This window comes from Lycorma delicatula, chromosome 3 (assembly GCF_047948215.1).
Source record: "Lycorma delicatula isolate Av1 chromosome 3, ASM4794821v1, whole genome shotgun sequence".
Classification (NCBI taxonomy): domain Eukaryota; kingdom Metazoa; phylum Arthropoda; class Insecta; order Hemiptera; family Fulgoridae; genus Lycorma; species Lycorma delicatula.
The window spans coordinates 139,076,652-139,319,866 of NC_134457.1; the positions used below are offsets into that span (position 1 = coordinate 139,076,652).

The 243,215-nt window shown below is 31.3% G+C and overlaps 3 protein-coding genes across 3 annotated transcripts; all 3 read right to left on the reverse strand.

Annotated features, from left to right (window-relative positions):
- Positions 1 to 23,556: 23,556 nt before the first annotated feature.
- Positions 23,557 to 133,045, reverse strand: LOC142320987 (phospholipid-transporting ATPase ABCA3-like). The gene is made up of 24 exons (XM_075358987.1): positions 132,963 to 133,045; positions 130,034 to 130,192; positions 120,614 to 120,854; positions 116,521 to 116,691; positions 113,763 to 113,947; positions 111,987 to 112,227; positions 109,830 to 109,999; positions 102,893 to 103,048; positions 101,029 to 101,100; positions 89,801 to 89,939; positions 88,791 to 89,040; positions 88,564 to 88,664; positions 83,857 to 83,969; positions 71,266 to 71,491; positions 70,324 to 70,547; positions 65,541 to 65,835; positions 57,823 to 57,948; positions 53,305 to 53,511; positions 46,025 to 46,273; positions 41,394 to 41,626; positions 38,362 to 38,509; positions 32,932 to 33,142; positions 31,658 to 31,880; positions 23,557 to 23,724 (listed from the first exon to the last, which is right to left on the reverse strand). The coding sequence occupies exons 1-24, from the start codon at positions 132,987 to 132,989 to the stop codon at positions 23,557 to 23,559; spliced, it is 4,335 nt and encodes a 1,444-aa protein (XP_075215102.1). The 5' UTR covers positions 132,990 to 133,045.
- A 27,542-nt stretch (positions 133,046 to 160,587) lies between these two features.
- Positions 160,588 to 193,666, reverse strand: LOC142320988 (phospholipid-transporting ATPase ABCA3-like). The gene is made up of 12 exons (XM_075358988.1): positions 193,572 to 193,666; positions 191,313 to 191,544; positions 185,588 to 185,757; positions 183,151 to 183,306; positions 178,781 to 178,852; positions 177,226 to 177,364; positions 174,459 to 174,708; positions 170,111 to 170,148; positions 165,357 to 165,425; positions 165,011 to 165,073; positions 164,721 to 164,786; positions 160,588 to 160,783 (listed from the first exon to the last, which is right to left on the reverse strand). The coding sequence occupies exons 1-12, from the start codon at positions 193,659 to 193,661 to the stop codon at positions 160,758 to 160,760; spliced, it is 1,371 nt and encodes a 456-aa protein (XP_075215103.1). The 5' UTR covers positions 193,662 to 193,666; the 3' UTR covers positions 160,588 to 160,757.
- A 26,576-nt stretch (positions 193,667 to 220,242) lies between these two features.
- LOC142321217 (ABC transporter A family member 5-like) lies at positions 220,243 to 230,469 on the reverse strand. Its single transcript, XM_075359213.1, has 4 exons — positions 230,076 to 230,469; positions 227,761 to 228,126; positions 223,472 to 223,669; positions 220,243 to 220,259 (listed from the first exon to the last, which is right to left on the reverse strand). The coding sequence occupies exons 2-4, from the start codon at positions 228,086 to 228,088 to the stop codon at positions 220,243 to 220,245; spliced, it is 543 nt and encodes a 180-aa protein (XP_075215328.1). The 5' UTR covers positions 228,089 to 228,126; positions 230,076 to 230,469.
- Between the last annotated feature and the right edge of the window lie 12,746 nt (positions 230,470 to 243,215).

Here is a 243,215-nt window from a genome sequence, read left to right on the forward strand (position 1 = left end):
TCAGCTTCTGGAGTGCTTCCTGGAAGACCGGGCACCGACCAGCGCCAGACCGGTGAGCAGTATCCTGAGAACCAGGTTTTTCCGCACATAAAACACATTTCACCTTATTTGGGCATTGAGCAGCTTGATGACCTGTTTGCCCACATTTGATGCAAAGCCCAGATCGGTTGACCTCGCTTTTACATTGAACAGTAGTGTGTCCAAAGTGCCAGCACTTATAGCATCGTAGTGGAGTCTTCACTGTTCTGATACGGCAATTCACCCAGCCAATTCGTATCTTGTCTCTCTCTCCGAGTATCTTCTGCACTGTTGCTGCTGGTAATCGTACCAAAGCAGTCTGTGTGCCTCTGTAGGCCGGACGAATTTTAATGACCTCTCCAGGTATTTTGTAGTCATCGCCAGCTGCCTCTTGTAAGGCCTTCTGGACATCGTTCTTGGTTGTTTCGTCGTCAATGTCCCGGATTTCGAGCTGTTCCTCTGGACCTTTACAGATGACGTCGGCTTCTTCTTTCAGGATGCTCCTTATTGTCTTCATTAGAGCTTGTCCTTTGTCTGTGCTCTTCCTGGAGAGCGTAATGAGCATGTTTCCATCATTCGTCTTTTGGACCTTGTAAACTACGTCCCGGGCCTGCTCTTGTGGAACGTCATTTTTAATCCGACGCAGTATCTCAGCATATTTCGCCTTCTCAACAGGTCGGATAATCAAGGCGTCCGGCCTGGTTGTGTGTGTGTGTGTGTGTGTGTGTGTGTGTGTGTGTGTGTATGTGTGTGTGTGTGTATGTGTGTGTATGTGTGTGTGTGTGTGTGTGTGTATGTGTGTGTGTGTGTGTGTGTGTGTGTGTGCGTGTGTGTGTGGTGTGTGTGCGTGTGTGTGTGGTGTGTGTGCGTGTGTGTGGTGTGTGTGCGTGTGTGTGTGGTGTGTGTGTATGTGTGGTGTGTGTGGTGTGTGTGTGTGGTGTGTGTGTGTGGTGTGTGTGTGTGGTGTGTGTGTGTGTGGTGTGTGTGTGTGTGTGGTGTGTGTGTGTGTGTGTGGTGTGTGTGTATGTGTGTGTGTGTGTGTGGTGTGTGTGTAGTGTGTGTGTGTGTGTGGTGTATATATATATATATATATGTATGTATGTGGTGTGTGTGTGGTGTGTGTGTTGTGTGTTGTGTGTGTGTTGTGGGTTGTGTGTGTGTTGTGGGTTGTGTGTGTGTTGTGTGTTGTGTGTGTGTTGTGTGTTGTGTGTGGTGTGTGTGGTGTGTGTGGTGTGTGTGGTGTGTGTGGTGTGTGTGTGGGGTGTGTGGTGTGTGGTGTGTATGGTGTGTGTGTGTGGTGTGTGTGTGTGGTGTGTGTGTATGGTGTGTGTGTGGTGTGTGTGTGTATGTGGTGTGTGTATGGTGTGTGTGTGTGGTGTGTGTGTGGTGTGTGTGTGGTGTGTGTATGGTGTGTGTGTGTGTGTATGGTGTGTGTGTGTGTATGGTGTGTGTGTGTGCATGGTGTGTGTGTGTGTATGGTGTGTGTGTGTGTATGGTGTGTGTGTGTGTATGGTGTGTGTGTGTGGTGTGTGTGTGTGTGTGTGTGGTGTGTGTGTGGTGTGTGGGTATGGTATGTGTGGGTATGGTGTGTGTGTATGGTGTGTGTGTATGGCGTGTGTGGGTATGGTGTGTGTGTATGGCGTGTGTGTGTATGGCGTGTGTGTGGTGTGTGTGTATGGCGTGTGTGTGGTGTGTGTGTATGGCGTGTGTGTGGTGTGTGTGTATGGCGTGTGTATGGTGTGTGTGTGTGTGTGTATGGTGTGTGTGTGTGTGTGTGGTGTGTGTATGGTGTATGTGTGTGGTGTGTGTATGGTGTATGTGTATGGTGTGTGTGGTGTGTGTGTGTATGGTGTGTGTGTGTATGGTGTGTGTGTGTATGGTGTGTGTGTGGTTGGTGTGTGTGTGTATGGTGTGTATGGTATATGTGTGGTGTGTGTATGGTATATGTGTGTATGGTGTGTATGGTATATGTGTGGTGTGTGTATGGTATATGTGTGGTGTGTGTATGGTATGTGTGTGGTGTGTGTATGGCGTGTGTGTGTGTGGCGTGTGTGTGGTGTGTGTGTATGGCGTGTGTATGGCGTGTGTGTGTATGGCGTGTGTGTGGCGTGTGTGTATGGCGTGTGTGTGGTGTGTGTGTATGGCGTGTGTGTGGTGTGTGTGTATGGCGTGTGTGTGGTGTGTGTGTGGTGTGTGTGTATGGCGTGTGTGTGGTGTGTGTGTATGGCGTGTGTGTGTGTATGGCGTGTGTGTGGTGTGTGTGTATGGCGTGTGTGTGTATGGCGTGTGTGTGGTGTGTGTGTATGGCGTGTGTGGGTATGGTGTGTGTATGGTGTGTGTGTGGTGTGTGTGTATGATGTGTGTGTATGGTGTGTGTGTATGGTGTGTGTGTGTGGTGTGTGTGTATGGCGTGTGTGTGGTGTGTGTGTGTGTGTTGTGTGTGTGTTGTGTGTGTGTGGTGTGTGTGTGTAGTGTGTGTGTAGTGTGTATGTAGTGTATGTGTAGTGTATGTGTAGTGTGTGTGTGTAGTGTGTATGTAGTGTGTGTGTAGTGTGTATGTGTAGTGTATGTGTAGTGTGTGTGTGTAGTGTGTGTGTGTAGTGTATGTGTAGTGTGTGTGTAGTGTGTGTGTGTAGTGTATGTGTAGTGTGTGTAGTGTGTGTGTGTGTGTAGTGTGTGTGTGTAGTGTATGTGTAGTGTGTGTGTAGTGTGTGTGTGTGTGTGGTGTGTGTGTATGGTGTGTGTGTGTGTGTGTGTATGGTGTGTGTGTGTGTGTGGTGTGTGTATGGTGTGTGTATGGTGTGTGTGTATGGTGTGGGTGTGTATGTGGTGTGTGTGGTTGGTGTGTGTATGGTGTGTGTGTGTATGGTTGTGTGTGGTTGGTGTGTGTGTGTATGGTGTGTGTGTGGTTGGTGTGTGTGTGTATGGTGTGTATGGTATATGTGTGGTGTGTGTATGGTATGTGTGTGGTGTGTGTATGGTGTGTGTATGGCGTGTGTGTGGTGTGTGGGTATGGTATGTGTGGGTATGGTGTGTGTGTATGGTGTGTGTGTATGGCGTGTGTGGGTATGGTGTGTGTGTATGGCGTGTGTGTGTATGGCGTGTGTGTGGTGTGTGTGTATGGCGTGTGTGTGGTGTGTGTGTATGGCGTGTGTGTGGTGTGTGTGTATGGCGTGTGTATGGTGTGTGTGTGTGTGTATGGTGTGTGTGTGTGTGTGTGGTGTGTGTATGGTGTATGTGTGTGGTGTGTGTATGGTGTATGTGTATGGTGTGTGTGGTGTGTGTGTGTATGGTGTGTGTGTATGGTGTGTGTGTGTATGGTGTGTGTGTGGTTGGTGTGTGTGTGTATGGTGTGTATGGTATATGTGTGGTGTGTGTATGGTATATGTGTGTATGGTGTGTATGGTATATGTGTGGTGTGTGTATGGTATATGTGTGGTGTGTGTATGGTGTGTGTATGGCGTGTGTGTGGTGTGTGTGTGTGGCGTGTGTATGGTGTGTGTGTATGGTGTGTGTGTATGGCGTGTGTGGGTATGGTGTGTGTGTATGGCGTGTGTGTGTATGGCGTGTGTGTGGTGTGTGTGTATGGCGTGTGTGTGGTGTGTGTGTATGGCGTGTGTGTGGTGTGTGTGTGGTGTGTGTGTATGGCGTGTGTGTGGTGTGTGTGTATGGCGTGTGTGTGTATGGCGTGTGTGTGGTGTGTGTGTATGGCGTGTGTGTGTATGGCGTGTGTGTGGTGTGTGTGTATGGCGTGTGTGGGTATGGTGTGTGTATGGTGTGTGTGTGGTGTGTGTGTATGATGTGTGTGTATGGTGTGTGTGTATGGTGTGTGTGTGTGGTGTGTGTGTATGGCGTGTGTGTGGTGTGTGTGTGTGTGTTGTGTGTGTGTTGTGTGTGTGTGGTGTGTGTGTGTAGTGTGTGTGTAGTGTGTATGTAGTGTATGTGTAGTGTATGTGTAGTGTGTGTGTGTAGTGTGTATGTAGTGTGTGTGTAGTGTGTATGTGTAGTGTATGTGTAGTGTGTGTGTGTAGTGTGTGTGTGTAGTGTATGTGTAGTGTGTGTGTAGTGTGTGTGTGTAGTGTATGTGTAGTGTGTGTGTAGTGTGTGTGTGTGTGTAGTGTGTGTGTGTAGTGTATGTGTAGTGTGTGTGTAGTGTGTGTGTGTAGTGTATGTGTAGTGTGTGTGTAGTGTGTGTGTGTGTGTAGTGTGTGTGTGTAGTGTATGTGTAGTGTGTGTGTAGTGTGTGTGTAGTGTGTTTTGGGGGGGTGTGGTGTAGAGTTTTTTATTTATGCAACTTTATATAGCATTCAAAACAACTAATAATTTTGAGAATCTTGGGTTTATTCCCAAAAGCATGAGAATATTTCTCAAGAATCCCATATTCTTAATTATTGGATATCATTCCTGTAACCCAACTAACAATGAAATAGTACCTTTGATAGGATTATCTTGCATTAGAGGTTTACAAGTGTTATTTACTGAATTTAGTTATGTGAATTTTGGCTAAAAATTAAAAATAAATAGCTATTGCTGTCCAGAAAAGCATTATAATTTTTTATTCCATTTTCTGCCACATATCTTTGTGTAACTAGATTTTCTGCTATAGGGGCAGTAAAGATTAAATTTCTTAAGAAAATGTACCTTGAACCAAATTTGCACTTAAGTTCAACTGACCCAGAAATCTCTTCATTAACCCACAAGGTTAGTCTAGCAGTGAACACGTCTTCATAAATCAGCTAGCTATTTTGAAGTCAAGAGTTCTAAGGTTTAAATCCTAGTAAAGGCAGTTTATTTTTATATGGATTTGAATAATAAATCATGGATACCAGTATTTTTGGTGGTTGAGATTCATTCAATTAACCACACATCTCAGGAATGATTGACCTGAGATTATACAAGATTACACACTTCATTTATACTCATACATTTCATCCTCTGAAGTAATACCTTATGTGGTTTGAGAAGCTAAACAGAAAAAGAAAGAAAGATATCTCTTCATTTGTGTAAAGTAAGCAGCACCATCCTTCTAACTGAATTTTTATGAGTTTACTATGCTGATACACAACAATTATTTTGTAATATATTTTACAACAGGTTACATTTTCTCTAAATGAAAATATATATAAATATATATACTAGTTCTACTAGTACTGTTCCATAACCAGTCTTGTTCTACTGGTTCAGGAAACAGAATATAAAAATGTAGACTAGGAACATTTATAAAAATGGTTATAAATGCAATGAAGTTAGGGAAAATACAGCTCTCTCTACAGTGATGTTAATTTTGTGATAATAGTTTATCATGAATTGATAATCTCTTACATGCAGAACATTATACTGTTTTGGTAATTAACATCAAAACAAAACAAAATTTAAAAAAAATTATGCTTCAGAAGCCTAAAAATTCATCATTTCATTATTTTTCAATAGACATATCAGGAATAAGCAAATATAAAAACTTAAATATTCTTAACAATTAAGGACTAATTATCCTTTCATCATTTATTTATAACGAAACAATAGATTTTAGGTAGACAGATTGAAAAATAAATTGAAACATTCATAATTACAACACAAGAAACAGAACAATAAGTTTTTGGAGGTTCATAAGTATTTGTAAAATACCTATGGAGATGCATAGGTATTTGAAAAGTAAGCCACATTATGTGGGCGTAAGTTCATGGAGAAATTATTGAAATTAGTACTCATTTTGATAGAACATTTATAAAACACTTACAAAAAGGCTAAAATATTTTAAAATTGAAAGATGATTTTAGTCATATAATAATTGAATTAGGGAGTTAAAAAGTTCAACCTTCTGACTCACTTTGTATTCAATCGCTGAATTCACCAAAAGATGGTAAGATAAGAGAAAATGCAACACTAGGTTACAATGTTACATTCATGTTATTGAAAAGAGTAACGGTAAACTGTTTATTCTCTACTTCCCAGCACATAGGATACAACATATATATCTGTTCATCTCTGATAGAAAGCACCCAAAATTACAGCTTATCCAACTTATTGTTGAATTGTCTAATTATAAAATTAACTTTTTATATTTTTAATAAATTTTATATACAATTCAAAATTGTTGCTGTCAACCAGTCACTCACTTCATAATTAGGTTCCTTATCATTAGATAAAACTAGAATAATTGCTTCATCAATTGCTTTCTGAAGAGATATCAAACAAGATGTAATATATACTTCTGTAACAAAAGAAAAACAAAAATTGTCATATGAAGAATAAAGTTATTAAAAGTTAGTTGATACGTTTCGAAAATGTAATTAAAATTAGGAGCTAGAATACACGTTAAGAGTTGAAACTTTTGATACCACTAGAATTTACCATCCCTAAGAGCTCAAAAAAGCAATGGTTTGATTATGCAGATGTTTGAATAAAAATTATTTGTTTTTCCTTAATGGGGCTAGAGGAAATGAATCCTGAACAGCACTAAAAAAACAAAAATTGAACCTATCTGTTATGGTAAAACAGGTTTTGAAAAATAACAGTTTGAACATCACAGTAATTATACCTACTTAAAACTCTCAGCCTGAAAATGAAACGATTTTTTTTGAAATTGTTGTTTTTCATCATCATTACCTTGCAATTCTATTCATTTAGACTATGACTTTCCAACTTTTTAATAACCGTAATATAATGTAATTTATACAACTCTACAAAATAAGTGATTGTCTTTGCTCTGACCAGATTTGAATTTAATCTTCATCCAGTGAGCAATTTTTTCAGGTTTGGGAAGAGGAAATAATCACAGAGAGTAGAATACAATGATAACAGCGCATATGGTAGCACTGAAATGTAGGTCGTGAATTTTTGTAAAGCCAATACGTGTGTGAAGGTGCATTATCGTGGTGAAAGAGTACTTATTTTTGACCAGTTCTGATGGTTTATGTTGTATAGTACCCATCAATCGATACAATAGTGAAGTGTTACTATTCCCTAGTGATAGTCGTTTTTTTCAGGGAGTCTATGAACACCACACCACAAGAATTCAAAAAATGTAGCCATAACTTTTCTTGCAGATGGAACCATTTTCCTCAGATGGAACACCCTCAAGAAGTGTTCAATTGAATGTTTTTGGTCAACTGCTAACAAATGTGGTACCCCCCACTGTGCAGAAAGCTTTATCATACCCAAAAATCACATAAAACGTAGAGGACAAGGGCTAGATATTTCTGATGTCAGAAAGCTAGTGTACCTTCAATCGGGAATAATTTTTATTTGCCAAATTTTACAACAATATTAAATTTACAATAATTAACAATAAGTTACTATAAGAAAGAAAAAACAGTTTTTCTGACAATATGGTTCTACCACGATCGAGTACCTCGATTAAACTCCCTCTGCAGACCTACATACCGCAAGGGCGCGGAGAAAACCAGCCACTATAGACCACTCCTCGCAGATCATCCAGTTAATACGGAGAGCTATGGAATGAGAAGATTATTAAATTTACATTATTTTTTTTCTTAAAAGGTGACTGTTTTGTCTCATATCCTTATTGAGTTAATTAAACAAGAGTTATCAACTTTTTTAAAGGTTTGCTTTTATTAGACATAGCTATTACATATGCGTATAATGCGGTTTTTATACGATTTAATCATTTTTGGTAAAAGAGGTTATGCCGGTTCTAAATTTGAAATGTCATCATTCTAAGCGTTGTCATGTCTAGGCGTTGTAATGTCTAGGCGTTTCCATTTTTCAGATTTTAATTGGTTACTTAGCATATTGTAGTTTATTTTTTAATCAAATACTTTGTTGGTAGGCTGTCAAGGACTGAATCTGCACATACAATGTGAAGAGCAATACAAAAATGCTCAGTAACATTTGTTTTTAAGTATCAGACTCCATAATGTTTTCAACTGAACGTTTGTATTTTTCGAGAATATATGGTTGATTTATTTATCTAAGATTTTAGATCATTTAACTGCATTAAACTAAGGTATCAGAAACCTTCCCATCCTGATCGATGGCACATACTATTTATACTTACAGTAGAAGGCCTGTGAACCATAATCAAAGAAGCAAATTACATCATCTTAAAACTAGGAAGGTCAAATGTTTAAATTGATTATGGTGTACAGGAAATGATGGAATTTGCTTCTTTTAATAAATAATCAACTTTAATCTTTAATCTGATAACTGAAAAACCATCTAAATTTTAATTAAATTCATTATAGTCTACAATCCATGTTTAATCGAATATATTTTTTAATTTTTTTTACGTATTATACAAACTGATAATTTTTATTAATACTATGTAGGCTAATTCATCAACAGAATGGTAAAAAATTAAAATTGTTTTTATACACAGTCATCAGATTTAAAGTTGAATATATCATGAATTTCTAGAGGGTCATAAAATTTTAAATGAATCATCTCTTCAAAATTATTAGTATGAATCATCTAATAGTAAATTCAAGAAAAAAGAAAAGAAAGAAATAACCCTAAGAAATAAAGAGAAAATCTTTTCCAAAAAAATTGTGTCAAAATTCTAATACATTTAAAAGAAATAAACACTAAATAGTAAGTACAATAATCAGTTATGAGGACATAACTGATTATTCTTTTCATTCTTGAATCTTCTGTCTTCTTCACAAATATCTTGCAATCTCTCGTCCAAACGAAGTCCAATTTATTTTTCCTCTTTCAGTCCTTTGCAATTCCTAATAGTTTTTTTATTGTGTAGTGATGTGTTCATTGATCTATACATCCGTATTTGCAAAGTTTCAGTGCAGTTCATTAGATTTTAGACCTCTTTTTTCTTTGCCACCATAACCCATTCATTCTTATAAATTTGTGAAGTAAATTGCACTATAATCGAAGCTGATTTTTTAGCTGTTGGCATTTTATGTATTGCTGATACATACTCATTATTGAATAACAACATTGATAATTTTGGCCACATTTAAACTCTAAACTCATGTAAACTCTTTTCTTGTTTCCAAAATTCCAGATAGTTCTATATTATTTACTCTAGAATTTCTCTTTCCAAGCTGTGTAATTTTCTTTCTAAATATTTATCAAATACTGAAAGATTGATACTGATACAGCGTTTCTATCTTTAATTGATATACGACTATGATTAAATTCAGCAGCCTACTCCTTTACTGTCGAAATCGAAAGGAAAGAATTCTTTAAAGTGGAATCTAACAGTGTTATCCATTTTCGGAAAATATTAAAATTTGTTTGCTTTACTCAACCTCCGCAAACAACCTAAGAATCTTTGTATCTGAAACTTCGCAGCTCGCATCCTACAGAATCATACTGGGTAAATATCTGTTATTTGGACATACTTGCACCATCACAGTCTCAGGTGAGAACTTTCCGAATGGCCTTAATAGGGGAGAATCTGGTAAAACAGGATATCATCTATTTCTCTCCGTAAACTGCTGCAATCTTTTGCATGTGGTAGGTTTCAGATGAGTAGTCGACTTTTACATATTTTTCCGTAAAAAATTTAAAAAGTGTCATCCTACTAAACTGCAATGAATCATATAGAGAAGGTCTGTTTCACCAGTCAATCGTATTTACAATATTTAAGGAACATGTCTAGTTTAAATAAACCATTCCTTAGCTGTAATTTCATGTAGAGTAATATATATTTTATCTTATTTTGTTTTGTATGTACACCATATTATTTTTTGAAATGTACAGTCGGACAAAACAGAATAGTGTCCCATTTTCTCAGACTAGATTCATATGTTACTATTTATATTTTTCACAATTTTTACGTTTGCATTTGAATTATGAATGTAAAATGTTATGCTATAACGTAAGTAGACTTACATAGTACAATATTAAATAACAGAAAAAATAAACATATTTTCTAGTTAACTAATTATAACTCAACATCAACTTTTTACACTATAGTTAAGATTTTTTAAATTTTAAATGTTTATACTTTTAATAATTTTATTTTAATATGCCTATAAGCATGTTTAAAAAAACACAAGCTGTAGCTTTTGGTTAGTAGCCCTAAATAGCTACTTTTATGCGTTGTTATAGATTTATTGTTCCTGTTGATTTTTTTAGAGTTGGGTTGTTATAAACTATTTCTTAAACCTGCACAAGAACAAGAACAAGAATTAATGGAGATAGTTCTAACCAAGGAAGAACATTTATTTGGTCTGTGTCTGAATGAGTTACGGAAACTTGCTTACGACCTTGCTGAAAGAAATTATTACAACACATTTAACAGTCAAAGAGAATGACAAGTAAAGCTTCGTTTTTAGAACGCCATCCTGAGGTTCATTTGCATTTACCTGAAGGGAACTTCATTGCTCGTGCCATTGCTTTAATAAAACTGCAGTACAATGATTGTTTTCATTACTCTTTCAAATATATTCTAACTATAATTTAAGTCCAAGACTGCAGTACAATGATTGTTTTCATTACTCTTTCAAATATATTCTAACTATAATTTAAGTCAAAGTCAAGTATATAATGTTGAGAGACAGGAATAATGACAACCTCCAAGAAAAGATCTAAATGTTTAGCTCTCAAGGGGAGAAAGCAAGTTGGGATCGCAGACGAGGTATTCTGTTAACAGCTGAAACATGTATGAATGCTGCTTGCAACTTTATGACAACAATGTTTTTATTCCCAAGGAAGCATGCCAAACCAAAGCTGATTGATGATGGATGTTCCACCTGGCAGTAATTCTGGATGAATACAAAGGATATTTTTAATAAGCAATTTAAACTTTTTTTTACAATTTTCTAAACCATTTAAAGATAAACAAGTACTGCTTTTACTGGATTGTCATGCAACACAAACACCAAACGTTTTGAGCTAGTAGAGCTTGCCAGAGCATACAATGTAATTTTACTTTGTTTTCCACCACGCACCACTTGCAGCCACTTGATATCTGCTTTATGAGTAGTAGGTACTTACTACTCAAGAAATACAGAAGTGGCTGCAGATAAATCCAAGTAGAGCAGTAACAGTTATGCAGATTGGAAAACTGTATGGCACATTTATGAAATGTGCTGGTATCCAAACAATGGTGAATGGATTTAAAGAAACAGGAGTATGTCCCTTTTAATGATGATTTGTTTCAGGACTGAATGTTTGAACCAGCTGGAACAACAAATAAGTCTAGACAAATACAGGTGAATACCAGCAACCATTCAATACCATATCCAAGATAAGTGCTGGGGACTAGTGGTTTTGTAAAAAAAACATTATGTCATGTGCAGAAAACATTGTGTCTACTTCAAAAGATATTTCTATAGATTCAGAGTCACTGTCTTGTAGCCCTACATTTCAATTAGTCTCCAAAGGATATATTTAAAGTACCTCATGTTAATCGAAAGAATAACAGACAAGAATGACAAAGGAAAGAGAAATCAGTAATTTAATTTCATCGCCATACAAACAAGCATTAGAACACAGAAAAAAAAGGAAAGTGTGAAGAACCAGAAATTAGGGAGTCTAATCAAATTTTACTTAAATCGATTAAGGGTAAGAGTACAAAGAAGCTAAGATAAGAAAAATACAAACCACAGATAGCTCAGAATCGGAGGATGAACAAGAACATGAAGCCTGCATCTGCTGTAATGATCTTATTCAAATTAAAATCATACGAGAGTTGGATAAAGTGTTGTCTACACTGTCAGGGATAGGCTTATGAAGATTGCTCTGGATTATATTGTGGATCATTTGCTTGTGAATTAAGAAAAGTTGTTATTCTAATTATGAAACTGAAATAAAGTTAGAATTTAATAATGTCATTATTCATACCACTTTATCATATAATAATTCTTATGATTCTGACAAATGTAATAAATGAAAGCAATAAAAATTTACAAATACTTTCAATAGGATCCTCTTTTTTCCATTTGCTCACCCAAAACAACATATTTGCACATGTTTTCAAAAACCAACTACTATAAAAAAACTATCTTTCAAGATATTTTTCTATTTAAAATAAATACATTAAAGAATTTAATTATATTGCTATAATAAATATTTACCTATTTTGAAGCTAAATAATAAAGAAGTTGCTCTGAGTATCCTATTTTGGCCAACTTTCCCCTGCTTGTTTTTAATGTGTATGATGGGGACTAGAGAAGAAAAGGGTAAGGGGTTTAAAAATATTCCATTAATTTTTCCTTGTATCTGAACAAATTTTGACAGGAATCTTTTTCTAAATGTGTTCTGACAGAATATGTGCTTAATTCACAAGTAGAATACTTTTTTTACATTTTAAAATTTTAAACTATTTCAATTTTTGTAAATTAAGGGGGTTACAGGATTTTTTGGTAAAGGGCAGTATAGGCTCTTGACTACAAAGGGTAATGGTAAAACTCCATTATTTCTTTACTTTACCTTGAAAGTAAAACAAAATGTGAGAAAGAAGAATTTAAAATTGTAAGTTAGAATGATAATTCATTCAGTTATTTCATTTGTATACTAAGTATATTAAAGGTGCAGGAAGATGAGAGAGTCTGGGATAAGGGAGCCTAAACCATTTTTCCATGCTTGTCCGTGAGGGTTAAACACATTTTGAAAAAGAATGGTTTAACTATTAAAATATTTTAATATTTAAACCATTCATTCTCAAAATGTGTTTAACCTACAGGGACATTAAAACTTTAATGTTTTTCAGCTCCATTTTGGTCTTTTGTTTTTAAATCAAATCTTTTAAAATTGTATACTATTTCTATTGACTATTTATAAATTCTATTAGAGAAATTTTAATTTGTATATTGACAATTTAGCAAAATTAATTTACAGCAAACATAAAAAAACACCTTTTTTGACTTCAATTTTCTTGAAAACTAATAGCAATAAATATAAAATAGTAAATATATTAATATAAATATATGTCTCATATTATAAAAATGTGTCTGGAAGTAAAATATATAAATGTGTCTGGAAGTAACTTTATGTCTTATTGTTGAGTGATGGCTAGAAAAATACTTTGCCCTAATTTCTGCTCGAAGAGTAAAATGAAACCATACTGAAATACTTGAAACTCAAATGACAGGGCAAATTTAGTTGTAATATGCTTTATCAACGATAAGTTGAATAAAATTCAGTATTCTTTTGCTATTAGTTTTCAAGAAAACTGTTGCAAAGTCACAAAAAGGCATTTTTATGTTTGCTGTAAATTAACTTTGTTAAATACAAAATACAAAATAAATTTTTTCTGATAGAATTTATAAATTTCATCCTCAGAAATTCATGTAAATAGAGCCAATAGAAATACTATACACTTTTCAAAAATTTGATTTAAAAAAGAAAGACCAAAATAAAGCTGAAAAACATTAAAGTTTTTAACATAGCTGCTTCAGCATTCTTCATATGTTAATCTCTAACAAACATTTTTGCTAATTCTATTTTCTACAGTCTTAATGCAGCCTCAGATAGCTTTACCCTCAGGAAAGCAAAATCTTACTTTAACATCTGTATATGATCTGTATTGCTGTCAAAGATCAATATGTCTTAGAAAAATCAGAAAGTTAACAAGCATGCAATCATGAACCCCTCATTAAATTATTAAATAATATTACCAACATGAGGAGTATCTACTGAATAGAATACAATAAATATAAGAATTTCTTAACTATTTTTCAGACATATTTTCATTTAATCTTTTACATTTAATTCCTGTTTTCTTTAAATAAGTAAATTCAAGGTGAAAATCCAGTGGTGGAAGTTTCTGTACATTAATCAATTAATTTACAGTGTATATCATCAACATATATGAAATATCTACCTATATGAGCTCAATCCTGAAGATGGAAATTTATACAAGGAGGACAAAGTAAAAGATAATAAGCATGACTGTAAAATATTAAACCACTTGTGACCATGAATATTATCCATATTTATTTAAATTGTTCTAATCAATTATTAAACATAAATCATTAAAATCATTTTATATTAAATATAGAATGAAAATTTCACTTACCGTTTGTTAACATAGGACCACGTTCCATACTTATGGGAAATGGACCATCTGGTACAGGAAACCGAGAAAGAATTTGGTATTTAAACTCCTTTTCATTGGGATTTGAGGTATCAAATACAATTCCAAAATTTATTTGCTGAAAGCTTGTGTTACTAAATAGATTTTTAACATCTTTATGCGGCAAGGAAGTAAATTTAACTATAAAAAAAAGAACAAAAAACTTCAAAATTTGTCTGCTTTTCTTTAAAAGTGCAGAAATGCACCTAATGCTTCATTCTGAAAATTTCTATTCCTCTTAAAAACAATAAATTTTCAATTTTTGGCTATATGTATTTTCTTACCTCATATCTCACCATAAATACAACAATTTGAAAATGTTGTATTAATACAACATATACAACAATTTGAAAATGTTGTATTAATACAACATATACAACAATTTGAAAATGTTGTACTTGTTAAAAGGAAAGATTAGTTTTACAAGTTATACAATTTTTGCCTACACATTTCTTTTATTATATTGTATAACTAATGCTTTAGCAAACTAAAATAGACATTACGCCATTAAAAGGATATTTTTTTGATCTGATAAATATTTATAATGTAGAAAAAGATATTTAATTAAGAAGTGTGTTATAAGAATTGTATTTCATTATTTTTTTCAACAGTTTTTTTCCTCAATGTAAACCATAGTACACAACAGTGTTGAGAATATAAAAAACATTTCCCAATTTAAATCCAAATTTCAAAATCCCATGTTTCTTTTTTAAGGGTGAACCTGCCAGTAGGTAAAGGAAAAAATTATTAATTCATAATGTAATCAGGGGAATAGAAAGATTATCTCTTCAGAAAACAAATTTAACTGCCACATAATTTTGTAATAAAATTATTTTATTTAAAAACAAATCTGTTACCAGTAGGATTATAAGAGCTCTTCATGAAAATAATTAAAAAGTAGCAAATGGGACAAAAAATAGACAAACTTAGGGTGGAAGAGTAAGGGTTTACTTTTAAACACAAAATAAATGGATAAAACAAAATAATAAAAATACACTAAGCAACAAAGAATCATGTTTATTAATGAAAATATTATAGTAACATAAACTTATAAAAAAATTACAAAAGTAAGCTTAAATTTGATTTAATGGGTCTACTTACATTACACGAACTATATTCATCGGACAAGTGATATAGTAACTTTATTTCTATTTAAGATAGAGAAGGAAAGTTAAGTTGTTGCTTTACAGAATCACAGCATTTGTACATGAAAAACAGTGTTTAACAGTAAGATGGCAGTTACATGATGAACTGTTAGTGGTCTTACATGCATAAACAGAATCTCATGGGTCAAAAAAGCATCTCTTATACAGAGTCTTATTTATTACAACTTCCCATGATGTGCCCAACAACTTTCTCCAATCACTGAAAAGGAGTACAGATTGATCTGTGAGCTGTAAATGTACAGCTCACAGATTCACCCATCAGGGCTCAATAGAGCTAAATATTTCACTCACTAATTCACAATTTCCTGCAAGCTAGAAACCTAAAATTAAGCAGTTACTCTCAAGGACTGTCATTAGGAAAACTGAACAAAAATTATTTAAAGCCCAATATAAACATATCCCCATTAAGACAGTAAGCCTTACCATGTAGGGTTTTTTCAAGACCAGTAGTAAAACAATTTTTCAAAACCAGCAAATCTCACTCAAAGGTGCAATAATATTTATGTCAATATTTATTTCAAATTTTACATCACTCCTAAGAGGGATAACTCACATTAAAGTTGCATCCAATAACAAACATTTATCTACTGAGCATGTTGTAACTGAAGCTTAAAATCCAGCAACAGAGAAAACTCCTATGAAAACATCTTGAGTTTTCCATATAACCACAACTAAAAGGATGAACTGGGTAAGGGTGAAATTAATAATCTCTGTATATTTTATATCCAACTGCTATAGAGGGTGGAATTCAAATCTAAAAACTAGAACATACCTGTAAAAAACTGAGGCTTCTATTTTAATTACATCTTAAATACTGAAACAGAATAAGTACTGATTACTTAATTCCTGAGTATGTTTCTAGCAGGTTCAATAAAAACTTAAAAACTGATACAGATGAATTATAGAACTCTCAAAAAATCTGTTTTGGGAATTCCTTTTAAATCATCCATAAGTGAGTGAAACCGGGTCATATTAACAGTTTCAAGAGTACTAAATTACATATTGACATTAATGGGAAAGCCCTTCCCACTCACTAGTTTTTACCTGGCTGAAGGAAAATTAATATTTAGCTTCAACCAGGTAAAAACTTTAATGATCTCTTAAAGATTTAAAACTGTGTTGTATGTGTTAAAAGCTTAGAATTCAGTAATACTCTTGCATGAGTACTAGTAATCTAAATCAATGATTACCATGTAATTAAAAAGAGTTAAGTTATGCTTTTTGACAAATGTTATATAATACTATTTTAATATTAGTAATATTATTCATTAGAGTTCAATGCTTTTATGAATATTCATACAAGATTAAACATCTCATATGATTTAGTAATGAATTAAAAGTTCTAACATTAATTTATAAATTTAGTAAAGAAAATTCTGTTACATAATATTTTGAGAACAATACTGTAATTCTATACTACTGCCATACTCTAATAATACAATACTGAAGTTTTAAAAACGTATTGCTAAAACTGTAGTACAGTTATCACTAGTGAAGTTCTTAGGTGTAATGATTGATTTTAATCTCTTTTAAAACCATGTAGATTACAACACTAAGCCATGTACTTTTGCTATAAGAAACATTTAAACTTTTTGTGATAAGAGCAGTTCATCATAAACTGATAATCTCTTGCACACATTATTTAATACAGTTTTGGAAATCATCACCTAAACAAAATTCAGAAAAAGTTTTAGGCTACAGAATAAAGTCACTTTTTCATAGTGAAAAAAAAAAACTTTTACATAAACTTTTAAAGAACTGTCGGTGGTTCTTTCTTTAATATTATTTAATATTTTTGATGTTAGAATTCTAATAATGTACTACATTTATTTACACCACATAATTAAAAACTTACCAAGATTAATACCATACTTGTATGACCCAATTTCTGCCTCAACTTTATCCATTATGTTTTTTGTAAATTTTGTTTCTGGTCCATAAACCAGTGAAAGTGGAGAATACAATAACAAGCAATCCTTCATGTGATTGCTAGTTATAACAGGGAAATTGGTTTCTTCTAAAGTAGTATGTTTCTTACTATCATCAGTATTAATGTGTAGAAAAAGCAATGCACAGATTATCAAACATGGAAACAAAATTTCACACACAGTCCCACAAAGATGACGTCTTCTAATCTTACAGTTTTTCCAAATAACAGCATAAAGTAAATTACAGATGTTTAACATGTTAATAAATAAAGAAATTAATTCTGCAAAAGTACAATATAATTAATAATCTTCACAATGTGAAACCATATAAATTTAAAATTTATTGCAAAATAACATACATTTAATCTGATTAAATTATGTATATTTAATAAATTATTGCATCATAGTTATAATGCAAGTAAAAAAGTTAAAAAAAAAATAAAATGAAATCATATGAATTCTTGATTCTGCAATTCTCCACAAGATTACTTTACATGTCAACCTCAACAACTAATTCTGCCTGCTCTCTAAAAAAAAAAAAAAAGACTGCATGGTGAAAAAAATAAGGAAAAATAAGAGAATAATAAAGATGGGGAAGGTTCTTATAAGAAAAAAAATGTTTCCATAATTAATTTCAATTTTCCATAAATAATTACTGGTTGTAAAAATAGATAATAATTCAAAATTTGTCAAGAATAACATAATACAAAAATAACAAAAAGGTAATTTTTAGAAATCATGGTCAAGAAATATTATACAAAACTGCTCGAATAATTTTCTTTAATTTTCATTTGATATTACAATACTATTTTATACTATTTTATACTTTTTTTTATACTATAAAAAGAGATGAGTTTCCATTCTACTTTGTTTGCCCATAAATAAAATAAGAAATAGGAACTGGATCAGTTACTATATACATACTAAAAAAAGATTTCCTAAGCTCACTCTTTCAAAAGAAAATGGTAAATAACTTTTTATTAATAAATTGACTAAAATTGATATTTTTCAAAAAAAATTATTGTGTACTAAAAAGTACAAAATAGTTTAACAAACTTTTTGTAATAACATAATCCAGAGTTTAATTTCGTAGCCATTGCTTTGTGCATTGCATGAAGTTCATTATTGCTATACATTGAAGTTGAAAACAAATTCCACAATAAGATGTATTAGACTGAAATAAACTAATCTTACCATACTTTTTGCCTCAAAATTACACTCACATAATTTTTAACAAAATAACCAACTAATGGCAGAGAAGTATTTTCAGCTACAAGAATAAAATACACTTAAATTAAAAACATTAATTGAGAACACAAAATGCTGTATTTTAATACATTCATAACATAAAAACATATGTATTTTCTTCTTCAACTTCCTGACACAACAATGCAAACATGTGCTTTAGTGAGAATTTTTACCTTTACTCATCTGTAGCAGTACCTTTTCTGCTAAATTAATAATAACATAAAATGCATTTTTCTTAACATAAATTTGTACAATTGATATTCATTTACTTAATTAATGGTCCAGATATTTAACCCATGATGTAATTTTCAATCTAAACTTATAACACATGTTTAAGACAATACTACTTTAATATTATGTTGAAGAACATAATATCTTTTGTCTTCCTTTTACATTAAGTGCCGTAAAAGTAACAATTATAGGTGACATGACATGAGTCACAAGAATGCAAAGAGAAAATACAAAGAACTTGTTTGTACCAACCATGAACTACGTAATGTGAGAATATGTATTATTTTTTACCCTTTATTTTCCAACAAATATTTTTAACTTTGAAAAGCTTTCAACGAGGGCTTATTACTGCAGTTAAGAAAAGTTCCAAAAGGGCTTTTTTGGACACTTTTGGTTTAGTCGATTGTAATCAAAAGGGGAGGTGCACAACTAGATGTTACAATAGTTATTAATTAAGAAACAAATTCATGTAACCAATTTTAAGCTCTATTAGAGTGGTATGACTAACAAGTGCATATACATCTGCCAACCTATATAATTCATGGGAAAGTATGAATCAATGCTGTACAAGACTGCCGTTCAATAAAATATTATATTATGTCATATAATCACCTAATTTAGGTGTGATATGATTTGATTTTTAAATTTATTTAAATTCAAAGCCCAAGTAATCAATAATTAGTCTGAGTCTTTTATTTAGATGTAACCCCCTTCATAGCAAGCAATTAGAGAGTATTTATATAAACCACATATTACTGGACTTGCATTTACAAAAATTGATGAATTTCCTTTTAATTGATAGTTTTAATTGCATTTACTACTGCTGTTAGTATTACTAGAGTCAATTTCTCAGAATTTATAATTTGTTTCTGAGAACACTGTAAAAACCATAGGTATTCTGGATTGAGAATGGAATGTATGATATTTTTACTCTTTTCAGTAACTTGTTTTCCTAAGTAAACTGTACTCTTCTGAGTACTAATTAAATCACTTTTCTTAAATGATATCAAAGTTAAACTTTAAAAAATTGTAGTTTGTTAATTTTCTTATATGAAAATTTCTACTCATACACAGTTAGTAAGTAAATCATTAATGTCAGAGTACTTACAACCATCAAAGTAAAGGAATGTAATATCTCTGTTCATCTCACAGCAGAAGTACTGTTTCATAAAATAAATTATTCTTAATAATAAGAAAAGCTATTTGGAAAATGTTTAATGGTGATAAAGAAACTTTGATGGTCTATTGATCATAATTTGCTAAGATGATTAGTTACGAGAAGCTGTGATTAATGATATAATAAAGGACATACAGAAAATAGAGGGGAAATGGCATGTAAAAAAAAAAAAAACTAAAAAACAGTTTTATCAGAAAAAATATAATTTTTTATAGTTTCACTAAAATTAATTTAAAAAAATAATAATAATATCTTATCACTCAGAACTAGCAAACAAATTTGACAGTGAAAGTGCAATTGTCCTTTCTATCTTTCCTTTTCTAGATAGATAATTTTTTAGTTCAACGCTTATAAAGTTATATCAGCTAATAATGTTTAATTCTCTGCAATTTTCCATACAGGGAATTTTGCAACTGTCAGTCTTTTATAACCATTTTTCATTGTTTTCTGGATTTAGATGGTGGGAATTCCATAATTATTATGGAGTCCTACACATCATTGAATTACTAGAGGATTCTGACATGCTTAAGGTTACTGTCACATTACAAAACATTAATACTGTTAAATTTATTTGTTTTTATAATTAACTAATATACAGATGCCAAGATCTAAACAAGATTTTACACTATTCTCAGAGGTCTGTGAATTTTGTTTACTGAGAATCAAAGCATGTAATCCAGATAAAATCCTAGTTAAATGTTTATCATTTAACCTAGTTAAATCATCATAATCATAGTTAAATGTTTGCATTCCTGGATCCTGCTGGCAATCCTACATCCTAGTTGAATAATTTTCAAAGAAATGAATGGATATTTGATAGAAGTTTCACTGAATAAGAAATCTGATAAAGACCAGTGTTTCAATCAATGGCATACTTAGCACCCATCCAATATAACATACTTAACTCATATTTAATATCCATTCATTGGGGAAGCTCTGAATATGGATTAAAGAAAAAAATAAAAAGAATAATTAAACCACAAGTTGGATCATTAATAGATAAAACAAACAACAAGATAGATAAGCATCTTTTTATTTAAATAAAATAACTGATAAACCACTGTTGAAAGAAAATAGTTTAAAAAATAATATATTCATAATGATTATTATTAATCATTTACAAAGGATAATAATGAGTAATGAACAACCAATTAATGTCAATACAATAAATCTACAATAGGTTATAATTCCAAATATAAGTGTCAATTTCTTAAATACAATTCAAAACCAAAAAAAGATTGAATATGTTTTTATATAGTTCCAAAGTTTAGCTCACAAGTTCAAGATAAACCATTTGACTGACTGCTTTGATGATTCACAACTTAGTAAAGCTTTGAATGCATTAGGTTTTGGGCTTAAGGTTCATCAGAATAAAGATGCATCATCTTTATTTACAGACCCAAATTTCTTTTCAAAATTTTCAAAAGATACAAATTATAAAATATTAAGTCCTTCCTATAACTAGAAAGGACTTTAATATTCTGTCCTCTTTAGATACAGAAATGTCTAATAAAGAAATTCTTGATATGAGTTATCATCCAATAAATGATAATAACTTTATGGTAGAACCATTAGCTACAGATGTAGAGAAAGGTTTCAGTGAGTGCCCACTAGACCTTGATTTTAATCAAGATTTGTCACAGAATAACCCTCTTGATGATTTAGAGCCTCTAGACAAAGAAGAAAGAGCTGAATTTGAACATGCAACAGAGACTGCACAAGACCTTTTTAAAGTCAGATATCAGGCCTTAATTTTGATATATCCTCAGACAAAGATGTTAAAAGAGGTTATCCCTCCAAAAACTTAATTTGGAATAAATGCTTTGTTTTGTAGTGAGAAAATAAGAGCCATTGAGATCAAAGATACAGATCAAATCTTAAGCCGTTATACGTAAAATGTTAAATGTAAGAACAATCTTATAGGACTTATTCGACTATTATAAGATGTAAACTTAACTAGATATTTTAATGACATCTTGAATCAAAATGATGTTATCTTTGTCTTAATAGATAAATTAAGCAGGCAACAAGAGGTAAGAAATAAAAAAAATTGTAGAAACATCTAATGCTATCTCAAATTCCAGTGTTATTAATCATTTACTATTTAACCAGAAACCTACAACTGAATAACAATTAATACGTTCTAGTACAATAAATATAGGCCTCCCTGTGGAAATAATGAAATATTGACTGTTTTTGTTTTGACATGTTCAATTTTATTCATTAATTAAGATTATGAAGAGGCTGATCTACAGATATGTGAAAAGGCTAAAAATAAGGTTTCTAGCATTTTAAAAAACTACTGATTTTACCAAAAAATTTAATCAGGCTTTATTTAACTTTATGAAATGCCCTGCATTTTGGTTTGTTTTAGTAATGCAGTACAATAAAAAAAAAAAAACAAATTATGGGATTTTTTACCCCATTTGAAATTGTACTTCTTATGAGGTGATTTAATGTTAGGTAGTTTTAAATATATGTGTTTCTTACAGGTTAATGAAATTATAGTAAACAATTAAACAACCTCAATTGAAATTATAAAAGTTATTTAAAATAAACCATGTTCACTCAGTTCATTCACACATTAAGATTGCATACATTCCATGTAGAGCTAAATTTACTTGTACTTAAATCACACAAGTACTATTAGAGGTAAACCTAAAGAAATTTTTTTTAATTTCAAAATTATTTTTTGAGATATGAAATAAATGGTAATTTATTTTACCTCATGGTTTAGACCATTATCAATTACTATAATACTTTTACTTAATAACTGAAATCCAGTGTCATTTCAATTGCAAGATAAAAAAACATTTAACTAAAAACTATGCTTTTGATACACAGACCATTAATAATTCAATTCTACAAATTTTAAACACTTTAACATAAGAAGAAAAATATCATTTTTTTATAATAATATGAAATAGTTAATTATAAATCAATTATATTGACTTAATCTTTCTTAATTAAAAAAAAAAAAAAAAAAAAAAATAGTACTTTTTCTTAGATACTCTTTTTTAATTATGCATAATGATTAACCAGTTAACCATTATCTAACTATTATGCACCTCCTTGAAAAGCTAGCATAAGAAATACACTTTCAAATGGTGGGGGAATCAAAGAATGAAAAATTAAAATGATCATTAATCAGTTATTTTACACTATTCATAAATTTCTAAAAACTAAATTTCACAGAATTTCATACAGCTTAATAAAATCTAATTACTTTTTCTTTTCTTTTTTTTGTAATATCAATAGTTATTTAGATAAACATGTCAAATAAAAAAAAAAGTTAATGTTACTAATTATAACCCTATTTTTGGTTTACTTCATAAAAACTAGATTTTCCCTTAAATTTTTTCCTTGTATAATAAAAATACAATTAATTTCATTAAACGATAAAAAAAGAATCCTCCAAATGGAATTCATAATATAACAATATGATGAAGAAATACACAATAACTGCAGAAAAAATGTTTTTAAATGTTTAAACCTGTTAATTAGAACCTGTTAAAGCTAATAATTAGAATTTATAGCCAAAGAATATCATTCAATGCAATGTTATCAAACAATCTGAAGATAAAGCATTAGAAAAAGGTAGATTCCTGAAATCATGAAACAAAGCTCAGTCATGATATACAGGCATTAAGGCAACCTAATGCCACATTAAAGTAGTACAAAGTGTGAATCAAAATATTTTTACTTGTACTTAAAATAAACTAAATGCTTTTTTGAATTAAAGTTAAATGCAGAATTAAATCATTCAATCAACTTGTTTTCCAAGTTCTATTTCTCTTCTCGACGTTTGGCAAATGAGATGAATACTTGTTCTAATGTTGTTTCGCTAATAACAAAGTCTTCGACTAAAGAATGCCTTGACTTAATTATATTCATTGTTTGAAATAATACTGACCATGGTTTACTTGGATCAGAAATATGATAATGCAACAATCCCTGCAAAAAAAAGAAAATTTATTACTGAATTTAGTAACATTAAACTAAATATTTTATAACATTGCCCGTATTGACATCAAATAATAGTGGGGTAGGAATAGCACATCCATTTTTAAATCCTACTATCTGTTATTCATCTACAGTACCTGTACAGACAGCTATTCATTATTAAGGTTATACTGCCCCATAACATTAACATTACTGAATTAATACTTTAATATACTTTAATATAAACAAAAATTACTATTTTTATTTTATATAAATTCTTAACATGTTTTTATTAATAATAATTGATTTTTTTGATTTTTTTATTACTCATGTATAGTTTATGATTAAGTTTTGTAACCATAGTTGATTTGTGGGCAATAGTTCATTTTGCTTGCATCTGGGTATATGTTAAGTGATGGTGAAAAGATTACTAGGAGTATAATGAATGAGAAGGAGAATGAACCATTATGCAGTATAAGACAATGTTTGGGCTTCAATCCCATGTTCAATCTTTAATCCCATGCACAATCTTCAATCACTTGTATGTATGCATTTTGCCTCACTCAGTCTGCAATAGTATAGTTCCCTCACCCACGTCTGAAACACTCAACCAATGTGAAAGTCCATTAAAAAAAAATAGCCACACATGGCTCATCACACTGTTGAAACCATCAACAAGTAAAATTTTGAGGTACTGGAACATTCTCCCTATAGTCCAGATCTTACTCGCTCTGACTTTCATCTTTTGGGCCACTCAGGAATGATTTTTAAAATAATCCTGTTTGTTTCCACAGACTTTGAGCATTCAGTAAGAGATGCAAAAGTGGCTTCATGACCAACTGTAAACCTTCTTCTTGGAAGGAATATTCAATCTTGTGGACCGCTGAACCCATTGCATTGACAAGGGAGGTAACTATGTTGAAGAATTATATATATGTTGAACCCCCGACCATGTGTAAATAAATTGTTGAATGAAAATTGTAGATAATTTTTTAATCACCCTCATAACATTTATCAATAGAAATATATAATTTTGAAAAATGATTAATTATGAATTAGTCATTAGAATTAATTAATTATAGTTATAAATAATTAATTGGTTACAATCATAATTGATTGATTATAATTATAATTAATTAATCATTAATTACAATTATAATTAATGGTTAGAATTATTTTAAATAATATTGTAATGATCATAAAAAAATTGTTAGTGGTCATACAAAAGCAATTCTTCATAATTTCATCAACAGATAATATCCTTACTGTCCAATGATGAAATCGACAGAAGCTACTGGATGACAAGGTTATACCTACGACAATATCTAATAAGGTGACTGAAAGAATTTAAATAAATAATGTTGTCATTCTTTTTCTGTTTCTTTTTAATAAATCAATATCAAATAATAAATTTGTTTTTTTTTAATCTCAAAATTTGTTAATATATTGCTAAAAAGTAATTTGATATAATAAATAGAAATTGAAATATCCTTTTATAAAATCCATTGTCTCTGAAATAATCATTGCAATGACCTGAAATCTGATGAGAATAAAAAGAGGAAAGTTCAGATTTTAATATATGTTTAGATGTATTACCGATTTGTTTTATTATACGATGAACTTGGAAATTGCATGCACGAAAAAATGTTATAAAAGGTTAGTTTTCTATTAATTTTATGGTTCTTACGTTTTTTTAACTTTCTGATTAACCAAGTTCTTAACAAAAACCATAAACAAAATATAATTGTCATAAACTAATATATATATATGCATATTATGTATTATTATTGCCTATATATAAATCAATTCTACAGAGTGTACACAACATTCTTCTCTTCTGTGACTTTCATAACCAATTCTACATTTGAAAATAATGGAAAAAGTTTAAATAAACATATGTCCTAAAATGCTTTGCTTGAGAGTTACAGCTAGTGGAAGATTTTGCTTGGATTCCTGCTACCCCAGTGAAATGGAGTTACAATGTAATTTTTTGGAAATCAAATAAGGTGCAGAATTAGTAATTTCTTATTGTTTTTGACCTGAAAAATTGGAATAAAATTGGTTCGAAAACTATATCTGCAGTATTTTTTTGAGAAATCTGGGGTAAAAACCAAAAGATTCGGGTAAAAAACACTTTTTATGTTCGATGTACAACAACTTTGTTAAATAAGAAATAAACATATAAAATTACAAATAAAACTTGTAGAGAATTTTATTCTGAACAAAATGTTGGATAAGTTGAATAAAATAAAAAATAAATAAAAATATAAATTTTATTTAGAAACAGTACACTAGACCAAAGCACATTATATATACCAATTTATAATAAATTTTCATATTTTATAAAATATATTATAAATTTATAATATATGTTAATAAATATACAGAATGATTTATATATATTTTTTTTTTTTGTCTTCAGTCATTTGACTGGTTTGATGCAGCTCTCCAAGATTCCCTATCTAGTGCTAGTCGTTTCATTTCAGTATATCCTCTACATCCTACATCCCCAACAATTTGTTTTACATACTCCAAACGTGGCCTGCCTACACAATTTTTCCCTTCTACCTGTCCTTCCAATATTAAAGCGACTATTCCAGGATGCCTTAGTATGTGGCCTATAAGTCTGTCTCTTCTTTTAACTATATTTTTCCAAATGCTTCTTTCTTCATCTATTTGCCGCAATACCTCTTCATTTGTCACTTTATCCACCCATCTGATTTTTAACATTCTCCTATAGCACCACATTTCAAAAGCTTCTAATCTTTTCTTCTCAGATACTCCGATTGTCCAAGTTTCACTTCCATATAAAGCGACACTCCAAACATACACTTTCAAAAATCTTTTCCTGAGATTTAAATTAATTTTTGATGTAAACAAATTATATTTCTTACTTGAAGGCATCTTATATCAGTAAGGTGATATAAAATGCCGAATAGCTTGTGCTATTCGGCATTTTATATCACTCCTGCTTCGTCCATCTTTAGTAATTTTACTTCCCAAATAACAAAATTCTTCTACCTCCATAATCTTTTCTCCTCCTATTTTCACATTTAGTGGTCCATCTTTGTTATTTCTACTACATTTCATTACTTTTGTTTTGTTCTTGTTTATTTTCATGCGATAGTTCTTGCGTAGGACTTCATCTATGCCGTTCATTGTTTCTTCTAAATCCTTTTTACTCTCGGCTAGAATTACTATATCATCAGCAAATCGTAGCATCTTTATCTTTTCACCTTGTACTGTTACTCTGAATCTAAATTGTTCTTTAACATCATTAACTGCTAGTTCCATGTAAAGATTAAAAAGTAACGGAGATAGGGAACATCCTTGTCGGACTCCCTTTCTTATTAGGGCTTCTTTCTTATGTTCTTCAATTGTTATTGTTGCTGTTTGGTTCCTGTAAATGTTAGCAATTGTTCTTCTATCTCTGTATTGGAACCCTAATTTTTTTAAAATGCTGAACATTTTATTCCAATCTACGTTATCGAAAGCCTTTTCTAGGTCTATAAACGCCAAGTATGTTGGTTTGTTTTTCTTTAATCTTCCTTCTACTATTAATCTGAGGCCTAAAATTGCTTCCCTTGTCCCTATACTTTTCCTGAAACCAAATTGGTCTTCTCCTAACACTTCTTCCACTCTCCTCTCAATTCTTCTGTATAAAATTCTAGTTAAGATTTTTGATGCATGACTGGTTAAGCTAATTGTTCTATATTCTTCACATTTATCTGCCCCTGCTTTCTTTGGTATCATAACTATAACACTTTTTTTGAAGTCTGACGGAAATTCCCCTTTTTCATAAATATTACACACCAGTTTGTATAATCTATCAATCGCTTCCTCACCTGCACTGCGCAGTAATTCTACAGGTATTCCGTCTATTCCAGGAGCCTTTCTGCCATTTAAATCTTTTAATGCTCTCTTAAATTCAGATCTCAGTATTGTTTCTCCCATTTCATCCTCCTCAACTTCCTCTTCTTCCTCTATAACACCATTTTCTAATTCATTTCCTCCGTATAACTCTTCAATATATTCCACCCATCTATCGACTTTACCTTTCGTATTATATATTGGTGTACCATCTTTGTTTAACACATTATTAGATTTTAATTTATGTACCCCAAAATTTTCCTTAACTTTCCTGTATGCTCCGTCTATTTTACCAATGTTCATTTCTCTTTCCACTTCTGAACACTTTTCTTTAATCCACTCTTCTTTCGCCAGTTTGCACTTCCTATTTATAGCATTTCTTAATTGCCGATAGTTCCTTTTACTTTCTTCATCATTAGCATTCTTATATTTTCTACGTTCATCCATCAGCTGCAATATATCGTCTGAAACCCAAGGTTTCCTACCAGTTCTCTTTATTCCGCCTAAGTTTGCTTCTGCTGATTTAAGAATTTCCTTTTTAACATTCTCCCATTCTTCTTCTACATTTTCTACCTTATCTTTTTTACTCAGACCTCTTGCGATGTCCTCCTCAAAAATCTTCTTTACCTCCTCTTCCTCAAGCTTCTCTAAATTCCACCGATTCATCTGACAACTTTTCTTCAGGTTTTGCAGTCAACGAGTTGATTTCTAAATCTTTGCTTAACCATGATATAATCTATCTGATACCTTGCAGTATCGCCTGGCTTTTTCCAAGTGTATATTCTTCTATTATGATTTTTAAATTGGGTGTTGGCAATTACTAAATTATACTTCGTGCAAAACTCTATAAGTCGGTCCCCTCTTTCATTCCTTCTGCCCAGCCCGTATTCACCCACTATATTTCCTTCCTTGCCTTTTCCAATGCTTGCATTCCAATCTCCAACTATTATTAAATTTTCATCTCCTTTTACGTGTTTAATTGCTTCATCAATCTCTTCGTATACACACTCTACCTCATCATCATCATGGGCGCTTGTACGCATATAAACGTTAACAATCGTTGTCGGTTTAGGTTTTGATTTTATCCTTATTACAATGATTCTATCGCTATGCGTTTTGAAATACTCCACTCTCCTCCCTATCTTCTTGTTCATCACGAAACCTACTCCTGCCTGCCCATTGTTTGACGCTGAGTTAATTACTCTAAAATCACCTGACCAAAAGTCGCCTTCCTCTTCCCACCGAACCTCACTAATTCCTACTATATCCACATTCACCCTATCCATTTCCCTTTTTAAATTTTCTAGCCTACCAACCTTTTTTAAGCTTCTAACATTCCACGCTCCGACTCGTAGAATGTTATTTTTTAATTTTCTGGTGACCCCTTCCTTAGTAGTCCCCACCCGGAGATCCGAACGGGGGACTATTTTACCTCCGGAATATTTTACCAAGGAAGGCGCCTCCATTATTGCTATGTGAAAATGCAGAGAGCCACATTTTCTTGGAAAAAAAGCAGCTGTAGTTTTCCATTGCTTTCAGCTGTGCAGTACTCAGAGGACTGAATGATGTTGATACGGCCGTTTAAGTCGTTGTGACTCACGCCCCTAACAACTACTGAAAGAGCTGCTGCCCTCTTTCAGGAATCATTCCTTAGTCTGGCTCTCAACAGTTACCTCTCCTATATGGTTGCACCTTCGGTCCAGCTACTCTGTATCCCTGAGCACTCAAGCCCCCTCACCAACGGCAAGGTCTCATGATTCATAGAGGAGGGATTTATATATATACCAATTTATAATAAATGTTCAAAAATGAGCGCACCATTTTTCAACACATTTCTTGGCATGCTTCTGTCCCGCTTTTGTTACTCTTTTTATTTCTTCAGGCCTGTTCTTAAGTTGCTCAGTCATGTCCATGATGCGGACAATTAATCCCTCACAAGAATGTATTTTTGTTTTGTATACAGTATTTTTCATCCATCCCCAGATGTGCCAGGAATGTGGATCTCCATGACTGATCCATTTCTCAGGGAAATGATGATTTAAGTAAGTGGAAATGGCACAAGAAAAATGGGGAGGCATGCCATTGTGCTGGAAGTATAATTTGCACTAGAGGAACATCTTCAAGCAGCTACAGCAATTCTTGAAAAAGTTCAAGTAGACCTCAGTATTTAAGTGGCCAAATAATACAAATGGTCCAAACACCTGATTGTGAAGAATGCCGTACCATACATTGACGCTAAATCGGTGTTAACATTGCCTTCCACTATTTCATGAGGATTTACTTCTGCCCATACAAGCCTATTATGTAAATTGTTGATGCCATGTCAAAAGAAATTTGCCTTGTCAGTAAACAAAACTTACTTGTAGAGTTGTCGATTTTTATTCCACCAGTTGCAAAACTCCATGCAAAGCAAACTGTCTCCTGGGTGTAGATGTTGAACAGGCTATTTATGGTAAGGATAAAACTTGTTTTGTTTAAGTGTACAAACCAACAAATGCAAAACTTCGAACTGCTTAGAAAAACATCGTTTACTGACTCCTGAACTGCATCTATAATAATTTCATCAATAACAGCATAGTGCAGGACAGATCGTTCATAGCTGATGCAAAAACTAGGTAGTGAACCTGTTTCCCAAAGATTGCAGTAAATCATGCTAACTGTTTTGGGATCTGGAATCCTGTGATTCAGAAAATGCATTTCATATTCTACTGCAGCAGCTATAGCATTACAATCACACACACACCTAATATGAATACCATATCATCACCGTATTCCTCTGTTGTAAATAAGTACGGCATTACTTCAATAGCAAACCAATCACGTTCAAACTAAAATTCACAGAAAACCTCCACTTACAATATACTTAATGTACCTTACAGAATGATTTAAACACTAATACAGTATTGTGCGTTGTTAATCTGCTGTTGTTAATTTATTGTCTATTTTGAAATAATAATTTTTCAATTAATTTATTGTATTTCTGTCATTTATAAAAAAAATTATTATCTACATAATTCTTATACATTTATTTCTGTTTTATAATTGTGTAATTTCCAGTTTTTTTTTTTTATTTTTTAAAAATAATTTTTATTTTTAATTAAAGTAAATTTTATTTTTACAAATTTTTCACATCACAAAAAAATAATTTGCTTACATTAAATAAGTACTTTCTAACAAATGTAGTAATGTAGTGTTTCTAAATAAAATTCAAATTTTTTTAACCTTTCTTTGTTTCATTAAACTTATCTTACACCATTTTGTTCAGAATTAAATTCTTTACCAATCCTTAAAATTATATTCACTTATCTTAAAAAAAAAATCTTGTTCAGATTTTAAAAAAGTTGATTAATGCTCCATGTGTTGGGAAGTATGCTCCTTCATAATTATGATCTCATCAAAACTGTGGGACACTAGTAACAAAAACATTTTTCACTACTATTTCGTGACCATGTATTTTGTAAGTAAAGGCAAAAACAAGAAAATAAAATTACTTCTAAAAACATAAACATAATAAAATACTGAATTTAACACATAATTACTATTAATCTAATAATTAAAATTAATCGTAAATATGCAATCTCATCATCTTAACCAAATTAACCAAATTCTACAAAGAAAGAAATTTCAAATAGTTGAGTACATAGTAATATTTACAATAGTTTACATAATTTGAAAATTTATGTATTAATTTAATTTCCATAAAAAACAAGATTTCATAACAAGATTACACAGCCGTAAGCATACAATTGTTAACATTCCTAGAGATTAACCTTGAGGGTCCAAAACCCCACTTACAAGAATATTTGTTTCACATTTACAATAAATTCTACTCAGTGTTTCCTTAATTTCAAAAGATTTCTACATTACAACATGAAATTCACCTTTCAAGACTACAAGTGATTTAACTTGTACGCAAGATAGTATTCACCATACAAGAGACATTCCAAAAAATAATTGTAAATTAAAAAACTGAGTTTGTTCATTCAAAAATATCTTGTTTAAAATTTTATTTGTTTTCATTCAGATAAGCTTCGGAATGTGATAAAAAGATTATAAACATTTTAATTAAATTTACCTTATGTTCATCTTTCATTGTACAATCAGGAGCAAAAGTAGATTGAATATCATCTTTTAATCGGTCAAGAACATTATCATTATGTTCAGCACTATAAAGTTTTATCATTATTGTAAAACCTTGACCATATTTTTGTTTTAGATGTTGAATATTACCAATACATTTCATCTGTCCTTGTACCATTATAGTTAACCTATTACATAATGCTTCACACTCATCCATACTGAAACACACATAAACAAAATTTCTATTATTTACACCTATTATTCATAAAAATACAAACTGAATTAACAGCAAAGATGCATCAAAATTTTAATTCTAGAAAATAATACTATATGTACTTATTAAGTTGGCCATTAATATAGACATTACTTTGAATTCTATTTACACCTATTCAGTACAATTCAATAATAATATTTTTAATATTAAATCAACTAAATTAAAATATGTTACTTAAGAAAATTTTAAAATTTTTAATTCGCACAGATAAAAAACTGAATTTTACAACAATGACTTAATTGAATGTTTTTGCGTGCATTATAATTGTTATTGATGTTATTTTTACATTCACAACTAAAATATTTAAAGAGACTATTCTGCATTTCGTGACAGAAATTCTTTCTTTATCTTCATGTACCACATTTATTATAATCATAATTGAAAGTTAGATTTATAAGTCTGAAAATCATGAAATACTATAACAAAAAACCATTGTAAATGTTATCAGATTGGTGATCTTGCAAAAATAAATTTGCTATTCTACAAAATGAGCATTATATCGAATATCCATCCATCTACACACATGATTAATGCCATTTATTTGACATCTTACTATTAGTGTTAAATAACAATAAACACAAGATGGTAGAAACCAAATAGTGATTACTACTTTTGGAGCTTATACTTCATCAAATTACATGTTTATATTAAGCATTACTACTGATATTAATTACCCATTGTTTATAACTCATAACGAAATGAAAGTGTAATTTATTACAATATCCTTTAAGTTCTCACTTTTATCTTGAAAAAAAAGGTTATGGATAAAGGGTATATATATGAGAAATGATCTTATTAAAGGAATTGAATAACATCATTGAAAAGATGAAATAAACTGCTTTTTGGGCTTTTACTGGAATAGATAAATAATGTTCTTTTAAGCAGAAAATTTTTAAAACTAATAAAGCTCAAAAATAATTCAAAATATACATACTCCATACACTCTAGTATACCAACTGATTTATTAAAATATTATCTAAAATAAAATTACTTACCTGTGAGATGTAAGAACAATCGACTGGCCGCCTTTCTGGCAACATGTAAGTACATTCCATAATTTTCGTCGAGCTACAGGATCAACGCCACTGGTTGGCTCATCCAAAAATACAATGACAGGATCTCCAATAAGAGCTATGGCCACACTTAATTTCCTTTTGTTACCACCACTATATGTACCGCATAATCTGCTTCTGTATTCTTCTAGACCTAAATAAAATTAAAATCTATATGATATTAATAATCAAAACTATCTTAAAAGATTTGATGCAAAACTATGCCCTGATGTTAAATTCTAATTGCTACAATAATAACCATCCTTTCTCAATGGCCCAGTTAACTTTTTGGAAAATTTTACATGCACTAAATAGATTTTTAGTACTTTTTATTCTAACTTTTCCTATGTACTAATCCTAATAAAATTTGAACAAAAGTACCATACAAAAAACTATTTCTCATAATAAAAAGGTATAGTCCCAGATTAAAATTTAAAAAAAATATATATTTTTGACAATGACAGTTGCCAATTTTATGAATATAAATATTCTCTTTTACTAATACTTTTGGTTTGAATATTTTGAAATCATTAAAAAAAAACAAACTGATTTTTTATCATAATTTAATTTATTTATGTATGTATATATAGTAAGTATATTTATGGAAAAAAAAATATATATGTATGGTGCCGGTGGCCGAACATGTGGCGTCAGTCAGTAGGTCTCTGTCAGTGATACATCTTATTCTTTATTACTACCGTATTTCTACTTATGATAGTATTTATTATTATGATAGTCAAATCTTGTTTACGTTTTTATTTGCTATTATGATCCAACTACACATTAAATAAAGACTTTTATTTTTAGTGTAACTATTAAACAGAAACAAACTACAGTATACTGCTATGCAAAACAAATCAAAAATACATAAAATTATAGATACATTCAATTACTTTTATTATTTATTCATTATGTTCAAGATTCTACAAATTTTTTATACAAATACTAATTGCAAACAAATTACATAGAAAAATAAAAAATTGTTTTAACCATTCTAATGAAAGTAATGATCAAAAAATAACTCACAAGAAAGAATTTATAGAATAATCTAAGCAAACGAATTGCGTTATAATGAAAACATACTTTTTGTATGTTTATTTTTAATTTTATAAAACATTCATATGATACGGTTTAAAACATTAAAAACACAATTCAGGGAAATCTTTACAGGTATTGCAATAAAATATACAAAAGTATATACATATCTTTACGTTTATTATTTTTTGCACAAAAGCAGCATCTTTTGTGGAAAGTGACTTTTTTCACTTCCTTCATATCTGCCCCTGTAGTGTGCATTCCTTGAACAGCTGCGACTGCCAGTTTTTGTTCCCATGAAGCATTCTACGGCAACTGCCAATCGGAAATCATGATGTGGTATTTTTAAGTTTCCTGTTTTGCAGTAAAGTTTGAATGCATTGAGCATCATCATATAAACACTAGTTTTTTTTAATACCAGCGGTTATTTTTCTGGCACATGGATAGTAAGATGGCAATTGATCTTGGTGATCAATAAAAATATACTTGTTATAATTAATGATAGGCACTGGTTTAATTTTTGTCTGACATCTTTTATTTTTTTTTTCTGCAAGTTTATTATGAAATTCTGTTGATATAAACATTACATCTCTTTTATCATGCCACTTCCAAATTCCTATTCCAAGCAATTATTGGCATACTGATTCACCGATTTTCAGTTTGCTTTAGAAACATCAGAAGGTGTTTTCTTTCCTATTATTGAGGAGAGTACCAGTGGTATATGTGTCCTGCTCCAACAATTTCTTTGATAGATGGAATGAATTATAAAAATTATCCATGTGCAAAAGTGCCCTACCTTTAATTTTCTATCCATTAAATGAAACACAATTGCTGCATGACCATTTCCCACCATATCGTCCATAACACCAGTGTACACGTTTACATTTAAAATTGAACCATCAGGTTCGGTTAGAAGATACAATTTTATTCTATATTTATACTTTTTATTTTTTATATTTTGTTTTATTATTAATCGACCTTGCCATAATAACATTGACTTGTCAATCCATAATTCTTTACCAGGATAATACAAAGTGTCATTTTATTAGTTAAAAAATTAAGCAATGGTCTTACTTTATATGAGTAGTCAGTAGGTCAATGGTCAAAATCCTCTGGTTGATTTTGACAAAAATGGAGGCATCTTAAAATCGTCATAAATCTATTTCATCCCATAAAATCATGGACACATGGAATTTTATGTAAACAATGAGTAACTCAGTAATCATTCAATCTATTTAGTTTAATGTTACTCATGTGAAGGACTAGCCCTAGAAATATTTGTAACTCATCACTGTTCAGCTGTTTCAATGATAGCATACGTGACTTGGGAGACACAGTTTGGCTTTCAAATTGTCTGCATACCAATTTGTTTCAAGCAACAGAAGATATTTTTAAAATTTGGCAGTACTGATGCTCACAAAATATTAGAAGGTAAATCTGTAGGTGTTTGGTTATTAGCAACAGGAGTCTATTCGTCAACTAAGTCTTCAAAACCATTGTCGTCGTCATTTTGTTTTGTAATAAGTGTCATGTTTTCTTCTTCATCTTTTCCAGTTTCACACTCATAGTCACTATCAACCCCTCACTCATAGTCTGAGTCACTACCACCATCAAAATCTTCATCACTACTATCGTTTTCTAAAGATTTTTTTTAATTCAAACTCTGACATTTATTTTTTTACATTTAGTCATTGCATCTTTGGTTGTGAAGGTCCCAGTATTTCATCATCTGCCATAATAAGTAATTTTAAAACAAAAACAGAGACCAAGCACAAATTTATATTGTTTATGTATCAAATAACATGCCATTAGAATATAAAGAATGTGAATGAAGGTCCGACTGCTGCAACAAAGTGAATGACTGCAATTAATGCACACATGGCGTATGGGGGCTGGGGAATGAACAATAAGAAGCCGCCACTTATGTGTCACTGGCGCTGAAGGTGTTAACATTTTATGTCGACTAAAATAATCTGAGCTTCATCATCTATTGTCAAATTTCTTTTTACAGTATTTTCATCCATCAAAAGCAGTAGAGGTATTTTGTAATAGTTTAAACAAAACTTTATTAATAAATTTTCTTATCAAAATCTACTCAGTTACTGTTGACAAATGAATTGAGGCTTTAAAATTTACCTGTTATTTAATACAGATTTTTTTGGGAGAAAAGGTGAAAGTGAAAAAATAATTTAAAGCAATGTAGTTTATATTAATATATTACATTTAACTAAGTGCTGCTACTTTGTGGAAAGATACTAATCATTTATTACATAATATTAATTTATGTAAATACAATTACTTCATTAGCAAATGAAAAGCACTAAATTTATAGTAAAACAAAAATATGGCTGTCAAAAAATTTATAAATAGTACATTAAAAAATAAAAGAATGATTTTAATCTAAAATAAGAAAAACAAAAGTAAAAAAAAAAAGTAAAAATAATAATAAAAATAGGTTTTTTAAGTTTTTAATGATGAGGAAGAATAAAATGCATCTTGTAACAAAATATAAGGTATGTCCATAAGATGCCCTAACTTTTTAAATTTTGTAATAGGTAATGCTACCAATGCAATATTTAGTAGGTGGGACCTAGCAGCAACATGGTTAACACCCGAGTGAAAGCCATAATGTAATATTTTGTTTAGTCATTGCACTGTACCTGTTTGTGTCAACAAGTGTTTTATGTTCCATGAGATTATTGTTGCATTTAAAATATTGTATTCAATATGACAGCATTCACTTAGAAAAATATATGGATGTAAAATAGTCCTCTAGTGGATCCCCTGAAGGAACTATAAGAGATCATTCATTAAAATAAATATGAATCATGCTATTCTTTGAGTCAGAGTGCAGAAAGTTAAAGGTTTAAGTAACAAAGATAATTAGAAAATTTTAAATGAGAAATGGTTAAAGTTAGATAGAGAAAAAGATTCAAGAGCAGAGGGTGTAACATTTTTATCATTCAGATGGTAGTAATTTACGTAAAAATAGTTTTGAACTATACTCAAAAATTATAGAGGAGAAGACAAACAAAGACAGAGAAAAAGATATGAAGCTGTAATAAATACATCAGTAACTTATACCACTAAAGGAAAAAAGAGGAACTAATATAAAATAAAAAAAAAAAAGGCTACAGGAATAATAATAAAAACAGAACAGAGTTTGTTAAAAAAGTGACAAAATTATTAGTAAGGGTAGATTCAAAATCCCACAGGAATACAAATTTTTATAACAAACATCTGCTCCTTCGGAAGAAACAAAAGTATTTATGAAAAAGATTTATTAAATATGTTAAAAATGACAAATTAATAATATTGGTAAATATTGGTAAAACATAATATTGGTAAATATTATTAATAATATTGGTAAAACATAATGCTATAAGCCGAAGGACAAGTAGATAAAATAGTCAGGAAAATATATACTAGTCAAAGAAATATAGTTAGGTCAAAGAAATGAAAGAGAAGTAGGCTCTGAAAAATTTTGTACAATTACAGTCTAGAGATTATGAATACAATTTTTAAGAAGAAAATATACAGGGTAAAAAAATAAAAGTAAAGAAAATATTAGAATATTTGAAACAGATAACTGAAGATGTATAATGTATCGGTATATTGTAAAGGCTAAGAAACTGGGGTAGAGTAGAAAGTGGATCAAAGCAATCATACGGCTAAAATCGAAGAAAAAACAAGGTTGTTGTTTTCAATTAAAAAATAATTTTTCCCTCTACAATAATAATTTACTTAGAGATATAAGATAATTCTGACTCACCCTTGAAAAAGCTTTTTTATCCAATAAATGACTTTCATGTCACACTTATATTAATACTGTAAAATATTAAGATTAACTGAAGTAAGGAATTGAGGAACTGTCTACTGTGCATAAAATAATACATGCCTATTTAGCATTTAAACTGTAGAATTGTCTCTCTAATGAAAAAACAAGCTACTGATGTAGTTCTAGAACTAGTATTTAATATTTATATGTCTTAACAAAGTTCTAAAACCTTTTTGGCACTGAAGATATTAGAATTATTTTATAACTAATTTGTGTGTCTAGATTATAGTAATCTTGATTCCTGTTGTAACTTTACATAAATACTTAGTTTATGTCCATTTTTTCAAGTGACAGTAAGTAGTAAAAATATAATTTGCCTGGTTTTTTACATCAGGTCAATACAAATAATTAAGGAGCAAATAATGGCCGCAAGATAGAACTAAGGATATCATGCAGCAATAAAATAATAGTTACTGATTTGTTGATCTTCTACAGGAAAGTTCTATAAATTAAACCAATACAAATCTGTTTTTCATTAAATTTAATTCGATTCAACATACCTAAAAATTTTATCCAGTAATCAGTTTGATAATGTGATTGCTGTGGAGAAAGTCCTTTAAGTTGACCAAATATATTAAGCATTTCTTCGCCGGTCATTAATTCATTAATAGCATCAAACTGCGGGCAATACCCAATTTGTGCCAAATACTGTAACAAATTATTTAACAATTACACCTGTTCACTTTTCTATCATCTTAATAAAATTTTAATTAAGTCCAGTATTCATCGACGAATAAGTAATGTGTACGGTGAAACTTCAATGAGTGACAGCAAAGTGCGACAATGGTGCAGGAACTTTAAAGCATAACGTACAGATATTCATGATGCAGGCGGTCAGGGAAGGAAGCGAGTGTCAACCGATGATCTCGTTGAGCAAGTGGATGAGGCAATTCGAGAAAATTGTCGGTTCACAATTTCTGTATTGAGTTATTCGTTTCCTGAAATTTCAAGGTCAGCTCTCTACATCATTGTGAGTGAGAGACTTCAGTACCGCAAACTGTGTGCGAGATGGGTTCCCAAGATGTTGTGATCATCACAAAACAATGAAAATGGACGCCTCCCTAACGTTTCTTCAGCGCTACCACAATGAAGGAGTAGATTTTTTGAACAAAATTGTCGCAGGGGACGAGACATGGGTCCATTTCGAAACTGAAGAAACAAAAGAACAATCTAAACAATGGATGCATTCTCATTCTCCCAGTAAACCGAAGAAGTTCAAGTGAACCTTCTTCAACAGAAAGTGTATGGCTACTGTGTTCTGGGACTGGAATGGATTTTTTTTTGTTGGAATTCATGGAACGTGGCACGACCATCACTGCAGCTTCATACTGCGTGACTCTTCAACGTCTACGACGGGCAATTCAGAATAAGCGGAGAGGAATGTTGTCATCAGGCATTGTCTTTCTTCATGACAGTGCTCGGCCGCACACAGCAGCTGTAACAAAGAAGCTTCTGCAGCGTGTTCGTTGGGAAGTGTTTGATCACCCACCATACAGCCCGGACTTGGCTCCATCTGATTTTCACCTCTTTACTCACATGAAACGCTGGATAGGAGGACAACATTTTGGTACAGACATTGAGCTGTAGACCAGCGTAGAAACATGGCTGAAAACACAGGCGGCTCCGTTCTATGACCAGGGTATAGAAAGTTGGTACCACGCTACGACAAATGTCTAAATCGGAGTGGCGGCTATGTAGAAAAATAGTGTAACTATGTAAGTACTTGTTACAAATAAAAAATTGTTTATTTTCACTGTGGTTTTAATTTCGTAACCGATCGGAACTTGAAAAAAAATAACCCTTGTAAATATCTAATGTAGCAGGTTTTCATTTACCATAATAATACAAAAAAGGAGTCGCATCTAGTGGTAATAACTTTGCATCACCAATGAAAGGTTCAAAAGCTTTTCAAACTTTTTTTGAGAAGTTATATGTATGGACTTCAAAGAGATATACAAAATGTACAATGAAGATGCAACTATATAAAATATAATAAGGTACTACTTCCACCTCTCTATCACTAGTGAAATTAATAACATATCCTACTTTCATTAGAAAAGAAATGCATGAAATAAACAGAATGTATAAACTCAAAAAGTGTTCTTAAATAACTTATGAATGATATTTTATCCTTAACTTACCATTTACTTTATTTGGAAGAATTACAGTTATTTAACTATTCATGGTTTTCTGAAATTTATTTGTTCTATAACAGTTCATTCTCAGTGAAAGGTCACTAAAAAATATTCTTGCAAAGCTCGGGAAGAAATTCCTGTTTAAAACAGGGATTTTAGAGTAAAAAATAAAATATCTTGCATCCTGAGAGTCTTAGCTCACCCTCAACAGCACTATCTGCGCTGTTTCTCAATACTCAGTTTCTTATTTTTTTCAGATCATAGTTTGTTGCCTTTGAATTTCCTGCAGGTGACTGTTTTATGTTGGCCTATCTATAATTTAAATATTTCTAGAAATATAACACCTAACTTATAACACTTATAACACCTAACATATAACTAAAATAAACTTAAAAAAAGTAAAATAAACTTCACAAAACTATATTAAATAGTGAAAAATAGTACTTTTTCAATTTAATACCAACTTCAAAAAGTCATATTGCTTAAATGGCCTAATCACATTTGTTCACTCTTTAACAATGAAAAATATTTTTTTGGCATTTATTTAATTGATGGTAATATGCATAATATTAAAATTAAACCTGCTTCCTTTTTGTAATCTTTTTTAAACAGTTTATTTTGAAAAAAATTTCAAAATTTTAAATTACTTTCCTGGCTAGTTTTCTTTCAATTCCAGATGGAGAACAAGAGTTTTTATGTTCCTGCTTCATAAAACTGTTTCTTATAATTTATTTACTGAGCTTACATAGATGAAAATAAAGCAAATAGAATAAACTGTAAATAACTTTCAATGATTAGAAATTTCAAACAGGAATTTTTTCCCAGGCCTTGCAAGGATACTTTTTGGTGACTTATTCACAGAGGGTGAACTGTCATAGAACGTATAGAATTTCAGGGAAACAAGAATTAAAGCGAATATAATTTGAAACAATTTTTATACATTTTTATTTTTAATTTTGATTGAAAATTTTTATATGCAACAAATTTGATGTAGAACTGGAGTAACACCAGATAATTTAGCTTGTTACATTATAATTACTAAATTTATCGATAAAATAAATAAAAATCATTGAAGACTTAAAATAACCAAAAGTCATTAAGTTTTAAGAAAAATTATAAAACAATTTAAATTATTTTCTCATAACTAAACTAAACTCTAGCATTCAATAAATGTTTTAATACTTCTTATTTCTCTCTCTCAGAAAAGTAATAAGTTAGAAGTGTACTATTATTATTCAGAATTTTTTAAATACTAAGAGTTCAACCTCTATAAAAATATAATTAAACAGAGAAAACATAAGTTTAGAATTAATGACAGTTAATAAACAATATTAAGACATACAATGAGTAATAACACAGACTATCATGGAAAACAAATATTTACAAACTACAAATACCTTTGAACTATTATCTCTCAAACTGTATGAAAGAACTGAAGCATTACCGGATGTAGGAATCTCATCTCCAGTAAGCATTCTAAATGTAGTTGTTTTACCAGCCCCATTAACTCCCAATAAACCAAAACATTCTCCAGATGATACAGCAAAACTTATGCCTCTAACTGCTGTAAAGTTTTTCCCAAATTTCTTCATTAGATCATCAACCACCATAACAGAAGCTGTTATATTGCCTATATAAAGTAAAAGTAGAAATCAAATTTTGTATTAAATACAATTAAATCATAAGCATTATACTCACAGGCTTCACAAGCATTACAACCATTTGGTTATTACTCAAAACATACTAAAAATTAAACAAGATTTATTATAGAAAGACAAATTTTTAGCAAATTTTATACAAGATAACTTGTATTATCAAATTTCCGTAACTACATATCTGCTTAATCTGCCAAAAACACATAATGTTAAAATTTCACACCTTCAGTGGTTCAGTTCCCACAGATTTTTTAACCCCATACAGAAAATTAACAGCAAATTTTTAACATTTATTATACTCAATGACTATCTCTTTTTTATATTTCTGGAAAAGAAATAAGACAACTGAAATTGTGGAGCCACTATTAAAACACACTTTAAAGTGAGTGTAGTTGTACTACAATTTGATCATAGCCAGTGGCAATAGTGCTTGGTAAATATTATAAAGTATGTAACCCAGAATTTACAGCAATTTGTATTTAATTAAATAAACAAAAACAATCAAAGTCAAAATGAATGTGATACACATCATAACCTCAATGATATTGTCTGTTATCAGTTATCAACCAAGAATCTCTCATACAACTCATATATATTACATTCTACCATAACTTAGAAATGAAAGTTAAGAAATAATAAACAAATCACAATAAAAGTTTTTTTATAATATGGTTTGTCAGGCAAGGAAATACTGGAAATGGTCAAAAGACTTGAAGAAATGCAGCCAAGATTCAATTGACATTGATAATACAGTTATAGTGTCCACAAGAAAGTGAAATATACATATATATATATATATATATATATATATATATTAACTTAGCAAAACAATTCTTTTGTTATTGTATTTGTTCATATTCCCCTTTGTACTAATATCTCAAAGACAAAAGTATAAAAATTGTTTACCACCAAGAGTTCAGAATTTAATAACACTTCATACCTTATGCTTATTATTTTTTAATAGCGTTTTCAAGGTTTTCCCTCACCAACAGTTAAACTTTATTTTTTTCTTTCTCAGATCACACATTAAATTCAAACATTAAAAATACAACATATAAAAATATATAGTCAAAATATTAAAACTATTAAGTTAAAAAATTAAACTTTTTTATTATGTGGCTAGCCACGCATACAGTACTGTACTGAAGTTATTTGCATTTATTTAAATTATATAAATGTGCTGCTATCTAAGGCAGTTTTGATAAGAAAGTCAGTATCAAATTCTGTCTGTACATTAATCAATTTAAACTTTTGTCTATACTTATATATATATATATATATATATATATATATAGCATTCTTCTTCTTGTAATAAGGATAAAATCAAAACCTAAACCGACAACGATTGTTAACGTTTATATGCGTACAAGCGCCCATGATGATGATGAGGTAGAGTGTGTATACGAAGAGATTGATGAAGCAATTAAACACGTAAAAGGAGATGAAAATTTAATAATAGTTGGAGATTGGAATGCAAGCATTGGAAAAGGCAAGGAAGGAAATATAGTGGGTGAATACGGGCTGGGCAGAAGGAATGAAAGAGGGGACCGACTTATAGAGTTTTGCACGAAGTATAATTTAGTAATTGCCAACACCCAATTTAAAAATCATAATAGAAGAATATACACTTGGAAAAAGCCAGGCGATACTGCAAGGTATCAGATAGATTATATCATGGTTAAGCAAAGATTTAGAAATCAACTCGTTGACTGCAAAACTTACCCTGGAGCAGACATTGATAGCGACCATAATTTGGTGATAATGAAATGTAGATTGGGGTTTAAAAACCTGAAGAAAAGTTGTCAGATGAATCGGTGGAATTTAGAGAAGCTTGAGGAAGAGGAGGTAAAAAAGATTTTTGAGGAGGACATCGCAAGAGATCTGAGTAAAAAAGATAAGGTAGAAAATGTAGAAGAAGAATGGGAGAATGTTAAAAAGCAAATTCTTAAATCAGCAGAAGCAAACTTAGGCGGAATAAAGAGAACTGGTAGAAAACCTTGGGTTTCAGACGATATATTGCAGCTGATGGATGAACGTAGAAAATATAAGAATGCTAATGATGAAGAAAGTAAAAGGAACTATCGGCAATTAAGAAATGCTATAAATAGGAAGTGCAAACTGGCGAAAGAAGAGTGGATTAAAGAAAAGTGTTCAGAAGTGGAAAGAGAAATGAACATTGGTAAAATAGACGGAGCATACAGGAAAGTTAAGGAAAATTTTGGGGTACATAAATTAAAATCTAATAATGTGTTAAACAAAGATGGTACACCAATATATAATACGAAAGGTAAAGTCGATAGATGGGTGGAATATATTGAAGAGTTATACGGAGGAAATGAATTAGAAAATGGTTTTATAGAGGAAGAAGAGGAGGTTGAGGAGGATGAAATGGGAGAAACAATACTGAGATCTGAATTTAAGAGAGCATTAAAAGATTTAAGTGGCAGAAAGGCTCCTGGAATAGACGGAATACCTGTAGAATTACTGCGCAGTGCAGGTGAGGAAGCGATTGATAGATTATACAAACAGGTGTGTAATATTTATGAAAAAGGGGTATTTCCGTCAGACTTCAAAAAAAGTGTTATAGTTATGATACCAAAGAAAGCAGGGTCAGATAAATGTGAAGAATATAGAACAATTAGTTTAACTAGTCATGCATCAAAAATCTTAACTAGAATTTTATACAGAAGAATTGAGAGGAGAGTGGAAGAAGTGTTAGGAGAAGACCAATTTGGTTTCAGGAAAAGTATAGGGACAAGGGAAGCAATTTTAGGCCTTAGATTAATAGTAGAAGGAAGATTAAAGAAAAACAAACCAACATACTTGGCGTTTATAGACCTAGAAAAGGCTTTCGATAACGTAGATTGGAATAAAATGTTCAGCATTTTAAAAAAATTAGGGTTCAAATACAGAAATAGAAGAACAATTGCTAACATGTACAGGAACCAAACAGCAACAATAACAATTGAAGAACACAAGAAAGAAGCCCTAATAAGAAAGGGAGTCCGACAAGGATGTTCCCTATCTCCGTTACTTTTTAATCTTTACATGGAACTAGCAGTTAATGATGTTAAAGAACAATTTAGATTCGGAGTAACAGTACAAGGTGAAAAGATAAAGATGCTACGATTTGCTGATGATATAGTAATTCTAGCCGAGAGTAAAAAGGATTTAGAAGAAACAATGAACGGCATAGATGAAGTCCTACGCAAGAACTATCGCATGAAAATAAACAAGAACAAAACAAAAGTAATGAAATGTAGTAGAAATAACAAAGATGGACCACTGAATGTGAAAATAGGAGGAGAAAAGATTATGGAGGTAGAAGAATTTTGTTATTTGGGAAGTAAAATTACTAAAGATGGACGAAGCAGGAGCGATATAAAATGCCGAATAGCACAAGCTAAACGAGCCTTCAGTAAGAAATATAATTTGTTTACATCAAAAATTAATTTAAATCTCAGGAAAAGATTTTTGAAAGTGTATGTTTGGAGTGTCGCTTTATATGGAAGTGAAACTTGGACAATCGGAGTATCTGAGAAGAAAAGATTAGAAGCTTTTGTAATGTGGTGCTATAGGAGAATGTTAAAAATCAGATGGGTGGATAAAGTGACAAATGAAGAGGTATTGCGGCAAATAGATGAAGAAAGAAGCATTTGTAAAAATATAGTTAAAAGAAGAGACAGACTTATAGGCCACATACTAAGGCATCCTGGAATAGTCGCTTTAATATTGGAAGGACAGGTAGAAGGGAAAAATTGTGTAGGCAGGCCACGTTTGGAGTATGTAAAACAAATTGTTGGGGATGTAGGATGTAGAGGGTATACTGAAATGAAACGACTAGCACTAGATAGGGAATCTTGGAGAGCTGCATCAAACCAGTCAAATGACTGAAGACAAAAAAAAAAAGTATTCTTCCAAAATATTTAATTTTTTATTATTATTATCACACTCTTTTACAACTTCTACTATATTTAAATTTGTATCTGAATCTGTCATTGAATGTTTATTGGTTATTAAGATTGGAAGACCCGAACTTGTTTTTGTAGGATCTAAAATGTTCTGCAAACCTTGTCCTAAATGATCTACTAGTTTTCTATAAAATATTTAGTTATCTATATGTAAAATAACATGCAATGATTGTAACAAAATTTATATTGAGAAAACTATTGAGAAGATATGTCAAAATTTTCCAGAAGTCAAATCATGGTACCCATTACAATAGGTAGCTTTCTTATGAAATCTACCTAATACTAATTATTAGCCTGATCACAATGGTAAAATACACTTTATAAACTCTCATTTCTCACTAATTAATGCTACTAACCAATACTAATTTACAGATACTGTTTATAATAAATTCTCTACTATACCTTGGTTTTCTTTCACAGCATCAACCCTATCTCGTTCATCTTGAACATCGCTATCTAACCTTCCAACATCAGTTGACCCCAAATAGCATGTTTGAATATAGTTATAGGTTTTTTTAAAATAGCCATAATCAATGCACAAAATTAAAGCCAAATAAAAAAACCAATCCAGGAATAACATTATCACATAAAGAGCGATTCCATCTGGATTCTTCTTACTTTCAAAATCTATGAATGGCAATGTTTTATGGGCTGTAAAACAAATTAAAATTAATTCCCACATAAGTTAATAAATTCCTCAATTCTTAGCACACTTTACCATAAAAAATTAAACAAAATAACTCTTTCAATACGTTACATCATTTGGTCAACCACTCTTGCAACTGAGTTTAAAAAAAAAACAAATGAAAATGTGTAAAACAAATGTACTAGATTAACAGAAAACTATATTAAAAAGTTCCTTTTTTGGGAAAGTTGCAACAGGATTCAATATATGAAGCATAGCAAAATTTATGTTTAAAAAATAAGATTCTATTCTATATCAAATATTCTTAAATTTTCCTATGCAAACATCAAATAAATAACATTACCAGGATTTTATACAAACTAAAGTAAAACCAATTCATATAAAAAACTCTTGCAAGTTGCTAGCAGAACTACTCACTCAATATTACCAATGGTCATGTAAGGTAACTTTCACATTCAAATTCTTTACTAGAACCTAGTGGGTTATTGATTATCTCTGCTTCTAGAATAATTTTTCTTTGTTCAATTAATTACAACTTTCTTTTTTATGAAAGATTTGATCAGAAATAACTGTTTATTTTTGAAAAATTATTTTTCCCTTTGCTAGAAAACTTTGAGTAAAGTAAGTATGGCTTAAAATAATCAAAGGTACACTAATTCTTTCAAACTCTTTTGCATTTATAGAAGGATGTAATTCCCTCTCAGTAGTACATAATATGTAAGTTTAATCTGAAGCGTGATTTTTTATCAATAATTTAACAAATTCCTTTCTAAAAGAAAATTTCCAATTTTCTAGCACACATCATTACAAACCATTTGACCAATAACTACTATTTGGGTTGGATGAAAGAATATAACAATAATCTGTTATAACTGCATTGTGACAACAGTCAATCCTGGCAGAGAAGAGTAAATGTAGACTACACTCAATGTAGTAATGTGTTACTAATATTTTATACTTTTCTCTAGAGCTGATGCATTCAAAATGGATTCACACCATCTTAAGAGCTGGCAATGTGGTGACCAGGGTCCAAGTAATTGCAGTTGTCACAGAGACCCTTGTTAGTTGTAACATATACCTAAGGTGCACATATATGCTGGTGCATGGGAACCCTGAAAATTTCAGCTGTGTAAGGGCCTGGAGTCAGTTCAGAGACTGTGCATCCACTCTCTGCCAGGACATATGCCGATTCCACTAGAGTACTAGACCAGACCTCTGTTCCTCCTGGGAGTAGGGGTATACCCCAGTGAACAACAACCTTGCTGCAGAAGGGATAAAATTTTCATGCAAGTTTTAACAACAACCAAACATGCCACAGGGTTCACGTAAACACCCTTGTCTTCAACCAGCCACGTTACCTGAGGCAAAACGGACAAAGATTCATGAGTCAGGAAGACTCATGGGTTTGCAGAAAGTTGTTTTGAGGAATATTTTTTCCAAACCAAAGTATCTGGTAATCACGACAGAATAAGTTCTTTCCTTATCGCTTGAGAAATAAGTACATTGTACACAAGTAAGTTGCACTGAAGGCCCAGTAAAGGAAATCTGAAAAACTTACAATAAACTTTACATAGAGATGACTATGTAGAGTACAGATGTTATGTACTTCCAGTCGCATAGATCCTTGGACTGAAGAGTATACGCAAGTTTGCTGTTCAAGTTGATCCACACAGCACTCTCAATACTTCAAAGAGTGTTGTGGTCTGTCAAGATTTACTCAATTGTACGGAACAGGAAATAGTAGAAGAGTTGACATCACAAGCAGTGACAGAGTGCCGAAGACTGAACGTGAAAACGAACAGCAAAACAGAAATACATTCTGCCTCTCATGTCCTCTCCTTTAACAAACCAACCCTGCCAAAGAAAGTGAGTACAGTAATACTCTGATTGGATATGAAAGGTTTTGTGCCACAACCAGTGAGATGCTTTAGGTGTCAAAATTTTGGCCACATCGCAACTCGATGAGAAAGAAATCGAGCCATAAAAGACACCAAATATGCGTGTGTGAAGAGATTTACAGAGCGGAACCATGCAAGGATCTTCCACTTGTGTAAACTGCAAAGGATAGCATTCATGCTGATCAAGAAACTGTCCTGTTTAAAAAGACAAGGTAGCTGTTCAGAAAGTTAATACCCTGCCGAAGGTTAGCTGCTTCGATGTGAAAAAGATTCTAAATAACCATAAGCCTAGAGCAACAACAACTTAATCTCAGTCAGCAGCTACTGTTCCTGCTCCAATAATTGTTGATCCAAACCAACTCCTTAGCAGGCTTGTACCTACATTGGTAACTATGATACAGAGAATAACTGACAATAGAATCAAGTCTCTCTCTCTCATAAGTAAGTAATAAGACCATGTTCCAAGATATAGCAACCAGTTAAATATGATAACCAAGAACTAAAGCACATCTGACCATGAGAAAGACAGATAAAAAAGAAAAATCAGACGTTCAGATTCATCTACATAACCTGTCAGATGAGCTTGAGAAGAAAGTGATTGCTTTGGACCCTTCTATGGAGGCTCTAAGCCTGGCCTCGTTGGAATGCCACCAATGCAAATGCCTTGGTAAACATTTCCATCGGTGATTTTAATAACTCAGCTTATTGCTTTTGCTGTAGCCCTTGTCCGGACATCTAGAATGTCCTACTTCGTATCTCTCTGAACTAGCTAATCCAGCTTGCGGAAGCACGAACCTCACACCTAGTTCTACTTATTATGAGCCAACTTCATGAATCTCTCGTAATTCAAGGCAAATAAACACAATATACCACCAAACATGTTGATCGCAACAACAAAATTTAGTCCTAGTTCCCTTAGTGAACTCAACTTCCTATTTCAGACCAGCCAGAATACGTTATCATAAATTGTCAAAGAAATATGGAATTGCTTTACGAAACACATTAGCAATTTCTACAATAGAAATACAGCCATGGCTTTTACCAGCGGTAAGACTGGATCTTTTTATGGAAAAATAAAAGAGAAATCAGTAATAATCATCCAACAGGAATTTTCGTCAATCATCAGTCGCTGAGAAGGTTACATATAAATTTATTCTGATTGTTCTAAAACCGAACACATTGTTGGATCTTCTTATATGTAAATGGAGAAGTCCATTCATGGAAACTACCAGATATGGCAAGTATTTAAATAAAATGTATATATTTATTTAGTACAATAGAACAGCTATGTAAGGCTTTTTATATTGCATTAAATGAAAAAAAAGTTATGTACAGACAACTCTAATTTAAAAAAAGAAAACAAACACAATCAATAACTAAACACATTCGCCAGAAAAAGCAGAGCACAAACAATATTGTTATAATAAAAGTCTTTATTATGTTAATTATTTCAGCCTTGACCTACTGCAAAATCAATACAGGGAATCAATCAGTACAGGGCTTGCAACAAGTCCTGGATTTCGATGAAATTCCAGGTGAGTTAAAATCACTAAAACAATTACATCATAACGCAGAACATCCAGTACATTCAAAAAAGATTTAAAATAGTTTTCCAAAATCATAGAAAATAAAAACGGAGAAAAATAGTGGTTAGAAATTAAAAGGCTTTTTCTGCCCAGACAGGGAACTTCTACCCATACTGCCTCATTAACCAACTCAAGATCTCTTCTCTGAAAACACTTAATGCTTTGATTTATAGCCAGTAAAACACCACAGCCACGGCAGGCGACTTCACTATAATTTCTATCAGGCCTAAAATAGCGAATGATTCGGGAAAGAAGTCAAAATTTGTGTGTTGCTCACCTAACCAAGTCTTTGATGGAGCAATAATACCTTGACTGAAACCAACTACAGATGAAAAACATTGCTGCTCTTAGTGTGAAATCCTCTAACATTCTGGTAGTAGATAAAAATTTCCATAACTGTGTTAATTGTTACTGACAAGCCTCCAAAAGTGTACTAAAACCATCTTGTTGGTATTTGTAGTTCTATTTAAGTTTCCCATACAAAAGCGCTAACAAAACACCCTGATGCCAAATATTAGAATCATTAATCTTGTCAGTCAGACTTGTAAACATTCATGAAATGAATTATAAGAGTCAATTTTGTTTTAATCGAATGCATTGAGAATAAGTAAGTTCTAGGGGTTTTAACAAATTATTTACCATAGCAACAGAGACTGAAGGTTTAAATCTTGATACAAATAAGGTCACCTTCCTCGAGTAAGAAAGATCAACAAAGGAGATAATTAACCCAACTTTAGCTGGTTTCATTGTTGACTTCTTGGTAGAAAGCACTTAACTTCATTATGAACTGGTTTAGATTTTTCTTTCTTAAAACTACATCCATCCATTTATCATTATATTCTGGGATGGGTCCCATATCATCTATCAAGGGTGAGTCGTGCAAATTTATCTTTGTATTTATTTCTAGGACAGCAATATTTGCACGATCATCAATTATATTTTTGTGTAACTTACCAGCAAAACCATCAAAAACATTAGCATTCTGACTTGAATTAGAACTTTTTTAACTAGAAGTAGTTGCCTTATCTTTAGTATTTTATTGAGGTTGCTTCTTCACAAACTATGGATAGTCCAGCATCATAGATGAGCATTTAATACAAGCGCTAAGTTCTAGAAAAGTCTGCTTTAGGACAAGATTTTCCTCATGTAGAACACAGATTTCCTGTCTTACTGAAGACAACTCACTACAAAACGTGGAAAGTACATTGTGAAATTCCATCTTAAATAAGGGTTTCCAGCACCAAATTCGATGGAGCATCTAATGACAAGGATCTAATGTTGAAAATGTTACTCTTTGCTGCCAACAGTGTGTCTTCAGAAGCGTCACAATCAGTATCAGATGTGTGTGAAGCAACAGAACAAGATTTGAATGTGTTAACATTTGTATCACCATCATCCCCACATTTTCTCAGCATGCATGAGTAACAATTATATCCATTTTCATTACAGAAGGCGATTTCAACTGAACTCAGATTAAGACAAACCATGTGAAACCTCATGTTGCATGATTTACAATGAAGATGCTTTTGTTTCCTGAAAAATATTTTATTACATCTGGTACAACTGTAAGAATTCCCTAGCATTGTGGTCACGTTAGTTTGTCTTCAATGTCATTAGTCTGTCACTGTCTTTAGTCTGTCTATATATATATATATTTATTATTAATAATAAATATATGTAATAATAATGAATATAACAAATTACTGTTATATTCTTTATGACTGTCATTATAATACCTCTCGTTAATTTAATTTTAATCAGACTGAACAATTTTCAATTAAAAACAAAATATACAATAGCAGAACAAAAATACTATCACATATTCACGGTTCAACAAATATATTGAGAGACTAACAAGATGAAAATTTCTTACAAATAAAATTTATTACTCTAAAACATATAAAGAAAATAAAGAAAAATAATAACAATATGTATGTAAAACATACAAAACAGTAATTCTTATATAAACTTTTACTGTTTATAAAAGAACTACCTTACACTTTATGAATGATTATAATACTGTGTCACTTTCACTACTGTTTACCAATAACACACCAAACAACTTCTTATATTCACTCACTGTCCATACTGGAATACTCGTGACGTACTCTTTACTTGCTGTTACCAAACACTTTCTGTTATCGCTTGTTATCATGACTGCGCCAACACAGCATTACTGAACTACTGACTACTGACTCTCTCCAGAGATACTTGGCAGTATTTATATCCCCTAATCTGCAGACCACTGGGTCCCGAGTCGTATCTTTAATTGCTAATGCTTAATAATTTTTATTGTCCGCACCTTTATGTTTTTCTATAAGTTTTTATTCCAGTCCGGTAACCCTTATGGTTGAGCAAGAGCTTTTGGAGGTGCCATTGTCTATCTTACAAAAAACAGATTTTAAATAGACCGTATTCTACGAAAAGAACCCTTTTTAGTTCCTTCCAAAACTTTCTTTATTTTCTCTTTTTCTTCTTAATTGGAAGAAACCGTGGTCTGTATTACAGGTGTTGTTCCAATACATGAAAATTATGTAATCATAAGCTATACAAAAAAGACCTTAATTCTGTCAAAAGTCCTTCTGTTTAATCTTCCCCCAAATTCAAAATGACTGATCAATTCAGAACTATATTAAGCTCCATGACTTAGCAGATAATATTCTGTTAACAATGGTAAATGAAAGAAATGGTTAAAAATGGAATAGAGAAGAAATGTGATATTTAGATTTGAGTAAGTTCAAATATATATATTTTGATACCTCTTATTTACAAATTTATATAACTCAATATTCAAAGACATGATTCCTATGAAAAACACTAACTTTTTTCAGAAATTACTAGTGTACTAAAATAGTACATATTTTTTAGTTTATTTGTTCTGATTTCCAAGTCTCAATCAAGAGAGACTTCTTAGTGATTAGTTGCACCAATTTCTTAGCAGATAGTACATTTATATTCTCAGTTTTACCAGAGCTTTACCTTTTTCTCAAAGATCAGTAAAAATATTCTGTAAGTGCATTATAATCTAAAATCCTAGATGAGAAAGTTGATTAAATATGAAAAATTGCTTTAAAATTGCAGTACTTTTCAACTTCAAACAGACAACTAAAATATAACACCATCATATGAAGCTAAAAAAAAGCTATAAAATTTATAGACTAAAGATTTATGGATTAGGCAAAAATTAATTCGTTACTTAAAATAAATATCATAAAACAATTAATTTTAAAAATATAGCCCAGTCAGGAATTCAAATTGATTAATAATTATGTCTTGTTTTTTAAAGTTAACCAATCCAAAATTAAATTAGCAAGATAAAATATGTATGCTACTGGAAATCAAAGAAGGAAATACATACAAGAATACTGAAATACAGAAAACAACAAGAAACTGAAAGATGAAACAGACAAAAAATATCAAGTGATATAACATTAACCAACTAATGAGTTATTTTTTATCTAGCAGCCAAAAAATATTACTAGATGTCACTTAAAATACAGATAAAGAAAATATTTTAAAGATATTTAAATAACTGATAAATTTTTAACATACCTTCACAACCACTAATTTGCTTTGCCAAAGGATCTTGGCATAAATCACATAACACATTTCGATAAGCCTTCCTGCTAAAATTTACAAGGGCTAATGATACAGTGTAATATGGATTCAACATCAAAATACCATTAATTATTGTAAGTTTGATCCCTTCTAAGTATCTTAATCCTCTAAGTATTATTACAGCTACAGATGCTATCGCTCCTGTAAAACAATATAAAAGATAATACACATGAATAAAACTACAACTTCACTTTGTAAACAAAAACTTCATAAAAGTTTTTAAAAAATTTCATTATTCATTATAAATTATAAGTTATTATATTATAAATTATATTCCGCCTCTTTATCACTTTATTTTGAATTTATAAAATTTTACCTTACTAAATACCATTTATAATGTTTACAATGATTACTTATAACAAAAACTTTTAATTCAAAGTTTCAAAGGAATGTTATAGATTATATGATTGAATAGATGGCATACACTTTGAATTCTTAACTTTTTAACAACAGCCTCTACATCTCTATTACGAAGAAGGATAATTTGGTTTAAGTTCTTCTTCATCATCTGCCTTGGCAAGGATTTACAATGTATACATTATATTGCAAACTTTGCCACAATCTCTCTCTTCTGTTCCAACTATTCTTTAGTAAAAAATGTCATAGAATCACTACTAATTGCTTTTATAACAGTTATTATAAAAAGCAATTATTTTATATTTTGTGGTTGATGTTACACCAAATATGTCAAAGTTTATTGTACATAGCATAATTGTTATGATCTTTACATGCATTCTAACAAAAAATACCTTTCTTCCAATTTCTCTCCATTAACAAAAGTTCCAAAACAACATATTAGAATCCTGATTACTAGGATCCAAGTATTTCATGGTAAAACATTTGATATGCCAGCTCAGATTTTTCTATTTCATTAAGCTATTATATAACACTGTCAACACATCAGCTGACCTGTCCAGTAACTGTAAAAGAATTTTTATCACAGTACATAATTAATAACTACTGCTGCAAATACAGATCCACTGAAAAATAACAATATAAAATAATAATACGTAATAAGATTACCGCAGGATAGGATTACTAAGAGAATTATCGATCAATTTTGGTCTTTAAAAAATTATGGATCAAAGAAATTAAAGAAGACTTGCAAGAATTAAATTTGACTTACGAAGATTTACTTAATAAATCTGAAAAATTAAAATTTGTTATTAAAGGTCCGAATACCAACTTTAAAGTAAGAACTTTCAATTATACAAAAAGGGTTTATTCAGAAGAGGATCGTAAAGCAAGATCATTAAGAATGACTAAATATTGGGAGAAAGTAAAAGCTAAGAACTTAAAGGCCAAAAGATCGGAAAAAAGACTTGAATTATTCTGACTAAAGTGGTCCATTGCAGCCTTAAAAGTAAAAAAAAAAAAAATGAGATAAAGGTAGGAGTACAAAGGATTTGAATCAGACAATAAAGATTATTCCAAAAAAATAATTCAAAATATTCACTTTTATTAATACAAGAATTATTTAGATGTTGGTCAAACACATATATTTTTTCACCATCAATTACTTTTTCTCAACAATCAAAAAATGTTAACTATCTTTATTTTTTTTAATAGATACTCAAGCTAATATTGAAAACAATGGGTAATAAAAGTTTAAGTAATTGATGTATGCCAATAGTAACTACTAGGTAGTAACTACTACCTTAACATATATCTAATGTAATTTAACAGGTACTGCTTCACTGAACTTGACTATGACCAATGGAACTTTTTCTTAATTAGAACTTTTTTTTTAAAGATGCTACTCCCTGATGTGTGATAGATATTACAAACCAGATAGTTAGTAAAGAATACAGTTTACCACCTTCCCAGGCCCAGGATCCTTTTTTATTTTTCCTGTTTAGTCTCCGGTAACTACCATTCAGATAATACTTCAGAGGATGAATGAGGATGTTATGTATGAGTTTAAATGAAGAAGTGTAGTCAACCATTCCTGAGATGTGTGGTTAATTGAAACCCAACCACCAAAGAACACCCATATCCACAGTATTCAAATTTGTGTAAAGATAACTGGCTTTCCTAGGACTTGAACGCTGGAACTCTCGACTTCCAAACCAGCTGATTTGGGAAGATGCGTTCACCACTAGACCAACCCGGTGGGTTAGGTCCAGGATCCAGGTCTCAACTAAATAAACAAATGCAAAATTTGGGTTGTGGAATGTCTTTTAATTTTTAATAATTGATTCCTATATACTTTTTAGCGCTGAATCTGAAAATAACCTTCATTTTTTTCATCATATCAGAATTTTTCTGAAAAATTGCAAATTTCAAAATTTGTAAAAAAAAATTACAAAAATGTGATACTATAAAATAGACAAAGTTTTTTTTTTATAATAGATTAATAAAATATATTCACTTTTTTGGCTTATACTATGCATTCTTATAGCACTAAACGGTTGAGTGGCCTGAAGAGGTGGGCGGGGGGCAGGTTTGGGTTGAAGATGATGAGACAGTGGGAGAGTTAGGCCAACAAGTTGTGATAAGACTCAACAAGATGTAACATGTTTATTGGCAGCTATCAGTGCTGTTTCAACCATCAGCATGCATAAATTGAGTTTTTTTATGTCTTCCACGATCAAATGCATTTTTGCCGGTGGAAAATATATTATCAGGCCATAAAGCAAACTTTCTGTTTTCAAAATGGCTTCAAGAGACTACAAAAAGTCTGCAGATTCTTTTTGTTACATTTGTGGTGAATTAATGGTGGAAAGGCAAAAAAGAGATATAACAACTTTTGTTCGACAAGTGTATCTCACATATTTCAGAATGAAAATAGGACATGAAGACAAAATTTGAGCACTATGTTTGCTATACATGTGTTGAAGGACTTAGACAGTGGTCAAAGGGTGAACAAGAAGCGTTCAGATTTGGAGTTCCAATGGTGTGGCGAGAGCCACAAAATCACACCAACGATTGTTACTTTTATTCAACTGGTGTTCACGACTTCAATTTGAAGAATAAAAAACAAATCATCTATCCAAATATGTTATCTGTTTTACACCTGGTACCTCATGGCCCAGATGTACCAGTGCCAATTCCACCAGAAAAATTTACCTGAAATAGACGATTCCACAAGTGATTTAAATGAAGATAACATTGAGGAGTATGAACTCAGAGATAGCTGTACACCAGAGCTTTAGTCATAGTCTGAACTAAACGATTTGGTTTGAGACTTACATTTGACCTAAGAAAATTCAGAACTGCTTGGTTCAAGGCTTAAAGAGAAGAAACTGAAAGCAGCTGGCACCTCCTCATTTACCTGGTTCAGGTACAGAGAAAATGAAACTGGTACCAAAAATGTGCTCAGATAAGTTCTTATAGATTCGAATAAAGTTCTCCTTCCATCTCTGCATATCAAGTTAGGCTTGATTAAGCAATTTGTCAAAGCCTTACCAAAAGAAGGTAAATGTTTTAAATAGATGTGTGACAAATTTCCAGTCTTATCAATCACCAAACTAAAAGAAGGTGTCTACTGTCCTGACAGAAAACTTCTCAAAGATGGTAATTTTGAGAAACAAATGGAAGTTGCAGAAAAAGAAGCCTGGGGAGCCTTTAAAGATGTAGTAACCAGGTTTCTGGGCAGTAAGAAGAATCCAAACTTCAAATCAATCTCTGAAAACATGCTGTAGAAGTACAAAAATTATGCTGTTCCATGATCTTAAAGGTTTACTTCCTAAATTAACATGTGGACTGTTTTCCTGAAAATCTGGGTGCCATTAGCAAAGAGATGGGTGAGAGATTTCATCAGGACATGAAAGAAATGGAAAGAAGGTATCAAAGAAAATTGACAACTACAATGATGGCAGACAATTGCTGGATGTTACATTGAGATGAACCCTATAGAGAACATAGAAGGAAAAGCGCAAAGTAGAATACAAACCATCCAAAGAAACTTCAACACATGAAATAAAACAGTAAGTATTTTATATACTTCATCATTAAGTGTGGGTGAGGAAGGGAAGTGGTTTCCAAAGGCAGTGTTTTCCAGAGGTGCCTCATAAAAATTAATTAAATACATAAAAATAGATTAATTTAAAAATGCACTGGAATAGAAATTAGGCTTGTCACAATTTTCATTAGAAACTAAAGGATCAATGACCCTCCCCCACCATTCTCTTTAGACCACTCAAGTGTTTAGTTATAAGAATGCATAGTAAAGCCAAAAAAGTGAATTTATATTAATTTATTATTAAAAATTAAAAAAAAAAAAAAAACGTTTTATATCTATTTTATTATACCACATTTTCAAAATTTTTTACAAATTTTGAAATTTGCGATTTGCAAAAAATCCTGACATGATGGAAAAAATGAAGGTTATTTTGAGATTCAGCACTAAAAAATACATAAGAATCAATTATCAAAAACTAAAAACACAACCAACACAAGCTTGTGTTATAAATTCTAGAAATGAAAACCAGTTATTATAATTTTACTTACCAAATACAGTATTGGAAAATATAAAAGCTGCTGGAGCACCAGCAGATGACTTCCTTAAAAATGAGAAGAAGTATGCAAATAATATCCCACTGAATCCATACAGATTAACAACTAAATAGAAAACACCTGAAAAAAAAAATACAAGAAAATCCAAAACACACAGAAATTAAAATTTGAGAAAATGTAGATGCATTTTCTCAAATTTTGATTTATCCTTGATAAATCAAAACGATATCCTGTTTCTTCTTCAATACCAGCTGTAACTGCTTCAGTGATCACCTAAAAAAATCAAAATTTAAAACTCTTAAACAATGAAACTCCTTCTATGAATCATGAGACCTTGCTGATGGTGAGGGAGCTTGAGTGCTCAGTGATACAGAATAGCTGGACCGAAGGTGCAACCATATCAAAGAGGTATCTGTTGAGAGCCAACTGATTCCTGAAAGAAGGAAGCAGCTCTTTCAGCAGTTGTTAAGGACGTAGGTCAGGAGGACAAACAGCCATATCAACATCACTCAATGTTCTGAGTACTGCGCAACTGAAAGCAATAGAAAACTACAGCTACTTTTTTCCAAGAAAATGTAACTCTCTACATTTTCATATAACAAAGATGGAGGCTTCTTCCATGGTAAAATATTCCAGAAGTAAACTAGTCCCTCGTGCAGGTCTTCGAGTGGGGACTACTAAGGAAGGAGTCACCAGAAAATTAAAATATAACATTCTACGAGTCTGAGCATGGAATGTTAGAAGTTTAAAAAAAGTTGGTAGGTTAGAAAATTTAAAGAGGGAAATGGACAGGTTAAATGTAGATGTAGCAGGAATTAGCAAGGTTACCTATTAACTTAATACCTACTAACTTAATACCTAACTATTAACTTAATACCTATTAACTATTAATACCTATTAACTTAGTATCAAATGAAGGAGAGACAGGAGTAGGTTTTGTGATGAACAAGAAGGTAGGGAAGAGAATAGAGTATTTTAAAAAGCTTAGCGATAGAATCATTGTAATAAGGATAAATCCAAAACCTAAGCCGACAATGACTGTAACATCTATAAGCCTACAAGTGCCCATGATAATAATGAGATAGTGTGTATATGAAAAACTTGATGAAGCAATTAAACACATAAAAGGGGATGAAAATTTAATAATAGTTGGAGATTGGAATGTAAGCATTGGAAAAGGCAAGGAAAGAAATATTATGGGTGAATACAGACTGGGCAAAAGGAATGAAAGAGGAAACCAACTTATTGAGTTATGCACTAAGTATAATTTAGTAAATGCCAACATCCAGTTTAAAAATCATAGTAGAAGAATATATACATGGAAAAATCCAGGTAATCCTGCAAGGTATCAGATACCATGTATCATGGTTGAACAAAGATTTAGAAATCAACTTGTCGACTGCAAAGCATATCCAGGAGCAGACATTGATAGCGACCATAATTTAGTGATAATGAAAAGTAGATTGGGGTTTAAAAATCTGAAGAAAAGGTGTCAGATGAATCGATGGAATTTAGAGATGTTTGAAAAAGAGTAGGTAAAGAAGATTTTTGAGGTGGACATCACATGAGGTCTGAGTAAAAAGGATAAGGTAGAAAATATAGAAGAAGAATGGGAGAATGTTAAAAAGGAAATTCTTAAATCAATAGAAACAAACTTAGGTGTCACATAAAGAACTGATAGAAAACCTTGGGTATCAGAGGATATATTGCAACTGATGGATGAATGTAGAAATACTATAATACAAGAAGTGTAAATTAGCGAAAGAAGAATGGATTAAAGAAAAGTGTTCAGAAGTAGAAAGAGAAATGACTATTGGTAAAATAGACGGAGCATACAGGAAAGTTAAGGAGAATTTTGTGGTACATAGGTTAAAATCTAATAATGTGTTTAATAAAGATGATACACTGATTTATAATACGAAAGAAAAGGTCAATAGGTGGGTGGTATATGTTAAACGTATATGTTATGTGGTATATGTTATATGGCGGTATATGTTAGGTGGTATACGGAGGAAATGAATTAGAAACTGGTGTTGTAGAGGAAGTTGAATTGATTGAAAAGGGAGATACAGTACTGAGATCAGAATTTAATAGAGCATTAAAAGATTTGAATAGCAGAAAGGCTCCTGGGATAGACAGGATACCTGCAGAATTACTGCAGGTGAGGAAGCGATAGATAGATTATGAAAACTGGTGCAATATTTACAAAAAATGGGAAGTTCTGTCAGACTTCAAAAAGAGTGTTATTGTCATGATACCAAAGAAAGCAGGAGCAGATAAATGTGAAGAATTCAAAACAATTAACCTAACTACTCATGCATTAAAAATCTTAACTAGAATTCTGTACAAAAGATAAAGAAGTGTTAGGAGAAGACCAGTTTGGTTTCAGGAAAAGTATAGGAACAAGGGAAGCAATTTTAGCACTCAGATTAATATTAGAAGGAAGATTAAAGAAAAGCAAACCAACATACATGGCATTTATAGACTTAGAAAAGGCATTTGTTAACGTAGACTGGAATAAAATGATTAGCATTTTAAAAAATTTAGGGTTCAGGTAGGGAGATAGAAGAGCAAGTGCTAACATTTACAGGAACCAAACTGCAACAGTAATAATCGAAGAGCATAAGAAAGAAGCCGTAATAAGAAAGGGAGTCCGACAAGGATGTTCCCTATCTCCGTTACTTTTTAATCTTTACATGGAACTAGCAGTTAATGATGTTAAAGAACACTTTAGATCCGGAATAACAGTGCAAGGTGGGAAGATAAAGATGCTACAATTTGCTGATGGTATAGTAATTCTAGCTGAGAGTAAAAAGATGTAGAAGAAACAATGAATGGCATCAATGAATTCCTACGCAAGAACTATTGCATGAAAATAAACAAAACAAAAGTAATGAAATGTTAGTGAAATAATGTAGATGGACCACAATACAAAAATAGTAAGAGAACAGATTATGGAGGTAGAAGAATTTTGTTATTGGGGAAGTGGAATTACTAAAGACAGATGAAACAGGAGTGATATAAAATGCCGAATAGCACAGGCGAAATGAGCTTTTAATCAGAAATATAATTTGCTTATATCAAAAATTAATTAAAACGTCAGGAAAACATTTCTGAAAGTATATGTTTGTAGCGTAGCTTTATATGGAAGTGAAACTTGGATGATCGGAGTACTTGAGTAGAAAAGATTAGAAAGCTTTTGAAATGTGGTGCTATAGGAGAATGTTAAAAATCAAATGGGTGGATAGTGTGGCAAATGAAGAGGTGTTGTGGCAAATGATGAAGAAAGAAGCATTTGGAAAAATATAGTTAAAAGAAGAGACAGACTTATAAGCCACATATCAAGGCGTCCTGGAATAGTCGCTTTAATATTGGAGGGACAGGTAGAAGGGAAAAATTGTGGAGGCATGCAACGTTTGGAATATGTAAAAAAGGTTGTTAGGAATGAAGGATGTAGGGGGTATATAAACATTAAACGACTGGCACTAGATAGAGAATCTTGGAGACCTGCATCAAACCAGTCAAATGTCTAAAGACAAAAAAAAAAATAATGAACAAATCTTAAATAATGCTTAACTCTTACAGAAATTATTTAAACATATTTTACTATCCATTGATAAATGATTAAACAAATGGGAAAAGGTAGGCCTAATATGAAGGCATCAAAACTGACAGTTTTTAGTTTTGAATAAGTTGTTCAGAGATAACTGCCTTTTAGCACTCAAATACTCCCTTTTAGGCCTCTTTCATGACACAATTTCCCTCCACTTACACAAACAGATGATATCAGCTGGCTGATATCCACAATATCCGCCATTTCCATAATATCATTGGCAGTTATTTCATCAAGTTCATCGTTTTCCATTCACTCTGTAATGTCCTCTGCATTGATATCATCACAGTCTAGTGAATTTTCAAAGACCTTATAAATGATATGTTTAGAATCTCTTCCCATGCTTTGGCCAACCACCTTATGACATCTAGCATATCAGTCTTTTACTGAGTAGTTATGCAGTCTTCATTATTATCAATCAATGGTATCAATGAACTGAAAAGCGCCAACAATACTTTTTCTTTAGTATCTCAAGGATGCCCTAGTCATCAGCTGACAAACAACCATCACATTGGGTGGTAAAAATAAAGCTTTGATATCTCCATCTGTGAGTTCATAGGTGGTTGAATGTGAAGGTGAATTATCAAGAAGTAGCACAGCTTTTCTCACAAATTGTTATATTTCAAATGTTTTTCTACAGTCGGTCAAATTCATTTTGGACCAGGTTTTAAAGCTTTCTGAATTCATCCATGCTTTTTTTTATGTATGTAATATAAGGATAGCGATTCCTGATTTTTCAGTTTTTTAAAAGCTCTTGGTTTCTTGATTTTCCTATTAATGTTAACCTAAGCTTGTGGTTATCGGATGCATTACTGCAAGCCAAGATGGTGACTCACTCCTTGCACTGGTGCAGCAGCTTCTTTTTTTTGATGTAAGTATTTTTGTAGGGAGCATCTTATAATTTAAAGTGGTCTCATTGCAGCTGGACAGCTGCTCCACAGAAATTCCCTCCTTTTAAATAGCCTTAAAAACATAGTCTTTGAACAAAGGTATATCTCTATGCAGTAGTTAAATCTGGTGAATATTGAATCATTTTTTCCACCAATCTTACCATCCATCTCTGGCAGTAAATTCTGAATCTTCTTCTATTTAGCGCTTCAGTTGGAATGCTTTTCGTGAATTATCGGCCCAGTAACAGAAAAGCCTTTTCCTCTGAATATTCATGCCACAATAATAAAGCCTCCTCAACTTTCACCAATGCTTTTCTTACTTTCATTCCATTTTCACTATATTGGGCAGCACACTTTTCAATTTCTGCTTGATTTTTATTCCCATCTCCAACAATTCTTTTCCCAACTCTTAACTCTGAAGCAATAGTTTTTGCTGTTACTTCAGAGTCCAGTAATTTAATAAAATATAGTTTGTCCTGTATAGTCAATCTTTTTCCATTACAACCTTTTTCCATATCACCCATTTAATAATCTTTAATAAAAATAAAAAACCAACGAAGCACTCCACACAACAATTTACTAACATAACCAGGAACAGTGGCAAACATGTTTTGCATTTGCTGACATCCAGTACACAACTTATGAAATGAAGAGCAGGTAGTAGGGCAGAGAAATTAATGCTTTACATGTCTCACCTTGCGCTATGCATATAACACTTAGAACAATTCTATCAGTGTCTTGGTAAAGTAAATTACTTCTCATTTTATTATGGAGGATTTCTTTTTAAATAGGCAGGATTATATGGAGGGCAGATAGTTGAGATATTTTACCCCTTGACCAATGAATTTTTGGAAGTTAAGTGTACATAGATATATTTCTTAAGTAGTAAAATTTATTGAACTTTTTCTATATTGTTTTTAAATTTTTAATTATCAAATCAACCAATGACGAGGGTATTGCAGAATTCAGAGTCTCCGGTGTTTATCCTAGTTGCAGGCTATATTGGAAATCACATCAGTAAGTTATTAGTCTTTCTGTAAGAGAACAGTCTGAATCTGTGAGTATTTTGGCAGCAGGATCAGTGGGTCCTGCCAGGCAGATGCAACCTGGAATGAGCAGCCTAAAAAGATCAATAACTCCAGTGGAGGACAGTAGAACAGTGGTTGTCCGGAATGAGGGCAAAACATATGCGGACTTACTCCATACGATGAAGAGTAGTGTGTCTAAGAAAGATACGAGAAGTTTTTATTCCTATGTCGTGGTCAGAATGACGAGTTATTTGCCAGGATCAAGGGTTCTACTATGGCGGAGCGGTTCACTTCGACAGTAAAAGACAAGGCAGCGGATCTACAGGTGGACCTGAAATCACATCGGAATGAGTATCAGGTAATGAGATTCTGGCCTTGATTGGTGCCTGGATGGCCGAGCATGGACTAGAGCTTTCGCCATACAAATTCAAATATAACGCCCTTACGGGGAAGAGAAGAATTGGCCCTATCAGTCTTAAAATCGGTGCATTGCCATTATAGATGAGAAATACAGTAAAATACTTGGGAAATACGCTTGACAAAGGACTCCGATTTAGCGAGCATGAGTTGGAGCGTTGTGAAAAAGTTGAGAGGACGATAAAGTCCTTAAACTTGATAATTACGTCGCGTACCGCGCCTAAAATCGAATAAATTAATTTTGTCGGCAGTAATATCAGCCTTACTTTATGCAGCCCCGCTGTGGTGCGCGGCGGTCAAGATACAGAGGAACGTCATGATACTCCTCAGGATTCAAAGAAGATTACTTATAGAGGCAATTTCGGCGTTTCATATGGTGTCGTATGACTCAGCGTGTATACTGACTTCAACGCCGCCCGTAGATCTGCTGGTATATGAACGAACAAATAGGCACAATAGCTTAAGCAAAATAGGCTATTCGGGTGGCCTGGAACACAAGGGAGGTCGGGAGAAGTGTCGGTGTGGACGAGGAAATTGATCCTGGATCTGGAGTCTTGGTGTGACAGGGGCTTTGGCGAAATGAATTTTAGTCTGTCACAAATGTTTACCGGGCACGGTAATTTTGAGTCATTTCTCCAAAGAATCGGAGGGCGGGAGACTCCGACATTCATGTATTGGCCGTCGCAGGATACGGCTGACCATAAGCGTATGTACTTCCTAGAATGGGCAACCGAGAAAAGGCAGGCCAGTATTGAAAGCCTTAGGGCTGATGAAGTAATTACATATATGTTGGTCTCGGAAATTAATTGGAGAAGTATGGATACATTTGCGTTCACCGTATTGGACGGAAACTATCGAGGGAAGGATACGAAGGTATTAGAATAGAATGTGGCGGATAGCCCTGGTCGCGAGGGCCGGCACACTTAGGTGTGTCGGGTCCAATGAATGGCTGTGGGAACTCCGGGGCATCTAGGAACTGGGGAAAAAATAAAGGACAGAGACTCGGCTGCCGGCTTGGGGTGCTGGGAACAGCATAGTCAAGCCTGGTTTCTCTTTTCGGCAGATTGGGGCAGGCAAAGTAATGACCAAGACCCGGTCTCTGGGTGGGGACCCGGTTACCCCACTTGGAGATGCTAAAAACGATGCAACCAGGGGGCTGACCTGCCATGCCAGACTTACTGCCAGTGGGTGGGGAGGCCCTCTTAGAGTTAAAAGGACACTCTCCTGGTCTGAGTAATACTTCACTGTTTATCCGGCACAAGGGAGTAGGGTGAAAAAAATAAAAAAATATTGTCATCCATATTTTCATCACTCAGACATTCAGCTTCATAATTCATACCTCACTCATATAAACATAATCATTAGTTGTACCACAATCCTTTGTTTCATATTAAAATAAAAATGATGATCAAAACTAGTACCAAATGCACCTATATACTTACAATTACTAGACTGGGGCAATCAAAAACATAAATGTGACAGCTTTCAGTACTCTATGTCACTATTTCTTTGTGCAGTGTCACTAGTTATTTGTGTCACCAAACTCTCCATAGTTATTGTTTTGATTGTAGGCAATTGGTTTAAAACCTTCATTCTAATGATAACTGTTCAGTGGCTCTTATTATTTTTTGCCTGATATTTGAAAACATCTACTTCTGCAAAATATAAAATTCTACTCATTACATGTACCTGAAAGGAGCCATTACACTTTATCTCAATGGAATCAATTAATAAAAGTGAAATTCTATAACTTAGATGTCTTACCTATTTCTCTTGCACCATGGAATATATTTATGGAATCGAAAAAATAGATTGGTATAAAAAATAAACATGATGTAAATATAAAAAGTAAATAATCCCAAATATATGATGTAGCCCAATATGTTAAAGGTGAAAGTCCAGTCATCAGCTGCAAATGTTTGGTAACACTAATACGTTCAAGGAGAGGAAATGCAATAAAATTGGCCAGCACAAATAACATTCCAAAAGGGGTTGTAGTTGCCCATAAGAATCCAAACATATATATGTTAACTTCATTGAAAACAGATGAACAAGGATCCTGAAAATACACAACAGTGCAGTTATAAAGTGAACAAAATACTGAATGATTTTTATATACATTATTATTATAAAGTTTTTCTACATATTCTTACACGTCAATAACCAAAGTCTTTGGCATACAACTATTGTAGTAAGCAAAGAATAAAACAAATGTTCATAAAAAAAAATTATCACAGAATGTCTATGGAGGTTTTTGCCACAAAATCTTCATGAAATGAAGGTTGCTAGTTTTATTTTCCAGAAGATCTCTTTTCACTCCTTCCATCATTTTTGTAATTTCTGGATCACAAGATCAACTGATTATCAGTGATATTCAGACAAAATGTGACAAATAAAATAATTAGATGAAGAGCAAAACATAGATTACTCCATGTATGACTATAAGGTTCTTCCTGCACACTTCCATAGTGTATTCTTATTATCTGTCTGCAAATGTGTATTATATATTTTTTTTACGTGTATTATAATTTTTTTTTTTTCTTCAGTCATATATACGTATATATATATATATGTACAAAATTTTATTTTAATTTTTTATGAAAGTACTTTCTGAGATCCCACATCCTCAGTCATGATTGAAATAATTCTGTTATCGTATAATAAAAATATTAAAATAATGATAATTACATATTAATTTAAAGAAAATGTTTGGGGATGCTTCAGCTACTTTGGACCTAAACGTTTAGTATCAGTCTCTGGAATAATTAACAGTGAAAAATACATTCCATTATTGGAAAATAGGGCTCTACCAGAATTTCAAAAACTTGCAGATTTACTTGGAGTTGAAAACCCTGTTTTCAACAAAACTTGGCCCCCTGCCACTCATCAAATAAGTTAAGCTTTTCTGTCTAAAAAAGGGAAAAAGAGATTTATTGTCTGGACTGGCTTGGAAATTCACCTGACCTGAACCGAATCAAAAATTTGGTGACAATTGTGTGTAAAAGACAGAAAAATGGACTGCACTACCAAAGAGAAGATGATTTGTACTGTGATAATAGTATGGTTTCAAGATCAATAAATTAAAGAAATATGTAAAAAAACCTTATAGATTCAATGGCTAAAAGAATTGAAATGTTATTAGAGTGAGGAGGGCATATTAAATACTAAAAAATACTGTAATAAACACTTTTCTTTACATGTAACAAAGTTGATTATTTTTGAAAATATACGCTTGTTCACATTAATTTGCACAAAACTGTGTATATATATATATATATATATATATATATATATATATATAAACAAACAAATCTTTTAAAAAATTTGAAAATTGCAAAAAATGTCATGTTAAATATATATTGATTCAACTGGGGTATTTTATATAAATTTGCAACAGGAAACAGGATTCAGAATTTGGCCAAAAAACTAATTATGATCAGGGTAGCCTTTTAATGATAAGAGTATATTGTAGCTATCATTGCATATTCCCATATGCAAGCAAGAAGCTGACATAGCAAATTAATCGTCAACCAATTTCATACGCTACAGTATTAAAAACAGATTTCAGTTAAAATCACTAGTATCTAGAAGTCCATTAGAAAGAACACTATCGCTTAATAATTTTTAACAGCAAAACAGTTACATAAGCAAAGGCCTTAAAGGTTCTGTGATTATGTGCAATGACTGTTCAGTTTATCAGGATAATGCTGTATTTTTCATTTTTTAAATTAACTGAGTGAAACAACAGGTATTACTAATTTGGAAAATGTTCAATGACTAGAAAATTGTTAATATAAAAATAGCCCAATTGGTTGGGGAGGTTAAAGGGTTACTAGAAAGAAACCAGAATGGTGGAAAAACAAAACTGGCTGCTGCATAATGAAAATCTGCCTTTACACACCTCCTTCAAAATGAAGGATTTTTTTTTTACTAAGTACAGTATTTTAGTCGTCAAACAACCTTCTTACTCTCCAGATCTAGCCCCTATAACATTGCTTTACTTCCTAAATTAAAATTAAAGCTTAAAGGCTGCCACATTAACACAGTAGAAGGCATCAAAGAAACACATGCAGTAATGGACAGCCTTCAGGAAAAGGATTTTGCCAATGCTTTTCAAGATTGAAAGTCAATGGAATCAATGTATATACTCCCAAGAAGATTATTTTGTAGGTTGTGGCAGGCATTTATCAAAAATGAAATCAAATTTACTTTGTTAGGTTTAGACCAAAAAATTTCTGATATCAACTTACATAAACTCTCTCTAACTAAAGAACCATATATAAACCTTATAATTGTTATTTCAATTAATTGTCAGTTTTACTTCCTTTACAGTAAAAACATATAACAAAACAATCTTAAACAAAGTATTTTAACAAGTTTTGATTCTCATAGGCCAAAATGACCAAAGCAGTTGATTCCTGTCATCTCAAAAAAAAGAAGCTTTCTTCAAGACTTTCTTTGACATCCACCATAACAGACCGGGGTAGAAGTTGCACCACAACTAATGATAGTTAATCATACTAGGTGCACTGTATCTTTGCTAACTAGTTTTAAATTTGATATATGCTTCATAAAACAGTAATTATTTAAGCGTACTGTATTTGACTTCCCCATCACTTTTAAGCTTAACTTACTCAGTTCATTTCATTATTGAAATTTAAATTGAAATACTGACAAAAATTAAAAAATATACCTTTCTTACTATCTTTTAACATAAAAATTTACACCTGTGCAAAATGAAAAAAAAATTCTATAAAACATATGCTATTGACTGAATAACATATTTTCTCTCTGTTTTGGTGATTTTGGACTAAAAGATTTCTACTTAGGAGCAATTTTTTTAGAAATATTTATTTCAGTGAAAAATTGTTATTTAAAACTAAATAAAAAAATTGATATGTTCTTTTTTTATATAACCTGCATAATAGATATTACTATAACTTTTATCATCAACCTTGTAGCTGTTATTCCCTCTACTATTTGTAATGTAAGTCTTCGGCTTATAAAATGCCCAATAACAAGAAAAATGGTAATACAAAACTGCCCAAGTACAAGAACTGCTGATAAGTACAAGAAAAGGTTAGCCACAGGCAGTTAACAGAACATACCTTTTAAATTCTTTTGGGCATTTCAAGCTACATATTAAATCAACTAGTTTTCTTAAATTTTTTAATGACAAATTTTAATAATTAAATAAAATTCTATCATTTAACAGAGACCAGATAATAAAATAAAATAAGACCATCTTAGATTTCTGCTGCTGTGATTGTGACCTCCTCTTTTGACATTACCCTTCTTCGTAACCACAATTCTCTAAATCTCTCATGGTCAGAACATCTCCTGATAAGAAGACATTTCTTCCTCTTGATGATTATACATAATCATTTTTGACTAACACTTCTGCCTGTAAAAAATGCCTTCTGCCTGTATTAATTCTGTAAAACAAAAAATGTACAACTTTGAACCTTAAATTAACACTTAAGAATTTCCTAGTAAATTTATCATTCATGTAGTTATTGAGACCCAAAGTCCTTTGAAGCCTATTGTAAACCACATTGAACTGTGCCCTCACACAGTAGTAAACTATAACTCTTTAATTTCCTCCTTAAATCTATGTAACAAATTGCATCAACTGTAAATTCCACTGACCTCGACTCTCCTCATCACCTAACCTGATGTATTATTTTTCAGCTAGTTTACCCAAATTAGACCAAACCTTTTTTTTACTTCTAGTTTCTGGCATTTGTCTGGGAAGTCTATTTTCAGGTAACCTTTACAACCTATATGATCTATTTAAATGCATATCCAATGTACTGACATTCAAAAAATTGATATTTGTCTCCAAATAAAGAATATGAGGTAAATATTTTGACATAGCAAAGAGTTTCTGAATTACAAAATGTTATCTATGATTAAAATATTTTTTATATAACTAGTTTTCTCTAAACTTCCATAATTTTTATTTTATGTAATAAAAACAAAAACATTTTTATTTATATTATTTTATTATACTTGAAACAAAAGTACAAAGGTGACAACAACATATGTATGGTCCAGGGCAAATATTAAGCTATCCTTATCTATTCCAATCAAAGCAGTATCTCTGCAGATTGACTCTCACCTTCCTTTAACCCTTCCCTTTTTTTTCCGGGCCTGAAACTGTAGGAGTACTTTATCTGTCACCCTGGCTTGGCTCTCTCTGTAATAACATGCTGACACCTTCTAGCATCCAGCAGAGCTTCCACTCTTTACTTCTTCTGAACTGGCGTTCAGGGGGGACAATTACTCTGCCTGAAGGACTGTTTCCTAACCATGGATTCCACAAAAAGCCAAAACAATGGCTGAGGTGACAATCAGGACAAACCAGGACTCCTACTCCTAAAAAATCTAAATAGTATTTGTAAAAAAAAGAAGTATATTACATACATGCTTTACTGTATATGTAAAGTATTGTTTACATATACAGTAAACAGTACTGTTTATTGTATATATATAAATAGTATACATGTGTATATACATACAAATATAGTTTAATAATATAATTTACCATCGATAATTTTGAAAGTGGATGATTAGTTACAACAATTGAGGAAGTTTCATCATCTGATAAAGCTTTTAATACAGTATTCGTAATAGCATTTAATGACACAGCTGATGAATGGGTTGCAAGAGATGAATACAAGCCAACTGCATTAGCTCCAGACCAATCAGAAGCAAAAACCATTTTCAATCTATATCTTGCAATATTTTTCTTAGCTTGACTCATTAATTCTGTAAAAGAAAATGTTCATAACAATACTTAGAAAGTGACTACTACTTATTTACAAAGCAATGACACTTACTCTGATAGTGGACTTATAGTCCACTATAGTAAACTATATTTCTATGTTGTTTATATAAAAATATTTTTTTTTATTTTTTATACAATAGAGTACAATCATGATTATCTTAATCTTAAGAAAGCATTAAAATGAATAGTATTCTTTTATTAAAACCTTGTTTTTATGCAAAACAAGATGTAAAATAAAACAAAAAATTAATACCCAATTACTTCAGGTTCAATTTAAAAAACAATATAATATATGTAAATTATCAGTTGGATGTCAAGAAATATTAGATAGTAAAGACATAAGAACTAGTAAGTTTGGCAATTAAAGCTTACCTTCATAACTGTTATGCTAGTAAAATTTATTAAGTTTATATAAATGAATTGTCCATTACAGCCAATATACATTAATGTCTGTCAAAACTTCACGAAAAAAAAATCATTTTTTTCACAGTTATTAATTAAAATATCACAACTGTAAAAGATACAAAAAAACTTGCAAAAATCAGGTAATACATAAATATTAATCCCACCAGAATAAGACATAAAAATTTCTACCACACAACACAGTAATAAACTAAGAAATCTATTTTGATTATAAAAAGCAAAGAATAATATTTAAAATATGTAACATTTTAATATACCTTTTAAAATACTACATACCGTTAGTAATGTTTCCACCTGGTATATTTTTCACAATATTATCTTTTATTGAGTTTTTGTATAATTGAATATATTTATCAACAGCTGTTTCATTCACGTAAGTCACTAAAACCTCTGTTCCTCTATATGTATCTGACGAAATTTTTAAAGGAGGAATATGACTATCTGATGCTGGAATATTTGATGAATGTAATGTAAATGAAATCATTAAAACTGAGAGAAATGTCTGAAACAACGAATATTTAACAAATAAGAAATTAGACATAAATTTTTGTATTAGCTAATATAAATTTAAACATTATTTTGATACAATCCTCCCACTCTTTTGCTCTTAGCTTTCCACATAAAATTTATAAATACTCTAATTTTTATCAATATCTATCTGATTAATAATACTTGCTCTTATCACACCTAATGTTGAACATATTTCAGAAAATAAATTTAACAACATAGATTTACAAATTTTTATATTAGACCTGCATATAATATTTAAATATCATAAATCAAATAATCATAAATATTACATGTTATATACAGATGAATCATAAAGTTCTCCAGGAACTTTCATAACCTATTCTACTTGTGAAAATAATGGAAAAAGTTCATATAAACATATGCTCCAAAATGTGTCCAAAATGTGTCAATGTGCAAGTTATAGATAATGAAATATTTCACTGGATTTCAGCTAACCCAGTCAAATGATGTATTGAAATTTTTAGGACATTAATTAACATATAGAATAGTGATTTCTTTAGATTTTTGACCTGAAAAATCGAATAAATTAGGTCCCAGAATGGTATCTGCAGTAGTTTATGAGAAATCTGGGGTGAAAATAAAAATTGGGGTAAAAAGCCCTGCTTTTATGTTCAACATAATTTTTTTTTTAAATGCAGTATGTAATAAATACATAAAACTTATAAACAAAACTTGTAGAGAATTTAATTCTGAACAAAATAGTGTAAGATAAGTTGAATAAAATAAAAAGAGTTAGAAAAATTTGAATTTTACTTAGAACTAAAGGGCATTACACTACCGTTTATAATAAATATTCAAAAATGAGCCTGCCATTTTCAACACATTTCTTGGCACGCTTCTGTACTGTTTTTGTTGCTCTTTTTTTAGTTCTTCAGGGCTGTCCTTAAGTTGATCAGCCACATCCATGATGCAGATAATAAATTCCTCACGAGAATGTATTTTTGTTTTGTATGCAATATTTTTCAACCATCACCAGACGCAAAAATCTTAAGGTGTTATCAGTCAATATTGGTAGCCAGGTATATGGACCTCCACGACCGATCCATTTCTCAGGGAATTGATTATTTAAGTAAATGGAAACGGCACACGAGAAGTGAAGAGGTGCACCATCTTGTTCGAAGAATTATTTGCATCTCGGTGCTAGAAGAATACCTTCAAGCAGCTATGGCAGTTCTTGAAGAAAAGTGCTAGTCGAACTCAGCATTTAAGTGGTCAGGTAACATGAACGATCCATACAGCTGATTGTGAAAAAGGCCTCACCATATATTGATGCTAAATCGGTGTTGAAAACTGCCTTCAACCATTTCACAAGGATTTACTTCTGCCCATGTATACTTGTGCATAAGGGTGTAGCTCATTGATGCAATTCTGAGTGAAATTTGCCTCGTATTTATAATTTACTTGTCATTTGTATTCCATCACTTGCAGAACTCCAAGCAAAGCGAACAGTCTTCTGGCTGGATTTTGAACTAGTTGTTTACGGTACGGAAAAATTTGTTTTGTTTAAGTGTCCTCCAAACCGTTGAATTCTATGCAATACTTCGATCTGCTTAGAAAGACGTTGTGTACTGACGCCTGGACTGCATCGATAATCATTTCATTAATAACAGAGTCGTATTGGACAGATCGTTTGTAGCTAGGTAGTAAACCTGTTTACCAAAGATTGGGAAAATTCATGCTAAGTCTTCTAGGATCAAGAATCCTGCAATTCAGAAAATGTATTTCATATCAGTGTATTGACTATGAATGCCATATCAGCATATTCCTCTGTTATAAGTACGGTATTACTTCAATGGCAAACCGATCACATTCAAACTAAAATTCACAGAAAACCTTCGCTAATAACAGTACAGTTCACAGTACCCTGGAACAAGTCCAGGTTATCAGCATAAAATAACACTGATATTCAGGTTACGAAACCATATCCCTTGACCCACTTCCTCATGTACATCATTTACAAACAGAGCAAATAATGTCAGGAAGAGCAAGCAACTCTGTCTGACACCACATGAAGTACAAACCAAATTGGTTACTCCATTTTTATCCCAAACACAAGATTTAGTGACTTCGTACAATACCCAGACCAAGTTTAAAAATTTACCAGACAATCCTAGCTAGGAGAGTTTGTAAAAAAGTTCATGCTGTCTACATCATCAAAAATCCTTTAGATCCAAACAGCCTTTAGATCTATAAAAAAACAATAAAGTTTCTTTCCTCTTTTGCAAACCTTAAGGTTAATTATACTATAAACATTAAAAACATTATCTGTTGCAGAGTATCCTCTATGAAAACCTACCTGATATTCATTTAAAACTCCATTCCTGGATACCCACTCTTCCAATCTGCGCAATAAGGTACTTGTAAATAGTTTTGACAAAAAGCTGAGAAAGGATATACCTCTATAGTCACCAACTTCCTGCAATTATCCTTTTTTGTGAAGAGGGAAGATTATTGACTTCTTAAAAGAGTTCAGAATGCTACACGAATTAAAAATAAAACTGAATAAATTCACCACTAGAGATAAAAATTTATCTGGAGTCTGTTTGTAAAAGTTTGAATGGGATTCTATCAACACTTAGGGCCTTATTGTTTTTGACTTTCTTAATTATTATGGCCAATTCTTCTTTTAAGATTAGCTGATCCAACTGTTCATCTTCTGCACTTAAGCACACATATAAATTATATCAAAGCTTTTATCATTGGCAGTAAACATGACTGAGAAATGAGCATTCCATACCTCCAGACTAATATTGCCTGTACTCCTATGCGGCTTAATCTTAAAAGACTTAACTAATTAGTTAAGTCTTTTAAGATTTTGGGGAATTCCCAAAACCCTTTTTACTGTCCCTCACGTTACTAAATTTACCAGATATTTCAGATATGTTTGCTATGCTTCTCCCTGCACAAACTTTTGTATTCTTTATTAGCGTCCATATAGTCCCTCTTAACCACCTCTGAATTGATAATACGATACAATTTAAGTCACTTAAACACCCTATCACTGGCCTTCCTACACTCAGCATCATTTTTGTTTGGGGGTGTACTATTCGTACTTTCCCATCACCGAAATTTAACTTATTAGATGCTGCAATACAATCGTTCAAAAGATCAACTGCCTCATCTGAATTTGCAGGTAATGGGCCTAATGTTATACATAATTCTCGCAACCTATTTGTGGAAAATAAATCATTATTTCAAGATCAACGTAATTTTTGGAGCAACGGCAGAACTTCTCACTCTCTGTTAATTTCATTGTAAATTTCAATTTATATTGGCATATGATTGGAGAATGCATTTGGGAGGACCACAAAATCCTTAATTATATCTAATCCATCAAATGAGACACAGGCAAAATCTATAATTGAGGATCCCCTACCACCAATAAAAGTATATTCTCTATTTTTATCACCAGCTATCCTTCCGTTCAACACTATTAAATTAAAAGACTTACACATTTCTATTAATTTTGGACCCTTTCTATTTACAACTACACATTTAGAGCGCCATGTGTACTCTAACTTGGCACCATATCTAACTCTTATGGTATGCTCTGACCACTAGCAATTCTCGCATTGAAATCCTTTATCAGAAGACAACATCTGTTTTCCCCCATCCAGTTTTGCAGTTCACAAAAATGTTTTTCACATTCTACTTCACTATTTCCCAATAAATAAACTGGGAACAACAAATGTCCTTCTGTGGATGCTGAAATAGAATAGTGTCCATTCTCCCAAATTAAAAAAAACTCATGCTATATTCCTGCTTTATAGCCCATTATTGTTCCACTTTTAACTCTTCCCCAAGATGAATTTTTGGCAGCCAGCAGCCATCGAATGGAGTAACCTGAAAAATAATTCTCCCAAGAATCTACCACATCAGATTCAACATGTGTCTCTGTAAGAAAGAATACATCATAACTACTAACAAAATTAAAAAGATCTAAATGACTTTGCTTACTTTCTAAATTTTCAATATTATACGGTAAAAACTTAACAGAAGTGCTCCCAGCACCACTGCATATGCCATTGGAAGTGCCTTCCTCCAAAACCAGACAGACAAACCCTTCCTATTCTCTGTTTTCCCTCCCCAACACTCCTGAAACATCTCTTTCGAAAAATTCAGATAATTTTCCAGTCCCATCTTCTCTGCCGCACATCAAATTAAGCACTTCTGTAAGAACCATTGTATATTTATCAAAAATCATTCGATCTACTATTTTACTTTTCTAAGTGCCAATAGAATAACCCTCTTTTTCCATGTTTTGACAGAAAAATTCTTATGAATGACATATCCTGTTTTTTAATTTATATGTATTAGATAGTATCGCCTGAATGTCATCATCTCGGGGTATATGTGAAATAATGGCTTTATTGTCCTCTTTCTTACTGAGACAGTGTGCCTGATTAATAATAATTTCAGATTTAGTTTTAAGTACCTGATTGCAAAATCAAGTATAACCTTTTTGATGTCATCATTCCTATTGTATTTCAAACGATTGAAAACAAAGTTATTTTGCAAAGCCCTATCTTCTAAATTGATCAGCTTGGTGCCATGGCAGCAACAGCCACAATTCAAATCATTCTACAATCCTTTTAGCATAACATTTGCTTCATTACCTAATCATCTTAATATATAGCTAATATTTTAAATGTAATTTGATTTAATTTATACTATACTAATATATACTATACTATACTATTTATACTATAAGTTATGTCAAAATGTAATTTACTCAGTGAAAAATGTTTAATAACAAACCATTTTCTGCAAAAACAAAAATCGGGTGGGGCTGTGTCGGGGCGCACGGCCGTTGGTTTAACGTTACAGACCTTGGATGAAGTTCCTCCGAGCTACAGGCCGACCAACTTATCTGTAGAGTTAAATGGGAGAGCCACCATCGTATTTTTTTTAACAAAACTTGAAGTCTCCAATGGAAAATGTTAGTTCCTCCATTTGGCCAACTACAGATAAATTGGTCGGTCTGTATGTCAACAAATCACTTTTAGTGTACTGGATTGAAATAAAAATAAGACCCTGACTGTGTACTAAATTTAATTTTAACATAAAACTGACACTAAATGGTACATGATATTTATTTCGACTAATATTCGACGACAATTTTGTTCAATATTGGTCTGTGATATGAGAAGTAAGAGACGTAAGGCATTATAAGCAGTGGTAGAGGTGCTCGTGCCTTTGGCCTCGTTCACTGAGCGCGCCGTGCCAGCTTTGCGACGTTCCCGAAACAGTGTCACTCGCTCGGCACCAGACATTGGGGTGCCTGTGCGTGGCTCGTAGCCTCACCTTTTTAAAGATATGCGTAATCTATACTTCCCGCTAACTTTTACACGAGCTGAGTCTGACATATTGAATTTTTATAATTTTTTAGATGTTTAATTTTTTACATTAAATGTCGTTCAAAATACACTTGTTATTACTTAAATCGATCATTCTCGACAAACTCTAAATACAAACACACGAATCACGTCTAAGTCGTGAGCTACACTGAATGAAAATGAGCGAGAGCGCCGCTTTTGGCCGATCTGCGCTGTGTCCCCTTCCTGCCAACTCACTTGCCAGTGACGCAAATTCAAGTTATAAAATGACACCGCATTTACGTCTCTGAGACTTATATTTAGGGAGTTATTAATGCAGGACGATATAGACCTTTTCGTTACGCTACAAATTTCTGTTCTGGTACCCGTATGTTTTGTGTGATTTTAAAGTCGTTTCACATCAATATGTTATTATGCAATTTTCAAAATTGTAAATGTGACAAAAATTAAAGAAGTGCTTATGTGAAGCTGGGAATTGTGCAATAGTAGACCTACATATAAACTGGTATATAATATACAAATCAAAATGTATTACCTTCACTGATTGCTGGTATTCCATTTTGTTTTCAAACAGCTATTCAAAAGTTAGTGCAGCAAGAAAACAATTAAATACACTAAATAATGGCATCGGAAATTACAGAAAAATCTAATTACCTTTAAATGTTTGAACAAAATAAATTATTTAATTAAAGAAGTGAACACTATCCACTTCGCAAGAAATATTCAAATTTTTGAGGTTACTGTCATCAGAATCATTGTAATCATCATTGTCATTTTCACTATCATTTTGTAAAGTAATAATTAATGATTCCAAAGTATTGTCAATAATGTGTTCTTGCTGCATATATTCAGCTTCTGTTTCTTTAACTTTATCATAATTCACCTTCCAGTTTTTTTCTATAAACCGTATCCTTTAATTTCTGACCAAAAAATCTCTTTATAATTTAAATCCAGGTGGTATGGAGGTAGGCAGAGAACATCGTACCCTTTTTTGTAAAAGTATGTCCAACACATAGATAGTAAACTTTTCCCTGTTTGTTTTTACCAGATGGTACAACTGTGATTTCAGCATCAAGGAATAATTAGGAAAAGAATGTTTCTGCAACCACTTTATCATATCTTCTTTTTTTAACTGGAAATTGGTGATTTTTCTAAAACAGAATTGTGAAGTGTGCATTGTCAGAATGCACCACTTTTTAAACTTGCTTGCCAAGTTAGTAAGGCATTTATTATAAACCTCATTTCTACTCTGGTGTACAATATATAAATATATATGACTTGTCAAGGTACACAACCAGCCTATTTTTGGTTCTACATTTTTTTACGGCAGTCAGTTACTGAATATATTCATTCAGTTACTGAATATTTTTCTCAAACATACCTTTTTTCCTGAATAACCAATAACATCTTTAAGCACTAACATTATCTTTTTCATCATCTGTAGTTTATGAAATTCATTTATACCCCATCTGTCCACACACTTTTCAAAGTCATACTTCTGTTACAGGCATTTCACAACATTTTTATTTTACTGGAATAAAGAAAGTAGTCTCCACCAGATTTTTTGGATAATTTTTTTAGCAAACGCTTTTTTCTTTACTCACTTTTTGGACTTTAGATCACAACAACCCAAACGCAACTGCTGTACCTTCTTCACATTTTTTAATGTGAATCAGGTGTTTATTTTCTTTTTCAGACTTCAGAGATTCATCAAATTCTTGTTTCATAAACGCATACATATTATTTATTATTTCCTGGGCCTGCCATTTTTTCTTTCTTTTACAGTAAACTTAAATTCACTCATAATTATAAAACACAAAAAATAATCAACAGATTATAAAATTTGATTACTTTTTTCTATCAAAACTCGAATAAAAAGAAAATAAATTTCCACAAATGCTCTTTTAGGATCAACAAATACAGGACAACTAGTTAATTGCATTATAATCAAACATTAAATAATGTAAGTTTATGGGAAATTATTTATTTTTACTTTGACCTGGCTGTATTTGAAAATTATGAACACATAGCAAACAATATAGGTATATTGTTTCTTTTATAGATTCTAACAAAAGTTACTCATTTCTTGAGTTATAATACTTGACTTGTGTTTTTTTTTACGATAAATAAAGTCATAATAGATTATAAACCTGTGTATATATATTTATATCAGACAATAACAATGTTAGTAATTTTTCATTTAGCATTTGTCTATTTATGTAATTATAATACGTTTTGAGAATAGATCTACACTTTTGTAACATTTAAAAATATACAATAACACTGTTTTTATGGCAAAATACTTAAATCATTAATAAAGTATAAACAGCAGAATTAGAAAATATTAGAAATTAATTTATAATACCATGCAGTAATATAAATAATAAATTGTATTTACAAAAAAACAATTTGTTTCTGCGTGTAAAAACTAAACTGAATGTTTCAGTTTGGATAAGAGTAACCATACTAGCCCTGTCATAATCCAAGCTTCACGATTCATTGCGGTAGTTGTACTTCTGGTACATACACTATTAAAATTAATTATTACTACCTTCATTATCCGTGTGAACTTTTTAATACAAGTAAAAAAATTCCTAAATCTAACCAACCCAAATCCCAAAGCCTAAATAATCAAGAGATAAAATATGTCTTATTATACCTACAATATTATTTTATTATTGTATCCTATCACTATCATATTAAGCGCTCCATTTTTAAATAATAAAATTATTAATTATTTGGCGAAATTGGTATTATACAATTTATGTAAAAATAGAGTATCCACGTCATCAGAGATTACTGATTAATCATGAATTTTATAGTTGTGCATATAAATTTTTATAAATAAGAATTAAAATGGAAAATAAAATTTAAAATTATGTTCATAACAGTTGATTGTCAATAGTTAAAATAAGTCAACGCTAAAAGACAAAACGTTTTGTCAGTAAGATGTTTATAACTGTTATGCAGTATAAATTTAATCCGTTAGCCAACCTAATAATTAATAATTATTGTATAATTTGCTTGAATAAAATATCATTATCAAATCTGATTTGTTCATTTAAAAGTTTATTATTATTCATTAAAATATAAAAAGTAAATTAAAAAATAATTATGCATTTATTGTTAAATGAGATAAATCAGACACTCCTGTTGTCATTAACAATAATGTATAGAAAAAACAAACAAATTTATAGAGAATAATAAATTCAAAGAAATAAAAGCTCCTAATAATAAATTTTATTTTAAATCTTCACTAATATTAAAAAATGCTAACATACTCATACACACTCACAATCATTGGTAAATGGATACTCTATTTTTATATAAATAAAATTATTATTGAAGGTATATTGAAAAATAAGTATAACTATCTATTTATTACAAATAAACAATTTTTTTTATACAGGTTATATTTACACATCGTATTTTATTTACAGTTACATATTAAAGGCATATATGCTATTTTTAAAACAAATAATACTGGTCAACAAAATTGAATTTTTGTTTGTTAAATGAGAGTGAATGGCTAATTCTATTTATATTTTTTATGCTGATTTCATATATGTTAATAGAGTTTTTCTATTAGGCTCAATTTTTTGTAATTGATATTTCTTTTGAAACAAAAAATGTATGGTGAATGTAATACAACAATACATTACATGCATTTTGTACTCACCTGAAATTTATTTCTTTTGGATTTTCTTCTGTAATTTGCTGTAGGTAGATCTCTCTTTAGATTCCAACAGTAGTTAGCTAACATTTTCAGGTTCTATTTTCCCTGGTATCGTATTTCCATTGTAGATATCTCCTGGTGAAATCATTCTCCATGTTCATCACTAATAGTGCTGAGATTGTTAAGGAAAAGATCCAAATGTGAATGTAAGAAATGGATTTTGAGTGATATATTACACCCAAGTTCTTTGTTGTTTTGAAGGAGTTCACTGACAAGTTCTCTGTAGTTATTGGCCTTATGATTTCCAAGGAAGTTGTTTACCACATTTTGAAATGATTTCCATGCAGCAACCTCCAAGTCATTCAAACTTTCTTCTAAAACCAGATCACTCATTAGTTTTGTTATTTGTGGTCCAGCAAATATAACTTCCTTTATTTTAGCATTGCTTATATTAGGGAATTTGTTTTTTAGAAACTGAAACCCTGCACCATTATGATCTGTTGCTTTAACAAAATTTTTGAATAAACCTAGCTTAATGTGTAGTGGCAGAAGATAAACTCTTTCTGGTTTTATAATGCCTAACTAACAACATTCTTCTCTCCTACAGTCAGTATCTCTCTCTTTGGCCATCACTCTTTTATGTAATAGTTTTTCCTATCCCTGCTGTTCCACTTGGACAAAAACAGAGAACTTAGTGTATCTGCTATTACTTTCAGATCTTCACAAATATGCCAAAAATATTTCTCATACTGAATCCTGCTCAATACAAGTTTCATATTTTCATAGACTCCTTCATGTGAACAGCGTATGCTAATGATATTGATGGGTATTTATTTCCAATGTAAAGTAAAACCGCTTTCAAAAAACTAAGCTTTGACAAGTCAATAAAAAGTCATCATTCATCAGGATGATGCATATGTCCCAAAGCTTCCAGTAAAGAGTCCACATCATTACAGAATACTAAGTTTTTTATTGAGAGAAGAAATGTTCCTGACTGTCTGTCACAGAAAGCACTTATTTTAGTGTTTTTGGTTTTAAAAGATGCCATCCTTTCAGTCTTGATGCTAGTATTTCTACTTGATTCTTTGATAAATTTAGTTCACGAACCAGATCATTTAATTCTGATTAATTAAATGGGGTTCAGTATATCTATTTTCTAAAAAAGTTTGGATCTCTTTCTTCATCTTCTGATAAGTCAGCACAAGATTATTATCTTGTGCTGACACTTTCATCTTCATCTAAGCTCCATGTTTCTGGTGGTACTGGAATTGGAAGCTCCCGGCTATGTGGTACTGGCCGCATTTCAGAGGGAATATCAAGGTATTTAACAGTACGTCTAATTTTATTAGCTGTTATCCCAGATATCTTTTTTACACAAAAATAACAGTCTGTGGTGTGATCCTTCGGATCTCTCCAAACTATTGGAATTGCATTCTACTGATATCATACACCCGAAAATACAAAAGTCAACTATAAAACTGAAAGTTACACACACACAAAAATTCACACTTGAGTGAGAATTAAAAATATTAATCTAGTCTGCACAACAGTTTATAAGTAAATATAATGACAGAAATAACTAATGAGTGGATGATATGTTTATAGTAAGATGAAAATAGGAAGAATTAGTCACATTCTTGTTCATTTTAATTAGTGTGTAATAATTAACATGTGTAAATAATAAACATATTTATATATTAGTGTAAAATAATAATGATAGTGTATAATAATAATAATAATATACCATGTTCACAAAATGCTATGCTTATGGAGTTCATGCACAATACTACCTTAAAATAAGAATGGTAGTTACAAAAAAAATAAACCTCAAAGAAGAATTCTGATCTCATATTTTAAATCAGCATGGAAAATACTTTAAGAATCAGTTATTCACTCTCATTTAACAAAATCATTGTTGATCAGTGTAATTAATTTATGTTTATACTCAGCCTCAGTAAAAAAGTATAGATAATGTAATTATTAAAGTATAGATAATGAAATTTAACTTCTACTGTTTATTTTATGGATCTAAATATGTTACTTTATATCAAACCATATTCAAAAAATGACCGATAATAATGTATGAACAGGTTTAGAATGGCTCAGTAATATTTATTACAATCAAAGGAAATGTTTGAAAATTTTTAATTAATCATGTTTGCTACAAACTGTAAAAAAAATAAATAATTAATGTTTTAATTATTTTCAAAGTGATTAGATATATTTCATGTAAATTTGTGAGACCTTCATTAATTTAAACAAATGTAATAAAACATTTTCATTAATTTCAAATATATTTTCCTCTTGTTATCTCCATCAAGTAAGAGTTAAATAGAAATTCTAATTTAAAATTCATGAGTAAAAAGACATCGCTAATTAGAATTTTATTATAAAGAAATGTATTATTCTCAGTATCAAGAGGTTAACCTCTTAATTATCTTTTATTTAGCTGAACATAAGATGAAATAGCACACTGAACATTTATAATCAAACTGAAATACATATATATTACAATTTAAAATGGATTTATCAAAAGTATATGGTAATAATTGATATGATGATTCCGTCATATTATTTATTTAATTTTGATTGTTTGATTTTAAAACATGAAGGGATAATGCAACAGAAAAGAATAAAAATAGTTAACTCATTTACTCATTACCAAACTGTCTTCTACGTTCAAACAGAGATTATGATACTTTACTGTAGTACAACACAAAAAGACAAAAGAATAAATAAACACCGATCAAAAAGAAGACAACAATGTGCAAATAAACACCGACAACAATTACATGTCTGTGTTGTCATTATGAAAGTGTTTTAATGTTAATACATTTGTGAACCTATAACCATATTTCAAGACTTAAAAGAATATTTTTTTTTAAATATTGATTGCACTAGAAGCTAAAAGAAAATGCAGAAAAACATATCATCACAAAAAGCATAAATTTTTTTTTTCCAACTCTACCAAGTGCACAGCAATATTAATTAAACTTTATGATAGCATTATATTAGAAATTTTATGTAACAAAGAGATTTTATATTATTAAAGACAATATATTACATATTTTAAAAATGTTGTAATAAGTTACTTTTTATATTGCAGGTTTAGTGACATGTAGTCACCTAAAATTCTACATTCGTCTTTAATAATTTCTTGGGGGTAAAATTTTAATTCAGGAAGATTTTGGTCCATTATAAATCTAATAAATGTAAAACAATAAACCGATTCAAACTAAATTAAACTATAATAAAAAAGATTTCTAAACATAAACATGCACAACATGAAAAGACTTATGAATACTTAAATATTAAGTAACTTACAAAGTATATATAATTCCACTTTCTTCTATATGTAAATTTTATTTTCTTCATAAACAACACACTAAATTGCTGAAAAAATAACTGCAATCCAGTAACTTTCTTAGGTGACAAATCTGAAACAAAATTAATATTTAACTTAAAACAGAATATTGTGTTCATGTCAAAAATAAAACAAAAAAGAAATGACAGCATCAACAAGTATTCATAAAAATTTGTTTAATTCCTAATTAACACAAACATCCAAAAATTGAAAGAGAAAATTTTCATCATTTTATATCAGTTGTAAACTGATAAATTTATTGTAAATCATAAATAATAATTTTTCAAAGGGAAGTTAAAACTAAGTGAAACTAATAAACAAATAAAATTCATAATAATTTATAAAAATCACCACATATAATTGCAATAACAATGATAAACTGGAAATCAACATATTTTTCAACTGTAGTTCATAGTTATAAAATATAATTCAACATTCAACTATGAAAATACTAGTATTTACATAATATAAGTTTAATATAGAAATCAATTATAAATCTTGATTTACAATATGAACAGAAAGAATATTTAGACATAGATTAGAAAGAAAGAGAGACAGTGAAGAAAAATGTTAGAAATGTACAATATGAAATTAAATTAATAGTAGGTAGGAATTCCTAGAAAATAATATAACATGTTGGGAGATGATAGACATGACCAGTTGAAAAGAGTAAACCCACCGGGTTAGTCTAATGGTGAATGCGTCTTCCAAATCAGCTGATTTGGAAGTCGAGCGTTCCAGCGTTCAAGTCCTAATAAAGTCAGTTATTTTTATATGGATTTGAATACTAGGTCGTGGAAACCAGTGTTCTTTGGTGGTTGGGTTTCAATTAACCACGCATCTCAGGAATGGTCAAACTGAGACTGTAAAAGACTACACTTTACACTCATACATATCATCCTCATTCATCCTCTGAAGTAATTACCAGAGGCTAAACAGGATAAAGAAAGTTTAAAAAAATAACTGAACATACCCTAACTTTTTTTTTTTTTTTTTTTTTATAAAAGGAACATGAACTAAAATAGTCTAGTCATTAAAGAGTAGCAACAGCATACAGCAAGTACCAGCATTGTTTAATTTTATAATCTACCAGAACTAGTAAATAACAACATGGCTTTGGTATTTTATGTTTTCATTAAATCATATCCTTCAATTTTCCAAGATAACACTCACTTAAATGTTCCAGATAAATAGTAAACTAAAACATATTCTTAATTACTTTTAACATTATTAGGAGAGGCTTAACTAACAGCATGATTTTCAATGATTTTAAACAATGATATTCATTTTCAATAAAACAATAAATATAAGAAATGACCTAAAGACCTGTGCCATTGGTTTCTATTGAACAACAGAAAGAAAATCATAACTATGTATTAAGTAAACAATGACCAAACAAGCAATAAGTAGAGTTAGTCAAAGAATTTGCTAGTCCGATGATGGAGCATTTCTTTATGGTGATTTCTAATTAGTTTAGAATAATCTGCATATTCTGCATAAATATTCTCACCGCAGAATTGAAGGAGATGGTCTCAACCACACACCATAGTCTCAGTAGTCCCAGAGTCTTACAGTAGTACATACCCTATAAACTGCCCCTTCTACTTGTTTATTCACTATAAACTTCTTCTACAGTACATTTGTAAAAGGACAAAAGAAATGATTATCACTGGTCTACACAATTTTCAAATCAGATACATTAATGAGTGTTTTGCAGAGCATTTTGTAAGCTGAGATACAAAATATAATAAAAAATTCTCTATCATGTCATGTTTTTGAGTTATTTTAGTTTATGGATTCCTATTGTGTCCTTTTTGATGCATAACAGAAATGATCTAATATCTTGCGTATTATGTTACAAACATTCCTGTATGACTAATAATGTGACTAACTGCAGAATAAATAAAAGTTGCATTAAAAATGTAATATCATCCTAACCACAATTTAACTTATGAGTCATCATAGAATAATATCTCACTGAGTACACTCAACCTCTCAGTGCAAATAAAGTGACTGATGGTTAAACTTGTGTGCAGTAGTATGTGAAATTGTAAGAATTGATTTAGTTATTGTCTGTTAGTTGTTCAGATAATCAATTTCAGTTCATTTACATAAATTAATGAAGTATCAATTAGTGTTTTTTGTTGATTTTTTTTAGATAAGCTTATATTTATATAATGAGTCCGCAAATGCAAAACAAATTCTACAAATGTTTTGTGTTGTGTATATGGTGAATACACTACAAGAGTCAATGTTTCAGAATTGAGGAAAACTGTGTATGGGCTTTATTTCAGTTGTCGAGTGGGAGATCAAGATAAACAATGGACACTACATATAACAAGTATTATCCCATGTAATGGTTACAAGGGGAAAAGGAGCATTTGCCAGTTAGTATACCTATGGTTTGGTGCAAAAACAATCATTATGTCATCTGCTTGCTATTTCTGTTTAACAAATGTCACTAGTTTTTTTTTTTTAATAAAAGTAATATTTTGTATCTAAATGTTACATCAGTTATGAGACCAATTGCTCATGGAGACAATTTACTATTCTGACAGCCCCAGCTTCCTGACAAGAGATTTCAGATTCTGAAGAAGATTGTTCTGAAAATATTGTGGTGGCACAGTCTTCAAGAGATGATGATTTTATACCAAAAAAGTCAAATAGTTTACCACATCTCATTTCACTAGAGGAACTTAATTTGGTTAACAAATTAAATTTATTAAACAGCAAACAGAACTTCTAGGTTCATGCTTAAAGTAAAAGAATTTATTCACCAAGGATATCAAAATTTCACATTTTAGAAAAGAAATAAAGGCTTGATGAAATATTTCACTTTGAAAGATCTGTTTGTGTTCCTGTTGTGACGTAGAATATTTGATGTCTGATCTAGGTATTGCTTATAATGCTGATGATTGGCAGTTAATGATTCATCAAAAACAAGTTTAAAAGCAATGCTACTGTGTAATTAAAAAAAGAAGCCTTCTATACCAGTAACTCATGCTGTTGGAATGAAAGAGACATATGAAAAGTATATCATTAACTTGGAAAGCAGTCAATTACAATGCACTTACGGCATATCTACATCAAACTTACTGGTCTTCTTCTTGATCTGCATAGTGGCTTTACAAAATACAGCTGTTTATGTTTGTGGTACAGATATCAAACAAGTGAACATTGTATGGTTAAAAGTGATTAAAAAGAGGCAATCTTACTTCTGGAGAAAGGAGTATTAAGTATATTTCTTTAGTCAACCCTTGCATGTTATATTGCACCTTTATATACAAAACTGGGGTTGATGAAGAATTTTGTTAAAGACCTGAATAAAGAAGTAGTAAGATTTAAATATTTAAGACAAATGTTTTGTAACTTACGTGAAGGAAAATTAAAAGAAGGAATATTTGTTGGACCTCAAATTATAATAATACGTGCATACAGATGACAGCATGGAAATCATTTAAGAATGTAGTCCATGGTTTTCTTGAAATAACAAAGCAGAAAATAATAATCATTTTGTCAAAATCTTTTGTTAATACATAAAAATTTTGCTAGCCGAATGTGATTAAACATTCATTTTTTACATTTCCATCTTGACTTTTTTGCACCAAATTTGGGTGCTGTGAGTGATGAACAGGGAGAACACTTCCATCAGGATATATTGCAAGTGGAGCAGTATTATGAAGGTAGGTGGGACAAATTGATTATGAGTGACTACTGTTGATTTCTACAAAGAAAGGACCTTACCATACAGAGGAAGAAGTAATTTACTAGTTCACTCCAGTTATCAAAACTTTTAAGTATGTTTCACCCATCATAGTTATATTCTACAAGGTCTCTTTGTTTACTTAATAAGCAAGCTAAAATATGAGTATTGAAAATATATATAAAACACATTATAAAATTGATTTACCTATAAACTTTTTCACTTTCACAATTTCATATTTAGCAATTACTGAAGGGAGTATAACAAAAATTTGATAGGTGATGGAGAAAAACTTATTTCATTTTCAGATTTAGCACAAAAAAAAATAATAAATAAAATTCACTTATTGGTGTTTCTGTTCCAAAATTTTTTTCCCAGTTTTTTTATTTAATATGATCAAAAATAGCAGTTAGTAAACTCTACCTTTAATAGCAATAGTACATCAACTTGACATAATAAATATCCTTTCAAATTGAAATCTTGTAGTTTTGGTTGATATTATTTCTGTACTACATGAATGTTTTTGTCTGGACAAAACCTCACCTCTAAGGGAAATCTCAAATAATTAACTTAAGGGCATATAGTATTAAAATTTGGTGATAATTTGGAAATATTAGGAATAATTTATGACCATAAAAAATCTGGAATGATTGAAAGCATTACATTTATAATGGTGAGATGGAACAAGATTTGATTTTGAGACAGTGAATTTGATTTTAAGTTTATCAGAGCACATGAATTGGTGCTGATGTTGGTAGATAACGGATATTTAATGACAACGCTAATTAAATATTAGATACATAAATTTGATTGTTTGTGTTATTGATAATAATTAATGAAGGATTTTAAATAACCTTTATAACATGCAACAAAATATGGATCTAATAAAAAAAAAAACTGTACAACTAATAAATGCACAAACTTGATATACGATTAATTTAATAAAGTGTATTCATTTACTTACATTCAGTACTTGTAGATTGATTGAGAGCCTGATTTACTTGAGAGTTATTACAGGATTTATCAGTCTCTGAATTTTTCTCCATTTCAGATATTTCTCCAACCCTAAAAAGAAGAAAATAATAAGCAAGAAATAAACTGGGAAAAGCATATTAAAATGTACAACTTGACTGATGAACAAAAAATACAACATAAAGAATTTTTATAAAAGATATCCGATTCAGTACTTACTTTAAAAATACTTCCTCCATTGTAGTACACGAAACACCAATGCTTGTAATAAACAATTCTGATTTTCTTTTTTCTATTTCAGAGAAAAGAGAAGCAAAAGTAGAAGAACTCTCAGTTGGTAAATTGTAGACAAGCTGGCCTTGATGATATGATCTTAATTTACTGCCTGGTACAGAATTTGTAACAATATCAGTAATCAAATTTGAATCAGTTTGTGGTTTAGTCAATAATGTCATCAAGTACCCAGCTCCTGTAAGAAATAAATCAAATAAGATAGAACTCATTATCTTCATGATTTATTAATTTATTTATAAAGACCAATTTAACAGTAATATAATGACACTATTAAAACAAGACATACAGTTTACGTTATAGATGTAGTAACTGCAACTTACATCTGTAAATAGCAGTTACTGCTAATTATAAATGCAATTTATAGTTATTTGTTGCTGTAGTTACAGCAAACGTAACTTTGTTTGTGGCCAATGCAATATTGAACTTTGGACTCAGCAAATTACTAAATGGAATGGAATTTGAGCTAGATGAAAAATGTTATTTTTATTACTTGAAAAGCCTTATTTAGTATCTGGAAAATCAATAACTGATTAATAAAATTACACTATTAAAATATAACATAATTTACATACTTCTTCGAATCCATATTTTTCCTTTTAAGTATGAAAGAAACGGCACTTCTGATGAAACTTTTTTATGCAACAAACTTTTACAGAGTATAAACAAATTTTCTGTGTACTATCTATCTTACAGCAATCTTATTTTATATGACCTTACAATAAACATTGACACACATAATAAACAATAAAGAAATCAAAAACTTCAGAATAATAATAATAATAATACACTGATAATTAAACAACATCCACAATTTGTGAAGCACAATGTTGAGGGAGACAAAATTTAAATAGAAAAAACCAAGTAAATAATTGAAACAATTTCTAGCATAATTGTATAAATATTTATTAATAAATTCTCTAAACCTTGAAACTTACCATAAACTTTTTTCAAAAACATTGAAGTACCATAGCAACGAACTTTGCCATGATCCATTATAGCAATACGATCACCAAGGACATCAGCTTCCTCCATAAAATGTGTAGTAATAATAATTGTACGACCCTCACGAATGTTCTGTAACAACACAAACAATCCGACTGAATATTATTAAATTCAAACACATTTACACTGAAAGTGTGTCTTTTTGTATACAGCCTAAATAAATTAATTAGGCCAGGACCAAATTACTAGAAGTCCAACTGATATTCTAAACAAATGAAAACTGGTGCAATCAAAAGTTAAAATAAGTTAATAGAGAAAATTGAAAACCAAAAAGGATAACTACCTCTAATAGAAATTGAACAAATTGTAGAACACATGCACTAACTTTGATGCCTACTGCTCTCCCTAAACAAATTTAAAAACCTTTAAATTAAAACACAAGTTAACTTTAAAGTAATTAAGTTAAGTTACATAATTGAAGTTCTTTAAATTAAATCACTGAACCATCTACATGAAAAATAGTTGGTCCTTCACAATGGTTCTAAATATTTATAAGGTTTGAAAGAAGGGAGGAGGGCAAAGGGCATGGAAAAAATTAAATATAAAATTATATAATAATTTCTGAATAAATCTCAAAAAAATTTTTTTGTCTTTAATCATCAATATGTATATTTTTTCTTGTATGATGTATTTTTCCATTCTTTTCTCTTCTCTACAAATATTTTTATATCCACAAATTCATACTTCCTAAATTTAAAATAACTTATTTTTGAAACTTTGAGCAACCCTATAGTTCTTACCTCCTACATTTCCTTCCAATACTAAATTAATCATAACATGCGTACATGAAATTAACAATGTGACTTACCAAACTTGTTATTTTTACTTCCTTGTACAAAGTAAAGGAAGTATCGGTTCTCAGATTTCAATGAAAATATCAATTTTAACCATCCCTGAATTTATTTTGACTAGTTTCAGTGTGACATCTGTACATACATATGTATCTCACATAACTCAAAAACGATTAGCTGTACAATATTGAAATTTTCAATTAGGACTGCTGTAACATCTAGTTGTGCACTCCCCTTTTGATTGCAATCAACTGAACCAAGAGTGTCCAAAAAAGCCTAAAATCCAAAACAAAATTGGATTTTGAACTTTTTCCTGCAGTAATAAGCCCTCATTGAGAGCTTTTCAATGATTAGAAAACATAATACAATAACTTTTGGATATTTCATTCAGGTTTGTCTCTCTAATGATCGTTACTTTAGTAATGTTTTTGGAATTTACTTTGTTTATTTTTAATTTTTTCTTTAACCTGTTTCATTTTTAAACAGTTTTAAAAGTGTATTATATCAATGAACACAGCTTATCCAAATTATCAGTCAAATAAGTTTTGAATAACAGTTAAAATTTATTAGACAAATTTGTAAGACAATAACAAATTATTTTTGTGAACTCTATTATATATATATATATTGTGGGTGGGAGCCAATCTTTTGAAATGAAAAAAGATGCAACACAGATCTGGAAGAAGTTTTCAAAAGGTTTGCGGCGACCCAATGTTTGAGCCTTCACATGGTACTGCTGGATAGGTGAGGGAGGACCTCACTGAACTAAAGTGAAGAAGCTCAGTGTGGCTTTCAAATCCAGTTCTAATCATGAGGAATAGGGAGACCTATCTTCTACAACCTAACTTTAACTTATGCATGCAGGACAAACGAAATCTGATAACTACTCCAGGGGGTAATTGGCAATGAGAATCCCTCACTGGATCATGCGAAATGAGCAGTGTAACTGGGTTGTTGGATTCTGAAGAACCTGAACCACATGTACTGAAGTATCAAACCTTCTTGGAACAAAAATCTGACCCAAGAAAAACATCTACTTGGAACACTTAACATAAATACACTCATTCAAACAGACAAACTTAAACAACTAACAGATGCACTAGACGAATGTAACATCAACATCTTTATAATGCAAGAAACAAGATTCAGAGACGAACTACCTATGAATATTGGGAATCTACAAACGAAAACCAGCCCTTAAGAACAGCAATGGAGCAAATGTCTAAGGAACAGCATTCATGGTAAAGAAGACCATCATGGAAGCTATCATCGACTTCTCATCATCCACAGAAAGAATATGTTATTTCAGGAAGAATATCATTTCTATCAAACAGGGAAATATAGTTCATGCTATGATAAACTCACACACCCCAGTAAATACAGACAATAGGAAATACCCCGAAAAGTGGAGAAACATTGGGAACTTCAGAAGAAATAACAAAAATCTCCCAACACCATGTCAATATACTAGTTGGTGATTTCAACACCCAACTCAGCAAGGAAAAGAAACATAAAAAAAACTGTGCGAGAGTACTCTGCCCACAAGAGAACAAATAGAAAAGAAGAAAGACTAATTTCCTTCTACAGAATGTTTAACATAAAACTAATGTCGACGTAATTTGAAACCCTCCCAAGAAAGAAGAAAACATGGGTCTCCCCTAACTCTAATATCAGAAAATTCCAGATTAACCATGTAGCTATAACAACTAGAAATCGAAAAGAAATTCTAAACATCAAAACAAAATTAGGAATCAACATGGATTCAGATCACTACTGTTTGGAAATAAAAGTTAAATTCCAACCAAATATACCCAAACCGAGAATGCCAAGAAAACCCAGAATAGGTATGGAAACATTAGGATATAATCAAGAAAAGTATTTGGAACGACTGAACAAGCATGATGTAGACAAAGATTGGAACTAAATTACAGGAACCCTTTCCAAGGCAACAAATGGAATAGTGGAACCAAAAAGTAAACTGAAATAAATGGTGGAACAGAAAATGTGGCAAGGCACTGGAGAAAAGAACAGAAGTGTGGAAATTCTGGCACTCCAACAAATCAGGGCAAATGGAACAAAATTTAGAAAACAAAGGAAGGAAACAAAGAAAATAATAAGATACATTAAGAGGAAATACCACAAGTCACAACTGGAAAAAAGAGAGAAAGATTACAAGATGTATAACACTAGACACTTCTACAAGACCTTCAAAGAACTATGAGGATACCAGCCAGCAAGCTTATGCTTTAGGAAAAGGGGTAGAAAACTGGCACTCAACAACAGGAAAATTGCCAAATACTAGCAGACTATTTCCAGACACTACTCAAGTGTGATGAATCCAAAAATGACTTAGATTCAGGAAAAACAAGAACCACAATATGGAATCAGAACCATCCACAGAAGAAGAAATCCAATTCATCATAAAAACCTTTAAAAACAGCAAAGCACTAGGAGAAGACGGTTTCATGGCAGAAATACTAAAATATGGAGAAAAAACTGTAGTAAAAAAATACACCAGCTCTGTAAGGAGGTATGGAAGACAGAAAAGATACCAGATGACTGGAAACATGCACTCATCCATCCAGTCCACAAGAAAGGAAATTGAACAGGTACCAACAACTATACAGGAATACCACTTCTCCTGTAACCTACAAAATCCTATCGAAAGCCTGATTATACAAGCTCGACGAACAAGTAAACCATCTAATAGGATTTTATTCTTTAAAAATTGGGCAATCTCTTGAGCAAGCAGAGTACAATCCTCCACAGTAAATAAATTTTTCTTCCTCCTGACAGTCAGTATCTTTGTGGCCTTCTTTTGCACAGCTAGCACATATTGCAGTGTTTGGACAAGAAGTTGTGGTATGGCCATATCTTTGATACTGGAAACATCATCGTAGGATAGGGATCAATGGTCGTACTCTAACCAACAGGTATTTACTTCAATTTTCTCTAATGGTGTGGGAAGGTTGAAGGTTAAGGTAAGGGAGGGATTAGGTTCTTCCATCCCACTCTGACGTTTCATTATTCTCTTCACCTATTCATTATTTTCTTAATACCTTGGGGGCAAAGCTCTTCAGCAATTTCGTTAATGTCCATCTCAAGAAGATTCAGCAAAAATTACTTGTAAGCTAATATTCAAGATTCTATGACATACCACACTAATATGTATACCGCCCCTATTGGTTATACATAAAGGCAATTGACTCTGCTCATCATTGAAAGTCTCTAATAGTATTGATCCGTCTCTCATTTTTCCTGGGGGAGCCACTTCAACCAATTATTATTACCTTATTGATCAGGCAAGGTGAAACCTTTTCTGATCAATTATGGTTCCCTTCCTGATCAGGAAGGGAACCATCATACTGATTATTGTGTAGAACTACAGATCTGATATTTGTGTATTGCAGGTAAGATTTGTCTCCATTTAAATTATTATTTACCCCGAGACAGTTACTGTCATCAAAAAAAGCTGATCGAGGTCTTTTCACTAGACTAATATTGGTGGTTTTTTCAGATCGACCACCAACCACCACAGGGTTTATCTGTGGTATACTAACTTTGGTCCCACAAATATTAAGGACCACCTCTGCACACCTTACATATACAGAGGCTAGGGTGCCCAGGTTCCCAAAGGACATCATTGAAGACTCACTACGTAGACTATCCACCCATCGGGAGAATAGTTTCCACCTTGAGTTGCGGTTGCATTTCATAAGGTGTAGCAACACCAGGAAGTGTAGATGTAGTAAGAAACAGTGTAGGATGTTGTGTATTTGTGTAAGGGTATAAGTTGTAATTGTTGTAGTGTCCTTGTAGTGTATGTGTATAGTGTAAAGTGTTCTGCAGCTCTGTGTGTAATAGGAAGACAAGCTGCAGAGGCTAGGCTCGCAAGTCCAACCCCCCTAGTCCCCCAAGTGAAAGTAATAAGCCAACCCACAAGTCTTAAAGAATAAGACTCCCCATCAGGAAACCCAATCCTGGAAAAAATAATTAGAACATGGAAACAAGAACTGGAAAAAGAAACATCAAAGGAATACAGTTAAAAAAAGGAAAAACAATCTGGTAATAGAATGTTTAGCGTTCGCAGATGATATCGCCTTACTAGCGCAGAACAAGAAGGAAGTGCAAGTAATAATCATGAAACTGCAAGAAATCGCTAGAAAAGTGGCCTTCAAATCCCGTATAGAAAAACAAGATACATGGAAACTAACACAGCAAATGTTTGTGTTGATCACCAACTTTGCGGGCAAAATAAAACTCATAACATTTTTTTTGATGAGAGGAGTAAAACTACGTTTCTGAAATTTAAATGTTTCCTCCCCACAAATGTAACAAAAGCTGCTATGGGGGGGGGCGTATACAATTTATAGGAATTTAGCAAAATCACACAATATAGCAACACAACAAAAAATATTCACTACACATCTTGAATTCAAAAGATGAAATGTAAATTCAGAATATGTCATCACTTTTACAAACAATGATGACTAGGTCTGTAAGAAAATTTTTCTGCGGGCCCAGTGACTCCTCTTGCTGGCTGTTATAGGCGGTAAGAGAACAGTCTCGCGGGAGGCAGTCCAATTTTTTTGCAAATTTTGTGTTATAGCCTGAGTCAAACCAATAGATACATCGGCTAATGAGCGTGCGTAAGGAATGCTACATTTCCAAGGTAAATAATCTATTGACGTCAAAACGAAAGCAGGAGATTGAAGACCGGGGCCTTGCATCTTTGCAGGTCAGGTGGGACGAGTACCGCACAGGTCGCTACAGGCATGGTATATTTCCTATAGTGTCTAATTTAGGTGCGATTAGATGGATCTTCCCCAATCGGTATATCACGCAGTTTCTCTCCGGGCATAGTGCCTTTCGGACGAGTTTGGCTAGGTTTCATTTGGTGGATTCGAGTCAATGCTCGGATTGCGAGACTGATGATACAGTGGACCACGTCCTCTACGTCTGTCCCCGATACCAGTTCGAACGTTCACGAGCTATTAGGGAACTTGAGAGAATACATTCCTTTCTGGATATCCGTATCAACTGGATGATCCGCGAGGAATGGTCTATAGTGGCTGGTTTTCTACGCGCCCTTGGGTGTGTAGGTCTGCAGAGGGTGTTTAATCCAGGTACTCGATCGTGATAGGATCCCGGGTGGCTAGGGTTCCGGCTTTGGCATTGGATTGGTAGGAGGTAGGCGCATTGGCATCGTGCGACGGTTGTATTGATTGTGATTCGATTTGAGGCACTCGTTGGGGGGAGTGGCTGCGCTGCCGGGGTATGGTGGCCCGTGCGACCGGGGGCGTGGCTTCCCTGCTGATCGTGACTTGGTAATGCCACGCGGGACACCATGATGGGACCGGGTGGGAGTGTGGGGTTTGTCCCCGGCTCCTGCGCGGACCGGAATGAGGTTGCGTTCCCCTTTTTAGGTGACCTAAACTGGTCGACTTATTTGGGTGTAGGTCTGAATTTCTATGTTGCATAAAACACAATTTTGATTAGTAAGAGTGTAACACTGATTTAACTTTAAACTCGTTCGTTTTCTGAGGCAATCACAGTCACGAACGGTGCTGTCAAATCTGTACTAGGCGCGGGGTTTGTGCTTCCGCGGTTTCGGTTAGTTAGTTTGAGCGAATCATGTTAGATTGAATGTAAAGATGTCCGTTTGAGGTCCGTGAAGGCGAAATTTTATATGTATTTACAGATGCAAATGTCTGCCGAGGCATTTACATCGGTGGCATCCCGACCGAGGTCTGGCTGATGACTGTGAGACGTAGAGGGTCTAAAGACAATCTCTGGTAAAGCCCCTCAGGGCTTGGAATGGAGTGAGTGGTGTGGTGACCAGTAACGTCACAAGGTGGGTGTCTTCCCTCTACAAAGTTGGAATGTAAGAAAACCATCTTCTGATTCATTATAGATTTGCATCATCCAGTAGGTATGACTAATTGTATTGTTCTATGACATTGCAGACTTTCTTACATAACAAACTAATCATTTTTAAATGCTTAATCAATACAATCTTTTTATTCATTTCTTTATTATAAAATAAACCAACTAACTTAAAATAAATCAAATAACTTAATACTATAATTGCATAATTTCCATAACATATATAACATTGAACAGGGTGTAACTCAAAAACTAAGAGTGATAGAAAGATTCTGTCAGCAATTTTGAATTCAAGGGGTAAAAATACATACAGAAGTCACTTCTACCTGCTCTGGGGCAAAATTTTGAATACCAGTGAAATTGGAACATATGGAATTATGCAACACAGATATAACAAATGCACTATATCCTACAAAGCCATTACAACACAGTCATGAAACTGGAAGGGCTATATGCATCAGAATGCTTAAGACTCAAAAGGAGAAATACAAGAAACTGAGAAAAGAGAAAGGTAAACTACTCAGGAAAATATTAGAACAAGGAAAACAGAAGACAGCAGATGGAAAATACATATGTGCCTCTACAAACACACAGAGAGAGACCTTCGCAAACAACATGCAGAAGAGACGTGAAAAATTCTACAGACTCTTCATGAGAATGGAAGACTGACCAAAAGGATCTTCAACCCCCTTAACAACCATCTGGATTACACAAACGCAAAAGGACCGGGAGGAAATTAAAATTACAGAAGACAGAGATGAATTCAGGAAAATAATCAGCAGATTTAAGAACTTAAAAATCAAAAATCACAAACCAAGGACACCCGAGAACTGGATTGACAAACAGAAGAGGAATCATAGTGAAACATGAAAACGATTTGCAAAATAAAGAACAAGCTGCATAAATGAATGAATATATATATATATTTATTGTGTGTGTGTGTGTGTGTGTGTGTGTGTGTGTGTGTGTGTGTGTGTGTGTGTGTGTGTGTGTGTGTGTGTGTGTGTGTGTGTGTGTGTGTGTGTGTGTGTGTGTGTGTGTGTGTGTGTGTGTGTGTGTGTGTGTGTGTGTGTGTGTGTGTGTGTGTGTGTGTGTGTGTGTGTGTGTGTGTGTGTGTGTGTGTGTGTGTGTGTGTGTGTGTGTGTGTGTGTGTGTGTGTGTGTGTGTGTGTGTGTGTGTGTGTGTGTGTGTGTGTGTGTGTGTGTGTGTGTGTGTGTGTGTGTGTGTGTGTGTGTGTGTGTGTGTGTGTGTGTGTGTGTGTGTGTGTGTGTGTGTGTGTGTGTGTGTAACTTTATCTATCCATGATCTTATCCCTGTTTCAACATTAAATTCCATACTCCATTTTTAGCCCCATGCATAAAAAATATAAAACAGATAAAGTGTATTATAAATTTTTTTGTAAAGTATCTACAAAATCTCAAAGCTATATTCTAATTTTTGTAATGTCAATATTTTTAAAGTATTTAACTCTGCTTAGCTTCTTTACATAAATTTATTTTAAGAATTTAAATATAAATTAAATATAAAAATGATTAATAATAATTATTCATTATTATAATTAATTATTATTAACTAATAAATAAATAATATAAAAATTATTAATTAATAAATAAAATGATTAATAATAATTATTATTAATAATTAATTTAAAGAGTACACAATATTTTGATAATACAGCTACTGTCTAAGACAGAAAAAAAGATAGTTTGTGACAAGGAAGTTTTTGTTTACTTGATTCCTAAAATACTAGAATACAATGTTAAAGAATCAGAAGAATGGCAGATGATGAAGAGTGAGAAAGCATTAAGAATAAAACTAAACACAGCTTTTCTTGCCAGGAGTCGTAGCAAGGGACCCTAACAGCTTACAAAGAGGTTTTCCAAATGCTTTGTATAGTATGAATAACAAATGGATCAACATCGTGGACAGTCAGAGACAAGGGAAATAAATATTTGGATAAAATATTAAAAATATGCTTAACAGATGAGTGGAAAAAATGAGTAATGAAATATGAAAAAAATAATAAAAGAGCAAAATTTGTTAATCAAGAAGGAGGAAACAAATAATTTATATAAATATATATTGAATAAATATAAATGTAAATTTAATTTATTTTATAAATTCCAAGTAATAATTACATTAAGACTATTTAAAATTATTTTTAAAATGTTTCTCCAGTAGTAGTATAAATGGAGATTTTAATTCCAATTATACTAATTAACATATTTAATTATACTAATTAACATTTGTAATATTTCAGATTAACTAATAATTATATATTTGGCAAAAATGGCATAATTGAGTGAAATATTTGACTTCTAATTTTTAAATACCAGTTATTCAAAAAAATTGATTAAAAAATGTATATTTATAAACCTGTTTGAAAGTTTTAAAGGTAGATTCTAATTTTTTAGGTAGGAAGTCAGCTAAAGTTTTTAATGGAAACAACTGCAACACATTTTCACAAAGTTATCAAACGATAAAAAGGAACAAAATCTGTTATTATAAAACTGCCATAATGTATCTCTTAGAGAATGTTCTCAGACTGATTCACTGGACTCGTAATCAACGTACAACCAAAACTATTATAGGTAGAGACTTGAAATTTTCAGGGTACCTTCGTATCTTTAAGTAGGCTTGCCCTAATAAAGGATTTTGCGAAACTTTTGGATTTTAAGGGGTTCAAATCGATAAAAAAGTAAATTTCGCGATAACAGCGCTATCTGTTGGACGTAAAAGCAACATACGCTATACTATTTTTGCGATTCCATTGCAATGTTTCTGATATGTGTGTCAGTTATAAACTAAAAAACTACTGGACGATTTACGCGCGGGGAAGAAGGGAGAAAGGGAAAAATTGGAAAAGGGAAATAGGGAAAAAACGAAAAAGTAAAAGGGAAAAGGTTAAAAAGGGCATAAGGGGAAATTGACAAAAGAAAAACGGGGAAAAGGAAAAACGGGAAAAGGAAATGGAAAAGAGAAAAAAGAAAATAGGAAGAGAAAAAGGGAAATTGGGGAAGAGGAATGGGAAGGGGGAGGGAAGTAAGGGAAAGAGAAATGGGAGAAAAAAACGACAGAAAACGGGAAGCGAGAACGAAGCGACCCATGACCCTCTGATCGTGAAGCGCAAGTAGCCATAGAGCACGGGCGAAGCCGCGATGGGGATGCTAGATTTGGGATTGCAATAAATTTTTTGTTTAGCTTTATTGGACTTTTATATTGAACTACTTTAACTCATTCTTAAAATGGATTGGTCTAACAAATATTGTTCAATTTTCTTATCTTCCTTTTTTTGTTTTCCTTTATTTAAGTTTTTGGCAACAATTCATTGTTTATCGTACATTCCTTCAGTAATTTTCATAAAAATTTTAATTTACCATTTTATCAGGATTTAATGAAATCTAAATATAATATTGTTGGTTAAATATTCTTTATTTATAAAATGATAAGTTTGCTATTAAAAAAACATTGCGAGCGAAGCTACACCTATATTGTGGGCGAAGTCGCGACGGGGTACGCTAGTTTTAGAATAAAAAAATATTACATCAATAAAATATACTTAACTGTGACCGAAAAATTATACATGTTGGCAGCAACCTTGTATGAATACAGTATATAAATAATGTGAAAATATTATGTTTATGAAGGAAAACAACTAAATCCATGAATTTAATCCTAATAAAAGCAGTGCAAATATCTTATTTCCCTCATATTACTTTCACTTATTGCTTTTTGTATTTATTAATGCTTTCAAGTATATATTTTTTTTCACATCTAACATACTGTTATATTACAAACCATTTGTATATCAGTATTTTAAATCAGCAAAAGTCAAAAAATAAAACATTTCTATCAAATATGTCTTTCCAGATTTATTTACTAGCAAATATAAAAGAAGATTCCTTTTAAATTTAATTTTCACCAATTTTATTATATGCTATGCAAAGACAGGACGCTCATAAATTCTGTATCGTGGAAGACAAATATGAAAATACTGTCACTTAATCAATTTTAATACATCATCTTAAAAAAACAAATCATGAGTAAACAACTTCCTTTTTGTTATTCACTAATTAATTTTTCTTTCCAATGAAAAATGGTTTTAACATGAGAAAAATCAAAGCATTTAAAAATGGCCTAAGATTCATTCTAGTAGAAAATTAGATAAAATTGGAAAAAATGAAATACTGACTTATCCAACAATAACATTTAAAATCATACAAAATATAAAAAATTTCTTCCTTATAATCACAGCATAACAACTATTTTCAAGAAAGTGTGAACTTCATAACTACTAACAATAAACATAAATTAAACCTAAATTAAATACCACCCATAAATTAAATATAAAAAAATTTAATACAAAAATTAAAAAATTCTATTAAAAATTTTTATTAATGAAATCTTTATCTAAAAATACATAAAACAATCTGTTTTTCAAAAATTAAAAACTAACATCATAAAATGTAGCAGCACATACTCACCAAAAGAACATCCCACATTTCCCTTCTGGATTCAGGATCCATTCCTGATGTTGGTTCATCCAGCACAAGAACCTAAAAAAAACAGAAATTTAGAAAAACAAAAAAAATTAATTTAGAGTACACAATATTTTGATAATACACCTGTTGTTGAAGACAGAAAAAAAGATAATTTTTAACAAGAAAGTTTTTGTTTACTTGATTCCTAAAATACTTCAATAGAATGCTGAAGAATCAGAAGAATGGCAGGTGATGAGTAACGAAAGAGTGAGAAAAGCATTAAGGTTAAAAGTAATCAAGTTTTCTTGCCAAGAGGCTTAGCAAGGGACCCTGACAACTTACAAAGAGGTTCTCCAAATGCTTTGTGTGGTGTGAATAACAAATTAATCAGAATCATGGACAATCAGAGAAAAGAAAGATATACGAGGAGTGTGAGAAAATTATTGAGATTGATAACACTGCGTGCGATCTGGCAACGCTGTTTCTACCGGTCTGTGATAGACCGGTTTGTTCATCCCTTCCACAATCTCAGTACGAGTTTCAACTACGTTCAGTCAACACATTATTTTTGACAGCGCCATCAGTGAAGTTGTGTTTTTGTTGTATGTTACGAAAATGGAGCATCGGAATTTAGAGCAAGGTTGTACAATCAAGTTTTTTGTTTCCCCAAGTTAAACTTGGGGAATCTGCGAGTGTGACCTTTGAAAAGTTGAAACAGGGCTATGGGAAACATTGCTTATCAAGAGCACAAGATTTGCTGGCACAAATCATTTTTGGAAGGCCGAGAATACGTTGAAGATCAACCTCGCTCAGAGAGACCTTCAACTTCAAAATCTGACGAAAATGTTGAGCATGTGAGGGTTATTGTGAGATCAGACCGTCGTTTAACAATAAGCAAGATAAGTGAACAGTTAAATTTAAACACTTTCACCGTACATCAAATTTTGACAGACGATTTGGACATGCAAAAGGTTTGTGCGAAATTGGTGCCGAAAAACCTCAAAACGGAACAGAAGAACAATCGAAGAAACGTGTGCGTTGATCTTCTTGAGAGGATTGACAATGACCAAGAATTCTTCAATTGTGTGATCACAGGTTCCTCAACCCCCTTATTCACCTGATTTGAGTCCTTGTGATTTTTTCCTTTACCCAAAATTGAAACAAGTCTTAAAAGGACATCATTTTGGAACTCTGGAGAATACTGAAAAGACTGTGACCGACCAGTTAAAAGCCCTACTAGTTGAAGCCTTCCAGTGCTGCTACCAGGAGTAGGAACGACTCCACTGGTGTATAGCTGCCCAAGGGAACTACTTTTGTTTGAAAAAAATAAAAACTTTGGTAAGTAAAAAGTCAGTGTCATTACTTTTCTCACACACCTCGTGTATATATATATATATATATGGATAAAGTATTAAGAAGGTGATTAAACAGAAGAATGGAAAAAATGAGTAATGAAATATTAAAAATTTTGTTAATTAAGAAAGAGTAAAAGATCTTGGTTGGGACATATCGCACACAGAAATGACTTCAACAAAGGATCAGATAGAAAAATGATGGAAGGAAGAGAAAGACAAATGACTGAGATGTTTACACAATATAGAACTCGCCCCAGGAGGACAGTGCTCAAGACAGTGAGCGTCCAGTTAAACCATATTGAAAGACAAAAAATTCACCAAAGAAGAAGAAATTTTTAGCTAATTAATCTTTAATTAGAGGAAATTTATAAATTAATAATTACAACACCAGTTTAAAAATATCTTATTCTAATTAGACTGAAGCAAAAAGAATACTCTAAAAATCAATGTGCTTCACATAATAGATAGATAGTAACTTAGAAGGTACTTACACAAAAAAAAATATTCCTTACCTTAGGTTCAGCAATGAGGGATATAGCCAAAGACAATTTCCGTTTCATACCACCAGATAACTTATTGACTTTTACATTTGCTTTTTCTAATATATTTAGTGTCTGCAATAACTGGTGTCCACTTTTTCTGGCTTGATCAATGGAAAGACCTTTTAACTATAAAAAAAGTTTAAAAAAATCTCAATCATGGTTAACAGTTAAATATATATGAGTTTATTGAGTTTAGTTTGTTATATATATATATATAACAAACTAAATAAAATAAATCTATATATAAAACAAACTAAAATAAATCAGGCTTTATTGCATCAGAAAGAGTCTCATTACTCTTTCTGCTGTACAGCAGCACTGGCTTTATTGCATTAGAGAGATAGTTCTAACATCTCGATTCCCCCCCCGAGGGGAGAAGAACCCACCTCGTAGCGTGTCCGGTCGCTACACCACCCCCTCCGTTCCTAGCCAGCAGTGGCTTTAACGGAGATACTTCTAACAGCTACCACAATGTAGTTGTTAGAAGCTGCATTATAAATGAATTTTATCTATAAAAGTGAACCACCTCTCTCTTTTTTCTGTTTAGCCTCCGTAACCAATGTAATGTATTGCTTTAGAGGATGAATGAGGGTGATATGTGTAAATGTAAATGTGAACCACCTAATACTGTCAACTGACAAGTTGTATTTTATTACTAAGTCTGTCTACTCTTCTTGGTTTGTAATCATTACTATTATATACTAAGGCACTGATAATACCTATTTAACATAAAAAATAATCAGCAGCAAAATTTATTACTGGATTAAGACAAAAAAATAAAAACCAAAATTTATTTGATCCAAAAGACATTACTAAATTGGCAAATTGTATTTTATTTCTTTTAAAAGTTATTCTCCTAGAAATGTTGTTATAGCAGGAAGTGAAGACTTGTCATAACAGCATCAAAGGAGCCAATAGTTTTTGTGGCTATAATGTTGTTACACAGAGAGTTCAATTTAGACTTGAAAAATCTATTCATTTTTAACCTATTTAAAATGGGATAATATTGGGGTTTATATTAAAATTTATAATATTTTAGAATTTTAATGTAAGATAACTCTTAATAAAAATGTTTACTATACATAAAACATTTGAACATAAAGAAAAGAAACATACTTCATAGAAGAGAAGTAAAGATACCAGCATGTGAAAATATTTCCTTTAATAGTTTAGTTTTAAACACAATATTTTGACATCCATTACTATATTATAAAAACCACAATAAAATTCAACATTCACAAAAAAATTTAAAGTAATTATTTACACAATACACAGAATACACAAAAATACTTAACACAACACAGTCTTGTATTACTGTCTTCTTCATTTCCTTCTTCATTCAGGAATAAAATTCTCTCAATGTTAGCTTCATCACCAAAAGCTGCCGAAGTAGCTAGACTCATCATCAACCACTACATAAACATTGAAATTTGTTTCCTGAAGATACTACAGAATATTGAACTGTTTTATTTCCTGTGTCTTGCTATATCTTCACCATAAATACTGTTTCTGAGTTTATAACAAATCTAGTGTGTTCAGAATGAATTTTTTATTGCTGTACTTTCCCAATCTTTTTGCAGAAACCACACTATGTAATATAAACTACTTTTTTTAAATTACTAATAGATTTCTAATATTACTTAAATTACAAATAAAATGCCCAGAAATTTTATTTTGTAGATAACAAAAAACTATCATTATCATTAAAAGAAATTCTATCCACACAATCAGTAATGTAACACCTATGTGAAATGCACAATGCAATGGTTTTATCCAAATTTATAGTTAGATGGTTACAGTTCATCCAGGGAATAACCTTTCGAGCTACTCACATATAACTTTCCATTCCTTTTAAATAATTAAATTCAGATATAGATACAGTTGTGTTGTCTTCAAAAATGGTTACAATGAATGGCTTGAAATTATGAAGTAGGTCAATAATAAACAATAAAAAACCAATGGATTCAGAACACTTCTGAGCCACTTCATGATCTACATTTCTCTTGAAGAGCAAACCTAAATTTTACATATGCATTCTTATCAAAAGATGAAATTTCAACTACTGTTTACAGTTGGTAAGGTATGAGGAGTTAAACCAATTGTAAGCAGCTCTTCTGATACAACAGCTAATAGGTTTTTCATCAGTAAAAATGCGTAACTAAATCAAATGCACTGAGATCGCAACAAATTGAAAATGGAATTTTTTTGTTGTCAACAGAATTTAAGATATTTTATAAAAACTGGGAAATGGTTGCATTAGTAGACAAATTTTTTTCTAAAACCATGCTGAAAGTTTGTCAATAAGTTTTGCTTTTCAAAAAAGAACTGCAGGGATTGTTTACTAACCTCTCAAAAACATGGGTCCCTGGTATCATCAAGCAGACACCTAAGGAAACTATCTCACAGGAAGTTAATTAGAGATGAAATTGCTGCCAATTTAGCCAGGGACACAAGTAGTAATTGTGAGAGTGAAATTTTGGACTACCAAATAGATTCCATTCCATGGCAGACTCTACCTACACCTCAAAGATCTAAAGTGCCACAAACCCCCAACAATGCCTCCAATAATGTACTATTGTCAGATGGATTTGACAACCTTCTGCATTTATGTGAGTCAGATGAAAACTATCATACTTCTGCCTATTGTGCTGAATGGGATCAGTAACATTCTGAGGCTGTATGAAATATTGGAAACAGTTGTAACAAAGGATGATTTCAATAAGCAGCTAGTCAATGCCAAATAACCTCAAATTGTTTCAAGGAATTATGAGTTGGACAAAAGGATTATAGACTTAGTTCTTGACCAAGGGTTAATATGACCTATGTTCACAAGAAAGAACGAAAGAGCCTTTTGAGTTGTTGTCAGGAACCTATACTACTCCATCCCAGAGGGAATACAGAGGGATACAGGAGCATGGTCATTGGAGTCAGAAATATAATGAATGCTCATCAAAGAATAACAAAGGATCTGACATCAGTGTTTTTTGTAAAATTCAAGCCCCAAAAAAACATTAGAGGTATCTTTAACTTGAAGTATCTAGCTAACTGCAGTCTTCCATTGGTGAAACACCAAGAAAGCTGCCAGGTTTAGCAATTCATGTGCAACCAGCTGTACTGCCACACAAAAAATAATTACATGCGACCCTTCTGTTGCATGAAGTGTGCAGAAAGACATTAGGAGAGCAGAATGTCCAGAAAAGGATAGAAGCAAGCCAGCTAGTTATGCTCTGTTTCAGTCAGACCAGCCAGCCAACTACAAGGGTTACAGAGTATATAGGGTAGGATCCTAGAAAGGAAATAGAGAACAAAGTAAATCATAGTTCTGAAAATAATGCTCGAATCGAATTTATGAACTGGCAGTCATCTGGTTTTGACTCACATACTTCCAATTTCCCTTCCCTGAGGCAAGAAACAGCTAGCAATTTAGGTGCCTATTCCTAAAGTACTCTCCTCAGATCGTATGCTTCGGCAGTAATTCGTCGCAGCTATGGGAATGGTAAGGACTAACTGGAGAAGCTGTCCTCCAAAATAGACTTCCTACTCAAAAGCCTAATAAGCTTACTGACCCAAGTGATTGCAAAAATCTGCTCATGACTAACTTTCTAATGATTGTTATGTCGAGTTAATTAACAGGAAGAGTTAAAATCTCTGGCACTTGCCTAATCATTGCATTTCATACTTATATCAGAAAAACATTTCACTGACTGGAATTACTTCCCAATTCATGGTTTCTCTGCATATACAACAAATCATCCAGATGACAGAGCAATTGGGAGTACTCTGTTAGTTAAAAGCTCCTTGAGGCATCATCAACTACCTGCATTCAGCACAGTTCATGAACTGGCTGATGCCCATCAGATTATCACTGGTGTACTGTTCTCATTGCCATGCGATAATGAGGGAATTGTTCTTGAAATTTTTTGGTACCTTAGGTTCCCAGTTTATCTCAGGGATGACTGGAGCACGAAGCATTCTGTTTAGGGGTCCTGGCTTGCAACAACTCAAGGAAGAACGTTAAGGAATTGCATTCTCAATCTTCATCTCAACATGGTCTCAGGGTTACAACCTACTTTCTGGCCTACAGATCAACTAAAATACAGGACTTAATAAACTTCTACATCATTTTGGGTATGTCGTCTCTATACATTTTGGTTCAAAATAGTTAAGATTCCACTTCAGAACCTGTTCTACTCACCTTAAGTACAATGGTGATTAGAAAGAGGAGGTCACCTATTCTTCACAACAACAAAATAAACTGGAACTTATATCAGAGCTGGATTGTAGAAGAGCTTTTTAAACTGGTACCATTGAAATGTTCTCATGATGTTAATTATGCCATGTATTATCTAATGTCAACCATGCGAGAAAGAGCCTGGTGATCAACACTTGAGGAAATATATGAAGGGAAGAAAGGAACATACTATCCGAGAGAGGTTATGGACCTTATTAACCTTTTTGAGACTGGCATCATGCTTAAATGACTACAGTACGGTTGCTTAAATCCACACAGACTACGGTTGCTACCTAAATGAGTGCTCCTCCCAGGTCAGATAGAATGGTGAGTTTTCTGGATGACATGCTCTGTCTTAGGACCAATCCTATACATGATTTTTAACTGCAGACCTTTCAGCTCCAGATATTGTAACAGTTGCCTCACTTTCTGACCATTGACGATAACAGTACTTGGCCTCAATGAAGCTAATTGGTGTTACACCTGATAAGCGAGTGGCTAGCAAATGGAGGATAAAAGTAAATCCAAATAAGTCAAATAATATTATGTTTGCATTGAGGAGGGGTGAATGTCTCGAAGTCCACCTGGACTGAGTCGTCATCCCGTACTGTGAGTTCAGTACCATGAACTCTACCTTGATAGTCATTTAATGTGGAAGTACCACATGAAAGAGAAAAGGAAGCAATTTAAAACAAAGTACAAGAGACTTTACTGGTTCTTTGGTAGAAAGTCACACTTGTTGTCCAATAAACATTAGATATAAAAAGTAATTCTAAAATCAGTTTGGACATGTAGAATATAGCTATGGGACACGAAGTCCAAAATTATCAATGAAATTATATAATACTTTCAGTACAAGTTGGTGAGATCCATTGCAGAAGCACCAAGATTTGTTCAGAATGAGGAAATTCAAGATTATCTTTGACTGCCTTACGTTCATGGAGATCTCAAATGGTTTGTTTTAAGTCACAGATAGTGATTAAAAAGTCATGTGAACTTTCTAGCAGTCAATCTTCTTAGGTCTCCTATAGCATTGCTACTTCCTCCGAGTCAGTTGGCAATTATCAGTGAAGATGTGTGGCCAGATGTCTAGACATCTATTATATATATATATATATTTGTGTATGTGGGTGTGTCTGTCTGTCTGTTTTATTGAGAGTGTTCGCTGGAAACCCCTCTTCACATACTTTTTGTAATGCAGTTTATTTGTGGCTCCTTAATCAGAATTGATTGTAAATACACGATTTGTAAGACAAAAAAATTGATTTTTCATAACTTTTTTAGAAAATATGGAAAAATTGGTTATAATTTTATAAATTAAGTGCAAAACCTTTCCTTAAGGAGAAGATTAACAACAAAAGTCTTGACAGCTAGGGAAAACTTTGCTGCTGAAAGATTCATTAATTAGATTTATGAGGAGGATAACAATAGGATCTATGACTGCTTTTAAAATATTTCCAGGAATATCATCAATTCACATGGAATATTTACTCTTTATATTTAAAATACAAGTTTTAAACTCACATGGTTTTGTTTAAAATGGACAAATACCATTGTTATTTGAAAAACTGGAAAAGTTATTAATGAGTTATCTGCTATTTGAATTAGGAATAAGATAACAGAAGTCGAGTCCTTTTGTATTTTTGGTGAAGTTACCTGACCTCTTTTTTTCAAATCCACTTCCACATTTAATAATTGTTGCATGGTTTTAGATTTGTTGTTTAATTAAGTATTAAATTATCTTTTAGCAGTACATATAGCTTTATTATAAATTCATTTGTGATTGTCAAATAATTCATCACATAATTCAAAGGTCAGACAGTTTCAGTTTATTCTATAAAATCTTTTTTCTGCTGATGCTACTTGTCTATATGTTGTAAATACAATTAATTTTTTCTCCTTTTATAGTTATCAATATTATACCAATGCCTCCAGCGTTTTATTATCAGCCCTATCATCAGTGTCTAAACTGCCATAATTTCAAGTTTTCCCAGGCTAGCATTATCCGCTGTCCAGTGAATTTTTAATGTTATAATCTACTGATTCATTGTACTAAACATTTATTTTACTATTAAATTAAGGTGGCACATACAAACAGCATCTTAATTTTTTAAAAACAATGTTTGGATAAAAATTGGCTTTTATTTTGACAATTGTGTAATATAATAATAAATCCTTATTAAGATATCAGCATCTGTGTGTTTCATAAAGAAGGTTTTAAACACAAAATCCTAGTCAGGCTTGATGATTTTCATGCTAATATAATCATTTATCATCATAAGCAACAGTAATAGATTAATCATTTTTAATCATTGTAAATGAATAAATAAAATAAATTATAAAAACTAAGTGTTGCAGAATACAAAGTCAAGACTGTTCTTTCGTTCTTCAAAATGACTTTTCAAATTTTTTTCCATTTTATGAAATTTTTTCTTTCTTCTTAAAAAGAACACCGATTTATTAATTAAACTTAAAAATTTTAATGGTACTAACTTACGACAATAAAATTTAAAACAATTTTTCATAACAAGAACTGATAACCAGTTATGTGTAACAATAAATGATTAGATAGTTATGCGTATAATCTTAAACAGTAAATTTATGATCATCATTAAATACTAAATTACACTACATATCTTAATGTATTAAATAAAGAATTAAAATATTGAAACATACCATTCCAAAGAAAAGAAGATGTTCAATTACAGTGAAGTATGAAAAAAGCATGTTATGTTGTGGACACAATCCCAAATCTTGTCTAAATTCATCCATATTATCAAAGACATTTATGCATTTTGTATCAGATATGTGTTTAAGTATTGTGCCAGAGGTAGGTGAATACATTCCTGAGAAACATTTAATTTGACACCAAAATAAATTAAATGTGAAACAAGTTAGATAAAAAGAATATAATTACCAATCTAAACGCCATATTTTTGTATATATTATGATCACTTTCAATGGACTAAATTTATACAGTTAACTGGTCTGATCATTGTTTACTGTTACATATATAATCAATTGGTTATGACTTGCTTATAAGTGTCACCAACCATTTTATACTATCGCTTTTACACAGCTATTAGATATTTACAACCCCTTGCTGAAGTGTTTCATTCATTTTCTAGTTCTCATTACCTTGTAGTATATGTAGAAGTTCATCTTTTGTAAAAAAAAATGTACGTGGCCAAAAAAATTTGTCCTCACTTAATGCACACGTATATGCAAAGTTTTTTTACAGTTTTTAATGGTCAACACACAGTGTTGACCATTAAAAACTGTAAAAAACTTTAGGTTCAAGTATACTTTGTAGTAACAGTGCATGCTGCATGCACAATCTTCTGCAGTTATTAGATATATAGATAGATATAGATATTAATAGCTTCCTCATTCCCTCTTTAAGAGATTTCTCTTACCACTGTTTATGGTGAAGAAAAATAAAACAATCGCTGGGCGGTAAGTCAGGGCTAAAGTCAAAATTTTTTATATATATATATATACACCCACACACATATATAACAGGAGATTATAGTCACGCAACACAAATTACAATAAATTGTTTTCTAGAAAGCCTTTTTATTAATTTACAAAATAATATTAACATTTACAAAAATATTACTTAAAAGTTTATGATACGTGTTGGAAATATCCACCATGATTTTCAATGTATATACATCAACGCGTTTTCTTACACTGTATGCGATCTGTGTGTACATTATCTTTCAAGCCCCAAAATAAAAATCCTTCTCGTTCACCGGAGCTGAGTCCGGTGAACGAGGAGGCCATAGACCACAAGATATTATCCAGTCATCGAAGAAATTGAATACTACTCTTCGCTGTGTTTGCAGTTGCTCCGTCTTGCTGTAACCAGCAATCACGTTCATCAGCATGTAGCAAAGCTATAAACTGCATAATTATTTCTTATACCATTCAGCTGTGATGGTACCGAAAAATAGATTTTCCGTACAATTCTCCGACGAGATACACCACACCACAACCCATTTTTTGCGAATGTAATGACTGTTCATAGAACACATGTGAGTTCTCTTAAGACCGTATTCTGTAATTTTGACTGTTAACATATCCACTAAGATGAAACAAATCTACATCGCTGATAAAAAACCCTGTCTAGAACAGTTATGTCATTTCGAATGAAACTTTTAAACCACTGACAATACTGCATTTGGTTCTTGGAGCTGATGACTTATGTTAATCCGGTACAGATGTAATTTTAGAACTTTATCTGCTTGGTGAACACTTCCGTAAGATAGCCCAATCTGGTTAGAGAGTTTTCGAAGAGACTTTTTTTGAGAATGAAGTGTTTCATTTATTTATCCCACAAAACATTACCCTAATTAAAATATCTTTTACAAATTTAACTGTCATTCCTACAAAGCAGAAAAATTCGGGTTGCGTGACTTTACGATCACTCTGTACACACACACACACACACAAAACACATCATACTTTTTTAAACAATATTTACTCTTTTGTTCCACTTATAACATAAATTAAAATTAATTACTTAATATAAATTAGCAGATAAAATAATAGCCAAATTTAAATAAATATATTCATACATTTTTATCTTGCTTCAAATATAAAAAGTATAAAACACATTAGTTTTCATAGTTGAATTGTTCTTGTTTTTATATTTGATGAAAAAAGTTTTAAAACTTGAAACTTCTCCACATTGCAAAAAATTATATTAGAAAATAAGTTTTAAGTATTTTTTTAATTTTTAAAAATTATTTTTTTAAATTTTGTTTCAATACATTATTCTATTCTTTTTAGTTAATTTTGTCAGATTTATGATTACAAAATAAGATTTACCTGTAAGTATAGACATAGTAGTAGTTTTACCAGCTCCATTGTGGCCAAGCAGTGCTGTTATTTGTCCTTTATAAATATCAATATTAACTCCACTAACAGCAAAAACATTGGGAGGAAATGTTTTTGTGAGATTCCTAATTGATAATCCAACATTTAAGTCAGCAAGAGGAGGCTCAATTAGTACTGCATCATTTTCATCATCAGGCATTAACAAAACAGCATCATTACCACAATGAAAGATCTATATTTACATTCAGTTAAAAAAAAAATTATTAATATTATTAAATAATTTCTATAAATTATGCCATAATAATGAGAAGAAAAAGATTACAAATAAAATTAAAGGGTATGTGATAGCTGGTTAGCTGAGAGTAATACACTAAGTAAATGGTTAATTTGAAGTGGTGGCAGCATCTTCACTGGTCTGTATCAGAGTTGCTTACCAAATACTCCACAGATACCATTTTTGACATTTCCAAGTTTCAGCGCTAATTTTCACACACACTTTTGTGTGTGTGAAGTCTTTCCCTAAACAAAAGCAGCCTCAAAAAGGTCTGCAGGTTTGTCTTCATTGTAACCAATTCTGAATAGCTTCTGGATCTGTAAACAGCAGCACATTGTTTTCTGGATCAGAAGCCCTAATTGCACCATGGCAAACAAGGCGACAAATAGACTTTGGTCTGTAACATCGAAGCTGCTAACTCATTTATCTCAGAATTAGATTCTATGCTTCATACTAGCCATTGTATCTTTTTCTTGCATTCATCAATCAACTTTTCTTAATTTGCAGTCTCCCTCAAGAAACCAGCTGATAGCTCACCTTAAATGACCTGAATGAATTCCTGTACACTTCCTTGGTTATTAGGCTATAAATTAGTCTAAGGTCAAACACTCAAATTACTGGTCATCTACAGCATAATACCAATTACCTGAGTAACATTAAAATAGCTTTCTCTCAGTTCCAATGAGAACATTAATTATTGATGGACACCATTAACACAGTAAAGATTTCTGGCTTCTAAAAGCTGTTCAAAATTTACCCCGTTAGGCCCTATGAGTAGAAATCCATAGAGAGATACTTTGAATTTGCATTCAAAGCTATCCATTCATCTCAGAGACTGTTCAGGATTCCATCCAAGTTCATCAATAAGTAATCTGCTTACACTTGAAAACTACAGACATGAGTACCATATACAATATACCCTAGATACTCAATTAAAAGAAAAGAGCTCATCAGATTTAGACATCCATTTTTTTTTATATATTTAGAAATTAGTTAATAAATGCACTTAATGTTGATTGTTGGGTTTTTATTTGACATTAAATACAATTTTTATCAACTTGTTATTCTAATAAATGGTTTGTTCTCTTTCAGAAAATACTGAAAAAGACATATCACAGTAAATGGGATAGTTTACAACATATTCTCCATATTGAAGGCTAGGCAATAACTTCCTTACCAACTCTGCATTTCATTTTAACAAAGCATCATTGGCAAACTGTTTACATGTTTCCAATTGTTCAATCAAAATTATTTTAAACTAATGCATACAGCCTAAAACTACATTACAGTGATGTAGTTGCCTTATAAATAATTAATTAATAAAAATATTTTGTCTATTTTTACCAATTAAAAATGGACAAAAATATTTTTTTTAAAAATAGCAATACCTACACATTTTATTTAACTTTCATATCCAGCCACGACACTAAAATATAATCAAATCAAATAAAAGTTTTACTTAAGTAGTAGCATAATACATAACAAAAACTTACATTAAATATGAAATACCAAGGTCTGGCACGACCATATGGACCCGGTCGAACATTATCAACATACCAAGTAAGTACGCCATAAAAGAATATATCTACCACAAACATAACAAACACCAGACCCATAGATAAGTCTTTTTCATCTCCTGTAGGCGTATCAAACAGATTATACCAATGTACACCAATACCTGTAATAATAAAATGTACATATAGACACAACTACAGGTAATAATGAAACGTACATACAAACACAACTACAGGCACAAACTAAAAAAATTGTAAAAATGAGTTTTTTTGTAAGGCAAGATAGTCATTGTTGATACTGTCAACTACCAAGCAGCAGATAAGTTGCTTGCTGGAAATGAGATTAAAAAACTAAAGGACTGATTAATTTCAATCCTATGTATAATACAAGAGTAAAATAACTATATAAATTAAACATAAAATAATTCATTACATATATTCTTTACTATTCTTAAGTAACTAATTCTTAACATAATTTTATACACAGCATGTTTAACAAATTTCTTAACTTTTAAATTAGCTTATGAATTTTTAAAATAATAGGTATTAAATTGGCCAAATAAAAAAGGCAAACACATGTTTATGCTGACAAGATTGTAGGTGAATCGAGCAATTTTTGTTAAATTGAAATTAAATAACTTTTAAATTTAACAAAATTTAACTAACTTTAAAAATAACAAAAACAATTTAGTAAGTTTTTTATGAAAGAAAAAAGATTGCATTTGTAATGCTAAGCAGGATTTCGATGAGGCTTTATGTTTCACTCAAACTTACACATAATGAAATGTTCTAAATGATCCTGAACTTCAATCAATATGTTATCCTTGTTCAATAAGATCATCAAGAGCCAAAAACTAGCGAAATTTTTTCTCAACAGCGTGAAGTTGTTGTTCTATTATTTAAGTATTCATGACTTTCATGACTTAAATAAAGTTTATATAGTCAAACCTCTTTAAAACCAAACATCCTAATTTGAAAAGCTATCTAATTCAAAATTTAACATCATCCCTTTGAAATTTATATTAAATTATTACATTCATATTAAATTCTGAACATTTCAGAACCTTATGAATAAAGGTTTTTCTTTCAAATTAACATTTTATGTGTTGGTATCTGTTGAAATACACACACAGTGATAATAATTGCATGATACAGTATAGTTAAGTGTATCGCAGATGCAAGATTACAGTTCATCTGTCCTTGAAATTTTGAATCATTCTCCTTCTGACCTCTATGAAAACTGAATCAATCTTGATTTTCTCTCTCTAAGATAATTCTTATTTCTCTATGAAACAAGAGCAAGAGTTTTTATTTCCTTACTGTCCCAAGACAAGTATGGAATCTTTCCACATTATAAAATTTAATGCTTTCAGCAAGATGTTCATGGCCTTTGGCACAGTCTCCCTGTACACCACAGATTCTTACCGGTCTCTGACTATCTTTTTCATATTTCTCTGCTGAAACAACATTTGATATTTGTTTTCCAGATGTCATTGTAGATTCATGCTTTTTTCTTAAACTGATTTAAGAAATAAAGACATTGTATGTCTAGCTACAATATCATCTGTTTCACAACTTCTTTGCTTTCCACCTTAATAACCTTATCACAAACTTGATTCATTATCCATCAACCATTTATTAAAATCAACCTATTGAAGTAATAATTCAAAAAGTCATTCGTTTTGCTCATTATTAGCATTTGTCGTAACATAAGCACAGTTGCATCATAATGTAAGTAATATTTCACCACTCTTGAAATTTTAGGTATCCATTTCACAACTAATTTTTTTAATGAATGCAATATGTGGTTTCAAAATCAAATCAAGTTTTTCTCCATTATTCTGAAATATGTTTTTTGTTATGGCTTGTCTGGATTAAAACATGAAGCTGCATCATCTTAAAAAAAATGTTTTTACACCATTTTCTCTTTGTGTAATAAATTTTCTATTATTCAGATTAAACGTAATTAAATTACATCGGATAATGTAAACATGTGTTCTTTTTTGATAAAAATTGATTCTTTTAAATAAAAATAAATACATTATCACTATCAGAAATTTATGTAATTTTTTTTTTAAATCTGTTTTATAGGAGTTTGGTATGACTGTTGTGGTCCAAAATAAAAAAAAAGTGTTAATTTTGTAAATTTTACTTTTTTTATGTAACCATTGTGATCCAAATTATTTTTAATCTTTTAATACAGTACTTTGATTTCCAGTAATTAACTGCATTTTATTTTGCATAGTACTCAAGTATTTTTTATTTTGGTATTTTTGTTTTATTTTATTTTGTTTTGAATTTTTAGGAGAGTGCTTAAGCTTTTTAATTATATACTATACTGCTATATCTTTGTATAGGTGCATTTTGCAGAACAAAAGATTGGTTCAGTACTGGGAACTGAAACAAGAACTCTTATTATATCACAGTAACAAAAAATATATATGTAAAATAATATTTAACTGAATTTAAATGTTCAATATAAATCATAAATCATTACATTTAAAATAAACTTGTAATTCAACACATGAAGGTTGGAGTTTCAGAAATCAGAATCTTAATTCAACAGATAAAAGATTAATGAGAAAGTTACTAAATTTAAAATCATACTTATTTTGAAACACATTAAAAATAAATAAATTTTATTTATTTTTGGAGAAAAAAATTCTAATAAATCCTGATTTCATACAAAAATAAATCTATAATTTATAAAATCCATCAATAATAAACATACAATTACCTCGAGTATTTGATGCAAAAATTATATTAAGCCCTTCTGGAAGTAAATATGTAGGAAGCAGAGAAAGAAGTAATTTTACCCATAGTGGTGACATTTTTGTAGGCATAAGTGACCTCAAAATAGTGTAAGGGGAAAAATAAAAAAACATTCCCACTGAAGATGCAATCAATGCTGAAAAAAAAACAGGAAATTATGAAACACAAAAGAAAGGTAACAAAAATAATAAGCACACTATTGGATTAAGGTGTTATATATCAAAATATTATGTTATATTACCAAGTCAATCCTTCAGACAATACAGTCCACAAGAATGCCAACTACTTGTCTTTTAAGTTTGTTTTAGGTAAGGATGTTTTTAGGTTCATTATGTTTACAAAAATAGTATAAGAATGAAAATAATACTAAAACAAGTTTGAAAGGATGCAATTTACTAACCACTACAATGACAGAATCACAATATTCAATTCTCTCTTCTTCTAACTATATAGTCTACCTCTCAACATAAACCTCTCACTGTTCCACCACTCATAGATGTTTTAAATATAAGTTAATAAGAATCTAAACATTGAATTTCATCTGTTCATAAAGGAATAAACATGACATTAATAGAAAACACAAACAGTACCCATATCAATAAACAACTACAATCCTCTGACTATAATTATCAAACAACTAAACAGATTTCAATAAAGCATTGCAAGATTGAACTTAGGAACAAGGTTCAATCACAACAAACTCATTAGAGATGATCCTTTTTTTTAGTTTTTTTTTGTTCTGTGGTCTGATCCACTTCTTTATTCCTTTCTAATCTGTGTCAATTTTGCCTCAATTGAACAAGCATTTTACATTTTAAATCCTCAATAATTTTTTTACAGGGTAAAAAAAATAAAGACAAAAGTTAATTACATATACACTTCCTTTTGAAACAAATCCACTAACCCTGGATATTTTAATATTTAATCCACAACTCTTTTTCTTTTCAAAGGATTCTCCTACAAATGTCTCTCTTCTACAATTCATCTTAAAATCTTTTCATTTTATATTCTAACAACCTAATGTTCAACTATCTCATTTAACACCACACATCAAAAGCCTTAAACTTTATCAATCTGGATTTCCTCAAGTCCATATTCCGTGTTTTGCTTTCTTCGTCCATGGTAAGCTATGCTGCAAAAATATTTTTTAAGATTTTATAGCAGCATGAAAATTGTTGCAGCCATCAACAGGCAAGCATTGTCATGAAACCAAACAATGCTGTGCTTTTATTTGTACAGCATGACACATTAATGAACTGTACAGTAAACCTGTAAATTTGTTATTACACGTTCCATAAAATCAATGGAGATCTTTGGCTTTCCATGTGTTTAGAGTTTACTGGATATTCTTCAGTGTTGTAGGTTTTTAATGATGACATTTTAATGATTTACTTTAAGTATTTACTTTTATAAATTATATACAACTCTATGTTTCATCACCAGTGATAAAGCGAAATGCATCTTCTCATTTATACAGACCAAGAATATTACTCCCATCCATTGTTTCATTTGTATTTTTGATAGCAGAGAGAATTCCACAAATCTTTTTGGACCCAAAATGTTCAATAACCATTTCATAAACAAAAGATTATGACATCTAAAAAAATGAGCCCTAATCAATCAATAAGAATTGCTGTTCTTCCTAATATAGTTTTGCATTCATTTCTTTGGTTCAAGTGAGAGATATTAAGAATGATCTTTAGTATGAACTTTGACCTACAATACTTGAACTCATTTTCTCACAGTCGATTCATGAATAATGTTATCCTATATTTTTTTTGTATCCCAAAAAGTTTCTACAACGCAAATCTTTTGTACAATTAAAAACCAGATCACACTTCAGATTTCAGGTTTGGCATTTTTTACATAACTTTTTTTACAAAAAATGTAATTTTCCTCATTTCTCATTTTTCATACATCTAAATATTGAGGAAAAATAATAACAGCATATTTTATATCAAAATTTCGCTCAGAATGTGGTCTAATACAGCAAGAAATTAAATGACTTATATTCATTAGTGGGAGGTCACTTGTACAAGAATTATATACAAATATATGCTGCACTTTCTATACAAAAACTGACTTCCAGATCTAAAGATTAGCTTATCAGCATGACCTCACAAAGGCAATTTACACATGTATCGCAACTAGCCTTTCTAATGTTCACAAAAGTACATCAAAGTTTTTCTTCACCAAACAAATTTTGTTCAGCGACATTCAAATGAATCAAACATATATTACAAAAGGAAACTTTAAAAGGTGTATTCAACAATATCAACAATAGTTTTCAACAGGTCATCTTGTATTTTGCACATGAACATCTGGTATTCACAGTGCTTAATGTCTACATATCATCATCATATATTTATTAAAAATCATTGTAATTTATTTAAAGCAATTAAAAATGTCAATACTATTCATATGAATTTTATACAAAACCACATTGCCTGTTGTACAATATTCACTACAGCAAAGCTACGTATGTTTGTATAGTATATACATTTTTGCTACTGAAATTGCAAAATAAATTGTAGGATATTTATTCTATTTTGTAAGTTCAGTTATAACATTTTCAGTCAATAGTTCTTTAATTTATTATTTTGTCACTGTACAGGATAAAAATGACATAAATCATGTACATAAAATGTTTTTTTCCTATAAAAGATTACAGAGAAATTTGAATCTGCTATTAGTATCCAATTAGCAAAGCTAATATATAAATAAATTAACACTTGTCGGAATATTCTAAAATGTATTTTCAGCGCTGCTGAAAAATAATGAACGTTACCAATTTTTTATTTTTTGAAACGTAGTTGCTTAATAGAAGCTTTTTAACATGTTTTTAATTTTTTACATTTATATTTTATTTTTTTTAATGGCTTACCTTGGACATCCATAGCCATGAAATAATAATAAGCTATTAAAAACAGAAGTATTGTCAAACTAAATACAACAAAAAATAAATATACTAACAATACGTTAAAGTTTATAACGTTTTTGTTATTAAAAAAAAAAATATATATTGTATGAAAAAAATTAATATCTTACCTCGTAACTGGATTTTGTCTTTTTTAAAGAATAAAATCAAAATGATTTATTTATAGAAATTACTTACTATTGTTCCCAACAATTAATAAATTTAAAAAATATATATATTCACACACTTTGGGTGCTTAAGGTGCACTGCAACATCAGCAATTTCATGAAAAATACCAGAGATGAAACATAACATCTATTTACTTTCTATGATTTATAATTAACTCCTGTTTTATTCTTACAACTCTAAACACTTTTAAATGATATTCAGTGTTAGTTGTAGGGTACATATTGCTGCTAGATATATTAATTACATAAACTCAATCAGAATAAAAATTGTTTCAATAGCTAATAAAAGTGCTGTTAATTCTGGCAACATATGGCAAATAAATCTATTTACAACAATGCGATTTTGATTGAATTACATAAAGAATGGTGTCATAAAAGTCTGAAATTGGTAAAGATCATAGTAATCTAAAACATTTTGGAATTCTAAAATATTACTAATCTATTATACACAACAATAATGAAGATTAATTTTGATCAATTATTTTACAATTTTTCAAAAACAGTACTTCCCATTTCTTGTCTACAAACATATAACATCAGCTACAACATACACATACCAGCTAATGTAGAAGACCATCAAAGTTAGGTACTTTTGAAAATTCATGTTAATATTTGTTTACAATTAATTCCATTTGTTATTAAGGTCATTTAGATGGATAACCCGAAAATTTCACTCGCCCAACAATTTATTATTATACCATTTTTTTTTTGTTTTTAATAATCAAAATTCAAGAATGAGGCCTTGATGAGAATGTAGCTTATAGTTGGATGATATCTGAATGTACATTCACTGTTCACTACTTCTATGGAGCAACTAAATAATAACAATTTTATGTAGAGATCAACTTATACTACGCACTATCTATTTTCAAACAAATTCAATAAGTATAAAAACTTCTTTGATCTATTAAAAAGAAGAAGAAAAACATTTTGAAAACAAATAATATACTCACGTTTATGAAAAAATGCACAAACAACAAACAAGGAAACAGTAGCTGCATTCATGAAAAGAATTAGTAACAACCAGAAGATAACTGGGCTTGTTTGAGGGAGAAGTGCAGGTCGATCATCTTTGAAATTACTGCAGAATAGTATTGTTATAATTGTAGTGACAAATATATTTATCATATTGGCATTAACCAGCCAACCGACCCAAATCATCCATGATCTGAGGCCCATCATTCTCATCAATTCCTGTAAAAAAAAATTAATAAAACAGATTAATTATGTCATTCAAAATAAATTATATAAGCATTCAAAATGTCTTTAAATTAATTTTCAAACATGCATTTCAATAAACTTTTCATAGGATAAACTAATTTTTTGTACAGAATATACCAGTACTGAATGAAAACTACAAAAAATGTTAGTATATATATATATACATAACAAACAAAATTAAATATGTAGATAGATATATAGATTTTGATGTAATATAATTCTGCTAAATTTAAGTCTCATGATACCAATGATTCTTCCATATACCATTGAGCTGAACATAAACAGGTTTTTTCAGAATTATGTAGATACTATCACTGTAAAAAAGTGTCAATTTTTTTTTACCTTGGGCAAAATATTTCTAAAGAAGGCTCTATCAAATTTTCTGTTAAGATATAACATTTCATGAAGTAGATTTTTTTTTTAACTCCATGACTTCTATCAATATAATCCACTAGCCACATAAACCTTTTGATTGTCACATTTTCTGGGTCACATAGTAATGACAGCAGCTGTCAGTAAAAATGGCTTTATTCTCAAAAATGCATAAAATAAAATAAACCCATTGAAATGAGCAGTATATATCAATAGATTAATACATAAAGACAAGTTATTTTGTCTGTAGTAAATAAGTATTAGATAGATTTGCTTTACAAGTAGTGACAAAGAAGGCGCATTGTTAAATAATGATACAAGACCAACACCTAACAGCATTTTTGAATTAAAAGAAAAGCTGCAATAATTTTTCTAATAAATATTTTTCTTGAATAGGGTGCAGCAGAATGGATCAGATGGCACTGAAATGACAATGAAGTAACCATTTTGTAAAGCTGGATTATTAAAGAAATATAGTCTATAGTATGCGATTTTTATTTATAAAAACGTTCATCTTGTTTTAAAAATGACATCCCTCAAATGCTTTACGTATCTTGAAGGCTCTTCCAGAAGTTATATGCAAACATTGTTATATAATATTGAGTATAAGTATAATTTATAATGACATCGGATATAGTAACCAAAAACGTGTCTCTTGATAGGTTTGATATGCTGTTAATACATAACTATGTTTATTGTTTATAATTACAAATGTTGTAGTTACTTATCGGTTATTATGACTTACTTTTTCTATTACAATGCAACATTTTATCGCTTCTAATGTCGGACGGAAGTGTCGGACGTCAGTAACGTATATCTGCATTGCAGCTACAGAAATATTTAGACGGTTAAAATGAGTCACCTTTTCCTTTTTACCTGCACATGTACTACAGTTCTTGTTTTTCTTATCTTCTTCCTGTACCAGATTATTGTAAACTGAAGCAGCTACATTCAGTTGTTATTATTAATCTTTTGCTGTGAGCGTATCATATCGTACGGGTACAATATTTTATTTTACTATCCTGTAGTGATTTAATTATGACTTCGCGAAAAACGTTCACGTTAAAGGAAAAGACGCATATTATCTGGCGGTTAGAGAATGGTGAAACTAATAAGGACACTGCCCAAGAATTAGGTGTAGGTCATTCAACAATATCGGTGAAATGGAAGAACTATGAGAAAATTAAGAAAAATTTTAAAACAAATTCTATGAAATCAAAAAAATTACGGCCTAATCAACATAATGATAATGATGTAGGCCAAGAGCTGTTCAAATGGTTTAAATACCAGAGTGCTACTTATATCCTTATTAGCGGCCTATGTCGCAAACCCACCGGGTTGGTCAAGTGGTGGACGCGTCTTCGCAAATCAGTTGATTTCGAAGTCGAGAATTCTAAGGTTCAAATCTTAGTAAAGGCAGTTACTTTTATACGGATTTGAATACTAGATCGTGGATACTGGTGTTTTTTGGTGGTTGGGTTTCAATTACCCACTCATCTCAGAAATGGTCGACCTGAGACTGAACAAAACTATACTTCATTTACACTCATACATATCCCTCATTCATCTTCTGAAGTAATCTTGACTGTGGTTCTGGAGGCTAAACAGAAAAAGAAAGAAATATTGCAAACCAAAGCGAACGATTTTTCTGAAAAATTCAGTAAATAACGAGAAATAACTTCAGCTTGGATACAGCGGTTTCGTCAGCGTTACAATATTGTGTCGGGGAAAATAAGCGGCGAGACCGCAGCAGCTCCAATGGTGTGTCAGAAAAATGGCTAGAAACCCCATTTGGTCAAAATTAAAAGAGGGCTCTTCGGACAAAAAAAAAATATAATGCTGATGAATCCGTTCTTTGTTTCAAACTGATGCCAGAAAGAACCCTTCGGTTTAAAGGCGAAACGTGTTCGGGGGGGGGGGATTATCAAAAGAAAGTCTAACGCTACTAATTGCTACAAATATGACTGGAACTAACAAAAAAACTTCTGGTTATAGGGAAAAGTGCTAAACCCCGATGTTTTAAAAATTTGAAATCACTGTCTGTTATGTACGAAAGTAACAAGAAAGCTTGAATGATAAGTAACATATTTACATCTTAGTTACGAAAGTGGGCTTGACAATGCTTGCCAACAGCTGACTGGCACTACTCAAATGTGCAAGCAATAAACAGTCCTCCCCATTTCAGCTCCAGTCATATCAACATCTTCATTATTTTACCCATCTCACACCAATATATACATTTCATGCATTTAGTATTAAGTACTGAGTGATGGGGCCTCTTTTAAATTGAACACTGCATATGTATGTATATGTAAATGTATATAATACAACACACACACTCGCGCGCGCACGCAAGCATACACACACATACAGAATCTATCACGAAGTTCTCCCGGGACTTTCATAACCTATTCTACTCATGAAAATAACGAATAAGGTGCATATAATCATATCTTCCAAAATGCTTCATTTGCGAGATACAGCTGGTGAAAGATTTCGCATGGATTTCAGCTACCTCAGTGAAATGAGGTCATACTGAAATTTTTAGAACGTTAATTAAGGTGCAGGATTAGTTATTTCTTACGATTTTCGACCTGAAAAATAGATAAATAAATAGGGCCCAGAACCGTATATACAATATTTTTTGAGAAATCTAGGGTGAAAACCAATAAATTGGGGTAAAAAACCTTGTTTTTCATGTTTGACATACAATAACTTTGTTAAATGGGTAATAGACACGTAAAACGTTTAATCAAAACTTGTTGAGAATTTAATTCTGAACAAACTGGAGTAAGATAAGTTAAATAAAACAAAGATTCGAATTTTATTTAGAAACAGCACAAATGTAGTAAATCTGTCAGAAAAAATATTTTTTTGATATAAAAAAACGAAATTCTTTTTTGGTGATGTGAATAGATTTAAAAAAAATTACTGTTAAAAAACTGGAAGTTGCACAACAATTGTAAAATAAAAATAAATTAATTAAAATTATGTAGATAATTTTTTTTATTAATGATAGAAAGACAATAAATTAATCGAAAAATTATATTTCAAAGTTGCAATAAAATAACAACAGGTGATGAACAATGCGTAATACTGTATTACTGTTTAGATAATTCTGTAAGGTGCATTAAGTTCATCAGATACTGTAAACTGTGCTGTCGTCAGCGAAGGTTTTCTGTAAATTTTTGTTTAAACGTTATCGGTTTGCCTTATATTATTTACAACATAGGAATAAGCTAATATGGTATTCATTTTGGGTGTGAGTAATGGTAATGCTACACCTGCTGCAGTACAATATGAAATACGTTTAATGAATTGCAGGATTCCAGATCTCAAAACAATTAGCACGACTTATCGCAATCTTCGTAAAATAGGTACACTACCTAGTATTAAAACCAGCTACAAACGAATTGTCCAACATGATGCTGTTATTGATGAAATAATTAACGATACAGTTCAGCTCAGTCCACGAGTCAGTAAATGACATCTTTATAAGCGGATCGGAGTTTCACATTCGATGGTTTGGATGACACTTAAATAAAACTAATTTTATTCTTATCATAAACAGCCTGTTTAACATTTACACCCAGGAGACGGTCCGCTTTGCTTGGCGTTCAACTGTTGTAATACAAATCAGCAACTCTACAAGTACATTTTGTTTACTGACGGGCAAATTTCACTAAAGATGACGTCAACAACTTATTCAGTGAGCATACATGGGGAGACGTAAATCCTTGTGATACGGTGCCTACCTCCGTTTCACAAGGACACAATAAAGTTTTACATGTTTACTGACATTAAACGTCAATGTATGGTGCAGCCTTCTTCACAATCGGCTGTTTGGACCGCTTAAATGCTGAGGTCTACTTGCACTTTCATGGAATTGCCGCAGCTGCTTGAAGAGATTCCTCTAGCGTTCTAATACAAAATATACACTTCCAGCACGATGGTACAACTCCCCACTTTTCTTGTGCCATTTCCACTCAATCATAATTTTCCTGAAAAAATGGATCGGTCTGGTGGTCCACATTCTTGGCCAGCAATATCGCCTGATCTAACACCTTTAGATTTTTGCATCTGGGGATGGATGAAAAATATTGTATACAGAACAAAAGTACATTCTCGTGAAGAATTAATTAACGCATCATGGATATGCTAAGCTACTTAAGGACAGCCCTGAATAGCTAAAAAGAGCAACAAAAGCAGTACAGAAGCATGCTAAGAAATGTGTCGAAAAATGGCGTTTTGAACATTCATTATAAACTGGTACATACAGTGCGCTTTGGTCTAGTGTACTGTTTCTAAATAAATTGGAATTTTTCTAACTTGTCTTTGTTTTATTCATCTTAACTATCATTTTGTTCAAAATTAAATTTTCTACAAACTTTTTTTTAAAGTTTTACGTGTTTATTACTTATTTAACAAAGTTATTGTATGTAAAACACATAAAACAAGGTTTTTTACCCCAGATTTCTCAAAAATTACTTCAGATACGGTTCTGCGACCTATTTTTTCTGTTTAGCCTCCAGAACCACCGTAAGGTATCACTTTAGAGGATGAATGAAGTGTAGTATTGTATAGTCTCAGGTCGACCATTCCTGAGATGTGTGGTTAATTGAAACCCAACCATCAAAGAACATCGGTATCCTCGATCTAGTATTCAAATCCGTATAAAAGTAACTGCCTTTACTAGTATTTGAACCTTAGAACCCTCGACTTTGAAATCAGCTGATGACGAATTCATTACTAGACCAACTCGGTGAGTTGACCTATTTTATTTTTATTATTTATTTATTTATTATTATATTACTTTATTCGTATTTTATTTCATTTATTATTAAACCTTAAGAAATCATTAATTCTGCACCTTATTTAACATCCTAAAATTTCAGTACCACCTAATTTCACCGGAGAAGCTGAAATCCTAGCGAAATCTCCACTTGCCGTTACCACGCAAACAAAGCATTTTAGGACATACGTCTATAAGAACTTTATCCATTATTTTCACGAATAGAATAGCTTATGAAAGTCCCAGAAGAACTTCGTGGTACACTCTATCTGTGTGCATATATATATATATATATATGTGTGTGTGTGTGTGTGTGTGTGTGTGTGTTTGTGTGTAAAACTATATGTTTTTATATATATGCTTTATTTATTTACTTTATCAAATTAAAGTCAATATTTTGCTACCAGAGCAATGTCAAATTTGTAATAAACAGCTTAAAATTTCACTTGCAATAAGCATGATTAATGTTTCCATCAGAGACGCCAACCTCTGCTCATGTTAACAATATAAAATTGTGCCCCATATAGTACAAACATAAACACACTAACACTATTGCTATTGGGACACCACTAATACCGCAAACAGCAATAACAGAAAAACTCCAAATATATATAAAACCAAATGGACACTTTTTAAAGTAATAAAAAACACAAATATTGTTCAAAGAAACTGTTAAAAATCAGTAAATTTAATTAGAAAACTTATAGTTATTGCATGAAATTAATTTTTAATTCGATTTTATATAACAAACTAATTATTTTTCAGAACTTGATGTTTAAATTAAACATTTACTCATTTCACATTGGGCTTGATCATATCACCACAAAAGCTTGAAGCTTGTGCATGGGATATGGAAATGGAATTTTGTAGCGTATGAAAAATGTTATGCGTGACTGGGATGCAAAACCAGGACCTTAAAATGAAAGGCTCAAACGCTACCACTCTGCCACAGATATCAGCCAAATATGTTAAAGAAAAATCCTAGAAGCAGTATACATTAAAAACATTTTTTTTTCTCCTTACTGCTTTCATTTTTATTAGTATTTAATACTTTTATATGTATAGATATCTGCTTTATCAGAACTTTTTTTTTACATAAAATCTAATTAAAACAAAATTTTAAAATATTTTTAGAGACATAGTGAGCACAGTCAGCATAATATTTCATCTTTATATTAATGACCAAGATGGTAAACATTAGTTTTAATATTGTAAATGGTTTTTATTAAATTTTATTTTTAAAGAAATATTCTAATAAAGTTATAAACTTCTCTGTTAACATGGATAAAATATGAAAGCACCAAATGAAAGGAACGTAATTTTTATTAAATATGTACTGAATGTAATGTGAATAATATATAAAATGTTTTCCTTTTACTGTTTATTTAAAATCTACGAGAGGTTATTCCTAAAGTAACGACCGTTTCATTCTAAAATGTTTATTCTGAAACTTTATAAATATTTTTTATTTTTCTTCAACTACATAATTTATACTACTTCTCTATATAATCGCCACATGAATTAAGACATTTATCGTAGCGATACACCAACTTCAATATACCCTAGTCGAATTCTTCTGCCACCAGTCCAATTAGCACTGATTAACATCCCAACCCCCGTATAGGAAGACGGGTGTCTTCCTCTACGGGGTTGGCCTTGTGACGTTTCCGGTCGCCCCCCCCCCACCATCCAGGCCCTGATGGGCTTTAACGGGAGTCCTCTTTCGCCCTCTAACTTTTTGCATCTCATAGTAATAAGCCAGGTCTCGTCGGGATGCCACTGATGTAAATGCCTCGGTAGACAATTACATCAGTGTTTTATAAATTCAGATTTTGTCTTCGCTGCAGGTCTCATCCGGACATCTTGAATGTCCTACATCGTTGCCCTATGAACTAGCTAACCGAATTTGCGGAAACAAGCGCAAAGTATTACATTTTATAGAGCCAATTCGTGTGCAAATGACTCATAAATTCGAGGAAAATAAATAATAACATACCACCAAAAATGTTGTTCCTAGTTCTCTTAGTGAACTCAACTTCAGTTCATACCCTTGACTTGGTTTCATTATGGACTCCGGTCTGATCTACCAGGAAGAGGTGGACAGACCACCTACTCCCACTCAGTTCCATCGCAGAATCCCGCGTGACATTTACTTTCACTTACCACCATCGTAGAGAAGCCGCTACACCTCACGGCTGATGGTTACCCATACCCTCGGCAGTGCAGTCGTCGTTCCGCCAACAGCTAAAATTAACAATAATCACCATTACGTTTATTAACTAACCGTGGCTCGATGCCAACACGCCTACCTCCGGCCAATCAACTTCCCAGGCGGTCCCTAGCCATTTGGGGTGCTACTCTATTATACCCCTTCAGCCGTTCTGCTCAGGGCGAAGAAACGGAGGAAACCAGCCACAATAGTCAATTCTCTGTGAGTCTTCCAGTTGACTCTCAGATCAAGAAAGGAATTCACTCTCTCGAGCTCCCTAACAACTCTGGTACGTTCAGCCTCGTACCCGGAACAAACATAAAGATCATGGTCCGCAGGGTCATCGACTCTACAATCCGGGCACAAGACCGAATCAGCCAAACCAAACCTAGCCAAACTATTCCTGAATGAACAATGTCCTGAAAGGAATTGAGTTGTGTACAGATTGGGGGAAACCCACGTAATTGCTCGCAGCTCCCTAACATTTGGAAATATACCATGCGTGTATCGACCAGTAAAAGAATCGTTCCACCTAACTTGCCAAGAGTCAAAACCTTTCGGACTGTATGGTAGTGGGTGATCATAAATTTCCCAACCAAAGGTTCTCAGTAAATCACGTGTCGGTCCCGCAACATTTGGACGTGCATTATCGTGCAGCAGGATGATACCGTCGGTCAGCCGCCCACGTCGCCGATTTTAAATGGCGCGCCGTAACCCTCGTAGAGTTTCGCAGTAGGTTTCTGCATTTATAATCGTTCAACGTGATCAGGAAATCAACATCGATCCCAAAAGACTGTGGCCATCAGCAGTTTGCGCCCAAATTACTGTGGTTTGACCTTTGTCGGTCTGGTTGGTGATTGAGGATGACGATATTCACTTGACTGCCATTTTTTCTCTAGCGTGTAATACAAAATCCATGTTTCACCGCCGGTAACAATTGAATTAAGGAAATCATCACCTTTTTCTAATTAGCGTATCAAAAATTCCAAAGCAGATCCCATTCGAATTTTTTTGTGACTTTTCGTAAAGACGTGCGGCACCCAACCTCCACATACGTTTATGAAACCTAAATGGTCATGAACAATGTGACCGATAGGAGCTCTTGAAATATAAGGGAAAAGAAGAGCCAGGTCCGAAATCTTGAACGACGATCTTTTCTGATTTCATCACCGACGGGTTTCAACAAGTCGTCGGTGATTATCGAGGGCCTCGCCGAATGTTCTTCATCATGCACATTATTTCTCTAATTTCTAAACCTTTTACACCATTTAAGGACGTTTCTTTCATTAATTACATTATCACCGTACACAGCAACCAACTGCCTATGAATTTCAGCCGGCTTAACATTTTGATGGTTTAAAAATAACGTAATGGTTATAACGTATGGTTTTATAACGTAATAACACACACGTAATTAAAGATAATACAACGAGACAACTTACAGACAACAATGCAGTGCGTACATTACTAGCGTGGTCATGAACGGCACAGGTTCGCCTGCCTTAAGGAGAGGAATTTCCCACCGGTCTTTACTTAAGAGATATCTCTCATATAATACTACATCTTCTTATTCTTCTTAGAGTTATATACAAGTTATTTAATTTCTGATCATGATACAGACTTACTGCATGGATACACAAATTACACTCCATAACCAGACCAGAAAGAATAACATGAAAATAAAAAGTAGAGCATACATTATACAGACAAATACAAATTTAAACATATGAACTTAATATTGTCATCAGTTATCAGGCACATATATTTGAATTTACCTACCTTAATACCAGTTTCTTTTTCTTCAACCACTCTTCTAATGATATTAGGTAGGATTAAACAAAAACTGACAATAATAATTACTGGTAAAATAATAGCTAACAATGACTGAAAGTCAAAACTAATAGTGTATTCAGGATATGGAAATTCAGACATCTTGATCTAAAAAAAAAAAAAAAAAAAAAGTTAAATTGTTAATAACAGAAAGAGAACAGTAGCATTAAAGAAAGAAGAAACCTGTAAAAGATGACACTTTAACAGCTGGAGAAGAATTGCTAGGTCATTATTTTAGACCTATCCAATGTGATTATCTAGTAAAGAACCTTGAAAAACATTAACTAAACTCTTAGTTATCTAAACAGCTTTACCAACAATATTATAAATTATTATAAATTTTTTTTTAGCAAAAAGCGTATCAAAAAAAATGAAAAAATTCTAAGCCATCCTTAGAATTTGTTAATTATTTGTTATAATTAACAAAGAGTTAATTATAACTCTTTGCTCTGTTAAATTCTTACAATGATGGCAAATTTAGAAAAGATACTGCCTAATATCTTCTTTGCATGTCTAGACAGATTAAAGATGGAACTTGATGATATTTTGAGATCAGAGTTTAATAGAGTTAACACTATTACAAAAATAAAGTAGTGCATAAATAATAAATATACCATCAGAATTATCATTTTTTTTTAGTAAATGCAGGTCTACATATATATATATTTATACTAGACTGTATAATATATATATATACTAGCAGCCCCATTGCAGCTTCACCCATGCTACATGGTTACTTGCATTTCCCATCACTGTCAGTGTGAGCAAAGCAAGCCCTTTCTGTCTAGCCAGGGGGCTCTGCTCCCTGGACCTTTCTGTATTTATTAAATTCATGTTTGTGAAATAATAATGATAAATAAAAATTAAAACCTGTTCAATTTATAAAAACTATAAGTATATTGTAATTTTTCAGAGCAACAATTTGATCGGTTACAGGACCCACTAATTGGTTTTTAGATTTTCCATCCTGGCTTCACTTGCAAAATAAATAATCAGAATTATAAATATAAATTACTATCACAATGTTACCAAATCTCATAAAGATTGATTCAATAGTGGTTGCATAAAATAGCAAAAATGTAAAAAACAATTTAGGATTTTTACTCCTTAAAATATTAAAATTAAAACACCTGAAAATGGTTTTTAGATATTTATCTGAAGAGCAAGCCCAAATTGAATGAATATCTCATTTAGTGTAGTGGAAACAGGAAAAACTTGCAATCATTGTTCAAATTTACCTTTCTTCACCTCTTCAAGGTCGAATTTCAAAAAAACTACAAACTGGTTTTTAGATATTCCCAAGAAAATTACAGACATCAAAAATCAAGTTAATATCTTCATTTGTTACTGAGAAATTAAAAAAAAAATTGTAAAATTTAATTTAATCCTCTTTAACCCTTTAAACTCAGAATTTCAAAAAATCTAGAAATTCGTTTTTAGATATCCACATGAAGATTATACACACCAAAAATCTATATGATTATTTTCATTCATTCCAAAGAAATTTAAAAAAATAACCAGGTTTCAAAAAAATTCAAAAATACATTTTAACTATTTAAACTCTGAATTTCAAAAACTCCTTTCTTAGTGTGCACTTACACCATAAGAAGAATGTATATATACAAATTCTCATCAATTTATCTACAGCAGTTTTTGCTAGGAGTTGATATGAATCAATCATGACATGTTCTTTTATATATATAGATTAGGAAGAAAACTTTATTTTATGGTGTTGTAAGAGTTGCAAGACTGGAAAAACACGCTGATTTAAGTAAAATGGAACTATTATATACAAAAGAAAGAAGTAGCCAAATTTGATAACTACTCAATATTAGTGTTATGTCCCATATTTCAAATAACTGTCATTAGAATAAGGTTGTTTAAAATGCAACATGCAGAGTTCTTATGATGTATAGGATAGAAGAGGAATAGAGAGAATTTTGTGGCAGAGTGGCATAAAAAAGCAAATGAGGTTGATGGGTAAACCAGGATAATGAGGGTAAAAAACCTGTACAGGAAAAAAGATTATATTTTATAAAAAGGATGGCTGATGTAGGATGTAGTAAGTTACAGTTAAAAGAACATATCAAAAAAGGGTGAAAAATAGAAAAAGACCAATCAAATGACTGATAATTAGCCAAATAAACATAGATCCTATGTCAAAATTTGAAGATCCTCTCCCATATCAATTCATCAGTACGGAAAAATAAGAAAAATGTAAACCCATAGCTTTTTCTTCCTACATTATAATAATTATGGATATAATGTAGTTTACTCCATTGGTCCATCACAAAGGAATTTAAGAAAATTTTAATGTATATTTCATTTATTCTAAAGGCTATCTTTGTAAATTCCACAAATAAAAGAAAAAGAAATTAAAAAAATAAGTGGAACAAGCTACAATAAATATATTGAGATGGATGATAAATTAATTAAGGTTCTTTCATCTGTTTAAGTAAAAGTTTTCATGCAAATAATAGAAAATTACACAAGTAGATGATTTATAATTTTTAAGAGAATAAAGATAATAATAAATTACACAAGATATTTTAAGCAGCTTTTGATTTTAAACTTAAATATTTTACATAAACATTCTATTAAAAACAAAAATTCATATCTAAAAATATTATTATTAAAGAGAAAACGACTCACTTATTTAAAACTGCATTCTTTGTTTATGCCAAAACTACAAACATAGTAAATAAAAGATGTCATTAAAACTGAAGTCACTTGTAATGTGATGAATTATATACTTCTCAAAGTTCCATGCATAACAAAGTGATATTATTGAATCGATATTGATATTATTATGGTAACAAGTCAAAAAATGTCTAATACATTAAAATCTTACAAATATTTTAATTTGGTTACTACTTACGTTCAATTCAATTTTCTTTTTTGTCATCTTCTCTATAAATACAAGATCTAATGTCTTTTGAAGAGTTAAGAAACATGATGTCTTGTAAGTGGCTAAATAAAAAAGTATAAAAATGAAGATTAATATGGTAAAAGAAAAAAGTACATATTAAAAAAAAAACTTCCCTTTTTCTAGACATTATTTTAATACTAACAGTAATAATTTTCTTTGAATCTACAATAACAAAAATCTACTACTACGTTTTCCCCACAAATATTTAAAGAGAATGTAGAGAAACTATAGAAATGAAGATTAAAGAACTTCATTCTAAATAATTTCAAAAACTGATTTTTTTGAACTGATTTAGAAGAACTGATTTTAAGTCTCTGGATCATGCTGGAGAAATTTTATATTGACTCTATTCGTATTAGGAGTAAAGGGAGACTCTAGTTTGACCTTCAGATAAAGTTTTGATTTTACATGTGTATTATTTGAAACAATCTAAAAAGCCATTCAATAATATGACATGAAATAAGAAATGTTTATTATAACTCTAATTCAGGAATACATGCCAAGAATTTATTTGAACACCACTATTATTCAAATAAGCAAAAAAAAAAAACTGAGAGATAATAAAAATGTAAGGAGAGAAGATGCAAGATTTATTTGTTTAGTCCATAAAATTACAAAGGGCAGATTGAGTAATCACCACTGCACCCAACCTTTGCACTAAATCCAACATTAACATTTTTAATTTATAGGCTGCTATTTCATATTATCTGATTTGCATTTGAAATAAATTGAAAAAATTACAATTTAACTAAAATTACAGAATTCAATAAACAGATGTTAAATTTTGCATAACTTGTCCAGTTATAGTTATAGATATTTTAGTAGTTATAATTTATCTACTATTCATCTAACAACTGGAAGAATAAATTGGAAGAATATATGAGAAAACTGCAAGAGACTTTCCAGATATTGGAGGATGAGGGAAGAAACTTGGGCCTGGAGGTGAATAAGGGGAAAATGATGAGTGAACAAGGGAAGTACAGGATGATGGGAAAAGGGATGAGACAGTAGAATGGTAAAGTATGAATCAATGGCACCAACAATCTTTGGGTGGGTGGAGTATTTTACATATTTTGTTACAGAACTCACCCAGGACAATAGAGGTCACGAAAAATTAAAAAACAAATGTTGCTGGGCAACAAAGCATATTTTGCAAAAAAATTGTTTAAAATTAAATGGTCCCCCATTATACTAAAATGAAGATGTATAAAAACATTAATAAGACCAATGGTAACTTATGGAAGTGAGGCATAGATCCTGAATACAGCAGAAATAAAATCACTGCTAGTCTTTGAAAGAACTACTAGATCGTGGATACCGCCGGTGTTCTTTGGTGGTTGGGTTCCAATTAACCACACATCTCAGGAATGGTCGAACTGAGAATGTACAAGACTACACTTCATTTACACTCATACATATCATCCTCATTCATCCTCTGAAGAATTATCTAAACGGTAGTTACCGGAGGCTAAACAGTAAAGAAAGTCTTTGAAAGAAGAATATATGGTCAATGAGGATGGAATGTGGAAGTTAAGATGTAAGGAAGAAATAGAAACTATATTACAAAAAAGAAATATTAAACAATTCATCAAATCCTGGTGAATTGGCTAGCTGGAACATTTACAAACAATGCCACCATATTGACAATAAAGATAAATCTTGGATGCAGAAATGAGGATACCAAGAAGAGGTAGATCCAGAACTTGATTACTGCAGGACATGACAGGGGATTTGAGAAGAATGGGTGTTGTGAAGTGAAGAGAGGTGACACAGATTAGAAATAAATGGAGACGAATTGTAGAGGAGGCCAAGGTCTACATGAGATTGTAAAGCCAATTAAAAAAATACTGATGACTCAATAGTGCTAGTGAATTCAGCTCTCTAATCCACTGACTGTCTAAGAGGTACATTGTACCTCTGGGAAAAATTTACAAGAAGCCACAGTTCTCAAACATTGTTTTGTACACCTTTCCTGATTGTCACAGAACTGCTTCTTTAACTTATTGCTTTTCACTCAATGCTTAAATGTTATTATCACAGCACCTGCCAAAAACTCAGCTTCATACAAATAAGAAATTGCAAATGGAATTTCAATTCTCTGAGCTTTGTCACTTAGGAGTGGATATTCATCTTTTACTGACATCAAAGATTCAGTTAATACCATGCCGCTAAAAATTTGTTTTAATATTCTGTCACAAGAAAACTTAGTTGGAGTCTCCTCTTCTGCAACAGTAAATTCAGATGGAGCAGTAGCATTAAATGGATCTTAAAATCATGCAAATTTATCAATATCATTTTGAAAATATTTATCAAAACAAGTAATAAGCTGTGATAAGTGTTTCTAAGAAATAGATTTCATACCTGGAGAGAAATCAACTCCATTGAGATCAAAAATTGTTACAACAAGAAGAAATATTTCTTGCCTCGATGTTCATTCATATTTTTTCCATAGACCTCTAACGTTCCACGTTAGAGGTCTTCGATCCCGTATTGAAGATATTGGAGTACTGGCATACGAACATGATCCGGTAATCATTTGTTTCCAAGGATTCAACTGATTACTCTCGTTCCTGCTGGTGTAGTAAAGATCTCTATCCCTTTCAAGTGTTACATATCTGCAATCTATATCTCTCACTGAACACTGAGTTCAGTGCTCTAGATATCTCGAATCTCCTCACACAAATACCATCTCCATCGTTAATAGTAGGAGACTTCAATACCCACCATGTTTCCTCGGTCTCGACCTTCTGCTCCACTCGAGGAAATATAGTACACAGTGTGAGACAAGACTTAGACCTTTGTTTGCTGAATAATGAGTCTCATATATTCATGTCTTTATCATCTGGTACTATGTCTAACATCGATCTCTCCATATGCTCACCGAATTTACTCTGGAGAGAATGGTAAACCACAGGCTTACATGGTACTTGGAGAAACATGGCTTTCTTTCTTCGGAACAGTGCGGTTTCTGACAAAGAAGATCTTCCATTGACCATTTAGTGTCAGTGGAGACAGCCATACAAAACGCCTTCCTGAACCGCCAACACCTCGTTGCTATCTTTTTCGATATAAAAAAGGCGTACGACACAGCCTGGCGACGTGGTATTCTTAACACCCTTAGGAGATGGGGAATCAAGGGCAGTATGCTTGCTTTCATCCGGGGATTCTTAAATCACCAAATGTTTCGTGTTCGTGTAGACGATTCACTTTCAGATAGTGTCGTCTCGGAAAATGGAGTACCTCAAGGTAGTGTATTAAGTGCCACCTTGTTTTCTGTAGCCATAAACAACATTACCAATTGTGTACAGGCTCCTGTCTCATGTTCTCTATTCGTTGACGATTTTGTTATTTATGTTGCGAGTCGCTCAACACCAATAGCAGAGCGACTGCTACAGAACACTATATTCGCCTTGAGGCTTGGTCAAGAACTACTGGTTTCACATTTTCATCCGAAAAAAACTAAATGTTTAGTCTTTTCTCGGCAACGGAACACTTCTATTCCGTGGGTTTTTCTGAACAGAGAGCTTATTGCTGTCTCTCCTTACATCAAGTTTCTAGGTTTCCTTTTCGATAGCCGTCTTACCTGGGTCAAACATATAAAGGAATTGAGGACAAAATGTTCCAAACTTTTAGATATGATGCGGGTCCTTAGTAACACCAATTGGGGAGCCGATCGGTCATGTATGCTACGTTTTTACTATTCCCTTGTTCGTTCCCGTTTAGATATGGTTGTGTCGCCTATTCTTCATCTCGTCAAACCGTGCTTAAAATTCTGGACGGTGTACATCATGCTTTTCTTCGGCTTGCCACAGTTTTGTTTAGATCAAGCTCTATCGCAAGCTTACTTGTAGACTGTGGCGAGCCATCACTTTGGGATAGACAAGACCAGCTTTTGTTATCTTACTTGGCCTGTCTTAAAGGACAGCCGAATCACCCGGTTTTTGACCCAGTTCTTAGGAATCCTAATTTAAGGAAGTATGAGGACCGTCCACGCTGTACTGCACCTGTGGGTGTCCGTACCCGAGGTCTGCTGCAACATATAAATGTTGACACTCCCTCGTTCTTTCCATCATGTCCGTGCTCATATCCTCCGTGGAGAATAAACCTTGTAAATTTTACATTTGACCTTACAACATACGATAAACAATCAATACCACCTACTGTTTTCCGGCAAATGTTTCAGTATATTCTCACCAAGACGAACCCAGACGCGGTGATATACACTGATGGGTCAAAACAAGACGGTACCGTTGGTTGTGCTTTTGTTGTCAATGAAAAAACTTATTTGTTTGGCCTACTCGGTATTACGAGTGTGTTCACCGCTGAACTACTCGCTATAAATAGGGCTATAATATCGTTAACCCTAAATATAAAAACATTCTTATTTGCAGTGATTCGTGTAGTGCTCTTCAGACGTTAGAAAACTTTTATTCCAAACATCCTCTCGTCATTGAAATTTACAATGCAATCGCTGAATTAGGTAATCGCAACACAGAAGTAAGTTTTTGCTGGGTCCCTAGCCACGTAGGGATTCTAGGCAACGAAAGAGCAGATTCTGCTGCCAAAAAAGCGTGTATTCAACCTCCTTTCACCAACCGAGTTACTACCTTTGATTTTATCAATCGTGTAAAACAATCACTGAGAGCAAGGTGGCAAAGTGACTGGGCGACTACCGTCGATAAAAAACTCCGACGGGTTAAAGATTCAGTATTGCCATTGGGCTCCTCCTGCAGAAAGTCTCGTCGTGAGGAAGTAGCCCTATGCCGGTTACGGATAAGACATACGAGGATCACACATGAATACCTAATGTCAGAAGTCCCACCCCTATGCACACGATGCAACTGCCGCATGACTGTGCACCACATTCTCGTGAACTGCATATGTTACGCGACGTAAGTTTAATTTACCTAGAAACATCCGTGATCTCTTGACCAATAATAACGAAATTTTGGACCGGATGTTTCTGTTTTTGCATAGTACCAGGTTACTGCAAAAAATTTAATATTGTCATATATATTTTTATGCTAGAAGAGTTGTTGATAATTTTTAACCTTTATTTTCAATTATGATTTTTTTGGTTCTATGTCTAATTTTATTATCCGACAAGGGAGCCTTTTGCACAACCCATCGGAATTAGGTAAGTTTTATATAGTTTCTTTGTTCGATTATTTTAACTTTTATATTTTAAAGACTTCGTCTGCAGTATTATTTTTCAGTTTTTTTTTACCTTCTTGACTCTTGTTTTAATAAATTTTTATTATATGATTAATATTAATTTTACACCTTATTAGTTTTATTATTTTGGAGTTATTTTACCCTTTTATTAATAAAATCCCGGACGATGATAACACCCAGACGTTTTTCGCCCACAAAAAAAAAGTATTTTTTTTCCATAGCTTTAGGTTTTTATAAAAGCTAAAATTTTCTCAATCAAATTTAAAAGGTGTATATTGTTTCCCTGCAGGAAGAGATTCATAGCATTCAGCTTTTCAAAATTTTCTTATAAATATACTAGTTTTACCTAAAGATTTCATTCACAAAATGTTCAATATATTTGTGTTTTTTCTTTTAAAAATAAAGTAAAAATTTCTTGTTGCAGTTCAAACATATGAAATGTATGAACATATACATGTGTATATGTATGTTTACATTACCATGACAAAGCATCATGAAGTGCTTTAGAACAATAAGGATATGTGTTCAAATCCCAGATCCTCACTTATTTTATTGAAAAACCTTGATTTAAAAACCTTGAGTTTTAAAAGCCAAGTTTTGATAACGTTTATGACATTCACTACATATTCTAAGACCTGATTTAGTGTAGAACTCAGATATTTTGACACAAGGGTGCCCTGTGTATAATCCAGCAGGTCCACAGTGGTTCAAGGGCTTTGCTACAAATAAAAGCCTGCAGTCTTCTACAATAGCCAGACATAGAACAAGTACCATCAGTACAGACACCACTGACTTAATCCACTACAAATTGTTTCTGGATAAAAAAGTATCAACAATCTCAAACAGTCTTTGAGCTATCTACAGAAGAGAGTCTTCTACAATGTTATTATCATCTATAAACCATATATATCAGTGGTTCCCAAACTTTTCCAAGTCACAGCACCCTTTTTCAATTAAAATTTTTCCATGGCACCCTACCCTAAGTAAAAGTATACTACTTTTAAGTACCCTAAGACTACTTGTAAGTAAGAGATAAAAATAAATAAAACTCATCTATCTTCATAATTTTTTTACTTTATTAACATTAAATTAATAATTATAAATGTCTTGGTTCAATTAATTATGAAGCTTTTACAATATTTTGCAGCGTCCCTGTAAAGAGGCTGCGACTCCCTGAAGTGCCACAGTGCACAGTTTGGGAATCACTGGTATATATAGTAAATCAAGTGAACATAATTACTATTATCTATGGCCTCACCCAGCTGCAAGCCAAATCTATTTCCTTCAAAGTTTTCAATTAACACTAAGGTCCTCCACTATGAGATGTATTTTGCAGCTTATGGTGTTATTGGACTAAGCCACTTTCAGCAGACTCTTTCTTTATTTTCTGTTTTGCCTCCAGAACCACTGAAAGGTATGGATGATATGTAGGTGAGGATGATATGTACGAATGTAAATGAAGTGTAGTCTTGTACAGTCTCAGGTCGACCATATAATACTAAAACAATCACGAGACTAGTGTCATGTCATCTAGTAATTATTTACAGAGGCTTCCACAAGCAGTAAGTACATGGATTACACTAGCTCTGCTAGATGTCACATCCTGACATTGAATTGGAAATATAAATAAAATTATGAAAACTGAATATAAAATTATGAAACTCCATAAAAATTTATGGAGTTTCAGTGACTGTAAACAGTCTTCTTAGAATACCTTTAAATATTATTTGTCCTAAAAATATAAAACAAAAAAAGAAAAACATTAAAATTCATAACATAAAAATAATTTCATCATCTGCTAACATGGCAAGAGGATTAAAGACAAAATAGTAAAAAGAACACTTACAATCTAATGTATCACGTCCTTGAGGTAAAAGTGCAGGCTGAAGATGGTCAGTTCCAAAATTTAGATTCCCTCCACCAATACGAATTTTGTACTTAAATTCTTTACAGTTTTCATATTTTTCAAAAACAATTCCATAAAAAAGTTGTGAATCATTATTATTCAATATCTGAAAATAATCTTCTAACTCATACTCAGAATTCATAGGCTTAAAATCAACTGAAACAAACAAGACAATCAGACATTAATATAACTAATTCAAATACAAGATCATTGTTAAATATTTTCATACATAAATTAATAACATTAAATATAAACTGTATTAATACATAAACCAGTAGAATGATTTTGTTGATGAGCACAACACCCACTTTATTATAAAAAACTGACTATGGAAATTACTACTTGTCAAAGTGGAGAAATTCCACAGAATATAGCTCAGTGAATGTAATTTTTAGTATGTATATTCAATGTTTGTTTGTTAGATGCCACAAATATAATAATCATAGGAAACATAGCATAAATCACAAGTCACTCCCAAAAACAGCAATGCCAATCTGAGAAATAATTAGCCATAGTTTTATCAAAGACTCATTGACTTTCTTCATAAGCTTTCGTTCAGAAACTATATACTATTTTTAATCACAGATTTGGTACATATGTTGTTCATTTAGTTGGCCATAGTAATTATTCTACAAAGTAATGATAACCTACCCCTAATCCACTAATCATAACAAATTTTAAAATGTACTAAAAACCTTAGCCACTGCATTTGAATAATACAGACAAAAAAACAATTTTCAGCAAGTACTATGGACTGTACAAGATAAGAAATCTAAAACACTTCTTACCTATCTACAAAGCATCAATGTAGATTTTGGTTTTATAACATTTCAGCAATTTTTTATATTATGTACATGTGTGTGCAAATGTGTATTTGTACATGTGCAGCATCATTGTAGAATTTTGGTTCTTAGGCACATGTGCATCCACACACAGAAACATACACTGTTCATAATATTCATGGAAAGAATAATTTTTGAAGGCAAGTAAATAACTTATATTATACTTAAAATGAAAAAATTCATAAAAAAAATTACTGCTGTAGGATAAACATCCTATGTCATTTAAAACAAATTCCCAAAATTTTTGAATCACAATACAATCTCAAGTACATTTAATATCATTAATGATAGCAAATTCTGATTAAGTAAATGAAGTTTTAAAACATTTTTCAGTCTTAAATACAATCATAAATAAATAAATAAAGACAGACTTGGAGTATGATTTTCACCAATTAGTAAAGTAAATGAGTGCCTCATCAGAAATATATTCATATTACAATCATAATACTTTGCATTAAGACATTACTACAAGAGAATAATCAATCTACCATAAAACCTCTTCAATCAATAAATTTTTTTCAACTGACATTAACATTTTTAAGGGAAATCCAGAGAGCCCACCTAATAGATTAATAACAGAACATGCATTGAGAGAACATAAAATACTCCTTACCAGAAACTATCATATAAAATTAAACTCTGGTGGACAAAAACTTCTTAGTGTAGTGTACATTAAATGATAAATGAAAATCAGTATTTTACTTTGAATAGATTTTTATTAAAAAGAAGATAATACATGTTTTGCTTAAAAACAAGCAAATTTGATATTTCCACCAAAGGAATTCCGTGATTAAAATTATAAGGGGAAAAAGAAGTTAAAGATGAATAGTTTTCAGAACCTACCAGGAAAAACTAGACAGTTGGCACAACTATGAAAATTGAACAAATACAAATTTTGAATATATAAAATTTTTAAGATTAATGCCAACAATACACAGTACCCACTTATAATTTTGAAAACAATTAGCTATAGTTTTAACTGCTTCAACCAAAGGTTAAAATATACTATTATTGTTTCACTCATAAAGCTGGTTTTCAAAAATTGGACATTTACCTGGCTTTAAGTGAATTTTCCATATTTTTGAATTTTATTATAAGTAGTTTTTATTAATTTTAATAGCACAGAACAACTGATTACTCCAAAGGTAAATAATATCCAGCATCAAGCTGAACAAACTTCCAGTAAGCATCAGCATCAAGTTGATCTAGATAACAGTAATTATGAAATATACAACTGACCACACACAGTATTTTTTTTGTACCTGGAATTTCCCTTAGTTCACAACCTTCTACTTTTAAAGGTTATGTCCCTGAGACTTTCCCAGTTCACTACCAGATTATAAGGGGTTACTGTTCACTGCCTTTGCAAGACCAGAACTTTTATTTATTAATACAAAAGTACAACTATAACCACTGAGTAAACAATGAAATCTTCTTATTTAATATGGTGACACAAAATAATATTCCACTATCTACTTACTCATAAATTGATCCTGAAAATACTGGTGTTTTAATGACACATCCTCTTTTGCAATCCAAATGTTTTCTTTTACTCTATTCATTATTTCATATGTAATTGTATTGTTTGGTGAAAAGCCAACAACAAAACCTCCATAATGCATATTAAAACAACTATCAAGAGAATATGGCTGAGGATAGTATGCAGGTTTGGTAGATTTTCCCCAATTTTTATTTAAATATATATATAATAAAACCCCAGATGCACAGCATGGTAAAACTAGTTCTAATATTGTCATAAACCAATTTCTTTTTCGTACAATGTAGTTTTTCCACATCATGGTTTTGAACATATTCATTATTCCAGTCATTTTTTTTTAATAATTCTTCACTTCTAGACAATTTACTCTGAAAAAGAAAAAGATGATTATCAAGAAATATGCAAAGACAAATTTAAGTAGTTCTAAATTAACCATCAAAATAAAAGTTTTAACAGTGTGAAAAATTTTAACAGATGAATTAAAAGAATTTATCTGCTACTTTGGTTTTAAGCTAATCTGAAAATTTTGTTTATGCAGGATTTTAGAATATACTGTCTAAAAATTTCTACATGTTTATGCTTTGAAAAATATGAATATTATTCACTTATGATCAGCAGGCTAACTCAACATTTACAATCTTGACAAGGAAAAAGATCAATGCTATTGATCTTTTTGCTATTTCTTTAAGATGATGCTATTAAAAAATTCTTTCATCATTAAATTAAAAAAGAATAATAATCAATCTTAAGACAAACATTTCATAATGAACAAGAAGATAGGGAAGAGAGTAGAGTATTTCAAAACGCATAGCGATAGAATCATTGTAATAAGGATAAAATCAAAACCTAAACCGACAACGATTGTTAACGTCTATATGCCTGCAAGCGCCCATGATGATGATGAGGTAGAGTGTGTATACGAAGAGATTGATGAAGCAATTAAACACGTAAAAGGAGATGAAAATTTAATAATAGTTGGATATTGGAATGCAAGCATTGGATAAGGCAAGGAAGGAAATATAGTGGGTGAATACGGGCTGGGCAAAAGGAATGAAAAAGGGGACCGACTTATAGAGTTTTGCACAAAGTATAATTTAGTAATTGTCAACACCCAATTTAAAAATCATAATAGAAGAATATACACTTGGAAAAAGCCAGGCGATACTACAAGGTATCAGATAGATTATATCATGGTTAAGCAAAGATTTAGAAATCAACTCGTTGACTGCAAAACTTACCCTGGAGCAGACATTGATAGTGACCATAATTTGGTGATAATGAAATATAGATTGGGGTTTAAAAACCTGAAGAAAAGGTGTCAGATGAATCGGTGGAATTTAGAGAAGCTTGAGGAAGAGGAGGTAAAGAAGATTTTTGAGGAGGACATCGCAAGAGGTCTGAGTAAAAAAGATAAGGTAGAAAATGTAGAAGAAGAATGGGAGAATGTTAAAAAGGAAATTCTTAAATCAGCAGAAGCAAACTTAGGCGGAATAAAGAGAACTGGTAGAAAACCTTGGGTTTCAGACGATATATTGCAGCTGATGGATGAACGTAGAAAATATAAGAATGCTAGTGATGAAGAAAGTAAAAGGAACTATTGGCAATTAAGAAATGCTATAAACAGGAAGTGCAAACTGGCGAAAGAAGAGTGGATTAAAGAAAAGTGTTCAGAAGTGGAAAGAGAAATGAACATTGGTAAAATAGACAGAGCATACAGGAAAGTTAAGGAAAATTTTGGGGTACATAAATTAAAATCTAATAATGTGTTAAACAAAGATGGTACACCAATATATAATACGAAAGGTAAAGTCGATAGATGGGTGGAATATATTGAAGAGTTATACGGAGGAAATGAATTAGAAAATGGTGTTATAGAGGAAGAAGAGGAAGTTGAGGAGGATGAAATGGGAGAAACAATACTGAGATCTGAATTTAAGAGAGCATTAAAAGATTTAAATAGCAGAAAGGCTCCTGGAATAGACGGAATACCTGTAGAATTACTGCGCAGTGCAGGTGAGGAAGCGATTGATAGATTATACAAACTGGTGTGTAATAGTTATGAAAAAGGGGAATTTCCGTCAGACTTCAAAAAAAGTGTTATAGTCATGACACCAAAGAAAGCAGGGGCAGATAAATGTGAAGAATACAGAACAATTAGTTTAACTAGTCATGCATCAAAAATCTTAACTAGAATTCTATACAGAAGAATTGAGAGGAGAGTGGAAGAAGTGTTAGGAGAAGACCAATTTGGTTTCAGGAAAAGTATAGGGACAAGGGAAGCAATTTTAGGCCTCAGATTAATAGTAGAAGGAAGATTAAAGAAAAACAAACCAACATACTTGGCGTTTATAGACCTAGAAAAGGCATTCGATAACGTAGACTGGAATAAAATGTTCAGCATTTAAAAAAAATTAGGGTTCAAATACAGAGATAGAAGAACAATTGCTAACATGTGCAGGAACCAAACAGCAACAGTAACAATTGAACATAAGAAAGAAGCCATAATAAGAAAGGGAGTCCGACAAGGATGTTCCCTATCTCCGTTACTTTTTAATCTTTACATGGAACTAGCAGTTAATGATGTTAAAGAATAATTTAGATTCGAAGTAACAGTACAAGGTGAAAAGATAAAGGTGCTATGATTTGCTGATGATATAGTAATTCTAGCCGAGAGTAAAAAGGATTTAGAAGAAACAATGAACGGCATAGATGAAGTCCTACGCAACAACTATTCCATGAAAATAAACAAGAACAAAACAAAAGTAATGAAATGTAGTAGAAATAACAAAGATGGACCCCTGAATGTGAAAATAGGAGGTGAAAAGATTATGGAGGTAGAAGAATTTTGTTATTTGGGAAGTAGAATTACTAAAGATGGACGAAGCAGGAGCAATATAAAATATCGAATAGCACAAGCTAAATGAGCCTTCAGTAAGAAATATAATTTGTTTACATCAAAAATTAATTTAAATGTCAGGAAAAGATTTTTGAAAATGTATGTTTGGAGTGTCGCTTTATATGGAAGTGAATCTTGGACAATCGGAGTATCTGAGAAGAAAAGATTAGAACCTTTTGAAATGTGGTGCTATAGGAGAATGTTAAAAATCAGATGGGTGGATAAAGTGACAAATGAAGAGGTATTGCGGCAAATAGATGAAGAAAGAAGCATTTGGAAAAATATAGTTAAAAGAAGAGACAGACTTATAGGCCACATACTAAGGCATCCTGGAATAGTCGCTTTAATATTGGAAGGACAGGTAGAAGGGAAAAATTGTGTAGGCAGGCCACGTTTGGAATATTTAAAACAAATTGTTAGGGATGTAGGATGTAGAGGGTATACTGAAATGAAACGACTAGCACCAGATAGGGAATCTTGGAGAACTGCATCAAACCAGTCAAATGACTGAAGACAAAAAAAAAAAGAAAGAAGACAAACATGGAAACAAATTTAAAGCTTAAGCAAACATTTTTTTAACATATTTTAAAAACTGTGTAAATCTAATCTTAAATCAGTTTAATGTTTTTAATGGTGTCATACTTCAATTTCCTTCCAAAAATGCAAGTAAAATGCAATCATTCGTGTTTTGACAATTAGTAGTTAGGTATTACGTATTAAGTTAAATTAGTTTTCAAAATTTTTCTTTATAATCAGGATGTAAAACACAATACAAAAAAACCATTAATTTTAGTGAGTTCAGTACTTTTAGCAAACCTTAATCATCATTTAATTCACAAAATTCAGATGACCTATTCACTCAACCCAAATGTCAACGTTTATAACTAAACTTTATAACCAAATTAACATCTTTTAGTTTAGTTTATATCCTCAAAAGATTAGTAAAAAAAATTCAAAGGCAACAAAAAATTAATTATAGATAATATTCAATATAAGATGCACAATTAATGAGATGCAAGTATTTACCATTAAAAAGTGCTGGATCCAGTAATTATTTTTATAAAAACAGGGAAAATGATTTTTATTTACCAAGAATAAAATGATTTAATGTATTACTGGCATTATTAAACAGTTTTTTTTTTTGGAAAAGTCAGATTAAACACTTTCAATAAAAAAAAAATGGGTTAAAAAGTTTTTAATTTATATATTTATCCATCAAATATAATAAAATACTCAACTAGTACCATCTTTTTCTTGATGTGACTACTTTCATGGATTGCTCTACTAGATCAAACAGTAAAATGCATTGTCCTATTATAAAACTATCATTATTTTGTTTAATTATTATTAGTTTTAAATTTTTTTTTTTTAAATTTCATCCTTTCTCAAACATCAGAAAATTTTGTACAAAGAGCTACACTAAATCTAAAACTAAATGGCAATCTAAAACTAACTGGAAAACTACATTATACTCAAAAACTACTTATTTTACCTTAAATCTAAAACTTGTTTTTGAACACAGTCAAGAATAGTGCCTGCAGAAGTTATATGGTTTAATTTTTTTCCTTTTATAGTAAAAATAACTTATTTACGGAACACCTGTGATAAATTGTCAACATATATGAACATAATTATGCTAAAAGGTAACAACCACCACAGGCCATGAATTTATGCATTGATAAGGCAAACCATTACACAATTCATTTATAAAAAATACTTAGAATATATAATTTTAAAAAAAACATGTATATATTAAAACTCTTACCAAAATATAAGGAAAAATTTTACAACTGTTGCAAATAGAAATTATTTACTTATAACCAATATGAACAATAAAACCATCTGTAATTTACCAATATGTTAACATGCAAAATAAACTGTTACGATAACAATTTCAACTCAAGTTTTTGCCAGTGATAAAATAATTTATCAATAATTTACACGGTACAACAAATATTTATATATTTAAAAAAATAATAATAAAAAGATTAAAAGAACTTCAGATAGAAGACTAATTTTTATTTCCAATGTAAACAAAAAAATACTAAATGAAAAAAATATCTGAAGTATCTCTAAAATGTTTTCTTAAAATTAATTTTTAATATATCAGATAAAAGATTCACAGAATAATCCACATGACAGGAATTTCCTACTTCATATATACCTATGACTATTTATACAAGCACATGCTCCGCCCCAGTAATCAGTGTCATAAGGTAGGTTTATAAACTAAATTTGAAGTGGTACTTGACAAGATAAATGAAGCTAAAAAAACCATATATTCATCTTAAAATCAACATTAAAACAATCATCTGACTTAGTCAAATAAAAATCATTAAAATAGTTAAAAAATACATTGTCTCAATATTAAAAAAAAAAAAAAACAGAGTTTAGTAAGTTTAATTTCACCTTTCTTTCCCACCTTATCATTTTTTTTTTTTAATTTTAATTAATTGGTTCACCAGTATGTATTTTTATATTGCAGTAACAATGTACACTGTGCAACAATTAGTCTTTTATTTATAAGTAATTAAGTAGTATGCACGTATAAAATCTGAAAACTAAAATGGAAGAAAAGTTGTCTATAACAATAATTAAATCAATGTTTTAAGTCTTTAAACCGGCTAAGTACTTTTTCAGTACTAAAGCATTTAGTAAAAAGGTTAATGAAAATTTCAAACACAAATCCTACCCTACCAAAGGGCATCTGTATGTGTTTGTTTATCTGTGTGTCCGTCCGCCCCCTTTAGCTTAGCACCGGAATGTACCGATCACAATCGGAAAATCCCGATTCGTTAGTAATGTCTCGTAGTAGTCAAGTGTGTACTTGTTATATTATTATATATTGATATATCGCATATATATATGCGAAATATATATTAATAATATATTTTGTTTATTTATGTCATTGTTTTTCTTCATAAAATAATGAACTGTACAGAGGCGGATTTACAAATGTGCCGCCTTCAGGCTGAACGACCGACCGACGCTTCTGCCGCCGAGCCACCCATTCCGAAAATTTTCCGCCGTAAGCAACAGCCTTTTCTTTTTCCTGTTTAGTCTTCGGGAATTACTTCAGAGGATATGAGTAAGTGTAAATGAAATGTAGTCTTGTACAGTCTCAATTCGACCATTCCTGAGATGTGTAGTTAATTGAAACCCAACCACCAAAGAGCACCGGTATTCACGATCTAGTATTCAAATCCGTATAAAAGTAACTGCCTTTACCAAGACTTGAACGTTGGAACTCTCGACTCCCAACTCAGATGATTTGGGAAGACGCATTCACCAATAGACCAACCCAGTTGGTTCGTAGGCTATAGCCTAGCTAGCCTATTTAGAAATCCGCCACTGTAACTATTTAAAAAGTAGTTATTGGAATCTACCGATCACTAGCGGAAAATCCTGATTCGTTAGTGTCAATTTCTAGAGTTAAATTACTAATTTAACTTCCGTTATATCAATTTTCATCATTCGAAAAAAAATATTTTTACACAAGAGGTAATCAATTTTTAACACCTAATAATTCCATTAGGCTGCGGAGGCTAATTTAATATTAAAATGCACCACTATAAATGAACTCTATTAAAATGACCTAAATGAGGATAGATGTATTGGAATTGGTAAAATTTGAAACATAAACTAGCGCTACCAAATGAGTGGCTAGAACTAAATAAAGCGAAACGACGCATGCGCAGAGGTAAGTGTAAGAGTAGGGATAAAATCATGTTTTAAATCGATTCAGTAGAAGTGTTCTGATCTTGTATTTTGTGCAGTGATCTCTATATAACTGTAACTATATAACTCTATATAACATCCGGAACTACAGTTAGCTATTGCTTCAGAGGATGAGATGAATGAAATTTTTTTAGCATGTGAAAAGCCATACCTGACCGGGATTCAAACCCGGGACCTTTGATTAAAGGCAGAGACGCTACCACTCGCGACACGGAGGCCCCGGCCTTTTGGTCATGTGACTTGAATAAAATAACATCTCTACAATCACGATTATAGTTGCGCAAGCATACAATGGATTTATTTAGTTCCCAGCCACTCATATGGGGCGCTGGAGTATGCTTCAATATTGAAAAATTAATTGTATTTTATTTACGCTATAAGGATTCTCTATCCACTTATATAGAGATCATTGTTAAAATAATATTAAAAAAAGTAGGACAGAAAGATTTCATGACAGTTTAAAAAATTTATAACTGTTTTATTGAATTCCTTCAAACTAAATTAAAGTTACTTTAAATGATTCAGTGAATTTATGAATTACGTCAACCAAAAAGTCGAAATCATGTAGAGAAATCATGTGGCCAGATCTCCATTACTTTTTTGCTCTACGTTGGGAAGGTCAAGCGTCCCTTCAGTAGGATATCTTTACTCAATAGTAGGCTGTTTACTCTTCAGACAGTAAACAGCCTATTTAGCCACTATGTGGAAAATAAGAGTTTCTGTACCAGCCTACAAGCAATCCTTTACCAAATATTACCAAGAATGGAGTAGTTTTAACATTGATATCCTAGTAATTTCAACATGTACGCGCGCGCACACACACACACACACACACACACACACACACACACACACTCACACACACACACACACGCACATACAAAACAAGCGTTTTTTAAGTAAGCATCATCTCGTCATTAATTGATAATTTATTGTAACTCAAAATTCTTGTTTTAACAGTACTAATATGTACTAAACTATTTTTCAACATAATCCTACTTGACAGGAAGATATTTATATCCAATCATTGAAAAACTACGTTGGCTGTTCCTTGAACTAACTGGTGGCAGCAGCAGTTTGATATATGTTATTTTGACCTACATAAATAAATAAGTTCATTTCGTAAATACTAAGAATAAAGCTAGATAACGATAAAATTAAGTAGAAAAAATACATTTTATGAACATTGCCAAACCGATATAAATCTAAATAGTGGTAAGTTTTAACCAAAGAGAAGATAAGGCATTTTATTTGTATTTGGTTAAGGATGAATACTCCGTTACAGCTCAGCATGAAATATGTTAGCTTTTCTGTTGTGAATATAAGTAACCCGGAAACTCTTTCTTGCTGATCTCCAATTAACTAAAATTAAGCGATAACAAGTTGTAACTAGTCAATTGGCGACAATTAATCAATGGAACTCCATCATGAAATGAATTTTTTAGACAAATTACTGATAATTTAGAACTTATATTTTGAAAATATTTAGAAAAGCTGAAGGACAGCGATTGATATTAATCCTTTTGTAATGATAAGTGAAGCCTAATATTACCCAAGTGGTAATAATAATTCGGTATAGTAGTAAGGGCACTGAGAAATTTATTTTATTTTATTAATTGTATTTCAGATTATAACTACTTTACTATTTTATTACTTGGTTAACAGATTATTTTAAATTCTTTGTGTATATTGGTTAGAATATATGCAGGATGTATAAAAATTAATCTAAACGCGGGTCCTCGCTATAAGCTGCCTCTACATGCTTCCTCTACACAACTCGCATATCCCAGCATCCAGAGCACGTGCTACTGGTTGGCACAAAAGTAATGCGTACGTGTTATTTAAAAATAATTTTCGTAAATAACAACGCCACATCAAAGAAAATCGTAACATTAAAGCCTATAATAAAATTAATGTTTTTTTGTATTACGTCACTGTAACAGTTTTCTTTATTGCAAAACCTTACATACTTGAAAAAATAAATAAACAAATTACTTCATGTAGACCTTAACAAGATATTAGGGATAAATAATTTTATTTGTAATAAATTAACATTTTGTTACTATAATAGTGACGTCATAATTATATACTGTGCAAGTCGCTGCAATTTAATTGATGTGACTTTTGTAATACACTAATTTGGCTGCTGGTATGAGAAGTCGCGAGTGGTGTTAGATCAGTGGAGGGGGTGCTATAGCGTACTACGGACCCGCCTTTCAGATATTACATACACTATAAAAACATTCTTCCTATATTCCCAATATTTATAACTTTTCCAAATGATTTTTTTTTTTTTTTTAATTAATGAAATAAGTACCAATTTATCAAAAGAAAGGTAAATTACAAATATGTTCTTTAACTGCATTAATTAATTGGCCACTTCGGTCGGATAGAGGCTGCAGAACGTTTTATAGCCTCAGTCCTTGATTCTATGGACGTTTTGATTCTTGCCACTTTTAAAAATGATTCTATTTAATACTATTTTTTTAATTTTTTTTTTAATATATTGTTTTATTTGAACTGCTATTCTGATATTGCCGGGTAATAATTTTATAAATTATATTTTGTTACTTCCTTTGATTTTATTTTTACTGTTATAAAAATTATTTCTCTTTTTTTCTATTTATATTTGAAGAATTAAAAAAAAGATTAGTTTTAGATAAAGTAACATTTTATTTCAGTTAATGAGGAGAACGTTTAACATTTTTTTATTGTTTTATTTTTTATTTATTTTTTTTTTTGTTTTCTGTGAAAATATGTACTTAGTTTAACTTTCTACAGAGAAATAGTCCACTCTGTTATGCACACGCTTAGGCTTAGCACATGTAGACAAAACAGGAAAATTTTCTCTTGGCATCTGCTCTCTAGGATGTACTTTACCAAAATCCTAACAAAAGACGAAAAAACAGATAGGTAAACTTGTAACAATTTTAGACTAATTTTTTTTTTTACTTTCAGATTGTGGAACAACTCTTTTGGCTTAACATTTTTTTTTATTATCTATACGTTCAAAATACATTTCAGCAAAGCGACATTACTTTAGTCAAAAATTAAACTACATAAAATTTAATATAAATTGCAAGATGTGATATAAATTGCAATTAATATATGCAGAATTTTGTGTTAAGATTTTAGTTTTGAATTTTGTTTGACCAAGTGTTTTAAGATTTAATTGCTAAATCTCCCAAACCTTTCAATTCAAGAAACTTATATACAATCTTTTTTAATTAAATGTTGAATCGATATGAACTTTAAATAAAAAGAGAAATCAGGAACTTAAATCCGAAAGTGATATAATTTAAAATAGCAAAACTTCACATCCATTTAAAAAACAAGAGATACGAATCTGCCGGATTAATTCGACAGATTGACAGAAAGTAAATAAATATTTTAGCGTAAAATAACACTGCATAGCATTTGACCCAGAGGCCACGGTGGGTTGGGCATCGCATTTTTAAGAGAGGGAGGAGTATTAGATACACCAACATATTAACCATAAATCGTTAAATTCCAATAAAATCTGGTTTATCTCGACCGTGTGTTATTGATGAAATAAACTTGCAACAAGATTTCATGATAAACCATTAAAAAAATTATTGCATGGATGGCACAACCGGCTATTCAATTCTATTCTGTTAACACTTTTCTAATACATAATATTTTCAACATTAGAGTTGAAAACTTTGGAAAAGCTTTTTGTTCTTAAAATTTTACAAAATGTTTAATGTAGTTTTCTATTCTTTGCAATTTGTCTCTCGTTTCCTATGATTTTCCTTCCAATTTCTAGCTCCTCCAGAAGATTGTGCAATAAAATTATTTTTACATTTAAATACGTATTCTGGAAAAATTACAGGAGCCCAGAAATTTTAGGAAGATTTTTACTCTGTAATGTCAAAATTTGATAACATGACCCTCGATATATTTAAACATTGTCTTTACGTTTATTAATGTTTTTTTATTTAAATATTTTAATAGCCGTTATTTAGATACAATTTAAATATAGGGGTCGGATATATATATATAAAAGCGACGGATATTTCTATAATAATTTAGTATAATTTTGAATGAGTTCTATATTCATAAAGTAGATTTTATATGGCTTCCTAGGGCATAGTCTAATGCTGAGGTTGCAGATTAATAATGTTATTGTTGCATATTATAATCAGTGATAAAGTATAAGTACTATTCTATATTTATATCAATTTATTTTATCCTATTCTATTAGGACAAACTCTCAAACACAGGAAGATTAAGTGTACTATCTCCCATTTCTCTGAACAAACTTACATCCTATGATACATAAATAGGTTGCACGTTAAGATTGGAATTTATCCTGCTTGCTCGTTTCACCTGCAGCCATTATCATCGTACATTTTATATCTATATGATTTTATGATCGAGGCTGAAGCTAAATTTAATTAGAAACTTTTTAGAGTATTGCGATTCTAGAAGTGTTGATAATCTTGACTTTGTGTTGAATTGTTGACTTTGTCTTGAATTCCAAAAGCTAACTTTTTGAAAACAATAAAAATAGTAAAAAGTAATTTTTGCAATAAATATTGGCTTTGCAAAAAACGGCCATTTTTAAAGGTTTTTCGGTTTTTTTCTAATTAACAAAATTCAACATTTAAGGGCTTAAGTTATAGGTACTGCAAATGCCTACAACTTTTATTCATGATATTTTCACCTAGGAAGTTTACCTGGGCCTACAAAATTGAAAAATCTATTTTACCCACCTTTGAATGGCCGCCATTTTGTCCAGTTAGCAAAACTTTTTGTCCAATCGGCATTTAAACACTTACTTACCCAACTTACACTAATCTACTGGTTACCCTAATCTACATCCCCATTCTCTTCCCTAAACTCTATTAATGATTTAGCAAAAAAGTCCCTATTGACCGGACTGTACTTAGGTTACGTTAACATTGCTTTGGATGCGTTTATTTTGTTTATTCACAGATTTTTTTCTTGAAAACAAAAATTTGATTAACAAAATGAAATTGAATAGAAGGTATTAACATTTATAAGAAAGAATGGAGAATAAAATAAACCCGTTCCTCGTTTATCGCTCTCACCCTCTCTCTCTCTCTCTCTCACACTCTCGTTAATTTAATCATCATGATTATAATAATCCTTAGAAAAAATCACACCCGCAACTGGAATCGTCAACAAAATACTGCATCGTTGCAAAGTATGCTACAAAAATTTAGGAAAGATTTTCCGTTCACATAAATTTTATTTCGATAAAGCCAAATTTGCTTCAAATAATAAAAAAGGTTTTATACGCGACAATAACATAAATTAACAAACTACAGTAACATTGTGGAATAGGTTTAACGTAACATCAGTTGTATGTCTTTATAGTACTATTACAACTTAAATAGAGGAAGGAAGTTAAAAACGATCAAATGATCAGATAATGCCTATTTACTATTAAAATGTAACTATTGTGTAATTTTTTAGGATGATGAAATAGAAATTTTGAAGCATCTTCTTTCCTACATCACCTTAAGAGAACTCATTTAATAAAAATATATTGGCTATAGTTTTCAAAAAAATATATATCTCAGAAAAATTATGTTTTTCTAGTTTTTCTTTTATTATTAATTTAATTTATTTTTTATTAATTTTTTAACTGTTAATTTTTAACTATTCACCGTGTAAATATATAAATACATATAGTATAAGCTTGAAAACAGTATATATATAAAAAAAACCAAAAGTATTTATTGTATTTTGTCTCAAATCATGTGAACACCACATGACTTCCTTGTACGCCTATTAAATTACAAATTTTTAATAATACACAAAATTTTATAAACTTCTGATTTTTTTCACATTTTAATTTTTTATTATCATTGAATTATTATTTATTGTAAAACTTAATTTACAATAACAGGTTAATAAATCAATATATTTAAATTTCAGAAGTTAAAAAAAAAAGGATATGAAGTTGAATTCGAATCGATGTGCCACTCCTTGTAAGATATTTCATTAATTAAAATTTTATTTGGCTATAACTCTGGAACCAATAAAAATAAGTACCACTTATACAATTTTTTTTTTTTATTTTGGGCTATTTTGGACATTTTTGATGAAGTCGATTGCAATCAAAATGGGAGAGAGGTGCAAAACTAGAAGTTACAACAGTCTTAAATCCAAAATTTCAACATCTTACGGCTAATCGTTTTTGAGTTATGCGAGATACGTACGTACGTACATAACTCAAAAACGATTAGCCGTAGGATGTTGAAATTTTGGATTTAAGACTGCTGTAACATCTAGTTGTGCGTACGTACGTACAGACATCACGCCTAAACTGGTCAAAATGAATTTTCAGGCATGATCAAATTGGATATTTCCGTTGAAATCTGAAAACCGAAATTTTTTGCGATTACAATACTTCACAAAAATGTAAACAGTATGTGTTTCTTTTTGCTAAATTGAGTTTTAATAACAAGAGAAAGTTAGAAAAGAATAGATTTTAATTTGTATATAACACAATTTTTTAAAACGCTTCTTTAAAAATGATATTAATTCGAGTATTATAATAATTTTGCTGCTTGTTGTCCAAACCGGAAGCTTAAATAGAATAATGAAATCACAACACATTATTGTTGGGGTGAACTTATTGATCTAATTTTTTTACATGAAATTTCGCTAGTTTATTTAATATCCTAATTAATAGAAAAAATAGAGGAAGTAAATTTAGTTAACTTCATTCACAAGTTACTTTCATTTTAGAGGAAACTTTATCAAAACAAATTTTTGTTACCTACAATCCAAAAATAAATAACCCAATTTTTTTTAAATCAACCCCCATGTCTTAAAATTGAACTATTTGTTTTTTTTCTCTTTTGCTCTATCTCTCTTCGGTTTAAATAATTTTCAATGATTTTATGAAAGTTTATACTTTATAAATAAAGTAAAATTATAAACCCGGGATTTAAAATCCAGACAGGTTTTTTCGAAATTTTATTTTTCTTATTTTAGCCTTTATTGAAGTGAGTGTTAGATTAAGGGAAAACTTTAAGAATTTCTTAAGCTTAATGTTCCGTTCCATGTTTAGCCGGTTCCTCAAGCTTGCAAATCAATCAAGCAAGATTTTTATGTCGATGATTTGCTCACTGGTAGTGACAGCATCGATCATCTAAAAGAATTATACAATAATGTTTCGTTGTTGTTTAACAACTACGGACTTTCACTACATAAATACTATTCCAACGTTCTAGATATTTTCGACAATTCTGATTCTTTCATCAAATTAGATAAGGATGAAAATATCAAAATATCAGGACACTTTGATTATTTTGGAATCCTCAAGGTGATGATTTCATTTATCAATTCAAACCAAAAGATAATAATACTTCTTACACTTCTGTTTTGTCAATTGTTTCTTCCTTATTTGATCTTTTTGGGTATACTTGCTCCTACAATCGTTCCATATAACGTGTTCATCCAAGAGTTATGGTGCACTAACCTTCAATGGGATGAAGTTCTTCCCGCTCCGCTAGCTGAAAAATGGAATTCTTTGTATCTCAGCTCATTTTAGGATTCCTAGATTAGTTAAAATTAGATTTGTAAGAGTTATCAATCGCATGGATTTTGTGATGCAAGTAGCAGCGCATATGGTGCCTGTCTTTTCATCAGATCTGTTGATAATAATGAACAAGTTGAAACCCACTTGCTGTGTTCAAAGTCTAGAGTTGCGCCTGTCAAACAAATCTCTATTCCAAGGCTTGAGTTGAATGTTGATGTTGATGCTGAGTTGAAGTGTATTTGTATAAGGTTTCATTCAATCCACTTTTGGTCGGATTCTCAAGTAGTACTTTACCGGTTGTCATCGCTTCCTAATCGATGGAAGGTATTCGTTGCAAATAGAGTTTGCGGAATTCAAGAGCTAACTAAGGAATGCACATTCCTTCAAAGGATAACCCCGCAGACATCCTGTCACGTGGTTGCATGCCGAATGCATTAACCTCGTCACAACACTGGTGGAATGGTGCGTCTTTTCTGAAGGAAGAGGAGAACGCCTGGCCATCCAATTCGCCTATCATTTCTATGATTCCGCCAGATTCGCTCAAGGAAGAGAAGAAGTCTAGCAAAACTAATGTGTTTTCAGCTGCTCTTCAAATTACAGAAGCTGTAGAACTTTCAAAACAATTTTCTTTGTTCACACACACATTAAACATATTTTCATATTGTCATCGCTTCATTTATAATTTAAAAAATAAAAATAATCGCATATTGTCTGATCTTTCTCCGGAAGAATCAATTCAACCTTGGAAATGCTTGTTCGTTAAACATAAGAACTCTATTTTACTAAAGAATTAACCGATTTAAGGAAAAATGCTGCTATATCAAAGAAAAGCCAATTAGTTTCTCTTAACCCACTTTTGGATCAAAATGGTATCATTCGCGTCGGAGGTCGTTTAAGTTTTTCAAACTTTTCTTAAAATGTTAAACATCCTACAGTTTTAAGTTCTCATAGTCATCTCACTCGATTGATTATTTCTCATGAACATTTAAGATTATCCCATGGAGGATTACAGTTAATTCATTCCTCACTTAGGCAGAAAAATTGGACTGTCAACTCTAAAATAATTCGCTCTGTCCTTCATAAATGTTTTCGTTTTAGAGCTCAGCCTCAGAGTCAGTTACTTGGTAAGCTGCCAAAAAAAAGTGTCACAATTTCCAGTCTACTGGTATTGAGTATACTGGCCCAATACTTATCCGTCATGGTGGGCGGCGTACTCGATCTACCAATCCAACTATTAAGGCTTACATCGCATTGTTCGTACGTCTCAGCACCAAGGCAGTACACCTTGAACTTGTAACTGATTTATCTACAAAAAGTGTTATAGCTGTCCTACGAAGATTTGTAGGACGCCGAGGATTGCCTTCTCATATTTTTTCTGATAATGGAAAAACTGCGGTGGTGCAAATCATTATCTTCAAGAAATATGATTTTCCTAAAACCGATACTGCTAGTTCCAAATTTAAATCTTTCTGCACCTCAAACAACATAAAGTGGTCTTTCATTCCTCCTTACTCTCCTAATTGGAGTGGTTTGTGAGATGCTGCTGTGAAGAGCATGAAGTTTCACCTGCAAAGAGTCATGGGGAATTCCGTTCTAAAATACGAAGGGTTATCCACTTTGTTAACCCAGATAGAAAGATAGAAGCATGTTTAAACTCCAGACCATTGTACTTACCATCATCTGATAAGTCTGATCCAGCTCCACTTACTCCTGGATATTTTCTAACCTTCACTCATAAACTTCCTTACCTGATCCTGATTTCTCAGGCATTAATGTAAATAAGCTTACTAGGTGGCATTTTATACAAAGAATATTGAAAGACATTTGGAAAGCCTCGTCTATCGATTATTGACCTCAGTGATGCCGAATGTAATTAATGAAATTTCTTTAATATCTTTTTCATGTATTTGCTTAATTTTAAGTTATTTGCTTTATAGTCCATTTTTTGCCTTTGGCAACATTGTATAAACGTAACTTTAATTTTACATTCTTTCAAGGTTTATGTATTACTTTTTTATGTATTTTTATATGTATTACTTTTAATTTTTGTATATTAAGTTTCATCTTATGATAATGGACCTTAAAATTATAATTTAACGAAATTGTAATTGGTGGGCGGTGTGTTCCGTTCTATGTTGAGCCGGTTGGTGCTGCACTCTAGCATCTACTAGTGCTGACCGGCGAGTAGTACTACTTTAGAATCCTACTTCTAAATTCTTTAGAATCCCGCCCAGTGCGGTCGCATTTTCCATTTCGTCCGGATGGACAATTAGTGTTAGTTATATTCTAAGTAAGAATAACGCAGAATAACAATTCTATAACGATTCAAGAAGAACATAGCGTTGCTTCATTTCATCATCTACCATCTCAACAAATGTACAGTCCACACTAGCTCTAAATTCTATCACTAGGGTCCGTCACGGGAAACGGACGTTTTTTAAGTTGGTATTACGCATCCGGTAGGAGTTGGAGAGGGGAGCCAAGACTGGCGCGTCACTCGTCTGAACCTGCATTTTATGCTTGTTCATTGTTTAGTTGCAATCATGCCTCTTTGGAATGTAGAGCATCGCGTTTTCGTTTATGACAGTTTTGTGCGGAGCGGCGAATCAGATACGGAAGTTCAACGTCTCTTTCGTCAAAGGTTTAACGTTCCTCGGCATCGAGATAAACCGAGCCGGAACACCATTTTGCGATGGGTTAATGCCCTTCGTAGTGGAGGTAGTCTAATGAAAAGGCAGTCACCGGGACCACGTCGCACAGTTCGAACTCCGGAGAACGTGGAACGTGTAAGACAGGCTGTTTTAACTAGTCCAAGACGTTCAGTTTGTAGGCATTCTGCAGCACTACGAATATCCAATAGTTAAGTGCGGCCAATTCTACACCGATATTTAGGTTTTCACCCTTATAAAATTTCAGTTGTGCACAAGTTAACAGAGGGCGACTACCCACAACGTGCAGCTTTTGCTGAAGCGATGCTCCAAATTTTGGAAGATGAACCCAATGCGATTTTGATAATGAGCGACGAGGCTCATTTTCATCTCAATGGTGTTGTGAATCGTCAAAACTTCCGATACTGGGCCTGTGAAAATCCACGCACTCTGCATGAATTACCATTACACAGCCCCAAAGTTACGGTGTGGTGCGGCGTCGGGAAATTTGGTATCGCGGGGCCCTACTTTTTTAGGAAAACGGGAACACTGTAACCGTAACAGCTGATCGTTACGTAAATATGGTGAAAACATTCTTGAAAACTGAGCTGAGACGACGACGAATCAATCTGCCAGATGTTTATTTTCAACAGGATGGAGCTACGGCCCATACTGCCGAACGTCGATGGCTGCTGTTAGACAAATATTCCCTAATCGCGTTATCTCCAGATTCGGTGATCTGCATTGGCCCCCTCGCTCACCAGACCTTTCGATGTGTGATTTTTTCTTGTGGGGGTATTTAAAGTCTTTGGTGTATGAAACCAAACCTCATACATTGGCCGAACTGCGATAAGCGATAGAGCAGAACATCGTTCAGATCGATCGTCAATTATTGGAGGCTAACTTCAGAGAGCGTCTCCACATTTGTCAGCGTGAAAATGGACACCATCTTAACGATATTATTTTTCGTACATACGTAAGTCAAACTGCATATTCTCAGAAACTTATTTCTGCCAATAAATTATTTTTTAACCTTAAAATAGTGGAGTGTCGTTAATTTGTAAAACGTCAGTTTCCCGTAGCGGACCCTTTTCATATTATAATTATATAATATAATAGTTGTGTAATATAGTTATAACAATTGCATATAATAATAATACAATAATTTAATAAAAGCTGTGCAAGGTATTACATGTCTTGTCCGGCGATGCCGGGAAAGACATGTAATACCTTGCCAGCTTTTATTTAAACCAATTCAATTAAGTTTTCTTCATAAATTTAATATATTTATTTAGTCACACTGATAACCACAAGTTGATGCCCTATTACAGTCATCTTAGTTTATAGAAAATTAATTAGAAAATAAATTAATTATGTAGCGTGTGAAAAATCACAAATTTGAAAGGGATTCAAATTTAGAACAATTTGGATGAAAGACAGATAAACTTTCACTTCGACATAAAGACCGGCTTATTTTGTTAAGAATATGACCATTCTCCCCTCACCACCAAAGTAATCTTCTTATTCCTGAAAATAATTTTTAATCTGAATTAATTCATACTTATCTTTTAAGTAACTTTATTTTTATTTAAGAATCTAATTAAGAGTCTGTTATTCATCTAAAAAATCTGCCCTAACAAATTACCTTTGCATGATCTTCCTGAATTTACAGCATAAAGGATGTATAACCATTATAGCTGAAACAAAACTATATCAGCAAATTTTTTCAAATGAATTGAAACGTTGGAACATGTATTGATGGCCAACCTATTAAAACTGAACAATAAGTAGTAAATGATCTCGGAGTCTAACTGGGCGCGAACTTTGTAGAATTGTTTAAGGCAAAAGGCAAAAGGCAAGCTTGGGCTGAATAAAAGGCTTGCAACAAGACCATTTCAAAATCCAAATTCGTACAAGAGTTTGGATTTACAAATCCTCACTTACAAAACCTTAGTTCGCAGTTAACTGGAAAATTTCACTACCACCTGGAACGACCTACGAAATTAGATTGTGGAAATGATAAGAGTGTTCAGGATAATTTCTTACATTGGTGGGTTACAAATTTGGTTGGTAATTAAGCTTCTCTGATATCCGTTGGCGTTTGGATTTGCCATCCTTGTCCAGCAGAAGAGACATTTGACTTCACTTTTTTTGTAAAAATATTCAAGAACTTATACTATACCTGACAGTGTCTCAGTCAGAACCCCAAGAACTAATTATAGGAATTTCTTTCTATTTAGTTAGCGGCTATTTATTATGTCTCCTGCCTCCGATGCGCTTGATCACTGAAGAATATTAGAAAAATAAGATTGACTACTTTCGGAGTTTTTTACACAATACGTGCAAGATTATTTCTGTTCATAAGCTAAACATAACTTTAATTTTTTTTTTATTTTAATTTGGCCAGCATTATATGGTCTTTTTGCCGTTTGTTTTTATATATATATATATTTTTTATTTTTTTATTTTAATATTATGTAATTTTCTTCTTTTCTATCCAGCATATCAATGGGCTTTTGCTATTATTTTGTAAAAATGAACTTTTTTTTCCATAAGATTATGGACATCGACTGCTAGGGTCCATTAGCCGGGTCTCAATCAAAATATTAAAAAAAAAATATTTTTCACAACATTTAGTGACCTTTTTTAGCTTCCGGGACTATCGTTAGGTATTGATTCAGAGGATGAGGTGAAATGGCAATTTTGTAGCGAGTGTGACATGACTGGGATTCGAACCCGAATGAGAGGCCGAGACGCTACCAGCCACGCCAGTGACTTAGACAAAAGAATAGTCTTAAAATCCATTTCTTAAAAAATTCTATCTAAAGAAATGTTGTCAAACTTATCTCAAAATAGCTGTAAAGTCACACAATTATTAAACACTCATCCTCACATTAAATTCGTCACAAAGTACAAAAAAATATCTATCCTTATTTTCTAACTCCTAGGTTTATCCTCAGGCTATCCCATTTTACTTCTTTTCTCCATTCTCCTGACAGCCTCCAGCTCTGATTCCAAGATGTCATTACGTAGGATGTAAATCACATAGGATATTTTCATATTTTGCTGCCGGTATTAGATAATACCGACCTGGATGTGGGTGATCATTGCATCAGAGTCTAGGCTGGATACACTCCGCGCTAAAATATTTGGAGTGGCTAAATTACTCGTTCTTTCACGTAAAAGGCCTCGCGTGCTATTGTGGGCTCCGTTGTAAGTCGTCCAATATCATATATTTTTTAATATCTTTATTTCTTGCTTCCCTGAATGCGGATTTTTTCAATTTGTAATTTAACTTCAGGCTTCCTCTGAATTTCGGATTTACTTTCCTTCAACTAGGAACTGGTCCAAGGATCATTACCTTGGTGGAAAAAGAAATCTTTTGTTTAATGACATAGCTGTTTTCTTACTGGTTTTGGGCTCTCTTCTCTGGTAATGTCCGGTTAAGTGTTTTTGTCCGGTTAAGTACTCTACATACTGTTGTTACTTTTGCCTAACCTTGATGATACATTATTAACGATTTTATTTATTGCTTATTCTTTTTTAATTTGTCGTTCATCTTCTTTCATCAAACTTTCTCATTAACTTAGCTTTACTTTTAATACTTTTCTTTTTTTGGAGCATTTGGTAAAGAAGATTTTTTGTAAATTTAATTGCGTAACATTCAATTTTTCTCTGTTTGTTAGTCTACTATTAACTTTAACATTATTATACTAAATAACTAAACATTATTATTCAAATACGGATATTTCTTATTATTTAAATACAGTTTTTTGCCAAATTTTGTTGTAGCTACGCGGTAAGCGACACTTGTATGACGACGCAGGACTGTCCGTGTTTTTAACTGAAGCTAAAATTATCTGTTTACTATTTTCTTTATATCAACTATTTATTTTTATTTGTTTAGATTTTTTTCCTTCAAATTTATTATTTAAAAAATAAATAATTAATTTTTTTCTATTATTTTTTTATATTGTTTATCTGACTTCTTTATTTTATTCTTTTCGCTTTTTTTCTTAAATAGTTTGTTATTTAATACATCGTAGTCCGCAGACCCTGTTTTTTATATACAAATTTTTTTAATATTTTTTCTGGCTTCCTTGACAGAATAAGAAGCGATACCTGCCGGTCTGAATCCATATGCACTAAATGCTTTTTCAGCAACCAGAAATGTTTTATTTATAGTTTGAGGTAAGTGCTCGCTTTGCCCCTCAGGTTATCTCTTCTACTGTTGCAGAATTTTTGATAGATATAATCCCTTTCACATTTCAGTGACCGAGGCTGATTTTGCAACTATTGATAATCCTGAGAAATAGTCAGAAAGCATTCTTTTGCATCTTCCTGTGGTTCTTTAAAACAAGGGTTACTGTATGTTGAAAATATGTCTGCAGAGAACGGTTTGGATTGACCACGTAATGAATGATTTAAAAATTTTTTATCAGGATGTCAGGAAGTATTAGGACAAAAGCGTATGAAGTATATAATACGGTAATTGATCGTCAGTATATGGTAACTGCACTCACTGAAACATGGTTAAGTTATGAATTTAACTGCTGCAATTACTTTTCAGATTGCTATATCGTTTTGTCTGCTGTCCAGGAATTTTCGAACGCGCAGCTGGAGTACTGGTAGCAGTTTACGTGCTTCAGAAGGTGGAGTCTGTTGAGGCGATTGTACGGTTGGAATTCCCCATTCCTGGGAGAAAGAATCTGTTGTTTTGATAACAGTATTTTCCTCCCTGCTTGGGTAGAATAAATGATAATATAGATTCTGTACTGTTTGATATTATCATGTCGGGGGATTTTAATGCAAGCAAATTTTAATTAGCAGGATCGTTCATGCATTCCTAAACTTCTATGCCGTGCACAAGATCAGCTTTTTGAATTTAATGGGACTGCATCAGATCAACGTAGGTGAAAAAGGGAGTTTAGTAAAAACCGACTTAATAATGATCAATTATTACAACACAAGGGTTGGTAACATTTTGATTGCATTCTGTCACCAGATGTACACCATAGCCATAGTTATATATGTTGGACTGGTGTCCAATATCCAACACACTTGGTGGAAGCATCGATCTTAGCAGCAATCTTCAACTGCCCGTAGCTCGGCTCAGACTGATGCAAAGGAGCCGGCAGTGGTAGAGGTTGTGATGGTGGGGGAGGGGCGCAATCGCACGACGCACAGATTTGGCTACTCCTCCTCATTGTCATTACCATTAGAATTAGCATTATCGGTATCATTTTTATTATAAAGTAACTAAACTTTTTATCTTTATAAAAGACTTCTTTACCAATAATATACTATATCTGTCAGAGTACATTATTCCAGTAATGATAATTATTGATATAACATCCAAATCAAAAAAGATTCATTTTTAGGGAGTTAAATTTTACTATTACATGTAATTTTTATCAAATTAAATTTTTTTACATGTAGTTTTTATCGAATGTAGATTATTTACCTGTTTTTTTTTCCGAAGTTAAGTCTTCATCTCTGCTACTTTCAGTACTGGACGATGAGCTTGAACCTGTTGAAATATCGATTATTAAAGCATCATTAGTTGCCGTTATCTTAACTCCATAAGGAATAATTATTGTCATAATTTTCAAATCAAAAAATACTTGAAAGTTAAAATTTTACTGTTACAAGAGTACAATTTTTTCTTAAAATTATTCAATTTTCAACTTTTGTATAATAAAGCCGATTTCTTAATTCATCTAAAACAGTTTTTATCAAATATAAATTCATTACCTGTACTTTCTGAGGATAAGTCTTCATCACTGCTAGATACAGTAGTGGCAGATAAGCTTGAACCTGTTGAAATATAGATTACTAGAGCATCATTAAGTTGCTGTTACACCTTAATGGCCTAAATTATGATAATTATTGTCATAATTTCCAAATCAAAAAAGGCTCATTTTAGGGAATTAAAATTTTACTACTACAATAGTATAACTTTTTCTTAAGTTTACTCAATTATCATTTTTTTTTTAATTATAAATTATATAATACACATAATTTATGATAATTATATAATAAAACACTTTTCTCAATACATCTAATTTAAAATAGTTTTTATCAAATGTAAATTCATTACCTGTACTTTTCGAGGCTAAGTTTTCATCTTTGCTTCGTTCAGCAGAAGTGGCTGATTTCCTTGAATTTGCTGAAATATCAGTTATTATCATTAGTTGCCGTTAACTTAATGCCATAAATAACTACTACTTGTTTCATTATCATACATTAATAAAAATAATTTTAAAAAAGTTACATTGAGATTTCCCGTTAGAGTAATATTAATACCACAAACCACTTTGTAACAATTAAAGTGTTATCATATAGTTTATTTGATTTAGTTTCTTTTTGACAGTGGCTGCAAAAGTCAAATAAATGCCTCTAATAACAAGCATGAACTATTTTTTGCAATGTTTAACTTGTAGAGTTTGTTTAAATGTTGTATTCGTGGTATAATCCAGGGATTGTGTTAACAAAGGATGTAATTTACAATTTTACCCACAATTCTGAATTTTGGTTTTGTCTAATTTAGTCTTACTACATTAGGTGTGTAACAAGATTAGTTCCTGGAGAATACTTAAATTGGGCAATCCATACATTGAGCCCTTTGCACCACAAAGCCATGTTGTTGGATACTTGTCTGCAGAAAGATCCTTCAGTGTAGTTTTTGGTGAAATTAGAATATTTTTATACAACAATCAAATTCTGTATTCCTCTATTTTGCAAAACAAGATGATTTATGTGATTTATCACTACCTTAAAACCAGACATACCTTTTCTTCTTAAACTATACTATTTCTTTATTCTATGATAGCTTACATTTCCAGTAGAGCTCTGTTTCATTGGCAATATTCGAATGTCAATATCATATGTTAATTTTCAATGTCAAACAAGGTAAACATTAACTTTCCTCTATTATTCTGGCTGAGTTATTATGGTATTCAGCAGCTGAAACATCTGGAGTTTCTTATAATATTTTAATGTAGGATAATTTTTCAAATCTTTAAATCCATCAAACCACACCTCTACTGACACAGAACACTTCCTCAGTTGAATATCATAGTTGCTTTAATATCTGCAGTATCGACAACATTTTACAAGTAGATTTCTGATCAAGAGATTACAATATTACATTTGGCAAGTCCATTCAATTAAAATTCTTTTCTACATTCAGGATGAGACTTTACAAGTCACGTTTATGAGTCAATAGTTGTCTCTAATGTCAACAACACTAGTGTACATGATTTTTGTTCCAAGAGTAGAAATAGGTGTACTTAACTCACTTTTTCATCCTGTTTTAAAATATGTATTAGGAATTTCTCTTACATCCATTGATTTTCTGTTATCTTAATTTTTTTAAATATTTTAAAACATTTTTTTGTCCATTGTAAAGTCAAGCTCCTAGAGCATTGTAAATATGATGGAACCAAATGAGCTAACTCAAAGTGTAGCATACATTCCTCAGAACGATGCCAGTTGTGAGATAGTAGTGAACCAATAAAAATGTCATTGTGAGTGTTTTTGTGTCTGAATTATTGTGTATTATATATTTACAACTTTATTTCTTTTAATTAATCGTTAGTTAAAAAATGCCTAAAGTTTGTTAAATCATCCTAACAATTTTCATGTATGTGGTGAAGTGATGCTTAAGTCCCAAAGGCGAAACCTTACTCCATTAGTAAAAAAGTGTTATATGAACTTTATTCATCAGGGAGCAAACAATGGCCTAGGCCCCACACATCTGTTGTTAATTGTGTTCTAGGCTTTTCACTACATGGAAAAATGGCACATACCATATGCCATTTACTGTCCCTATGATTTGTAGGGAACCCAAAGATCATTCTTCTGAACTGATCATTCTTTAATATCTGCTTAACAAATATTAATGGGATTATGTCAAAATCAAAGCATACAGTAGTGTATCATAACTTGCAATCTGCAATGAGATCAGTTCCACACTGCGAATAATTGCCTGTACCAAAGCCACCAAAAGCCTCCAGAACATGTGACATTAGATGAAGAGAGCTCAAAGTCTGATGAAAGTAAGGAAGTAATAGAAACAGATTCTGGTGATACAACTCTTGATCAAAGCAGTTCATCTGAGCCTCATTTACTGACTCAAGAAAATCTTAACGATCTCATATGAGATTTAAAGTTATCCGATAAACAGTCTGAAATGCCCGACGGAATGTTCTTCATAAGAATATAGATATGTACTTATTGTAATAGTCATTCTGAATTTAAAGGCTATTTTTCTTAAGAAAATAGCTTAGTGTTTTATAATGACATTTCTTCTCTTATTGAGACACTTTGTAATGAACATAACCCAACAGAATGACGCTTGCTTATTGATTCCTCTAAAGTTAGTTTAAAAGCTGTGCTTCTGCTTAATGGAAATAAATTTCCATCACTATCTGTGGCTTACTCTGCTAGTATGAAAGAAACATATGAAAACTTTAAATTTATAATGGAGAAGTTTCAATATGCAGTGTATGAATGGAATATTTGTGGCGATTTGAAGATAATTGCACTTATTCTTGGTCTGCAGCTTTGTTATACAAAGTACTGTTGTTTTCTGTGTGAATGGGATAGTAGGGACAGAAAAAAGCATTTCATTAGAAAAGAATGGCATAAACGCAAATCACTCATAACTGAACTGAGACTAACTAAAGTGAGTCAAATGTTTGAATATTGTGTAGTTAAAATTGCAGAAAGTATTAAAATCTTTGAAATTATAAATGCATCTCTCAGAAACCTTGCATGATGGAGAAAAATCAATATCATATATGTATTCATGAGAAAAAATACTATCAGAATCACATATTTTTTTCCCGAAACAAAAAAAAATTATTTTTTGCTCCCCAATTATTCTAACATCAACTGCAATGAAAATTAACTCACATAAAATTGTAATTATTTTTCCTGAACTGTCAGTAACTTTTCTGAAAAGAATTGAAACTTTCAAACAGCTCAGGTAAAATAAGAAAACCAATTATTTTTAATTCCTATTAAGGAATTAAAACTACATTTTCTTAAAAAATACTGTATTTGAGTAGTAAAACACGGTAAAGTGAAATACTGTAAGGATGGAAAAAATTTTGTTGGAAGGAAGGGAAAAACTTTTGAAGTAAAAAAAACGTGTTGAAATATATTGTGGTAGACAATAATAAATATACCTTTCTTTTTGGGATTCTTCAATAACTTAATAAATTAAGGAGGCCTATAAGTTAGTATTCTATAATTATTGTATAATGGTTATATTGTTTAAGCATGTTGAATTTATGGCTTTTATGTACTGTAAAATTTATGGTCAATATCTTTGAATGTGTATCTAGTTAACTAAAATGATAAACCAAGGTTGATTCTGAATTTGTATTTCTGGCTGTGGGAGAACATATCATTCCCCTGATGTCATTGCTGAGAATAGGTTGATTCAAAGGTTTCATTTAATTTTGATCTGTAATTTTTGTCCTCGTTATTTCCTATAACTACCAAACTTGCTTTTGACTGAGGAGCGAAGTTCTTCAATACAGAACACAAATTTTAAAATTACAAATGAACTTCTGCGCTACATAAAGGCTTACATTCAAATAATGTTTTCTATGGACTTCCTCACACATATATTTATTCCATGAAAGTCTAAATTTCATATAAAATCTATGTCTACAATTGATTATTGCTTCATGAATAAATAATGAATGAACAACTATTAATTGTGCATGTTTAAAAGATTGCGTATGTGTTCCATGTTTATTTATCCTGGTTATTTCTTTAACAACTTTGTAGATCTTTTTTAGATCTTGTTTAGATATGATCTTCAAAATAGTATTGAGTACCATATATGAGAAATTATCAGTTCATCATAAAACTTCTCTCATCAATTTATTACTATCAAACTTTGATAGGGAATCTGAAACAAAAATATATAAGCTTATTCTTTTTTTAAATATAATTTACATGCTCAATCCAAAAAATGTTATAATCAATAAATATATGTAAGAACTTCACTAGTGATGACTTCCTTTTGTCATGGATAGAACATGTAACAATCAATGAAATGATATAAAGAATGATTAAGAGCTAGAAATAATCAATATTACTGACAGTAGTAGCAAAGTAAAATGACTAAGCATAGAAGTGTGGATACAATTAGGATATGCTGGGTTAAGAGCCTTTGAAGGTTGTTTTCAATCTTAACTGAAAGTCTTCATGGAGCTTGAACAAAATAATGATAGTCATGATGATAGCCAAAATCAGAAACAGATAAGCAGAAGAATAAAAGTAATTCTATTGTTGGTTGAGATTAGAACTTTTGATTATGGTGATTTTATAAATATAATCTAAATTTGAAATGAGTTATTAAATTTTATTTATAATTTCTCTCATTTAGTTGGTTTTCAATTTTTATTGCTTATTTATTATATTTTTTATTTTGTGTAATTTTTCAATTTTCCTTTATGTGCAGTTAACAATAAATTTGATACCTATGAAGAGATATCAAAGGAGCCAAAATTGAAGGGTATATGAGGGGATTACATAAAATTATTATGTAGTCTATGGTAATCTGATTTGTAACCTACTAGTTCTTGGACAGGAATTTGCTTTAAACCAGTGTAGGAATTTTTTACATCAATTCCGTAATTCTGGAGATCATTGGACAAATAAACTCTGCTCTATAAATTGCAAATATATATAAATTAAGATTTATAAAAATGTTAATATTGTGTATTATGCAATTATTAAATTAAAAAAAATTACATACTTATCTATGAATAAAATATTATTAAAACAATTGAATTAATTTATTATATAATTCAAAAACAAAATAAAACTTACATTGTTTAGTTTTCTTCATCTTTTCAAGCTCACCAACCCTAAAATTAAAAAAAAAAAAAAAAGGTTGCTACAAACTAAATAATAAAGTAGTTCATATAGAATTGTATAATAAAACAAATAAAACCTGCTAGGTAGCAAACCCACTATCTCTGAAATAGTGAGTATAGATAGTGGATAAATAGGTAAACTGACAAAAAATAAATTACAAGGCATGTAAATGTAGGATTATTGATATAAAACATTATAGGAATTTTTCTGGCTACAGATATAAAGGGTATTGATGTGCAACTTTTTGAAAATCCTAGCAAAAAAAAAACAGCTCAATCCATTAAAAAAATGGATGAAAATATAACAAGAAAGAAAAAGTGAGGGAAAAATAAATCTAGAAAAGAAGAACAAAGCAGTAATATAAATCAGAAAACGTGAAAATTTCATAAATATACAATTAACTTTTTGTTTTCTATGATATCGGAATATGACTTTATAAACGCAATAGCCTCAACTGGAAATTCAGTTTTCAATCTGAGAAGACAATATTAAAGAATTTTTCATTTCTTGTTCAAGTGACAAAATTGTCTTCTGTAACTCGCCCAAAGAGATAGCATTACATATTACTAAAGAAGCAGTATGTAAACATTTTACAGAGTATATTTGAATATAATGCACAATACCCTTTATTTCTTTCATGCAAATTTAACTACTACAGGGCATGGCTCTGACAACAAGAAAATTTATATTTCCAAGATGATATAACATTGCTAGTAACTGAAATTATTAATGACTATAATAGTTGTACAAAGTATTATAAAAATACCCTCCATCAAACAAATTAAAGGAATCTTTAAAAGAAAGAAAAAATACAACTTTGCTTATACAAAAATTTGTATAGAGGATGCTTCATGAACCAAATGAAGATCAACAACTTATTTTTTCAGCATTTGATATTGATGCAGTCTTTGAATCCTTTTTGTTTGTGGTGCCAGTTGAAAAATCCTTCCTTCCATCTGAGCACCTCATCACACCATGTACTGCAGTGTGATCAAAAAGATGATTAGTAAAAATTATTCTATCAGCATGCATTGTGATCTATGTTGTTTAATTTAGTTGTTTTAATTTAGTTTTTTGGGTAAGTAGTTTGCATACTAGTATGAAGGTAAATGGAAAATGTTGCATTAGACTTCAACATTTGGGAATTTATCGTACATACCTAACCAAATAAGTATGTATGTTACAAAATGTGAGTATATATACAGCACATGATGTCTGTTAGGGATGGTAGTTTTCTAAGAAATTTCAATCCGGGTAACCTGACACAACATCTGACTGATTATCATTATCACACAGGATGTTAGATTGAAATTTATCACATTTCAACGGTTTATATCAAGAATTTTAATAAATGTTGGACTTGCTTAATTGGTGACACTCTCAATGACAAAACCACTAAATAATTTAGTCTCACTGAAAAGTTAATTTAAATTAAAGCATAGTTTAGAATGGCTGAATTCACTGACCAGATAGATGCTGCACACCTATAATGTTTAACTTTTGTAATATTGTTCAGTGATTGACATTTTGGCAGGAAGGGTGGTGTGAGACCGGAACGTCACTAGGCGGGTGGTCTTCCTCTATGGGGTTGGGAGTACCCCTTAGCCACCCACCAGGTTTGTCTAAAGGTGGTCAGCTGATTTGGAAGTCGAGAGTTCCAGCGTTCAAGTCCTAGTAAAGTCAGATATTTTTTATATGGATTTGAATACTAATCATGGATACCGGTGTTCTTTGGTGGTTGGGTTTCAATTAACCACACATCTCAGGAATGGTCGAAATGAGACTGTACAAGACTGCACTTCATTTACACTCATACATATCATCCTCATTCATCCTCTAAAGTATTATCTAAACAGTAATTACCAGAGGCTAAACAGGAAAAAGAAAGTACCCCTTAGCCTTTGTGCTGTCGCATCGTGGCTTATGCCAACGAGGCCAGTCCGCGTGCTGAGACAGAGCTCAAAGTGACACAGGCATGTAAGGTATTAAGGTTGTGGAGTCTTCAGCATAAAATGGTTTTTAGTGCAGAGAAAACCACTATGATGTTTCTGAAGGGTCGTCTAGCCACAACTCGTTATCCGCGGGTTGTGATGGACGGTCTTCCAGTTAGGTACGTTACCGTTCAGAAGTATCCGAGTGTTATCCTTGATGAGAGGCCTCAATTCAAGATGCACCTACAGTTTGTAGCAAAGAAGGCCATCAATGGCTTCTTTTCGGCGTCCGTAGATCATCCATCCTGATTGAGGGTTGAATTATCGTACCATGCGAATTCTTTACAAAGGTGTCATAATTCCAATATTATAGGGATATTCTTTTGTGAGCCCAGTGTCTTCTATTGTTAGCTATTGTCAGTGGCTACAGAACTTGTCTCGAGAGAGGCAGACACTGTGATCGCCGGCATAACACCCATTGACATTTTAGCTACGGAACGTAGCAAACGTTACATTTCCATGAACGGAGGCCTTCTTACTTCTGGGCATATGCGAGAAATTGAAGACCAATGTTTTGACTCTTGGCAAGCTAGGTGGAACAATTCTTCTACTGGTAGATACATGCATGGTATTTTTCCAAATTCCTTCAATCGGCATATAACTGAATTCCTTTCGGGACATGGTACCTTTAGGAATAGTTTGGCTAGGTTTGGTTTGGTTGCCTCTGGCTGGTGTTTGGACTGTAGGGTCGATGAAACTGTGGACCATATCCTTTATGTCTGTCTCCGGGTACAAAGCTGAACGTACTGGAGTTGTTAGGGAACTTGAGAGAATAAACTCCTTCTTTGATCTGCGAGTCAACTGGTAGACTCGCAGAGATTGGACAATTGTGGCTGGCTTCCTCTGCTTTCTCGCCCTGCACAGGACAGCTGAGGGGATTTAGTTGAGTAGCACCCCGAGTGGCTAATCACCGTCTGGGCAGTTGATTGGCCGAAGGTAGGCGTATTGGTGGTGAGCCATGGTTAGTTAGAATTATGGTGATTATTAAATTGTATAAGCTGTCGGCGGAACAGCGACTGCACTGCTGAAGGCATTGGTTGCCATGCAGCCATGAAGTGTAGCGGCGTTATGATGAGGGCAGATTAGAATGAGCACACGATACTGTTGGCGGGATGGCGACTGCACTGCCGAGGGCATGGATCCCATACAGCCGTGAGATGTAGCGGCATCTCGACAATGGTTGAAGCAAGTGAATATCATGCGGGACTCTGCGATGGAGCTGAGTGGGAGTAGGAGGTCTGTCCGCCTCTCCCTGGTAGACCAGACTGGAGTCAATAAATTAACCTAAGTCTGGGGTAAGAACTAAAGTTGAGTTCAGTAAGGGAATTAGGACTAAATTTTGTCGTTGTAAACAACATATTGGTGGTATGATGTGTTTAAATTTGCCTCAAATCTCAAGACATTCACAGAAAGTGGCTCAATAAAAGTAGAACTAGGTGCAGGGTTTGTGCTTCCATGAACTCGGTTAGCTAGTTCAGAGGGAAACGAAATAGGACATTCAAAATGTCTGGACAAGACCTACAGCGAAGGCAAAGGTGAGTTTATAAATCACAGATGTAAATATGTCTACCAAGGCCAGGCTTATTACTATGAGATGTAAAAGTCAGAGGGCGATAGATGACTCCCGTTAAAGCCCATCAAGGCTAGGAATGGGGTGGTGTGGCGACCGGAAGCATCACAAGGCGGATGTCTTCCCCTACGGGGTTGGGATGTAGTACCCTTTAGCCATCATGAACTTTGCATGAATTTAAATGCAAAGGCATATTAAGAGGCCTTACAGCACCTCAATCACCAGTTTGGATTCTAATGCAACTCCCATGTAGAAAACAGTCCCCTGGTAATCCCAGAGGCATAACCAGAGTTGCTCCAATGAAAAGAAACAAAAAATAAACAAAGGGAATGAAGGAGTAAACATTTTATCCACTAACAGAGGAGCTGCATCTAATCAGGGTAGTTCTCAGAACTCTTCTCAAGAATTAAATGACAGCTTTCTCCTGAACAAGCCAGTAAAGAGCATCTACTCTTTACTGGTGGAACCTCTACACCAGGTAACTTTCAGGAAACAAAATCTATAAAGAATTCAAAATAAAAATAAAATTTATTTCCAATATCTTGTGTTTATTCCATGGCATTTAAGATATAAATTGATAGTGGGCAAAGTTAAAAAAAAAAAATTATGAATGTAGTTTCTAGTTGAATTCTGAAGGTGTTAATGGACAAAACTTACTGCAATTGATGCTACCTTAAATTTTAATAACTAACAAACTCATTTTTTCTATCATTAAGTAGAGAGAAAAATAATAGGTTACTTTAAAAATACTTCTTCCATTGTAGTACAGGAAACACCAATGTTACTTATACCATATTCCTTTGCTGAACTTTCCAAAGATGCAAAAAGACTAGCAAAATTACGAGACTGTTCAGTAGGCAAGATGAATGTAATTTGATTATTAACAATACGAATTATTTTACTGCCATGTACATTTGTAGACACTATTTTTGAAATATTTTGAATATGTTCTGTTTTACCAACTTGAAGAGTCAAGTAATAACCAGCTCCTGCAAAATTTCAAAAGATAATAAATCTTTTTCAAAAAATGCAACCAACTGACAGATAAATCTTAGTATAAAAATAATTTTAAAATATTTAAATACCAGTTAATTATGTGTCAGCCTAAATTTACTGAATAATTTATTTCATTCATTGATATTTATTTTCCATTTGTTGAATACTTTAGAAAATAAATTGTCAACACATTGTAAAATTAGAACTCAATGTCATTTGTTTGTAGTTTACATCTTTCTGTGCAGTTATTTTTACATGTCATCAAACTACAAATATGGCCTTTTCGTTGAAAGTATTCTATTACAGAAGAGTCAACATTGTTATACTTGAACTACTTAAATCAACAACTTGGATTCCTTCTCTTAAAGTAAAAAACAGAATAGAAAATCCAGAATAACCTGTCATAGAATTAAAAATACATACAATGTATACAATACAATACGTACAACATACAATGTATGTTGTGTAGCCATATTTTAATCCTCAGAGTGGGAGCTCTACAAGAGCTCCACAGTAAAAGAGCTCTACAGGAAAGGGAGCTCTATAGTAAATATGATCAGAATAGGTGCAGAAAACAAAAATGTAGCAGAAGTTGGATTATTTATATCCATATACCTTTGTACTTTCCCCACAAAACTATAATTTGGGAATCCTTGTCCCACCACATACGGTCAAGTATTTGATAGTAGTATATAAATAATTCTTTTTTCTTTTTTTTTGTAAATAGAATGTTTGTTAATACAGGAAATTTTGAATACTACTTCTATGTTTTAAAGAATTAATGTTTTAAATTGACATTTTATTGAATGATTCCATGTTACTTACAAACCTTTAACGTATTAGATAAAATTTTAATTTATAGTAAAATGTGTAAAATAGGTGTATTTAAAAATATCATTAAGTGGAACAATTATTATATAAATACTGTAAATAAAAATATGCAGATTTTTTCTTTACACTATTTCAACTTTTAATCAAATGATTAAAGAATAATAATAAATTTTAATGATATCTCAATCTACTTTTTAATTGCACTGAATTTTACAAATGATAAATAAATCAAATATTTATATTTGATTTATTTTTATATAAAAAAAAATAGCATCATAACCAGCTTTAAAAAATTAATCAAAAAATAAAAATAATACTATTCCATTCTTCTACAAAATGACTTATTTGTAATAATTTTGCAAAGTTTTTAAGCTGGTTTTGCTTTTTTAGGTTTATTTTTATTTAAAATACTTGTTGCTTATAAAAAATATCAACTGAAAAAATAAACTACAAACTATGTAAAATAAAGTATATCTGAGAAACTATGTAAAATGGGTATTACAAACCATAAACTGAAGCTATATGGAATATGGCCTACAATACTTTTTTAACTTAATTTTCCACCTAAATTTCTTGAACTTCATGTGAAGATACTAGAAATTATCAGTAAAACTTCAGGCAATATATTTATTATACGATAATAATCAGTACTTGAAAGCAAACCAATAAAAATATCTTTAGATCTATCTACCAACACAGCACCTACTGTGATCAGCAACCTATTCTGTTTAAAACTACCTGCAAATAAGTAGATAATAATATATTAACAAAATATCTGTGCTTTGTTAAAAATTCTTAATATATAATTTTTTAATTATATGTAAATTTTTTAATAATTCAAATACAGGAACATTTGACTTATATCTAAAGCCAAAAATAATTAAGTCCTAAGCCTAATTGCAAACAAAACAGAATAAACAAAATCACACAACAGATATCTAAGTTCTGGTGTTTATTTTTTTGCCCAACAGACCGTCAACCAGCTCATAACATCTGATTGCTGCAGAAGTCCAGCCCTTCTATCTTCCCTTGTGAGCCACCATGCACTCATCTCACACGGTCAACTAATAATCTCAAAACACTTGCACCAAGTTACTCTGATTAAAGATTTCTGCACCAAGTTACTCTGCTTAACAATTTTCTGACTGGTTAAGTCTAATGATTTGGTTTTCCCCTACCAGCAGAGAGGTTGTGATGGTTGAGGAAGTGGCTGTGATGGCAATACGTCTGTCTCTTCTAACCTTGGACAGCATCAAACCAATCAGAAACAATTTACTACTTTCCCTAGCAAAGTAAATGAAGAAAACCCTGTCACAAGGGTGATACTGACTGAGCAAAATTTGTTTTTCAAAACCATAATAATGCTTTCAATAGTAAAATAAATAACTGGTAAAAGAAAACCTTGCAAACAATGTAAATCAGATAACATAGATTGTCCTTTACAGAATTTGAAAGCTCTGCACTAGAAGAAATATTTACATTTATTCCTTAGTACTACAGACATAGTAGAAATATTTTCTTCTACTCCTAACTGCTTAGGATAAAGATAAATAAAAAAGATATTGCAATAAGAATAAAAAAAGCTCTGTTCAAGGGTACCCAAACTAAAATCAGTAAATTATATAATTACTCAACTACACAACACTGAATTAAAAATAACTTTCACAATCTAAACACACCATATACATTTTTCAAGTAAATAGTAGTTCCATAGCAGCAAATTCTACCATGATCCATTATTGCAATTCGATCACCAAGAACTTCAGCTTCCTCCATAAAATGCGTTGTGATGATGATTGTACGGTTTTCACGGAGTTCCTGAAAAAGTAATAAAATCAATTACTAAATTGTTTTTCTATATTAAGAAATGTTACTACATTTTGGACTACATTGCTCAATCCACATAATGAACAGTAGAAAGAGATTGTTCATTCTTGATGTAACTAATTAATAAAAAATAACATTTGTTTGAGGTTACAATGATTTTAATTTAGAGTTTTTAATAGAACAGAAAGGTTCGAATTCTTTATTAAAAGAAAATATTCCATAAATTTGAAACTAAATCATAATCACATATATCATTATATTTTCTTAAGTAAGTTAAATTAGATTTGTAAAATAAAATTTTTGTAATATTAATCACTAATACAAATTACACACTTGCTGATTAGTTAAATATTAATTATATTATAAAACAGTTTCTGTAATATTGCTGGAACCTTAATAATATGATTTAATCTTCTTTAGAACCACTACTTAAATTGGGGAAATTTTTATTTCAGTTAAGAAATGAGTTTCAGAATATAAATTAAACCAGTGCAATAAAAGGAACTCTGTCCCGACAACAGCATGTACTAATTTGAAATAAAATTGATCCAACAAAGTTTTATTCCAAAAATTAAGCCTTTTATGAATTGGGATTTTCTAAAATGTGAAGTCCATTTAAAATAATACATATATATTAAATTTCTGCAAGATCTTTGTACTATTTTGTTTGTAATATAATTTTTGTACAAGAAAATAGAATAGCTTTTTAATTCTTATTTATACTGAAAATGAAATATATAAATGATCTACTCCAGAAACATTTTAAATAATTTAATTATTTTTTGGTTTTCACTATATGATGTTCATAAAAATTTAACTCTTTGAAAAGAAATATGAAAATGAATACTTTGAAAGAACAAATTCTCACAAAAAATTCTAATGTAATTCATTTTTTTAATTAATAGCATATTAAGATTACCTATGTAATTGTAATGTATGTATTAATATTATTAACATATTGGGTTACACCATTGCCAGAAATTATGTGATTTATAAACAATTAATTTATAACACATTACTAACGATATCCTTACAATACAAGCACTCCAGGTTACATAAAACAAGGATATACAATCACGCTTCCAACAATAAGACAATGAAATCCATTATATTAAAAAATACAAAAATACAACAGCTTATGAATCTAGCAATATAGATACAAATTTTTAACCCCGTTTTTCTTTAATGGTAGTTACTTTATTGGTTTTAATTAAAACTTGATAAAATTTGATTATTATAGGACTATCTTAATACAAGATCTATCTTTTTTAAGATTATCTTTAAAATGCAATAATTTAATCGAGTCTAGTTACAGTAGTTATCAGTCAATTGCCTCAAAAGTGTAAAAATCTAAAATTATAAAGTAAATAATTTTTTTAAAACTAAAATGTATTATTTTAGAACTACCAATAAAACATTCCAAAACGCTCGTCTTGATTCTGGATCTAATCCTGAAGATGGTTCATCCAATATAAGTACCTGCAAAATAAACAAAACAAAACAAATTGTCTTCTATATACTTCTAACTTAAGCACCATGGTAAAAAAATACAAATATTGATTGTTTTATTTGTTATTATTAGCTGAGATCATGACATTTTGCAGTAAAGATGATGAAAAATAATTAATTTGGTAACAAATAAGCAAAAATAGAAATCATATTTTTTATTCACAATAAAATCTAATCAGTTACAGTTTTGATCATTGACAGTAGCACAATGTCATTTAAGTATTTTTACTATTGTTATATATATATATATATATATATATATATATATATAAATGAATGTTTGCTTGTTTGTTCCGTATGCGTTTCTACATCATTCATCCGACTGCGATAAACTTTTGTGAGTTGTGCGCACGCCCATCTAGGTTTCTCAATTAATTTGGACCCTCTAGCTGACATTGGAGTTCAGATACTTCAAAAAATTGTATTTATGGACCAATTTGGTTCATATTAAGAATATATATTAGTTACATGAAAAGAAAAATGTTTTTAAAAACTGTACCAGCTATGTGGCACTGGTGTCAAGATATTTACGAAACAAACAAATATACAAATAGACTTTATTCATTTATATATATATATATATATATATATATATAAAAGGCAATGTTTGTATGTGTGTCTGCTATAGAAAAAAAAAATAAAGAGAATCGATTTACGCATGGGGAAAAAGGGTGAAAATAGAAAAAGGGAAATGGGAATTAGAAAAAAGTAAATAAAGAAGAAGTAGGGGAAGGGAAAAGGAAAAGAAGGAAAAAGGAAGAAGGGCAGATGCGGAAAAGAAGAAAAAAGGAAGAAGGAAAAATGCGGAAAGGAAAAGAAGAGAAGAAGGGGAAAGGGGAAAATTGGAAGGTAAGAAAGGGGAAGGAAACGTGAAGAAGGGAAGGGGAAGATGAGAAAAGAGAAAATGCAAAAAAAGGGAAAGGTTAAATTTTGTGAAGTTCCACGATGTTCAGTTTTTAATGTTTTATCAAACTTTCATTTGCGTTCATTTAATCTATATTTATACATATACTCAAATCTAGCAATGACAAAGCATTGCCGGGTCAGCTAGTAACTGATAAATGAAAAAATTATTCATTATCTTGATAAATGTATCAATGTTTTCAGTGATATAGAAAACACCAAATACCAGAAGATCTTAGAAAACAATAACACATCATCTTTAGTGTAATTGAGAATTTGCTGACATCATAATAAAGATAATTAAAAAATCACCCACTGTAAGTAGAACAGTCTCTTTAGTTTAAGACTTGGTCATGAAAATATTAACTTTTTTAAGAATATCAGAAATAACTAGTGATACAAATATTGTTATTTGTAACAAAACAGTCTAACAAAAAGTTAATAATGTAATATTTTAATTAGAGTTATATTATAGCATTACAATAAAATCTGTTGTTTTCTTTAGAAAGTAAGATATTAATTTGTGTTGCATTACACTCTGTTGCAGTCTTCTTATGACATGATGCTTGAAAATAAATGGGGTTCAAGCAACAATAGTTGGAGATTCCTTCTCAGAGAGTATGGAAGTTCATTATACAGCTAATCATGGAGGAGAAAAAGATATCACCAGCATTTCAGGAGGCTTGGCATGCTGATACAGAACAGTATAATCAACTAAATGAAAACAGCAATGGGGAAAACACTTCACTCCTTACATTTTCCTTAATAAGAGTGGCACAAGGATCCTCATTATTACACAGAAAGGCTGTATCAATTTTAGGTGTCAATTTTAATTCATATCAGATGACATACACCCACCATGATTATCCATATATGCACACTGTGTGTGTGCGTGCACATACTATTTATATAGAATGTATCACTAAGTTCTCCTGGGACCTTTATAACCTATTCATGAAAATAGTGGAAAAATATCATATAAACAAATGTCCTAAAATTCTTCGTCTGCGAGTTACAGCTAGTGAAAAATTTTGCTTGTATTTCAGCTATCCCAATGAAATGAGATCATACTGAAATTTTTAGGACTTAACAGTATAATTAGCGATTTCTTACAGTTTTTGATCTGAAAAATCAAATAAATTAGGTCTCAAAACCATATCTGCAATAATTTTTGAGAAACCTGGGGTGAAAACCAACAAGTTGGGGCAAAAATTCCTGTTTGTTTGACGTACAATAACTTTGTTATATGGGTAAACAAAACTTTTAGAGAACTTAATTCTGAATAAATTTGTATACAATAAGTTGAATAAAACAAAGAAAAGTTAGAAAAATTCAAAACTGTTAGAGGCTGTACCCTACACCAAAGTGCATTACCCTAGACCTAGACCTAGTGCACACCCTACACCAACGTTCCAGTTTATTATAATGTTAAAAAATTAAACAAATTACTTGGCACGCTTCTGTACTGCTTTTTTGCTCTCTTTAGTATTTAGGGATGTCCTTAAGTTGCTCAGCTGTATTCATAATTCTGACAATTAATTCTTCATTGGAATTCATTTTTGTTTTGTATTCAATATTTTTCATTCATCCCCAAACACAAAAATCTAAAGATGTTAGATCAGCGATCTTGGTGGCCAGGAATGTAGACTTCCACGACCATCCACTTCTCAAGCAAATGAATAGTAAGTGGAAACAGTGCAAGAGAAGTGGGGAGGTATGCCAACGTGCTGGAAGTATACTTTGCTTCTCGGTGCTAGAGGAATATCTTCAAGCAGCTGCGGCAATTCTTTTTGAAAAAAGTTCAGGCAGACCTCAGAGTTTAAGTGGTCAGATAATATGAATGGTCCAAACTGCTGATTTTGAAGAAGGCGGCACCATACATTGACACTAAATCAATGTTGAAAATCGCTTTTACCATTTCATGAGAATTTACTTCTGCCCATGTATGCTCACTGCATAAGTTGATGCCATCTCAAGTGAAATTTGCCTCGTCGATGAACAAAACATCCTTGTAGAGTTGTCAATTTGTATTCGTTATTGTATATATTATGGATTATTGTAAAAAGCAATAAAATTGTTGATGCAGTACGTTTTAACTCATTTTGGAGTTAACACGATTTTTCCGTCATTGCAACTTTGAATGGTAAAGCTTAATAACAAACACCTTAACAGAAAAATTGGTTTCACCATTGTTTTTTTTAATGTAAAATTTTAAATCGAAATTAAGTATCTTATTTATAACAAATGATTATAATGAATTCAATATAAGTTTAATCTTAATTTTTAATTTTTATTCAATATGGCACATCTAAGATGGCAGACAAAAATTAAAAACCCACCATCATAATGCAGATTTTTTTAAATATGTAGAACCCCATTTCTTTCTGCCTTCAAATACCTCTCACATATTCAGTATAAAGTTATTTCCATACTTAAATATCACTTGAACATATTTATATTTTCAAATTTATATATTTTAAATTATCCAAAAAAAAATAATAAAAATAATTTAAACATTAATGTAACAAAATTTTTATATTATTTATTTATTACAATTATTTATTTATTTGAATTGTAATCAGTTTTATATGCATTTTAGCAACAACTTTATGGGCTGTATTTACCAGATATTATATAGGGGAGTACAGTGTACGATTATTTTTATAAAAATATGATTTATTCATTAATAGGGTTACAACATGGAAATTTTGGTAAACTCTAAAACTAACATTTTAAAAGCAAATAGTTTCATTTACGCAATTTCTGTATTTTCTGGGCCTAACTGTCACAAATTTTCCTGAGATCATTAACTAAAGTTAAACCATGGTAAAGTTCAAAACCAAAGACAGCATTGTTTGTTTGTTTATTGATTGTTACCATGAAAATAAAAAAGGTAAGTTCTGCTTTCTATGTAGTAGTATGTAAGCTCTTTTATAGTCAATCAGTACTCTTTGAAGTAAAATTTAATTTAGTCTTATCACATGCCTAAGACTTAAGTTGATCTTTCCAGTGAAAAGACATAATGAAGCTGATTTTGATAAGTTTCTTAAGTGTTTTGAAAAAATTCACTTAAAGGATTTTTGTAATATATTATAAATACTTTTTTAAAAATTAGAATCTTGTGAATTTAGTCAACAATAGTTTAAAAGGAAATATATTTGTAAAAATGATTTAGTTAATAGAAATCTCTGGAATTCCCATGAAATTATTGCCAGTTGCTCAAGTTAATAAAACTTAAACCAAAAAACATAAATCAAATCTCTAGTTACAAAAATAATAAAGGATTTAACATTTTATTAATGTTAATTTAAAAAAAAAAAACAAAATTAATAAGTTTAATGGATCTAACAAATAAAAAACCCTACCTGTGGTTCTGAAATAATTGAGATAGCCAAACTCAGCTTACGTTTCATTCCTTTGGAAAGCACGTCTGCCTTTTTTTCTGATGTATGTGCCATATTTAATAATGACAAAATATCATTTCCATTTTCTTCTGCATTTCTTGAAGATAATCCTCTAAGCTGAAAAAGATAAAACATGTTTGAAAAAGAAAATGAAATATGTTCAACACAATAACACTTAAGCAGCAAGATGCCAACTAAATAATTGACAATCAAAACAGCTTCCACAAACGATTAAAAATTCATCAGTAGATTGTGCTGAAGGAGTTTGATAACAACCATAGCATACCAGTTTTCATAATACACTTTGTGGAAGGCGGTAAAATTAAGGCCTGTCTTGCTGGGTCAGTTGAAATCCAACATTGTTCATTTGAAATTAACTAAAATTTATACTTCTGCCTATTTAGGTGTAAAATATCTCTATTATGTTAATTTTACTTTTTCTTCTCCACAATTGATAGTAATGTCTGTTTATTAATAATTACATCAGTTTTTTCTATTTTTTATTTAAAAAAATTTATTATTTAACTGTTCCAATTTTTATTTTATTTCCAAAATTTTCAATATTAGTTATAGGATGATTATTTCTTAACAAATAATCAGATATACAGTACGTCAAAAGTTTGTAGTTTTAGTCTTTGTACAATTGAGAGGGGGTATTTTAGTTGTGGGTAAGGTGATGGAACTATACTGTTTCAGCACCATAGTGGAGCAAAATACATGCAAGTGATTGATTGAAGATGGGAAGATGGTCTGATACCATACAAGGCTATTAAATAACAAGACTAGTGCTGTAAAATATTTTATTTTAAATTTATACATATAAATATGCACCCTTCCTCTATCCCTTCAATGCCCCATGCAAAGTTTCCACTGTTTTGAAAAATGGAAAATTCGCATGGAGCGTTGAACAGTGCTTGAGTCTTCTTCTCTGAGCCCTTTCATGATATGTGGGGCTTTTTCTTTCACAGCTTTAACGGTCTGAAATCTTGTTCCTTTTAATGTAGATTTGACCTTCGGGAACAGATAAAAGTTACATGGTGTCAGGTCAGGCTAATAAGGCAGATGATCTAACACTGAGATGTTAAACGTGGCTAGAAACATCTTGAGAGACAATGAGCTGGTGCGTCCTGATGAAGAACCCATAACTAGTTCTTCCACAATTTGGGTCATTTTTTTCTTATTTTTTCATGGATTTGAAGAAGGACCTTAAGGTAGTAATAATGATTAATAGTTTGACCTTCAGGAACCTAGTGAAGGTACACAATCCCATGAATATCGAAAAAAACAATCATCATAGATTTGAATTTTGATTTGCTCATTCGAGCTGAAGAAATACCTAACGGTGGACCCGGAGGTTAAAAAAGAAAATGCATGGTTGACGCTTAGTTTCTAGATCATAAGTGAAAAACCTAGATTCATCATTCTTTCCAAGAAATATGGATCGTTTTCATTAGCTTTCAAAGTGTCAAAACAAACATTTCCACGAGCTTCTTTTTGTTCGATTGTTAGAATTTTAGGCACCATTTTTAAGCACATTTTTTTGCATTTTAAAATTGTTATGTAAAATTTGGCTTACACATTCTTTGTCAATTCCTACAGTTTCAGTAATCGCACGACTAGTTAACTAACGATCAGATCGGATCAGATAACCAATATTTTCATACATTTTTGACATGGAAGGGCGGCGAACATCATCTTCAACATCATATCGGCCATCTTGGTCCACTTTTAATAAATATATTTTTTTTAATAAAAGATAAGTTTCAGTAGCAGTTTTTCCAAACTTCATATGAAATTTCAGGACAATTCTTTGCTCTAATAAAAACTTTTTTTTTTGACAAAACAAAGAACATGCTATCCCAACGAAGGACACGGTCAGACTAACATGTCAACAGAAACTGGAGTGACAAACAATCAAAAGAGAAGGTTTCACGCTACACAGCTGTTGGTCGTATGACTCTGGCGCATGCGCAGTTCTTCTGTAGCAACATTAATCTCATTATTTAATAGCCAAACCTGTATACAAACAGTTCATTCTTCTCCCTAAATACGCACTCACAAACTACAGATTCCTAGATACAAAAAATGAACTAGTGCATTCCAAATTACTACAGTTACAAAATTTATATTATTGCACATTTCATATTTTAAAATACTCTTACTTGCTCTGAAAATATAGTTTTGATCTTTATTTATTCGTTTTACTAAAATAAAGTTGGGTGATGAAGTAACAAAGGGTAACTAATTCTGGCTGTCAGAATTAGTTCTGACAGCCAAAGCCATCATCAATTACATCATTTTGTAAAATTGGTGCCATTTATTATGTAATGATCACAGCAGTCAATGACAGTTAAAATGGCAAAAATAAAATCTAGTTTGCAGCACTTTGTATACATACCAAACCAAAAAAAATGAGATGATCCATTATAGTAAAACCTGGATAAAACATATCTTCTTGTGGGCAGAGACCAAGTTGTTGTCTAAATCTTTCCATATTTTGAAATATATCATAGAAATCTTCATTTGACTCATGCTTATATACTGCACCAGCTGTTGGTGATATCATTCCTTTAAAAAAAAATTTACATAGAAATATGCCAATTTATACAATTATTCAGTTACAGTATTTATGTCTGTTATGAGCTATACAGTAGCCACTGTATTAATACAAAGGGGCATATTAATATCAAAATGGAATGGACACATACCAGTCACATATTATCAATAAAAACAAGATTAATAAAAATAAAAAGTAAAAAAAAAAAAACACTTGCCAAACCAACATAAGCTATCAAATTCTAATACCTAAATGCATTTAGGTATGAATACCTTATCACAGTAATCATACTCTGTTGGCTTATTGAAGTAACAAAAAGTGAATTGACATTGGGACTGCTTCTTCAGACTTCCATAGGGCAGGTTACTTCAGGTCATCTTGCCCTGAACCCCTTATTACAAATCATAGCCCTGTGAGAAAAATACTGCAATATTCAATATACATTTACCTTCCCATCAAAGATGAAACCTAATACTAATGAAGATGCTTAGCCTACTTGCTCTCCATTTTTGTTCTTCCTCAAGTTTGAATTCATGCAAAATTGAAGTAACTCTGTTGTTTCAAGAGAAACACTAATAATAGAGTCTAGAATTTTGTCCCAGGCATTCTAAATTCCTTTATTATTTTTCAAGAGAAAGTAAAAAAATACAGCTCAACAAGTAAAAGAAATACAAACTGCATGGAATGTTCTGCACCCTTTTCTTCTAAGAACATCCAGTTTATTTAATTAAAATATTGAGATATTCAGTGCTTGTCTTTTCAATGCCCTATTTCAAAATTGTTGCCACCATTTTGAATCGCACATTCAAATTTTTATGTTTTTATGACATGTACAGGACTTTTCCCTTTGAGTTCTTTAGCATTTCATTAGGATAGATCACTGAATACTTTACTCTTCTAATTGCCCTATAAGATAAAATTGCATGCTGTGATAATCTTGCAGGCCAAGGAATATTGTCTGGACATATCATTACCTGAAAATAATCATTTAACTACATTCATTGACTATCTAGTTGTTTGAGTAGCCACTACAACTTATAAAGCTTGTCTGAACTAATTTCAGGTTACTCCACTATTTGAGAAGACAAAAATTCTTGAAAAAACTGACGTGATGGTAACAGTATTACTACCATCATTGTCCAACATGAAATATGGATAAATTTTCTTAGAATGCTACTGCACACCATGCAGTGTGGATTGGTTCTTTATGCATTTCATCAAGGTTGTTGGTTGCCCAATACCAGAAGTTAAGTTTATATACGTAAGTGAAAACGTGAAGAATAATAATAATAATGATAAATTAAGTAATTTCCACTTATATGGGTAAGTGATCCATCACTCATTATATAAAGTAAATATGTCTATAATGTTTAAAAGATTCAAATTTTGGCGGCAACAGGTTACACAACTGACATAATCATGGAATGCTACATAACATTCGAGCTCTTCCAGCACCTATGTTCTTTGTTTATCAGGAGGCTTCTTGTCTAATGATGAACCACTTTCTTTAAAAATCACCCTGATTCTAGCAAATGACTGACAGCATTAAAGTGGCATCTGATGTACATTGAAGTAGCATCAAAAAACCATTGTGCAACCATAAAACAATTGCTATTTTTGCAAAATAGCTTCAATCATTAACACTTCATTATAACCAACTAATGTAGGAAGAAAACTATTTTTATCAGACACACCTGAATGTTAGAAGAAAAAAAATTAGTTTATATAAACACATATTTCAATGGAACACTCACTGTTGGGTAAAGTTAACAAAAAACACACAGCTCGTATTTACCAAAAGAAATTGGACTTTAATTATGTGAAACAACTGAACTTATGTTAAAACATAACCTTAAATTAAATGAAATTAGGAAATAAACATAACTTATTTTACATAAGAAATATCAACTGAAATCAGCATATCAGTATAATATTAAAATGAGATTTACTTAGAAAAATAAAACATCAACAAACATAGTATGACTGGAAAACTATTGCAATACTGACAAATGATGTAATAATGAAAAAATTAGCAATGAAAAAATGTCATTAACTTAGACAAATAAATTACAGTAAATCTTAATTGGCACTGGCCTTTCCTGATTTATGAACAACAAACTTAGCATTAAATAATTCAAACATGTAATTCTAGTTTAATGTAGAAAAAAGGCCACAATGATATTATAGTACAAAAAGAGTTAATTACAATAATCAAATTGAAATAAATAAGCATATAAATAGAGTTCCTTTTCTAGTAAGCTTTCTTGAAAATATAAAATTACAAAGAAGTCCTAAAACATAACTGCACATAAGGAGTAATTTGCTTTAGGTTAATTTAAGAGAATTATTATGAATACAGTTCATGAGTAGAAAAGAATTAATCTCGGCGATTACAAAATACAAGATTAAATGATAGAGTTAATTACAATAACAACAAATTGAAATAATTAAGCACGTAAAAATAGGTTGCAGCTGAACGATGACACAACCTTATATAAACCATCTGTCGTGAATAAATGGTTTTTAAACTAAACTTGAAATGCGCAAAGGTACGATGAACTGAATGTTCCACAAATTTTAATGATAAAATAGCTGTTTAACGTAATAAATAATGAAAAATTGAACTTGCCTGTAGCACACAAATATTAGCAAGAGACGAACTCGTGAGTGAAGGTAAATGAATACATACAGTAATCCTGGGCGTAGTCCGCACTGGTGTATCAGGAATACGGGGGTGAGACGTGGTTTAGAGGTTGAGCAGGACGTGGCGTCTCAAAAATGTAGCAACGAGTTTGGAGAGATTCTGCATCGATGAAGCAGCTAGAGAAGATTCGGCGTCGATAGAATTGGCAGTTTGTAGTAATTGAAGCACTTTCAGCATAGACGTAATATACAGAATTTGAAGATTAAACTTGATAAAGAAACGAGGCAAAAACAAAACAGAGATCGGTGAAATAACGAACCACTGTCGGGTAGAACTAGATATAATTTCGACAGAGAAATACTGCAACGTGTATGCGAGTATGAATGCGATGAAGATATTAGCACAAAGGTTGAGAGCGAAAAGTCATAGGCGACTCTACATGGTGAAGGTCTGATCTACTCTGCCGAAAAGATGGCGTGAACAAAATGAGGGGGAAACCAAGCCTAGGCAGTGGACAGGAGAGAGTGTGTGTAAAAAACAAGAGATGTGTGCCTGTTTAGTATGGGAACGAAACAAAAAGGGAATGTATGAGAGCAGCGAGAAATGAATACACGCGGTCACTAAAGATGACAGAAGCAGACAGTCTGGGCGGCGCCAGAAGTGTCGAACACGAAAACAAATAATCAAACAGATACAAATATGACAAGCCCAAAACGAAACATAGTAATAAATTTACCATGCCTGTAATAACAACATGACCCAACCCTAGCTTTGAATTCATAGGAAAATAACGTAAGTTTACGCAATAGCGTAAACACTCACTATAATCTGTGCCAGTAGGAAACTGCATCATTATTCTAGGCAGTAGCATTAACAGGAATGAAAGACGCCCAACACTCAATCCAACCTCAAACCATTAACTCTGATAATTTTCTTTCTTTAAGTATAAATATATACTTAAGAAATTCACGAAGTCAAGAATTCAGTACTTTATAATAAAATTATACCGTCTACGTCAAATTTATCAGAGATATTAACAATCACTGAAATGTAACTTTTAATTTTACTAATTTTAGTAAACATTTTATCTATTATTTCGAATTTCAGTCTAACAAATCAATAGCTGGATAAATTATTTGGGGGAAAATAACATTTAAAATTATTTATTCCATTCTATTACATTGATAGTAAAGAAAATATTATATTGATAGTATTTTCTTATAGTACTATCTTATAGATAGTAATTTGTTATCACAGAACAGAATATAACCTGCAGCTTAAAGAAAATTTTTAAAAACATATTATTTTTACTGCTTTGAAAACACACATTTACCACAAAAATAATATTAAGATTTATTTGGTGTAACTGAACTATGTTAATGGCATCGTATCCTTATACAAAGGCAACACATGAAGGCAGTAAATATCAGACATCAACAAACTTGCACGCAACTTACAGTTAATTAGAGAATATCGTTGCAACAAAAAAAAACTCAAAATTTCTAACCTCGTCTTCGTTAAAAATGTTTTTTTTAATAAAGATTTTTCTTTATTTCAATCAATAGACAGTAAACTTATATTTCTGAAATATAAAATGTTTAATTAAAAAAAAACGTTTAATTTATATAATATAAAAAAATTGTTCCAAAGACGCAGAAATCCTTGTTAAAGATTTAAAAAAAAATGTAAATGGAAAAAATTGTTTAATTTTATTAGATTATTTAGCCACTTGTACTTTCCAGCCAATTTACACATTATTGTGCATTTTCCATTGTTTGAGGTAGTGTGTTGGAAGACTTTAGTTGAATGGCTTAACAATTCAGTCACTTGGCTCTTCCAATCTTTTCAAAGTAGGTCCCCTCTTTTCTGTTAATTTTTGGTAAAAAGTAGAAATTGAAGGATGTTAGGTGTAGTGAATAGTATGGATAATCCAAAACTGTAATGCATTTTGTAAGCAAATACTATTTGACAAATAAGGTTTTATGCAAGTGTATTGTATTGAGAAAAAAAAATCAATTTCATTTTTTAACAAATTATGTTAAACTGTATCATGACATTTTGCAAGGATTTAAAAGTTGTCATTTCATTCATTTTAAGACATCATAACCAGCATTCTTTTCAATTTCATGTTGTTCTTACATGAAGGCTTTTGGCATCATTCTCACACACACATTTGTTATACTCAAATTAATAAAATTTGAATATAACTCAAGCACCTTAAATCAATTTCTTTGATCTTCTGAATCTTTTTAATGTGACATTCAGTGCATACACTTCAACCTCTTTTGTTGAGGTTAATCAAGTAAAACTTGATTACGTTTTACTTGATTATAATACTTTTCAAGGAGGCTTGGGAGAAAGAAATCTGAAAAGACAAGGTCTTGACTGTAAAATAGAATCTTACATCTTCGCTTATCACTAGTTTTTTTATTAGCATAATAAAAATCATTTATTGTTTCTTTAAACACTGATTTTATTATGGTAAATAAATTATGTATGAAGAATATGGAAATGACATCCTAGTGAAAGAAACACCCTAATGAAAAAATATCTTTCACAAAGTCAATTCATCATTTAAGTAAACAGTGTTTATCCTCTTTTGATAAAAAAATTAAATTAAATTAAAAAGGATTAGTTAAACTAAATAACCAATTTCCATCAATGTTAAAGATGCAGTATTATTCTGACCAAAATAGGATTCTGATTAACAGATTTACTAAAAAAAAGGAATCATTTTAGAAATTAATCTCAAATCAAAAAAAGAAACATTGTTATTAAATGCATTTATAGATACACCAATATCTGTTAACAATGTAATTCTGAACCCTTTAATATTGTTAATTATATATCTGACTCACGTAAATTTTGTTATTTTTTGTAGAATTATAATCTCTTCACACCTGTAAACAAAGAACATTATACCTGAAATCATGGACATAGTTGTTGTTTTCCCAGCTCCATTATGTCCAAGTAATGCTGTGATCTGTCCATTGTAGAAATCAATACTTATTCCATCAACTGCTACATAACTTTTATCATATACTTTCCTTAAATTTTTAACTGAAAGTCCAATATTCATATATGGCAGTGGTTTCTCACATAACTCTATTGTTTGTTCAGGAGTAAATTGGATTTCTTCTTCTTTTTTGCAACCCTAAATGTAAGACAGCAATAAAAGATTGAAAAAATTGTCAAGATTTCAAAATATATTTGAATTACATCATGCAAAAATAGAAATAGACAATATTATTTAAATAATAAATATTACTTATTTAATAAATTTTATTTATCTCAGTAAATGTGATAAAATCTCAGTAATCAATACTTAATTTTTCAATATTGACAGTGTAATAGTTTGGGATACAGTAGGTAATGTCTTAATAATAATTATTTAAGTTCAGATTCTCTAAGAGGTACACCATTCATTAAAAAAAAAGAAAAAAAGATGTTCTAGTATTACATTCAAGAAGTGCAACGTACACATATGTAAAACGTTTACTCGGGCCATGTTAATTTAGAGAATATTCTATAATCTGAATGATCAGTCATAATGAGATTAAAAAATGCTGTCATATTTCCATTTATTGATTTTTGAGAGATTTTTATTATCAGCTTTCCAGAGCAAAAAACTCATGCATTCTTTTTTATTCATATTCTGCCAATATATTGCCTTGTGACACAGTATTATAAACCCATTAAACAGTTGAAAGTAAAGTAGGGAAAAAATAATTTTCTCTTAATTAATGTTCTATGTTAATCAAAATATTAATTTGACGAGTACAAAAAAGAATGAGATTAAACAATAAAGCATATGAGCTTTTGAATAATTATTGTAAATCACAATACAGAAGAGTTATCAGCAACAGATCTTTCTATGAATGACCAGCAAGATTAATAAATTTTGACTTATAGATTGATTGATAAAAGAATTAATATAATTAAAATAAATAGATTAAGGAAGTTTTAAAAAGAAAAATAATTAAATTGTATGATATATAATTTATTTTTTGGTACTTCTGATAAAGAATTTTTCATGAAGTAGTGAATTATTTGACATTATTTCAGAATTTAGATTTCATTTCAGAGTTATTAAATACTGTTGATTGGTATTTTGTATTACTTGAGTACGATTTTAATTTAGTTCTCATAAACTTTAACCACTTCCAATGTAATGTTTTAATGTCTATGTTTCTCTAGCATTAGATTATGTAAAAGCCTCCTTGGATTATGCCATATAGTCAACTGAATCTGCATATTAAATCAATCACTCATAATGCTGATGTGATCATCCACAATAATAATGTTAAACAAATTAGGGATTCTAAAATAAGGTATACTTATTAGAATTTAGGACAGAATAAATTTTATCCGAACATTGGTATTTAATTAAATCTACACCTATTGGAAAGACAGTTGCTGATAATCCTAATTTGAATGAGTCAGATCGTATTTTTGTGATCCTCCTTTAAAAAGGTTATATAGATTTTACTGAAAGGTTATATAGAGGTTATATAACCTTTATATAAAGGTTATATAATTTATTAAAGGTTATATAGATTTACACTCACTCACTCACTCACTCACTCACTCACTCACTCACTCACTCACTCACTCACTCACTCACTTTCTTTCTCTCATAGTCCTGTACAAAATAATCTTCTTGCATTTCTTTAACACAGCGCTTATCAGCATTATTGTCAACTTATCCATCAGTCTATTGATTACCTGGGATATCTATATTGCTTTGAAGAAGTAGAAACTACACTTACTTTGGAATTACGAATGCTGATATGAATATGGCTGCAATTACTAGGTAAGTAGTAAATTTGACAAATGCAATAAATACTTGAAGTCCATTTATTGAATTACAGTGCACAAGAATATCTTATTTATTTACAATTTGATGTTACTCTACAATTCTAACTAAACTTAAAACAGTAAATAAGTTGTATGGTAAGGCAGATTGAACAAGTAAGTCTTCAGACTGACAAACACATATTTGGCTTAATCACTCTTTAATTAATGGATTCTTAAACAGTGATTAATATGAACTCATATTTATATGAGTTCAGGAAGACCTTGACCAGCTCATCAAAATAACCAGTAAACCCCAACTAAAATAAAACTCATACTGTTTATAAATACTTAATGACATAGAGTAATCAGACTAGAGTTTATTACCTGAAAAATAAAATACCATGGTTTTGCTATTCCATATGGACCAGGCCTAATATTATCTACATACCATACAATTACTCCATAAATAATCATATCAATCACAAACATGATAAAAATAGAAAGTAGACTAATATTACCACTTCCTTTTTGTAAAAGGGTAAATGATGTGACACCAACTGCTGGAAAAAATGTTATAATAATGACTTGTACGTGTACACACAATGTAGGTAATATGAATAAAAAATTATAAAAAGTAAGTTAATACAAATAATATTGTAGATTTAAGTAAAATATGTTAAGTGATAAAAAAATACATAAAGCATGACCCTTAGCATAGAACCAGCAACAGGCAACCTAAATTAAAACACTTTTTTAAAAGATGATGATTAGGTCACAAGTTGACCCTTAATAACTTGAAGATTCAGTAACAACATATATGGAAATATTAACTGAAATTTTTTAGTTGTTATAGTTGTACAAATATACATATAAATAAAATATATATAAATATGATTAAAAAAAGGATAATGATCCGTGCAGAAAATTGCTTGATTGATAAATTTAATACAATATTTTATCACAAGTAATATTTATAATATAAATAATATGTTACAACGAAAACAATTCTTGTTTATTGGGATGCTTTAGAAACAAGTAAAAAATGTTTATATTTTAGCAAGTAACATTAGATCAATGTTAAATATGAAACAGGTAATTCAGTAGTCCAGTAAACAAATTTTCTAACTATATACTGAATTCACAGACAGTTATGTGTTTATCATATTTCACATTGTGTATGTATTGGTACTAAATTCATACAAAATTATCTAATATTAAACAACTAGCTTTCAAAAATACCAAAGCCAAAGGATCTAAACCACTTCTTCCAAAAGACCTTTCAAAGCAAATTAGCTGATCCTCCTTCAGTGAAGTTCTAAATGCACAAATTTAACAAAAACAATATATTAAATGGAACAAGCAACAAAGATGAAATATGTTATTCAATTACTTACTATTGAGGTTTCTTAACCTTTTCATAAAAAATTAGTAAAAAGAAGTTGATGCTAATTTGCTCCTTAAGGTATTTTGGAAATAAAAGTTCCTGTATTTTGAAAGTGGATCTTTTTCATTTTTAGTAACTTATAGTAACACTGCCATGAGATGTTTAACAAAATTTTCTCTGTAATATAAATGAATATATGGCCTAAAGATAACAATAAATTAACAAGAATAAAGAAATATTTAGCTTGATAATGCATTTTATCCTGTTAAAAATAATCACTAGTTATAGATAAAAAGTAAGCAATTACAAATTTTATATAGATACTAAATGATTAGTAATGATGAGAAATTAAACTATAACTTAATATTGCAAATAAATCTTGACAACACTAGTTAACTTCTAAATTGGCAACAAAACTCTGAAGTAAAACAACTTGTAATGAAAATTATAAAAGACTAAATAAAGTTTTATCTGAAATATAATGTTTCAAACATTACCCCTAATATATTATACTACTGTAAACTAATCATTGTAGTTAGTGAAAAAGTTTTTCACGTTCAATAATGTTGCAAAATCAATAATGAAAATTTATAACAAATAAATAAATAACATAATGGAATAAAAATTAAACTTTAGTTTAAAAAAACTTTATGAATTAATATAATCAGCTGGAATCATTACGAAATGTTACATAAATCAAGCTCTACAAGTAAGTAAAATCATGTAAAATGTACATAATAGGTTTAGTGTACATATGTAAGGTATAAAACTAAAAGAAGAAGAAAAAAATACAAAATTCATCAGAAAAAGATGAGATTTAAAGAGACAAATCAGATAAATGGAACACCAAATAGAGAATAAATACATGCTAGATAAAGAATAAATATGCCAAAGGAGTGTATAAATAACATTTCTTTGAAATAGATAACTTCTGTTGTGTATGTGTATGTGTATGTGTGTATGTGTATGTGTATGTGTGTGTGTGTGTATGTGTATATATGTGTGTATATGTGTATATGTGTGTATATGTGTGTGTATGTGTGTGTACGTGTGTATATGTGTGTGTGTGTGTATGTGTGTGTATGTGTGTGTGTGCGTATGTGTGTGTATATGTGTATGTATGTATGTATGTGTGTGATGTTTAAAGATCATCTAGGTCGTTATGAACTATATTTTGTCTGACAAATGAGGGATCAAGATAAAATAAGAACTGGGCCTTTCATTTCAACTTCTGTGAAACACAGAAGTCTGTATACAACACAGGCTGTTGTATACACATACAACAGCTTGCAATAGATACCACACAATAGATGTTTCCCACATCTATTGTGTGGTGTGAACCACATAATCATTCATCAGACTGTTACTTTTTATTACAAGAAGAGTAAGTAGTAAATCCTGACACATAGTAAAATACTCAAATTTGCCACCTGCTACAGGGCCAGTATCTCACTATGAGATACTCACCCAGATCTCCAACACTTCTGTTATTGTAGAAGCTAATTTGAAGATGAGAAAGCTACCAAAGTTTAAAATGATGAGCAAAATGATGCTACTTTTGAAGCAAGTACAGAGTGTAGGCTGAACCTAGTAAAATATTCTTTTCCCAGCTTAAACTCTTTTAACTGCCACTTTAATGTCCTGTACAACCTGCATATCGTGCAGGAGTCGGGCATGTTTCATGCAGTGACCAAACTTGTTTCACAAGATATTTTAACTAACTTCTCAATACTTTTCCTGGTGCTTCGTTTTAAAATCTCTCCCACCAAACTTTCGTTGACACACAACATGAGATTGTCTGCAAGTTTCTACTTCAAATACTCATTCTTCAACAGTTACCAAACTTTAACAAATAACAACACACGATTATGCAACCTTGCATAAGACAGTGCTTGACACTCAAATTTGGTCAAATGTCTAGCATATTTGAGCCAGTACTCAAAATCTGCAGACAATTAACATTCCTCCCCTCCCCAGATCCAGTAGTATCAACATCTTCCACAATACTTTACCTACCCATCTCACATCAGTACATGCATTTTAACAAATATATGCATTTAGTATAAACTACTGAATGATGGGGCCTCTTTTTAAATTGAACACTCTGTACAACATTTTCCTATGAAACTCATCTGAAACCTCAAGTAGAATTAAATAATCTTGTTTGGGATTTTTAAATTGACCAAAAAAATAGCCTGAGCTTTTGAGCTCTAGACTGAAAACTAGAATCTTCTAAAATAAAACATCTTCTAAAATACTAATACTTAAGAATGTTTTTTTTTTTCATAACTACCAGGATGCGTTTCAAGGTTTTTACTGTGAAAAAACTGATTTACTGTATGTCAACATTATTTTGTACTGTGTTGGATGTACTTGGTCATAGACATAGTATAACAATTAAATAGAGACTGTTCATTAATTTCTTAAAAACTAGCTTAAAGGCTGACCTTTTCCAAAATAGCAACAAATTTCCTTCTGTCATTAGTTACTACAGCTAACATGAAGAAAACAAATAAAAATATTAAAATCCTGTCAGAAAAGATTTAACAGGACAGGTATTATTGGATTGTAAATTGTATTTTTTACTGTGTTATTAATTTGTCTGTACTTGGCTATTCTCAATTTTTTCTCCTTGTGTGAAAGGGACAGCAGGAAGAAAAAACAATTTTATCAAGAAGGAATGGCTAGTGTGAATCACTTATACCCGGGCAGGTAAAATGTTGTACATCCCTCATTAGTCAACTCTTGATATGATTTTTTTTAACTCTTACTTTTTTTAACATTTCACTCATTCTGTTTTTTTTTTAAACAGAGATAAGGGGCCCACTTCTTATCTTATCTTGAGCCCTATTTTACAGTCAAAATATAGTTCATATCATTTTGTAACTAGTGAAGTCAATCACTGAAACATCAAACACACACCCAAGATTAGGGCTTTTCAAATGCTTTAAGATAATGAATAAAAATAGTGCTAGGTTTCATTTTAAGGAAAAATTTCCTGGTGTTACTAAAATCAGAAAGGAATTTTTGTGCTGCCTACACAAAAAGAAATTTGAAGATCTGTTGAGCAAAGTTGAAATATTAAAGTCAAGTCACTCAAAAATGTTGTGAAAGATTTTTTAGGAAATCAATCAATTTCAAAGTAACGTGAGTGAACAGTAATGTTCACACAAATATGTGGGGGTGATAGTGAACTACTTTCATGTAAGTAAAGTTCTATTAGGATCAAATATACTTTTCTTCTTATGAAAAAAGGTTTAGTTTTGCTATCCAGTATCTTTTAACCATATCCAGAAGTCATATTACAGAACTTTCATTCATGATATCAGTGCACTGTTTGGAGAGGAAGAATTTGTCATTTCACAGCATACAAGATACAATATTTACATAATTTTCTCCAAAAGTGTATCAATAATGTAACAATAATATATAGTAAATATTTTAAAATGAATGTATAATATTACACACCTAATTCTTCACAACTTTTTATAATAGATATAGCAACTCTCATAGCATATGATGGAGAAAGGCATGCAATGAAGGTACACCACCGATTCATATTACAGTAAATTAACTTATTCAGAAGAAGTTGAAGAAAATAAAAACTTACAATATAGGTCATTAATGCAGTACATGATGCCAATAGTGCTGAAAAGTAACTCAAGCACTTGTAACTACTAGATTTCAGTTTATGTTATATATCTATAAGTTTAAACAAATAAGATCTCAAGTTTAAAATAAATATGTACTTTAAGTTAATTAATTTATTTTAATAAACATTTTAAGCACGTCTACATAATTGAGGAGTTAGGTGGAAGAAGGGCCTAACTGCAAGAATGTTATTTTGCTAAAATTGCATTTCAAATTTTAATGTTTCTGAACATGTACATCCTTATATACTTTGCAGGCATTTCTCATTATTTACTTATATATTTTAAATAGATCATTTTAAATTGCTTTCTCTCATAATTAAGTAATTCTGACTCAATAAGTAAAACAGTTAGTAAACATTTAGACCTTTCTTCATAAAACTGCCCTTCAAAACTATTAACCCTTAAAATACTTGTGACAATAATGGACAGATCTTGAATTGAAAATAAATTTCATCTGAAGATAGAAAACAATATAATAATGAAAAATACCAAATTTACATCAAAATACAAATTACAACACCTGGTAACAATGACCAGCTCTCAATTAGAAAAATAAACTTTTTTATATTAAAAATATTATTATAATATTATTATGAAATAGTGGTTTTATTATAACTTAAATTCATCGAGGATTTGTAGAATGTTTAATGTCTGTTTATTTATTTTAAAGTTCTTCTATTGTACTGACAAATAAAACTGACCAAATTATGTCTTGAAACATTTCAGTATCTTCTTGTGGTAAATATTGAAATAGATCAAATTTACATCAAAAACACCAAAGTAGTACCATCTTCTTAGTAATAGAGCATTTAGTAATAATTTCAATTATAGCATCTTTAACCTTCACTTGATGTACTGTTTCTCAAAATCAGATTTCTAAGATTAATGTTTATATCACCTCTCCATAATGAATAAGGAGCAAATATTGGTTGAGAACTTGTAGAAACTGAAGGCTGTTTTCCTGAATATATCATCATAACACACTTCCATATTTTAAAGCTATTTTCATTTTTGTTTTTAGGGAATGGTTTTAAACTACTTCCAGTAATAGATTATAAATAGATCTGAAAGAAATGAAAGTAGCAGATTTTGTCCAAGCCAAAGCTATTATTTCCAAATAGTGTATTGGATGAGTTATTTGCTTCTTGCATTTTACTGGAATACTGAATAATCCAAAGTTCATGTCACACTGACAGAAGTATATTGACAGAATAAACAAATATTGTTATGTACTTCTTCTGTGACACAAGCATTTGAAAACGTAACTATTTCTTTAACATTTTTAAAAGTTTTTTTTATTTTTCTACTATGAATTTAAAAAAAAGGATACAGCAGAATTCACTCCTTTTTTACTTTTCCACAAAACTGTACATGTAACTTGAAGAATCATTGAACACATGAATGTTGTATTCATTGAACCACAAGAGCAGTATACATCCGTATACATAACTCAATGTTTATATTTATTTTTGAGAGTTTGGTTATAACCAAATTCCATAACTAGTAAATCATTACAGGTCTTGGCTTTCACAAGGTATGCCTCTTTATAGCTTGCAACCTTTCTCTTAATATCAAAAGTTACTCGAATTTGAGCATCTTGGTTTATGGATAATGCTGTTTCACATTTATTAGAATAGTTACAAATAGCTCCTTTTCTTTTATCTCTATTTCACTATCGGTTTGGATAACACTATTTAGATAAGACTAAAAACAAAACAACACAAACTGTAAATAACGTTTTGACTGGAATACACACGCTTAACCTAACTCTACGGAAAAAAGGACAATAGCAGCTACATTAACAGTTGTAATACCGTTAGGAGTGCCAATACAAATATAATATTTTGTACACATATGTAACAAAAGTTGGGAAATTCAAAAATTCATTCTCTGGAAAAAGGGCCTAATGAAGTTTGGGCCTCTTCCACCTACTCCTCAATTATAAACAGTTTAAACATGCCTACATAATTATAAATCAGATTTAATCATGGAAACCTTATAAAAAATAAATGAAGTAAAATTAACTAGTCTTATCACATTATTTTTATGCAAATAATAGAAAGGAATCTTCCTTTCTTGCACAAGTTTGTGCAAAAAAAAAATTTAGCGAAAAAGTTAGAAAATTAGCGAACTCTCTCTATTTTTCTGTTTAGCCTCCGGAACAACCGTTACTTCATAGGAAAATATGTATGAATGTAAATGAAGTGTTGTAGTCTTACCAGAATCTATTACCTAGTATTCAAATCCGTATAAAAAGTAGCCTTTTTATAACTGCCTTTACTAGGATTTCAACCTTAGAACTCTCCACTTCGAAAGCAGCTGATTTGCATTGAGTTAATTAACCACTACACCAGCCCAGTGAGCTAAATTAGCATGAACTGAAGCATTATATACAGAGGGATTACAAACTGCATGGCAATCTCTCAAGTAATGATTTTTTCCTTATTCATTAAGGAAAAAAGTTTATTAAACATAGGTCAGAAAACAGTTCATTAGTAAGTTTCGATTCAGGAAATAGTTAGCCCTGCTTTCTGCTCCCTCAGTGAAATTAAACCTTTTAAAATTCTTAAGGTACAAATAGCGTGGTGAATTTGTGGCTTTCTTATGATTTTTGATATAAGAAAGTGAATAAAAATGACCTCTATCTCACTTAGATTTTGTAAGGAAACCTATTATCTTACCTTACAAAAAGGTTTTCTCAGAAAAAGTTTTTTTAGGTTTAGAATAAAATAACTTTGTTAATTTACCAATTAACGAAGACAAATTTTTAGATAACTCTGTAGAGAATTTAATTCTGGGAAAATTGATGCAGATAACATCTATTAAATTTAACATAAATTTGAGAAGTTCAATTTAAAAAAAGAAACTGAAACTTCAGTTATAAAACATTAAAAAACAAAAAAATGGTTAAAAGTAGAAATACTTACAATTACAAAAAAAAGCAGAAAAAACGAAGATGAATAAAATAACACTGTTATAAAACAGAAAACACAATAAAAAAATAAGAAGAAAGCTTGTCTTTGAGAATATAGGAATCGCTTTCATTACAGAAGTTGTCAGTGCACACATAATAAATAAACTAACAAATATTATGGTCATGTTTGCAAATAAAATCCACCCCAACCAAAACATCCAGTTACTTAATCCATTCAACCTCTGTAATTCCTGTAAAATAAAACAGAACTTGGTATTATATTTTAAATGCAAGTTAAAGAATGATAAATTATTTATTACCTATATGTAAAATGATAATATATTATATATAGGTATAATATGTATAATATGTATAATAATAGTCTGTTCTTGGCACAGATAGTAAATTGTACCAATTTGCTAAAATGACCATTAGCAGGTTTAACATTCCTACCCCTCCCTTTCCTTTTCTGTTTTCTTAATCCTGATCCTGATAATGGCCAGCATAGGTTTTATACCTGCAATCACATTGACTTTTGAGATTAGCAACATTATCAACAGCCAACATGTCAACATTATCTGCTAGCCAATGGAACAGATCCTTTTTAGTGTGGTGGCAACTCTGTAGTCTGAATTAGGGACTCTTCCATATCCTGGGTGTTATTTGAAAAGATATATTTAAGTTTCTAAGTATCCTGAATTAAAAGAATATAATCAATTTATTAATAACTCAAACAAAATAATAACTAATATTCTAGAGTTTCCTGCTGATCTTGATTTTAAAATTTTCTTTTTGAAAGAACTTTCCTGTTTTTATAAAATCATTTAATCCCATTTCATATTAGACTGTGACAACAATAATAAAAATCTTATTTGCTGCTAATATCAACAGTTCTGCATATTATATTTGCATTGTTATATTTTTAAATATAATTCATATTTTATGTTTACTGCTAATCCAATGATTTTGATGCCAGCTGCTGCTGCTTCTTCTTCATGACCAACCAACAGAGCCAATGCAACTCTAGGCAATAATGTGTTCATTTAAAATTTTTCGACAGAAAATTTGCATGAAGAACCACTGCGGGTGGCAATATGCACGGGTTCTCTGCAGCCCAATATCTCAAATTGTGCATGTTCAACGTATCCATTTTGATGAAAATATGCTTCAACAGACGTTACCAGGTGATCCAGCATTTGCGGCGTTTCTTCAGTTAGTTGCACCAATTGCCTACAAAAGTCCCTCCAATGATTCAAATCATGTGGAGTTGTTGCTCTACTTGCATTTTATAGGGATGGAAAATGAAATCCTCATGTAAGAAGTGTCCAACAGATTGAATGGCAACAAACAGAACATCGAGGACTATGCTAAACACTTCTGCCACTCTGCAGGGTTCACACAGTTCTAGGATGACCAGGCGGCTTCTTGTTGACAATAGATGCATTAGACCTGAATTGTCTCACCCAATTCAATATTGCTTGGCTTGTAGTAACCTTTTCATTCCTTCATTGCTTCTATTGCAAAAAGCTTGTTCCATTACAGTTGCGGATCACTACGTTATGTTTGCAGAACACTTCTACTACAAAGGTGCGATGCTCTTTTGACCAATGTTGCATCATTACTTACAGCTTTAGTGGAATGGAATGGAATGGAATGTAAGGATAGAGATTGATTTATATATCCCCTACTAATCACAGAGCGTGTACAACAGTCCCTTGCTGCTGGGTCTTTCTCTTTTAACAGGCGGGTATTGTTTATTTTTGTCAGTTATATATCAATTTTGTTTATGAAAGGAATTGTGGATTGAATTTCAATCCTTCAGACCAGACTGAAAACTTTACTCAGGTTGACCTTGAGAGGCAAACAGCGAATGTCTTTTTCTCAGGCAGGATTCCTCTTCAGTTCATCCATTAAAGGCCTCTCGATGCTTGCACCTGATGGGGCTCTAGTTATTGGAAGATGGAATCCACTCCTTATACCATAGAGTCACATGTGCTAACTCAAGACTTAAATCGCAAGTTATGGAAAAAGAGGATTATTGGTGAATTAAGATTTAGGAAACTCTTCTTCATTCTCTCCATCTTCATTATCTTACCACGGCCGAGTCCCGTCTGTGACAGGTGCACTTTGAAGTAGTAGGTACTTTTTCTTTCTTGATTAGCCTGCCTTTCCATGTTACCAGTTGTAAATATTTACATACCAAAAACTAAAATTTCCAGTAGCCCTGAAAAGAACACACAAGGGAAAGTGCAAGCCTCTTCTGCCTTCTGTATGTGACTGCTGGACTTCTTGTTTCATATCAGTTGCTGTCTTCTGGTGGCCTTCCTCATCATCTTGGAATAGGAAAAGGATGTTGACTGGCTTACAATTTGTATAAAAAAGTATTCATGTTCATAAGGGAGCATCAATCACCTATATCAGTTATGTAGAGAAGTAAGAGTAACAACAGTACATTTCTTATAGACACATAAGCATCTAGGAAGGGTTTGGAGGGAGCACAGGGCTGAAAGAGGCTTCCTTCTTGGTTGATCGCTGTAACTTGTAACAGACCTGAAAATTAAAGGAAAGGAACATACCCTAATACTAAGGGGAAATAAAATCCTACCAAATTCTAGTGTAAAGGAAAGGCAGATCACATTGCCTTTGTAAAACCCTTCTCTGTAGAAGAGATGTTTTTGGGACCATGGTGAACAGAGAGGTTATCCATCTTAAGACTTAACTGTCTGGGGGTATTCTTGGACACTTGGAGAACTTAATTGTTGAATTCTTCTGGTGTCTAAACTAAGTAAAAGTCATGCAAGACCTATACCTGTATAGGTGGTGTGGGAAACACATATAGCTGAGTGAGCAGTTTAAGGTCTTTACTCGAGACCTAGTAAAGGTTTTAAGCTGCTTACTCAGCTATATGTGTTTGCCCCGCCATCAACTACACAGTTGTAGGCATGGTGCAGCTTACTTTATCTGATTGTTTCTATAACAATATATTGTCTCTAGTATAACTTAACATTCTTTTTATATACTACAAATCTTACTTAAAAAATCCTGTTGGTTTTTCATTGTAGATGTACTTATATTCATATCATATTTTAAGTTACTTGCAAAAACCATAACTATATTATTGTATACAGTATAATATCATGTACTGTACGGCATTGGTGACCACATGATGTTTCAGTACCATTCAGTTTAGAAGATGCAGCTACCCATCCTACCCAGAACCAAACAGTTATTATTTTTAAATTTTTGTAGTAAACAGATTTTATTAAAATGTTATGTTTTATAAAAAACAGATTTTTATGGTAAATTGTAAGGTAATTTTTTACTTTTTGTTCATAATTTTTAAAAAAGAATAAGCCGTTTATTAAAAAATACAAAAAGAACACAGAATATTATATATATATAAAAATAAAATATATGGAAAAAATATCTTTCTTATACTTTACCATATAGGTGGATTCACTAAACATCAACTAGATTTATTCCTATCAGATTTATAATTAAAAAATGGGACAACATTTTTTTTACACTTGTAAAAGTGAGATAATATTTAAAAGTTATCACGATTTCAGTTTAATTAAAGCAAAAATAGTTTGTTTTTTTTTAAATCTTACCCTTACACCAGTTTTCTTCTCTTGAACAATTCTTTTACATAGACTTATAATAGCATAAGTACAAGTCAGTAATATAAATGAATCTAAAAAATAGAATGTTGTGAATGGAACTTCTTGAACCTCAAGTGCTGGGAATGGAAAATACTGAAAATTAACCTTAAAAAAAAATAATTAACTGATAATACATTTGAAAGATGAATGACATTAATGTATGTAGGTATAGTAATGATTGTGCGTAAGTGCATTCGGTCGTGTGTGGGGGAGGTGCGTGCGGGCGTGTGAAAATAATCATTTATAAATACTCTGAACAATCATTTATGGCAATTTAACTGAATTGCCTAGGAGTGAGCAGAGGTGGAACCAGGATTTTCATAAAACTGCATGTGGCTTCTTTCTCAAGAATCCCATATTCTTAATTATTGGATATCATTGCTGGAACCCAACTAACAATGAAATAATACCTTTGAGAGGATTATCCTGTGGTGAAGGTTTTAAAATAGAATTTATTAAATTAGTTATATGAATTTTGGCTAAAGATTAAAAATGAATATCCATTGCTGTCCAGAAAATCATTATTACTTTTTATTCAATTTTCTACCACCTATCTTTGTTAAACTAAATTTTCTGCTATAGGGATAGTAAAAAGTAAATTTCTTGATAAAATGATTCTTGGCCCAAATTTGTACTACAAGTTAAGTTCAACTGAACCAGATATCTCTTCATTTTACTAGATCATGGATACCAGTGTTCTTTGGTGGTTGGGTTTCAATTATCCACAGATCTCAGGAATGGTTGAACTGAAACTTCACTTCATTTACACTCATACACATCATCCTCATTCATCCCCTGAAGTATTATCTGAACCAGAGGCTAAACAGGAAAAAGAAAGAAGATATCTCTTCATTTATATCAAGTATACAGCACCAAAATATGTATCTTAGCACACAAAACTATACTTGCATAGATTTTAATTTTGTTTATTTCTAATTGTTTGTAAAAATGATTCTCAAACATTTTCTCTTGTTAATTACAGATTAGTAACATACCTGTGAACTATTAAATATAAAAGTTATTTGGATAGTTGTATTTATATCTCAGAATGGTTACGCAAGAAAAAAATTACAATCTTTTCTGAAAGTATTTGATTATTTTATAAAAAAAATCATGTTTTACATTTTTTTAATCATTACAATTTTTTTACAAAAAGATTTATTTAGTTTATCAAGAAATGTTATATGCATTTACTTACATTACTGATTACAATATTCTTTAAGACTCAATATTTATTGAGAAGGATGGTAAAGCATACTTGACTAGAAGAGATAACTGGTTCAAGTTAGAGTTTAAGTCCAAATTTGGGTCAAGGTTCACTTGACAAAAGTAAACAATTTTTTTTTTTACTGTACTGATAGCAAAAAATTCACTTTCACAAAGATATGCGTTTGAAAATGGAATTAAAAATAATTATGTTTTTTCTGGACAACAATGGATATTCATTTTTAATATTAACCCAAAATTCATATAACTCTGATTTAGTAAATTCCATTTTCAAACCTCCATCGCAAGGTAATTCTGTCAAAGGTTTTATTTCATTGTTAGTTGGGTTCCAGGAATGATATCCAGTATGAAAGTTTTGTATCTACAGCAATTCAGAACTTTAAAGAAGACTATGCTGAATTGCTACACTATTCAAAATTGCTTTATGCAAGTAATAATATTGTTCAATAATTTAGTGTTTAAGAGAGTAAAGCTGTTACTTGTTAAGTTGTATTTCACTACATATGAGCTAACCATACTCATATGCAACTATTTTGTAAAAATATTTTTCAAGAGGTTACAGTTTCTCTAAATGAAAAATCACACCTACTAGTAGAAAAAATGGTAATACTAATGCAAATATTATACACACTAGTAGAACTGGTTCAGTAAAAAGGAAATCTGGAAAGGTTGACTAGAAACATTTACAAAAATGGTTATAAATGCAATGACGATAGGAAAAATATAGCTCTCTCTACAGTGATGTTAATTTCATGATAACAGTTTATCATGGACTGATAATCTCTTACGATTTTGGTAATTATCATCAAAAAAAAATGTAGGCTTCAAAAACCTAAAAACCCATCATTTTTAAATAGACATGTCAGGGATAAGGAAATATAAACCTTAAATACTCTTAATAATCAATGACTAATGATTCTTTCATTATTTATTTAAGAAGAAACAATAAATTTTAGGTAGATAGATTGTAAAATAAATTGAAACACATTACAACACATGAAATAGAACAATAAGTTTTTGGAGGTGCATAGGCATTTGCAAAATACTGGAACTCATTTGACAGAACATTTTTACAAAAAGGCTGAAATATTTTAAATTTGAAAAATGATTTTAGTCATATAATAATTAAATTGGGGAGTTTAAGATTAGTACCTTTTCATTCACTCTGTATTCAATTTTTCAGTCAATCTGTAGTTAATTTAATGTAGATAAAATTAAACAGAAATCAAACTAAAAAATTGAAAAATAATAAAATTCTAAATTATAATTTTCAATTAATATTAAATAATCAAATGTTTCACCAAATCTATTACATATTAATAGTAAGCATTATAATAATGCCTATTAAATTACATATACACATTTTTAAAGAAGTATATAAAATTTTATTTCACTAATATAACTTCCGATTTTTTTTTTATTGTTATTATTGAATTATTATTTATTGTAATTTTTTTTACAAACGGGTTAATAATTATTAATAAATCAATTAATTTAAATTAAAAAATAAATTAAAAAAGTAGATAGTCTGATTCAAACCAATGTGCCTTCCCTTAAATTTTTCATTAATTAAAATTTTATTTGGCTATAACTGAAACCAATGAAAATAAGTACTACTTATGATATATCGTTGAAAAGTTTTCAATGAGAGCTTATTACTGTAGTTCAGAAAAAGTACAAAATCCAAATTTTTGGGGATTTTGGTAACTGATCACTGTATAACTGGATAGAGGGGCCCATATATTGGAATTTGTAAAATTTGAAGCACAAACTTGCACAATCAAATGTGTGACTAGAACTAAATAAAATAAAACGTTAAATGTGCAGAGGTAAGTGTAAGAGTAGGAATAAAACCACGTTTTAAACCGATGCAGTAGAAGTGTTCTGATTTTGTATTTTTAACACTATAATTTCTATTATAACTATATATCTAAGCTCTATTAATTGTCCACAACTATCCGTAAATTTCTGCTTGCGTTGCGAAAATGACAGTTCTTTTGGTTATCCGATTTAAAAATAAAGATCCCTACTAGTAATGGGAAGAATCGTGAACGAGCCTCGTTCCTTCGATTCGATTCTTCATACTGAGCGAAAGAATCGAAAATCGGTTTGCAGAAGGCGATTGATTCTTTTTACGATTCTTAACAATGAATGGATAGGCGACAAGAAACCAAATCTTTCTCAATTGCGATTCGATTCATAGCAATCTTTCTTTATGCATAGCTTGTAGTGGGGGATCCTTCTACCACACCAAATTCTAGCTTGCGTTTGTTTTCTTTAATCCACACGTGACGCATAACTACTACATCACCATTACTGACCATTAATTACCATTATTGAACATTCCGCAAATTTATAACTTCTGATTATAAAATACTTTCATTAATTGTGCTATTTATCTGAGTTAATCTTAAACAATTAAATTTTATGTTTTATCACAAACTACAACGAGATGAGAAGCAAATATTTTGAAGTTAAAACATTTTTACGTGCGTTGTGTCAGAATTTTTTGTACATACGAATTACATGGGAACATGGGAAAAAAAATCGCCCACGCGTAATCAAAATCTGTAACGTAACGCAAGACGCTAAGCATATGTAATCAACGCCATCTCTTGCATTTTAAGAGAACTTATCAAGACCAGCACTATGTATTACTGTACATTCTAAAATTCAGCAGATACAAACATTTTCTTTTATACTCCGTGTATTTTTAAATTTAACAAATTAATACATAATAAAAATTTCCTTTGTGTACATTTAATTCATGTAGAATTGTGCATGTAAAATATTATAATAGGTTATAGTAGTTTATATTCTGACCGAGCCATATAGTAACGTAAAGTAATTAATAAATAAAATTAATTTAAATTTTGTTATTATTTTTCAATTCATTATACAATCATTTAAATATATGTTTTAATAAAATTGGCACAAGTTAGTAATGGTAATATAATCAGATATAATTTAAACCACTAATCGGTATTATAATTTTTTCCGTCAAATTTTTACAATAAACAGCAATATTTAACTATAATCTTTAATGTATCTAAATTTAGGTGGTGGAAGTACTACAATGAATTTATCGAAAAACATATTTGGCGTTTAATTTTACTAAACCGATTAAAGTATAAAATACACTAGGTTTTAAAAAGTACTCGTACTTTTAATTTTGTCATTTCGTTTTCGCCAATCATTTCTGCAACCATAGATTTAATCTCATTTTCTACAGTTGTCGTGATACAGCTTTCAAGAAATCATCTGTAACGCCATGTAATAAACAAACAAAGGAATTAATTGAATTTTTATAATAATAAAGCCACATACATGCTTTATATTAGTTTAAAAGTGATAACAAAGATGAAACAACATTAATACATCTAAATTTAGTCGGGTGGAATTCCACACAACAAAATATTACATATAAAAACAACATTTTCAGTGTTAATGATTCTTTAATGTATGTCAGTTTAGGCCCCACAGAATTGCAGGACGAAAATATTTCATATTATTTTCAAGGTTAATGATTTTTTAATGCATATAAATTAGGTGTTGAAAATCTTCACATATGTTATCCATACTCAACATAAATCTTTAAACAAATTTTATATAGATTAAGAAAAAGATATCCCATTAATGAATTCATCTAACTTTCTCTTAAATTTATATAAAATTTGTTTAAATATTTTTATGAGTATGGATAACATATGTGAAGATTTCAACACTTAATTTATATGCATTAAAAAATCATTAACCTTGAAAATATTGTCGGTAAAGATTGCTGTTTATTGTTAAAAAATTTATATGAAATATTTCCGGTTAAGTCTTTCAAAATCGCATCAGAATTCGTCTAGGACGCACCGTTTTCGAGATACGCCCTTTTTTTAATGAAACATATGTCTGAGAAATCCCGTTTCTTATGTAAAATATAAATAAAATAACATTAACTGTCAATAATTAGCTATCACAACTATAAAAAATTTTAAATCCACAACAACTGCTTCCGCTGAAAGTAACGATAACCGATTGATACAGAACATCATTATAAATTTACAGCGTTAACTGTGTAGCTGTTAGATTATAAAAACCAACAATGATTTTGAAGTTTGAACCGTAAATAATGATCACTCCATACATTAAATAATGATCGAATGATATAACACACATATCACTTAAAGTAATGATGACCTACATCGTTATCATAAATTTAAAATTAATCATGCTGTTTGCAGTTAAAATATGTTTTACTATTAAATTTTCACTAAATCAACTATTTCAACATATAAATTTAACGTGAACACACATTCATCATTGAAAGTAGCCGTTCTTTAATGTATTCGAATAAGCCCATGAAAAGAGACGTGTGAGGTTCAGTAGCCAATTTCTTTGTTGTAATTTTGGGGGCATCTCAAACCCGTGTATTTTGCAGTAAATCCACTCTTTCAGTGTGAAAATTTAACTACAAACAGGGGATAATCGTGGAAAACATACGTTCAAATTGTGCGTCAAATTGATTCTAGAGGTCAAAGATTAAAGTGGCTATTAAATGTAAACATTATATGCTACTTGTAATGCACATTAATTCGAAAAGATTGCGATCCCATACAAGTTTTCACTTCGGCCGTGCGGTCTTAAGCACACACAATGTTTTTTTTTTTTTAAATTTCAACTCATTAAGAGTATTTATATCTTTTTTTTCTTTTTAAACTCCGGAAGCACCGTCAGGAACTTCAGAGGGTGTATTATAAGGGTGATATGTATGAGTGTAAATGAAGTGTAGTCTTGTACAGTTTCAGGTCGACCAGTTCTGAAATGTGTGGTTAATTGAAACCCAACCACCAAAGAGCACCGATATCCACGATCTAACATTCAAATCCGTATAAAAGTAACTGCCTTTACTAGGACTTGAACCCTAGAACTCCCGACTTCGAAATCAGTTGATTTGCGTAAATGCGTTCACCACTAGACCAACCCGGTGGGTAAAGGTACTTGTAACTAGAAAATTTATCTTAAACTAATTTCTCTAAGGTTATAAATGAAAAAATAGATAATTATTATACATCACATAAATAATTAAGCTGAAATTGTAGGACAAAATCAATAATTTAAAATAATATAGCTTGTATCGTGCCTTATTTTTGAGTAAGACATTGATTCCATCCTTATTTTTTTTTTATCACATCGATGTTATGATTTTATATTTACTTTGATGGTTTTACTAATACACGCACAGTTACTTACACAGACACACACAAACATTTTGTTTTTAAAAATGTTTGGTTGTATTATCAAAAAAATAATGAAAAATAATGATAAAAAATTAAGCAAATTAAATAATTAGTTAATATCTTTCAAGTAAACTTTACAGTATTTTATATATTTACATGTAGAAATATATTTTTTTCGAAATTCTTTTATGTAAGTCTGTTTCGCCTTTCTGTTATTTATTAACTGTCCCGCTTTTGAAAAAATTCGTTCACAGGAAACAGAGGTTGCAGGAATGTAAAGTCTAGTTTGTATTATTTTGAATAATCTTGGTTAAATTAACCGCCTTTCTTTCTACCAAAAGAGAGAATTTTGTGTTCTTGAGATGAGCCGTTCATTTATATATTTATCTAGCTCTAAAATTCCTGCTACTGTTGGGTTTGAATTAGTTAAAATTGGCGTCACTTTTTTATCAAAATTTTCCCATGCAGTTGAAATGCAGGGTTCAATAACTTCTTGTTCGGTTTCAAACCTATCGCCTTGTTCGATCTGAATACTTCGAACTTTCTGTGAAAGTTTTGTGTGAGCATTTTGGTAAGATTCCTCATCTTTAAAGCCTTGTTTTTTAAAGCGAGGATCTAATAGCATTCTTTCGAGCAAAATATTATTATTTTCAACATCCTTAAATCTATGTTGCAGTTGGTCTAACATTTTGTTACATACTTTAACGATTTCAGAATTTTGAGTAGAAGATTTAATCTTAAGTACATGTGTTGTCATCGCTTGCGCCAGTAAACAGATTTTTGAAACAGTGACAGTTTTTTGAGAAATTATTTCAATATTTACCTCTTCAAACGTTTTCAATAATTTGCACTTTTCAGCTATAACTGTCCACTCATCAAATGAAATATTATTTAGAATAGGATTCACCAAAGCGATAGTCGAAATTAGTGGTTCTTTTGTTTCTAATAATTTATTAAACATGTGCAGGAGTGAGTTCCATCGGGTAGGCACCTCCTGCTTAATTCTTTAAAATTCATTTGTCACTGCATGTGTTTTGCAGTTTGGAGGTAGCATGAAAACTTCGTTTAAAAAATTCGACAATTGCCTTCGATTTTACCACAATTGTGTTTACTTCTGACACGCTGCTTGAACAACTAAATTAATTAAGCAAGGAATATGACGTAGCTGGCAATTGCGAATAACAGCTTTTAAATTTGGTGCATTATCACTAACAACTGCTCATATTTTGTCAGTAATAGCCCATTCATTGAATTTACCTTGTAATTCAATGGCAATGTTTTCAGCCATATGTTAACTACAGACTTCCATAAAATTAAGTTACTGGATTTTTAAATTACATCACGGTCAATGAAATGGATAGTTATGGCCATATAATTATTATTTGAAACTGATGCCCAACTATCAGTGGTTATTGCGCATGCTTCTATATTATACAATGACTTACGAATCTCACAAGATATAATCGTGGAATTAAACTAGTTGTAATTGTTTTCCGACAAGGAAGCGAATTCCCAGGGTTTAACATGTAAACAAACTTCTTGAATTCTTCATCCTCAACGAGTGAAATAGGTTGATATTCTTTAGTTATTAACCTAATTAATTGAATATCTAACGCTCGGCTTTTACTTTGAGGAAGAGGTTTTATGACAAAGGAAGTAAGGGGAAACAATTGTGTTTTTTTTTTTTGAGAACAAGATGTTATTGGATGCACAGAAGAAGGATTAGGCGATTCAACAAGGTTTGTTAATTTTAGGGCTAATTGCTGCGATTCATTTGGTTCAATCGCAATAGACGTACTAGGATTTAAATTTTAATGCGTTTCTGAAACATGATAATCAGAAGGACAAGGATTTTTTGTCTTGAAATATCAATTCCTGGGTTTTAACTTTAATTTGACGAGATAGATTACTCGTCGTCCCACCAGCACAGGATACTGAACTAGGGCAAAGATTACACAAGAATTTTTCAGGGCTTGCTTCGGAAAAGCAAGTCCAGATGTAACTTCTTTTTCTGCAGCTCATGTTTATAATTAAAAAAATATATATATATTCTTTTATAAAAGTACTTATAAAATATCTAATTATGTAAAAAATAATGATTTTAAAAAAATACCGATAAACATTTAGAAAAAATATCGTCTTCTGACTATGCAAAATAAAAAAATCTTACGAAATTGTGTAGGCCCAAATAAAAAAATATAAACAAACTAAAAACACAACTCTAAACAGAAAACGCAAAGATTATGCACCATGAAAACAGAATCGACTGTAGTCTTTTATCAGTCTACTAAAAATAATTGTAAAATATATCTTGAATATGACAGTATGCGTTAAAAGAACGACAGTAATTAATATTTAGCTGTGTAACACAGCTTCCCGCCCGAATGAAATTAGAGGAAAAAAGAATAATGATGTCATATAGAATGTGTGCCTAACAGTTTAAATTTCCCCTTCTGTGTTTAGCGATGAGGTTTGTTGATATAAGCTTGTTTTCGTAAAGTAATCGAATAAGAGATGAAATAAGGAGAACAGTTGGGTAGATGAAGGGAATAGAGCATACGTATTAGAAGTGATAGGCTACTAAGTTTACTAAAAGTCGAATTCAATCGAAAACGAATCAGATGTTTACTTAAGAGTCGAATAAGAGTTGAAAAGAGAAGAATCGAAGACATTTAGTATGTATGCATCAGTTGAGTCGAACAGGAGTATGAAGAGATGAACCGCTAAACTTGGCTGAAGAAGAGAAAGAGAGCATGCACATTACAGTTTACAGTACTAGTAGTGGTGGGAAGGAAAAGAACCATTAAATCAGACGAACAATTCTTTTTTACGAATCCTTTCTGAGAATCGAATCGAATGAATCGATTCCTGAAAAAGAATCATTTATCCCACCACTAATCTCTACCATCACGATCATAGTCGCGCAAGCGTATGATGGTTTTATTTAGTTTCTAGCCACTCATTTGGAGCGCTGGAGTTTGGTTCAATATTGAACACTTAATTGTAATTTACGCCATAAGAGATCAGTGGATTTTGGGCTTTTTTAAAAGACACTTTTGGTTTAGTCGATTGCAATCAAACGGTCAGGAACACAACTAGATGTTACAACAGTCTTAAATCCAAAATTTCAACATCCTACAGCTAATTATTTTTGAGTTTTGCGAGATACATGCATATGTACAGAAGTCACGCCGAAACTAGTTAAAATGGATTCAGGGTTGGTCAAAATTGATATTTCCGTTGAAATCTGAGTACCGAAATTTTTCGCCATCACAATACTTACTTTACCTCAAACAAGGAAGTAAAAAGTAAACTAGTTTATTTCCCACCACATATCATACAACATATTACTGGTCATCTCTCACAGACATAATGGCTTGAGAGAAAACACCCAAAATTACAGCTCATGCAAGTTGTTGAATTTTCTAATTGCAATTTATCTTTTTATATTTTTACTAAGTTTAATAGGCAATTCAAAATTGTTGCTGTCAAAAAGTCACTCACTTCATAAGTAGGTTCTTCATCATTAGATAAAACTTTAATAATTGCTTCATCAACTTCTTTCTTAAGAGATATCAAACAAGATGTAATATATTCTTCTGTAACAAAAGAAAAGCAAAAAAATTATTGATGTAAGAAAAATAAAGTTGCTATTAAAACGTATGTACACGTACGTATGCATCTTATCTCCCGTAACTCAAAAACAATTAGACGTAGAATGTTGAAATTTTGGATTCAGGATTGTTGTAACATCTAGTTGTTCACCTCCCATTTTGACTGCAATCGACTGGACCAAAAGTGTCTAAAAAAAGGGCAAAATCAAAAAAATTTAATTTTGGACTTTTCGTAACTTCAGTAATAAGCCCTTGTTGAGAAGATATAGCATAAGTGGTACTTATTTTCATTGGTTCCAGAGTTTATAGCCCAATAAGATTTTAATTAATGAAATATTTGGGTCTTGAAATTCAAATACCACAAAATTTCAATTTTTGTTAATTAAGTGATTTAAAATTAGGAGCTAGAGTATACATTAGAGATGAAATGTTTGACACCACAGAAATATACCAACCCAAGAACTCAAAAAAGGAACAGTTTGATTATGCAGGTTTTCAATAAAAATTTGTTTTTCTTTAATGGGGCTAGAGGAAATAAATAAATCCTGAACAGCACTAATAACAAAATTTGATTGTTTACCTTTTTCTTTTTCCTGTTTAGCCTTCAGTAATTACCGTTCGGATAATATTTCAGAGGATAAATGAGGATGATATGTATGAGTGTAAATGAAGTGTAGTCTTGTGCAGTCTCAGTTCGACCATTACTGAGATGTGTGGTTAATTGAAACACAACCACCAAAGAACACCGGTATCCACGATCTAGTATTCAAATGCGTGTAAAAATAATAATGAGTGTTTACCTACATGTGATGGTAGAACAGCTTTTGAAAAATAACAGTTTGAATATCACAGTTATGTGTACCAGGGTCATTTGTATAACTCTTAGCCTGACAATGAAAACAAACGATTTTTTTAGAAATTGTTTTCATCGTAATGACTTTGCAATTCTATACATTTACACCTCGACTTTCCAACTTTTTAATTACCCTGATATAACACGATTTGTACAACTCTTCAAAATATGCGGTTGTATTGGCTTTGACCTATCATTTGAATAGAATCTTCGTCCAGTGAGCTATTTCGAAATAATGGTATGAGCACCACACCACGAGAATCAAAAAAAAAATGTAATCATAACTTCTCTCGTAGATGGAATCGTTTTCGCTTTCTTTGGCACACTTTCTGATAAAAGTGAAAGCAAAAACGGCGTGTAATGGTTAATCCATATTTCATCTACTGCTACAGGAGGAAGAAATTCAGCGGAGTCGCGTTTAAATAAGTCTAAATACCCTCAAGAATGTATGTTTAGCGAATGTGTTTTCGGTGAACTGCTAACAAATTTGGTATTCACTCACTGTGCGGTAAACTTATCATACCTAAAACATCGCGTAAAACGTATAAGATATATTTCCGATGTCAGAAAGCTAGTGTACCTTCAGTCAGTAATCATTTTTATTTTTTAATTTGTCACATATTACAACATTATTAAATTTAGAGTAATTAACAATAAGAAAGAAAATAACAAATAATTTTTTTTGACAATATGGGCGTTGCCAGCAAAAAAAAAGCTTGAGTGCCAGCAACGTGTATAGTTCAAGTAACAAAAGAAGAAATAAAAGTACTTACTTTACAAAAAAGAAAAAAATTACTACTGCTGATTTATTTATGTTAAATGAAGTTACAATTAAAAGAGGTGATTTATCCATTTTTATATAGTGAATCATGTAAATAGATGATGTCTTAAACATACATATTATATCGATAATATAAATAAGATCGATAATATTAAGATGGATCTCGGTGAAATTGGATTGAGGCTCGAGGACAATTTCGACAAGACAAAAATAAATAACACTGTCAAAGCACACAATTTCTATACAGAAAATACACAAATTGAGGTTACAGATTAAATGCTGAAACAAAGATCAGACCTCTTAAAGTACTGGCAAAGAACTCTGGAAGTTCTGAAAGTATGCTCTTCAAAGAACATTGGAAATTAATTGACTAAGTGGTCCAATGTGGCCTCAAAAAAAAAAATGTAAACAAATAATAGAAAGAAATAATAATATAAGTATTATATAAGCACAAGTACATAAGATTGTTTTTATCTCTGCAAATACATACAGCTTGCACGGGATTAATTAATATAGTGTTAAGAAAATATTGTTACACTTTAACCCATTCTACAATTTGTTTATCAAGAGAACTGGTATTTTTTTTTAATGAATTGCTCTGGATAAGATTTATTAAGTACTTACAAATGTAAGAATTCTACACACAGTTAAATCAGTGTGAGAATCAACTGTTTATAAAGGTTGTAAATTGGAAAGTAGATAGTTTCAAAACATTTATTTATTATATACATTAAAGCAATAAAAAGCGGTATGCCAATAAAAGGTGTTATTTTTTTTATAAACATTGTTTATTCTATCAACACCAGAAGTTGTGTTGTTTTTTAGAGAGTTAATTATTTGAATGTTTTTATTTGAATCTGTAGGTTTCATATAAAACAAGAGAGCAAGGTTAATTTTTTTGCAAGTGGCCAGATTTAATAGATTATTTAAATTCTCATTTGATAGTTTCTCAGCAAATGCCTTCCCCACTTGTGAAAATTGTTTATTTAAAACATTAGGATCAACTTCAGTATGATGTGTGGTATAGTTAATACCTAGCATCTCATTTATACAATCCCAAATTTTTTTGTTGTTACTTTTACACAATAAATCATAATTTAATTTAGCTATTTTAAGCAGTTTGTTAAGATTACTAAATTTATTATATTTTTCTTTGATTGTAATATTAAAAAGTGCACATTTTGTTTCATTTCTTATTGAGTTAGTTAAATGAGAAATTATCCACTTTTTTAAAGATTTGTTTTTATTAGACATAGTAATTACAAGTGCTGCTGTTTTTATGTGGTTTAATAATTTGTTAGTAAAGGTTATGCCAATTCTAAATTTGAATGCCATCATTCAAGTTGGTTAAGTTTTCCCAATTTTCAAAATTTAATTGGTTAGTTAGCTTAGTGTAGTTTATTTTTTTAATCAAAGAATTTGTTTTTAGGCTGTCAAGGACTGAATCTGTGCATCCAATGTAAAGAGCAAGACAAAAATAATCTGTAACATTTGTTTTAAGTATAGAGACCCCTTAATATTTTCTGACTGAAAGTTCATATTTTTCAAGAATATATGGTCAGTAAATGTATTTGTATTGTCACCTACTCCATTTTTTTTGTACATAGTCATCAGATTTAAAGTTGAATTCATGAACTTCTAGAGTGTCATAACAATCTCAATAACCTCATCAAAATTATTAGTATGAATCTTCTAATCATAAATTCAAGAAAAGGAGATGCAAAAAAAGAAATAACCCTAATAAAGAGAAAATCTTCTCCAAAAACTGTATCAAAATTCTAATATTTTAAAAATTATGCATATTAAATAGTAAAAAATTAAGTCCTCATTACCGACGATTCTTGAATCTTCTCCCATCTTCAAAAATATCTTTCAATCTCTCATTCAAACAAAGTACAAATTATTTTCCTTTTTCGATCTTTTGCAATTTTTTTGTTTTTTTATTGTGTGTTGATAGGTGTTCATTGTTACATCTGTATTTGGAAGGTTCCAGTGTAATTATTTATATTTTAGACCTCTTTTTTCTTTGTCGCCATAGTCCATTCATTCTTATAAATTTGTGAAGTAAATTGCACTACAATTAAAGTTGATTTTTTAGCTGTTGGCATTCCATGTATTGTTGATATACACTCCTCACTGAATTCAACATTGATCATTCTGGCCACATTTTCAAGAACATAAAATAAACTCTCTTCTCTTGTTTCCAAAATTTCAGATAGTTCTATATTAATTTACTCTAGAATATTTCTCTTTCCATGCCGTGTATTTTTCTTTCCAAATCTTATATATTTTTGCCATTTCTTGATTCTGTCTTTGAAATTATAAAATCTCTACACAAAGTTAATTCATCAATTTTTTGGTAAAAATGGAAGTAAGATCATTGCATGTAATGTATAGAATTTAGTTAAATTTAGTTCAAAACTGAGCAGTATACTTTTATGATACACAGTTGTCTCATTTCCATGCACATATTACTCATCTAGTACATGAGAGATGAAAAAGGATTTTTACAATTATTACACGCCACAGTTTTTTTTATCTTTGGTACACTAAGTTTACACTTATTCACAATGCCATTTAAACTTTCATGCCACAAAAAGAATATAAAATTTTTAATTAAAGCAAGTTATTTTAAAACTGATGAATTAAGCAAAATTCATATGACATGACCATCCTTGTTCAATACTGAACAACTGATACTGATCTGAATATGGCATTGTGGATTTTTATGACAATTTCATCGATCGTAGAGATTTTTGAGTGACCACTCAAAATTGATGTATGATCATATTTAAATTCAGCAGCCTACTCTTTTTACCATCGTAATATAAAGGAAAGAATCCTTTAAAGTGGAATCTAACAGTAATCTAACTTCAGAATTATCCATTTTCAGAAAATATTAAAACTTGTTTGCTTTACTCGACCGCCGCAAACAACCTATGAATATACATATCTGAAACGTCACAGCCCACCATTACAGGATCATACAGGACAAATATCAGAGTTATTTGGACGTACTCGCACCATTACTGTCTCAGGTCGAGAACTTTCCAAATGGCCCTTGTAAGGGAGAATCTGGTAAAACAGGATATCGTCTATTTCTCTCAATCAACTTAAATTAAAAATTTGCCATCCTACTAAATTACAATGAATCATATAGAGAACTTCTGTTTTGCCAGTCAATCATATTTATAGTATTTAAGGTGAATGCCTAGATTAATCAAACCATTCCTTAGCTGTATATGTTATAGCTCTACATTTCAAGATATACCAATGGCTTCCACTATAAAGATTTCAATTAGTCTTCAAATGTTTGTATTTAAAGTACTTCATGTTGATCAGAAGGACAACAAAAACAAGAATGACAAAAGAAAAGGAAATCATCACTAATTCAAATTTCATCACCATACAAACAAGAATTAGAAGACACAGAAAAAGCAACAAAAAGGCTGTAAGGAACCAGAAATTAGGGAGTCCTAAAATTAATAATAATCAAATTTTACTTAAATCCATTATGGCTAAGTGTGCAAAGAAGCTAAGACAAGAAAAAATACAAACCACAGATAGCTCAGAATCAGAGGAAGAAGAAGAAGGTGAAGCCTGCATCTACTGTAATGATCTTTATTCAAATTATAATCATATGAGAGTTGGATAAATTATCTACAATGTCAGGGATAGGCTTATGAAGCTTGCTCAGAATTAGATTGTGATTCATTTGCTTGTGAATTAAGAAAAGTTGTTATTCTAATTGTGACACTGAAAAATTAAAGTTAAAAATTAATAATGTAGTATTACTCACACCAACCCACTGGTTGGTCTAGTGGTTAACATGTCTTCCCAAATCAGCTGATTTGGAAGTCGAGAGTTACAGCGTTCAAGTCCTAGTAAAGCCAGTTATTTTTACACAGATTTGAATATTAGATCATGGATACCGGTGTTCTTTGGTGGTTGGGTTTCAATTAACCACACATCTCAGGAATGGTCGAACTGAGAATTTACAAGACAACACTTCATTTACACTCATGCATATCATCCTCTGAAGAATTATCTAAACGGTAGTTACCAGAGGCTAAACAGGAAAAAGAAAAAAAGTATTACTCACACCATTTTATCATATAAAATATTAATTCTTGTGATCTGACAATAAATTTGATAAATGAAAGCAATAAAAATTTACAAATACTTTCAATAGGTATCATTTTTTTTCCAATCGCTTGGTCGAAACAGCACACTTGCACATGTTTTCAAAAACTAGCTCCCATAAAAAAATTATTATCTTGGGGAGTTTGTACATTTTGCTAATTAAAATAAACACATTAGAGAATTTAATTATTATATTGTTATAATATTTATCTATTTTGAAGCTAAATAATAATAAAGTTGCATTAAGTATCCTGTTTTGCCCAATTTTCCCCTAGTTGTTTTTAGTTAATGTAAGATGGGGACTAGAGAAGTAAAGGGTAAGAGGTTTAAAACCTCCTTGACTCCACTGTTTTTTATTTGTCCTTCAAAACAGGTTCCTGTTTGGAATATCATATAATTTTAAATTATTTTGAATTTTTTCAAATTAATTTCAAATTTTTTCTTAATAACAGGGCTAAAGGACTTGAGGATTCATCAAAACGTGCCACTACAATGCCATTAATTTTTACTTGTTATTTGAACAAATTTTGATAGGAATCTTTTTCAAACTGTGTTCTTACTCCATAAGTAAAACACTTTTTACATTTAAATTTTACACTATTTCAATTTTTGTAAATTCAGGGGTTACAGAGTTTTTTGGTGAAGGGTGGTCTAAGCTCTTGATCAGAAGGGTACACAGAGTACAGAAGAGCTTACAAAGAATAAGGAGTCATGGAAACTCTTTAACACCATATTTTCTTATACTTCACCTTGAAAGTAGACGAAGATGTGAGAAAGAACAATTTGAAATTGAAACAGAATGAAGATTCAGTTATTTCAATTTTGTATTAAGTATATTAAAAGTGCAAGAGGATAAGACAGTCTGGGGTAAGGGAGCCTTAAACTGTTTTTTCATGTTTCTCCCTGAAGATAAAACAAATTTTGAAAAAGAATGGTTTAAATATTAAATTATTTTATTTGCTCATATTTATGGAGATAGGGACTGAGTCAGCGCACAAGTAGGCCTGAGCCATTTTCCATTTTCTATTTTCCTATAAATTGAGTGAGATTTTCAATAGATTGTTTGAATATTTGCAAAAAGGAGAGGATGACTGGAAGGTGGAGGGCAAGGATGGATTTATCACTTTGGACACCATTAAGTTTCATACTTGTCAAAGAAGGTGGAGTTCATTTTTAAAAAAGATGGTTTGAATCTCACACATTTAAGTTTTGTTAAATAAAGGAATCTGGGAGGCTAGAAAATAGTGGGTAAAGAGGCCAGGCCTCTCTCTCTTTTTCCTGTTTAGCCTCCAGTAACTACAGTTTAGATAATTCTTCAGAGGATGAATGAGGATGATATGTATGAGTGTAAATGAAGTGTAGTCTTGTACATTCTCAGTTCGACCATTCCTGAGATATGTGGTTAATTGAAACCCAACCACCAAAGAACACCGGTATCCATGATCTAGTATTCAAATCCATGTAAAAATAACTGGCTTTACTAGGACTTGAACACTGTAACTCTCGACTTCCAAATCAGCTAATTTGGGAAGACGCGTTAACCACTAGACCAACCCGGTGGGTTAAAGAGGCCAGGCCTGACCTTTATTAACTATTCTTAGTTAATAAAGGTCATTTATTTTGAAAAAGAACAGTTTATATATCACAATACTTTAATTTTTGTTATTTTAGGGAGCACAGGAATCGAGGGTTAGTGCTGGTGGATTTGAGTTCATAACATAGTCAATTTGAGTTCATAACATAGTTGACAAACCAAATATTACTAATACTGACAACAACCTTGATTGATATTATTCACACAAAAAGGGTATTATTTAGAGAACTCATTTTGACTTTAATGTAAGCAAACATTTTCTTATAAATACATTTCTGGAAATGCTTTGTTGCTGAATGAGTAAGTGATGGCTAGAAAAATATTTTACCCTAATTACTGCTCCTAGAGTAAAATGAAACCATTCTGAAATTCTTGGAACTCAAACTACAGGGCAAAATTGGTTATGTTTTTCTGAACTGAAAAGTATTAAAATTCAGTATTCTATTGCAATTAGTTTTTAATAAAATTATTGCAAAGCCCAAAAAATTAAAGTCAAAAAAAGGCGTTTTTATGTTTGCTGTAAATTAACTTTGTTAAATTATCAGTATACAAATTAAAATTTCTCTAATAGAATTAGAGAAATACTGCAAATAGAAATAGTACACAATTTTCAAAAATTTGATTTAAAAAAGAAAGACCAAAATGAAGTAGGAAAACATTAAAATATTAACTGCTTCACTATTCTTCATGAAGTTAATTTCTAACAAAACCTTTTGCTAATTCCATTTTCTCCAATCTTAATGCAGCCTCAGATAGCTTTACTCTCAGGAAAGCATAATCTTGCTTTAACGTCTGCATATAATCTGCATTACTACCAAAAATCAATGCTTAGAAAAATCAAAAAGTTAACAAGGATGCAGTCATGACCCCTCATTATCTAACATTGTATTATTAGTAAAATAATATTAACATAAGGACTATCAACTGAATAGAATACAATAAATATTCAGACTTTCTTAACTATTTTTCAAACATGTTTTCATTTAATCTTTTACATTTAGTTCCTGTTTTTTTTAAATAAGCAAATTGAAGGTGAGAATGCAGTGGTGGAACTTGCCTTAAAGTTCCTGACCATCAATTAGTTAACAGCATGTATATAAACATACATAAACATTTGTAAAATATTAAACCACTTTTGACCACGAATATTATACATATTTATTTGTTTACAAATTTTTCTAATCATCTATTAAAGTTTTTATATTATAGAGAGAATGAAAATTTCACTCACTGTTTCTTAACATAGGACCAGGTACCAATTGACTAGGAAATGGACCTGGTGGTAAATAAACACGATGAAGAATTTGGTATTTAAACTCCTTTTCGGTGGGATTTGAGGTATCAAATACAATTCCATAATTTATCCGCTGAGCGCCATAGTAAAACAGATTTTTAACATCATTTTCATGAGGCAAGGAAATAAATTTATCTATAAAAAAAAGAAAAACTTCAAAATTTGTTAGCAGAAATGCATAAAATGCTTCAATTCTGAAAATTTCATTCCTCATAAAAAGAATAAATTTTCAATTTGTAGTTATATATATTTACTTACCTCATACCTCACCAGTAAATGCATACAATTTGTAAATGATGTACTTGTTATAAAAGGCAAGATTCTTTTTAGAAGTTATACCATTTTGCCTGTACATTTCTTTTATTAATAGAATAAAAAGTAATTAAAAATTTTATATCCATCTTACCAGCAAAAAAGATGCGTTTTCTCAAGATCTGTCAGTTTATTTCAAACCATCATCAGGAGATAAATATAATAGAAATCAAAAATTAAATAATTACAGTCGTAACTCTTTGAATGTCAAAAGTATACTTAACATATGGAATTTATGTTCAGTATACTCTTGCTCTTATTCTTATTTCGGTATACTTTTGACACTCAAACAATCATGACTGTGTAATTATTTTAATGTTTGACTTATATTATTTTTCTCTCCTGATGATGGTTTGAAATAAACCGAAAGATCTCAAAAACACATATTTTTTGCTGGTAAGGTAGTTATAAAATTTTTAATTATATTTTATTCTACAAAAAAAAAAATTATCAGCTTAAATCGTGTTTAAGAAATTTATTCTTTTATTATATCATGTAAATAATGCTTCAGCAAACTAAATTAGACACTATGCCTTTAAAAGGATCTTTTTTTGTTCTGATAAATATTTATAATGCAGAAAAAGTTGTGTAATTAATAAGTGGATTTACATTATAATTTTTCCAACAGTTTTTTCTCAAACATATAAAACCATAGTATATATAAAGTTATATATTCTGTTATATTTCCTGTTATATTCTCAACAATATTCCCCAATCTAAATCCAGATTTTAAAATCCCAATATATTTCTTTTTTAAGGATACATAACAAAAAGACAGAGCTGTATCACCCAAACCTGTAAGTAGGTAAAGAAAAAAATCATTAATTCATAATATAATCAGGGAAGAAAAAGTTGATCTCTTCAGAAAACAAATTAAATTTTAACCATTGCATAATTTTCTTATAATATTATTTTATTTAAAAGCAAATCTATTACCAATAAAAAATAAAATTTAAATAGGGTTATAAGAGGTCTCCATGAAAATAATTAAAAGGTAGCAAATATATGTTAAAAATAGAAATAAGAAACTTAGGGTGTAAGGGGTAAAGGGTTCACTTTTAAACACAAAACGAATGGATAAAAGAAAACAAAATTATAAAAATATACTTCAAAAACCAGCAATTTATTAAAAATTTAAGACTGCTTAAACCATTGAATTAAAAAAATAAAAAATTTTAAAAATGTTTGTCACAAAATGGAATGTAAGTAACAAAGATCTAAAGAATCCTGTTTATTAATGAAAATTTATTTTTTATTTTTTGTTTTCTTTAATCCTTCTTTGTATCTTAGATAATTGATTTGTTTATTTAGTGGGTTTGTTTTTTTTCTTTCTTTTCTTTTTTTGATTTTTTTGTGTTTATTTCTTATTTTTTTAGTTTAGGGTATCATATATTTTTTGTTGCTTGAGTATTTGAACTTTTATTGCTGTTTTATTGTCTGTTTACTTACATTATTATTTTGAATTTTTGTCTAAAATTTATATTTTTTGTTATTTTTTTTAATTTTAGATTTTATTATTGTAATAATATATACTTATAAAAAAATTACAAAAGTAAGCTTAAAAATTGTTCAATGGGTCTACATATGTAACACAAACTAGAACAATGGTATCATCAGACACCAAATGATACAGTAGGAAAGTTAAGTTGCTGCTTACCAAGATCATAGCACTTGTACATGAAAACTGCCATCTTTGAACAGTAAGATGACAGTTACTTACTTAATGAACTGTCAGGTGGACTTCCATGGATCATCAGAATTTCATGGGTCAAAAAAGCATTCATTATACTGAATCTATTTATTATAACTTTCCATGATGTAGCCAGCAAATTTCTCTAGCCACTGAAGAGGAGTACAGATTGATCTGTATGCTTAAATATACAGCTCACAGACTCACTCATCAGGGCTTAATAGAACTAAATATTGCCCTCAAGACTAACTTCATCACTAATTCACAATTTCCTGGAAACTAGAATCCTAAAATTAAGCAGTTACTCTCAAAGAGTGTCGTTAGGAAAAGTGAACAAAAATTATTTCATTAACAACTACTAGATGGTCACATTAATTAGGAGATGTTAAAAAGTTCTGATGCTAGGTAAGTTCTGAAACTCTTGAAACCTATCTAACATACACTCCCTTAAGACAGCAAGCCCCACCATGCAGGGTTTTTCCATTCATCTTAGGCAAAGACTAGTAGCAAAACAATTTTTTAATACCAGCAAACCTCACTCTCACCAAGATCGAACACCAAACTTTGTCAGCAATACTTATAACAACAATATCAGTTAATATTTATTTCAAATTTTGGAATTTTACACCACTCCGCAATAAATTGTATCCAATAACGAACATTTATCTACTGAGCATATTGTAACTGAAGCTTGAAATCCAACACAGAGACAACTCCAGCAATCTATGAAAGCACATCTTGAATTTTCCTTTAAACCACTACTAAAAGGATGAAGCTGGATTAAGGATGAAATTCAAAATGTCTGTATATTTTATATCAAACTGCTATAGAGGGGGGAATTAAAATATAAAAGAAAATAGAACATACCTATAAAAAACTGAAGCTTCAATTTTAACTACATCTTAAATCCTGAAACATGATAAGTACTGATTCCTGAGTATTTTTTAATTTTTATTGAACATGCTAGAAACAAACTGTTACAGATGAATTATAAAATTCTCTAAAAAATTTGTTTTGGGAATTCCTTTTAAATCATCCTTAAGTGATTAAAACCAGGTCACATATTAATAGTTTACACTCCAAAACTGCTTAAAACATTTGGGTCAGCAGTTAAGTAGTAAATTACATATTAACATTAACGGGAAAGCCTTTCCCACTCATAACTAGTTCTCTAAAATAGAAAATTTACCAAAAAAAGAAAATTAAAATTGGCTTCAACCAGGTAAAAATTTAATGATCTCTTTAACAAGTTAAAGTGTTTTTTTAATTGGGTTATGTGTTAAAAGAACTTAGAAATGTGTTAAAAACCCTAGAAATTCAGTAATGCACTTGCAAGAGCAGGTTCTGTAACTAGTAATCTAAATCAATGATTACCATATAATTAGTTAAGTTATGCTTTTTAAACAACTCTTATAAATCTTATATAATACAAACTAGTAATATTAATCAATACAGTTAACTAATTTTATGAATATTCATACAAGTTATTAAACATCTCATTTGGTATGATTTAGTAATAAATGAAAATTCTAACATTTTTAACTTTAAAAGTTATAAATTTAGCAAAGAAAATTATGTTACGTTAATATTCTAATAGATAATACTGAAATTCTATAATATTCATACTCTAATTACTGTAGTGTTAAAAAAATATTCTTAAAACTATAGTAAAGTTATCACTGGTGAAATTCTTAGGTGCAATGATTGATTGTAATCTCTTTTATAATTATGTAGATTACAACACTAAGTCCATGCACTTTTTCTCTAGGAAATATTTAAATTTTCTGATAAATTGATGAGAGCAGTTAATCATAAACTGATCTCTTACACACATTACTCGTAACTGTTTTGGAAATACTGTTTCTTTCACCTAAACAAAATTTAGAAAAACTTTTTGGCTATAGAATAAAGCCACACCTTTTTGGTAGTGATAAAAAAATAAAACTTTTAAATAATCTTTTAAAGAGCTGTGGATTGTTCTTTCTTTAATACTATTAAGCAATAACTGCAGGAGCAAAGTTTATTTTTTTAGGAATACTGAACAATAGGTTTGTCTACAGTAAACAAGAATCGCCTAGATAAAATATACCAAAATTATATATGGGTATTCTGATGACTGATGTTTGATGAGGTTCCATTGAAACAAATTGTTCCTTTCTTGCATAAAATCAAGAAATTATAACAATATATTACATATACTTATAACACATAATTTAAAACTTACCATCAACCTTGGATGACCCAATTTCTGTCTTAACTTTATCCATTATTTTTTTTGTAAATTCTGTTTCTGGTCCATAAGCCACTAAAAGAGAAGGATACGATAACAAGCAATTCTTCATATCATTGCTGGTTAAAACAGAGAAATTAGTTTCTTTTATAAAATCAGTACGTTTCTTACTCCTATCATCAGTATTAATGTGCACAAAAAGCAATGCACAGATTATCAAACACGGGAACAAAATTTCACACAAAGTCCCACAAAGATGGTGTCTTCTAATCTTACAGTTCTTCCAAATAACAGCATAAAGTATATTACAGGTGTTGAACATCTTAATAAATATTACATAGGTGTATAAAAAAATTAATCCTGCAAAAGTACAAAATTTACACAATATAAAACCATATAAATTTTACATTTATTGAAAAATAACAAATGCATTTAATCTTATTAAATTACATATATTTAATAAATCGTTGCATATCATATGTACAATGCAAGTAAAAAGTTTTAAAAAAATATAATGTAATCATATGAATTCTTGATTCTCCAATTTTCCATGACTACTTTATATGCCAACCTCAACAAAAACTAATTCTGCTTTCTCTGTAATAAAAAGGCTGCATGGTGAAAAAAATAAGGGAAAATAAAGTTGGGGAAGGTTTCATAAGAATAGAAAACCTGTTTCCATAATTAATTTGAGTTTTCATTATTGAATTTCCCATAAATAAATACTGACTGATTAATAAAGTAATTCATAATTAGTCAACAATAAGGTAATATAAAAATAACAAAGGGTAATTTTTAAAAATTGTGGTTGAGAAATATTATATAAAAACTGCTTGTATAATTATCATTAATTTAAATTTATTTTTTGATTTTACAATACTACTTTATTGACATTGTTGTCCATAAAAAGACAACTTTATTGATATGTTGTCCATATATATATATATATATATATATATATATATATATATATATACTATAAAGATTTCCTAAACTCACTCTTACAAATGAAAATAATAAATGTTTTATTAATAAATTAACTTTCCAAAATTGATACTCTTAAAAAAAAATTGTGTACAAAAAATTACAGTTTTTCATACAGATAGATAGATGGTGTATTTAAAATATATATTCTATGGTGAAAGAAATTATGTAATTCAGTATTTGAAAGTAATCGGCAAATAATTTTTGTTTTGAGTGAGGTTATGATTTTTGTTTTAATATTATGTGTTTACTTTTTTCACTATCTTTTTATATAGCTTGACAAAAATTTTTTAATAACATAATCCAGAGTTTAATTTTGTAGCCATTGATTGTGGATAACATGAAGTCCATTATTACTGTATATTGAAGTTGAAAACAAATACTACAATAAGTACTATCAGTCTGAAAGTAAACTAATATTACCATATTTTTTGCCTCAAAATTCCAATCATCATAGATAATTTTTAACAAAGCAACCAACTAATGCAAAGAAGTATTTTCAGCCACAAGAACAAAATATACTTTATGTAAGTACAAATTAACAACATTATTTGGGAACACAAAATGCTTTACTTTAATATAAACATTCATAACATAAAAGCATATGTATTTTCTTCTTCAACTTCCTGAAAGAATAATGCAAACATCTGCTTTAGTGAGGTGTTATACCTTTACTCATCTGTAGCAGTGCCTTTTCTGCTAAGTTAATAATAATAAAATAAAATACATTTCTTCTTAACTTAAATTTGTACAATTGATATTTATTTACTTAAATAATGAACCACATATATAACCCATGATGTAACTTTCAATCTAGCATCACATTTCAATCTTTGATCATATTCATTCAACAGGAGATTCAGTATAGTCAGCTTGTGTCTGAAAACAAGCCCAACTACTGTATCTGGGCTACCAACTATTAGGTAGCATAAACAGTATTACTAAGTAAAGATTATCATCCTCACTTATTTCCTTCACAAAAAAAAATTAAATATGTATCTGTCTACTCATATATAGATATATTTACAAAAAACGTTTTTTAAGATAATACGTAAGTTTATCATTTCAATATATTTATCATTGGAATGTATTAAAATTAAGATACATTTTCATTTGAAATAATATGTACAAGAAATAAAACAAAACTAAAAGCTAAGTTTCTAAAAATATGAAAGAAAGGTGATAATTTTATTATTCCAAAGTTACTTTTGTTTTCAGGTTAGAGCAAAATATTAAATAAAAAGATTTTTCATAACACCAATTACTCATGAAAATTTATACTTAAAAAAAATAAAGATACATAAAAATAAAGAAAAATCACATACAGAAATAATAAATAAGTAAATAAGGTCTAGTAGGTTCTTCCACGCAGTTCTACCGTTTCGTTATTCACTTCACTTCCACAACTTCCTGGAGACGAAGCTCATCAGCTATTTCAGTTACGTCCAACTCCAGAAGGTCACGGCAAAAATTTACTCCCCGGCTGGTATTCAGTGTTTTGCGGCACATCGTACTTACGTTTATACCACCCATATTACTAAAACGTAAGAAAGATTGACTGTCCTCGTCGTTATGTTTCGATCAGAATCGATCCGTCTCGTGAATTCCTGATGTTCTTTGGGGAACCACTTGAACCCATCACAACTTTGGCAATCAGGAAAGGCGAGAATTTATGTAGGAAACCACCTTCCTGATTATTTTGAAGAACTACAAATCTGATTTTCTTGTATTGTAGACTTAATTTGTCACCATTTAAATTAACATTTTTTTCGAGGCGTTAACCTCGTCAGACAACGCCGAGAGAGACCTTTTCACTAGACTATTTTTGGCGGATTTTTCAGATGGACCACCAACCATCATAGAATTTATTTAAAGACTTGAAAGATTGATCCCACGAGTACTGGCGATACAACGAACCGCTTCTGCAGAGCGCACGCGTACTGTTGTTAGAGCTAAATACAACTGAATTTGCCCAAGTGCCCAGAGGATATCGTTCGAGACTCACTACGTAGAGCCATTCAACCATCAACACGATAGTTTCCACCTTGGGTCACGGTTGCGTTTCGTAATGATGTCACAACACCATCGAATGTAAATATAAAAAGAAATAGTGTGGGATGTTGTTCTGTAATTGTGAATGGGTATATGTTGTAATTAGTGTAGTGTTCTTGATGTAGTTTATGTGCAAAGTGTTCTGCAGCTCTGTGTGTAGTGGGAAGAAAAGCTGCAGAAGCTAGGCCCGTGGGGATGCCAACCCCCAAAGTCTTAAAGAATAAGACTCCCCGTCGGAAGAAAACAAGAAAAATGGTATAAATAAAAAGTTGGTATGATTTCTGTACCCAAAATGGGGGCGGGATAAATCTGAATTTTGAAAATTACTAAATTTATTAAGTTCAGATAATAAAAATAAACTGAACTGAATTAAATAAAAATCTATTTTAAAGGTTATATTTAAATTTAAAAAATAAAAAAATTTTAATTTTTTAATACAAAAAATTGTTTTTGTTCAATTTAATGAGTAAATAAATAAAAATATTGTCACCTAATAATACTCATCACTGATGATCTCTTACCATTGTTGCAAAAATGAAGCTTGCATGATTGCTGTGTAATATTTCATTTAGTGTTTCACTACTACACTGTTAGTTTCTTGAAAATTTATTGTGATCGGTTGGTTAATTTTTTTTAATCTTTCCAAATTTGTAAGCCATTTTTGTTACACATATTTTTTACCTTTTTTGTAATTGTTTTTTACTGAATTAATCTTTTCTGTGCTACCTGCTAACATTGCTATCAACATGTCTCTTAGTAAACAGGAGAGGGTCACACTTTTAAAGACGAGGGGCTTTGGTGATAGAGTTAGGTCGTAAAATTAAGTCTGTGAATTGCTCAATGCAGCATTTAACAATCGAAACCTTATTTCAAAAGGTACAGAGTAAAAAACATATCGTTAAAGATTATGCAAAAATTTATTGAAAATCCTCATTCCTCGACTCAAACAGCAGCACGAAAACATAACATTAGCCAAAGTTCAGTGATTCGAACATTAAAAAGTGAAAATTTCAAACCTTTCAAAATTCATCCGTTGCAAGAACTTAATGAAGATGACTACGATCAGACTTCAGTTCCGCGAAACTATTATGAGCAATCAAAATAAATGTATGGGCAGGTATTGTTGGTGGGCAAGTAATAGGGCGTATATTTATTGATAGAAATTTAAACGTAGTGAAATATGAGGCTTTGCTTCTAGGCCATAACATTCAAAACGTTGTTGGCCCACACTTCCATAACGTTTGATTAAAAAAAGATGTTGCCGCGCCACATTTCAGTCTTCTAGAACGGAGATTTTAAATGCATTTTTTCCTGCAAGATGAATTGGCTGAAGGGGTCAAATAGAATGACCAGCGAGATCACCCGACTTGTCACAACTGAACTACTTTCTATGGAACTACATTTTTAACAGAGTATTTTTTAACATAAGTCCCAAGATATCAATAATTCGCAGAATAGAATGCGAGAATCATTGCGATGAAACTTTGGTGAGTTGTGCGCACGCCCGCGAAGGTTTCTGAATTATTTAGTTTGAATTAGTATGTTTACACCAGCACCACCCGCTAGGTGGCATCTTTAAGCGCTAACATTATATTTTTCATCAACGTCAGTTGTTTATAAAATTTCGTAAAATTCGTTTATAGTCCGTCTCACAAGACTCAAAGGCATCTAGCCCCGTTGTTGGATTTTCATGGAGTTTGAATTTTACTGAAGTTGAGAAAGAAGTCTCCGCCGGATTTTCGGCTAATTTTTCTAGCAACCGCTTTTTCTCTTTTCTCACTCTTTATACGTGGGATCGCAACACCCCGTTTTCCATCTTTGGAAATGGATCACCTTTGAGTTTCATAAATTCATACACACTATTTATTGCTTCTGGGACCTCCTTTTTTCTTTTTTACGGTAAACTTAAGTTCACTCATAATTATAAAATGCTCAACCGATTATAAAACGTGATTACCTTTTCTCAATCAAAACTCGAATAAAAAGTAATGGAATTCCTCAAATGCTCTTTAGATCATCTGGATCACGAATACAGAATCAACAAATAAGGGCAACTAGTTAATTGGACTATACTCAAGCATTCAATAATTTAGGCTTATGGGTAATTATTTATTTTTACATTGGTCTGGCCGTATTTGAAAACTATGAGCAAATAACAAACAATGTAGCAATATTGTATCTTGATATGATTCTAAGTAGGTCAAGTAGGTCAAAAGTAGACTTTATTTTAATTACCTTTTTTAACCACTCAGGGGCAACCGGTAACCACCTAAAAGACGTTGCCTCGGTTGATCCCAAGTGACGTGGCGTCGACTAGCCCTTCGTATCTCTAGTGTATATCCTGGCCTCCCATCGGGGTCCCTTCCGGTTCATCAGAACATCCCAACTTCCACATCTGGATGCCGTTATGTTCCTCCCATGAAGGGCTACCCTCCCGTCACTATATCTACTCAAGGTCCGGGTATGCGTGCCCACCTTGCACACCACCTTGAGGGTCCCAAATGCTTCATCAGAAGCGTCCCGACCCAGGTCTGCTTGTAGCAGAGCCAGAACGTCCTCGGCAAAAGAGCTGTCTCTCTGGCCCTACACGGGTCCACGATTCCCCACTTTGGCTCCATTATTTTTTGAGCCAATTCCTCCCTTTTTCCCCCACGACGCACTGACAGAAGAATCAAAGGTTAACATAGTGATATTATTATTTTATACACGGATATTGAATTTATACCAAAAAATTTAACACAGGAAATAATTTATACCCAGTATAAAAATAATTATAATACTAATACAGAATAGAAATAATACTTGACTAGTCCGTGTTTATTTTTACAATAAATAAATCACGATAGATTATAAACTACGTTTATATATGTCAGACATTTGTAATGTCAGACAAATGTATGATAAATTACCTAATCATTTAGCTTTTGTCTACTGATGCAATTATAATACTTGTTGAGAATAGACCTACATTTTTATAACTTTTAAAAATATACCATAACATCTCTTTTTACGTCAAAATACTTAAACAGCAAAATTAGAAAGTATTAAAAAGTAATCAATCCTTAATGCATCTAGTAACATAAAATAAGTTGTTATTTACATGAAAGAAATTTGCTCCTGCGCGTGAAAACTAAACTGAATGTTTTCAGTGTGGATAACAAGAACCGTACTAGCCGTGCTAGTCCAAGCTTCATTGCGGCACCTATACATTAGCTTTGTATTGAATTGAATTGCCATCAGTAATCAAAACAGGATTACGATATGAATTTCTCTTCCTACGGAAGTGCACGTAGTACGTTTGCAATGTTGAAAATTTGAATCTATTATTTTTTGTATCTCCCTGAGAGCATTTATCCTTGTCACAATTTATATTTCACAATATTTTTATTGTTATTGGCAAGTACAAGTAATGATTGACAGATCGTCGACTTAAACGTTTCTGCTGATTCTTCTGGAATGGCTAATATCAGTTTATTAACAGCGATCATAAATAAGGCTCAACTGTGAGCCTTATAGTTTGGTATTTAAAATTTTTTTTTGAGATGAGACGGTCAAAATCTATTAAAGGCTCTGCGCTGGGCACTTCTTAAATTTTAAATAAGTTATCTACGAGAGTAAGTCAATTATTATCCGCAATTTAGTTATATTTTTGTTTATGTTGGTAGTAATGACGTGTTGCGTAGATGACTCATGCGTGGTTTAATTGTTATGCCTGTGCAGGTTTGATGCTGCTAGGTTAGTTCCATTATCGCTTCCCTGCAGTTAACCATGGCTGCTCCGCTTTCTGTTTGCACCAAAGAAGAGCAACGTGATCCGTTCAGTGATCCGTTTTTTGTGGTCGGAAGGCGTGTCAGGGGCCACAGTACGGGAACAGTGTGTTGTCGCGACGGAGTGTCTACGAATGGATTGAAAAACTTTTAAATAGTCGCAAAAGTGTTACGCATGAGGAAGGAGTCGGACGACCGTTTACCGCCACAAATGAGGAAAACATTGAGCGTGCACCTGACATGGCTTTCTTAGACAGACGAGTAATTATCGATGAAGTAGCTCATCGTCTGCAAATTAGTCACGGTTCTGCCTACGAAATCATCCACAACAGACTTGGGTTTCATAAAGTGTGTGCAAGATGAGTTCCAAAACAACTCACACAGTTGCATAAACAAACGCGCTTGGACATCTGCCAAAAACATTTGGATCGCTATGATAACGAACGAGACATCTTCTTAGACAGCATCATCGCCGGTGACGAAACACAGATCCATCATTACAAGCTGGAGAGTAAACGGCAGAGTATGGAATGAAAACATCCACATTCGCCCTGCAAAAAAAGTTCAAGACCCAACCGTCCGCAGGAAAACTGATGCTTACGGTTTTTTGGGACCCACAAGACCTAGTACTGGAACATTAGGAGGAAAGGGGCACGACAATAAACAGTGCGCGTTACAGTGAGATGCTTGCTGCCAAGCTGAAGCCTGCAATTCGAAGCAAACGCTGAGGACTGCTGTCGAAAGGTGTTGTGTTGTTGCAAGACAATTCCCGTCCAAATACTGCTGTCCACACTGCTGAAACGCTCCAGAAACTAAACTTTGATGTACTGGATCATCCTCCGTATAGTTCTGATCTTGCCCCTTCTGACTACCACTTGTTTGGTCCACTCAAAGAGTCACTAAGGGGCCGTCGATTTACCTCGGAGAACAGTGAAAGAAGCGGTGCATTCCTGGCTCGCAGCTCAACCGAAAACCTTTTTTTATGAGAACATCAGGAAGCTTGTGCAATGATGGGCCAAGTGCATTGAAATGCAAGGGGATTATGTTGAAAAATGATGTACATGTAAGTTTCCTATTTCTATTGCAATAAAATGTATAACTACATTGCGGATAATAATTGACTAACCCTCGTATTTCTGTCCAACCTATGCGCCCAAACGGACGTAGTATAAGAGGCCATACTTTCGAAGACACCTCGGTACACCATGTACAAATGACGGCCCGACAACCCGTAAGCAATCCTCCTAAGCTTGTGCATCACAGAGACGCGGCGTCCGCCGCTACTTGCCTAATGTGATTGCTAAACAGCTACTTATCATCAAACATAACACCTAGGTACTTATGAACTTTAGCTTGGCTGATCACATAGCCTTTATACTTGATGTGGGGGTTTTCGACTGCACAATTTGTCTGCATACTTGAGAAGCATAAACTTCGTCTTGGGCATAGAAATCTTTAAATTTTGAATGTCCATCCAGCCCTCTGCGGTTGACAAAGCCGCTTGCATCCGGTCTTCTAGCTGCGGTCATGAGTTACCACGAACTAACCAGGAGACAATCATCGGCGAAAGCCTGGGCCGTGATCCTTTCCGGGAATGTCAGTTTCAAAAATCCGTCGAATACCAGTTTTCACAGCAAGGGACCGAGGACGGAGCCGTGCAGGCTTCCCCTGGTGACGGACTTTTCCACAACTAAGTGCTGTTCTTAAACAGCATCCTTAAACAGAGCCGTGCGATCAGACTAGTAGTCACGTAATACGGCCTGCAGGACTACGGAAACATTGCGGCCTTCCAACTCATAGAGGACAGAACTCCAACTCGAGGAAGGAAATGCTGTCTCTATGTCATTAAAAATTGCCAAAACATATTTACAGCCGGTGCTTTCCACCTCGACAAGAACATTTAAGATGCAATCCTCGGTGCCAACAAATATATGAGTACCTTGATGTTCAGTCAAATATATAACATCAGTTACTGCAACGACATTGTTTTCAATAACTCCAGTTACTTCAGGAAGTACTGAGTCAACAATAAAGTTCGTGCAATCTCGTCCCACTCCTACATCGAAAGGGGAGAAAGTCACCACTGGTGGTGTTTTAGGTAGCAAGAACATTTGAGAAAAAATTGCTGTGTATTCTCTTTAGGGGCTCAGTATCAGGAGGTACTTTTTTGACAGGTCCATCAACTTTTTTATGTACCTTTACTTGGACCTCAATTTTATTTAGATTTTTACCTTAGACCAATGTCTTTATAATTTTTATTCAAAATATTTACTTTTTGCTGTAAATTAGCAGGACTTGAAAGTTCTTTGGAAGTTTCCATTCATGATCCTCTCAATCATACTTCCCGGATTGCTGCAAGGTTTGAAAACAGCTGATGTGCAACCTTTAGCAAGGAAGGGGTAATAGTGATTTTGTATAAGTCAAGGTGTTCGAATGCTGATGATTTTTCTTTTTTCAAAATTGCTGACTGACCTTTTTAAGTGTTTTCACCTCATGAATTACAGTTTCCATTTTATAAATTGGAAAATTTCTGCAATAGCAGATGTGTTGCCATTTACAATTTCTGTATGACGCCTCACTATGCATGAAGATTTACTGTCTTTCACATCTGACTGTAGTGTATCCAAAGTGTTGGCATTTAAAACATTGTGTAAGTTGCAATACGAAAGCTCTTATATCTACTAGATGATGTATGCAAAGAGCCCATACCTTCTCAGACAAGGAAGATCTGTTAAATGTGAGTACATGAAAAACAGAAGGAAGAACTTTACCATTTATTCTCATGTTCAGCCACACCTTGATTTGCTAATTCTCCTACTACTTCTGCTTCTTCAGTACAATTAAGCAGATCACAACACACAACTCTTTTGATGAATTAAGGGTGCTATTTGGTTGAACAAGCACGGGGAACTCGCCTATCTACTTAAACATCAGAATTTTCTGCCCTTGGCTGTCATTTACAATATCGACGAACAAATAAAAAACTTTCCTAGGTACTTCTTTAACAAGGCCATGAAAACAGCTGATAATCTCCCAGGCAATCAAGAATGGGCTCATTTTGGAGAAGTTGCCACTCATTCTCTCCTGTAATCACAATGCTGTTAACTTCTCAGTTCATTTCTAATTCTCTCTGCATCTTTACTTCTTTTCCTTTTCACTTCTGGCAAATTGGCTGATTATAATAGCTGATGAATGTATAATGTACAAGCCTCCTGTACAATTAATTCATATTTATTACCTGGCACTGTGCCAGGTATTAAATGGCAGGTATTTATTACCTGGCAGTGTGTTAAGCTCACTCTTTGCTGTTATTAACAAAATTCATAAGTAAATTAAATAGAGAATAACAATAAATGATGTTTTTGTATTATTTTAAATACCAAAATCTCAGTAGAAGTTATTACTTTCTAGCTTTTTGGTTGAAAGATAATATTACCAAAGTTAATTAAAACTATTTAATAACAAAAATGTTCGTATACAGCATGAAAAAAAGAACTGCAAAACTTTTCTGGATTTACCCTTGACAGATTTTTATTTCAAATACGTTACTGGGTTTTAAAAATGAATGACTATTATTTTTACTTAAAATGAATCAACTCAATCATGAAATACAAACAGAAAACAACTCTGAAAGTTGATTTTAGAAATTGGTTTCTATAGTGTCCCTACAAGTCCTACAGTATTTCAATAAATGTTAGAGAATGTTGAATGTAGTAATGCTTATCTCCAATTAATAATTCTCAGTATGTAGTTTTAACTCATTTTTGTGATTTAATATAAATCTATTTAATGATATTAGAACTAATCAAATGTAAAATTAGGTACCAGCTTACCTGCTGGTCTGTAGGAGACTATAACACAATTACAATTTCATGCACAGAAATAGACTATAACTTAATACAATTAGAATCTCATGCAAAGAAATACTTGGCCTGATTGGGAGTTTAATGGTTAATTCAGTTTAGAAACATTAAAGAAAATCTAAATGACAATTATGTTGCATACAGCCAAACCCCCTTACTAGATTGAGATGAAAATTTAACCAAAGTTGAAACTTCTGTTAATGAATATTTTTCTGAGTTTCGTAAGTTTTTAATAAACAGTTTTGGAAATAAATAACCAAACTCATAAACAATTAAGATTATTTATAATCTAGCCCACAAGTCTAATCGACTTAAAATTTCAGTACCATAAGCAACTCATACAGTAATAATGTATCGAATTTCAAGTTCCTATGATGCCTCCACAAAAAATTGAATTTTTAAAATGGCAATAAATGCCTTACTCCCTTATCAAATTAAGTTCAAAATCTGATGATACTAATCTCCCATGTTTAGAAATATTTGAACCAAATTTTAAGTTTTAATGTATTAGCAAACCAGAGATATTATCAAAATACACATATCTACATATATGAATACATACATCCTTCTGGAATCTTCCTTGGGTTATTTTGTGATTTTTGGTTAAAGGGGACATGAAACGTCAAGATTAATAAAAACCAATACACCCAAAATTTTGACCAATCACCATACTTTCCCTTATAGATCCTACAGCAAGTACATATTATACTGGGAGGTTTTGGCCACTTAAGGGACTGATCATGACATAAAATAAAAACGTTCATGCAGACAAATGCCCCACCTTTCATTTTCCCTCTGCCAGCCACTTTGTTTTTTCAATACAAAATTTATATCTTAAGAAAGATTAATAATATTTTTATGAAATTTAGGGTAATTATATGTACCTAACAACATCTACAACATTAATAAGTTTGAAAATTCTACCTCTGAAAATCCCAAAATGCAACTATTTAAAGTTTTTAGTCAATGATGTCTTGTAAATATCAGTTCTATCAATGTTTTTTTTTTTAGATAAAATATTAAGCCTTTTATTGTTAATGAAATAACACCTCATTTGTTTAAACTGGTTAATAAATAGCCAAGATATGATTGAAATTATTAAAGTGGACAGAACAAAATTTTTAACAGAAATTACTATGGTAAACTTCAGAATTTCTCCTCTTAAAAAAAATGTATATTCGTTATGACAAGGTAAATTGTTAGTAAATTTTATATTGTAAATTGTATATCTCAAAGTAAATTATACAATCCTCCTCCTTTTTAATTCTTTGTACAAAGTAAAGGAAGTATAGTAATCACAAAAAATTTTGGTTTTCAGATTTCAACGGAAATATCCGTATCTCGCATAACTCAAAAACAATTAGCCATAAGATGTTGTAATTTTGGATTTAGAACTGTTGTAACATCGAGTTTTGCGCCTCCCCTTTTGATTGCAATTGACTGAACCAAAAGTGTCCAAAAAATCCCAAAACATTTGGATTTTTTCTTAACTGCAGTTACAAGTTCTCATTGAGAGCTTTTCAACAATATATCATAAGTGTTACTTATTTTCATTAGTTCCAGATTTATAACCAAATAAAATTTTTATTAATTATATTTTGATCTTACAGGGGAAGGGAGATCAATTCAAATCAGATTTCATCTCCTTTTTTTAACTTTTTTTTAATTTTTTTTTTACATATATTGATTTACTCATAATTATTAACCTATAATTGTAAAAAACATTTTACAATAATTAGCAATTCAATAATAACAATAAAAAACAAAATATGAAAACAAACAAATCAGAAGTTATTAGTGAAATAAATTTTATGTACTATTAAAAATGTGTATATGTAAATAGGCATTATTACATGTGTATATGCAATAGATTTGGTGAAACATCTAATTATTTAATATTAATTGAAAATTATAATTTAGAATCGCACTATTTTTGGATTTTCTAGTTTAATTTCTGTTTAATTTTATCTACATTAAATTTAATTACTGATCTTTAAATAAATTGCAAAAAATTCTTGTTTTAGTTCATTACTCCTCTGATATTGCTGGACAATATTCTCCCTAAGTTGGAGCTGATAATCATTTCATTTATTTGTTTTTTGTTGCCAATCATTTAACTGCTCTTTGATTTGATATAATTCTTCTGATCTTAAATTTGTGTACAAATTCTCTAGTTTCAGCAATTGTGTAACTGTCCACTTTATTAAAGAATTGGAGCCATATCTCACTTTCAAATGAAAGAAGTTTAAATGAAGTGCAGCAAAACATGTGTATATGTAATTTAATAGATGTACAAGGAAGTCATGTGGTGTCCACATTAGATTTTTTTTTTAATTGATAAGATGATATTTTCTTAGATAAAAAATATCAAATCGCATCTCTAAGTAGGACTACACAGTTTTCAAGAATAGATATTGTTACCGTTTGATCTGGACCATGAATTATCAGAATTTTAAATAAAAATCAAAGCTTGATTGTATTAAATCAAGAAATAGAGAGGTTAAAATACGTGAAATAAGAATTAAGTGGGGTAGGATGGAGATCTTCTAGTCAAGAAATTAAAGATAATTAACCCAAATTCAAAGACTGAAATCAATAAGTATAATATTATATTATTACAAGCTACACAGTGAAAAAGATTATTACAGTAGAGAAGACTCAACCCAAGCAGATTTATATCCTAACCTCTTCAGCAGAACAGAAGAAAGAAACAATCAAATACATTAAGGATTATAAATTTGACATAAGGAGACTGGATTAATATAGTAGGACAAAAAGGAAATTAGTTGAAAAGTACAGTCCAGATCAAAGGAATGAAAGAGGAACTTTCATTTAACTAAAATTCTATTCTATTGGTTTTACTTTTAAAAATCACAAATGACGAAAATATAAACTGGTAACTGCCAATAATCATCTTCCGCAGGCATAAAAATTGAGTTCGTAGAGAAAAAATGCACAGTTAGAGAAAAGATGTACAGAAAGGCATCACAAAAAATATGTACTAGGGCAGAAAATTCAAAAAAAAATTATGGACTGTGAAACGAATAAAATTGCAGTCATTAATATTAGCTATAACATAGTAATGATAAAGTGGAAGTTTGCTGAATAAAAAAAAAAAAAAACTGAGAATAAGAGATGGAATAAAGAAGACAGACTAAATAATAATAATAATATGAAGTTAAAATCAACAAAGTATAGTTTTAGTTCTAAAGCCATTACAATCCTAGATTCATTGAAAACAAATGGATTTAAAAAAGAAAATAATTAAAAGAAAAGAAAGATTTAGTTTGGTAGAAAATCTAGCTTGAGATATATTATAGGTGGACGGATGCACAAACTATAAAAATGCAAAGATAATGAGTTAGAAAATTTGATTGCCACATAAGAAATTAAATTAGAGACAGTGAAAAGTAGCAAAAGGAAGACTGGTTGAAGGAAAGATGTAATAAAACCAATCTTCTATACTTTTTAATTAGGAAGCAGAAGAAGCAATAATGTAACCAAAAGAAAAAATTGAGAGCAGGAAATTTTATTTTTTTAATATTAAAATCTGTTGATATTTTATTTGTCTGAAACTAAAAAAATTTGTTGTAAATAATAACATTTCTATGGCAATGAGATAGTACAGAAAGGCGATTAATGAGGAAAATCAGTGCTACCACTCATAACAATCAAAATTATGTTTTATGCAATATAGAAATTCAGACCTACACCCAAATAAGTTGACCAAATTAAGTCACCTAACAAGGGAAACGTAACCTCATTTAGGTCCGCACAGGAGCCAGGGACAAATCCTGCAGTCCCACCCGGTCCCATCATGGAGTCTCACACGGCATTACTAAGTCACGATCAGGAATCACCACTGGCAGAACAAAGCCACGTCCCTGGTCGCACGGGCTACCATACCCCAGGAAAGCTTCTACACAGAATAGAAATCTGCTAGTATCAAACATATATTCAGTAGTTATCAAGAATTCTATGGACTGCAATACTTTATGACAGCAAAATATGGACAGTACAAATATTCAAAAAACTAAGTACAAAGACTTTCAAGATAAGAGAGAATACAAGAATAAGGAAATTTAGGTTGATTGATAATACAAAATAAGATTTTAAGATACACAGGAGAGAGCTAAAGTGAAGTTTTCTACAGAACGTCGTAAAAAGAACATATTTCATGATCCATAAGTTAAGGTAACCAGTAATAGTGCACCTGGTTATAGCGGTATAGAAAGAAAAAACAAAAGGTTAAATGTTATCAATGCAATTATATAGGAAGAGGGTTTTTGTCTGTTCAGGATAAACAAAAAACTACCTGATCAATCACAACCAAATTTTATCTATGTTTCTTGTCATAACTGAGTGTCTTTAGATATATTTCATCTCAAAAATTAATAGTGAAGATTTGCTGGTTGAAACACAAACTTTAATGAATTGAATTAATGAACTGTGAACAGGGTTTGAACTGAATGATCTGAAGCAATCGAATTAATAATATTACATAATAATAGAATTAAATTTACACTAAATAAAATAATATATCTACATTATTATATGAAGAAGAAGGTTTTTGTTTGTTGAGAATAAAAAAAAACTTCCTGATCAATCGCAACCTAATTTTTACCCATGTTTTTTGGCATAACTAAGGTTTTAGACATATTCATCTCAAAAATTTTTGAGAAAAAACAATGTGTGTATATATATTTTAGGGGAGATTAGCCGATTAAAGTACAAACTTTAATGCGAGTGAATGATCATGAATATCTAAAAACCAATTTGTAGA

Coding starts and splice junctions, on each gene's coding strand:
- LOC142320987 (XM_075358987.1), bottom strand. CDS start 132,989: ATGACAAAAAAGAAAATTGAATTGAAC. Junction 113,948..116,520: donor TTTTGCATCAAATACTCGAG/GTAATTGTATGT, acceptor TTATTATTACAG/GTATTGGTGTACATTGGTAT. Junction 112,228..113,762: donor CTTGGTATTTCATATTTAAT/GTAAGTTTTTGT, acceptor ATGTAAATATAG/ATCTTTCATTGTGGTAATGA.
- LOC142320988 (XM_075358988.1), bottom strand. CDS start 193,661: ATGATTATTTATGGAGTAATTGTATGGTATGTAGATAATATTAGGCCT. Junction 174,709..177,225: donor TTACTTGAAAAATGTATATG/GTGTGTTTAGAT, acceptor GAAATTTTGCAG/GAGCTGGTTATTACTTGACT. Junction 164,787..165,010: donor CTTATCCTCAGAAAGTACAG/GTAATGAATTTA, acceptor ATATTTCAACAG/GTTCAAGCTCATCGTCCAGT.
- LOC142321217 (XM_075359213.1), bottom strand. CDS start 228,088: ATGTTCAACACCTGTAATATACTTTATGCTGTTATTTGGAAGAACTGT. Junction 223,670..227,760: donor TGGGTCATCCAAGGTTGATG/GTAAGTTTTAAA, acceptor TTTTTTTTATAG/ATAAATTTATTTCCTTGCCT.